The sequence below is a fragment of the Lissotriton vulgaris genome, chromosome 1_2 (genome assembly GCF_964263255.1).
Source record: "Lissotriton vulgaris chromosome 1_2, aLisVul1.2, whole genome shotgun sequence".
Lineage (NCBI taxonomy): Eukaryota > Metazoa > Chordata > Amphibia > Caudata > Salamandridae > Lissotriton > Lissotriton vulgaris.
The window spans coordinates 365,971,182-366,228,232 of record NC_141686.1 but is presented as its reverse complement, the minus strand read 5'-3'; the positions used below and the strand labels follow the sequence as shown (position 1 = coordinate 366,228,232).

The 257,051-nt window shown below is 48.0% G+C and overlaps 1 protein-coding gene and 1 pseudogene across 2 annotated transcripts; one reads left to right on the top strand and one right to left on the bottom strand.

Annotated features, from left to right (window-relative positions):
• Window positions 1–62,417: 62,417 nt before the first annotated feature.
• LOC147736895 (uncharacterized) lies at window positions 62,418–195,602 on the top strand (annotated as a pseudogene). The gene is made up of 5 exons (XR_015307517.1): window positions 62,418–62,500; window positions 136,492–136,600; window positions 150,236–150,366; window positions 192,305–194,134; window positions 194,461–195,602. The product of XR_015307517.1 is annotated as an uncharacterized LOC147736895 (transcript).
• LOC147736896 (uncharacterized) lies at window positions 166,582–169,241 on the bottom strand. Its single transcript, XM_086952719.1, is given in 2 exon segments — window positions 166,582–168,950; window positions 168,953–169,241. Coding segments are annotated over 2 exon segments (2,658 nt in total).
• Window positions 195,603–257,051: the final 61,449 nt, after the last annotated feature.

Genomic DNA, 257,051 nt, shown 5'->3' with positions numbered 1-257,051 from the left:
GTGATATTTTCTCCTTTTGCCGATCTGGGTTCCGCCAACCTAGTTTAAACGACTCAGAGCGATAATCGTCTCTTTTCTATGGGGTACAGGCTGGCGCAGAGTAGCCCTGAGTACACTCATGAGGCCCCGGGCGGAGGGAGGGTTGGCGGTCCCGGATTATGAAATGTAATATCTAACATCCCAGCTCCAATGCAATGGTTGGCGAGGGCCACCAGGGAAGAAGGTGAACCTGGTGAGCTGCCGGGTCCCCTGATGGTGCTCTCTCGCAGTGTTACAGCTCCCGCTCGGGGCCATATACCTTACCCTGGAATTTGCCACAGCCCGGAAATGCTGGAACAGATATCTCCGGAAACTGGGCATAGGGACCCCTTACACCCCTGACATACCGCTGAAGATGTGCAGAGCTCTACCACATGGGGGCACCTGGCAGAAACTGGAGTCATGGGAACAGCAGGGTTTACAGACAATGGAGACCTTTATGAGAAAGGGGCCCTTCTACCTTTTGATGATCTTCGAGACCGGGATGACCTACCTGGTGGCGACTTTCTGCAATACACAGCACTCACAGCAGCTATTCAAAAGCACTGAAAACAGGCCTTACGGAGCCGCCCACTTCCATGGGGTGCCAGTATGTTGTGGTTGCGGCGGGCACTATAAAGGAGGTGACATGCCTATATAGGCGCATGACACTAGAGTCCCTGTCCCCAATGGCTGCCCTTAAGCTTAAATGGGAACTGGATATAGGGAAAGACATCCCAGATGCAGCATGGAGTGGGATAGTAGAGAGGGCCTGGAAAAGCGCACGCAATGCGAGATTTCAAGTAGTACACTTTCACATCCTACACAGAGCATACTTAACTCCAGCCCGCTTGCATAAATATTTTCCGGCCCAGTCAGCGGCCTGTCCGAGGTGCACCATGGCTGAAGCGGACTTCAAACACGTGTTGTGGGACTGTCCCTCTCTTGACGCCTTTTGGAGGGAGGTGACGGTACTACTGATGGATATAACTCTGAGAGACCTACAACCCTCCATGGCACACTGTATCCTGCATTGGTTCCCCACACCTCAAAGAACACAACTACTAGCAAATTCATAGATTTGGGATTCCTATTGGCCAAAAGGGCTAAAACCTGCCATTGGAAAGCGAAAAAGGACCGTAGTATAGGTACGTGGAAGGCGGAATTCTGGAAATGGGCTGAGTGTGAGGGCACTGTCTGGCTATAAATGGCAAGTAGAACGGGCAATGAGAAGGCGTTAGAGAGGGCGAGAGCCTGGGAAACTTTAGTTCTGGATCTTACAGCCCCTGCAGATGCAGATGGTGATACCCGAGCAGATGGCCCGAGTCGAGCACGGCATAACACGCTGCAATAGTCGGTGGGATTCCACCATGCGATAGTGACGAAGTGTGGCACTCGTCCCACATGTGAGACGCTTAATATCACAGTGCTTTCATTGATCCCGTTGCCTAGAGCACACGTTGTCTTAGCCCCTCAGGACAGCAGTGAATGGTCCACACTGACACGCCTGGGGGGAGGGGGGAGGCGGTTGGGGTTGACTGAGTTGGGGTGGGGAGGAGGGTTGGGGGCAGTTGAGAATGGCTACTAGCACGGCACCCACTAATGGACCGCGCCAGGACCGGCGTTTGAGACGGCCGCAGATAAAGCAATGGTCATTATTCTTTCAATGAGTCAGTTTCTTATTGGGGAATGCCGATATACAAATTTGTTATGATGCTTATCAGTGCTGCATTGTAAGTTAATAATAAACCAATAAACATTGTGTTAAAAAAATGATTAACAAACATCTTACAATTACTACATTCTTAAAGAAAACACACCAATTTAAAATACAGACTAATAATTTTTACATTTCAAATTAGTTTTCTTAAATAACATAAACACAATTTATAGGCATTACATCAGACCGTCATCTTTCCAGGACTTAATATAAATAGTGTCAATTAATATTTCTGCAATTTATGTGTGATATCATAAAAATAGTCCTCAATGTTGTCCTTAATTTTCTTAGACTTCCAGATTTCCTGTGGGCAACTCACAAGTATCCAACTTCTTTTTAACAAGAATTAAAAATTTAGTAAAATTGGCGTTCATTTTAATATCCCTTGGTCTAAAACAAACTACCATGGCATGTCTGCGGGTACGAACACCTCTGTCAATGAAGCAGTTTTTCAAATATCGTTTTCTTTCCGCCGTCATTACTGCACATATACAAACAAAATGCAAAGTACTTTCATCCCATATGTTGCATAGTCTGCACATAGTCGGGTTAGATGGTCTCAACCAGGGCACTACATGTTTTAAGCCAGGTAAGTTGCCAAATCGTGCTTTCATAAAGGACACCTCTGCTATCAAACCGCTACGGACCTTACCTGACAGAAGCAACTTGCTTTTTGGCCCTTCAGGCAACAGGGCTGCCACCAGCAAAAACTCGCCGGACCCGATTCACGGGGCCCGCAGCGCGGATCGCCGCGGGAGATGAAGCTGACCAGGAGGAGGGGCTTGTGCGAGTGAACCGGCAGGGCTGCGAGCTGCGAGCAGGGACTCCGTGGACCAGGAGTCCCTGCGTGGGCCTGATCACCGCCAGCTGGCCTGCTCTCCCTGCCGGCCCCGCCCCCCCCCCTACCTCATCACCAGGGACTTATTACATATCGTGCAACCGCTGCGCGGGAGCGCGCGGGGTGCGCCCGGGGCTAAGCCCAGGCAAAGGGCGGGCCCTCTACGGCCAGAAGAGGCCGGGCCGGGCTACATCTCTGTCCTGTGGAACAACGTGAGACAAAGGTAAGGATTCTAAGACTGTCTATCTTGCTCACAACTGGACACTATCCTATTGCCCTGTCATAAACATGAGGAAGGGTTTGAAAACCGGCAGAGTGCCTGTCCTTCGCTCCAAAACGAGACAAAAGGAATCTGTGCCGCAACCGGTCCCTACCTTCACAGCAATCGACATCATGCTACAACAAACTATTGGGGCAGTATCTTCTGCTATCGCTAGTACCGAACGGAGGTTATCTTTGCCGCCAACAATATTTCTGGCTGACACCCAAGTGGCGGCTGTCGATTCTGATCCTGTAGGTCTCCCACATGATGTTACTGACGACCTAGATATAAGCCTTGGAGTCACCGCCTCTTTTGCTGATCTTCCATGTGGTCAGCCTTTAATTGAATCTCAGGGAAACTCCCAAAACATGTCATCTGACCCAGTTCCCCTGCGGATAGATGGAATGCTAGTTAGTGTATTACCAGAACTAGGGAATATAGGTCCTTCTAAGAACGAACCCAAGACAAAGAAAAAGCCTAAAAATAACACCAGGAACCATAACTTAGTGTCACCTGCCCCAAATTCTGCATCAGGCATACCATGTTGGGTTGAAAATATGGTAGCAGATTTAAAATCGGACCTGGAAGCAACGATAACGGCTCACATCAAGCCCTTAATGTCCAAAATTGACAGATTAATATCATTAATCAACACAAAATGGACTAATAAGGCAAGTGGAAATGTGCCCTTACAGATGCACTGGAAAACAAAAGAAGCGCCTCTGGGAAATACCACTAGTAGCAAATCTTCAAAAGATCTTACCACAAAGGCCAAAATCGTACCAGACAACTCAGGAGCAGCATCACAACAATTGTCCCAAAAGGGGGAAAAAGCGGCTGCACCTCCCCCAACTCCTAGTGTCACTGGCCCTACCCCGGAGTCACAAATAACCTCTGGACCCAAAAAAGTGTTCAATCAACCTGCAAAGGACTCTAAAAGTCTGGACACTAATTTGACATCAACTACCTCCCCAAACAAGACCCAAGAACCAAAAACAAGGCCGGCTCGTTTTAAGACAATTAACTTGCCGCCGGAAGTCTCACCCTTTGTGGTTGTACTGACGGGTGTACCACCACTGAAGGAGGGTAGAAAAGAAACCTTTGTCGAATTGAAAAACAAGTGTGCTCAGTGGCTTCAGCTGCATAAACCACTACCCATTCATATGTGTGGTGAAATACTTGCAGTTAGAAGAGGAGAGTGGGTGGGCAGAAATATTAAGACTATAGCAGGAGATGTTGTAACTGTTAACTTCAGGGATACAGGGGTAGTGGATTATATATGCAATGCACCTAGTAGTGGACCAGCTACCCAAATCCATCTAATTCCTCTGTCCTATTTTCTACCCATGCCACCAAGACAACATCCCCCTAGATTCAGTCTTCCAATTAATAGAGGGTATACACATGCTCCACAACATACTATTCATCAGTGGCAGCAACCATGGCTAGGACCACCTCCTCCATTTGACCCCTTTGTATCTCAGTTTGCCCACTGGAATAGATTCTGAGCCCTTGATGAGGTAGACTGACTTACCCTTGATGAAACTTCCTCCTTACATCTGGACATCAATAGGGGTGAGGAGGAGGGTTCTCAAGTTACATCATATTCGATATGCCCTAATCTTCCAACTATGATGGCTACTAGCCAGATTCAGGTAACATCCTCTCCTCTAGAGAGGGAATGTGTAGAACTTCAAAGTCATAGTAACATTACTGGCACTAGAGGAGAAACCACCAAGGAGAAAATAAAAATCCTTAGTTGGAACCTCGCAGGGATCCATAGGAAATTGGGTCTGCCCGAGTGGAGTGTTTTGGTTGAAGCACATAAGATCTGCATGTTCCAGGAGACCTGGAGCACTGAACCACTCCACCGGGTTGGGTTCGTTACCTACTTTGTCCCAGCTGAGAAACCCAGGCATGGGAAGGGGCGCCCCTCGGGGGGTCTCATTATCTGGGTAAGCATTTCCCTTAACTGCCGAATAACATCAAAGCAGATAAATAACCCAGATATTCTAGGTATCTTACTGTCTAACCCCTGTAGAGGTCTGTCTCTAGTTCTATATAACGTCTACGCTAGAGGCACAAAAAATGGGTGCACCTCATCTGTAATATCTGATCTTGAGGTGCAACTCAGGGACCATAAGGAAGCTGATCATGCCCTAGTAGCAGGCGATTTTAATTGCACCTACGAGCCACTTCCCTTGGACGGTATCCCTGACCTGGGTGAAGAAGATAGTAGATGGGGTATTCCCTCACTCTCCATCCCTCCGATTAAGCGTTGGACTCGTAGCGCAGTGCAGTTAAATGCACTGACTTTAGAGTTTGGGCTAAGAGCCACTAATGGCCGCACATCTTCCGACCGGATGGGTGCTCCTACGTTCAACAGAGTTGGTCATACCTCGAGGATTGACTATATTCTGTTGGACTTAAAACTTTGGAGTCTGGTTGAGGATATGGTAGTCACACCAACTGTGGAGAGCGACCATAATTCGCTCTCCCTAATTATCTCGAACCCCTGGTCAATTGGCGCATTCTTAGCACCATCCAAATGCATACACAAGATTACTGTCTCCTCTTGTGGTAGACGCTTAAAGTGGAATAAAGTTGCCAGTAATGCTGATAAACTTTCTAGCATAGATGAGGTTCTTACGGCCTCACAAACAGAGCTTGACAATATCAACTTAGCCATGTTAGCGGATAAGGCAACACCCATTTTTGAAGCAGCTGTCAAGGATATAGGTGAAGCTTTCTGGGTAAATGGCGCTGTAGGGAGGAATATGTCCCAGCATAAAACTAAGGGGATGCATGACTGGTACACCACAGCATGTAGGAAAGCTAAGACCCGCCTAATCAAGGCCATTAAAGGCAAATCCCAACCCCAGATACAGACAGCCAGGAAAGAGCATAAGAAGACACTGGTACAAGCAAAAAAGGAGTGGGAAGAGGCCTATTGGTCTACCCTTAAAGAAGCTAGCTCCAAGAAAGATTCAAAATGCTTTTGGGACACCATAAGAGCTAGAAATAGGCCAGATAATGACTTGATTACATGTAATATTCCAAGTCAGGCGTGGGTTAATCATTTCTCAAAGCTCTACACCCGCCAAGATGATCATCTTATTCCCATTGCTTCCAGTGTTTCTGAAGGGGGGGTCGTGCTCCACTATCGTCCCCTCCAATTTGGGACATCCATCTTAAAGACTTCGACTTTACAATTAAAGAAGTGCAATATGCAATAGGCACTATCATCCCTCAAAAGGCTGCTGGCCCGGACGGTATCCCTGGCGACCTTTTGAGATTTGACATCCCGAAGTGGGGAAAATTGATCCACTCCCTACTTATCGCCATCTGTAGGGGCGCCCCTATCCCCTCTTCGTGGAAAGGGGCGGAGGTGGTCCCTATCTATAAAAAAGGCCCCAGTGAAGATCCATCAAACTATAGGCCTGTTAGACATTAGTCAAAAAGTAGTTGGCAAGGTCTTACTGGTCAGAATACTCGACTGGGTAGAAGAAAACAAAATCCTTTCTGACTACCAGGCGGGCTTTAGAGTGGGCACTGGGACAATCGAACAAGCTTTTAGATTAATGATGGTGTATTGGAAAGTCGTGGTTATAGGCAAGGGCAGTCTTTATCTCGCGTTTATCGATTTAAAGACTGCCTTTGACCTTGTACCTAGGGAGACCCTTTGGAGTGTACTGGCTGATATGGGGCTGCCTCACTACTTACTATCACTACTCGTTAGGCTACACGAAAATAGCTTTGCCCAGATTAGGTGGGGCCCAGGGGGGGAAAAAACAAACAGTATTCCGGTTGCGAGAGGTGTCCGCCAGGGATGTGTGTTAGCTCCCACCCTCTTTTCCCTTTACATCAATGGGGTGGTTGAGCATCTCCGGGAACATCCTTCAGATGAACCATCCCTGGCTGGCGAACGCATACCTACCCTCCTCTTCGCGGATGATACGCTTTTAATATCAAAAACCCCCATAGGCCTCCAAAGGCTCCTAAATAACTTTCAATCCTTCTGCTCCAAACGAGGCCTGGTAATCAACACAAGCAAGACAAAATATCTTGTGTTGAATCCTCCTAAAAAACCAGTCCGCCCTCCAACCCTGAACGCTGAACCTCTGGAGAGGGTAGAAGTCTTCGACTATCTAGGTATTCGCCTCTCACATAAAATGGATTGGACCCCACACTTGGACAAAATTCTGCTAACTCACAAGAGAATAACAGGAGCTCTTCTGAAAGAACAACGCTCCTGTACAATAAGACCAATAGCTGCAGTCCTTGAGATCTATTCGGCCAAAGGGGTTAGTTCCGCTCTCTATGGGGCAGAACTTTGGGGCTCATCCATTACTGACGATTTACCAAGATCAGAGAAGAAATTTTGCAGAGCGATTATGTCTCTCCCTCAGGGCACTCCCACGGTCCCGCTAATGTTGGACCTAGGTTGTCGCCCAATTGATGACCTTGCTAGATTCCGCCCACTTTTGCTATGGGCACGACTGTGGCGTGGCGTGTGGAGGAACTTGGCAAATATGCGCAAGGTCTAGCAGAAATGATGTCATCACCAAGGTGGCATAAAATCAAATAAAATCAAATGGTTGAGAGACATGAAGACATTGTTACTAAATCTGGGCTTAAACGAAGCGTGGGTAAATAGATCCTCACCCCCGAAGTCAATTCTTAAGAAACTTTATTGGGACTGGATTTTGCTACAAAGGAACACTAGCACTACTATGGGCAGACTTACGGAGGACTTCTTGAAGTTTAAGGACCAACCAAAACGGGAAGTGTACCTTGATATCATCGAAAAACACTTTGATAGGGCTTTGTACTTCAAATTTAGAGCAGGAACTCTTCCTTTGTACTCTTTTACTTCACGTTGGAAATCCTCTGCACAGACTACAGAGTTCTTCCCAGTATGCCTAAATAAACCAGAGACAGTGGCACATTTTATGTTTGAATGCGGAGAGTATGCCCTTCCCAGGTGGGTTTGGCTCAAAAACTTATGCCGGCAGCTGGGCACTAGGAGCCACATGGCCGCAATTCGGATTTTAATGTCTGACAGTCGTGCCATCTATGCTTGCGCCCTAGCCAAATTTTTATCATGGGCTTGGTCCATTCGAACTAAAAGGCTAAAATTAACTGTTTAATTTTCTTTTTAAACTGACTGCCAAAAGAATTGTTTCTTAAATCTGTAAAAAAAAATTCTTAACCAACTTTTTCTAATGGGCTATACCTTCACTGTATGTCCATGATTGCTTGCTTTTAAATTTGATGTACTTGTGATTGATGTGCAGCTTTTATGATAACTTTTTATCGAAATAAAGCCTTTTTGACATGGCTTTCATAAAGGTGTTTTCGTTTGTAGAGACCATGGTATTTCTTAATATGGTTGAACCTTAAGACTTGTATATTCCTGGACCAACATCCATGCGTGGGATCTCTTAATAAACAGTTCTTTGTCTTTTAAAAGTGTTGGCCCCCTTAAATGAACTTTAGTTTGTAGATGTCAATCCTGCCTGACATTATGGAGGGCTGCTGTTAGCCAACCTAATTTGACAGTGTCAAATATTTGGTCTCCTTTTTTTACCTCTAATGATTTTAAAAGATGCCCGTTGATCATACCCGTGTTTTTTTTTAATATTGAGTATTTCTTATTATTCTCGGTTCTCATTTGGTTATGATTTTATAATATTGATGAAACAAAAGGGCTAGGATAGGAAGGTTGCAGGGTGTCAAGACTTCCAGAACCATAGCCAGCATTGGATCAGTGCCTGCAAAACCTCAACGGTCATTAAAGCAGAGCTCCAAGTATCCACGTTGGCGAAGGCAGCATAGAGTCACCACGTTGTTCCTGCGGCGCTGTGTGCAGAATCTGAAGAAGCGAGTATCCCAACATGGCCGCCGTAGGGTATTAGAAACAGCGAGGAGTGAGCGCTCTAGTCTTCGAGAGCGCGCGAGCAGCTGTGGAGATGAGGCGCACTGCCGCTCAGGAATCTGCGCACTTCAACTGACCTCTTCACCGGAGTCACGGCGCAGCTCTGAGTGAAGTTCTTGTTCTGAGGAAATTCCTGTCAGCGCTTCTGTTTGGTTTGTTCTTATCGCATGCGCAACGTGGGATTCTGGCAAGTGACTTTATTTTTGAAGAATTCGTAGTTGTATTTAGTTGGTGCCACTTCACGAAATCCAAGTTAATTGCCTCTGTTATCAGAATTGGGGTCCGTACTCCTTCACAGTTCAGTCTGTTCTATAGGACTATATTAGTTTACTCATAGCTAGGGTTTTAGTCATTTTAGTGCCTACTTCAGTTCATTCCATTGAGTCGGGACTTGCTTCATTAATTCCTCAAGAGGGTTGTCAATCATCCTACAATATTCCTTTGCTTGACTCTTGTGAGGATAAAACAGAATATTGCCTGTCATCAATCACCTCCTGGGGACTTGTGCAGACATCCTGAGGGTAAGAGACTTCGTCTGTTATTTTCCAATTAAATCACAGCAAATTGTCCAGAGTGTATCTTGAGTTCCTTTTCAGAGGTGGTGGGCATAGAATTAGTGTTGACTCCAGTGTTACTTGAAGCTTCTGACAGATTGAAGTGCCAATCTTTCACTTGAGTCGACATGACTGAGGGATTTGACATGAACTCCTTGGCGGGAATCCTAGAAGGGTTACAGGCCCAACTTACACGTTCCACAGAAGAGAATAGAGTCCTGAGGGATGAGATAAAAAGGTCCCAACAAGAAACTCGTCACGTTCAACAGAAATTAGAAGAACTCTTAGCGGGAACTACTCCTTTACCTAGCTTCGACTCCTCTCAGAACTCGGGTGCAGAAGTGGCCACGCAAGTAATTCATTCAGTGGCACCTATTGTCCCCTTAGCCAACCCAGAACGCTTTAGCGGGGACCCCCATAAGGCCCAGATTTTCCTGACCCAATGTTCTCTACATTTCTTGTGCAGATCAGTAGTGTTCAAAGAGGATCAAGCCAAGGTCGCATTCATGTTGTCTTACTTGAGCGGCGACGCCGCAGCCTGGTCTATGCCGTTGGTCTCTCGAAACGACGCAGTTCTGTACGATTTCGACCGTTTCAAAAAAGAATTTCTACGAATATTCGACAGAAGAACGGCCAATCAAGCCACCGACAATGAACTTCTAGACCTCAAACAAGGCAATCGAGAATTGGTAGCATATATAGCTCAGTTCAACAAACTAATCGTCGAGACAGATTGGCCCGAGAGTAAACGTGCGGCGATATTCTATCGTGGCCTCAAAGATGAAATAAAAGATGCATTGGCGCAGATCCCGAAACGTCCTCAGGAAATCTCAGAACTCATTGATTTAGTTCTTCAAATCGAGCATCGGTTGTTTGAAAGAAGATCAGAAAAGAAGCGAGACTACAAGCCGTTTGTGCCACGCCTAGACCGCATGAGACCCGAACCCTCAAAACCTGATACGGGTACCGGAGAGGAACCCATGCAAATAGGTTCCATCAGGGGCACTCTCTCTCAAGAAGAGAAAGATAAAAGGCGAGCAAATCAGTTGTGTTTGTATTGTGGTACCTCAGGACATTTTGTGCGGGAGTGTCCGAAGAGAAACAAGAGTAACCAGGGGTTAAAAGATCGATCCCACCAGTAACAGGAGTTGCCCTGGTGGGATGTTCCGAACAGTCAACTCATGAACCTCAGCAACTGATCAACACATTGCAGTCAGCGGCTCCCCATCTTACCGTATTTTTTACAGCCAAATTTGGAACCCAGACGTTGGAGGAAGTTCCAGTCATGATTGACTCGGGGGGCCACTGGGAACTTCTGTGACCTGAAATATGCGCAAGAAATGGGCATAAAGGCGATCAAGAAGAAGAATATCGAAGTCGTGAAGGCAGTCGACGGCTCCAATTTGACTTCAGGACCCATCGTAGAAGAAACAGAGACCTTAGAATTGGAAGGGTTGCAGGGTCATCGAGAATTCATTAAATTTAACCTCATAGACGCACCCCAGTTCCGGCTGATTTTAGGGTTACCATGGTTGACCACGCATAACCCGATGATTGATTGGGAGAGGAGAACGGTCAAGATGAACTCGGAATTTTGTCAGAGGAATTGTTTTGCCAAGAACTCAGAAGAGTGCGAGGGATCGCCGGCTACGGAGTTGGCCAAGTTGTCGCTCCACATCTGCACAGTTAGCGCAGTGGAAATACCAAAAGAATATCAAGATTTGGCGAGTGTGTTCGACAAAAGGAATGCTGAGAAACTACCCCCACACAGGAGCTATGATTGTAAGATCGAATTGGAAGCCGGTGCCAACCTGCCCTGCAGTCGAGTTTACGCACTCACTGAAAAGGAGAACAACTACCTCAAAGAGTATCTGGATGAATTTACCAGGATGGGATTCATCAGACCATCACAGTCTCCAGTTTCGTCTCCGCTTTTCTTCCGGCCTAAGAAGGATGGGACTCTCCGCACGTGTATCGATTACAGAGCATTGAACCAAGTTACAGTGAAAAATCGGTACCCGTTGCCACTAATCAATCAACTATTGGATCAAGTCAAAGGAGCAAAGATTTACACCAAGCTTGACCTGCGTGGAGCTTACCATTTGGTGAGAGTGGCCGAGGGTGATGAATGGAAAACAGCCTTTCGGACCAAGTACGGGTTGTTTGAGTATCAAGTGATGCCCTATGGGTTGAGCAACGCCCCAGCAGCATTTCAAAACTTTGTTAATGATGTTCTGAGAGAATTCTTGGACCGAGTGGCTGTCGTCTATATTGATGACATATTGATTTTTTCCAACAACATGGAAGATCATGTCAAGCATGTGCGAGCTATACTCCAGAAGCTTTTGGACAACCACTTGTACGTGAAATTGGAGAAGTGTGCTTTTCATGCCGAGAAGGTAGAGTTTTTGGGATTCATGTTGTCCGCAGCTGGTGTCGAGATGGATGACTCAAAGGTCCGTGCCATTCAGGAGTGGTCATCGCCAGGAAATGTGAAGGAAATCCAAAGTTTCATTGGTTTTGCCAACTTTTACCGGAGGTTCATTCCTAATTTCTCGGCTAAGGTCACTCCCATCACTCACCTGCTAAAGAAGGGACAAAAATTTGTGTGGACTGCAACTGCAGAACAAGCCTTCCAGGACCTGAAGACGGCCTTCATTAGCGCCCCCATTCTAATGCACCCTGATCCGGAACAAGCCTTTTTCGTTGAAACTGATGCATCAGACTTCGCAACCGGAGGAATTTTGTCACAGAGGAACAAAACTACAGGGCAACTGCATCCAGTGGCCTATCGGTCCAGGAAGCTGTCGGACACGGAACGCAATTACTCCATCGCCGACAAGGAATTGCTGGCTGTTCGAGAAGCATTCCAAGATTGGCGACACTACTTACTGGGGGCCAAGCATACTGTCACGGTGTTCACAGACCATCGCAACCTCCAATTCCTAAAGTCTGCTAAAACGCTGTCGCCCCGTCAGTTGAGATGGTCTTTGTACTTCTCGGAATTCGACTTCGTGATCACGTACAAACCAGGTGCGAAAAACGGAAAGGCCGATGCGCTTTCGCGCATGAATCCCACAGCCGAAGAGAAACCTTCAGTTGAAGAACCCATAGTTCCATTGAAACAAATAATCGGAGCCATGCAAATGAAAGAATTCAATGAACAAATTCAACAAGTCTGCTCAGAAGAGGATCTTCGTAAGTGGGCCGAGGCAGATGGTAAAAGAAACCTTGTCGAAGGACTCCCATATCATGAAGGCAAGCTATATCTTCCAACCAGAAAACTCCAAGAAGAGGCTTTGAGAGGTTGTCACGATGATCGAATGGCAGGCCACAAAGGGGTCAAGAAGACCGAAGAACTGGTCCGGCGACACTTTTGGTGGCCAGATCTGGCAGCCCAAGTAAGACAATATGTTTCGACCTGCGAAATCTGCATCAAAGGAAAGCCCAGTCGTCAGGCCCCACAAGGGTTATTGCAACCCTTACCAAACGCACCCTACCCCTGGCACACCGTGACATTAGATTTAATAGTGGATTTGCCCTCTAGTCAAGGTAACACAGTGGTTTTGGTGGTGGTGGACTCATTTTCCAAAATGGGACATTTCATTCCTTTCAAGACTGTACCCACAGCTTCGCAATTAGTACAGACATTCAACCAACACATCATTCGGGCACACGGAATTCCTCAAGTGATCATTTCCGATAGGGGGTCACAGTTCATGTCAAAATTCTGGAAGACCTTCATGCACAATTTAGGGATAGACGCACGTTACTCCACTAGTTATCACCCCGAGACAGACGGTCAGACCGAGAGGTTGAACCAGGAGCTAGAACAATATTTACGTCTGTATCTGTTAGAGCAGGATGTTGAATGGTCCGAATTACTGTGGACTGCGGAATTCGCATACAATAACGCAACACATGATTCCACAGGGTTCACTCCATTTTACTTGAACACAGGCAGACATCCAGCTATCACACTGGGGAAACAGATGGGGGAGGTTCCTGCCGTGGCTAGCGTAATGGAAGAGCTACAGAGCTCCTACAAAAGAGCTTTGAGCAATTTAATCAAGGCCAAACAATCCTATAAAAAGCAGGCAGACAAAAAGAGAAGGCCAGGCCCACAGTTTAAAAAAGGTGACCAGGTGTGGCTATCCACAAAACACTTGAGATTAAAGGGTAATCGGAAGTTTCAGCCTAGATTCGTAGGGCCATTTAAAATTCAGAAGATCATCAACCCTGTAGTGGCGAAGTTACAACTACCAAGGTCATTGAAAATTCATCCGTCCTTCCATGTTTCCCTTCTGAAGAAAAGTCCAGACCAGGTCAGGTTAAAACCCTCTCCACCCGCCATAGTGGTAGAATCAAGCGAAGAATACGAAGTCAGCAGAATCCTAGATTCCAAGGTGGTGAGAAATAAACTGTATTACTTGATAGAGTGGAAGGGGTACGGACCTGAGGAGAGGTCGTGGGAACCAGCAGTCCATGTAAATGCCCCACGACTAGTTGAAGCCTTTCATCAGGCACACCCGAACAAGCCCGCTGTGGGAGGAACATTCTTGAAAGGGGGTACTGTCAAGACTTCCAGAACCATAGCCAGCATTGGATCAGTGCCTGCAAAACCTCAACGGTCATTAAAGCAGAGCTCCAAGTATCCACGTTGGCGAAGGCAGCATAGAGTCACCACGTTGTTCCTGCGGCGCTGTGTGCAGAATCTGAAGAAGCGAGTATCCCAACATGGCCGCCGTAGGGTATTAGAAACAGCGAGGAGTGAGCGCTCTAGTCTTCGAGAGCGCGCGAGCAGCTGTGGAGATGAGGCGCACTGCCGCTCAGGAATCTGCGCACTTCAACTGACCTCTTCACCGGAGTCACGGCGCAGCTCTGAGTGAAGTTCTTGTTCTGAGGAAATTCCTGTCAGCGCTTCTGTTTGGTTTGTTCTTATCGCATGCGCAACGTGGGATTCTGGCAAGTGACTTTATTTTTGAAGAATTCGTAGTTGTATTTAGTTGGTGCCACTTCACGAAATCCAAGTTAATTGCCTCTGTTATCAGAATTGGGGTCCGTACTCCTTCACAGTTCAGTCTGTTCTATAGGACTATATTAGTTTACTCATAGCTAGGGTTTTAGTCATTTTAGTGCCTACTTCAGTTCATTCCATTGAGTCGGGACTTGCTTCATTAATTCCTCAAGAGGGTTGTCAATCATCCTACAATATTCCTTCGCTTGACTCTTGTGAGGATAAAACAGAATATTGCCTGTCATCAATCACCTCCTGGGGACTTGTGCAGACATCCTGAGGGTAAGAGACTTCGTCTGTTATTTTCCAATTAAATCACAGCAAATTGTCCAGAGTGTATCTTGAGTTCCTTTTCAGAGGTGGTGGGCATAGAATTAGTGTTGACTCCAGTGTTACTTGAAGCTTCTGACACAGGGGAGTTGTTATTTTTATTCCCCAGCCTGAAAGAGATTATGTTCTTGCATAATAAAGCTGGCGGCAGTAGATGATGTCCAAGTTACTAATGTCGATTCTCGATTATTATTCTTGAATGTGAGGAATTCAATTGATTCTATGTCGGTATATTTAATTTTCTTTAATGAGGGTACTGCATTACACAATTTTAATATGTCCCCACGAGTCAAGATATCATTATTACCCCTAGATTTATATTCCAGCGTAAAAATTACCTGCTCCACTCCTTCTTTTTGATCTGGGTTATTTAATTTAATTTATTGCAGGCTATTTTCACTTGAGCATGTTCAATTAACCTTCCATTATGATTACTAACAGTTTGAGACCATGATTGTCGATGTTTATGTAACTGCTTCGTTTCAGTACCCAGATCTTGTGGTAATTTAATATCCTTCCAGGTTTTTAACAAATCTCTATTCGTTTCATCCACTCTGATACTCTCTTTGCTCTATTTGTTTCCAATTGTGATGGCTTATTTTCCACCTGTTTATTACTTTCCTCCACTTGCAGCATTTCTAAGGACTGAATTTTCCCATACTCTATCATTTTTATACTATCAGCTTGCTTGTTTAAGCATTTATTTTTCTTAACTGCTTGTACCTCCGACAGATCCTTATTAAATAGAGGGTAAAAGGGTTTTGTTGGAGACATTTGTTTACCCTCACCTTCACAATATGATATTTGGTCATGGTTGTTTCCAGTGTTCAATCTCACTATATCTGATGCATTTGTATTTTTTATACTTTTAGAAGCTTTATTTCTTGCTTTCCGTTGTTTTTTCCTCTGTCTTTTTGATAGATGAACTTCCAGGGCTGTTTCTGTCATTGTTGATTGTGTAGAGCATAGGTTTATCACTTCTTGATCTTTTGTTTTATCATCTATTTTTTCTTTAACAACAACAGCAATATTGTCTTTCCATTTTATTGTATCTTTAGAGGGACAGTCGGTCTTGATGGGTTGAATTCCCACATTAGGAAAATTCCCTTTTACATTGTCAATTATTGTTTTTAAAATATCCGGAATGATAGCCAGTTTGTTAATTAGTGGGGCACAACTACACTCTGCATACGTAGATATTGGCTGAGATTGTGCCCTTACGAATAGATTATTTAGCCTTGTTATCTTCTGCTCAATTCCGGCAACAGAGGATGCCATAGCGCTCAAGAGATCTATTTGGACCTCCATTTTGTTGGACTGCTATGTTAAAGCTTCCAGAGTTAATTGTGAGGTTTTGAAGAATAAATCCCAAATTGCTCCCTTGTTCCCACTTCCTGGTACCTGAGCTATGATGTTGCCCATTTATGATTAATAGGTCCTTATACTCCTCTGTTTGTGGTCCTTGAAAATCATGTCCCTCGTCACAAGAATTAATGAATTGTGGACTACTATTCAAAATGTCTTTTTGATACCGAGTACTCCAACGCTGCAGAGTTTCTGGGTTGCTGTTGTATTTGTCCTTATTAATTTAAGATCCGTTATTTTGATTAAATTTCGGCTCGTCCAGTTTTTGAACGGAATTTATTTTAGACAGATTAAGATCCGATTTCAGTGGGGTAATGGCTTCCCTTAACATTTTCACCCCACCATTTAGTTCATTTGGAGTTTCTTGCTCTGGTTGATTTATTTGGCCCAAATTAGATGGTTCCCCTATACCGTTAGCTTTTCTGATTTTTACTTGCACTTCTATTAGCATTGGCTGCCTAGTTGGTAGTAATTGCTGAGTATCTCCCATTGTTAGATTCATGCATTTTGGGTCCTCTTGTTGTGAACGACCAGTAAGTGGAATAGTTAACATCTCTAGGTCCGTTATTTGACCCCAATGGTTGACTTGGTCCTTAGTTGAATTTGACATTCGTTCGACTTCAGCTTCAGACACAGGGTGGCCTCGTTCACTTACTCCTTGCTTAGGGGATATAATATTTGTTCTACTCAGTGCTTTAGTTGGAAATTGAAGATCACATGGATTAGTTAGCATAGCACCGGTTGGATCTTTCATAAAATCAAACTTTGACGGCGACTTTCCCAATTTCCCAAAATGTATGGACCTTAGATTATTTAAAGGAGTGTATGTCCCCTGCCTGTTTTATTTTAAACGTATCTAATATTCGTGTTTTTCCTTTTGATAGGAGGGAAAGGTGGCCGCTCCTTTCCTTACCTCATAATACACCCTCTAAGGTGAAGAAGTCTTGCTTCTTTCAGAAAATCAAACGGGCCAGTGACAAGACCAACGAGTGCCTTGATAGGACAAAAACACCTCCAAACACCTCCAAGGAAAAATACCCCCAAAGCTCACATCAGTACAGAATCCGCCGGTACTGCTGGTAACTTATTAAATAAATTAATTAATTAATCGATTGATTAATATCCGGGTTCCGGGTAGGGCCTTCTGTAGTCTAGGCATGCAGAGTAATTCAGGGGTCGAGGGGTGCTTCAACAGGGTCACAGTCTATTGTCACTTTCCCCATTGCATAATTTCTCAGATTTTTTAGTACAAACGTATTACAGACTCCAATGGCTCAGCAACTTACTGACCGATCAACCTTAACTACTCGACACACGCCACACACCTTGCCACTTTTCACTCACCACTCACTGTTCATTGCTTGTTCTTTGCTATTCATCGCTGTCAAGAGTACAAGGGAGAATGCTGGTAATCGTTTGAGAGCAAGAGCGGGATCCAGAGCCAGCCACACTACAGACGGCAGATGTAGGCACTTCCCTCCACTCCTCAGCTCAGCTCTGCTCAATGCTTGGTATATACGTAAAACCAGGTGACAGGCCAAGGCTCTTCTGTACCTTCTGTGCTCCTCTGTGCCCGGCAGCAGCCGGCTCACCAGCAGCACCGCAGGCCAATGCTCCTTTGACCCTTGCAGCGGCCACCGCACCAGCAGCGCCTTAGCACCGCGGTGCCGGCAGTGGCTGTTCCTGCCCTCGCAGCAGATCCGTAGTACTTAAAGCGCCCGTATAACAGGACGCGGGTGAAGCGGGAGAAACCTGCGGGAGCGGGAACCGGTCACAAAACAAACCCAGGCAGTCATCCCAGGCTCCGCTCTGCTTGCTCATGAACTCCGGTTCGGCCCCCTCGGCTCTACTCGATACGCTCTGCACTCAAAGCCGAATCAGAGGACGACGACGACTGTGAACACCAACAGAAGGAAGAATTGTGTGTTCCCCTAGTTAGTAAAAAACCCAGCATAAGTCTTGGCTGCTTCTGCTGCACCCAGTGTCTTTTACGTCTTTTCAGTCTAATTTTTCTGTCTGGAAAGAAATTGTGTCCTGATTTTCTGCACCCAGTAAGTCCAGGTGCAGAAAAACCTAACAACTGATAATCAGGTGGAATAAAATGAACACATGAAAGTACAGCTTAATTTCATCGCCCTTGATTCATACTCTGGACCATAGTTGAGGGATAGGTCTAGGCATAGTCCTCGCAGCACACAATAGATTTGCTTGAGGCGGAGGCCAAAACTCTAAAGTCAGGATACCAGATACAAGTAGGTGGTAACTCAGTGCAGGGGAAAATGCCTGTTGTCCGTGGAGGGGTCATTCCCGTCCCAGAAATCTACATTACAAATTAATTAATAGTATTTTTTTTTTAATATCTGTTTGGTGCCAGTCCATGTGACTTTAATTTCTGTCTTTAAGATTCTGTGTTACAACTCCAAGGAGTACATGTATCCTTTGTGAGCTTAATAAAATGTTGAAAATTCTACAAATCCTCACTCCTACATCCAAGTACTCTCAACAGCTCAACGTTTTCAAAATTCTGCATTGATTTGGCTTGTAAAGTATATTTTTGGAAATTTACATGTATTAACTATTTCATTTTAATACTATAGATGATTGAAATTACGGACAAAGAAAGCAAGATTTAGCACAAGGCAACTGAATGTCGGTGCCATAAGAAGGATTACTTTGAAAATCTGAAGGACATCCAGCATTCTTTCAAAAATCTAGGTGTGGAAAGTACTATACCTGTAAGTGAAGTCTCTAATATTGCATTTCATTAACCCAGAGCAAAGCCATATCTGTGCACGCAGCATCAGAAATAATGTAGAAAGACCACTTCAGCATCCAGCAGACAAATTGCCTCAGCATCACAGAATGACGTTCATCTAAAGCATCATGTAATTCCAGAGAGGAAGCACACACTGCATAAAAGAAAGTTATAACAAAAGGTTTCTTCTGCATACCATCAAAGAGAAGACGCTGAAAGAAGACTCCGAATTTGACACGTTAACAACCAAAAGATTGGGAAATCACCTTTGTTCAACAACCGTTTTTAACCAGTTATGCAAGTTTGAGACTATCTGCCTCTGGATAGGACACCACGACCCACACTGCTCACTCTTGCAAAAACCTTAAAAATTCACCATTTTATTGTGTTAATGACCATCTCAGATTGTTTCCTTTTTTGTGTACTGTTCTGTAATTATATGTAAATTGCCTCAACATTATCTGTTGTGCAGGAGTGAGATGTACAACTGTTAAGTATAAGAATGGATTAAAGGAGCACTGTTGCGCTACAGCTACTGTAAATAAATCCTCGTCTTCAGAACTATAAACCTTAACCTCACACCTAACATCCCAAGTGTAAAAGGAACTGATGTTCTGTGACTAATGATCCACAATAGTACTGTGCACGTTCTAACGCCCTGTTACTGCCATTACATCAGTGCAAAAAGGTACTTATCAGTTTAATCATTAAATATCAGACTAACACCTTATTACTGCATTGCTAAGAACCTATACAAATAGATTTGAGAAAAACTTCAGTCACAAAATAAGTTGCTGCTGGAGAGGCTATAACCTAAAGACTATTATCTGCTAGAAAAATATCAACTGATGTTGCAGGGCTGCTTCCAGACATATTTTGCTCAATTCAAGTGTTAAGAAGATTATACATAAACCTAGCAAGTCACTTCATGATTTGCATTGTATCCTAATCAATGCTCGCTCAATGCCCAAACATCAAATCGAGATCTGGGATTTAATACATTCTTTGACCCCAGATCTCTGTTTCATCACTGAAACTTGGCTAAAGCCCCACATGGTATCTGCCATTGCATTGGGAGTACCTCTGGGATACAAACTTCATCACTCTGACCGTCCTGACAAAATAGGTGGCGGCATCGCCATAATTTATAAAGAGTCCCTCAAACTAGACATTTTGGACAAACAATGTTGCAAAGAAATGGAAACTATGGTTTTCAGAATCATTTTCCCAAACAGAAAGGCTAGTAAAGGCGTACTTATATACAGACCACCTCCTCCTTGTCCCAATTTTTCTACATCTCTCTTAGAGATGCTAGGCCCCCATATACGGGCCAATGAGGATTTTCTCCTTCTTGGAGATTTTAATATTCATACTGACCAACCTGAATCACTTCTTCCTAACCCAGGACCCTGCAAGGACAAGAACACAGGTCATACACACATACACCCTATACTCTTTCTATCAAAATGACTATGTGTGAATAATAACTTACTGTTAAACACTACTGCCGTTGCTAATATACTCAAAACACAAAAATAGAAAAAAAAAATAAAGGAGTAAAGTAAAAGGAAAAGAAAAGACCAAAAGTAATTCTACTTCTCGAAGCAGTTCGTAATTACTATAAGGAGTCTTGAGGACCACTCTTTCATATGCAAATGTACTTATCTGCTCCAGATAGGTATCAGGTTCTGTGAGTAACAAACTCAAATATTTCTTTTTGCCGTTCTGCAGCGCAAACAACAACTCGAATGAAGGCGGCTTTATCTCATCTCCCACAGAATACAATGTTCTCCATGGACACACGTTCAGTTAAACGCGAAGCAGAGCCTATCTAATCCAGCGCGGCATGCACGTTACTAACTAGCTTCCAGTCTCTGTGTCAGGCGCGAACAAACGCCAGAATAAACAAAAATGTTCCTCACGTTTCAGGTTCACGCACAACCACCTTAGAACCCACGGAAACGCTAACCTCTTTCTCTTCCTTCTTGTGGAGCTTCAAAATCCAGCGCGGAAATGCGCTACAACATCAGGAATTCAAACATCCTCCAAGGAACAGGCTCTTCTCGATACACAAGTTTCTCTACAAGCGTCCAGAAATTCAGTGACAAGCACCCGCTTCCAGGAAGGCAGAGCCTATGTAGCCATAGAAAGCGAAGACAGAGTGGAAGATCTGGCCCTAGGGTTTGTGGGACATGTAGTCCAACAGGCATACAACACACAATACAGAGCGGAATATGACAGAACCCCCTCGCTACCACCGACGTCCCGGCGGTCCACCAGGCTTCCCTGGAAACCTTGCGTGAAACGCCGCAACACAGCTGGACATTGCAGATTGGATCGTGGTTCCCAGGAACGATCCTCAGGTCCATACCCCTTCCAATCCACCAGGTATAACACCCTCCCACGTACCCTCTTGGAATCAAGGATAACTCTCACTTCATATTCCAACTCTCCTTCCACTTCAAAGGGGCATGGCTTCCCTGACAACCGAGCATGAGGATTACAAGGTTTCAATAACGAAACATGAAACACCGGATGGATATGCCAGGAAGAGGGTAGAGTGAGCTTCATTGCCACAGGGTTAATAACGCTGTGGATAGCATAAGGCCCAACATATTTAGTTTGTAATCTGGTGTTACCCTTAAACTTCAGATGTTTCGTACTAAGCCACACATTGTCTCCAATTTGATAGGAAGGCTCTACATTTCTCTTTCTGTCAGCATATTTTTTATCCCTATCTCGAGCTTCACTCAAATGTCGTTTAGCTTCTTTTAAGACAGATCTAAGGTGTTCATGGTGACCCTGTATGGTAGGATGAGATGAAGCAATGGGTTGGTCAAGGGGCAACATGTTAGGGGGAAAACCATGTAGGCAAAAGAAGGGGGAACAACCCAGTGAGGAGTGTGTGGCATTATTATATGCAAATTCTGCAGTCCACAATAGAGTGCTCCATTCGTCACTATGTTCAATGGAAAAACTTCTAAGGTATTGTTCCAAGGTTTGGTTCAACCTCTCCGTCTTGCCGTCGGTCTGAGGATGATAACTTGTTGACAGACGGGCATCAATCTGTATGCTGGTACAAAGAGCTTTCCAAAACCGGGACGTGAATTGCGTACCCCTGTCAGTAATCAGGATTGAAGGAAGTCCATGTAATCTCAGCACATTTTGCAAGAATATCACAACTAATTCTCCTGATGTTGGTAGCTTACTCAATGCTACGAAATGCCCCATCTTCGTTAAATGATCAATTACGACAATAATGGTGGTATAACTTCTAGAGATGGGCATCTCAATGATAAAATCCATAGAGACCGTGTGCCACGGTGAGGGGGGCACAGGGATAGGCCTTAACAACCCTACCGGGATTGATGGCTAGTTTTGGCTTGAGCACAAATGGAACATTCAGTGACATATTCCGTTGTGTTCTTTTTCATTGAAACCCACCAAAAATATCGAGGCAAGTTCTGCAATGTCTTTTGTTGCCCCAAATGGCCCCCTAATGGAGAATCATGAGTGCACTGTAATACCAGTTGATGCAAAGGACCCGATGGGATGTATAGCTGCTTATCATGGAACAGCAACTCATCTCTTTTACAGCGATGTAAAGGATCCGCAGCCAACCATGCATGTACATCCGTGACGTCGGACTGTTCTTTCACCTCATCCAAGAAACTGTTGGTGGTTGTCACGGCTACAATATCAGTTTGAAATGTAGCCTTATGCAAAATAGAAGGAGGGTCTTCATTCATCCCACACGAATCAGTAGTAGGCACTGGTCTAGACAGAGCATCCGCCTTCCCATTTTGAGGTCCTGGACGGTATTTGATAACGAAGTCAAAATCAGCAAAGAACAGGGACCATCGGAGTTGCCTGGGGGTCAAGGCCTTAGCACTTTTCAGAAATAGGAGATTGCAATGATCTGTAAAAATCTCAACTGTGTGTTTGGCCCCCATCAAATGGTGTCTCCATTCTTCACATGCTCGTTTTATTGCGAGCAATTCTTTATCCATTATGCTGTAGTTGATTTCTGAAAGAGACAATTTCTTTGAATAATATGCAACGGGGTGTAACTGCCCAGTGTCAGGATGTCTTTGTGAAAGTACTACGCCCAAAGCATAGTATGAAGCATCAGTCTCCAACACGAATACTTGTTCTGGGTCAGGATGTCGCAGGACAGGAGCCCTAGTAAAACATCTTTTCAAGGTCTGAAAGGCTGCTTCTGCTAACTCATTCCAATGAAAAGGGGCTCCTTTGCGGTTCAGCAGTGTCATAGGTTGAATTATGAAAGAGAATCCTTTGATAAATCTCCTATAAAAATTGGAGAATCCAAGAAAGCTTTGCAGGCTTTTCACACTAGTGGGGGACTGCCAATTGATGATGGCATCGATTTTCTTCTTATCCATGCATATGCCCCCTGGGCCACTTACGTACCCTAAGAATTCCACCTCACTGACGTGGAACAAACACTTCTCGAGCTTGGCAAACAACGTATGTTGTGCAGACGTTGCAGCACGGCCTTAACATGTTGTACATGCAGATCTTCCGTCTTGGAATATATTAAAATATCATCTATATAGACAATACACGACACGTCCAACAAGCCCCTCAACACCTCATCCATAAAAAACTGGAAGGCGGCGGGGGCATTGCACAGGCCGAATGCCATTACTCGGTATTTTTACAACCCATATCTTGTACGGAAAGCTGTTTTCCACTCATCCCCTCTCTTAATCCTTACCAGGTGGTATGCTCCTCTCAGATCTAATTTAGTGAACACCTTGGCTCCCTTTAGCTGGTCCAACAACACTGGTATCAAGGGGAGAGGATACCTGTTCTTCTTTGTGACTTTATTGATGACTCTAAAGTCAATGCAAGCCCTCAAGCCACCTGGGGCGCTAGGTGGCGCTGGACCAATATGGCCGCACTGTAGTGGGGCTCTCGCCTTGTTGAACCGCTACCACTCCGACATCTTATCCTAACCGGCCCTAACTGCTCTTTCAACACCGGGAGCATCTTCTTCATCTCGGGCTGAACGCTCCGACACCAGGAAATCCTCTGGCAGACCTCCGAGGCGGGAGCTGACTGTAGCGGAATTGGCAAGCGACTCTCCGCGCTCGCTTGTGTGCCTGCTCTCCCGCGACGGACGACTACGCCACACCGGGGACTCTGGGCCCGGCGGCCGTTGCACCATCGGAGGTCCGGGGGCGGGCGGCCCTGAAGGCTCGACTGCGGTGGCCCGTACAGCGGTGAGAGATCATCCCTCCCCCTCCCGTGAAGTAACCCTCCCGTGCACCGCTCCTGCATCTGCCGCATCCTCCTGATTAGAGACGAGGCCGTGCGCGCCTTCCCGATTGCGGCCGCAGCCCTCTCCTGCCCTTCGCGGGCTTGGCTGCTCACCCTGCATGACCCGGTCGCCGCTGCCTGTCGGTGCTGGGAGACACCCCCGCATTAGCCTCAGCACGGCTTGCCGCGAGAGCGATCTTCACTCTCCCTTTCTCTCCTTTTGGCGCGAAGGGCGCCCTGACAGCTGCTCCCTCAACGGCCCAGCTCTGTGCAACAGCTGGTACACCGGGAACCCTGGGGAGACCCACACTGCCTCCTGAGACGCTCTGAGAGCCCCTCCCCGGCCGCACTACTGCCGTGGGGGTCCCTGCAGGTGAAGACTGAGTGGGGGCTCCGCTCCCTTGCCCAACTGCCGCCATCTTGGAGGGCCCAGGCTCGTGCACCATCGCATACCCTGCCTCTACAATACCATCTGCCATCTCCCCACTGTACAAGCACTGCTGGACACCCTAGCCCCCAACGGTCTAGCGATAGTGGCATCAGGGTCTCAAGGGCGCGCCATGGGCCGTGGCGACGCAAAACAGTCGAAGATCCCATTCGAAACTCGGAAGGCGAACAAGATGACGCCCGGGCCGGGCGACAGCCCTACTGCCACCACGCCGCCAGACGAGGACTGGAAGTCCCTGCTCCTGGGCATGAGGCACAGCCTAACCAGTATTGATGCCAAAATCGATAGCATGAACTCCCGTATTGATGGCGTTGTGATGAAACTAGACCAACACGATGCGCGTCTTAAGGAGGCGGAGGACAGAGTCTCTGGGCTGGAAGATGGAGCCGCCGCCACGCGCCGCCAGGTATCCCAGATGGACAGACTCCTCAAAGTTATAGCTGAAAAGAATGAGGACTTGGAAGCCAGGTCCCGAAGGAACAACGTCCGCATCCTAGGCCTGGCGGAATCCACCAATACTGGAAAAATGGAGCCCTTTGTGGAGGCCTTAGTGGTGGAACTATTTGGGAAGGACTCCTTTTCCCCACACCTAATAGTGGAACGGGCGCACAGGTCCTTAGCGGCCAAGCCACCCCCGGGTGCTACTCCCAGGCCCATCATTGCCCGATTCCTTAATTACAGGGATCGCGATACAGTGCTCCGCCGTGCCCGGGAAGTCGGCACCGTGGCCTATGGCAACACCACATTGTCCTTCTTTCCGGACTTTACTCCGGCTGTGCAAGAAGCCCGGCGGAAATTTGCACCGATCAAGAAGAAATTGCAATCCCAGGACATCTCCTATGCCATGCTCTACCCTGCTAAACTGAAGATCTCCTACCACGGCAAGCAGCACGTCTTTACAACTCCGCAACAGGCCGAAGATTTTCTGAAGCAGCAAAGCCGCGACCGAGCAGGGCGAAACACAGAGGGAAGCAGATCGCGTTCACGCTCGCCGCTGGAGCAGCAGGATTGACTATGTCCTGAGATAATCAGTAATATGCAGGCCGCATATACTCCCGAGTTGCGGCTCCAGGTCCTTCATTCCCGGTGAGGTACTCTTTACTAACTTTCTTAATGCCGGTTTGAATCCTAGACTTGGTTCGACAACCTACCTCCATCCCAAGATAGGCGATCCGGCTGTCGGCTGGCGCCTTTTGGGTGTGACTTGTGAGGTAGGGGGCTGGTCGGGCGCCCCTGGCACAGCTTCCCAAATGGGTGACCCCCGAAATTGCCTACTCCCTTCAGGGGATAGAGTGACTTTGAACTGTTGGTATATGATGCTTTGTTTCTTTGGGTTGTTGGGCGGGGTGGGAGGTGTTCTATGCCCGGCGAGTTGGGGTGGCCGGTGTGGGTGGGTCGGGGATTTGATTTCTTACAGTCGTACTCACTGTTACTTGACGCACATTCTGGTTGGGTTGATCTGTGTGGGGTTGATGCTTACTATCTGCTTACATGGCGTGGCATTTTGCGCGGGAACTGAGCCTTCGCGATATGGGCACGCCTATTTATGTCTCTTGTCATGGGTGAGATAGAGGGGACACCACTCCTTCAGCAAGTTAAATTGATGTCATGGAATATCCGTGGGCTTAGCGACCCTCGGAAGAAGAGATTGGTATTGGGATATCTGGCAAGGCATGATGTCTCTGTCGCAATGCTGCAGGAAACACACTTAATGTCAGGAACGTCTCCTCTATTCGCGGCCCGATGGGCCTCCAACAGAGTGTTTTCCTCATACTCCAATTATGCTAGAGGGGTGACAATTTTGGTGAAACGTGGTGTGCGTTTTGTTCTGGAGGGTTCTGAGGCTGACTCAACGGGCAGATTCTGCATGACATGGGGTAGGCTATACTCACATAAGGTTCTCTTCGCCTGTTATTACGGACCCAATGTGGATGACCCGTCCTCCCTCCTCACGCTGTGGGGTAAGATCCAATCTATGGGTATTCCACACATAATCCTGGGTGGGGACTTTAATACGGCGCTTCACCCTAATGTAGACAGATCCCACCCGCAGTCCCTGCATTACACGCATTCCCAGCGCGCCCTGTTGAATATAGTTGAGGAATGCCGCCTGCTTGACGTCTGGAGGCACCTACACCCAACACAGCTGCAAGGCACACATTACTCTGTGGTACACTCCACCTGGGCGCGCCTAGACTACGTCTTTTGCTCTGCAGGGCTCTCCTCTTGGATAGTCTCAGCATCCCACCTTGCTCGTACCCTCTCTGATCACGCCCCGGTTTATGTGTCATTGCGTATCCCGCAAGATGCATCTCCCTATCTGAATTGGCGTTTTAATCCGGCGCATCTCACCGACTCCGCCTTCAAGGCAGAGCTCGAGCAAGATATTCAGGACTTCTTTGACCGTAACATTAACTCAGTTTCAAGCATCACCACGGTTTGGGAGGCTTTTAAAGTCACAGTCAGGGGATGGTGTATTGCCAAGGGTGGAGGGGTCCTGAGGTCCCTTAGAGACGAGTTGCGGAAACTTGAACGTGAGCTGAAGCAACTAGAGGGGGTGGTGGAAGGTGACCCAACCAATTACACAACTAGAGCGACACTGCGTGAAAAACTGAATGAATACACAGATCTGGCTGACAAGGAATGCAAATTTCTGGGTAAGCCGCATGTGGCGCGCATTTTTGGTGAAGGTGACAGACCTGGTAAGGCGCTGGCCTTCGCGGTAAATCCCCCCAGATACCAAAACTATATAACGACCCTTCTGGATGAACACAATGTGCCCCAGCGGTCGCTTCCGGAACAACTTCGTGTCCTTTCTCACCACTACTCCAAACTCTACACTTCCCAGCGGTCCAACCCCACCCCCCTGAACACCTACCTGGACGACACCGCACTAGCGTGGCTGGGTCCATCCCAACAAAAATTCCTTCATCACATACTCGAACTGGAAGAGATCACGGATGCGATCATGTCTATGAAGTCCGGAAAATCGCCAGGCTCGGACGGGTTGCCGATTGATTTCTATAAGGCCTTCATACATATTCTTGCTCCAATCCTACAACAGGTTTACTATGCAGCGCTGGAGGAGGGTATCCTACCGACTACTATGCGGGAAGCTCTTATAGCGTCCTTGCTAAAGCAGGGCAAGCCGCCCGAGTCCTGTGACTCGTATAGACCCCTATCCCTCCTGAATTCGGACGTGAAAATTCTAGCGAAAGTGCTTGCATCCCGTCTTAATTTGTTGATGGAGCGGCTGGTTTTACCTGACCAGGCAGGTTTTGTCCCCAATCGCGCCACCTCCCACAACCTGCGCACCCTCCAGGCTGTCATCCAGGACATCACCCCCAAGTGCGAGGCTGCAGTCGTGTTCTTGGACGCCACCAAGGCGTTTGATTCCTTGGAATGGGACTATCTATTGGCTCTGTTGAAGCGAATGGGGTTCCCTTTTAGCTTCCTTGATTGGATACGACTGCTTTACCACCAACCGATGGCCTCGGTGCTGCTGAACGGATCTCGGTCTGATCCCTTCGAAATCCACCGTGGCACGAGACAGGGGTGTCCACTATCCCCGGTTCTGTTTGCGCTCGCTATAGAACCCTTAGCGGCCAAACTGAGACAGCACCACAATCATCGTTCCCTTATATACCCGGATAGGCAATTGCTCATTGCTCTCTATGCTGATGACCTGACCCTCTATGTCCACAAACCCAAGGAAAACCTTAATCCCCTTCTCCGTGAAATCACTAAATTCGGTGGCTTCTCGGGCATTCAAATTAATTGGTCGAAGTCAGCTCTATTTCCACTAACTGACATAACAACACAGTTCCCCCTGGATTACCCCATAGTCTGGGAGGCGGATGAAATCAAGTATTTGGGTATAAACGTGACGAGGGATCGCAACACTACTATCAGAGCCAACTATGGTACGGCCCTAGACGCGTTAACTGATAAGGTCACCAGGTGGATTCACCTTCCGCTATCAATGGCTGGCCGTATCTCGTTGATCAAAATGGTTGTGCTGCCCAAATTACTATACTTGTTCACCAACATCCCATATAACCCCGGCCCCCACTTCTTTCGCTCCCTCACTTCCCAAATGTCCAGGTTGATCTGGGGTGGTAAGCAGCCTCGAATTAGCATGCGCACACTGATGCTTCCTTACAACCAGGGGGGCTTCGATGTACCGAATTTTCGTAGATATTACGACTGTGCGCAGGCTCACTTTGTTGCGTACTGGCTCCACCCCCCTCCATTTATGGCCCATTTGGCAGTCGAAGACGGCTACATGAGGCCGACTCCACCGTCGGGCTATCTGTATACTGAAACCCAAATCTCGGAGCGTGACCCCAGTACGGTGGACTGCACTGTTCTTGCCTGGAGACGCCTGGCTGCAGCATTAGGCACACCCTTTCTATACTCGCCTCTGATGCCACTTTCTCATGACCCTAGACTTAGTATCGCCTGCGAGGAAATAGGACGCAAGATGCTCACGCGCCTGGCGCTGCACACATGGGGGGACCTGTACCTTCAGGGTATCTTCAGAACGTCAGCACAGTTCTTTGGGGATGTTTCCCCGTCTGTTATGGATACCTTCCTGTATGTACGCTTACGTCAGAATGTGAAGGCGGTCACCCCGAACTTCCCGGACGAACCGGAGACGGTACAGCCCCTTCATACCCTCCTCCAAACCGACTCTCCAAAGCATGTTGTCTCGTTATTATATAAACACACTCAGGCGGCCGGCTCCCCACCTGCATTACGAGCTAGACATGATTGGGACGCGGATCTGCAGACCCAACTGACGGATGACCAATGGACGGAGAGCTGCGCCCATGCTGTAGCCGTAACAGGCAACGCTCGCCTCCGCCTTATACACTACAAATTTTTACACAGACTCTACTATACCCCAGCTAAACTACATCGTTACCGGCTCCGAGACGATGACAGATGCGCCCGTTGTGGGGCGGAGGGTGCGGATTTTTTCCATCTCGCCTGGTCATGTCACAGGGTGACTGCCTACTGGGAGGAGATATTCGCGGCCGTATCGGACATGATTGGCGTATCTGTGTCTCCCTGCCCTAGGATAGCATTGTTGGGGCAGACTGACCTCCCTTTGCAAGCCCATCGTAAATTCTTTGCTCTGAGCTTCCTCATAGCGAAACGTCACGTGGCGTGCCGCTGGGGGCGTGGTCGCGCGCCCAAATTCAAGGAATGGCTTGCGACGATGACTACCTGGCAAGACCAACAGCATAATTACGCTGAACTACTACCCCTCAAGTCAAGGCCTAAAGACATATGGGGCCCACTTACTGCGTACCTTCTGCGACTCCAGGCTCTCACGACCAGGGACTCTGACACTCCAGGCAGTGGGGAAGCTTCTGGGCCGCCCCAACTTGGGCCTCACACCTAATCTTTCACCGCCACACCACACTCTGGGTTCCTGGGGTGGTTAAGGTTGCAAGCTCCGCCACCCACTCTCCCACTTTCTTAATGTTGGCCTGATGAGAACTTCATGACCTTACTCCACTTGTTGACCCTCTCGCCTTTGGTACTGCCTGCCCCCCGTTCCCCCCCCCCTAGTATCATACAACCCCCTCCTTGGACCTTGGATGGCGCGTTAGGGGGACCATTAGTACTGTACAGACAGGCCGTGGGGAGCTGGATGTTCGCCTCTTTGCCTCTTTCCAACAATTCCTGGCGGGGTGGGGGGCGGCGGGAGACGCAGGCTAAGACTGGCTTCATCGGCCACACCAGATCGTAGAACCACACAATTGCGCTGTTGTTGACTGTTGTTGTTTGGGGGAGGGGGGGGGGAGATAAACCAATGAAAAAGAAAGCCTCAGGCATTCACTGTCTCTTATCTGTTTACATCTCCGTTCTTCTTGAATGCTGCCACACACAGCTCCTTCTAGTTTTAAACGCGGCCGGCCCTGAGGGGTTGTAGGCGGCTTGCTGTGTCAGAAGTTATCCTCTTCATTTACACTGCATGCTGGACTCTGGGATTGCTGCCGGCCTGCGCCCGCAGGATGTAGGCGTTTACAGCTGTGTACCTGACAATTGCCTCAATAAAGGTTTTCACAAAAAAAAAAAAAAAAAAAAAAAAAAAAAAAAAAAGCCCTCAAGCCACCTTCACGCTTCGGTATAAAGAAAAGCGGAGATGAAGCAGGAGAAGTGGAAGGGCGTATGAATCCAGAGGCCAACAACTTCTGTAAATACGATTGCAAATACGAGTTCTCAGCTTCAGTAAGTGCATATATTCGACTGCACGGAATACTTGAACCTGGCTCCAATTCAATGACACAATCGTACTCTCTGTGAGGAGGTAGTTTGCTCGCTTCCTGTTCACTGAATACATCCGTAAAGTCAGAATAAACGTCAGGTAATGATGAAACTAGGCACACACTTTGTGTCTTACATCCAGATGCCAACAACACAGCAGGATTATCTTGATTAAAAGAAGACGATGTATTTCTTTCCTTCGTACAATTCTCCGGACAAAATGAGGAATTCATATCGATGGTCCTTGCTGCCCACTGCACATGAGGATCATGCATAGTGAGCCACGGCATGCCTAATATCACCTTGAAGTTTGGAGCATCGATAAGATCAAATTGAATGTGTTCAAAATCTGTTAATCCCATCTGCATCGGAATAGGGTGAGTATGGTAACACACCGGTCCGGAAGTTAACTCTGTGCCATCTACTGCCTTCACTGGTTCTCGTCTTAATTTCCGAATACACAATATGCCCAATTCATGAGCATACTTCTGGTCAATAAAATTACCAGTGGCCCCACAATCCAGAAGGGCATGAACCAGTATGACCTTTCCTGCAGACACTTCCAACATGACACACACATTCATATGAGCCACCGAATTCTGTATAGTATTAATCAGTGCGGGAGAGACCTCCTTTTTCTCCATCCTCAAACATGGAGTCTCCATCATGTTTGAGGACAATCGTTTCCCGCCGGCTCTTCCATCCATTCCACCACAGGCACCTTCTTGCTTTCTTGCTTGTCCTTATAGGGGGATTTGGATTTCGCGGTGCAGTTCTTAATAAAACGACCAGCCTTCCCACAATACATGCACAGCTTCAGCTGCTTCCTTCTTTGCCTTTCTTCAATACTAATGGGACCTCGTATACCACCCACTTGCATGGGTTCAATGCCATCCGAAGAGGGGTTATGATCATCTGCCATCGCTCGTAGTCTAGTAAATAGGAGTCTAGAATCACCACGCTGTTTATCACTTTTTCTCTCCAACAAACGATGATCCAACTGGACTGTCAGATCAATAAGTTCATCACATGTATCGGGCATATGCACAACCTGTGCCAGAACATCCTTTAATTCACTGTGCAGTCCTTGATAAAAGAATGAAGTACGCTTATTCAATGGCCACTCTGTTTCTACAACTAATCGGTTGAAATGGGTAATATACGTCAAGAGATCTTGTGTGCCTTGCCTCAACGTGATGAGTACCCTATCTAATGACAGTGAATGAGCCTTCCTATCAAAAAGTTTCCTCATCTCTTCACAAAAGGTATCGAAATTCAACAGAACAGGGTCATTCCTTTCTATCAACGGAAAGGACCAAGTGGCAGCGTTGCCCCCCAAATAAGACATAACAAATGCAGTCTTAGACTGGTCATTTGGGAAGACGGCAGGCTTACACATAAAGTGCAATTTGCACTGCCCCAAAAATATGCCAAACTTTTTTGGATCCCAATAATATCTTTCGGGAGGAGAGAGAGGTAATTGTAGTGGCTGAATGACCTGGATAGTGGAAGGACTAGCTCCCCCACTCTGTACTTGAGTAGGATCCCTAGCGGCAGGAGGAGGAGTGTCCAGTTTCTAATGTAGGAACCCCCCTGTGTTCCGGAAGGACTACCCCTGAAAAGACCTGCAACCTCCCGCCTCATTGTGACCAAGTCGTTACGCATTTCAGTATTTTCCCCTCTGAATGCGTCCACTTCCATTCGCAAGGATGTTAATGATTCCAACACCGTTTGCAAAACTGTGTTAGTATCCATCGCACGGGCTGTAATTTACCGTGGGCTTGTCACTCTGTCATAAACTGAACAGAAGTTAACTAACCTCGTTTAACCGGATACAGCAGGAGCGATGTCTGATGCTTATTTCCTACCTCCCCTGTGTGAAGTACCTCCTGCGAGTAATACAAACAACTCTAACAAGGGTATCACAATCGGGGGAAGGGGAAAAGTGGAGAAAGAAACCAAAAAAGTAGCTGTAGTGTAAATAAGCAGGTTGGGGTTGCTTGCAGACGTTTAGAAATCACTTCTTCCTAACCCAGGACCCTGCAAGGACAAGAACACAGGTCATACACACATACACCCTATACTCTTTCTATCAAAATGACTATGTGTGAATAATAACTTACTGTTAAACACTACTGCCGTTGCTAATATACTCAAAACACAAAAATAGAAAAATAAAGTAAAAGGAAAAGAAAAGACCAAAAGTAATTCTACTTCTCGAAGCAGTTCGTAATTACTATAAGTAGTCTTGAGGACCACTCTTTCATATTCAAATGTACTTATCTGCTCCAGATAGGTATCAGGTTCTGTGAGTAACAAACTCAAAGATTTCTTTTTGCCGTTCTGCAGCGCAAACAACAATTCGAATGAAGGCGGCTTTATCTCATCTCCCACAGAATACAATGTTCTCCATGGACACACGTTCAGTTAAACGCGAAGCAGAGCCTATCTAATCCAGCGCGGCATGCGCGTTACTAACTAGCTTCCAGTCTCTGTGTCAGGCGCGAACAAACGCCAGAATAAACAAAAATGTTCCTCACGTTTCAGGTTCACGCACAACCACCTTAGAACCCACGGAAACGCTAACCGCTTTCTCTTCCTTCTCGTGGAGCTTCAAAATCCAGTGCGGAAATGCGCTACAACTTCAGGAATTAAAAAATCCTCCAAGGAACAGGCTCTTCTCGATAGACAAGTTTCTCTTCAAGCGTCCAGAAATTCAGTGACAAGCACCCGCATCCAGGAAGGCAGAGCCTATATAGCCATAGAAAGCGAAGACAGAGTGGAAGATCTGGCCCTAGGGTTTCTGGGACATGTAGTCCAACAGGCATACAACACACAATACAGAGCGGAATATGACAGATAAGTTTTAGTCTTGAATACAATGTCATTTCACAAGAGAGAATTCACACTGGACTAAAGCCTTATACAGGAGGGGAAAGCCAGAAATGTTTTACTCAGAAAAGAGATCTCACTAAAGGAGATCTCAGGGTAGCCATGTAGTGTTTTGAGGGTAGGGGTCAGTTTGGGTGGGGGTGGCAGGATAGAGGGCAGTGTTATGGCAGAAGCAGACAGTGTAGCCATGTAGTGTTTTGAGGGTAGGTTGCAGTGTTGGGGGAGTAGTTTTAGGGCGAGCAGAAAGGGTCAGTCAGGTTTCAAATGACACGTGTGCCAAGATGCCTTTTTGGTAATTGTGCGCGTGATAAAAAAAAAATTACATTTACATTATCAGACTCTGCTGGCTGCAGCCTGAAGATAATAATATAAAAGAAACACAGCCTTCCCTTAACTTTAAAAGGAAAATATGACCTTGTTCTTATTTAAAAATTAACAAAAAGCTGTGAGATAATCCAGTGGTGTCTGGGAGCTACTGGTAGCTCACGATCGACTGGTTGAAGACACCTGCTGCACATTTTATAAAATTTAGCCAAAAGTTTTTGTTGTTTTGGGGGGGAGGGGTCTGTTGTGATTTTGAGTCCATACATTCCTGTGTCATCCTTTTTACATCATAAGTTCTTACGCGTCCACTGTAGTCCTGTTTACACTGTATTCCTGTTTTTGGTGTTTTTAAATACCTTTTCTAAGAATGTGAATTGACAAGGTTTCATTTTTTTTCTCTCAGTTGATATGTTTTCACCCTCCTTTGTGGATTTTTTGCAAACTGTTCAATTTTTTCCATTCTTTGGCACTACCAGTGTTGCATAGTGCATAGGTTTCAGTGTTTATTTCCCTTTTTTGCTGAGGGTGATTTTGGTATGAATTCGGACTTTCCTTACGCCCTTTTACTCTGACGTTTTCCTAATCACGTTGGGTTACCATAAGGCAGACGTTGTATTTGAAATTCATCTTCCCCTTGTCACCTTTCTGTTTTTTTCCCTAACTGCAATGAACTTCGATGCACCTATATTTATACTCGGTTTGTACAAATTTGCACAGGTCCAGGTGGTTGATATTGCCCTTTTTTCATTTCTCTGTGTTTATGCAACCTCATTTGAAGGAATGTAAAGGTTTCCATTGTGATTTCATTTCTGTTGCTTTTTTTTAGGTGCACGTACTTTAGAGCAAACTTGGTTGCTTTTTGAAATAAGTTTTACCAGCAAACACAAGATGATGGACGGAGCGCTCAAACTTTTCGGACACTCACCCCCAGTCACAGATCTGGGTTGAGTCCGTCATCGTTCTTTAGCTCACTCGCCACCCCAGTTCAGACCAGGCCATATGCAAATCAGTCTGCCAAGCCAGGGCTTCCATGGACCGGAAACCAGCATCCTGGGACCGGTTTCGGATTAACATCCCTCCTCAGCCAGTCTAGGTTGAATCCCAGGATGCCTGTTTATGGTCCAGTTGAGACCTGACTTGGCAGTTCGGTCTGGACTGTTGCCATGAGACACAGGGTCAAGACTGATTTTTATATGGCTGGGACTGAACTGGGCTGGAGAAGTGGGCTTAAGAACAATGATGGATTCAACCCAGATCTGTGACTGGGGGTGAGTATCTGAAAAGTTTAATCTGTTCGTCCATCATCTCCTTGTGTTTGCTTTGTTTGCCCTGAGTTGGCAGGGTAGGCCCAGACATGGGTCCCTTGCTTACTTTGCTACTGGATTCAAGCTAGCCTGGCCGATGAGGGGCTTTACCCCGAAACCGGTCCCAGGATGCTTGTAACTGAAAGAGAATATTACTTATAGATTCCTTACCTTAGAATTTCCCCGAGGCTTCCGACTGGATTCAGAGAATTTTTTTCTTAGCAGTACACCTGCGCTTCAGTAGGTGGGGTCGGTCGACTCCGTGTCCAGCGTTGTAGTCGCCGGGATGACATTCCGGTGTCTACTTAGACGCCACACTTGCGCATTAACGTCCGTCATTTTCCGCGCCAGCCAACCCAGATCCGGAGAGGGCGTGCCTTTGAGTCAGTTTTTTACTAAACCCTTTTTCGACTTTTGTCAACCTCTTTTTTTTTAGTCTTCGAGTTCTGGTAGCACGAGGGATGTCCCATCGCGTCGGACCGGCTTCAAGCCCTGTGACTCCTGTCACAAGTTGATGTCGGTCACTGCTCCGCATCTTGTGTGCCTTTGGTGCCTGGAGCGCGTTCACGATGCGAAGTCGTGCTCCGACTGCCCAGCGATGAACCTGAAGTTTTTGCTGAAACGGTCCCGAAAGCATTTAGAGGCCCGGCAGTCCGCTCCGCGTAGCAGGAAGTCCTCATCGAGAAGGTCTCAGGACCAGTCACTGAGTCATCTCTGTCGTAATTGGCATGGCCGCGTTAGCGATTAGCTGAAACTACACGTTGTCCTCCTTAACTTGGCTATGTATGAAAACGCCATTTTTAATGTTACGGCGGCCATTTTAGACCATAAGCGGCTTCGTGGCCGGCGTGCCCTTTAGTCCGTTGTCCGTTCCACTGACCACTTCAGTCTGCCCAGCAACATGCTATTTTTAGTACTGGTCAAGCTTGCACATGCGCAGTCCCAACTGACCAGTAAGCCTTTAGGAATGTGCGCCAAACTGACCAGCGGAGTTGTGCCCCCCTCCAATGAGCTGGCAGTATTCCAAAACATGACCATATATGTACATAAATGTGTCCTAACTTGTGCCGCCTATCTTTTATTGCCCCAAAACTGTATATAAATCGGGGTCACACCGGTGTTCGGTGTGATACCTCTTGCATTACCGAAGGGTGCTGTTTGAGTGTACCACCACCCCATGGGGTCTTAATAAACTTGTTCTTTGACTTTTACAGTTTCCGTGCCAACAGTTCTTGAGTGTAAGTGGGTTATCTTCGGAGCATGTAGGCCTTGGGAACCCTGATTACTTCAAATTGGCGACCACGAAGGGACTCATCGGCGACTCGGATGCCCGAGGAGAGGTCGTGACGAAGGCTTGGAAACTCGCCATGGACGCGCGCTGCCACGAGTGACCCGAGTCTTGGCTCCCACGGTGTTTCTTCCTTTCCTTCCGATCTGACCTTCCAGGTGGCGCCGGTCCCCGACTGAGTTTTCGATCGTCTGTGTTGCCGGGAAAGTGCCGTTTGGCTGATTTGATCACAAGACCTTGGCAGTTGGAATCTGGACATTTGAGAATTTGGGTAAGAGTTGTGTTCGGTAAGGTAGTCTTCGGACGCTTACTGAAGTTCTATGATTTGTGTTCGGTAAGGTAGTCTTCGGACGCTTGCCGAAGTCCTACGATCTGTGATTTGACTTGAGTTAGCTAACGTTTGTGAATTTGTGATTTTGAACTTATATGTGTAGTGCACTTCACATAGGCAGGCATGTAGAGATGTTTCTCGAACTTTCTTTTTTTCCTCTGAGCGGCACATCTGTGTGAAGTACTGTAAGTGCCATTTTATACGGTGTCACGCTTTCGTGATACTTTTTGAACATGCCTGTTTTCAACACACTTCGAGGAATGTGCTGTTTTGAAATGGTACCACAATTAGGTTAGCAGAAGCACAGCCGGCTCCTCCAGAAGGAACACCAAACCGTGAGATGTATATAAAATTTGGCCTTCCCCCTATAATGTACAGCAAATTATGGCATAAGTATACAAAGTCGGATTCGAATTGCAATGACCTCTACATGGGTCGTTCGATTTACGTAAAGTACAGTTTGTGGAACAATGTTTGTTTCAACGCAGGTCTAGACAAAATATGTTTGATTGTGTGCGAATGTGGGAGAAAGCGGTGTGTGAGCGAATGAAGCGTGAAGTTGCCTTGGCAGACAAAGAGCAGCGCAAGGCTGCTCGGGATAAGGCTTTACAGCTTGAGGAAAAGGAGGCTCAGGAGAAGAAAGAGAGGGAGGAACGGGAACGTAAATTGCAAACGACTGGTCAATTTCCTATCCGCCGACCGCTTTATCCTGTCCTTAATAATGAGACTGATGATTTTTCATTGCTAGATCGGTCACCACCTCCGTACGTTTCGCCAACGGCTCCAGCTGAAGATCCGGGAGATGATGGGCAGGATAAGTCGGACCAGAAGGGGGTATCTGCTCTCAGGTTTACTGCGGCGAGGTCTGCACATTTACGTAGTTGGGCTCGTAAAGTGAATAAGAAATGTGTTTCTCAGACTGAGTTGATCGCAGAGAAGGGCACGTGGTCGGATCTTGAATTAATGTATTTCTTGTCTAATTTAGCGGATGAAGTTGTTGTCGCGTATCGAGAACTTTCAGACACGCTAGAACCTAAATCTGTGTCAGTGCATCGTGAGAATTTGGTTAAAGGTGACTTTGATCTTTCAGATGTTGATGACATTTTCCAGCAACTGATCAAGCTGCGGGATGAAACGACCAGATTGCGGGAGGAGCGAAAGCGGAGGCAAAAGGAGGCTGAGTCGGAGCCTGACGAGCGGATTAAGCAGTGTTCCCTCCGTGGTTCAGATAAGAGTTCTGCGTTGCATGTTATGCCTATGCGTGAAGCCGCGCCCTTGTATGTTCCACCTAAAGGGGAAGGTACAGATGATGATAAATCGTCAAAGGATGTAAAAGGGTATTTTGTATATAACTGGGTATACACGCCTTGGAATAGAGCAGATGTTATGGCATTGAAAAATTCTCTACCTGATCTTCGAAAAAATCCGGCGGCATTTTATGAAGGGGTGGGAGGGGCTATTTCGTCTTGTGTGATGACTCTTGTGGATATAGATTTGTTCTTTGGGTTAATTCTACCACCTGATATGTGGAGGCAAATTCGTAAAAATAATGATGAAACAGTGCTTGGGGGGACATGGAGGGAAATAACTAAAGCCGATTTAGATAGGGAACCGGCATGTAAGCCCTGTCAGTTGATTCTAGATCTTCCGGCGGCTATTTTGATTAAATTAAAAACGCTTGTTCCTTCCAAAAAGATCGATTGGACTATGCTAACGTCGTGCAAACAAAAGCCTGATGAAACGGTTTCAGATTTCTTTACACGCTTCGAGGAGGCATTTCATGATTACAGTGGTCAATCTTTAACAGACGATACGGGTCGGCATTTGTTTGTAGATAAGTATGTGGCTAATCTCCTACCGGAGATCGCAAAACGATTGAAGTCGAGTGAAAGTTCCTGGGCCACGGCGACCCCTGCGTCTTTGTTAACTATGGCTCAGTATTATGAGCGGCAGGAGTTGGAGGCTAAAGAAAGTGTTCATAAAAAGGCGAAAGAATTGAAAACGAAGGTGATGTTGGCGCAAGTTCGGGGAACACAGGGTAGAGGGAATGATAGAGGTAGACGAGGTGGAGGGAATACGTCGTATGGTCGTACGGATATAGCGGAGGATCAGTGTGCTTATTGTAAGGAGTTTGGGCATTGGGCTGAAGATTGTCCGGTACTTCGTGAGCAGCGTAGTCAGCGTGGTCGAGGAGGTGGTAGGTCGAGAGGAGGTTATACGGGAGCGAGAGGTGGCGGAAGTGATCGTGGAAGGGTTGAGGACAGGGGCCGTGGCCAGGATGAACGAAACACGTTTGATAGACGTAATCAATATCAGATTTCGGAGGGTGAGAATGTGGAGCATCAGGATTATGTGCATGCATAGGACTGCGTAGGATGGGGGTAAGGAATCAGTTGAAGTGCCGGTAGATCAGCAGGGTCCATATGTAACAGCGGGTATTCTAGGTTCTACTGATCAATTTCTAGTCAACACAGGAGCTACACGTAGCGCTTTGTCGAAAAACTTGGTTCCGAGGGCTCCCCTGTCTGGCGAAATGATTACATGTGTAGGGTTCGATGGCACACCCTCCCCTAGCCCACTGTCAAAACCCCTTGCACTATGTCTTGACAAATATTTTAGTTTTGGTCAATTTTTGTTATCACCCCATACTCCAGATAATATCCTGGGTATTGATTTGCTTAAATATTTTCGAGCAACGATACGTTGCGCTCCTGAGGGAGTGAGGGTTATCCTGAATGACAATTATCCTGACCCCGACAGGTTTTACGCCATCTCAGATATTCCAGCCTTGGCCTCTCTGCCGCATACGTTATGGGCGACCTCAGATACGGATGTGGGAGAGATGCGTATTCCACCAATACACATTACTGTTAAGGAGGGGGCCCCTCTACCACGAGTACCACAGTATAAGATCTCGAGAGAAGGTGAAATTGCATTAACACATATTGTTCAGGATTTGATTTCTGCAGGGGTTGTGGAGGAGGTCCCTTATAATGTTTGCAACAGTCCTATTCTTCCGATCCTTAAACGAGATACTGACGACAAAGTCTATCGTTTTATTATTGACTTGCGAGAGATCAACAAAATTGTCATTCCCCAATACCCGGTGGTGTCCGATATTACGACCTTGCTTACGCTGGTCCCACCCACGGCCACCACGTTTAGCGTAATTGATTTAAAGAATGCGTTCTTTTCCATCCCTGTTCATTCTGATAGCAGATACTTGTTTGGCTTCACGTTAAATAATAAATCGTATAGATTTTGTCGTGTTCCCCAAGGTTATACTGAAAGCCCTAGCATCTACAGCCAGGCTTTGAAAAGGCAGCTAGATTCGTTTAAATTGCAGTCTGGCGTTGCTCTCATCCAGTACGTGGATGACCTTCTGCTTGCTGCTGACACTTATGCACAATGTGAAGAAAGTACAATTGCGTTGCTTTCCTTTTTGGCACAGAACAATCATAAGGTTTCGAAAAAGAAGCTCCAATACTGTAGACCCCAGGTGACCTACCTCGGTCATCTGTTGTCTAAGGAGGGGCGTGCATTAACATCGGATCGAATTCAAGCAATTTTAGACACACCAGTCCCCCGCACACAGAGAGATGTACGTGCCTTCATAGGATTGACGTCTTTTTGTAGACAGTGGATTATGGGTTTTTCACACATCATAAAACCCTTGCTAGCGTTATTGTCCAAAGCTACACCAATGCCCCTAGAATGGACAGATGATTGTCAGAAAGCTTTTGAACAGTTGAGACAAGCCCTTTGTTCTGCACCCGTGTTAGGCACACCAGACTACACTAAACTTTTCACATTGTACGTGCACGAGAATGATGGGTGCGCGTTGTCAGTGTTAGTGCAACTACACGGGGATAAGCAGAGACCATGCGCATACTTCTCTGCCATTTTGGATCCTGTAGCACGAGGGTTGCCTGGGTGTTTTCGAGCGGTAGCAGCAATGGCAGTGGCCATACGACAGAGTGAGGGAATAGTGTTATCACACAAACTGCTGGTGTTAGTTCCTCACGCAGTAGATGCTCTGCTAAACCAAACAAAGACCCAATACCTCACGAGTGCACGCCTAACGGGATACGAGCTGACACTTTTGGCGCCACATATTACACTAAAAAGATGTGCTACTCTGAACCCTGCCACTTTATTGCCCTATCCGGCGGAAGAAGGTCAGGAAGAAAAACATCATGACTGTGTTTTCCTGACCGAGGAACAGACAAAGGGTCGTGTCGACTTACAGGATGTGCCACTTCCAGATGTGGACGGGGAACTGTGGGTTGATGGATCGTGTTTAAGGCTGCCAGATGGTACGACTTCCGCAGCTTATGATATAGGATACCACAGAAATCGGCTCAGGCAGCAGAGCTGATAGCCTTAACAAGAGCCTGCGAATTGAGTACTGGCCTATGTGTGAACATATACACAGACAGCCGGTACGCCTTCGGGGTAGCACATGACTTCGGGCTACTCTGGAGAGAGCGTGGGTTTCTGACATCTCACGGAGAACACATTATGCACGGAGAGCTGGTGCGTGATCTCCTAAATGCGTTGCTTGGCCCAAAGAAAGTAGCGATAGTAAAATGCAGTGCTCATAAAAAGATCACGGATAAAGTGGGCCAAGGAAATGCCTTTGCAGACAGCATAGCGAGACAAACGGCTATGTCCCGAACTAGCTCCCCCATGTATGTGATACAATCGCAGGCTGAGCGATGGAGTGATGCTAGAGCAGAAATATTGGACATTCAAAAATCAGCTACTGAATCTGAACTCGCGGCATGGGCGGCAGATGAGGTACTAGATGACGAGGGTTGTTGGAGAAGCAAAGACATGGAGAAATGGAAATTGCCTGCGGCTTACTTGCAGGCGATGGTCCAGATGACACATGGACTGGCGCATGTCGGAGCTCTTGCAATTACTCGGTTGTTAACACGAGTCTGGGAACATTCTGAGATTGCTAATACTGCGAAGAGAGTAGTGCAGACCTGCCTGGTTTGTTTACAACACAATCCTGGAAAGGGGACCCATACTCCGAAAGGAGGGTTCGTTCCACCTTCTGCGCCATTTGAGGTACTCCAAATGGATTACATCCAACTCGAGCGCTGCAACAACCTGAAGTATGTCCTAGTGGTGGTATGTGCCTTTAGCAAATGGGTTGAGGCCTTCCCCACGAAAGACAATACGGCTTTGACTACAGCCAAGGTGTTGCTTAAGGAATTCTTTCCTCGCTTTGGAGTTTGCAAATTTCTGTGGAGCGATAATGGGCCTCATTTTGTTGGAAAGATTGTGGAGTATGTACTGAAGGGGTTAGGGATTCAGCAGAAGTTCCACGCTGTATTCCACCCGCAGTCGGCAGGTCTAGTTGAGCGGTACAATGCTACGTTGAAACTTAAGCTGGCCAAAATTGTGGCGTCCACGTCATTGAAGTGGCCAGACGCTTTGCCGCTAGCACTGCTCTCTCTTAGATCAGTACCCCATTCCCGAACTGGCCTTACACCCTACGAGGTGGTGTTTGGGCGCCCCATGAATATCTGGGGGGTGCCTAAGCCGCGATTAATACATGATGTGCCTTGTGTTATGATGAACGACTATTTGGCACGATTAACAAATGATTTGCTTTCTATTCATCAACAAGTTCGAGAAGCGCTCCCTGACAACTCTACTGGAGAGGGCCATGATCTCCGTCCTGGGGACCACGTAATGATCCGATCGTTTGAGAGAGCGAGCAGTCTGGAGCCCAGGTGGAAGGGCCCCGAACAGGTCCTCCTTGCAACCCGAACCGCTGTACGAGTGACCAACAGGAAGCGGTGGGTGCACTCAACACACTGCCGCCGTGTCTCTCCGGACCTGGTGACTCCTGCTGTGCTGACCGACTACAAAGAGATCTTGGAGAAAGAAAAGAGCCCAGCTGTGACGTCGGCCGAAGTTGAGGGAGCCTTCCCGGACCACGCTGTTGCCGGACGAGAGCGCTACAACCTGCGTCCTCGATAAGAAGATTTTTTTTTGGTTCCTTTTTATGACTGGTTGGTTACCGCTCCAGGTTTGTGAAACGGAAACCGGGAATTCCAAGGGGGGGGGGATCAGTTCTGCCAGTGTAGCGACACCCGTCTTGGCCCGGAGAAGAAAACAACGGCTACCTCGGAGTTCAGCACCGCATTTTTCTTTTTTTTTTAGGTATACACGTATCTGAGACTCTGTGAACAATTTGTACTATTTGAGACTTTGCACGAGTATTCCTGAACTATGGCATCAACGGCATCACGAGATAAACGAATATTGGGTGCCTTTCTCTTTGTTCTGACTATTGTGGTGATAGCTGTAATAGCCTGGGTAGTTGAACTTGTGGTGCCTGTACGTGAACATTTGCTGCCGACTACCCCGGCTCCATCTGAACATTTTCACTTTACATTACCCTATCACGAAGAACGACATCGGCAAACCTATCTGAATAATAGTTTTATTCAGATTCTTCATCACACTCATAACATGACCAATACCTCGAATTGCTGGGTTTGTGGGATGTTGCCAGGCCACCAGAAGCGAGGGGGCACCCCACTCATTCCACTCCCGTTTTCGCACAATGGATCATGTAACGCCTGGTACACCCTCCTCTTTACTTTGAGATGGCCAACAAAAGGGGGGGTGCTTTTCCGTTTAAATAAAGTATGCTCCCATGATAAGGATGGGTTTCCACGGGCTGAGGGTACTCGATTTGAATGGGAGGAGTACAGGCCCGACAACGTGTCTGCCCCACGTGTATACAGCAATCAAAGAAATGTTAATGTATCCAGTGCACATGTCATTAATGTCATTGCTACTAAAGCCGATTTGTGTATTAGGAATAAGGGTTCGATTGCAGTGGGGAAAAGCGAATGTAACACTACTCTTACTTTTGATAGCCCGAATGGCATCTCATTTGTAGCATCACGAAACACGTACTTCATTTGTGGAACGAAGGGTTACCATCAGCTTCCATTGGGATGGTTGGGCACTTGCTATGTATCGTTTGTGCTACCTCCTGTATTCATTGCCCCACCAATGTATCACAATGATTATACTTTGTACCATGATTTTGTCCTGAATAGGGTTAAGTGGACTGTTGTTCTAGATGACATAGACCAGACCGATACTGCTTTGCAACAGTATGTGGACTTCAATTTGGGACTATTTTCCTTCGTGGGGGCTGCATTGAACAGCCGGAAAATAAGGCGATTGACATGTGTTGTTGAGGCTGTAGCGAATGATACTGCCATTGCCCTGGGAAACATCACTGAGGAACTACAAATTTCCAGAATTGTTACGCTCCAAAATAGGATGGTGTTAGATGTAGTTTTGGCTGACCGTGGGGGGGCATGCAGAATTATCGGAAGCAGCTGCTGTGTATACATACCGGACAATTCTCCATCTGTTTATGATGCCATATCCAAGCTCCACAAAATCGCAGCTGAGATACATCCGGACAATGGAACTTGGACACTTTCAGGATGGTTCTGGTCCATGCTTGCTACCTGGGGCTGGAAACTGTTGACGATTCTATGTGCAATTGTGGGAGCAATGTTTTTTTATATGCCTATGTATTCAATGTGGCCCAGCCTTATGTTCTATGTGTCTATCAGCTTGCATACCATCAAGACGAGCTCTTGCTCATGACAAAATGATGCTTCATAAAGAAGTAACTCAAATAATGTTAATAGACATATAGGACGAACATCCTGATTATGTTCACTATGAGGTAGATTCAGCTAAACGCTAAAAGGGTCGTCTGTCGTAATTGGCATGGCCGCGTTAGCGATTAGCTGAAACTACACGTTGTCCTCCTTAACTTGGCTATGTATGAAAACGCCATTTTTAATGTTACGGCGGCCATTTTAGACCATAAGCGGCCTCGTGGCCGGCGTGCCCTTTAGTCCGTTGTCCGTTCCACTGACCACTTCAGTCTGCCCAGCAACATGCTATTTTTAGTACTGGTCAAGCTTGCACATGCGCAGTCCCAACTGACCAGTAAGCCTTTAGGAATGTGCGCCAAACTGACCAGCAGAGTTGTGCCCCCCTCCAATGAGCTGGCAGTATTCCAAAACATGACCATATATGTACATAAATGTGTCCTAACTTGTGCCGCCTATCTTTTATTGCCCCAAAACTGTATATAAATCGGGGTCACACCGGTGTTCGGTGTGATACCTCTTGCATTACCGAAGGGTGCTGTTTGAGTGTACCACCACCCCATGGGGTCTTAATAAACTTGTTCTTTGACTTTTACAGTTTCCGTGCCAACAGTTCTTGAGTGTAAGTGGGTTATCTTCGGAGCATGTAGGCCTTGGGAACCCTGATTACTTCATCACCATTCCTCTTCGAAGTCTTCGCACTCCTCAAGTAAGTTGATGCACAAAAAGAAGGCAAAGATGCATCGTCGCTCTTTGTCTTCTCTCTGTCTGTCGGCCAACATGACGTGGGACCCGGAGCGTCGTCGCTCTCCGGGGTGGCTCCACGCTTCCCTACCTTTCTCAGAGTGGCCTCATGCCCAGGTTTGTCAATTTAACGAAGCACTGCACTGCATCTTTGGGCAGCCCGACTCCGCAGGCGTGCCTTCGGCCCCACAGACTCGGCTGGGGGCTGTAGGCCTTTGATAACATCGGCTCTGACCCTGGCGCTGCAGGGTCCCGAAGGATCGAGACCTGGATCCGGATTGGTGCTGGATGCCTCACAGTACCTTCACTGGCGCCGATTCCAGTGGCGACGCCCCAGATGCCGGTTGTGCCCCCAACTGGCGTCAATCCCAACGCCATCCTCACCCCGACATGGACACGGTGCCGGACTTTTGTACCTCTGTTCATCCGTGGCGTTCCCTACCGCCCTGAGTGGCAGCCTGTGGAGGACTGGGAGGGGTCTATTGACCCTCTAGCAGACCTACTTGAGGAGCCGGACTGGCAAGAAGAGTTTGGTGATGCCACTGGTCTGGATACCTCCCCAGACCTTGGTATGCTTTCTCCCTCTACCGTGGCTATGGGGAGGGAGCCTCCCATGCTGTGGTGTTGAGTAGGGCGGCTGAGGCCTTGGGCCTTGAGCTTCCTACGGTGGCTGTCAGGACTAGCCTTCTGATTGAGGTACTTCAGCCGGCATTAGCCTCTATGCTGCCTTTTAATGAGCCCCTCACTGACATGCTTCTGGGAACTTGGTCCAAGCCCAGCAGCTTCTGTGGACAGGATGATTACCTGACGCCACCACCCGGCCCTGGCCAACCCATTATTCCTCTCCTAACACCCTACCCCTGAGAGCTTGGTGGTCAAAGCCTCATCCTCAATGGGTGCATTCCCTACTGCTCTGCCAGATAGGGAATTCAAGAAACTGGACCATCTTGGGAAGAAGATGTTTTCTTCTGCCAGCTTAGGACTGCGGTCGGTGAACACTGCATGTCTCTTGGGCCGTTATATATACACACACACACACACACACACACACACACCACACCACACCACACCACACCACACCGTGTGGGATACGGTTGCTCAGGTGCTGCCACAGTGCATAAAGGAGGCCCGGGCTGTGCTCACCCGCGCTGTTGCTGAGGGTCGAGACGCAGCAAAGTTCACCTTCCGGTGTAGGCTGGATACCGCTGACTCGCTTGGTAGAGCGGTTTCCACGTCGGTAGCCCTGGGGCGCTACTCCTGGCTAAGAACGTCTGGCTTCTCTGGTGATGTCCAATCTAACCTTTTGGACATGCCCTCTGATGGCCGTCGCCTGTTTGGTGACAAGGCGCTCGGGTGTTTCGAGAACTCTAGGGCTACAGCCAGATCCTTGGGCCTCACGACAACTTCAAACCCCATGCAGTCTGCCTTTTGTGGCTACAGAAGGGGTGCCCCACCACGTTCCACCCAGAGCCACAGGGTAGTACAAGCTACCCAGCCTCTGCATGGTCGGGGACGTGGGACCCTGCGTCATGGGTCTGGGGGCCAGCGGGCGGGCCAGTCCACCAAAGCCCCCCCTGTAGCAGCCTCCAAACCTTCCTAGTCCGACCTCCCAGGGCCACCAGTTGCCAGTGGGTGGCAGGATCCGCCATCACGTCCCCCACTGGCTCAACATCATGTCGGACAGGTGGGTTTTGCAAATAGTCCGAAAGGGCTACTCCCTCCCCTTCGAGGCTACCCCTCCCTCCATGTCACCAACACTCCATCCCATATTATAGGATCATTTCACCCTCTCTGCCAGGAAGTTACAAATCTCTTTGCCAAGGGAGCTATTGAACACGTCCCTGTGCCAGAAGTAGGTTGTGGTTGCCACTCCCACTACTTCTTGGTACCCAAGAAGGACAAAGGCCTGCGTCCTATCTTAGTCCTCCGGGACATCAACCGCTTCCTCCGGAAGGAGAAGTTCAAGATGTTAACCTTGGCTCAGGTCTTGTCTGCCCTCGACCCTGGAGATTTTATGGTAGCGTTGGACTTGCAGGACACTTACTTTCACATCCCCGTCTTGCCTGCCCACTGGCATTACCTACGGTTCACAGTAGGCCACACACATTTTCAGTTTACCACGCTCCCCTTTGGCCTTACCAGTCTCCCACCTCCATACCACGACGGACTTCCTGCATTCGCTGGGGTTCACAGTTAATGCGCTGAAGTCGCACCTGATTCCCTCCCATGTGCTCCATTTCATCTGAGCGGTTCTGGACACAGCACAGTTTTGGTCTATCCTACCTAGCAGCAAGTCCAGGATATTTGGGCTATGATACCGATGTTTCAGCCTCCATCCCGGTTTTCGGTGAGAATGACCCTGAGGCTGCTGTGCCTCATGGCCTCCTGCATCCTGCTGGTGGGTCATGCCAAATGGCATATACGTGCTCTGCAGTGGGACCTGAAGTTCCAGTGGGCGCAGCACCAGGGGAATCTTTCTGATGACGTTCAGATTTCGGAGGGGACTTGCATTGGTGGTCCACGAACCAGGATTGAGTCAACGGCAGATCCCTCTCCCTTCCCCAACCTGAGTTCACAGTTGTGACAGATGCGTCACTCCTGGGATAGGGCGGCCATATGGGAAAGGCGGAGATCAGAGGCCTCTGGTCTCCGGCGGAGTCCAGGCACCACATCAACCTTCTGGTGCTCCGGGCGATTTGTCTTGCACTGAAGCCATTCCTTCCTTCTGTCAAAGGAAGAGTGGTGCAGGTGTTCACGGACCACCATGTAGTACTGCAACAAACAGGGCAGGGTGGGGTCGTGGACCCTATGTCAAGAGGCTCTTCGCCTTTGGACATGGCTGGAACATCAGGGCATATCTCTGGTGCTTCAACACCTAGAGGGTTCCCTGAACGCCAGGGGGGACTAACCCAGCCACCGGTGCATGATGGATCATGAATGGCGTCTTCACTCTTTCAGCAGTGGGGAGAGCCTTGGTCTATTCACCACTGAAGAGAACAGTTCTGCGTGTTGGAGTTTCCAGGGTGTCTCTCGCTCGGCAACGCTTTTCGTCACGAGAGGAGTTGCGGCCTCCCGTACGCCTTTCCGCCTGTACCACTTCTGCCAAAATTGCTGAACAAGATCAAACGCGACCGGTCCCAAGTCATTCTTGTCACTCCGGACTGGGCACGAAGAGTCTGTTACCCCAAGCTCTTGAGCATGGCCATCGATCCTATTGTTAACACATTTCTGAAGTGCATTACTCCTCTCTTTCCTCCTTGACTTGATTCTTGTCCTCACTTATCTTATGTGTGCTCCCTTTGCGGATTAAGTGGGCACCAAGAAAGGTCAGGCAGTGCACAAAGGTACCATCTCTCGATGGGTCATCTTATGCATTAAGATCTGTTATTCTTTGGCTAAAAAGGAACTGCCAGTAGGACTGTGCACCCACTCTCCCAGACCAACGGCAGCCACTACTGCTTTGGGACGTGGAGTTCTGCTGGTTGACATCTGTCACACAGCCACGTGGGCATCCCTGCACACGTTAACTAAGCATTACTGCCTGAACAGCCAAGTCCAGAGAGATGGCTTTTTTGGCCGTTCGGTTCTCCAGGACTTCCTGGTGTGAACTTATTTTGCAGACCCTCCTCTGGGATTGGTATTACTGGGGTATCTATTCTAAGGTACGGAATCTATAACTAATAGTCTCTTTCAGATGAACAAGTTACTTACCTTCAGCAACGATGTATCTGTAAGAGACATATATTAGTTATAGATCCCTTACCTCCCCACCCATCCTCCCTGTTTTGCACACTGACTTAAAGGGATAGGGACTCCCTTACAGTGCTCTAGTTTTGTGCACCAGGGGTCAGTGTTTTGCATGGCTCTGCGCTTCTGGCATGGAACGTTGTATCAGAACTGACGTTAGCGCGCAGGAGCGGAGTCTAAGTAGACACCGCTGCGTCATCCCGGCAACCATGACGCAGATGACGGACGCGGAGTCGACCGATGCCACCTACCGACACGCAGGGGTACTGCTAAGTAAAAATTTATTCGGATTCAGTCTGACACGGGTAATTCTAAGCTAAGTAATCTATAACTAATATATGTTTTACAGATACATCGTTACCGAAGGTATCTTGTTTGTTTTGTGCCTACCAGGGATGGTGCATCAATTGATAAAGAGGGCAGATAATGATCAACATTAACATAGAACGAAAATTGGGTGGGTGCCTGTGCACAGCCCTTGTGAACACCTTAATTGATAGTTAATCGTTCAGTCACCTGGCCCTGGGTTCTCCAGCGAGCCAGGGCATAATTACCCTTGTGTAGACTGCCCAAGAGGCCCAAGAGCCTCCTCGACTGGCCCATAGTACCCAAAACCTTCCATAGCCTGCTTCGTGGAACCAGGTCAAAAGCAGAGTTAAGGTCGATGATGCACACTGTTTTTGTATATATTTAAAATTGTTGATCTCCAAAATGGCCTTAATCAATAAATTGAATTGAAATTCAAGTTTATCGTTTGAATCCTATTGTTGGAAAAGATGTGATTTTGAACCCCAGGAGGCGGTTCCTTTCCAGAAAGCATTCAGGTTGTAATCATGAGTCAAATAATGCGGAGGAGGTTAAAATATTCAAATTGAATTCTAATTATATATGAAATGTACATTGTTCAATATATTTCTCTTAGTATTTTAATGTAAGGACTTGATTGCTTAAGGAAAATAATTAGTATTTGTTTTCTATATGTAGGAAGCATTACATTAATGAAATCACTGTATCCCACCTACTTTGTTTCCTTTCCTGTTCTTTATGAACGTTTCTATTGTTGAACTTTAAAGATTGCCCGAAATTAAGAATTGTGCTCTACATAACTTTGCTGTGTTACAGTATTTTGATTTTTATGTACAACTTTTGTCTCTTATGTGTATGGCAACTGATGTTTTGTTTTGCTTTAATAATCAGCATATGTTTATTAGGTTTTATTATTCAATAACATTTTTCAAACACAACAAAAGGTAGTTGATATCTATTTACAACTGCAGCATTTTTATTGTATGGGCACTTACAAAGGGGCCAAAAATATGGTCTGCGGGGTGACGGAGGACCACATTGGCATCAGCAGGGAGAGGTTTGGGCAGGTGATTAGGGGTACATGTAAGGTTGGAAGTAGGGGGAACAACTCATGTACATTGTGTTGACTGTGACTCCTGGAGTTATTGTGAGGGATACCATGCTACCCTGTAAATGAATCCCCAAGTGATTATTATCAACAAACTGTATTCAGTTTTATAAAAGAAAACCATAAAAGTCATACATAAAATTATAAAAACATCTTCCAAGTTACAGATTGACAAATATAATATGTCCAAGTTAATCAGAACACTAGATAAAAATTCATGAATTACAGTACAGAAGTTAATCGCAGCTTGACCTGAGTCTAACAGCGACCCATAGAAAGTAAGTGTATGCAAAACAGTGTCATTAGAGAGCAGTTGTAAAAAGATAAGAGCTGGTCTCACCCGCCTAAACCCACTTTTTTGAGAATGGGAATAATAAATAACTTTCTAGGGACAGCATAAAAACTACAAAACATAAAAAAGTGCATCATGTCCTGAGGAGAGTCACCATTGCAGCCACAGGGCATGAGGCACAGGCCTCTGTGGAAGCCGCGAGGGTGTGCCATGAGGTAATGGAAGAGGTTGAGCCGAAACCGGGTCAATAGAAAACGATCATGGATGCTTTTAAGCCCTAGAAGATAAGGTTCGGTGGTTGGTACAGTTTTTAACACAATGTACTTACGCACACTAGGCTTACACAGCTCATTTCCCTCTCTATCACAGCAGCTCATTCTGTAAAAAAACAGAAAGGGCCCATCGCAGGAAAGAGTTTGCAGCATTCTGCACTGCCCCTACCCCAATGTGGCCTCATATCTCATTTCCGTAACTAACCTTTGATATATATATTTTTTTGCAGAGTTTTATATAGCGCGAACTTGACCCGAACCGAACCGGGTATCATATCGCTTTACATAGTACCAGTTACATTACATGAGGACACACACTCATTTTGTTAGGCATGGGGACATTAAGTGATTTCCCCAGAATCACAGGAGGTTTAGCGACATTACCGAGACTCGAACCTGGTTCCCCAGGTCCGAGGTCGAGCGCCCTAGCCGTTAGTCCAAATCCTCTCCCCTAAATTTGTCTTCATACGTCTTCAAAAGAGCCCCTATTGACTTTCCTCCAACTCTGCTGGCAAAGTTAAAAACAGCTGCAAAAGCTTTCACTAGATCCCCTTTCTTCCAAATAAGCAAAGGCCACCAACTCAAGGAATCGTCAAACACAACTCCCAAATAGGAAAAAACAACTTCGGTATCGACGAAAGTTCGAATTTAAAAGTGAACTGCTTAGCTTTACGAGGTCCCACCTGCATAATGAATGACTTGGAATGATTAAACGAAAGGTCCAAGTCCTTCATAAAAAGGGCAAAAGAATTCAGAAGAAGTTGTAGGCACCTAGATGTCCTCGCCCAAGGACTGCGTCGTCTGCGTATAGGAGGACTGGCAGGCTACACTTGCCTACCCTGGGGACAATCAGCATTTGTGGCCAAAAGGGTCTTCTCTAAAGAATTAATATATAGGTTAAAATGAAAGGGTACTAAAATGCATCCCTGACACACCACTCTCTTGATGTCAAGCTGACTTGACACTTTCAGATTGTTTGAATCGCGGACAACCGTGGTTGAATCACGGTGAAGATCCCTCAAAAATAAAACGATATTACTATCAATGCCAATGGAGGACATCAACTGCCACAGCTTGGACCTATTGACCCAGTGAAATGAGGAGGACTGGTCCATGAAGGCTCTTAATTATTTAATATTGTTTGAGGTAGTGATACTTTTAACTGACACAACTTTAAAAAAATGTTTACTTTCTTGTCCCTGGAAATTGCTGAGGTCTTATCTTTATTTCTGTAAAGCTGTATCTTGCAAAAAACTAAAATAGGGAAATATCTGCTTTGCATTAGAAGACATGCCCGGCTCCTGCTGGATAACTGATGCTTCTATGACCACTCCTTCTGGCCATAGAAAGAGCCTTGTCTCACCCCTTCAGAAGTGCTCTGAAGGCTGCAGGAGTCCCGCATGATGTGTACGTGGCAGTCGGTGCAGAGGTGTGCATAGTTTCAAAGGTATTGTGGAGGTGAAAGATATGTTTGTTGTTGCTCTATTTCCACTTACAGCTTTGCACACGCGAATGGGTTCCTCATGTGCCGGTAAATACCAGACATTAGGTGCACCTGCAGGGTGGCCACTTGAAGGCCTTCCCACCAGAGGGCATTGTCTGCAGCCTCCTTGTGCATTGTCCTGGTTATGCACGTTTACTTCCCACCAGAGGGCATTGCCTGCAGCCTCCTTGTGCATTGTCCTGGTTATGCACCTTTACTTCCCACCGGAGGGCATTGCCTGCAGCCTCCTTGTGCATTGTCCTGGTCATGCACCTTTACTTCCCACCAGAGGGCATTGTCTGCAGCCTCCTTGTGCAATGTCCTGGTTATGCACGTTTACTTCCCACCAGAGGGCATTGCCTGCAGCCACCTTGTGCATTGTCCTGGTCATGCACCTTTACTTCCCACCAGAGGGCATTGCCTGCAGCCTCCTTGTGCATTGTCCTGCGTTATGCACCTTTACTTCCCAGCAGAGGGCATTGCCTGCAGCCTCCTTGTGCATTGTCCTGGTCATGCACCTTTACTTCCCACCAGAGGGCATTGCCTGCAGCCACCTTGTGCATTGTCCTGGTTATGCACCTTTACTTCCCACCAGAGGGCATTGCCTGCAGCCTCCTTGTGCATTGTCCTGGTTATGCACCTTACTTCCCACCAGAGGGCATTGCCTGAAGCCTCCTTGTGCATTTTCCTGGTTATGCACATTTACTTCCCACCAGAGGGCATTGCCTGCAGCCACCTTGTGCATTGTCCTGGTCATGCACCTTTACTTCCCACCAGAGGGCATTGCCTGCAGCCTCCTTGTGCATTGTCCTGGTTATGCACCTTTACTTCCCACCAGAGGGCTTTGCCTGCAGCCTCCTTCTGCATTTTCCTGGTTATGCACCTTTACTTCCCACCAGAGGGCATTGCCTGCAGCCTCCTTGTGCATTGTCCTGGTTATGCACCGTTACTTCCCACCAGAGGGCATTGCCTGCAGCCTCCTTGTGCATTGTCCTGGTTATGCACCTTTACTTCCCACCAGAGGGCACTGCCTGAAGCCTCCTTGTGCATTGTCCTGCGTCATGCACGTTTACTTCACACCAGAGGGCATTGCCTGCAGCCACCTTGTGCATTGTCCTGGTTATGCACCTTTACTTCCCAGCAGAGGGCATTGCCTGCAGCCTCCTTGTGCATTGTCCTGGTTATGCACCTTTACTTCCCACCAGAGGGCTTTGACTGCAGCCTCCTTCTGCATTGTCCTGGTTATGCACCTTTACTTCCCACCAGAGGGCTTTGCCTGCAGCCTCCTTCTGCATTTTCCTGGTTATGCACCTTTACTTCCCACCAGAGGGCATTGCTTGCAGCCTCCTTGTGCATTGTCCTGGTTATGCACCGTTACTTCCCACCAGAGGGCATTGCCTGCAGCCTCCTTGTGCATTGTCCTGGTTATGCACCTTTACTTCCCACCAGAGGGCACTGCCTGAAGCCTCCTTGTGCATTGTCCTGCGTCATGCACGTTTACTTCCCACCAGAGGGCATTGCCTGCAGCCACCTTGTGCATTGTCCTGGTTATGCACCTTTACTTCCCAGCAGAGGGCATTGCCTGCAGCCTCCTTGTGCATTGTCCTGGTTATGCACCTTTACTTCCCACCAGAGGGCATTGCCTGCAGCCACCTTGTGCATTGTCCTGGTTATGCACCTTTACCTCCCATGTCATGTTGCTGTGTACTCTATGTAATTTATTTGCTATGCTGGGACATATTCTCATACGTTACTTTCTTTTATTTGAGTTTGTTAGGAGTTACAAATGTTGCATCAGAAAACTAGAGAGGGGATTGCCCAAAAACCAGACCCTCCACTTGAGGCTTCTTTCCAGATAAGTCTCTCCATGCTGCCTCTGGAGAAACATATGTTGTCATATTACAGTGTGTTATTAGATATTTCTGTGCTCAGTTGTATATTATATTCCATAATCCCTATTATCCACAGCCTATGCTATATTTTGCAATAGATAAAGTTATACATTGTGTCAGAGGATAAACTGCTCGGAATGTTCCATAAGAAAGATTCTTCATCACATTAGGTTCAGGGCTGGTTCCATTACAACTTGTTCTTCGCGTGGGGTACACTGGCCCCCCTTGTGGGGCTGCACGTGCTCTGCAGCTCGAGGTCTGGGGAAGGAGGGGGTACAATGGCCCCCCCTCGTGGGGCTGCACGTGCTCTGCAGCTGGAGGTCGGGGGAGGAGGGGGTAAAATGGCCCCTTCTGAGGGCTGCACGTGCTCTGCAGCTGGAGGTCTGGGGAAGGAGGGGTTACAATGGCCCCCCTTGTGGGGCTGCACGTGCTCTGCAGCTGGAGGTCTGGGGAGGAGGGGGTACAATGGCCCCCTCTGGGGCTGCACGTGCTCTGCAGCTGGAGGTCTGGGGAGGAGGGGGTACAATGGCCCCCCTTGTGGGGCTGCACGTGCTCTGCAGCTGGAGGTCTGGGGAGGAGGGGGTACTATGGCCCCCTCGTGGGGCTGCACGTGCTCTGCAGCTGGAGGTCTGGGGAAGGAGGGGTTACAATGGCCCCCCTTGTGGGGCTGCACGTGCTCTGCAGCTGGAGGTCTGGGGGAGGAGGGGGTACAATGGCCCCCTCTGGGGCTGCACGTGCTCTGCAGCTGGAGGTCTGGGGAGGAGGAAGGACAATGGCCCCCTCTGGGGGCTGCACGTGCTCTGCAGCTGGAGGTCTGGGGGAGGAGGGGGTACAATGGCCCCCTCTGGGGCTGCACGTCCTCTGCAGCTGGAGGTCTGGGGAAGGAGGGGGTACAATGGCCCCCTCTGGGGGCTGCACGTGCTCTGCAGCTGAAGGTCTGGGGAGGAGGGGGTACAATGGCCCCCTCCGGGGCTGCACGTGCTCTGCAGCTGGAGGTCTGGGGAGGAGGGGGTACAATGGCCCCCTCTGGGGGCTGCAGGTGCTCTGCAGCTGGAGGTCTGGGGGAAGAGGGGGTACAATGGCCCCCTCTGGGGGCTGCACGTGCTCTGCAGCTGGAGGTCTGGGGAGGAGGGGGTACAATGGCCCCCCTTGTGGGGCTGCACGTGCTCTGCAGCTGGAGGTCTGGGGAGGAGGGGGTACAATAGCCCCCTCGTGTGGCTGCACGTGCTCTGCAGCTGGAGCCGGCCCCCCCTCTGGGGGCTGAACGTGCTCTGCAGCTGGAGCCGGCCCCCCTTGTGGGGCTGCACGTGCTCTGCAGCTGGAGGTTTGGGGAGGAGGGGGGTACAATGTCCCCCCTCTGGGGGCTGCACGTGCTCTGCAGCCAGAGGTCTGGGGGAGGAGGGGGTACAATGGCCCCCTCTGGGGGCTGCACGTGCTCTGCAGCTGGAGGTCTGGGGGAGGAGGGGGTACAATGGCCCCCTCTGGGGGCTGCACGTACTCTGCAGCTGGAGGTCTGCAGGAGGAGGGGGTACAATGGCCCCCTCGGGCGGCCGCACGTGCTCTGAAGCTGGAGGTCTGAGGAGGAGGGGGTATAGGGCAGCGAGATTGGCAACCTTGCTGTGAGTTTAGTTAGCGCTGTGAATTGCGTGGGATTGGGGTTAACATTTTATTAAAGTGAAAGCCAATAAGCTGCTTGTGTGCAAAGTACGTGCATCCCTTAATTACTGATCGTGCTGACTACGACCGCGTTTTAATTTCGTGTGCACTTATGTTCCTGTTGTTTTTAAACTGCTGCGGTGATTAAGATCGCATTTTTCCTACCTGGTATCTTTAGTGCTGGTCCCCGGTCCGCCACGGCTTGTGCCGTTTGTGCGGAGGGACAGGAAGCACTCGGCGCATCAGCAGCGTCATCAGAGCTGCCCGCCCCTCCCCTACTTAAGATCTCCTCATAGCGCGGACGCGCGCAGCGAGATTGGCAACCTTGCTGTGAGTTTAGTTAGCGCTGTGAATTGCGTGGGATTGGCGTTAACATTTTATTAAAGTGAAAGCCAATAAGCTGCTTGTGTGCAAAGTACGTGCATCCCTTAATTACTGACCGTGGTGACTACGACCGCGTTTTAATTTCGTGTGCACTTATGTTCCTGTTGTTTTTAAACTGCTGCGGTGATTAAGATCGCATTTTTCCTACCTGGTATCTTTAGTGCTGGTCCCCGGTCCGCCGCGGCTTGTGCCGTTTGTGCGGAGGGACAGGAAGCACTCGGCGCATCAGCCGCGTCATCAGAGCTGCCCGCCTCTCCCCTACTTAAGATCTCCTCATAGCGCGGACGCGCGCAGCGAGATAGGCAACCTTGCTGTGAGTTTAGTTAGTGCTGTGAATTGCGTGGGATTGGGGTTAACATTTTATTAAAGTGAAAGCCAATAAGCTGCTTGTGTGCAAAGTACGTGCATCCCTTAATTACTGACTGTGGTGACTACGACCGCGTTTTAATTTCGTGTGCACTTATGTTCCTGTTGTTTTTAAACTGCTGCGGTGATTAAGATCGCATTTTTCCTACCTGGTATCTTTAGTGCTGGTCCCCGGTCCGCCGCGGCTTGTGCCGTTTGTGCGGAGGGACAGGAAGCACTCGGCGCATCAGCCGCGTCATCAGAGCTGCCCGCCCCTCCCCTACTTAAGATCTCCTCATAGCGCGGACGCGCGCAGCGAGATTGGCAACCTTGCTGTGAGTTTAGTTAGCGCTGTGAATTGCGTGGGATTGGCGTTAACATTTTATTAAAGTGAAAGCCAATAAGCTGCTTGTGTGCAAAGTACGTGCATCCCTTAATTACTGACTGTGGTGACTACGACCGCGTTTTAATTTCGTGTGCACTTATGTTCCTGTTGTTTTTAAACTGCTGCGGTGATTAAGATCGCATTTTTCCTACCTGGTATCTTTAGTGCTGGTCCCCGGTCCGCCGCGGCTTGTGCCGTTTGTGCGGAGGGACAGGAAGCACTCGGCGCATCAGCGGCGTCATCAGAGCTGCCCGCCCCTCCCCTACTTAAGATCTCCTCATAGCGGGGACGCGCGCAGCGGCGCGCCTGCGGCGTGCCAAAGACGCGCCAAAGGAAAGCCCGTCTGCGCCCGTCCGCGCCAGACCGCTGCCAGCTGCGCAAACCCCTGGCTGATTTGATTATTTAACGTTCACTTGTGCGACTTGTATATTATCATGTTACGTTACACCCGCCAGGAATTGCTCTCATTAAATCAAACGATTTTATCAGACCCTCAGTTAGCCTGCTTGACGGATTGTCCTTTCAGGAACAATCCGGATGCTCCGGTTGTTAGCTTCACCCCGTGTGGGGTTGTGGAGGATACCTAGTAGCATTTGCCTGAATGTGGACGCCCCAGTTCTTACTGCTCTGTACCTCAATACAAGATCTATCCCCAAACATGCTCTAGAGCTTTGGTCTCTATTAGATACCCAGAAGCCAGATATCTGTTTTTTTACGGAAACATGGCTTCACAGCCAGGCCTCCCCCGACATTGCCATTGCATTCCCCAGTGAATACCATCTGATTAGGCTGGATAGAGTGGGCAAACGAGGAGGTGGCCTCGCTGTTGCTGCTAATTCCCCACTAGAAATCACTTGTATTGACTCGCTGGCCACTGACTCACTTGAAATGCTGATAATTAGTATGAAATACAAGGTGATGATGGTTGGAAGAGCTGCTCTGGTTTATAGACCCTCTGGAGGTAAATCGGAGTTTGTTAATAGTCTGCTAGATATACTAGTCTCCCATGTACTGGCTGCTGACAATTTTATTTTACTAGGCGATTTTAACTTTCATGCCGAGTTATCACAAGATGTGGACTCCTGTAACCTAATTTCCACTTTAGAAACTATAGGACTAATTCAACAGGTCCAGGGCCCTACTCATTTAGCTGGTCATTTATTGGACCTGGTATTTTCTAATATCACCGATTTGCACTGCGATCCCCCATTGCAGATGATCTGGACGGATCATTTTATAATAAATTTTAAAATTCCCACGCCTTCCCGGCCTCAGACCACCATTCACAAAGAATCCAGGCTTATTCGTGCTTGGCATAAATTGACACCTGAGGCGTTTATGAGGTTCTGTAGGTTTCCGGACAATCATCCCAATGATGTAGGTTTAATGGCCAGATCACTGGAAATGTCTATTAGATATTTGTTCGATAAAATTATCCCGGAACGAGAGGTAAACATAAAAAGAATTGCTTCCCCTTGGTTTACCGATAACCTGAAAAAAGAAAAAAAACGACTGTCGGTCGGCAGAGAGACTATGGCGCAAGTCCAAAATGCCGGAAGACCACCTGAAGTATAGGCAAATCCATCATGCTTATATGAAACATATAAAGGCAGCCAAATCTCTTTACATTACGCAACGAATAAACAAGGCCTCCCACTCCAGCAAGGAACTTTATAAGATAGTTAAGGAGTTTACCACCCCGCAGGTTGAGCAATCTGCCTTTGCCCCCTCGAAAGAATGGGTGAGTTCATTGGCCTCTTTCTTCTACAGTAAGATTCAGCTAATATATTCCTCATTTCCTCTGTTACCTCAAGGGGAGGCCGCGGATGAGGTGGTCCATTCTAACTTTGAGTATATCCCTGGAACCATTGAGCATCCTTCCCTGATAGAATTGGAGCCCACTTCTGCAGCTGAAGTGTTATTGGCTCTTAAGGAAGTTAAGTCGGGATCTCCTATTGATTCCTTGCTCCCTCGTAAATGCAGTGAGCTATTTCCATTACTGGCCGAGGGGTTGACTAGCATTTTTAACACCTCTTTTCAGAGTGCCTCTTTTCCGAGTAGCTGGAAATTGGCGCAAGTCAGGCCAATTCTTAAAAAGCCTAACAGTGACCCTTCGATTTTCTCCAACTACAGACCAATCTCTTTGTTACCTTATTTTGGCAAAGTTCTGGAATATCTGGTTAATAAACGTTTATCTTCTTATGTTGAAACTTATTCACTTTTGGACCCGTCACAATCTGGCTTCCGTGCCGCTCACGGCACGGAAACAGCAACATTGGAAATTGTGGACAACATCAGACTTTCCTTGGATAGGGGCGAATCAGCTTTTTTGGTATTATTGGATGGGGCTGCACGTGCTCTGCCGCTGGAGGTCTGGGGGAGGAGGGGGTACAATGGCCCCCCTCGTGGGGCTGCACATGCTCTGCAGCTGGAGGTCTGGGGGAGGAGGGGGTACAATGGCCCCCTCTGGGGGATGTACGTGCTCTGCAGCTGGAGGTCTGGGGAAGGAGGGGGTACAATAGCCCCCTCGTGGGGCTGCACGTGCTCTGCAGCTGGAGGTCTGGGGAAGGAGGGGGTACAATGGCCCACCTCGTGGGGCTGCATGTGCTCTGCAGCTGGAGGTCTGAGGAGGAGGGGGTACAATGGCCCCCTCTGGGGGATGCACGTGCTCTGCAGCTGGAGGTCTGGGGAAGGAGGGGGTACAATAGCCCCCTCGTGGGGCTGCACGTGCTCTGCAGCTGGAGGTCTGGGGAAGGAGGGGGTACAATGGCCCCCTCGTGGGGCTGCACGTGCTCTGCAGCCGGAGGTCTGGGGGAGGTGGGGGTACAATGGCCCCCTCTGGGGGCTGCACGTGCTCTGCAGCTGGAGGTCTGGGGGAGGAGGGGGTACAATGGCCCCCTCTGGGGACTGCACGTGCTCTGCAGCTGGAGGTCTGGGGGAGGAGGGGGTACAATGGCCCCCTCGGGCGGCCGCACGTGCTCTGAAGCTGGAGGTCTGGGGGAGGAGGGGGTACAATGGCCCCCTCCGGGGGCTGCAGGTGCTCTGCAGCTGGAGGTCTGGGGGAGGAGGGGGTACAATGGCCCCCTCTGGGGGCTGCACGTGCTCTGCAGCTGGAGGTCTGGGGGAGGAGGCGGTACAATAGCCCCCTCTGGGGGCTGCACGTGCTCTGCAGCTGGAGGTCTGGGGGAGGAGGGGGTACAATGGCCCCCTCCGGGGGCTGCAGGTGCTCTGCAGCTGGAGGTCTGGGGGAGGAGGGGGTACAATGGCCCCCTCTGGTGGCTGCACGTGCTCTGCAGCTGGAGGTCTGAGGGAGGAGGGGGTACAATGGCCCCCTCGTGGGGCTGCACGTGCTCTGCAGCTGGAGGTCTGGGGGAGGAGGGGGTACAATGGCCCCCTCCGGGGGCTGCACGTGCTCTGCAGCTGGAGGTCTGGGGAGGAGGGGGTACAATGGCCCCCTCGTGGGGCTGCACGTGCTCTGCAGCTGGAGGTCTGGGGGAGGAGGGGGTACAATGGCCCCCTCTGGGGGCTGCACGTGCTCTGCAGCCGGAGGTCTGGGGAAGGAGGGGGTACAATGTCCCCCTCTGGGGGCTGCACGTGCTCTGCAGCTGGAGGTCTGGGGAAGGAGGGGGTACAATGGCCCGCTCTGGGGGCTGCACGCGCTCTGCAGCTGGAGGCCTGGGGGAGGAGGGGGTACAATGGCCCCCTCTGGGGGCTGCACGTGCTCTGCAGCTGGAGGTCTGGGGAGGAGGGGGTACAATGGCTCCCTCTGGGGGCTGCACGTGCTCTGCAGCTGGAGGTCTGGGGAGGAGGGGGTACAATGGCCCCCCTTGTGGGGCTGCACGTGCTCTGCAGCTGGAGGTCTGGGGGAGGAGGGGGTACAAAGGCCCCCTCGAGGGGCTGCACGTGCTCTGCAGCTGGAGGTCTGGGGAGGAGGGGGTACAATGGCCCCCTCCGGGGGCTGCAGGTGCTCTGCAGCTGGAGGTCTGGGGGAGGAGGGGGTACAATGGCCCCCTCTGGGGGCTGCACGTGCTCTGCAGCTGGAGGTCTGGGGGAGGAGGGGGTACAATGGCCCCCTCTGGTGGCTGCACGTGCTCTGCAGCTGGAGGTCTGAGGGAGGAGGGGGTACAATGGCCCCCTCCGGGGGCTGCAGGTGCTCTGCAGCTGGTGGTCTGGGGGAGGAGGGGGTACAATGGCCCCCTCTGGGGGCTGCACGTGCTCTGCAGCTGGAGGTCTGGGGGGAGGAGGGGGTACAATGGCCCCCTCTGGGGGCTGCACGTGCTCTGCAGCTGGAGGTCTGAGGGAGGAGGGGGTACAATGGCCCCCTCTGGGGGCTGCACGTGCTCTGCAGCTGGAGGTCTGGGTGAGGAGGGGGTACAATGGCCCCCTCTGGGGGCTGCACGTGCTCTGCAGCTGGAGGTCTGGGGGAGGAGGGGGTACAATGGCCCCCTCTGGGGCTGCACGTGCTCTGCAGCTGGAGGTCTGGGGGAGGAGGGGGTATAATGGCCCCCTTTGGGGGCTGCACGTGCTCTGCAGCTGGAGGTCTGGGGGAGGAGGGGGTACAATGGCCCACTCTGGGGGCTGCACGTGCTCTGCAGCTGGAGGTCTGGGGGAGGAGGGGGTACAATGGCCTCCTCTGGGGGCTGCACGTGCTCTGCAGCCGGAGGTCTGGGGGAGGAGGGGGTACAATGGCCGCCTCTGGGGGCTGCACGTGCTCTGCAGCTGGAGGTCTGGGGGAGGAGGGGGTACAATGGCCCCCTCTGGGGGCTGCACGTGCTCTGCAGCCGGAGGTATGGGGAGGAGGGGGTACAATGGCCCCCTCCGGGGGCTGCACGTGCTCTGCAGCCGGAGGTCTGGGGGCGGAGGGGTTACAATGGCTCCCCTCGTGGGGCTGCACGTGCTCTGCAGCTGGAGGTCTGGGGGAGGAGGGGGTACAATGGCCCCATCTGGGGGCTGCACGTGCTCTGCAGCTGGAGGTCTGGGGGAGGAGGGGGTACAATGGCCCCCTCTGGGGGCTGCACGTGTTCTGCATCTGGAGGTCTGGGGGAGGAAAGGGTTGTGAAACCTTTTCTAGCTGAAGAAAGGGAAGTGAAGCCATGTGATGCTGCGAGGAAGGAGGAAGTAGGGCAGCCTCGAGCGCAGTGTGACGCCTGCTCTGAGCTCACCACACACTGGGCCACGCCCCACTGCTCTGGGAGAAAGGAGCACTTGAATGTACCGAGTGCTTTATACAACGCTTGAAGCCACCTTTTGACGACTGGCAAGGGCGGCAGGTAAGCAGGGCTGACCTGACAGGTCAATGTATGGCAGAAGAGGCAGGTAAGCAGGGCTGACCTGACAGGTGAATGTATGGCAGAAGAGGCAGGTGAGCAGGGCTGACCTGACAGGTGAATGTATGGCAGAAGAGGCAGGTAAGCAGGGCTGACCTGACAGGTGAATGTATGGCAGAAGAGGCAGGTAAGCAGGGCTGACCTGACCTGACAGGTCAATGTATGGCAGAAGAGGCAGGTAAGCAGGGCTGCACTGGCCTGACAGGTCAGTGTATGGCAGAAGAGGCAGGTAAACAGGGCTGCACTGGCCTCACAAGTCAATGTATGGCAGAAGATGAAGGTAAGCAGGGCTGCCCTGGCCTGACAGCTCAATGTATGGCAGAAGAGGCAGGTAAGCAGGGCTGCACTGGCCTCACAAGTCAATGTATGGCAGAAGAAGCAGGTAAGCAGGGCTGACCTGGCAGGTCAATGTATGGCAGAAGAGGCAGGTAAGCAGGGCTGCACTGGCCTGACAGGTCAATGTATGGCAGAAGAGGCAGGTAAGCAGGGCTGCACTGGCCTCACAAGTCAATGTATGGCAGACGAATCAGGTAAGCAGGGCTGACCTGACAGGTCAATGTATGGCAGAAGAGGCAGGTCAGCAGGGCTGCACTGGCATGACAGGTCAATGTATGGCAGAAGAGGTAGGTAAGCAGGGCTGCACTGGCCTGACAGGTCAATGTATGGCAGAAGAGGCAGGTTAGCAGGGCTGACCTGACAGGTCAATGTATGACAGAAGAGGCAGGTAAGCAGGGCTGACCTGACGGGTCAATTTATGGCAGAAGAGGCAGGTAAGCAGGGCTGCACTGGCCTGACAGGTAAATGTATGGCAGAAGAGGCAGGTAACCAGGGCTGCACTGGGCTGACAGGTCAATGTATGGCAGAAGAGGCAGGTAAGCAGGGATGCACTGGTCTGACAGGTCAATGTATGACAGAGAAGGCATGTAAGCAGGGCTGCACTGGCCTGTACTGCCGCCTGGCAGCGCCAGAAGATCAGACCTGACAGGTCAATGTATGGCAGAAGAGGCAGGTAAGCAGGGCTGCACTGGCCTGACAGGTCAATGTATGACAGAAGAGGCAGGTAAGCAGGGCTGCACTGGCCTGACAGGTCAATGTATGGCAAAAGAGGCAGTTAAGCAGGGCTGCACTGGCCTGACAGGTCAATGTATGACAGAAGAGGCAGGTAAGCAGGGCTGACCTGACAGGTCAATGTATGGCAGAAGAGGCAGGTAAGCAGGGCTGCACTGGCCTGACAGTCCAATGTATGGCAGAAGAGGCAGGTAAGCAGGGTGTCGGTGCAGGTGGTGATCCATTCTTTGTAGTTCTTGATGTCTTCCCTTAGGTTGCTGCTGTGCTTGAGGGGCCTAGGGTGTGGGTGCAGGTGGTGATCCATTTGCTGCAGTTCTTGAAGTCTTCCGTTAGTTTGCTGCTGTGCTTGAGGGGCTCCACAGTGTTGGTGCAGCTGCTGATCCATTCATTGCAGTTCTTGATGTCTTCCATTAGGTTGCTGCTGTGCTTGAGGGGGTCCAGGGTGTTGGTGCAGGTGGTGATCCATTCGTTGAAGTTCTTGATGTCTCCGTTAGGTTACTGCTGTGCGTGAGGGGGTCCATAGTGTTGCTGCAGGTGGTGATCCATTCATTGAAGTTCTTCATGTATTCCGTTAAGTTGCTGGTATGCTTGAGGGGTCCAGAGTGTCGATGCAGGTGGTGATCCATTCATTGAAGTTCTTCATGTATTCCGTTAAGTTGCTGGTATGCTTGAGGGGGTCCAGGGTGTCGGTGCAGGTGGTGATCCATTCATTGCAGTTCTTGATGTATTTCCTTAGGTTCCTGCTGTGCTTGAGGGGGTCCATGGTGTTGCTGCAGGTGGTGATCCATTCATTGGAGTTCTTGCTGTCTTCCGTTAGGTTGCTGCTGTGTGTGAGGGGGTCCATAGTGTTGCTGCAGGTGGTGATCCATTCATTGCTGTTCTTAATGTCTTCCGGTAGGTTGCTGCTGTGCTTGAGGGTGTCCAAGGTGTCGATGCAGGTGGTGATCCATTCGTTGAAGTTCTTGATGTCTTGCGTTAGGTTGCTGCTGTGTTTGAGGGGTTTCAGGGTGTTGGACTTGGCCCTCTTCCCCCAAAATATTTAGTTGTTACCCCCTTATTGTAGGATGTCTCCCCCATGGTGAAGGTTACTGAATAGGCCATGTGAGGTATGAGATGCCCTGTGTAACGTTAAATGTCATGCAATGGTGTGTACACTTATTTTTCCCCATTGTAAACATGCACCCTGGTGAAATGCTGCATTTGTTTACTGCATTTAAAATGGATGCCACGGCTGTGCATTGTGCCACCTGACTGCAGGAGGTTAGCAGACTAGTTGTTAGGTACCCAGCCACCCCTAGCTTTTGGAGGGAAAGCCTGGCACCCAGGGTGCTCTACTCCTCCCCCTGAGCCAGCTTAGACCAGTTTGCCACTACATTCTAGAAGGTTCTGGCAGGAGGGTATAAGTAAGGGGGATGTGCAATGGATGCAATGGGGATGCAATGACACAGAGCTGGGACAGGAATGGGAGGGGACCTGCTGCAAGGGGATACCGCCACTTGGGCCTGTATGCTGGACCCAGCACCCATCTAGGACCCCCTACTGTCCCCAGGGCTTGTGAGCCCCACTTCAGGAGTTCAGGCTGCTGTGTAGGAGGAGGGCCACGCTGCAGTGGGGACGGTGAAAGCCTACCACCCTGTTTTGATGATGCCCCCACTACCTGCTGACCTGGCCCAGTAGTGCCTACTCCTCTGTCCCCAGGGCCCCTGAAGAAGGCGGGCCCCCCTAGGTCCCTGAAGCTGTTGGGACCTTGCACCATGCAAGCGCTGCATGAAGAAGCGCCCAGAAGGGAAGGAGTGTCGTGGACTGGACCCCCCAGGAGGTGAGAAGAGTTACCCTGGGACCCCTGGGCTTGCTGTTGGGACTGTCCACCCCCCCTGCGCTGTGCTGTAGAAGTGCTGCCAGGCCTGAAGGAACTGATTGCTTGTCAAGCGCAATCCTCGCGAAGCTGTGCCCCTTGGAAGCGCTGTACTGTGAGGAACTGCCTGTTAAGCGCTATAACTTTGAAGCGCTGGGGGAAGTGCTATATTCCTGCCCCCTCTGTGTGCCAGAGAAAAGCGGGAGCCTATCCCGCATATTGCCGCGTGTTCACGCCTCTGGCTGAGTGAATAGCGCCGCGGGAGCCTACCCCGTGTTTTTGCGCGCTTATGGCGTGTTTGGGATAATTAATCGGAGGGTAAATGTAAATGTCATGGTACTTATAGAGCGCACTGTCACCAGACGGTCACCTTGCGGTATCGCCTATTCGGCTTCCTGGCGCTGATACTCATACCGCTATGGAACCCCTCCTGGCTTTCCCCGTGAAGTGTCCACTCCTGGGCACCCCCAGGGTGAAGCCAGGCATCCTTAGCGCTGTTGGGGCCGGTGTGGAGGCTAAGCAAGCTATTGCCCAGAGTTGCAGTGTGGGGCCCGTGATTAGAATAGGCACCGAGGCCAGAATTAACAGGTCCGAGGAAATTGAGCCAGAGACCCCGCCGAGGCGGGAATCAAACCCTGGTCCCTGGCCAGAACTCTGCATCAGGGTCTGCCGCTCTAACCATTGAGCCACACTCCTCCTACCCCTCATCTCTGCCAGCAACGCCGTCGCGGCCAGGGCGCCGTGGAGCCTGTGGCGCTGCCCGCCGATTGCATCTGGGGGCAGAAAATCACCGCCGCAGCCCGGCGCGATATTGAGCCCCCCCCCTGCTGTTGCCATCGCCGTTGCAGCAGCCCCCGGTGGCAGGAGAGGGCCGCCGAAATAAAGAGTGGGCCGCGCTGGGCCCTGACCCCGCACTGGCGCCGGAGCAACACTCACCGCCGCGGCCCCATGACCGTCTGAAGAGGGGCCGTGCCTGAGATAACCGCCGCGGCCCGGAGATTGCTGGTGCTGCCCCCTTGGTGTGCGAGCGCTGCCTGGGCCCCGTGGACTCTGCCATGGCCCAGCGCTCGCCTGGGAAGGTCCCCGCTGTGAGGAGCCTCATTGTGACGGCCCCCAGAGCCAAGGGAGGGCCGCCGAAGTGAAGAAGTGGGCCGCGCCAAGCCCGGGAAGCCAGCCCCGACCTGCCCACGTGACAAGGGCGCCCGGCCGCCTCATTGTCCGCGCCCCCGCCCTTGCCGCACAACCATTGGCCATCGCGCCCGCACCCCCTAAAGGCCACGACTGGATTGTCTGCCGGCCGGGCAACCAGAGGAGGAATTTCCAGTAGACCCAGAAGGGCCGAGAGGAGGTGATGCGGGCCCCGTGCAGAGGAGGGAGCCCAGTTCATGTAGAGCAGCCAGAAGGGAGCTGCTGGCGGGGCTCCCACGTTGAGGAGGACAACCCCGCAATGCCCACAACTGCAGAGTGACTGAGGGGGAGAGGGAGCGTCGAGGCACGGTGTCGGTGCCTGCACCCCCCCAGCATCACGTGCGAGTCCCAGAGGAACCCGCAGAAGAGGGTCAGAGTCGACGAGAGGAGCCAACTCCGCAAGGACCCCGGTGAGTGAAGGGCTCAGCGGAGTGGTGGTTAGGGGCTGGAGTCGGGGCACAGGGTCGGTGCCCGCCCCCCCCTGGGACTTGCAATTTTGGGGACCTCATGTTAGGGTGCAATGTTTTAGGTGCCCCCATTTGGACCTGCTTAGGTGGCCGTTATACCCTTAACTGGGCCAGAGCCCTGCCAGACACATTTGGGGGGCCAGAATTTAATAAACGTTAGCCCCTGGCTGGGGGAGTAGTACATCACAGGATACTGCCATGTCCTGAGCAGTGACCAAGTTATTCTATTCCCGATGAAATGTTTATTCTGACCTGCTGAAATGGTTATTCCTGATGAAATGTTTCTTCTTGAGTAAGGAGATGTTTACCCTGGCGTAAGTGTTTATTTCTGCGCAAAGTGACTACTGAAGGGTTTACTTCGGATTACTGAAATGTTTACTCCAGCCTCATGAAGTGTTTTACCTATGCCAGTTGTTAAGGCCCTGTTGGGTGGCTAGGCCATCATTCCTAATGTGTGTTTCAAGCCTAATGCTTTAGTTTACGGCTCCAGCTTACTTCTAGGTGAGGCCAAGGATTAAGGCCTGAGTTGGCCCTGCGATATTGACTTTGGGTTTCAGCATTAGTATTTCTTTCCCTCACGTATTCTGATAAAGTTTCATGCCCATGATAACCTTTTATTTTATTTCAGCCATGGACTCACGTACTTAACCTTTTATTCCTTGCCCCTTTCCCATGTAAATAACCCCCTTTGCATTCATTGCCCTGGCTCCAGTTGGCACCCTTTTGAGATTACTGCTATTATCATGTTTTGCCCTTGCAGGTTTGATGTAATACAAAACTTATTCTTTTTCCAACCAGAAGCAGTGTTGTGTCTTTTTTGTGGTGTGCCTGGTGCGTTGTCTGTGGGTACTGCGTGAATGCTTTACGCATGTCCTCTGAAGTTTGGCCTGCCCGCTCTGTTTCATGCTACCCCCTGTAGAATTGGCAACCCCATTTGCAGGGTGTCGGTGCATGTGGTGATCCATTCATTGAAGTTCTTAATGTCTTCCGTTAGGTTGCTGCTGTGCGTGAGGGCGTCCAGGGTGTCGGTGCAGGTGGTGATCCGTTCATTGCAGTTCTTGATGTCTTCCGTTAGGTTGCTGCTGTGCTTGAGGGGGTCCAGGGTGTCGGTGCAGGTAGTGATCCATTCATTGAAACTCTTGATGTCTTCCGTTAGGTTGCTGCTGTGCTTGAGGGGGTCCAGGGGGTCGATGCAGGTGGTGATCCATTCATTGTAGTTCTTGATGACTTCCGTTAGGTTGCTGCTGATATGCTTGAGGGGTTCAGGGTGTCGGTGCAGGTCGTGATCCATTCATTGCTGTTCTTGATGTCTTCCGTTAGGTTGCTGCTGTGCTTGAGGGGACTAGGGTGTCGGTGCAGGTGGTGATCCATTAATTGCAGTTCTTGATGTCTTACGTTAGGTTGCTGCAGTGCATGCGGGGGTCCAGGGTGTTTGGGCAGGTGGTGATTCATTCATTGAAGTTCTTGATGTCTTCCATTAGGTTGCTGCTGAGCGAGAGGGGGTCCAGGGTGTCAGTGCAAGTGGAGATCCATTTATTGCAGTTCTTGATGTCTTCCGTTAGGTTGCTGTTGATTTGCTTGGGGTGTCCAGGGTGTCGGTGCAGGTGGTGATCCATTCATTGTAGTTCTTGATGTCTTCCATTAGGTTGCTGCTATGCTTGAGGGGGTCCAGGTTGTCGGTGCAGGTGGTGATCTATTCATTGCAGTTCTTGATGTCTTCCATTAGGTTGCTGCTGTGCTTGAGGGGTCCAGGGTGTTGGTGCAGGTGGTGATCGATTCATTGAAGCTGTTGATGTCTTCCGTTAGGTTGCTGCTGTGCTTGAAGGGGTCCAGGGTGTCGGTGCAGGTGGTGATCCACTCATTGTAGTTCTTGATGTCTTCCGTTAGGTTACTGATGTGCGTGAGGGGGTACAGAGTGTCGGTGCAAGTGATGATCCATTCATTGCAGTTCTTCATGTCTTCCGTTAGGTTGCTGCTGAGCGTGAAGGGGTCCAGGGTGTCGGTGCAGGTGTTGATCCGTTCATTATAGTTCTTGATGTCTTCCGTTAGGTTACTGAAGTGCGTGAGGGAGTCCAGGGTGTCGGTGCAAGTGGTGATCCATTTATTGCAGTTCTTGATGTCTTCCGTTAGGTTGCTGTTGATTTACTTGAGGGGTCCAGGGTGTCGGTGCAGGTGGTGATCCATTCATTGCAGTTCTTGATGTCTTCCTTTATTTTGCTGCTGTGCTTGAGGAGGCTAGGGTATCGGTGCAGGTGGTCATCCATTCATTGAAGTTCTTCATGTCTTCCGTTAGGTTGCAGCTATGCTTGAGGGGGTCCAGGGTGTCGGTGCAGGTGGTCATCCATTCATTGCATTTCTTGATGTCTTCCGTTAGGTTGCTGCTGTGCGTGGGGGGGGGGGTCCAGGGTGTCGGTGCAGGTGGTGATCCATTAATTGCAGTTATTAACGTCTTCCCTTAGGTTGCTGCTGTTCTTGAGGGGGTCCAGGTTGTCGGTGCAGGTGGTGATCATTCATTGCAGTTCTTGATGTCTTCCGTTAGGTTGCTGCTGTACTTGAGTGTGTCCAGGGTGTCGATGCAGGTGGTGATCCATTCATTGCAGTTCTTGATGTCTTCCGTTAGTTTGCTGCTGTGCTTGAGGAGTCCAGGGTGTTGGTGCAGGTGGTGATCCATTCATAGAAGTTCTTGATGTCTTCCATTAGGTTACTGCTGTTCTTGAGGGGTCCAGGGTGTGTCAGTGCAAGTGGGGATCCATTTATTGCAGTTCTTGATGTCTTCCGTTAGGTTGCTGTTGATTTGCTTGGGGGGTCCAGGGTGTCGGTGCAGGTGGTGATCCATTCATTGCAGTTCTTGATGTCTTCCTTTAGGTTGCTGCTGTGCTTGAGGGGGTCCAAGTTGTCGGTGCAGGTGGTGATCCATTCATTGCAGTTATTAATGTCTTCCCTTAGGTTGCGCTGTGCTTGAGGGGTCCAGAGTGTTGGTGCAGGTGGTGATCCATTCATTGAAGCTCTTGATGTCTTCCGTTAGGTTGCTGCTGATATGCTTGAGGGGTTCAGGGTGTCGGTGCAGGTCGTGATCCATTCATTGCAGTTCTTGATGTCTTCCTTTAGGTTGCTGCTGTGCTTGAGGGGACTAGGGTGTCGGTGGTGATCCATTCATTGAAGCTCTTGATGTCTTCCGTTAGGTTGCTGCTGTGCTTGAGGGTGTCCAGGGTGTCGATGCAGGTGGTGATCCATTCATTGTAGTTCTTGATGACTTCCGTTAGGTTGCTGCTGATATGCTTGAGGGGTTCAGGGTGTCGATGCAGGTGGTGATCCATTCATTGCAGTTCTTGATGTCTTCCGTTAGTTTGCTGCTGTGCTTGAGGGGTCCAGGGTGTTGGTGCAGGTGGCGATCCATTTATTGCAGTTTTTGATGTCTTCCGTTAGGTTGCTGTTGATTTGCTTTGGGGGTCGAGGGTGTCGGTGCAGGTGGTGATCCATTCATTGCAGTTCTTGATGTCTTCCGTTAGGTTACTGATGTGCGTGAGGGGGTACAGAGTGTCGGTGCAAGTGATGATCCATTCATTGCAGTTCTTCATGTCTTCCGTTAGGTTGCTGCTGAGCGTGAAGGGGTCCAGGGTGTCGGTGCAGGTGTTGATCCGTTCATTATAGTTCTTGATGTCTTCCGTTAGGTTACTGAAGTGCGTGAGGGAGTCCAGGGTGTCGGTGCAAGTGGTGATCCATTTATTGCAGTTCTTGATGTCTTCCGTTAGGTTGCTGTTGATTTACTTGAGGGGTCCAGGGTGTCGGTGCAGGTGGTGATCCATTCATTGCAGTTCTTGATGTCTTCCTTTATTTTGCTGCTGTGCTTGAGGAGGCTAGGGTATCGGTGCAGGTGGTCATCCATTCATTGAAGTTCTTCATGTCTTCCGTTAGGTTGCAGCTATGCTTGAGGGGGTCCAGGGTGTCGGTGCAGGTAGTGATCCATTCATTGCATTTCTTGATGTCTTCCGTTAGGTTGCTGCTGTGCGTGGGGGGGGGGGTCCAGGGTGTCGGTGCAGGTGGTGATCCATTAATTGCAGTTATTAACGTCTTCCCTTAGGTTGCTGCTGTTCTTGAGGGGGTCCAGGTTGTCGGTGCAGGTGGTGATCATTCATTGCAGTTCTTGATGTCTTCCGTTAGGTTGCTGCTGTACTTGAGTGTGTCCAGGGTGTCGATGCAGGTGGTGATCCATTCATTGCAGTTCTTGATGTCTTCCGTTAGTTTGATGCTGTGCTTGAGGAGTCCAGGGTGTTGGTGCAGGTGGTGATCCATTCATAGAAGTTCTTGATGTCTTCCATTAGGTTACTGCTGTTGTTGAGGGGTCCAGGGTGTGTCAGTGCAAGTGGGGATCCATTTATTGCAGTTCTTGATGTCTTCCGTTAGGTTGCTGTTGATTTGCTTGGGGGGTCCAGGGTGTCGGTGCAGGTGGTGATCCATTCATTGCAGTTCTTGATGTCTTCCTTTAGGTTGCTGCTGTGCTTGAGGGGGTCCAAGTTGTCGGTGCAGGTGGTGATCCATTCATTGCAGTTATTAATGTCTTCCCTTAGGTTGCGCTGTGCTTGAGGGGTCCAGAGTGTTGGTGCAGGTGGTGATCCATTCATTGAAGCTCTTGATGTCTTCCGTTAGGTTGCTGCTGATATGCTTGAGGGGTTCAGGGTGTCGGTGCAGGTCGTGATCCATTCATTGCAGTTCTTGATGTCTTCCTTTAGGTTGCTGCTGTGCTTGAGGGGACTAGGGTGTCGGTGGTGATCCATTCATTGAAGCTCTTGATGTCTTCCGTTAGGTTGCTGCTGTGCTTGAGGGTGTCCAGGGTGTCGATGCAGGTGGTGATCCATTCATTGTAGTTCTTGATGACTTCCGTTAGGTTGCTGCTGATATGCTTGAGGGGTTCAGGGTGTCGATGCAGGTGGTGATCCATTCATTGCAGTTCTTGATGTCTTCCGTTAGTTTGCTGCTGTGCTTGAGGGGTCCAGGGTGTTGGTGCAGGTGGCGATCCATTTATTGCAGTTTTTGATGTCTTCCGTTAGGTTGCTGTTGATTTGCTTTGGGGGTCGAGGGTGTCGGTGCAGGTGGTGATCCATTCATTGCAGTTCTTGATGTCTTCCGTTAGGTTACTGATGTGCGTGAGGGGGTACAGAGTGTCGGTGCAAGTGATGATCCATTCATTGCAGTTCTTCATGTCTTCCGTTAGGTTGCTGCTGAGCGTGAAGGGGTCCAGGGTGTCGGTGCAGGTGTTGATCCGTTCATTATAGTTCTTAATGTCTTCCGTTAGGTTACTGAAGTGCGTGAGGGAGTCCAGGGTGTCGGTGCAAGTGGTGATCCATTTATTGCAGTTCTTGATGTCTTCCGTTAGGTTGCTGTTGATTTACTTGAGGGGTCCAGGGTGTCGGTGCAGGTGGTGATCCATTCATTGCAGTTCTTGATGTCTTCCTTTATTTTGCTGCTGTGCTTGAGGAGGCTAGGGTATCGGTGCAGGTGGTCATCCATTCATTGAAGTTCTTCATGTCTTCCGTTAGGTTGCAGCTATGCTTGAGGGGGTCCAGGGTGTCGGTGCAGGTAGTGATCCATTCATTGCATTTCTTGATGTCTTCCGTTAGGTTGCTGCTGTGCGTGGGGGGGGGGGGGTCCAGGGTGTCGGTGCAGGTGGTGATCCATTAATTGCAGTTATTAACGTCTTCCCTTAGGTTGCTGCTGTTCTTGAGGGGGTCCAGGTTGTCGGTGCAGGTGGTGATCATTCATTGCAGTTCTTGATGTCTTCCGTTAGGTTGCTGCTGTACTTGAGTGTGTCCAGGGTGTCGATGCAGGTGGTGATCCATTCATTGTAGTTCTTGATGACTTCCGTTAGGTTGCTGCTGATATGCTTGAGGGGTTCAGGGTGTCGGTGCAGGTCGTGATCCATTCATTGCTGTTCTTGATGTCTTCCGTTAGGTTGCTGCTGTGCTTGAGGGGACTAGGGTGTCGGTGCAGGTGGTGATCCATTAATTGCAGTTCTTGATGTCTTACGTTAGGTTGCTGCTGTGCGTGAGGGCGTCCAGGGTGTCGGTGCAGGTGGTGATCCGTTCATTGCAGTTCTTGATGTCTTCCGTTAGGTTGCTGCTGTGCTTGAGGGGGTCCAGGGTGTCGGTGCAGGTAGTGATCCATTCATTGAAGCTCTTGATGTCTTCCGTTAGGTTGCTGCTGTGCTTGAGGGGGTCCAGGGTGTCGATGCAGGTGGTGATCCATTCATTGTAGTTCTTGATGACTTCCGTTAGGTTGCTGCTGATATGCTTGAGGGGTTCAGGGTGTCGGTGCAGGTCGTGATCCATTCATTGCTGTTCTTGATGTCTTCCGTTAGGTTGCTGCTGTGCTTGAGGGGACTAGGGTGTCGGTGCAGGTGGTGATCCATTAATTGCAGTTCTTGATGTCTTACGTTAGGTTGCTGCAGTGCATGCGGGGGTCCAGGGTGTTTGGGCAGGTGGTGATTCATTCATTGAAGTTCTTGATGTCTTCCATTAGGTTGCTGCTGAGCGAGAGGGGGTCCAGGGTGTCAGTGCAAGTGGAGATCCATTTATTGCAGTTCTTGATGTCTTCCGTTAGGTTGCTGTTGATTTGCTTGGGGTGTCCAGGGTGTCGGTGCAGGTGGTGATCCATTCATTGTAGTTCTTGATGTCTTCCATTAGGTTACTGATGTGCTTGAGGGTGTCAAGGGTGTCGATGCAGGTGGTGATCCATTCATTGCAGTTCTTGATGTCTTCCGTTAGTTTGCTGTTGTGCTTGAGGGGTCCAGGGTGTTGGTGCAGGTGGTGATCCATTTATTGCAGTTTTTGATATCTTCTGTTAGGTTGCTGTTGATTTGCTTGGGGGGTCGAGGGTGTCGGTGCAGGTTGTGATCCATTCATTGCAGTTCTTGATGTCTTCCTTTAGGTTGCTACTGTGCTTGAGGGGGCTAGGGTGTTGTTGCTGGTGGTAATGCATTCATTGAAGTTCTTCATGTCTTCCGTTAGGTTGCTGCTATGCTTGAGGGGGTCCAGGTTGTCGGTGCAGGTGGTGATCTATTCATTGCAGTTCTTGATGTCTTCCATTAGGTTGCTGCTGTGCTTGAGGGGTCCAGGGTGTTGGTGCAGGTGGTGATCCATTCATTGCAGTTCTTGATGTCTTCCGTTAGGTTACTGATGTGCGTGAGGGGGTACAGAGTGTCGGTGCAAGTGATGATCCAATCATTGCAGTTCTTCATGTCTTCCGTTAGGTTGCTGCTGAGCGTGAAGGGGTCCAGGGTGTCGGTGCAGGTGTTGATCCGTTCATTATAGTTCTTGATGTCTTCCGTTAGGTTACTGAAGTGCGTGAGGGAGTCCAGGGTGTCGGTGCAAGTGGTGATCCATTTATTGCAGTTCTTGATGTCTTCCGTTAGGTTGCTGTTGATTTACTTGAGGGGTCCAGGGTGTCGGTGCAGGTGGTGATCCATTCATTGCAGTTCTTGATGTCTTCCTTTATTTTGCTGCTGTGCTTGAGGAGGCTAGGGTATCGGTGCAGGTGGTCATCCATTCATTGAAGTTCTTCATGTCTTCCGTTAGGTTGCAGCTATGCTTGAGGGGGTCCAGGGTGTCGGTGCAGGTAGTGATCCATTCATTGCATTTCTTGAGGTCTTCCGTTAGGTTGCTGCTGTGCGTGGGGGGGGGTCCAGGGTGTCGGTGCAGGTGGTGATCCATTAATTGCAGTTATTAACGTCTTCCCTTAGGTTGCTGCTGTTCTTGAGGGGGTCCAGGTTGTCGGTGCAGGTGGTGATCATTCATTGCAGTTCTTGATGTCTTCCGTTAGGTTGCTGCTGTACTTGAGTGTGTCCAGGGTGTCGATGCAGGTGGTGATCCATTCATTGCAGTTCTTGATGTCTTCCGTTAGTTTGCTGCTGTGCTTGAGGAGTCCAGGGTGTTGGTGCAGGTGGTGATCCATTCATAGAAGTTCTTGATGTCTTCCATTAGGTTACTGCTGTTCTTGAGGGGTCCAGGGTGTGTCAGTGCAAGTGGGGATCCATTTATTGCAGTTCTTGATGTCTTCCGTTAGGTTGCTGTTGATTTGCTTGGGGGACCAGGGTGTCGGTGCAGGTGGTGATCCATTCATTGCAGTTCTTGATGTCTTCCTTTAGGTTGCTGCTGTGCTTGAGGGGGTCCAAGTTGTCGGTGCAGGTGGTGATCCATTCATTGCAGTTATTAATGTCTTCCCTTAGGTTGCGCTGTGCTTGAGGGGTCCAGAGTGTTGGTGCAGGTGGTGATCCATTCATTGAAGCTCTTGATGTCTTCCGTTAGGTTGCTGCTGATATGCTTGAGGGGTTCAGGGTGTCGGTGCAGGTCGTGATCCATTCATTGCAGTTCTTGATGTCTTCCTTTAGGTTGCTGCTGTGCTTGAGGGGACTAGGGTGTCGGTGGTGATCCATTCATTGAAGCTCTTGATGTCTTCCGTTAGGTTGCTGCTGTGCTTGAGGGGACTAGGGTGTCGGTGGTGATCCATTCATTGTAGTTCTTGATGACTTCCGTTAGGTTGCTGCTGATATGCTTGAGGGGTTCAGGGTGTCGATGCAGGTGGTGATCCATTCATTGCAGTTCTTGATGTCTTCCGTTAGTTTGCTGCTGTGCTTGAGGGGTCCAGGGTGTTGGTGCAGGTGGCGATCCATTTTTTGCAGTTTTTGATGTCTTCCGTTAGGTTGCTGTTGATTTGCTTTGGGGGTCGAGGGTGTCGGTGCAGGTGGTGATCCATTCATTGCAGTTCTTGATGTCTTCCTTTAGGTTGCTGCTGTGCTTGAGGGGGCTAGGGTGTTGTTGCTGGTGGTCATGCATTCATTGAAGTTCTTCATGTCTTCCGTTAGGTTGCAGCTATGCTTGAGGGGGTCCAGGGTGTCAATGCAGGTAGTGATCCATTCATTGCAGTTATTAATGTCTTCCCTTAGGTTGCAGCTATGCTTGAGGGGGCTAGGATGTCGGTGCAGGTGGTGATCCATTCATTGCAGTTATTAATATCTTCCTTTAGGTTGCTGCTGTGCTTGAGGGGGTCCAAGTTGTCGGTGCAGGTGGTGATCCATTCATTGCAGTTATTAATGTCTTCCCTTAGGTTGCGCTGTGCTTGAGGGGTCCAGAGTGTTGGTGCAGGTGGTGATCCATTCATTGAAGCTCTTGATGTCTTCCGTTAGGTTGCTGCTGATATGCTTGAGGGGTTCAGGGTGTCGGTGCAGGTGGTGATCCATTCATTGCAGTTCTTGATGTCTTCCTTTAGGTTGCTGCTGTGCTTGAGGGGACTAGGGTGTCGGTGGTGATCCATTCATTGAAGCTCTTGATGTCTTCCGTTAGGTTGCTGCTGTGCTTGAGGGGACTAGGGTGTCGGTGGTGATCCATTCATTGTAGTTCTTGATGACTTCCGTTAGGTTGCTGCTGATATGCTTGAGGGGTTCAGGGTGTCGATGCAGGTGGTGATCCATTCATTGCAGTTCTTGATGTCTTCCGTTAGTTTGCTGCTGTGCTTGAGGGGTCCAGGGTGTTGGTGCAGGTGGCGATCCATTTTTTGCAGTTTTTGATGTCTTCCGTTAGGTTGCTGTTGATTTGCTTTGGGGGTCGAGGGTGTCGGTGCAGGTGGTGATCCATTCATTGCAGTTCTTGATGTCTTCCTTTAGGTTGCTGCTGTGCTTGAGGGGGCTAGGGTGTTGTTGCTGGTGGTCATGCATTCATTGAAGTTCTTCATGTCTTCCGTTAGGTTGCAGCTATGCTTGAGGGGGTCCAGGGTGTCAATGCAGGTAGTGATCCATTCATTGCAGTTATTAATGTCTTCCCTTAGGTTGCAGCTATGCTTGAGGGGGCTAGGATGTCGGTGCAGGTGGTGATCCATTCATTGCAGTTATTAATATCTTCCCTTAGGTTGCTGCTATGCTTGAGGGGGTCCAGGTTGTCGGTGCAGGTGGTGATCTATTCATTGCAGTTCTTGATGTCTTCCATTAGGTTGCTGCTGTGCTTGAGGGGTCCAGGGTGTTGGTGCAGGTGGTGATGGATTCATTGAAGCTGTTAATGTCTTCCGTTAGGTTGCTGCTGTGCTTGAAGGGGTCCAGGGTGTCGGTGCAGGTGGTGATCCACTCATTGTAGTTCTTGATGTCTTCCGTTAGGTTACTGATGTGCGTGAGGGGCATCCAGAGTGTCGGTGCAAGTGATGATCCATTCATTGCAGTTCTTCATGTCTTCCGTTAGGTTGGTGCTGTGCTTGAGGGGATCCAGGGGGTTGGTGCAGGTGGTGATCCATTCATTGCAGTTCTTGATGTCTTCCGTTAGGTTGGTGCAGTGCATGCGGGAGTCCAGGGTGTTTGGGCACGTGGTGATCCATTCATTGAAGCTCTTGATGTCTTCCGTTAGGTTGCTGCTGAGCGTGAATGGGTCCAGGGTGTCGGTGCAGGTGTTGATCCGTTCATTGTAGTTCTTGATGTCTTCTGTTAGGTTACTGAAGTGCATGAGGGAGTCCAGGGTGTCGGTGCAAGTGGTGTTCCATTTATTGCAGTTCTTGATGTTTTCCGTTAGGTTGCTGTTGATTTACTTGAGGGGTCCAGGGTGTCGGTGCAGGTGTTGATCCATTCATTGCAGTTCTTGATGTCTTCCTTTATTTTGCTGCTGTGCTTGAGGAGGCTAGGGTATCGGTGCAGGTGGTCATCCATTCATTGAAGTTCTTGATGTATTTCGTTAGATTGCAGCTATGCTTGAGGGGGTCCAGGGTGTCGGTGCAGGTAGTGATCCATTCATTGCATTTCTTGATGTCTTCCGTTAGGTTGCTGGTATGCTTGAGGGGGTCCAGGGTGTTGGTGCAGGTGGTAATCCATTCATTGAAGCTCTTGATGTCTTCCGTTAGGTTGCTGCTGTGCTTGAGGGTGTCCAGGGTGTCGATGCAGGTGGTGATCCATTCATTGTAGTTCTTGATGACTTCCGTTAGGTTGCTGCTGATATGCTTGAGGGGTTCAGGGTGTCGGTGCAGGTCGTGATCCATTCATTGCAGTTCATGATGTCTTCCTTTAGGTTGCTGCTGTGCTTGAGGGGACTAGGGTGTTGGTGGTGATCCATTAATTGCAGTTCTTGATGTCTTACGTTAGGTTGCTGCAGTGCATGAGGGGGTCAAGGGTGTTTGGGCAGGTGGTGATCCATTCATTGAAGTTCTTGATGTCTTCCGTTAGGTTGCTGCTGAGCGTGAGGGGGTCCAGGGTGTCAGTGCAGGTGCTGATCCGTTCATTGCAGTTCTTGGTGTCTTCCGTTACGTTGCTGGTATCCTTGATGTGGCCCAAGGTGTTGGTGCAGGTGGTGATCTATTCAGTGTAGTTCTTGATGTCTTCTGTTAGGTTACTGATGTGTGTGAGTGGGTCCAGGGTGTCGGTGCAAGTGGAGATCCATTTATTGCAGTTCTTGATGTCTTCCGTTAGGTTGCTGTTGATTTGCTTGGGGTGTTCAGGGTGTCGGTGCAGGTGGTGATCCATTCATTGTAGTTCTTGATGTCTTCCATTAGGTTGCTGCTGTGCTTGAGGGGGTCCAGGGTGTTGGTGCAGGTGGAGATCCATTCATTGTTGTTCTTGATGTCTTCCGTTAGGTTACTGATGTGCGTGAGGGGGTCCAGGTGTCGGTGCAAGTGGTGATCCATTTATTGCAGTTCTTGATGTCTTCGGTTAGGTTGCTGCTGTGCTTGAGGGTGTCGATGCAGGTGGTGATCCATTCATTGCAGTTCTTGATGTCTTCCGTTAATTTGCTGCTGTGCTTGAAGGGGTCCAGGGTGTCGGTGCAGGTGGTGATCCATCATTGTAGTTCTTGATGTCTTCCGTTAGGTTACTGATGTGCGTGAGGGGGTACAGAGTGTCGGTGCAAGTGATGATCCATTCATTGCAGTTCTTCATGTCTTCCGTTAGGTTGCTGCTGAGCGTGAAGGGGTCCAGGGTGTCGGTGCAGGTGTTGATCCGTTCATTATAGTTCTTGATGTCTTCCGTTAGGTTACTGAAGTGCGTGAGGGAGTCCAGGGTGTCGGTGCAAGTGGTGATCCATTTATTGCAGTTCTTGATGTCTTCCGTTAGGTTGCTGTTGATTTACTTGAGGGGTCCAGGGTGTCGGTGCAGGTGGTGATCCATTCATTGCAGTTCTTGATGTCTTCCTTTATTTTGCTGCTGTGCTTGAGGAGGCTAGGGTATCGGTGCAGGTGGTCATCCATTCATTGAAGTTCTTCATGTCTTCCGTTAGGTTGCAGCTATGCTTGAGGGGGTCCAGGGTGTCGGTGCAGGTGGTCATCCATTCATTGCATTTCTTGATGTCTTCCGTTAGGTTGCTGCTGTGCGTGGGGGGGGGGGTCCAGGGTGTCGGTGCAGGTGGTGATCCATTAATTGCAGTTATTAACGTCTTCCCTTAGGTTGCTGCTGTTCTTGAGGGGGTCCAGGTTGTCGGTGCAGGTGGTGATCATTCATTGCAGTTCTTGATGTCTTCCGTTAGGTTGCTGCTGTACTTGAGTGTGTCCAGGGTGTCGATGCAGGTGGTGATCCATTCATTGCAGTTCTTGATGTCTTCCGTTAGTTTGCTGCTGTGCTTGAGGAGTCCAGGGTGTTGGTGCAGGTGGTGATCCATTCATAGAAGTTCTTGATGTCTTCCATTAGGTTACTGCTGTTCTTGAGGGGTCCAGGGTGTGTCAGTGCAAGTGGGGATCCATTTATTGCAGTTCTTGATGTCTTCCGTTAGGTTGCTGTTGATTTGCTTGGGGGGTCCAGGGTGTCGGTGCAGGTGGTGATCCATTCATTGCAGTTCTTGATGTCTTCCTTTAGGTTGCTGCTGTGCTTGAGGGGGTCCAAGTTGTCGGTGCAGGTGGTGATCCATTCATTGCAGTTATTAATGTCTTCCCTTAGGTTGCGCTGTGCTTGAGGGGTCCAGAGTGTTGGTGCAGGTGGTGATCCATTCATTGAAGCTCTTGATGTCTTCCGTTAGGTTGCTGCTGATATGCTTGAGGGGTTCAGGGTGTCGGTGCAGGTCGTGATCCATTCATTGCAGTTCTTGATGTCTTCCTTTAGGTTGCTGCTGTGCTTGAGGGGACTAGGGTGTCGGTGGTGATCCATTCATTGAAGCTCTTGATGTCTTCCGTTAGGTTGCTGCTGTGCTTGAGGGTGTCCAGGGTGTCGATGCAGGTGGTGATCCATTCATTGTAGTTCTTGATGACTTCCGTTAGGTTGCTGCTGATATGCTTGAGGGGTTCAGGGTGTCGATGCAGGTGGTGATCCATTCATTGCAGTTCTTGATGTCTTCCGTTAGTTTGCTGCTGTGCTTGAGGGGTCCAGGGTGTTGGTGCAGGTGGCGATCCATTTATTGCAGTTTTTGATGTCTTCCGTTAGGTTGCTGTTGATTTGCTTTGGGGGTCGAGGGTGTCGGTGCAGGTGGTGATCCATTCATTGCAGTTCTTGATGTCTTCCGTTAGGTTACTGATGTGCGTGAGGGGGTACAGAGTGTCGGTGCAAGTGATGATCCATTCATTGCAGTTCTTCATGTCTTCCGTTAGGTTGCTGCTGAGCGTGAAGGGGTCCAGGGTGTCGGTGCAGGTGTTGATCCGTTCATTATAGTTCTTGATGTCTTCCGTTAGGTTACTGAAGTGCGTGAGGGAGTCCAGGGTGTCGGTGCAAGTGGTGATCCATTTATTGCAGTTCTTGATGTCTTCCGTTAGGTTGCTGTTGATTTACTTGAGGGGTCCAGGGTGTCGGTGCAGGTGGTGATCCATTCATTGCAGTTCTTGATGTCTTCCTTTATTTTGCTGCTGTGCTTGAGGAGGCTAGGGTATCGGTGCAGGTGGTCATCCATTCATTGAAGTTCTTCATGTCTTCCGTTAGGTTGCAGCTATGCTTGAGGGGGTCCAGGGTGTCGGTGCAGGTAGTGATCCATTCATTGCATTTCTTGATGTCTTCCGTTAGGTTGCTGCTGTGCGTTTGGGGGGGGGGGGGGGGTCCAGGGTGTCGGTGCAGGTGGTGATCCATTAATTGCAGTTATTAACGTCTTCCCTTAGGTTGCTGCTGTTCTTGAGGGGGTCCAGGTTGTCGGTGCAGGTGGTGATCATTCATTGCAGTTCTTGATGTCTTCCGTTAGGTTGCTGCTGTACTTGAGTGTGTCCAGGGTGTCGATGCAGGTGGTGATCCATTCATTGCAGTTCTTGATGTCTTCCGTTAGTTTGCTGCTGTGCTTGAGGAGTCCAGGGTGTTGGTGCAGGTGGTAATCCAGTCATAGAAGTTCTTGATGTCTTCCATTAGGTTACTGCTGTTCTTGAGGGGTCCAGGGTGTGTCAGTGCAAGTGGGGATCCATTTATTGCAGTTCTTGATGTCTTCCGTTAGGTTGCTGTTGATTTGCTTGGGGGGTCCAGGGTGTCGGTGCAGGTGGTGATCCATTCATTGCAGTTCTTGATGTCTTCCTTTAGGTTGCTGCTGTGCTTGAGGGGGTCCAAGTTGTCGGTGCAGGTGGTGATCCATTCATTGCAGTTATTAATGTCTTCCCTTAGGTTGCGCTGTGCTTGAGGGGTCCAGAGTGTTGGTGCAGGTGGTGATCCATTCATTGAAGCTCTTGATGTCTTCCGTTAGGTTGCTGCTGATATGCTTGAGGGGTTCAGGGTGTCGGTGCAGGTCGTGATCCATTCATTGCAGTTCTTGATGTCTTCCTTTAGGTTGCTGCTGTGCTTGAGGGGACTAGGGTGTCGGTGGTGATCCATTCATTGAAGCTCTTGATGTCTTCCGTTAGGTTGCTGCTGTGCTTGAGGGGACTAGGGTGTCGGTGGTGATCCATTCATTGTAGTTCTTGATGACTTCCGTTAGGTTGCTGCTGATATGCTTGAGGGGTTCAGGGTGTCGATGCAGGTGGTGATCCATTCATTGCAGTTCTTGATGTCTTCCGTTAGTTTGCTGCTGTGCTTGAGGGGTCCAGGGTGTTGGTGCAGGTGGCGATCCATTTATTGCAGTTTTTGATGTCTTCCGTTAGGTTGCTGTTGATTTGCTTTGGGGGTCGAGGGTGTCGGTGCAGGTGGTGATCCATTCATTGCAGTTCTTGATGTCTTCCTTTAGGTTGCTGCTGTGCTTGAGGGGGCTAGGGTGTTGTTGCTGGTGGTCATGCATTCATTGAAGTTCTTCATGTCTTCCGTTAGGTTGCAGCTATGCTTGAGGGGGTCCAGGGTGTCAATGCAGGTAGTGATCCATTCATTGCAGTTATTAATGTCTTCCCTTAGGTTGCAGCTATGCTTGAGGGGGCTAGGATGTCGGTGCAGGTGGTGATCCATTCATTGCAGTAATTAATGTCTTCCCTTAGGTTGCTGCTATGCTTGAGGGGGTCCAGGTTGTCGGTGCAGGTGGTGATCTATTCATTGCAGTTCTTGATGTCTTCCATTAGGTTGTTGCTGTGCTTGAGGGGTCCAGGGTGTTGGTGCAGGTGGTGATGGATTCATTGAAGCTGTTGATGTCTTCCGTTAGGTTGCTGCTGTGCTTGAAGGGGTCCAGGGTGTCGGTGCAGGTGGTGATCCACTCATTGTAGTTCTTGATGTCTTCCGTTAGGTTACTGATGTGCGTGAGGGGCATCCAGAGTGTCGGTGCAAGTGATGATCCATTCATTGCAGTTCTTCATGTCTTCCGTTAGGTTGCTGCTGTGCTTGAGGGGATCCAGGGGGTTGGTGCAGGTGGTGATCCATTCATTGCAGTTCTTGATGTCTTCCGTTAGGTTGGTGCAGTGCATGCGGGAGTCCAGGGTGTTTGGGCACGTGGTGATCCATTCATTGAAGCTCTTGATGTCTTCCGTTAGGTTGCTGCTGAGCGTGAATGGGTCCAGGGTGTCGGTGCAGGTGTTGATCCATTCATTGTAGTTCTTGATGTCTTCTGTTAGGTTACTGAAGTGCATGAGGGAGTCCAGGGTGTCGGTGCAAGTGGTGATCCATTTATTGCAGTTCTTGATGTCTTCCGTTAGGTTGCTGTTGATTTACTTGAGGGGTCCAGGGTGTCGGTGCAGGTGTTGATCCATTCATTGCAGTTCTTGATGTCTTCCTTTATTTTGCTGCTGTGCTTGAGGAGGCTAGGGTATCGGTGCAGGTGGTCATCCATTCATTGAAGTTCTTGATGTATTTCGTTAGGTTGCTGCTGTGCTTGAGGGGGTCCAGGGTGTCGGTGCAGGTAGTGATCCATTCATTGAAGCTCTTGATGTCTTCCGTTAGGTTGCTGCTGTGCTTGAGGGGGTCCAGGGTGTCGATGCAGGTGGTGATCCATTCATTGTAGTTCTTGATGACTTCCGTTAGGTTGCTGCTGATATGCTTGAGGGGTTCAGGGTGTCGGTGCAGGTCGTGATCCATTCATTGCTGTTCTTGATGTCTTCCGTTAGGTTGCTGCTGTGCTTGAGGGGACTAGGGTGTCGGTGCAGGTGGTGATCCATTAATTGCAGTTCTTGATGTCTTACGTTAGGTTGCTGCTGTGCGTGAGGGCGTCCAGGGTGTCGGTGCAGGTGGTGATCCGTTCATTGCAGTTCTTGATGTCTTCCGTTAGGTTGCTGCTGTGCTTGAGGGGGTCCAGGGTGTCGGTGCAGGTAGTGATCCATTCATTGAAGCTCTTGATGTCTTCCGTTAGGTTGCTGCTGTGCTTGAGGGGGTCCAGGGTGTCGATGCAGGTGGTGATCCATTCATTGTAGTTCTTGATGACTTCCGTTAGGTTGCTGCTGATATGCTTGAGGGGTTCAGGGTGTCGGTGCAGGTCGTGATCCATTCATTGCTGTTCTTGATGTCTTCCGTTAGGTTGCTGCTGTGCTTGAGGGGACTAGGGTGTCGGTGCAGGTGGTGATCCATTAATTGCAGTTCTTGATGTCTTACGTTAGGTTGCTGCAGTGCATGCGGGGGTCCAGGGTGTTTGGGCAGGTGGTGATTCATTCATTGAAGTTCTTGATGTCTTCCATTAGGTTGCTGCTGAGCGAGAGGGGGTCCAGGGTGTCAGTGCAAGTGGAGATCCATTTATTGCAGTTCTTGATGTCTTCCGTTAGGTTGCTGTTGATTTGCTTGGGGTGTCCAGGGTGTCGGTGCAGGTGGTGATCCATTCATTGTAGTTCTTGATGTCTTCCATTAGGTTACTGATGTCCTTGAGGGTGTCCAGGGTGTCGATGCAGGTGGTGATCCATTCATTGCAGTTCTTGATGTCTTCCGTTAGTTTGCTGTTGTGCTTGAGGGGTCCAGGGTGTTGGTGCAGGTGGTGATCCATTTATTGCAGTTTTTGATATCTTCCGTTAGGTTGCTGTTGATTTGCTTGGGGGGTCGAGGGTGTCGGTGCAGGTGGTGATACATTCATTGCAGTTCTTGATGTCTTCCTTTAGGTTGCTACTGTGCTTGAGGGGGCTAGGGTGTTGTTGCTGGTGGTAATGCATTCATTGAAGTTCTTCATGTCTTCCGTTAGGTTGCTGCTATGCTTGAGGGGGTCCAGGTTGTCGGTGCAGGTGGTGATCTATTCATTGCAGTTCTTGATGTCTTCCATTAGGTTGCTGCTGTGCTTGAGGGGTCCAGGGTGTTGGTGCAGGTGGTGATCGATTCATTGAAGCTGTTGATGTCTTCCGTTAGGTTGCTGCTGTGCTTGAAGGGGTCCAGGGTGTCGGTGCAGGTGGTGATCCACTCATTGTAGTTCTTGATGTCTTCCGTTAGATACTGATGTGCGTGAGGGGGTACAGAGTGTCGGTGCAAGTGATGATCCATTCATTGCAGTTCTTCATGTCTTCCGTTAGGTTGCTGCTGAGCGTGAAGGGGTCCAGGGTGTCGGTGCAGGTGTTGATCCGTTCATTATAGTTCTTGATGTCTTCCGTTAGGTTACTGAAGTGCGTGAGGGAGTCCAGGGTGTCGGTGCAAGTGGTGATCCATTTATTGCAGTTCTTGATGTCTTCCGTTAGGTTGCTGTTGATTTACTTGAGGGGTCCAGGGTGTCGGTGCAGGTGGTGATCCATTCATTGCAGTTCTTGATGTCTTCCTTTATTTTGCTGCTGTGCTTGAGGAGGCTAGGGTATCGGTGCAGGTGGTCATCCATTCATTGAAGTTCTTCATGTCTTCCGTTAGGTTGCAGCTATGCTTGAGGGGGTCCAGGGTGTCGGTGCAGGTGGTCATACATTCATTGCATTTCTTGATGTCTTCCGTTAGGTTGCTGCTGTGCGTGGGGGGGGGGGGTCCAGGGTGTCGGTGCAGGTGGTGATCCATTAATTGCAGTTATTAACGTCTTCCCTTAGGTTGCTGCTGTTCTTGAGGGGGTCCAGGTTGTCGGTGCAGGTGGTGATCATTCATTGCAGTTCTTGATGTCTTCCGTTAGGTTGCTGCTGTACTTGAGTGTGTCCAGGGTGTCGATGCAGGTGGTGATCCATTCATTGCAGTTCTTGATGTCTTCCGTTAGTTTGCTGCTGTGCTTGAGGAGTCCAGGGTGTTGGTGCAGGTGGTGATCCATTCATAGAAGTTCTTGATGTCTTCCATTAGGTTACTGCTGTTCTTGAGGGGTCCAGGGTGTGTCAGTGCAAGTGGGGATCCATTTATTGCAGTTCTTGATGTCTTCCATTAGGTTGCTGTTGATTTGCTTGGGGGGTCCAGGGTGTCGGTGCAGGTGGTGATCCATTCATTGCAGTTCTTGATGTCTTCCTTTAGGTTGCTGCTGTGCTTGAGGGGGTCCAAGTTGTCGGTGCAGGTGGTGATCCATTCATTGCAGTTATTAATGTCTTCCCTTAGGTTGCGCTGTGCTTGAGGGGTCCAGAGTGTTGGTGCAGGTGGTGATCCATTCATTGAAGCTCTTGATGTCTTCCGTTAGGTTGCTGCTGATATGCTTGAGGGGTTCAGGGTGTCGGTGCAGGTCGTGATCCATTCATTGCAGTTCTTGATGTCTTCCTTTAGGTTGCTGCTGTGCTTGAGGGGACTAGGGTGTCGGTGGTGATCCATTCATTGAAGCTCTTGATGTCTTCCGTTAGGTTGCTGCTGTGCTTGAGGGGACTAGGGTGTCGGTGGTGATCCATTCATTGTAGTTCTTGATGACTTCCGTTAGGTTGCTGCTGATATGCTTGAGGGGTTCAGGGTGTCGATGCAGGTGGTGATCCATTCATTGCAGTTCTTGATGTCTTCCGTTAGTTTGCTGCTGTGCTTGAGGGGTCCAGGGTGTTGGTGCAGGTGGCGATCCATTTTTTGCAGTTTTTGATGTCTTCCGTTAGGTTGCTGTTGATTTGCTTTGGGGGTCGAGGGTGTCGGTGCAGGTGGTGATCCATTCATTGCAGTTCTTGATGTCTTCCTTTAGGTTGCTGCTGTGCTTGAGGGGGCTAGGGTGTTGTTGCTGGTGGTCATGCATTCATTGAAGTTCTTCATGTCTTCCGTTAGGTTGCAGCTATGCTTGAGGGGGTCCAGGGTGTCAATGCAGGTAGTGATCCATTCATTGCAGTTATTAATGTCTTCCCTTAGGTTGCAGCTATGCTTGAGGGGGCTAGGATGTCGGTGCAGGTGGTGATCCATTCATTGCAGTTATTAATATCTTCCCTTAGGTTGCTGCTATGCTTGAGGGGGTCCAGGTTGTCGGTGCAGGTGGTGATCTATTCATTGCAGTTCTTGATGTCTTCCATTAGGTTGCTGCTGTGCTTGAGGGGTCCAGGGTGTTGGTGCAGGTGGTGATGGATTCATTGAAGCTGTTGATGTCTTCCGTTAGGTTGCTGCTGTGCTTGAAGGGGTCCAGGGTGTCGGTGCAGGTGGTGATCCATTCATTGCAGTTCTTGATGTCTTCCTTTAGGTTGCTGCTGTGCTTGAGGGGGCTAGGGTGTTGTTGCTGGTGGTCATGCATTCATTGAAGTTCTTCATGTCTTCCGTTAGGTTGCAGCTATGCTTGAGGGGGTCCAGGGTGTCAATGCAGGTAGTGATCCATTCATTGCAGTTATTAATGTCTTCCCTTAGGTTGCAGCTATGCTTGAGGGGGCTAGGATGTCGGTGCAGGTGGTTATCCATTCATTGCAGTTATTAATATCTTCCTTTAGGTTGCTGCTGTGCTTGAGGGGGTCCACGGTGTCGGTGCAGGTGGTGATCCATTCATTGCAGTTATTAATGTCTTCCCTTAGGTTGCGCTGTGCTTGAGGGGTCCAGAGTGTTGGTGCAGGTGGTGATCCATTCATTGAAGCTCTTGATGTCTTCCGTTAGGTTGCTGCTGATATGCTTGAGGGGTTCAGGGTGTCGGTGCAGGTGGTGATCCATTCATTGCAGTTCTTGATGTCTTCCTTTAGGTTGCTGCTGTGCTTGAGGGGACTAGGGTGTCGGTGGTGATCCATTCATTGAAGCTCTTGATGTCTTCCGTTAGGTTGCTGCTGTGCTTGAGGGGACTAGGGTGTCGGTGGTGATCCATTCATTGTAGTTCTTGATGACTTCCGTTAGGTTGCTGCTGATATGCTTGAGGGGTTCAGGGTGTCGATGCAGGTGGTGATCCATTCATTGCAGTTCTTGATGTCTTCCGTTAGTTTGCTGCTGTGCTTGAGGGGTCCAGGGTGTTGGTGCAGGTGGCGATCCATTTTTTGCAGTTTTTGATGTCTTCCGTTAGGTTGCTGTTGATTTGCTTTGGGGGTCGAGGGTGTCGGTGCAGGTGGTGATCCATTCATTGCAGTTCTTGATGTCTTCCTTTAGGTTGCTGCTGTGCTTGAGGGGGCTAGGGTGTTGTTGCTGGTGGTCATGCATTCATTGAAGTTCTTCATGTCTTCCGTTAGGTTGCAGCTATGCTTGAGGGGGTCCAGGGTGTCAATGCAGGTAGTGATCCATTCATTGCAGTTATTAATGTCTTCCCTTAGGTTGCAGCTATGCTTGAGGGGGCTAGGATGTCGGTGCAGGTGGTGATCCATTCATTGCAGTTATTAATATCTTCCCTTAGGTTGCTGCTATGCTTGAGGGGGTCCAGGTTGTCGGTGCAGGTGGTGATCTATTCATTGCAGTTCTTGATGTCTTCCATTAGGTTGCTGCTGTGCTTGAGGGGTCCAGGGTGTTGGTGCAGGTGGTGATGGATTCATTGAAGCTGTTGATGTCTTCCGTTAGGTTGCTGCTGTGCTTGAAGGGGTCCAGGGTGTCGGTGCAGGTGGTGATCCACTCATTGTAGTTCTTGATGTCTTCCGTTAGGTTACTGATGTGCGTGAGGGGCATCCAGAGTGTCGGTGCAAGTGATGATCCATTCATTGCAGTTCTTCATGTCTTCCGTTAGGTTGGTGCTGTGCTTGAGGGGATCCAGGGGGTTGGTGCAGGTGGTGATCCATTCATTGCAGTTCTTGATGTCTTCCGTTAGGTTGGTGCAGTGCATGCGGGAGTCCAGGGTGTTTGGGCACGTGGTGATCCATTCATTGAAGCTCTTGATGTCTTCCGTTAGGTTGCTGCTGAGCGTGAATGGGTCCAGGGTGTCGGTGCAGGTGTTGATCCGTTCATTGTAGTTCTTGATGTCTTCTGTTAGGTTACTGAAGTGCATGAGGGAGTCCAGGGTGTCGGTGCAAGTGGTGTTCCATTTATTGCAGTTCTTGATGTCTTCCGTTAGGTTGCTGTTGATTTACTTGAGGGGTCCAGGGTGTCGGTGCAGGTGTTGATCCATTCATTGCAGTTCTTGATGTCTTCCTTTATTTTGCTGCTGTGCTTGAGGAGGCTAGGGTATCGGTGCAGGTGGTCATCCATTCATTGAAGTTCTTGATGTATTTCGTTAGGTTGCAGCTATGCTTGAGGGGGTCCAGGGTGTCGGTGCAGGTAGTGATCCATTCATTGCATTTCTTGATGTCTTCCGTTAGGTTGCTGGTATGCTTGAGGGGGTCCAGGGTGTTGGTGCAGGTGGTAATCCATTCATTGAAGCTCTTGATGTCTTCCGTTAGGTTGCTGCTGTGCTTGAGGGTGTCCAGGGTGTCGATGCAGGTGGTGATCCATTCATTGTAGTTCTTGATGACTTCCGTTAGGTTGCTGCTGATATGCTTGAGGGGTTCAGGGTGTCGGTGCAGGTCGTGATCCATTCATTGCAGTTCATGATGTCTTCCTTTAGGTTGCTGCTGTGCTTGAGGGGACTAGGGTGTTGGTGGTGATCCATTAATTGCAGTTCTTGATGTCTTACGTTAGGTTGCTGCAGTGCATGAGGGGGTCAAGGGTGTTTGGGCAGGTGGTGATCCATTCATTGAAGTTCTTGATGTCTTCCGTTAGGTTGCTGCTGAGCGTGAGGGGGTCCAGGGTGTCAGTGCAGGTGCTGATCCGTTCATTGCAGTTCTTGGTGTCTTCCGTTACGTTGCTGGTATCCTTGATGTGGCCCAAGGTGTTGGTGCAGGTGGTGATCTATTCAGTGTAGTTCTTGATGTCTTCTGTTAGGTTACTGATGTGTGTGAGTGGGTCCAGGGTGTCGGTGCAAGTGGAGATCCATTTATTGCAGTTCTTGATGTCTTCCGTTAGGTTGCTGTTGATTTGCTTGGGGTGTTCAGGGTGTCGGTGCAGGTGGTGATCCATTCATTGTAGTTCTTGATGTCTTCCATTAGGTTGCTGCTGTGCTTGAGGGGGTCCAGGGTGTTGGTGCAGGTGGAGATCCATTCATTGTTGTTCTTGATGTCTTCCGTTAGGTTACTGATGTGCGTGAGGGGGTCCAGGTGTCGGTGCAAGTGGTGATCCATTTATTGCAGTTCTTGATGTCTTCGGTTAGGTTGCTGCTGTGCTTGAGGGTGTCGATGCAGGTGGTGATCCATTCATTGCAGTTCTTGATGTCTTCCGTTAATTTGCTGCTGTGCTTGAAGGGGTCCAGGGTGTCGGTGCAGGTGGTGATCCATCATTGTAGTTCTTGATGTCTTCCGTTAGGTTACTGATGTGCGTGAGGGGGTACAGAGTGTCGGTGCAAGTGATGATCCATTCATTGCAGTTCTTCATGTCTTCCGTTAGGTTGCTGCTGAGCGTGAAGGGGTCCAGGGTGTCGGTGCAGGTGTTGATCCGTTCATTATAGTTCTTGATGTCTTCCGTTAGGTTACTGAAGTGCGTGAGGGAGTCCAGGGTGTCGGTGCAAGTGGTGATCCATTTATTGCAGTTCTTGATGTCTTCCGTTAGGTTGCTGTTGATTTACTTGAGGGGTCCAGGGTGTCGGTGCAGGTGGTGATCCATTCAATGCAGTTCTTGATGTCTTCCTTTATTTTGCTGCTGTGCTTGAGGAGGCTAGGGTATCGGTGCAGGTGGTCATCCATTCATTGAAGTTCTTCATGTCTTCCGTTAGGTTGCAGCTATGCTTGAGGGGGTCCAGGGTGTCGGTGCAGGTGGTCATCCATTCATTGCATTTCTTGATGTCTTCCGTTAGGTTGCTGCTGTGCGTGGGGGGGGGGGTCCAGGGTGTCGGTGCAGGTGGTGATCCATTAATTGCAGTTATTAACGTCTTCCCTTAGGTTGCTGCTGTTCTTGAGGGGGTCCAGGTTGTCGGTGCAGGTGGTGATCATTCATTGCAGTTCTTGATGTCTTCCGTTAGGTTGCTGCTGTACTTGAGTGTGTCCAGGGTGTCGATGCAGGTGGTGATCCATTCATTGCAGTTCTTGATGTCTTCCGTTAGTTTGCTGCTGTGCTTGAGGAGTCCAGGGTGTTGGTGCAGGTGGTGATCCATTCATAGAAGTTCTTGATGTCTTCCATTAGGTTACTGCTGTTCTTGAGGGGTCCAGGGTGTGTCAGTGCAAGTGGGGATCCATTTATTGCAGTTCTTGATGTCTTCCGTTAGGTTGCTGTTGATTTGCTTGGGGGGTCCAGGGTGTCGGTGCAGGTGGTGATCCATTCATTGCAGTTCTTGATGTCTTCCTTTAGGTTGCTGCTGTGCTTGAGGGGGTCCAAGTTGTCGGTGCAGGTGGTGATCCATTCATTGCAGTTATTAATGTCTTCCCTTAGGTTGCGCTGTGCTTGAGGGGTCCAGAGTGTTGGTGCAGGTGGTGATCCATTCATTGAAGCTCTTGATGTCTTCCGTTAGGTTGCTGCTGATATGCTTGAGGGGTTCAGGGTGTCGGTGCAGGTCGTGATCCATTCATTGCAGTTCTTGATGTCTTCCTTTAGGTTGCTGCTGTGCTTGAGGGGACTAGGGTGTCGGTGGTGATCCATTCATTGAAGCTCTTGATGTCTTCCGTTAGGTTGCTGCTGTGCTTGAGGGGACTAGGGTGTCGGTGGTGATCCATTCATTGTAGTTCTTGATGACTTCCGTTAGGTTGCTGCTGATATGCTTGAGGGGTTCAGGGTGTCGATGCAGGTGGTGATCCATTCATTGCAGTTCTTGATGTCTTCCGTTAGTTTGCTGCTGTGCTTGAGGGGTCCAGGGTGTTGGTGCAGGTGGCGATCCATTTATTGCAGTTTTTGATGTCTTCCGTTAGGTTGCTGTTGATTTGCTTTGGGGGTCGAGGGTGTCGGTGCAGGTGGTGATCCATTCATTGCAGTTCTTGATGTCTTCCTTTAGGTTGCTGCTGTGCTTGAGGGGGCTAGGGTGTTGTTGCTGGTGGTCATGCATTCATTGAAGTTCTTCATGTCTTCCGTTAGGTTGCAGCTATGCTTGAGGGGGTCCAGGGTGTCAATGCAGGTAGTGATCCATTCATTGCAGTTATTAATGTCTTCCCTTAGGTTGCAGCTATGCTTGAGGGGGCTAGGATGTCGGTGCAGGTGGTGATCCATTCATTGCAGTAATTAATGTCTTCCCTTAGGTTGCTGCTATGCTTGAGGGGGTCCAGGTTGTCGGTGCAGGTGGTGATCTATTCATTGCAGTTCTTGATGTCTTCCATTAGGTTGTTGCTGTGCTTGAGGGGTCCAGGGTGTTGGTGCAGGTGGTGATGGATTCATTGAAGCTGTTGATGTCTTCCGTTAGGTTGCTGCTGTGCTTGAAGGGGTCCAGGGTGTCGGTGCAGGTGGTGATCCACTCATTGTAGTTCTTGATGTCTTCCGTTAGGTTACTGATGTGCGTGAGGGGCATCCAGAGTGTCGGTGCAAGTGATGATCCATTCATTGCAGTTCTTCATGTCTTCCGTTAGGTTGCTGCTGTGCTTGAGGGGATCCAGGGGGTTGGTGCAGGTGGTGATCCATTCATTGCAGTTCTTGATGTCTTCCGTTAGGTTGGTGCAGTGCATGCGGGAGTCCAGGGTGTTTGGGCACGTGGTGATCCATTCATTGAAGCTCTTGATGTCTTCCGTTAGGTTGCTGCTGAGCGTGAATGGGTCCAGGGTGTCGGTGCAGGTGTTGATCCATTCATTGTAGTTCTTGATGTCTTCTGTTAGGTTACTGAAGTGCATGAGGGAGTCCAGGGTGTCGGTGCAAGTGGTGATCCATTTATTGCAGTTCTTGATGTCTTCCGTTAGGTTGCTGTTGATTTACTTGAGGGGTCCAGGGTGTCGGTGCAGGTGTTGATCCATTCATTGCAGTTCTTGATGTCTTCCTTTATTTTGCTGCTGTGCTTGAGGAGGCTAGGGTATCGGTGCAGGTGGTCATCCATTCATTGAAGTTCTTGATGTATTTCGTTAGGTTGCTGCTGTGCTTGAGGGGGTCCAGGGTGTCGGTGCAGGTAGTGATCCATTCATTGAAGCTCTTGATGTCTTCTGTTAGGTTACTGAAGTGCATGAGGGAGTCCAGGGTGTCGGTGCAAGTGGTGATCCATTTATTGCAGTTCTTGATGTCTTCCGTTAGGTTGCTGTTGATTTACTTGAGGGGTCCAGGGTGTCGGTGCAGGTGGTCATCCATTCATTGAAGTTCTTGATGTATTTCGTTAGGTTGCTGCTGTGCGTGAGGGCGTCCAGGGTGTCGGTGCAGGTGGTGATCCGTTCATTGCAGTTCTTGATGTCTTCCGTTAGGTTGCTGCTGTGCTTGAGGGGGTCCAGGGTGTCGGTGCAGGTAGTGATCCATTCATTGAAGCTCTTGATGTCTTCCGTTAGGTTGCTGCTGTGCTTGAGGGGGTCCAGGGTGTCGATGCAGGTGGTGATCCATTCATTGTAGTTCTTGATGACTTCCGTTAGGTTGCTGCTGATATGCTTGAGGGGTTCAGGGTGTCGGTGCAGGTCGTGATCCATTCATTGCTGTTCTTGATGTCTTCCGTTAGGTTGCTGCTGTGCTTGAGGGGACTAGGGTGTCGGTGCAGGTGGTGATCCATTAATTGCAGTTCTTGATGTCTTACGTTAGGTTGCTGCAGTGCATGCGGGGGTCCAGGGTGTTTGGGCAGGTGGTGATTCATTCATTGAAGTTCTTGATGTCTTCCATTAGGTTGCTGCTGAGCGAGAGGGGGTCCAGGGTGTCAGTGCAAGTGGAGATCCATTTATTGCAGTTCTTGATGTCTTCCGTTAGGTTGCTGTTGATTTGCTTGGGGTGTCCAGGGTGTCGGTGCAGGTGGTGATCCATTCATTGTAGTTCTTGATGTCTTCCATTAGGTTACTGATGTGCTTGAGGGTGTCCAGGGTGTCGATGCAGGTGGTGATCCATTCATTGCAGTTCTTGATGTCTTCCGTTAGTTTGCTGTTGTGCTTGAGGGGTCCAGGGTGTTGGTGCAGGTGGTGATCCATTTATTGCAGTTTTTGATATCTTCCGTTAGGTTGCTGTTGATTTGCTTGGGGGGTCGAGGGTGTCGGTGCAGGTGGTGATCCATTCATTGCAGTTCTTGATGTCTTCCTTTAGGTTGCTACTGTGCTTGAGGGGGCTAGGGTGTTGTTGCTGGTGGTAATGCATTCATTGAAGTTCTTCATGTCTTCCGTTAGGTTGCTGCTATGCTTGAGGGGGTCCAGGTTGTCGGTGCAGGTGGTGATCTATTCATTGCAGTTCTTGATGTCTTCCATTAGGTTGCTGCTGTGCTTGAGGGGTCCAGGGTGTTGGTGCAGGTGGTGATCGATTCATTGAAGCTGTTGATGTCTTCCGTTAGGTTGCTGCTGTGCTTGAAGGGGTCCAGGGTGTCGGTGCAGGTGGTGATCCACTCATTGTAGTTCTTGATGTCTTCCGTTAGGTTACTGATGTGCGTGAGGGGGTACAGAGTGTCGGTGCAAGTGATGATCCATTCATTGCAGTTCTTCATGTCTTCCGTTAGGTTGCTGCTGAGCGTGAAGGGGTCCAGGGTGTCGGTGCAGGTGTTGATCCGTTCATTATAGTTCTTGATGTCTTCCGTTAGGTTACTGAAGTGCGTGAGGGAGTCCAGGGTGTCGGTGCAAGTGGTGATCCATTTATTGCAGTTCTTGATGTCTTCCGTTAGGTTGCTGTTGATTTACTTGAGGGGTCCAGGGTGTCGGTGCAGGTGGTGATCCATTCATTGCAGTTCTTGATGTCTTCCTTTATTTTGCTGCTGTGCTTGAGGAGGCTAGGGTATTGGTGCAGGTGGTCATCCATTCATTGAAGTTCTTCATGTCTTCCGTTAGGTTGCAGCTATGCTTGAGGGGGTCCAGGGTGTCGGTGCAGGTGGTCATCCATTCATTGCATTTCTTGATGTCTTCCGTTAGGTTGCTGCTGTGCGTGGGGGGGGGGGTCCAGGGTGTCGGTGCAGGTGGTGATCCATTAATTGCAGTTATTAACGTCTTCCCTTAGGTTGCTGCTGTTCTTGAGGGGGTCCAGGTTGTCGGTGCAGGTGGTGATCATTCATTGCAGTTCTTGATGTCTTCCGTTAGGTTGCTGCTGTACTTGAGTGTGTCCAGGGTGTCGATGCAGGTGGTGATCCATTCATTGCAGTTCTTGATGTCTTCCGTTAGTTTGCTGCTGTGCTTGAGGAGTCCAGGGTGTTGGTGCAGGTGGTGATCCATTCATAGAAGTTCTTGATGTCTTCCATTAGGTTACTGCTGTTCTTGAGGGGTCCAGGGTGTGTCAGTGCAAGTGGGGATCCATTTATTGCAGTTCTTGATGTCTTCCGTTAGGTTGCTGTTGATTTGCTTGGGGGGTCCAGGGTGTCGGTGCAGGTGGTGATCCATTCATTGCAGTTCTTGATGTCTTCCTTTAGGTTGCTGCTGTGCTTGAGGGGGTCCAAGTTGTCGGTGCAGGTGGTGATCCATTCATTGCAGTTATTAATGTCTTCCCTTAGGTTGCGCTGTGCTTGAGGGGTCCAGAGTGTTGGTGCAGGTGGTGATCCATTCATTGAAGCTCTTGATGTCTTCCGTTAGGTTGCTGCTGATATGCTTGAGGGGTTCAGGGTGTCGGTGCAGGTCGTGATCCATTCATTGCAGTTCTTGATGTCTTCCTTTAGGTTGCTGCTGTGCTTGAGGGGACTAGGGTGTCGGTGGTGATCCATTCATTGAAGCTCTTGATGTCTTCCGTTAGGTTGCTGCTGTGCTTGAGGGGACTAGGGTGTCGGTGGTGATCCATTCATTGTAGTTCTTGATGACTTCCGTTAGGTTGCTGCTGATATGCTTGAGGGGTTCAGGGTGTCGATGCAGGTGGTGATCCATTCATTGCAGTTCTTGATGTCTTCCGTTAGTTTGCTGCTGTGCTTGAGGGGTCCAGGGTGTTGGTGCAGGTGGCGATCCATTTTTTGCAGTTTTTGATGTCTTCCGTTAGGTTGCTGTTGATTTGCTTTGGGGGTCGAGGGTGTCGGTGCAGGTGGTGATCCATTCATTGCAGTTCTTGATGTCTTCCTTTAGGTTGCTGCTGTGCTTGAGGGGGCTAGGGTGTTGTTGCTGGTGGTCATGCATTCATTGAAGTTCTTCATGTCTTCCGTTAGGTTGCAGCTATGCTTGAGGGGGTCCAGGGTGTCAATGCAGGTAGTGATCCATTCATTGCAGTTATTAATGTCTTCCCTTAGGTTGCAGCTATGCTTGAGGGGGCTAGGATGTCGGTGCAGGTGGTGATCCATTCATTGCAGTTATTAATATCTTCCCTTAGGTTGCTGCTATGCTTGAGGGGGTCCAGGTTGTCGGTGCAGGTGGTGATCTATTCATTGCAGTTCTTGATGTCTTCCATTAGGTTGCTGCTGTGCTTGAGGGGTCCAGGGTGTTGGTGCAGGTGGTGATGGATTCATTGAAGCTGTTGATGTCTTCCGTTAGGTTGCTGCTGTGCTTGAAGGGGTCCAGGGTGTCGGTGCAGGTGGTGATCCATTCATTGCAGTTCTTGATGTCTTCCTTTAGGTTGCTGCTGTGCTTGAGGGGGTCCAAGTTGTCGGTGCAGGTGGTGATCCATTCATTGCAGTTATTAATGTCTTCCCTTAGGTTGCGCTGTGCTTGAGGGGTCCAGAGTGTTGGTGCAGGTGGTGATCCATTCATTGAAGCTCTTGATGTCTTCCGTTAGGTTGCTGCTGATATGCTTGAGGGGTTCAGGGTGTCGGTGCAGGTCGTGATCCATTCATTGCAGTTCTTGATGTCTTCCTTTAGGTTGCTGCTGTGCTTGAGGGGACTAGGGTGTCGGTGGTGATCCATTCATTGAAGCTCTTGATGTCTTCCGTTAGGTTGCTGCTGTGCTTGAGGGGACTAGGGTGTCGGTGGTGATCCATTCATTGTAGTTCTTGATGACTTCCGTTAGGTTGCTGCTGATATGCTTGAGGGGTTCAGGGTGTCGATGCAGGTGGTGATCCATTCATTGCAGTTCTTGATGTCTTCCGTTAGTTCGCTGCTGTGCTTGAGGGGTCCAGGGTGTTGGTGCAGGTGGCGATCCATTTTTTGCAGTTTTTGATGTCTTCCGTTAGGTTGCTGTTGATTTGCTTTGGGGGTCGAGGGTGTCGGTGCAGGTGGTGATCCATTCATTGCAGTTCTTGATGTCTTCCTTTAGGTTGCTGCTGTGCTTGAGGGGGCTAGGGTGTTGTTGCTGGTGGTCATGCATTCATTGAAGTTCTTCATGTCTTCCGTTAGGTTGCAGCTATGCTTGAGGGGGTCCAGGGTGTCAATGCAGGTAGTGATCCATTCATTGCAGTTATTAATGTCTTCCCTTAGGTTGCAGCTATGCTTGAGGGGGCTAGGATGTCGGTGCAGGTGGTGATCCATTCATTGCAGTTATTAATATCTTCCCTTAGGTTGCTGCTATGCTTGAGGGGGTCCAGGTTGTCGGTGCAGGTGGTGATCTATTCATTGCAGTTCTTGATGTCTTCCATTAGGTTGCTGCTGTGCTTGAGGGGTCCAGGGTGTTGGTGCAGGTGGTGATGGATTCATTGAAGCTGTTGATGTCTTCCGTTAGGTTGCTGCTGTGCTTGAAGGGGTCCAGGGTGTCGGTGCAGGTGGTGATCCACTCATTGTAGTTCTTGATGTCTTCCGTTAGGTTACTGATGTGCGTGAGGGGCATCCAGAGTGTCGGTGCAAGTGATGATCCATTCATTGCAGTTCTTCATGTCTTCTGTTAGGTTGGTGCTGTGCTTGAGGGGATCCAGGGGGTTGGTGCAGGTGGTGATCCATTCATTGCAGTTCTTGATGTCTTCCGTTAGGTTGGTGCAGTGCATGCGGGAGTCCAGGGTGTTTGGGCACGTGGTGATCCATTCATTGAAGCTCTTGATGTCTTCCGTTAGGTTGCTGCTGAGCGTGAATGGGTCCAGGGTGTCGGTGCAGGTGTTGATCCGTTCATTGTAGTTCTTGATGTCTTCTGTTAGGTTACTGAAGTGCATGAGGGAGTCCAGGGTGTCGGTGCAAGTGGTGTTCCATTTATTGCAGTTCTTGATGTCTTCCGTTAGGTTGCTGTTGATTTACTTGAGGGGTCCAGGGTGTCGGTGCAGGTGTTGATCCATTCATTGCAGTTCTTGATGTCTTCCTTTATTTTGCTGCTGTGCTTGAGGAGGCTAGGGTATCGGTGCAGGTGGTCATCCATTCATTGAAGTTCTTGATGTATTTCGTTAGGTTGCAGCTATGATTGAGGGGGTCCAGGGTGTCGGTGCAGGTAGTGATCCATTCATTGCATTTCTTGATGTCTTCCGTTAGGTTGCTGCTGTGCGTGGGGGGGTCCAGGGTGTCGGTGCAGGTGGTGATCCATTCATTGCAGTTATTAACGTCTTCCCTTAGGTTGCTGCTGTTCTTGAGGGGGTCCAGGTTGTCGGTGCAGGTGGTGATCATTCATTGCAGTTCTTGATGTCTTCCGTTAGGTTGCTGCTGTGCTTGAGTGTGTCCAGGGAGTCGATGCAGGTGGTGATCCATTCATTGCAGTTCTTGATGTCTTCCGTTAGTTTGCTGCTGTGCTTGAGGAGTCCAGGGTGTTGGTGCAGGTGGTGATCCATTCATAGAAGTTCTTGATGTCTTCCGTTAGGTTACTGCTGTTCTTGAGGGGTCCAGGGTGTGTCAGTGCAAGTGGTGATCCATTCATTGCAGTTCTTGATGTCTTCCTTTAGGTTGCTGCTGTGCTTGAGGGGGCTAGGATGTCAGTGCAAGTGGTGATCAATTCATTGTTGTTCTTGATGTCTTCCCTTAGGTTGCTGCTATGCTTGAGGGGGTCCAAGTTGTCGGTGCAGGTGGTGATCCATTCATTGCAGTTCTTGATGTCTTCCATTAGGTTGCTGCTGTGCTTGAGGGGTCCAGGGTGTTGGTGCAGGTGGTGATCGATTCATTGAAGCTGTTGATGTCTTCTGTTAGGTTGCTGCTGTGCTTGAAGGGGTCCAGGGTGTCAGTGCAGGTGGTGATCCATTCCATGTAGTTCTTGATGTCTTCCGTTAGGTTACTGATGTGCGTGAGGGGGTCCAGAGTGTCGGTGCAGGTGGTGATCCGTTCATTGCAGTTCTTGGTGTCTTCCGTTAGGTTGCTGGTATGCTTGAGGGGGTCCAGGGTGTTGGTGCAGGTGGTAATCCATTCATTGAAGCTCTTGATGTCTTCCGTTAGGTTGCTGCTGTGCTTGAGGGTGTCCAGGGTGTCGATGCAGGTGGTGATCCATTCATTGTAGTTCTTGATGACTTCCGTTAGGTTGCTGCTGATATGCTTGAGGGGTTCAGGGTGTCGGTGCAGGTCGTGATCCATTCATTGCAGTTCATGATGTCTTCCTTTAGGTTGCTGCTGTGCTTGAGGGGACTAGGGTGTTGGTGGTGATCCATTAATTGCAGTTCTTGATGTCTTACGTTAGGTTGCTGCAGTGCATGAGGGGGTCAAGGGTGTTTGGGCAGGTGGTGATCCATTCATTGAAGTTCTTGATGTCTTCCGTTAGGTTGCTGCTGAGCGTGAGGGGGTCCAGGGGGTCAGTGCAGGTGCTGATCCGTTCATTGCAGTTCTTGGTGTCTTCCGTTACGTTGCTGGTATCCTTGATGTGGCCCAAGGTGTTGGTGCAGGTGGTGATCTATTCAGTGTAGTTCTTGATGTCTTCTGTTAGGTTACTGATGTGTGTGAGTGGGTCCAGGGTGTCGGTGCAAGTGGAGATCCATTTATTGCAGTTCTTGATGTCTTCCGTTAGGTTGCTGTTGATTTGCTTGGGGTGTCCAGCGTGTCGGTGCAGGTGGTGATCCATTCATTGTAGTTCTTGATGTCTTCCATTAGGTTGCTGCTGTGCTTGAGGGGGTCCAGGGTGTTGGTGCAGGTGGAGATCAATTCATTGTTGTTCTTGATGTCTTCCGTTAGGTTACTGATGTGCGTGAGGGGGTCCAGGTGTCGGTGCAAGTGGTGATCCATTTATTGCAGTTCTTGATGTCTTCGGTTAGGTTGCTGCTGTGCTTGAGGGTGTCGATGCAGGTGGTGATCCATTCATTGCAGTTCTTGATGTCTTCCGTTAATTTGCTGCTGTGCTTGAAGGGGTCCAGGGTGTCGGTGCAGGTGGTGATCCACTCATTGTAGTTCTTGATGTCTTCCGTTAGGTTACCGATGTGCGTGAGGGGGTACAGAGTGTCGGTGCAAGTGATGATCCATTCATTGCAGTTCTTCATGTCTTCCGTTAGGTTGCTGCTGAGCGGGAAGGGGTCCAGGGTGTCGGTGCAGGTGTTGATCCGTTCATTATAGTTCTTGATGTCTTCCGTTAGGTTACTGAAGTGCGTGAGGGAGTCCAGGGTGTCGGTGCAAGTGGTGATCCATTTATTGCAGTTCTTGATGTCTTCCGTTAGGTTGCTGTTGATTTACTTGAGGGGTCCAGGGTGTCGGTGCAGGTGGTGATCCATTCATTGCAGTTCTTGATGTCTTCCTTTATTTTGCTGCTGTGCTTGAGGAGGCTAGGGTATTGGTGCAGGTGGTCATCCATTCATTGAAGTTCTTCATGTCTTCCGTTAGGTTGCAGCTATGCTTGAGGGGGTCCAGGGTGTCGGTGCAGGTGGTCATCCATTCATTGCATTTCTTGATGTCTTCCGTTAGGTTGCTGCTGTGCGTGGGGGGGGGTCCAGGGTGTCGGTGCAGGTGGTGATCCATTAATTGCAGTTATTAACGTCTTCCCTTAGGTTGCTGCTGTTCTTGAGGGGGTCCAGGTTGTCGGTGCAGGTGGTGATCATTCATTGCAGTTCTTGATGTCTTCCGTTAGGTTGCTGCTGTACTTGAGTGTGTCCAGGGTGTCGATGCAGGTGGTGATCCTTTCATTGCAGTTCTTGATGTCTTCCGTTAGTTTGCTGCTGTGCTTGAGGAGTCCAGGGTGTTGGTGCAGGTGGTGATCCATTCATAGAAGTTCTTGATGTCTTCCATTAGGTTACTGCTGTTCTTGAGGGGTCCAGGGTGTGTCAGTGCAAGTGGGGATTCATTTATTGCAGTTCTTGATGTCTTCCGTTAGGTTGCTGTTGATTTGCTTGGGGGGTCCAGGGTGTCGGTGCAGGTGGTGATCCATTCATTGCAGTTCTTGATGTCTTCCTTTAGGTTGCTGCTGTGCTTGAGGGGGTCCAAGTTGTCGGTGCAGGTGGTGATCCATTCATTGCAGTTATTAATGTCTTCCCTTAGGTTGCGCTGTGCTTGAGGGGTCCAGAGTGTTGGTGCAGGTGGTGATCCATTCATTGAAGCTCTTGATGTCTTCCGTTAGGTTGCTGCTGATATGCTTGAGGGGTTCAGGGTGTCGGTGCAGGTCGTGATCCATTCATTGCAGTTCTTGATGTCTTCCTTTAGGTTGCTGCTGTGCTTGAGGGGACTAGGGTGTCGGTGGTGATCCATTCATTGAAGCTCTTGATGTCTTCCGTTAGGTTGCTGCTGTGCTTGAGGGTGTCCAGGGTGTCGATGCAGGTGGTGATCCATTCATTGTAGTTCTTGATGACTTCCGTTAGGTTGCTGCTGATATGCTTGAGGGGTTCAGGGTGTCGATGCAGGTGGTGATCCATTCATTGCAGTTCTTGATGTCTTCCGTTAGTTTGCTGCTGTGCTTGAGGGGTCCAGGGTGTTGGTGCAGGTGGCGATCCATTTATTGCAGTTTTTGATGTCTTCCGTTAGGTTGCTGTTGATTTGCTTTGGGGGTCGAGGGTGTCGGTGCAGGTGGTGATCCATTCATTGCAGTTCTTGATGTCTTCCGTTAGGTTACAGATGTGCGTGAGGGGGTACAGAGTGTCGGTGCAAGTGATGATCCATTCATTGCAGTTCTTCATGTCTTCCGTTAGGTTGCTGCTGAGCGTGAAGGGGTCCAGGGTGTCGGTGCAGGTGTTGATCCGTTCATTATAGTTCTTGATGTCTTCCGTTAGGTTACTGAAGTGCGTGAGGGAGTCCAGGGTGTCGGTGCAAGTGGTGATCCATTTATTGCAGTTCTTGATGTCTTCCGTTAGGTTGCTGTTGATTTACTTGAGGGGTCCAGGGTGTCGGTGCAGGTGGTGATCCATTCATTGCAGTTCTTGATGTCTTCCTTTATTTTGCTGCTGTGCTTGAGGAGGCTAGGGTATCGGTGCAGGTGGTCATCCATTCATTGAAGTTCTTCATGTCTTCCGTTAGGTTGCAGCTATGCTTGAGGGGGTCCAGGGTGTCGGTGCAGGTAGTGATCCATTCATTGCATTTCTTGATGTCTTCCGTTAGGTTGCTGCTGTGCGTGGAGGGGGGGGGGGGGTCCAGGGTGTCGGTGCAGGTGGTGATCCATTAATTGCAGTTATTAACGTCTTCCCTTAGGTTGCTGCTGTTCTTGAGGGGGTCCAGGTTGTCGGTGCAGGTGGTGATCATTCATTGCAGTTCTTGATGTCTTCCGTTAGGTTGCTGCTGTACTTGAGTGTGTCCAGGGTGTCGATGCAGGTGGTGATCCATTCATTGCAGTTCTTGATGTCTTCCGTTAGTTTGCTGCTGTGCTTGAGGAGTCCAGGGTGTTGGTGCAGGTGGTAATCCAGTCATAGAAGTTCTTGATGTCTTCCATTAGGTTACTGCTGTTCTTGAGGGGTCCAGGGTGTGTCAGTGCAAGTGGGGATCCATTTATTGCAGTTCTTGATGTCTTCCGTTAGGTTGCTGTTGATTTGCTTGGGGGGTCCAGGGTGTCGGTGCAGGTGGTGATCCATTCATTGCAGTTCTTGATGTCTTCCTTTAGGTTGCTGCTGTGCTTGAGGGGGTCCAAGTTGTCGGTGCAGGTGGTGATCCATTCATTGCAGTTATTAATGTCTTCCCTTAGGTTGCGCTGTGCTTGAGGGGTCCAGAGTGTTGGTGCAGGTGGTGATCCATTCATTGAAGCTCTTGATGTCTTCCGTTAGGTTGCTGCTGATATGCTTGAGGGGTTCAGGGTGTCGGTGCAGGTCGTGATCCATTCATTGCAGTTCTTGATGTCTTCCTTTAGGTTGCTGCTGTGCTTGAGGGGACTAGGGTGTCGGTGGTGATCCATTCATTGAAGCTCTTGATGTCTTCCGTTAGGTTGCTGCTGTGCTTGAGGGGACTAGGGTGTCGGTGGTGATCCATTCATTGTAGTTCTTGATGACTTCCGTTAGGTTGCTGCTGATATGCTTGAGGGGTTCAGGGTGTCGATGCAGGTGGTGATCCATTCATTGCAGTTCTTGATGTCTTCCGTTAGTTTGCTGCTGTGCTTGAGGGGTCCAGGGTGTTGGTGCAGGTGGCGATCCATTTATTGCAGTTTTTGATGTCTTCCGTTAGGTTGCTGTTGATTTGCTTTGGGGGTCGAGGGTGTCGGTGCAGGTGGTGATCCATTCATTGCAGTTCTTGATGTCTTCCTTTAGGTTGCTGCTGTGCTTGAGGGGGCTAGGGTGTTGTTGCTGGTGGTCATGCATTCATTGAAGTTCTTCATGTCTTCCGTTAGGTTGCAGCTATGCTTGAGGGGGTCCAGGGTGTCAATGCAGGTAGTGATCCATTCATTGCAGTTATTAATGTCTTCCCTTAGGTTGCAGCTATGCTTGAGGGGGCTAGGATGTCGGTGCAGGTGGTGATCCATTCATTGCAGTTATTAATGTCTTCCCTTAGGTTGCTGCTATGCTTGAGGGGGTCCAGGTTGTCGGTGCAGGTGGTGATCTATTCATTGCAGTTCTTGATGTCTTCCATTAGGTTGTTGCTGTGCTTGAGGGGTCCAGGGTGTTGGTGCAGGTGGTGATGGATTCATTGAAGCTGTTGATGTCTTCCGTTAGGTTGCTGCTGTGCTTGAAGGGGTCCAGGGTGTCGGTGCAGGTGGTGATCCACTCATTGTAGTTCTTGATGTCTTCCGTTAGGTTACTGATGTGCGTGAGGGGCATCCAGAGTGTCGGTGCAAGTGATGATCCATTCATTGCAGTTCTTCATGTCTTCCGTTAGGTTGCTGCTGTACTTGAGGGGATCCAGGGGGTTGGTGCAGGTGGTGATCCATTCATTGCAGTTCTTGATGTCTTCCGTTAGGTTGGTGCAGTGCATGCGGGAGTCCAGGGTGTTTGGGCACGTGGTGATCCATTCATTGAAGCTCTTGATGTCTTCCGTTAGGTTGCTGCTATGCTTGAGGGGGTCCAGGTTGTCGGTGCAGGTGGTGATCTATTCATTGCAGTTCTTGATGTCTTCCATTAGGTTGTTGCTGTGCTTGAGGGGTCCAGGGTGTTGGTGCAGGTGGTGATGGATTCATTGAAGCTGTTGATGTCTTCCGTTAGGTTGCTGCTGAGCGTGAATGGGTCCAGGGTGTCGGTGCAGGTGTTGATCCATTCATTGTAGTTCTTGATGTCTTCTGTTAGGTTACTGAAGTGCATGAGGGAGTCCAGGGTGTCGGTGCAAGTGGTGATCCATTTATTGCAGTTCTTGATGTCTTCCGTTAGGTTGCTGTTGATTTACTTGAGGGGTCCAGGGTGTCGGTGCAGGTGTTGATCCATTCATTGCAGTTCATGATGTCTTCCTTTATTTTGCTGCTGTGCTTGAGGAGGCTAGGGTATCGGTGCAGGTGGTCATCCATTCATTGAAGTTCTTGATGTATTTCGTTAGGTTGCAGCTATGCTTGAGGGGGTCCAGGGTGTCGGTGCAGGTAGTGATCCATTCATTGCATTTCTTGATGTCTTCCGTTAGGTTGCTGCTGTGCGTGGGGGGGTCCAGGGTGTCGGTGCAGGTGGTGATCCATTCATTGCAGTTATTAACGTCTTCCCTTAGGTTGCTGCTGTTCTTGAGGGGGTCCAGGTTGTCGGTGCAGGTGGTGATCATTCATTGCAGTTCTTGATGTCTTCCGTTAGGTTGCTGCTGTGCTTGAGTGTGTCCAGGGAGTCGATGCAGGTGGTGATCCATTCATTGCAGTTCTTGATGTCTTCCGTTAGTTTGCTGCTGTGCTTGAGGAGTCCAGGGTGTTGGTGCAGGTGGTCATCCATTCATAGAAGTTCTTGATGTCTTCCGTTAGGTTACTGCTGTTCTTGAGGGGTCCAGGGTGTGTCAGTGCAAGTGGTGATCCATTCATTGCAGTTCTTGATGTCTTCCTTTAGGTTGCTGCTGTGCTTGAGGGGGCTAGGATGTCAATCAATCAATCAATCAGTGACACTTATAAAGCGCGCTACATACCCATAGGGTCTCAAGGCGCTGGGGGGGGGGGGGGTGCCGCTACTGCTCGAACAGCCAGGTCTTCAGCTTCTTCCTGAAGGAGAGGTGGTCTTGGGTCAAGCGCAGGTCGGACGGGAGGGAGTTCCAGGTCTTGGCGGCCAGGTAGGAGAAGGACCTTCCTCCTGTAGTCGCTCTTCGGATGCGGGGGACGGCGGCGAGGGCGTGGTTGGCTGATCGGAGGTGGCGTTTGGGAGCGTAGAAGTTGACTCGGCTGTTGAGGTAGCTCGGGCCTTGGTCGTGTAGGGCTTTGTGTGCGTGGGTGAGGAGGCGGAAGGTGATTCTCTTGTTGATGGGGAGCCAGTGAAGGTCTCTCAGATGTCCGGAGATGTGGCTGGATCGTGGGATGTCGAGGATGAGTCTGGCTGAGGCGTTTTGGATCCGCTGGAGTCTCTTCTGGAGCTTGGCGGTGGTCCCGGCGTAGAGGGCGTTGCCGTAGTCCAGTCGGCTGGTGACGAGGGCCTGGGTGACGGTCTTCCTGGTCTCTGTGGGGATCCACCAGAAGATCTTCCGTAGCATGCGTAGGATGTTGAAGCACGCCGAGGAGACGCTGCTGACTTGCCTGGTCATGGAGAGGGAGGAGTCCAGGATGAAGCCCAGGTTTCGTGCATGGTCTGTCGGTTTGGGTGCGGTGCCCAGGGCGGGAGGCCACCAGGAGTCGTCCGAGGCGGAGGGAGAGGAGCCCAGGATGAGGACCTCCGTCTTGTCCGAGTTCAGTTTCAGGCGGCTGGTCGTCATCCACTCGGCTACCTCTTTCATCCCTTCGTGTAGGTTGGCTCTGGCGGCGGCGGGGTTGTTGGTCAGGGAGAGGATCAGCTGGGTGTCGTCGGCGTAGGAGATGATGCTGAGGTGGTGTTTGCGTACGATGGCCGCGAGGGGGCTCATGTAGACGTTGAAGAGGGTGGGGCTCAGGGATGATCCTTGGGGGACGCCGCAGATGACTTCGGAGGCCTCTGACTTGTACGGTGGTAGGCGGACTCGCTGTGTTCTTCCGTCGAGGAAGGAGATGATCCATTCCAGCGCCTTGTCCTGGATTCCGATGTTGCTGAGGCGCCGTACCAGGGTGCGGTGGCAGACCGTGTCGAATGCCGCGGAGAGGTCTAGGAGGATCAGGGCCGCTGTTTCTCCATTGTCCATCAGGGCCCGGATGTCATCGGTGGCGTCAGTGCAAGTGGTGATCAATTCATTGTTGTTCTTGATGTCTTCCCTTAGGTTGCTGCTATGCTTGAGGGGGTCCAAGTTGTCGGTGCAGGTGGTGATCCATTCATTGCAGTTCTTGATGTCTTCCATTAGGTTGCTGCTGTGCTTGAGGGGTCCAGGGTGTTGGTGCAGGTGGTGATCGATTCATTGAAGCTGTTGATGTCTTCTGTTAGGTTGCTGCTGTGCTTGAAGGGGTCCAGGGTGTCAGTGCAGGTGGTGATCCATTCTATGTAGTTCTTGATGTCTTCCGTTAGGTTACTGATGTGCGTGAGGGGGTCCAGAGTGTCGGTGCAGGTGGTGATCCGTTCATTGCAGTTCTTGGTGTCTTCTGTTAGGTTGCTGGTATGCTTGAGGGGGTCCAGGGTGTTGGTGCAGGTGGTAATCCATTCATTGAAGCTCTTGATGTCTTCCGTTAGGTTGCTGCTGTGCTTGAGAGTGTCCAGGGTGTCGATGCAGGTGGTGATCCATTCATTGTAGTTCTTGATGACTTCCGTTAGGTTGCTGCTGATATGCTTGAGGGGTTCAGGGTGTCGGTGCAGGTCGTGATCCATTCATTGCAGTTCTTGATGTCTTCCTTTAGGTTGCTGCTGTGCTTGAGGGGACTAGGGTGTTGGTGGTGATCCATTAATTGCAGTTCTTGATGTCTTACGTTAGGTTGCTGCAGTGCATGCGGGGGTCAAGGGTGTTTGGGCAGGTGGTGATCCATTCATTGAAGTTCTTGATGTCTTCCGTTAGGTTGCTGCTGAGCGTGAGGGGGTCCAGGGTGTCAGTGCAGGTGCTGATCCGTTCATTGCAGTTCTTGGTGTCTTCCGTTACGTTGCTGGTATCCTTGATGTGGCCCAAGGTGTTGGTGCAGGTGGTGATCTATTCAGTGTAGTTCTTGATGTCTTCTGTTAGGTTACTGATGTGTGTGAGTGGGTCCAGGGTGTCGGTGCAAGTGGAGATCCATTTATTGCAGTTCTTGATGTCTTCCGTTAGGTTGCTGTTGATTTGCTTGGGGTGTCCAGGGTGTCGGTGCAGGTGGTGATCCATTCATTGTAGTTCTTGATGTCTTCCATTAGGTTGCTGCTGTGCTTGAGGGGGTCCAGGGTGTTGGTGCAGGTGGAGATCCATTCATTGTTGTTCTTGATGTCTTCCGTTAGGTTACTGATGTGCGTGAGGGGGTCCAGGTGTCGGTGCAAGTGGTGATCCATTTATTGCAGTTCTTGATGTCTTCGGTTAGGTTGCTGCTGTGCTTGAGGGTGTCGATGCAGGTGGTGATCCATTCATTGCAGTTCTTGATGTCTTCCGTTAATTTGCTGCTGTGCTTGAAGGGGTCCAGGGTGTCGGTGCAGGTGGTGATCCACTCATTGTAGTTCTTGATGTCTTCCGTTAGGTTACTGATGTGCGTGAGGGGGTACAGAGTGTCGGTGCAAGTGATGATCCATTCATTGCAGTTCTTCATGTCTTCCGTTAGGTTGCTGCTGAGCGTGAAGGGGTCCAGGGTGTCGGTGCAGGTGTTGATCCGTTCATTATAGTTCTTGATGTCTTCCGTTAGGTTACTGAAGTGCGTGAGGGAGTCCAGGGTGTCGGTGCAAGTGGTGATCCATTTATTGCAGTTCTTGATGTCTTCCGTTAGGTTGCTGTTGATTTACTTGAGGGGTCCAGGGTGTCGGTGCAGGTGGTGATCCATTCATTGCAGTTCTTGATGTCTTCCTTTATTTTGCTGCTGTGCTTGAGGAGGCTAGGGTATCGGTGCAGGTGGTCATCCATTCATTGAAGTTCTTCATGTCTTCCGTTAGGTTGCAGCTATGCTTGAGGGGGTCCAGGGTGTCGGTGCAGGTGGTCATCCATTCATTGCATTTCTTGATGTCTTCCGTTAGGTTGCTGCTGTGCGTGGGGGGGGGGTCCAGGGTGTCGGTGCAGGTGGTGATCCATTAATTGCAGTTATTAACGTCTTCCCTTAGGTTGCTGCTGTTCTTGAGGGGGTCCAGGTTGTCGGTGCAGGTGGTGATCATTCATTGCAGTTCTTGATGTCTTCCGTTAGGTTGCTGCTGTACTTGAGTGTGTCTAGGGTGTCGATGCAGGTGGTGATCCATTCATTGCAGTTCTTGATGTCTTCCGTTAGTTTGCTGCTGTGCTTGAGGAGTCCAGGGTGTTGGTGCAGGTGGTGATCCATTCATAGAAGTTCTTGATGTCTTCCATTAGGTTACTGCTGTTCTTGAGGGGTCCAGGGTGTGTCAGTGCAAGTGGGGATCCATTTATTGCAGTTCTTGATGTCTTCCGTTAGGTTGCTGTTGATTTGCTTGGGGGGTCCAGGGTGTCGGTGCAGGTGGTGATCCATTCATTGCAGTTCTTGATGTCTTCCTTTAGGTTGCTGCTGTGCTTGAGGGGGTCCAAGTTGTCGGTGCAGGTGGTGATCCATTCATTGCAGTTATTAATGTCTTCCCTTAGGTTGCGCTGTGCTTGAGGGGTCCAGAGTGTTGGTGCAGGTGGTGATCCATTCATTGAAGCTCTTGATGTCTTCCGTTAGGTTGCTGCTGATATGCTTGAGGGGTTCAGGGTGTCGGTGCAGGTCGTGATCCATTCATTGCAGTTCTTGATGTCTTCCTTTAGGTTGCTGCTGTGCTTGAGGGGACTAGGGTGTCGGTGGTGATCCATTCATTGAAGCTCTTGATGTCTTCCGTTAGGTTGCTGCTGTGCTTGAGGGTGTCCAGGGTGTCGATGCAGGTGGTGATCCATTCATTGTAGTTCTTGATGACTTCCGTTAGGTTGCTGCTGATATGCTTGAGGGGTTCAGGGTGTCGATGCAGGTGGTGATCCATTCATTGCAGTTCTTGATGTCTTCCGTTAGTTTGCTGCTGTGCTTGAGGGGTCCAGGGTGTTGGTGCAGGTGGCGATCCATTTATTGCAGTTTTTGATGTCTTCCGTTAGGTTGCTGTTGATTTGCTTTGGGGGTCGAGGGTGTCGGTGCAGGTGGTGATCCATTCATTGCAGTTCTTGATGTCTTCCGTTAGGTTACTGATGTGCGTGAGGGGGTACAGAGTGTCGGTGCAAGTGATGATCCATTCATTGCAGTTCTTCATGTCTTCCGTTAGGTTGCTGCTGAGCGTGAAGGGGTCCAGGGTGTCGGTGCAGGTGTTGATCCGTTCATTATAGTTCTTGATGTCTTCCGTTAGGTTACTGAAGTGCGTGAGGGAGTCCAGGGTGTCGGTGCAAGTGGTGATCCATTTATTGCAGTTCTTGATGTCTTCCGTTAGGTTGCTGTTGATTTACTTGAGGGGTCCAGGGTGTCGGTGCAGGTGGTGATCCATTCATTGCAGTTCTTCATGTCTTCCTTTATTTTGCTGCTGTGCTTGAGGAGGCTAGGGTATCGGTGCAGGTGGTCATCCATTCATTGAAGTTCTTCATGTCTTCCGTTAGGTTGCAGCTATGCTTGAGGGGGTCCAGGGTGTCGGTGCAGGTAGTGATACATTCATTGCATTTCTTGATGTCTTCCGTTAGGTTGCTGCTGTGCGTGGGGGGGGGAGGGGTCCAGGGTGTCGGTGCAGGTGGTGATCCATTAATTGCAGTTATTAACGTCTTCCCTTAGGTTGCTGCTGTTCTTGAGGGGGTCCAGGTTGTCGGTGCAGGTGGTGATCATTCATTGCAGTTCTTGATGTCTTCCGTTAGGTTGCTGCTGTACTTGAGTGTGTCCAGGGTGTCGATGCAGGTGGTGATCCATTCATTGCAGTTCTTGATGTCTTCCGTTAGTTTGCTGCTGTGCTTGAGGAGTCCAGGGTGTTGGTGCAGGTGGTAATCCAGTCATAGAAGTTCTTGATGTCTTCCATTAGGTTACTGCTGTTCTTGAGGGGTCCATGGTGTGTCAGTGCAAGTGGGGATCCATTTATTGCAGTTCTTGATGTCTTCCGTTAGGTTGCTGTTGATTTGCTTGGGGGGTCCAGGGTGTCGGTGCAGGTGGTGATCCATTCATTGCAGTTCTTGATGTCTTCCTTTAGGTTGCTGCTGTGCTTGAGGGGGTCCAAGTTGTCGGTGCAGGTGGTGATCCATTCATTGCAGTTATTAATGTCTTCCCTTAGGTTGCGCTGTGCTTGAGGGGTCCAGAGTGTTGGTGCAGGTGGTGATCCATTCATTGAAGCTCTTGATGTCTTCCGTTAGGTTGCTGCTGATATGCTTGAGGGGTTCAGGGTGTCGGTGCAGGTCGTGATCCATTCATTGCAGTTCTTGATGTCTTCCTTTAGGTTGCTGCTGTGCTTGAGGGGACTAGGGTGTCGGTGGTGATCCATTCATTGAAGCTCTTGATGTCTTCCGTTAGGTTGCTGCTGTGCTTGAGGGGACTAGGGTGTCGGTGGTGATCCATTCATTGTAGTTCTTGATGACTTCCGTTAGGTTGCTGCTGATATGCTTGAGGGGTTCAGGGTGTCGATGCAGGTGGTGATCCATTCATTGCAGTTCTTGATGTCTTCCGTTAGTTTGCTGCTGTGCTTGAGGGGTCCAGGGTGTTGGTGCAGGTGGCGATCCATTTATTGCAGTTTTTGATGTCTTCCGTTAGGTTGCTGTTGATTTGCTTTGGGGGTCGAGGGTGTCGGTGCAGGTGGTGATCCATTCATTGCAGTTCTTGATGTCTTCCTTTAGGTTGCTGCTGTGCTTGAGGGGGCTAGGGTGTTGTTGCTGGTGGTCATGCATTCATTGAAGTTCTTCATGTCTTCCGTTAGGTTGCAGCTATGCTTGAGGGGGTCCAGGGTGTCAATGCAGGTAGTGATCCATTCATTGCAGTTATTAATGTCTTCCCTTAGGTTGCAGCTATGCTTGAGGGGGCTAGGATGTCCGTGCAGGTGGTGATCCATTCATTGCAGTTATTAATGTCTTCCCTTAGGTTGCTGCTATGCTTGAGGGGGTCCAGGTTGTCGGTGCAGGTGGTGATCTATTCATTGCAGTTCTTGATGTCTTCCATTAGGTTGTTGCTGTGCTTGAGGGGTCCAGGGTGTTGGTGCAGGTGGTGATGGATTCATTGAAGCTGTTGATGTCTTCCGTTAGGTTGCTGCTGTGCTTGAAGGGGTCCAGGGTGTCGGTGCAGGTGGTGATCCACTCATTGTAGTTCTTGATGTCTTCCGTTAGGTTACTGATGTGCGTGAGGGGCATCCAGAGTGTCGGTGCAAGTGATGATCCATTCATTGCAGTTCTTCATGTCTTTCGTTAGGTTGCTGCTGTGCTTGAGGGGATCCAGGGGGTTGGTGCAGGTGGTGATCGATTCATTGAAGCTGTTGATGTCTTCTGTTAGGTTGCTGCTGTGCTTGAAGGGGTCCAGGGTGTCAGTGCAGGTGGTGATCCATTCTATGTAGTTCTTGATGTCTTCCGTTAGGTTACTGATGTGCGTGAGGGGGTCCAGAGTGTCGGTGCAGGTGGTGATCCGTTCATTGCAGTTCTTGGTGTCTTCCGTTAGGTTGCTGGTATGCTTGAGGGGGTCCAGGGTGTTGGTGCAGGTGGTAATCCATTCATTGAAGCTCTTGATGTCTTCCGTTAGGTTGCTGCTGTGCTTGAGGGTGTCCAGGGTGTCGATGCAGGTGGTGATCCATTCATTGTAGTTCTTGATGACTTCCGTTAGGTTGCTGCTGATATGCTTGAGGGGTTCAGGGTGTCGGTGCAGGTCGTGATCCATTCATTGCAGTTCTTGATGTCTTCCTTTAGGTTGCTGCTGTGCTTGAGGGGACTAGGGTGTTGGTGGTGATCCATTAATTGCAGTTCTTGATGTCTTACGTTAGGTTGCTGCAGTGCATGCGGGGGTCAAGGGTGTTTGGGCAGGTGGTGATCCATTCATTGAAGTTCTTGATGTCTTCCGTTAGGTTGCTGCTGAGCATGAGGGGGTCCAGGGTGTCAGTGCAGGTGCTGATCCGTTCATTGCAGTTCTTGGTGTCTTCCGTTACGTTGCTGGTATCCTTGATGTGGCCCAAGGTGTTGGTGCAGGTGGTGATCTATTCAGTGTAGTTCTTGATGTCTTCTGTTAGGTTACTGATGTGTGTGAGTGGGTCCAGGGTGTCGGTGCAAGTGGAGATCCATTTATTGCAGTTCTTGATGTCTTCCGTTAGGTTGCTGTTGATTTGCTTGGGGTGTCCAGGGTGTCGGTGCAGGTGGTGATCCATTCATTGTAGTTCTTGATGTCTTCCATTAGGTTGCTGCTGTGCTTGAGGGGGTCCAGGGTGTTGGTGCAGGTGGAGATCCATTCATTGTTGTTCTTGATGTCTTCCGTTAGGTTACTGATGTGCGTGAGGGGGTCCAGGTGTCGGTGCAAGTGGTGATCCATTTATTGCAGTTCTTGATGTCTTCGGTTAGGTTGCTGCTGTGCTTGAGGGTGTCGATGCAGGTGGTGATCCATTCATTGCAGTTCTTGATGTCTTCCGTTAATTTGCTGCTGTGCTTGAGGGGTCCAGGGTGTTGGTGCAGGTGGTGATCCATTTATTGCAGTTTTTGATGTCTTCCGTTGGGTTGCTGTTGATTTGCTTGGGGGGGTCGAGGGTGTCGGTGCAGGTGATGATCCATTCATTGCAGTTCTTGATGTCTTCCTTTAGGTTGCTGCTGTGCTTGAGGGGGCTAGGGTGTTGGTGCTGGTGGTCATGCATTCATTGAAGTTCTTCATGTCTTCCGTTAGGTTGCAGCTATGCTTGAGGGGGTCCAGGGTGTCAATGCAGGTAGTGATCCATTCATTGCATTTCTTGATGTCTTCTGTTAGGTTGCTGCTGTCCGTTAGGGGGTCCAGGGTGTCAGTGCAGGTGGTGATCCATTCATTGCAGTTATTAATGTCTTCCCTTAGGTTGCTGCTATGCTTGAGGGGGTCCAGGTTGTCGGTGCAGGTGGTGATCTATTCATTGCAGTTCTTGATGTCTTCCATTAGGTTGCTGGTGTGCTTGAGGGGTCCAGGGTGTTGGTGCAGGTGGTAATCGATTCATTGAAGCTATTGATGTCTTCCGTTAGGTTGCTGCTGTGCTTGAAGGGGTCCAGGGTGTCGGTGCAGGTGGTGATCCACTCATTGTAGTTCTTGATGTCTTCCGTTAGGTTACTGATGTGCGTGAGGGGGTCCAGAGTGTCGGTACAAGTGATGATCCATTCATTGCAGTTCTTCATGTCTTCCGTTAGGTTGCTGCTGTGCTTGAGGGGATCCAGGGGGTTGGTGCAGGTGGTGATCCATTCATTGCAGTTCTTGATGTCTTCCGTTAGGTTGGTGCAGTGCATGTGGGGGTCCAGGGTGTTTGGGCACGTGGTGATCTATTCATTGAAGCTCTTGATGTTTTCCGTTAGGTTGCTGCTGAGCGTGAAGGGGTCCAGGGTGTCGGTGCAGGTGTTGATCCGTTCATTGCAGTTCTTGGTGTCTTCCGTTATGTTGCTGGTATCCTTGAGGGGGCCACAGGTGTTGTTGCAGGTGGTGATCCGTTCATTGTAGTTCTTGATGTCTTCCGTTAGGTTACTGAAGTGCATGAGGGAGTCCAGGGTGTCGGTGCAAGTGGTGATCCATTTATTGCAGTTCTTGATGTCTTCCGTTAGGTTGCTGTTGATTTACTTGAGGGGTCCAGGGTGTCGGTGCAGGTGGTGATCCATTCATTGCAGTTCTTGATGTCTTCCTTTATTTTGCTGCTGTGCTTGAGGAGGCTAGGGTATCGGTGCAGGTGGTCATCCATTCATTGAAGTTCTTCATGTCTTCCGTTAGGTTGCAGCTATGCTTGAGGGGGTCCAGGGTGTCGGTGCAGGTAGTGATCCATTCATTGCATTTCTTGATGTCTTCCGTTAGGTTGCTGCTGTGCGTGAGGGGGTCCAGGGTGTCGGTGCAGGTGGTGATCCATTCATTGCAGTTATTAACGTCTTCCCTTAGGTTGCTGCTGTTCTTGAGGGGGTCCAGGTTCTCGGTGCAGGTGGTGATCATTCATTGCAGTTCTTGATGTCTTCCGTTAGGTTGCTGCTGTGCTTGAGTGTGTCCAGGGTGTCGATGCAGGTGGTGATCCATTCATTGCAGTTCTTGATGTTTTCTGTTAGTTTGCTGCTGTGCTTGAGGAGTCCAGGGTGTTGGTGCAGGTGGTGATCCATTCATAGAAGTTCTTGATGTCTTCCATTAGGTTGCTGCTGTGCGTGGGGGAGGGGGGTCCAGGGTGTCGGTGCAGGTGGTGATCCATTAATTGCAGTTATTAACGTCTTCCCTTAGGTTGCTGCTGTTCTTGAGGGGGTCCAGGTTGTCGGTGCAGGTGGTGATCATTCATTGCAGTTCTTGATGTCTTCCGTTAGGTTGCTGCTGTACTTGAGTGTGTCCAGGGTGTTGGTGCAGGTGGTGATCAATTCATAGAAGTTCTTGATGTCTTCCGTTAGGTTACTGCTGTTCTTGAGGGGTCCAGGGTGTGTCAGTGCAAGTGGTGATCCATTTATTGCAGTTCTTGATGTCTTCCGTTAGGTTGCTGTTGATTTACTTGGGGGGTCCAGGGTGTCGGTGCAGGTGGTGATCCATTCATTGCAGTTCTTGATGTCTTCCTTTAGGTTGCTGCTGTGCTTGAGGGGGCTAGGGTGTTGTTGCTGGTGGTAATGCATTCATTGAAGTTCTTCATGTCTTCCGTTAGGTTGCAGCTGTGCTTGAGGGGGTCCAGGTTGTCGGTGCCGGTGGTGATCATTCATTGCAGTTCTTGATGTCTTCCGTTAGGTTGCTGCTGTGCTTGAGTGTGTCCAGGGTGTCGATGCAGGTGGTGATCCATTCATTGCAGTTCTTGATGTCTTCCGTTAGTTTGCTGCTGTGCTTGAGGAGTCCAGGGTGTTGGTGCAGGTGGTGATCCATTCTTAGAAGTTCTTGATGTCTTCCGTTAGGTTACTGCTGTTCTTGAGGGGTCCAGGGTGTGTCAGTGCAAGTGGTGATCCATTTATTGCAGTTCTTGATGTCTTCCGTTAGGTTGCTGTTGATTTGCTTGGGGGGTCCAGGGTGTCGGTGCAGGTGGTGATCCATTCATTGCAGTTCTTGATGTCTTCCGTTAGGTTACTGCTGTTCTTGAGGGGTCCAGGGTGTGTCAGTGCAAGTGGTGATCCATTTATTGCAGTTCTTGATGTCTTCCGTTAGGTTGCTGTTGATTTGCTTGGGGGGTCCAGGGTGTCGGTGCAGGTGGTGATCCATTCATTGCAATTCTTGATGTCTTCCTTTAGGTTGCTGCTGTGCTTGAGGGGGCTAGGATGTCGGTGCAGGTGGTGATCCATTCATTGCAGTTATTAATGTCTTCCCTTAGGTTGTTGCTATGCTTGAAGGGGTCCAAGTTGTCGGTGCAGGTGGTGATCCATTCATTGCAGTTCTTGATGTCTTCCGTTAGGTTGCTGCTGTACTTGAGGGGTCCAGGGTGTTGGTGCAGGTGGTGATCGATTCATTGAAGCTGTTGATGTCTTCCGTTAGGTTGCAGCTATGCTTGAGGGGGTCCTGGGTGTCGGTGCAGGTAGTGATCCATTCATTGCATTTCTTGATGTCTTCCGTTAGGTTGCTGCTGTGCTTGAAGGGGTCCAGGGTGTCAGTGCAGGTGGTGATCCATTCCATGTAGTTCTTGATGTCTACCGTTAGGTTACTGATGTGCGTGAGGGGGTCCAGAGTGTCGGTGCAAAAGATGATCCATTCATTGCAGTTCTTGATGTCTTTCTTTAGATTGCTGCTGTGCTTGAGGGGGCTAGGGTGTCGGTCCAGGTGGTCATCCATTCATTGCATTTCTTGATGTCTTCCGTTAGGTTGCTGCTGTGCTTGCGGGGTCCAGGGTGTCGGTGCAGGTGGAGATCCATTCATTGAAGTTCTTGATGTCTTCTGTTAGGTTACTGATGTGCGTGAGGGGGTCCAGGGTGTCGATGCAGGTGGTGATCCATTCATTGCAGTTCTTGATGTCTTCCGTTAGGTTGCTGCTGTGCGTGAGGGGATCCAGGGGGTTGGTGCAGGTGGTGATCCATTCATTGCAGTTCTTGATGTCTTCCATTAGGTTGGTGCAGTGCATGCGGGGGTCCAGGGTGTTTGGGCATGTGGTGATCCATTCATTGAAGCTCTTGATATCTTCCGTTAGGTTGCTGCTGTGCGTTAGGGGGTCCAGGGTGTTGGTGCAGGTGTTGATCCGTTCATTGCAGTTCTTAGTGTCTTCCGTTATGTTGCTGGTATCCTTGAGGGGGCCACAGGTGTTGTTGCAGGTGGTGATCCATTCATTGTAGTTCTTGATGTCTTCCGTTAGGTTACTGATGTGCGTGAGGGAGTCCAGGGTGTCGGTGCAAGTGGTGATCCATTTATTGCAGTTCTTGATGTCTTCCGTTAGGTTGCTGTTGATTTACTTGGGGGGTCCAGGGTGTCGGTGCAGGTGGTGATCCATTCATTGCAGTTCTTGATGTCTTCCTTTAGGTTGCTGCTGTGCTTGAGGGTGCTAAGGGTATCGGTTCAGGTGGTCATCCATTCATTGAAGTTCTTCATGTCTTCCGTTAGGTTGCAGCTAAGCTTGAGGGGGTCCACGGTGTCGGTGCAGGTAGTGATCCATTCATTGCATTTCTTGATGTCTTCCGTTAGGTTGCTGCTGTGCGTGAGGAGGTCCAGGGTGTCAGTGCAGGTGGTGATCCATTCATTGCAGTTATTAACGTCTTCCCTTAGGTTGCTGCTGTTCTTGAGGGGGTCCAGGTTGTCGGTGCAGGTGGTGATCATTCATTGCAGTTCTTGATGTCTTCTGTTAGGTTGCTGCTGTGCTTGAGGGTGTCCAGAGTGTTGATGCAGGTGGTGATCCATTCCTTGCAGTTCATGATGTCTTCCGTTAGTTTGCTTCTTTGCTTGAGGGGTCCAGGGTGTTAGTGCAGGTGGTGATCAATTCATTGAAGTTCTTGATGTCTTCCATTAGGTTGCTGCTGTGCTTGAAGGGGTCCAGGGTGTCGGTGCAGGTGGTGATCCATTCATTGTAGTTCTTGATGTCCTCCGTTAGGTTACTGATGTGCGTGAGGGGGTCCAGGGTGTCGGTGCAAGTGGTGATCCATGTATTGCAGTTCTTGATGTCTTCCGTTAGGTTGCTGTTGATTTGCTTGGGGGGTCCAGGGTGTCGGTGCAGGTGGTGATCCATTCATTGCAGTTCTTGATGTCTTCCTTTAGGTTGCTGCTGTGCTTGAGGGGGCTAGGGTGTCAGTGCAGGTGGTGATCCATTCATTGCAGTTATTAATGTCTTCCCTTAGGTTGCTGCTATGCTTGAGGGGGTCCAGGTTTTCGGTGCTGGTGGTGATCCATTCATTGCAGTTCTTGATGTCTTCCATTAGGTTGCTGCTGTGCTTGAAGGGGTCCAGGGTGTCGGGGCAGGTGGTGATCCATTCATTGTAGTTCTTGATGTCTTCCGTTAGGTTACTGATGTGCGTGAGGGGGTCCAGGGTGTCGGTGCAAGTGATGATCCATTTATTGCAGTTCTTGATGTCTTCCGTTAGGTTGCTGCTGTGCTTGAAGGGGTCCAGGTTGTCGGTGCAGGTGGTGATCCACTCATTGTAGTTCTTGATGTCTTCCGTTAGGTTACTGATGTGCGTGAGGGGCATCCAGAGTGTCGGTGCAAGTGATGATCCATTCATTGCAGTTCTTCATGTCTTCCGTTAGGTTGCTGCTGTGCTTGAGGGGATCCAGGGGGTTGGTGCAGGTGGTGATCGATTCATTGAAGCTGTTGATGTCTTCTGTTAGGTTGCTGCTGTGCTTGAAGGGGTCCAGGGTGTCAGTGCAGGTGGTGATCCATTCTATGTAGTTCTTGATGTCTTCCGTTAGGTTACTGATGTGCGTGAGGGGGTCCAGAGTGTCGGTGCAGGTGGTGATCCGTTCATTGCAGTTCTTGGTGTCTTCCGTTAGGTTGCTGGTATGCTTGAGGGGGTCCAGGGTGTTGGTGCAGGTGGTAATCCATTCATTGAAGCTCTTGATGTCTTCCGTTAGGTTGCTGCTGTGCTTGAGGTTGTCCAGGGTGTCGATGCAGGTGGTGATCCATTCATTGTAGTTCTTGATGACTTCCGTTAGGTTGCTGCTGATATGCTTGAGGGGTTCAGGGTGTCGGTGCAGGTCGTGATCCATTCATTGCAGTTCTTGATGTCTTCCTTTAGGTTGCTGCTGTGCTTGAGGGGACTAGGGTGTTGGTGGTGATCCATTAATTGCAGTTCTTGATGTCTTACGTTAGGTTGCTGCAGTGCATGCGGGGGTCAAGGGTGTTTGGGCAGGTGGTGATCCATTCATTGAAGTTCTTGATGTCTTCCGTTAGGTTGCTGCTGAGCGTGAGGGGGTCCAGGGTGTCAGTGCAGGTGCTGATCCGTTCATTGCAGTTCTTGGTGTCTTCCGTTACGTTGCTGGTATCCTTGATGTGGCCCAAGGTGTTGGTGCAGGTGGTGATCTATTCAGTGTAGTTCTTGATGTCTTCTGTTAGGTTACTGATGTGTGTGAGTGGGTCCAGGGTGTCGGTGCAAGTGGAGATCCATTTATTGCAGTTCTTGATGTCTTCCGTTAGGTTGCTGTTGATTTGCTTGGGGTGTCCAGGGTGTCGGTGCAGGTGGTGATCCATTCATTGTAGTTCTTGATCTCTTCCATTAGGTTGCTGCTGTGCTTGAGGGGGTCCAGGGTGTTGGTGCAGGTGGAGATCCATTCATTGTTGTTCTTGATGTCTTCCGTTAGGTTACTGATGTGCGTGAGGGGGTCCAGGTGTCGGTGCAAGTGGTGATCCATTTATTGCAGTTCTTGATGTCTTCGGTTAGGTTGCTGCTGTGCTTGAGGGTGTCGATGCAGGTGGTGATCCATTCATTGCAGTTCTTGATGTCTTCCGTTAATTTGCTGCTGTGCTTGAGGGGTCCAGGGTGTTGGTGCAGGTGGTGATCCATTTATTGCAGTTTTTGATGTCTTCCGTTGGGTTGCTGTTGATTTGCTTGGGGGGGTCGAGGGTGTCGGTGCAGGTGATGATCCATTCATTGCAGTTCTTGATGTCTTCCTTTAGGTTGCTGCTGTGCTTGAGGGGGCTAGGGTGTTGGTGCTGGTGGTCATGCATTCATTGAAGTTCTTCATGTCTTCCGTTAGGTTGCAGCTATGCTTGAGGGGGTCCAGGGTGTCAATGCAGGTAGTGATCCATTCATTGCATTTCTTGATGTCTTCTGTTAGGTTGCTGCTGTCCGTTAGGGGGTCCAGGGTGTCAGTGCAGGTGGGGATCCATTCATTGCAGTTATTAATGTCTTCCCTTAGGTTGCTGCTATGCTTGAGGGGGTCCAGGTTGTCGGTGCAGGTGGTGATCTATTCATTGCAGTTCTTGATGTCTTCCATTAGGTTGCTGGTGTGCTTGAGGGGTCCAGGGTGTTGGTGCAGGTGGTAATCGATTCATTGAAGCTATTGATGTCTTCCGTTAGGTTGCTGCTGTGCTTGAAGGGGTCCAGGGTGTCGGTGCAGGTGGTGATCCACTCATTGTAGTTCTTGATGTCTTCCGTTAGGTTACTGATGTGCGTGAGGGGGTCCAGAGTGTCGGTACAAGTGATGATCCATTCATTGCAGTTCTTCATGTCTTCCGTTAGGTTGCTGCTGTGCTTGAGGGGATCCAGGGGGTTGGTGCAGGTGGTGATCCATTCATTGCAGTTCTTGATGTCTTCCGTTAGGTTGGTGCAGTGCATGTGGGGGTCCAGGGTGTTTGGGCACGTGGTGATCTATTCATTGAAGCTCTTGATGTCTTCCGTTAGGTTGCTGCTGAGCGTGAAGGGGTCCAGGGTGTCGGTGCAGGTGTTGATCCGTTCATTGCAGTTCTTGGTGTCTTCCGTTATGTTGCTGGTATCCTTGAGGGGGCCACAGGTGTTGTTGCAGGTGGTGATCCATTCATTGTAGTTCTTGATGTCTTCCGTTAGGTTACTGAAGTGCATGAGGGAGTCCAGGGTGTCGGTGCAAGTGGTGATCCATTTATTGCAGTTCTTGATGTCTTCCGTTAGGTTGCTGTTGATTTACTTGAGGGGTCCAGGGTGTCGGTGCAGGTGGTGATCCATTCATTGCAGTTCTTGATGTCTTCCTTTATTTTGCTGCTGTGCTTGAGGAGGCTAGGGTATCGGTGCAGGTGGTCATCCATTCATTGAAGTTCTTCATGTCTTCCGTTAGGTTGCAGCTATGCTTGAGGGGGTCCAGGGTGTCGGTGCAGGTAGTGATCCATTCATTGCATTTCTTGATGTCTTCCGTTAGGTTGCTGCTGTGCGTGAGGGGGTCCAGGGTGTCGGTGCAGGTGGTGATCCATTCATTGCAGTTATTAACGTCTTCCCTTAGGTTGCTGCTGTTCTTGAGGGGGTCCAGGTTGTCGGTGCAGGTGGTGATCATTCATTGCAGTTCTTGATGTCTTCCGTTAGGTTGCTGCTGTGCTTGAGTGTGTCCAGGGTGTCGATGCAGGTGGTGATCCATTCATTGCAGTTCTTGATGTTTTCTGTTAGTTTGCTGCTGTGCTTGAGGAGTCCAGGGTGTTGGTGCAGGTGGTGATCCATTCATAGAAGTTCTTGATGTCTTCCATTAGGTTGCTGCTGTGCGTGGGGGTCCAGGGTGTCGGTGCAGGTGGTGATCCATTAATTGCAGTTATTAACGTCTTCCCTTAGGTTGCTGCTGTTCTTGAGGGGGTCCAGGTTGTCGGTGCAGGTGGTGATCATTCATTGCAGTTCTTGATGTCTTCCGTTAGGTTGCTGCTGTACTTGAGTGTGTCCAGGGTGTTGGTGCAGGTGGTGATCAATTCATAGAAGTTCTTGATGTCTTCCGTTAGGTTACTGCTGTTCTTGAGGGGTCCAGGGTGTGTCAGTGCAAGTGGTGATCCATTTATTGCAGTTCTTGATGTCTTCCGTTAGGTTGCTGTTGATTTACTTGGGGGGTCCAGGGTGTCGGTGCAGGTGGTGATCCATTCATTGCAGTTCTTGATGTCTTCCTTTAGGTTGCTGCTGTGCTTGAGGGGGCTAGGGTGTTGTTGCTGGTGGTAATGCATTCATTGAAGTTCTTCATGTCTTCCGTTAGGTTGCAGCTGTGCTTGAGGGGGTCCAGGTTGTCGGTGCAGGTGGTGATCATTCATTGCAGTTCTTGATGTCTTCCGTTAGGTTGCTGCTGTGCTTGAGTGTGTCCAGGGTGTCGATGCAGGTGGTGATCCATTCATTGCAGTTCTTGATGTCTTCCGTTAGTTTGCTGCTGTGCTTGAGGAGTCCAGGGTGTTGGTGCAGGTGGTGATCCATTCATAGAAGTTCTTGATGTCTTCCGTTAGGTTACTGCTGTTCTTGAGGGGTCCAGGGTGTGTCAGTGCAAGTGGTGATCCATTTATTGCAGTTCTTGATGTCTTCCGTTAGGTTGCTGTTGATTTGCTTGGGGGGTCCAGGGTGTCGGTGCAGGTGGTGATCCATTCATTGCAGTTCTTGATGTCTTCCGTTAGGTTACTGCTGTTCTTGAGGGGTCCAGGGTGTGTCAGTGCAAGTGGTGATCCATTTATTGCAGTTCTTGATGTCTTCCGTTAGGTTGCTGTTGATTTGCTTGGGGGGTCCAGGGTGTCGGTGCAGGTGGTGATCCATTCATTGCAGTTCTTGATGTCTTCCTTTAGGTTGCTGCTGTGCTTGAGGGGGCTAGGATGTCGGTGCAGGTGGTGATCCATTCATTGCAGTTATTAATGTCTTCCCTTAGGTTGCTGCTATGCTTGAAGGGGTCCAAGTTGTCGGTGCAGGTGGTGATCAATTCATTGCAGTTCTTGATGTCTTCCGTTAGGTTGCTGCTGTACTTGAGGGGTCCAGGGTGTTGGTGCAGGTGGTGATCGATTCATTGAAGCTGTTGATGTCTTCCGTTAGGTTGCAGCTATGCTTGAGGGGGTCCTGGGTGTCGGTGCAGGTAGTGATCCATTCATTGCATTTCTTGATGTCTTCCGTTAGGTTGCTGCTGTGCTTGAAGGGGTCCAGGGTGTCAGTGCAGGTGGTGATCCATTCCATGTAGTTCTTGATGTCTACCGTTAGGTTACTGATGTGCGTGAGGGGGTCCAGAGTGTCGGTGCAAAAGATGATCCATTCATTGCAGTTCTTGATGTCTTTCTTTAGATTGCTGCTGTGCTTGAGGGGGCTAGGGTGTCGGTGCAGGTGGTCATCCATTCATTGCATTTCTTGATGTCTTCCGTTCGGTTGCTGCTGTGCTTGCGGGGTCCAGGGTGTCGGTGCAGGTGGAGATCCATTCATTGAAGTTCTTGATGTCTTCTGTTAGGTTACTGATGTGCGTGAGGGGGTCCAGGGTGTCGATGCAGGTGGTGATCCATTCATTGCAGTTCTTGATGTCTTCCGTTAGGTTGCTGCTGTGCGTGAGGGGATCCAGGGGGTTGGTGCAGGTGGTGATCCATTCATTGCAGTTCTTGATGTCTTCCATTAGGTTGGTGCAGTGCATGCGGGGGTCCAGGGTGTTTGGGCATGTGGTGATCCATTCATTGAAGCTCTTGATATCTTCCGTTAGGTTGCTGCTGTGCGTTAGGGGGTCCAGGGTGTTGGTGCAGGTGTTGATCCGTTCATTGCAGTTCTTAGTGTCTTCCGTTATGTTGCTGGTATCCTTGAGGGGGCCACAGGTGTTGTTGCAGGTGGTGATCCATTCATTGTAGTTCTTGATGTCTTCCGTTAGGTTACTGATGTGCGTGAGGGAGTCCAGGGTGTCGGTGCAAGTGGTGATCCATTTATTGCAGTTCTTGATGTCTTCCGTTAGGTTGCTGTTGATTTACTTGGGGGGTCCAGGGTGTCGGTGCAGGTGGTGATCCATTCATTGCAGTTCTTGATGTCTTCCTTTAGGTTGCTGCTGTGCTTGAGGGTGCTAAGGGTATCGGTTCAGGTGGTCATCCATTCATTGAAGTTCTTCATGTCTTCCGTTAGGTTGCAGCTAAGCTTGAGGGGGTCCACGGTGTCGGTGCAGGTAGTGATCCATTCATTGCATTTCTTGATGTCTTCCGTTAGGTTGCTGCTGTGCGTGAGGAGGTCCAGGGTGTCAGTGCAGGTGGTGATCCATTCATTGCAGTTATTAACGTCTTCCCTTAGGTTGCTGCTGTTCTTGAGGGGGTCCAGATTGTCGGTGCAGGTGGTGATCATTCATTGCAGTTCTTGATGTCTTCTGTTAGGTTGCTGCTGTGCTTGAGGGTGTCCAGAGTGTTGATGCAGGTGGTGATCCATTCCTTGCAGTTCATGATGTCTTCCGTTAGTTTGCTTCTTTGCTTGAGGGGTCCAGGGTGTTAGTGCAGGTGGTGATCAATTCATTGAAGTTCTTGATGTCTTCCATTAGGTTGCTGCTGTGCTTGAAGGGGTCCAGGGTGTCGGTGCAGGTGGTGATCTATTCATTGTAGTTCTTGATGTCCTCCGTTAGGTTACTGATGTGCGTGAGGGGGTCCAGGGTGTCGGTGCAAGTGGTGATCCATGTATTGCAGTTCTTGATGTCTTCCGTTAGGTTGCTGTTGATTTGCTTGGGGGGTCCAGGGTGTCGGTGCAGGTGGTGATCCATTCATTGCAGTTCTTGATGTCTTCCTTTAGGTTGCTGCTGTGCTTGAGGGGGCTAGGGTGTCAGTGCAGGTGGTGATCCATTCATTGCAGTTATTAATGTCTTCCCTTAGGTTGCTGCTATGCTTGAGGGGGTCCAGGTTTTCGGTGCTGGTGGTGATCCATTCATTGCAGTTCTTGATGTCTTCCATTAGGTTGCTGCTGTGCTTGAAGGGGTCCAGGGTGTCGGGGCAGGTGGTGATCCATTCATTGTAGTTCTTGATGTCTTCCGTTAGGTTACTGATGTGCGTGAGGGGGTCCAGGGTGTCGGTGCAAGTGATGATCCATTTATTGCAGTTCTTGATGTCTTCTGTTAGGTTGCTGCTGTGCTTGAAGGGGTCCAGGGTGTCGGTGCAGGTGGTGATCCACTCATTGTATTTCTTGATGTCTTCCGTTAGGTTACTGATGTGCGTGAGGGGCATCCAGAGTGTCGGTGCAAGTGATGATCCATTCATTGCAGTTCTTCATGTCTTCCGTTAGGTTGCTGCTGTGCTTGAGGGGATCCAGGGGGTTGGTGCAGGTGGTGATCGATTCATTGAAGCTGTTGATGTCTTCTGTTAGGTTGCTGCTGTGCTTGAAGGGGTCCAGGGTGTCAGTGCAGGTGGTGATCCATTCTATGTAGTTCTTGATGTCTTCCGTTAGGTTACTGATGTGCGTGAGGGGGTCCAGAGTGTCGGTGCAGGTGGTGATCCGTTCATTGCAGTTCTTGGTGTCTTCCGTTAGGTTGCTGGTATGCTTGAGGGGGTCCAGGGTGTTGGTGCAGGTGGTAATCCATTCATTGAAGCTCTTGATGTCTTCCGTTAGGTTGCTGCTGTGCTTGAGGGTGTCCAGGGTGTCGATGCAGGTGGTGATCCATTCATTGTAGTTCTTGATGACTTCCGTTAGGTTGCTGCTGATATGCTTGAGGGGTTCAGGGTGTCGGTGCAGGTCGTGATCCATTCATTGCAGTTCTTGATGTCTTCCTTTAGGTTGCTGCTGTGCTTGAGGGGACTAGGGTGTTGGTGGTGATCCATTAATTGCAGTTCTTGATGTCTTACGTTAGGTTGCTGCAGTGCATGCGGGGGTCAAGGGTGTTTGGGCAGGTGGTGATCCATTCATTGAAGTTCTTGATGTCTTCCGTTAGGTTGCTGCTGAGCGTGAGGGGGTCCAGGGTGTCAGTGCAGGTGCTGATCCGTTCATTGCAGTTCTTGGTGTCTTCCGTTACGTTGCTGGTATCCTTGATGTGGCCCAAGGTGTTGGTGCAGGTGGTGATCTATTCAGTGTAGTTCTTGATGTCTTCTGTTAGGTTACTGATGTGTGTGAGTGGGTCCAGGGTGTCGGTGCAAGTGGAGATCCATTTATTGCAGTTCTTGATGTCTTCCGTTAGGTTGCTGTTGATTTGCTTGGGGTGTCCAGGGTGTCGGTGCAGGTGGTGATCCATTCATTGTAGTTCTTGATGTCTTCCATTAGGTTGCTGCTGTGCTTGAGGGGGTCCAGGGTGTTGGTGCAGGTGGAGATCCATTCATTGTTGTTCTTGATGTCTTCCGTTAGGTTACTGATGTGCGTGAGGGGGTCCAGGTGTCGGTGCAAGTGGTGATCCATTTATTGCAGTTCTTGATGTCTTCGGTTAGGTTGCTGCTGTGCTTGAGGGTGTCGATGCAGGTGGTGATCCATTCATTGCAGTTCTTGATGTCTTCCGTTAATTTGCTGCTGTGCTTGAGGGGTCCAGGGTGTTGGTGCAGGTGGTGATCCATTTATTGCAGTTTTTGATGTCTTCCGTTGGGTTGCTGTTGATTTGCTTGGGGGGGTCGAGGGTGTCGGTGCAGGTGATGATCCATTCATTGCAGTTCTTGATGTCTTCCTTTAGGTTGCTGCTGTGCTTGAGGGGGCTAGGGTGTTGGTGCTGGTGGTCATGCATTCATTGAAGTTCTTCATGTCTTCCGTTAGGTTGCAGCTATGCTTGAGGGGGTCCAGGGTGTCAATGCAGGTAGTGATCCATTCATTGCATTTCTTGATGTCTTCTGTTAGGTTGCTGCTGTCCGTTAGGGGGTCCAGGGTGTCAGTGCAGGTGGTGATCCATTCATTGCAGTTATTAATGTCTTCCCTTAGGTTGCTGCTATGCTTGAGGGGGTCCAGGTTGTCGGTGCAGGTGGTGATCTATTCATTGCAGTTCTTGATGTCTTCCATTAGGTTGCTGGTGTGCTTGAGGGGTCCAGGGTGTTGGTGCAGGTGGTAATCGATTCATTGAAGCTATTGATGTCTTCCGTTAGGTTGCTGCTGTGCTTGAAGGGGTCCAGGGTGTCGGTGCAGGTGGTGATCCACTCATTGTAGTTCTTGATGTCTTCCGTTAGGTTACTGATGTGCGTGAGGGGGTCCAGAGTGTCGGTACAAGTGATGATCCATTCATTGCAGTTCTTCATGTCTTCCGTTAGGTTGCTGCTGTGCTTGAGGGGATCCAGGGGGTTGGTGCAGGTGGTGATCCATTCATTGCAGTTCTTGATGTCTTCCGTTAGGTTGGTGCAGTGCATGTGGGGGTCCAGGGTGTTTGCGCACGTGGTGATCTATTCATTGAAGCTCTTGATGTCTTCCGTTAGGTTGCTGCTGAGCGTGAAGGGGTCCAGGGTGTCGGTGCAGGTGTTGATCCGTTCATTGCAGTTCTTGGTGTCTTCCGTTATGTTGCTGGTATCCTTGAGGGGGCCACAGGTGTTGTTGCAGGTGGTGATCCGTTCATTGTAGTTCTTGATGTCTTCCGTTAGGTTACTGAAGTGCATGAGGGAGTCCAGGGTGTCGGTGCAAGTGGTGATCCATTTATTGCAGTTCTTGATGTCTTCCGTTAGGTTGCTGTTGATTTACTTGAGGGGTCCAGGGTGTCGGTGCAGGTGGTGATCCATTCATTGCAGTTCTTGATGTCTTCCTTTATTTTGCTGCTGTGCTTGAGGAGGCTAGGGTATCGGTGCAGGTGGTCATCCATTCATTGAAGTTCTTCATGTCTTCAGTTAGGTTGCAGCTATGCTTGAGGGGGTCCAGGGTGTCGGTGCAGGTAGTGATCCATTCATTGCATTTCTTGATGTCTTCCGTTAGGTTGCTGCTGTGCGTGAGGGGGTCCAGGGTGTCGGTGCAGGTGGTGATCCATTCATTGCAGTTATTAACGTCTTCCCTTAGGTTGCTGCTGTTCTTGAGGGGGTCCAGGTTGTCGGTGCAGGTGGTGATCATTCATTGCAGTTCTTGATGTCTTCCGTTAGGTTGCTGCTGTGCTTGAGTGTGTCCAGGGTGTCGATGCAGGTGGTGATCCATCATTGCAGTTCTTGATGTTTTCTGTTAGTTTGCTGCTGTGCTTGAGGAGTCCAGGGTGTTGGTGCAGGTGGTGATCCATTCATAGAAGTTCTTGATGTCTTCCATTAGGTTTCTGCTGTGCGTGGGGGGGGGGTCCAGGGTGTCGGTGCAGGTGGTGATCCATTAATTGCAGTTATTAACGTCTTCCCTTAGGTTGCTGCTGTTCTTGAGGGGGTCCAGGTTGTCGGTGCAGGTGGTGATCATTCATTGCAGTTCTTGATGTCTTCCGTTAGGTTGCTGCTGTACTTGAGTGTGTCCAGGGTGTTGGTCCAGGTGGTGATCAATTCATAGAAGTTCTTGATGTCTTCCGTTAGGTTACTGCTGTTCTTGAGGGGTCCAGGGTGTGTCAGTGCAAGTGGTGATCCATTTATTGCAGTTCTTGATGTCTTCCGTTAGGTTGCTGTTGATTTACTTGGGGGGTCCAGGGTGTCGGTGCAGGTGGTGATCCATTCATTGCAGTTCTTGATGTCTTCCTTTAGGTTGCTGCTGTGCTTGAGGGGGCTAGGGTGTTGTTGCTGGTGGTAATGCATTCATTGAAGTTCTTCATGTCTTCCGTTAGGTTGCAGCTGTGCTTGAGGGGGTACAGGTTGTCGGTGCAGGTGGTGATCATTCATTGCAGTTCTTGATGTCTTCCGTTAGGTTGCTGCTGTGCTTGAGTGTGTCCAGGGTGTCGATGCAGGTGGTGATCCATTCATTGCAGTTCTTGATGTCTTCCGTTAGTTTGCTGCTGTGCTTGAGGAGTCCAGGGTGTTGGTGCAGGTGGTGATCCATTCATAGAAGTTCTTGATGTCTTCCGTTAGGTTACTGCTGTTCTTGAGGGGTCCAGGGTGTGTCAGTGCAAGTGGTGATCCATTTATTGCAGTTCTTGATGTCTTCCGTTAGGTTGCTGTTGATTTGCTTGGGGGGTCCAGGGTGTCGGTGCAGGTGGTGATCCATTCATTGCAGTTCTTGATGTCTTCCGTTAGGTTACTGCTGTTCTTGAGGGGTCCAGGGTGTGTCAGTGCAAGTGGTGATCCATTTATTGCAGTTCTTGATGTCTTCCGTTAGGTTGCTGTTGATTTGCTTGGGGGGTCCAGGGTGTCGGTGCAGGTGGTGATCCATTCATTGCAGTTCTTGATGTCTTCCTTTAGGTTGCTGCTGTGCTTGAGGGGGCTAGGATGTCGGTGCAGGTGGTGATCCATTCATTGCAGTTATTAATGTCTTCCCTTAGGTTGCTGCTATGCTTGAAGGGGTCCAAGTTGTCTGTGCAGGTGGTGATCCATTCATTGCAGTTCTTGATGTCTTCCGTTAGGTTGCTGCTGTACTTGAGGGGTCCAGGGTGTTGGTGCAGGTGGTGATCGATTCATTGAAGCTGTTGATGTCTTCCGTTAGGTTGCAGCTATGCTTGAGGGGGTCCTGGGTGTCGGTGCAGGTAGTGATCCATTCATTGCATTTCTTGATGTCTTCCGTTAGGTTGCTGCTGTGCTTGAAGGGGTCCAGGGTGTCAGTGCAGGTGGTGATCCATTCCATGTAGTTCTTGATGTCTACCGTTAGGTTACTGATGTGCGTGAGGGGGTCCAGAGTGTTGGTGCAAAAGATGATCCATTCATTGCAGTTCTTGATGTCTTTCTTTAGATTGCTGCTGTGCTTGAGGGGGCTAGGGTGTCGGTGCAGGTGGTCATCCATTCATTGCATTTCTTGATATCTTCCGTTAGGTTGCTGCTGTGCTTGCGGGGTCCAGGGTGTCGATGCAGGTGGAGATCCATTCATTGAAGTTCTTGATGTCTTCTGTTAGGTTACTGATGTGCGTGAGGGGGTCCAGGGTGTCGATGCAGGTGGTGATCCATTCATTGCAGTTCTTGATGTCTTCCGTTAGGTTGCTGCTGTGCGTGAGGGGATCCAGGGGGTTGGTGCAGGTGGTGATCCATTCATTGCAGTTCTTGATGTCTTCCATTAGGTTGGTGCAGTGCATGCGGGGGTCCAGGGTGTTTGGGCATGTGGTGATCCATTCATTGAAGCTCTTGATATCTTCCGTTAGGTTGCTGCTGTGCGTTAGGGGGTCCAGGGTGTTGGTGCAGGTGTTGATCCGTTCATTGCAGTTCTTAGTGTCTTCCGTTATGTTGCTGGTATCCTTGAGGGGGCCACAGGTGTTGTTGCAGGTGGTGATCCATTCATTGTAGTTCTTGATGTCTTCCGTTAGGTTACTGAAGTGCATGAGGGAGTCCAGGGTGTCGGTGCAAGTGGTGATCCATTTATTGCAGTTCTTGATGTCTTCCGTTAGGTTGCTGTTGATTTACTTGGGGGGTCCAGGGTGTCGGTGCAGGTGGTGATCCATTCATTGCAGTTCTTGATGTCTTCCTTTAGGTTGCTGCTGTGCTTGAGGGTGCTAAGGGTATCGGTTCAGGTGGTCATCCATTCATTGAAGTTCTTCATGTCTTCCGTTAGGTTGCAGCTAAGCTTGAGGGGGTCCACGGTGTCGGTGCAGGTAGTGATCCATTCATTGCATTTCTTGATGTCTTCCGTTAGGTTGCTGCTGTGCGTGAGGAGGTCCAGGGTGTCAGTGCAGGTGGTGATCCATTCATTGCAGTTATTAACGTCTTCCCTTAGGTTGCTGCTGTTCTTGAGGGGGTCCAGGTTGTCGGTGCAGGTGGTGATCATTCATTGCAGTTCTTGATGTCTTCTGTTAGGTTGCTGCTGTGCTTGAGGGTGTCCAGAGTGTTGATGCAGGTGGTGATCCATTCCTTGCAGTTCATGATGTCTTCCGTTAGTTTGCTTCTTTGCTTGAGGGGTCCAGGGTGTTAGTGCAGGTGGTGATCAATTCATTGAAGTTCTTGATGTCTTCCATTAGGTTGCTGCTGTGCTTGAAGGGGTCCAGGGTGTCGGTGCAGGTGGTGATCCATTCATTGTAGTTCTTGATGTCCTCCGTTAGGTTACTGATGTGCGTGAGGGGGTCCAGGGTGTCGGTGCAAGTGGTGATCCATGTATTGCAGTTCTTGATGTCTTCCGTTAGGTTGCTGTTGATTTGCTTGGGGGGTCCAGGGTGTCGGTGCAGGTGGTGATCCATTCATTGCAGTTCTTGATGTCTTCCTTTAGGTTGCTGCTGTGCTTGAGGGGGCTAGGGTGTCAGTGCAGGTGGTGATCCATTCATTGCAGTTATTAATGTCTTCCCTTAGGTTGCTGCTATGCTTGAGGGGGTCCAGGTTTTCGGTGCTGGTGGTGATCCATTCATTGCAGTTCTTGATGTCTTCCATTAGGTTGCTGCTGTGCTTGAAGGGGTCCAGGGTGTCGGGGCAGGTGGTGATCCATTCATTGTAGTTCTTGATGTCTTCCGTTAGGTTACTGATGTGCGTGAGGGGGTCCAGGGTGTCGGTGCAAGTGATGATCCATTTATTGCAGTTCTTGATGTCTTCCGTTAGGTTGCTGCTGTGCATTAAGGGGTCCAGGGTGACGGTGCAGGTGGTGATCCATTCATTGAAGTTCTCGAAGTCTTGTGTTAGGTTGCTGCTGTGCTTGCGGGGTCCAGGGTGCCGGTGCAGGTGGTGATCCATTTATTGTAGTTCTTGATGTCTTCCATTAGGTTGCTGCTGTGCTTGCGGGGTCCAGGGTGTCGGTGCAGGTGGTGATCCATTCATTGCATTTCTTGATGTCTTCCGTTAGGTTGCTGCTGTGCGTGAGGGGGTCCAGGGTGTCGGTGCAGGTGGTGATCCATTTATTGAAGTTCTTGATGTCTTCCGTTAGGTTGCTGTTGATTTACTTGAGGGGTCCAGGGTGTCGGTGCAGGTGGTGATCCATTCATTGCAGTTCTTGATGTCTTCCTTTATTTTGCTGCTGTGCTTGAGGAGGCTAGGGTATCGGTGCAGGTGGTCATCCATTCATTGAAGTTCTTCATGTCTTCCGTTAGGTTGCAGCTATGCTTGAGGGGGTCCAGGGTGTCGGTGCAGGTGGTCATCCATTCATTGCATTTCTTGATGTCTTCCGTTAGGTTGCTGCTGTGCGTGGGGGGGGGGGTCCAGGGTGTCAGTGCAGGTGGTGATCCATTCATTGCAGTTATTAACGTCTTCCCTTAGGTTGCTGCTGTTCTTGAGGGGGTCCAGGTTGTCGGTGCAGGTGGTGATCATTCATTGCAGTTCTTGATGTCTTCCGTTAGGTTGCTGCTGTGCTTGAGTAGTCCAGGGTGTTGGTGCAGGTGGTGATCCATTCATAGAAGTTCTTGATGTCTTCCGTTAGGTTACTGCTGTTCTTGAGGGGTCCAGGGTGTGTCAGTGCAAGTGGTGATCCATTTATTGCAGTTCTTGATGTCTTCCGTTAGGTTGCTGTTGATTTGCTTGGGGGGTCCAGGGTGTCGGTGCAGGTGGTGATCCATTCATTGCAGTTCTTGATGTCTTCCGTTAGGTTGCTGCTGTACTTGAGTGTGTCCAGGGTGTCGATGCAGGTGGTGATCCATTCATTGCAGTTCTTCATGTATTCCGTTAGGTTGCTGCTGTGCTTGAGGGGGTCCTGGGTGCCGGTGCAGGTGGTGATCCATTTATTGTAGTTCTTGATGTCTTCCATTAGGTTGCTGCTGTGCTTGCGGGGTCCAGGGTGTCGGTGCAGGTGGTGATCCATTCATTGCATTTCTTGATGTCTTCCGTTAGGTTGCTGCTGTGCGTGAGGGGGTCCAGGGTGTCGGTGCAGGTGGTGATCCATTCATTGCAGTTATTAACGTCTTCCCTTAGGTTGCTGCTGTTCTTGAGGGGGGACAGGTTGTCGGTGCAGGTGGTGATCATTCATTGCAGTTCTTGATGTCTTCCGTTAGGTTGCTGCTGTGCTTGAGTGTGTCCAGGGTGTCGATGCAGGTGGTGATCCATTCATTGCAGTTCTTGATGTCTTCCGTTAGTTTGCTGCTGTGCTTGAGTAGTCCAGGGTGTTGGTGCAGGTGGTGATCCATTCATAGAAGTTCTTGATGTCTTCCGTTAGGTTACTGCTGTTCTTGAGGGGTCCAGGGTGTGTCAGTGCAAGTGGTGATCCATTTATTGCAGTTCTTGATGTCTTCCGTTAGGTTGCTGTTGATTTGCTTGGGGGGTCCAGGGTGTCGGTGCAGGTGGTGATCCATTCATTGCAGTTCTTGATGTCTTCCGTTAGGTTGCTGCTGTACTTGAGTGTGTCCAGGGTGTCGATGCAGGTGGTGATCGATTCATTGCAGTTCTTGATGTCTTCCGTTAGTTTGCTGCTGTGCTTGAGGAGTCCAGGGTGTTGGTGCAGGTGGTGATCCATTCATAGAAGTTCTTGATGTCTTCCGTTAGGTTACTGCTGTTCTGGAGGGGTCCAGGGTGTGTCAGTGCAAGTGGTGATCCATTTATTGCAGTTCTTGATGTCTTCCGTTAGGTTGCTGTTGATTTGCTTGGGGGGTCCAGGGTGTCGGTGCAGGTGGTGATCCATTCATTGCAGTTCTTGATGTCTTCCTTTAGGTTGCTGCTGTGCTTGAGGGGGCTAGGATGTCGGTGCAGGTGGTGATCCATTCATTGCAGTTATTAATGTCTTCCCTTAGGTTGCTGCTATGCTTGAAGGGGTCCAAGTTGTCGGTGCAGGTGGTGATCCATTCATTGCAGTTCTTGATGTCTTCCATTAGGTTGCTGCTGTGCTTGAGGGGTCCAGGGTGTTGGTGCAGGTGGTGATCGATTCATTGAAGCTGTTGATGTCTTCCGTTAGGTTGCTGCTGTGCTTGAAGGGGTCCAGGGTGTCGGTGCAAAAGATGATCCATTCATTGCAGTTCTTGATGTCTTTCTTTAGATTGCTGCTGTGCTTGAGGGGGCTAGGGTGTCGGTGCAGGTGGTCATCCATTCATTGCATTTCTTGATGTCTTCCGTTAGGTTGCTGCTGTGCGTTAGGGGGTCCAGGGTGTCGGTGCAGGTGGAGATCCATTCATTGAAGTTCTTGATGTCTTCTGTTAGGTTGCTGCTGTGCTTGAGGGTGTCCAGGGTGTCGATGCAGGTGGTGATCCATTCATTGCAGTTTTTCATGTATTCTGTTAGGTTGCTGCTGTGCGTGAGGGGATCCAGGGTGTTTGGGCACGTGGTGATCCATTCATTGAAGCTCTTGATATCTTCCGTTAGGTTGCTGCTGTGCGTTAGGGGGTCCAGGGTGTTGGTGCAGGTGTTGATCCGTTCATTGCAGTTCTTAGTGTCTTCCGTTATGTTGCTGGTATCCTTGAGGGGGCCACAGGTGTTGTTGCAGGTGGTGATCCATTCATTGTAGTTCTTGATGTCTTCCGTTAGGTTACTGATGTGCGTAAGGGAGTCCAGGGTGTCGGTGCAAGTGGTGATCCATTTATTGCAGTTCTTGATGTCTTCCGTTAGGTTGCTGTTGATTTACTTGGGGGGTCCAGGGTGTCGGTGCAGGTGGTGATCCATTCATTGCAGTTCTTGATGTCTTCCTTTAGGTTGCTGCTGTGCTTGAGGGTGCTAGGGTATCGGTGCAGGTGGTCATCCATTCATTGAAGTTCTTCATGTCTTCCGTTAGGTTGCAGCTAAGCTTGAGGGGGTCCACGGTGTCGGTGCAGGTAGTGATCCATTCATTGCATTTCTTGATGTCTTCCGTTAGGTTGCTGCTGTGCGTGAGGAGGTCCAGGGTGTCAGTGCAGGTGGTGATCCATTCATTGCAGTTATTAACGTCTTCCCTTAGGTTGCTGCTGTTCTTGAGGGGGTCCAGGTTGTCGGTGCAGGTGGTGATCATTCATTGCAGTTCTTGATGTCTTCTGTTAGGTTGCTGCTGTGCTTGAGGGTGTCCAGAGTGTTGATGCAGGTGGTGATCCATTCCTTGCAGTTCATGATGTCTTCCGTTAGTTTGCTTCTTTGCTTGAGGGGTCCAGGGTGTTGGTGCAGGTGGTGATCAATTCATTGAAGTTCTTGATGTCTTCCATTAGGTTGCTGCTGTGCTTGAAGGGGTCTAGGGTGTCGGTGCAGGTGGTGATCCATTCATTGTAGTTCTTGATGTCCACCGTTAGGTTACTGATGTGCGTGAGGGGGTCCAGGGTGTCGGTGCAAGTGGTGATCCATGTATTGCAGTTCTTGATGTCTTCCGTTAGGTTGCTGTTGATTTGCTTGGGGGGTCCAGGGTGTCGGTGCAGGTGGTGATCCATTCATTGCAGTTCTTGAAGTCTTCCTTTAGGTTGCTGCTGTGCTTGAGGGGGCTAGGGTGTCAGTGCAGGTGGTGATCCATTCATTGCAGTTATTAATGTCTTCCCTTAGGTTGCTGCTATGCTTGAGGGGGTCCAGGTTTTCGGTGCTGGTGGTAATCCATTCATTGCAGTTCTTGATGTCTTCCATTAGGTTGCTGCTGTGCTTGAAGGGGTCCAGGGTGTCGGGGCAGGTGGTGATCCATTCATTGTAGTACTTGATGTCTTCCGTTAGGTTACTGATGTGCGTGAGGGGGTCCAGGGTGTCGGTGCAAGTGATGATCCATTTATTGCAGTTCTTGATGTCTTCCGTTAGGTTGCTGCTGTGCATTAAGGGGTCCAGGGTGGCGGTGCAGGTGGTGATCCATTCATTGAAGTTCTCGAAGTCTTGTGTTAGGTTGCTGCTGTGCTTGAGGGGGTCCAGGGTGCCGGTGCAGGTGGTGATCCATTTATTGTAGTTCCTGATGTCTTCCATTAGGTTGCTGCTGTGCTTGCGGGGTCCAGGGTGTCGGTGCAGGTGGTGATCCATTCATTGTAGTTCTTGATGTCTTCCATTAGGTTGCTGCTGGTATGCTTGAGAGGGCCAGGGTGTTGCTGCGGGTGGTCATCCATTCCTAGCAGTTCTTGATGTCTTCCGTTAGGTTGCTGCTGTGTGTGAGGGTGTCCAGGGTGTCGGTGCAGGAGGTGATCTATTCATTGCAGTTCTTGATGTCTTCTGTTAGGTTGCTGCTGTGCTTGAGGGGTCCAGGGAGTAGGTACAGGTGGTGATCCATTCATTGAAGTTCTTGATGTCTTCCGTTAAATTGCTGCTGTGCATGAAGGGGTCCAGGGTGTCACTGCAGGTGGTGATCCATTCATTGAAGTTCTTGATGTCTTCTATTAGGTTGCTGCTGGTATGCTTGAGAGGGCCAGGGTGTTGCTGCGGGTGGTCATCCATTCATAGCAGTTCTTGATGTCTTCCGTTAGGTTGCTGCTGTGTGTGAGGGGTCCAGGGTGTCGGTGCAGGTGGTGATCCATTCAATGACTTATTTGATGTCTTCTATTAGGTTGCTGCTCTGCGTGAGGGGGTCCAGGATGTTGGTGGAGGTGGTGATGCATTCATTGTAGATCTTGATGTCTTCCGTTAGGTTGTGTCTGTGCGTGTGGGGGTGCAGGGTGTCGGTGCAGGTGGAGATCCATTCATTGCAGTTCTTGGTGTCTTCCGTTAGATTGCTCCTGGTATGCTTGAGGGGGCCAGGGTGTTGCTGTGGGTGGTGATCCATTCATAGCAGTTCTTGATGTCTTGCGTTAGGTTGCTACTCTGCGTGAGGGGGTCCATGGTGTTGGTGCTGGTGGTGATCCATTCATTGTAGTTCTTGATGTCTTCCGTTAGGTTGCTACTGGTTTGCTTGAGGGAGTCCAGGGTGTCAGTGCAGGTGGTGATCTATTCATTAAAGTTCTTGATGTCTTCCGCTAGGTTGTTGCTGTGCTTGAGAGGTTCCAGGGTGTCAGTGCCGCTGGTGATCCATTCATTGCAGTTCTTGGTGTCTTCCGTTAGGTTGCTGCTGTGCTTGAGGGGGTCCAGGGTGTCGGTGCAGGTGGAGATCCATTCATTGAAGTTCTTGATGTCTTCCGTTAGGTTGCTGCTGTGCTTGAGGAGGTCCAGGGGGTTGGTGCAGGTGGTGATCCATTCATTGCAATACTTGATGTCTTCCTTTAGGTTGCTGATGCGCGTGAGGGGGTCCAGGGTGTCGGTGCAGGCGGTGATCCATCATTGCAGTTCTTGATGTCTTCCGTTAGGTTGTTGGTATTCTTGAGGGGGTCCAGGGTTTCCGGGCAGGTGGTGATCCATTCATTGTAGTTCTTGAAGTCTTCCGTTAGGTTGTTGGTATCATTGAGGGTATCATGGGGTTGAGCTTTGCATTATAAACGATGTTAAGTTAGCATGGCTTATTAGAAGTTTAAATGCCACTTTTTCCTTTTCTGCTTTGCTTTGCACATGGCACGCAATGGCGCTATTGTTTAGAGAAGTATGAGTATTTTCACTACACACAAGAATAACTTGTTTTTATGTACATCCACATAGTCTCATGAGTTTAGTCTGTACAGTTAGTGCCGCGACAGTCAAGGTCGTCTTGAACACCGTGTCTGTTGTTCAGAATGATCAGCACACGTTCTAGACATAACACACATGCAGCTGCGGCCAGCCCTGATACTGGCGTGTTTAATAATGCACTGTGCAGGCATGATCACACACACTTGGAGAACATTCGCAAGCTGGGAGCTTGTGCAGAACTCAATGTGATCCACTTCTGCTGATACCTGAGGTATGGGTCCGTCCATGTAAGCCTATGAGACCTTTTATAGATATAAAATAATCTACTAGCAAGGGCGAAATATAGGTATAATTCAGACCTGTTAACACATTGCATTATAATGTGCTTTCTCCCTTTGTATTTTATGGAGTAATAACTATGCTGACAACCTTGTTGCTAATAGTATGTTTACTTGTGACAAAAGAGTGTTCTTGTTTTCCACAACTCCTAAGGTACCCTAAGTCGCCTGTTCCGGGTTGTCTAATCATTGGTATTTTTGCTATTGGAGAAGAGCCAATGAGACACTGATGCTAGTTTGCTAAGGGGATGTTGGACCCTAAGGTGAGTTTTGGCACACCCTAATTCACTAAGGTTCTACCTCTCTTGTGTACAGTGCTGTGTAGGAGCGGAATCCCTGCTACAAGGGGGCCCAGGGTGTTGGTGCAGGTGGTGATCCATTCATTGAATTTCTTGAGGTCTTCCGTTAGGTTGCTGCTGTGCTTGGAGGGTCCAGGGTGTTGGTGCAGGTGGTGATACATTCATTGCAGTTCTTGATGTCTTCCGTTAGGTTGCTGGTGTGCTTGAGGGGGTCCAGGGTGTCGGTGCATGTGGTGATCCATTCATTGCAGTTCTTGATGTCTTCTGTTAGGTTGCTGCTATGCTTGAGGGTGTCCAGGGTGTCGGTGCATGTAGTGATCCATTCATTGCATTTCTTGATGTCTTCCGTTAGATTGCTGTTGTGCGTAAGGGGTATTACAAAGTAGACATGTAGATTTGGATAAATAAGTATTTATTTAAGTTACATGGAGCAGTCCCTAGGCATGTCTGCATCTGCATCAACTGCCTTCATCCTCTGAGCAGCTCCTCAGAACATTCTAAGATGGCATGGTAACCATCACTAGGTTACATCCACAATAAGGATGCTGGGATACAACACATCTCCCCTTCTTAAATTTAATAAACAATGTATATACAAAATTACACTTGTTTTCAAAGATAACATTTAACTAATGAATGCATGAAAAATGGATAGTAAACAATGTAACATATTGTACACCTATCTATGAATAAATGTACACTGAATAAACTACTAACATTCATAACCATCTTGCCAGTTTGGACGTTTCTTAATGCGTGGCACTGTTTATTGCAGGCACTTTTTCATTTTTCCCACTTGATGTTGTGCCTTCTGGTTTTCCTATCAAAATAAGTCTCTCCGCAGAATTGCACACTGTGACACTACGAACATTCCATTTCTTTCCATCCGACAACCATACATTACTTCCCTTCATCCTGACAATGCTTTTAGGTTTTTACCACTTTGACATTAGAGACCCATGGGTGGTGAATACCTTAGTTCTTACCTAATCACCAACAGTGAACTCTCTTCTTTCCCTTTTTAATTTGTCATTATGTCTCTTAGTGTATTTGTCTTGATGTTCACGAACCCTGTCCATCAAACCCTTCTTGTCTATGCAATATGTACTTTCTTTAAGCATCCACGCTGTAGACACTCTGGTACCTGCCTGCGTTCCCTTTAAAAGCATGAAAGGAGTTTCCTTGGTGACCGAATGGAGTGCAGACCTATAGCTCCATAACATCTCCTTCACGGCTTCCCTGCAATCACCCGCACTGCTCACACAAAACTAAACACAATCCTTCAACACTCAGTTAAACCTCTCGACTAATCCATTCTCCCTAGGATTGTAGACTGCTGTGGTGTGGTGTACGATACCCATCTTGGATAAATACCTTTCAAACACTTCCGCCGTGAATTGTGGTCCATTATCAGTGACAAGTGTGTTTGGACACCCTTCTCAGCGGAAAATTTGATTGCAAAATTCAATAACATTATATCATTTCATTTTTTTATCATTTCATAAATCTTTATTTCGGTAATTTATCACCATAAAAGATATGAAGAACCATTTCTTAAAAACTGTTAAAACATTAAAACATTTAAAACATTCCAAGGTCCATCGAAGTCCATAAAAAATCGGTACAAGGCATCACATTTTTGCTACAGTAAAATTCAGTGACCAGCCTTAAGGCACTGTCTTCTCAAGGACCACATTGCACCTAGATATTTAGCCACTGCAAAGACAATGTGATCCATAACATTATATCCCTTAATCTCTCAGAAAAAGCCACCTCAGGCCATTTAGAGTGATTATCTATCATCACAAGTGCAAACTTATTCATTATACCTTTTGAACTAAATGGCCCACAAATATCCATCGCTACTCTTTCCCACGGTTTATCAGGAAATTTGGTAGGAACAATAGGAGACTCCTCAACCCGATGGGACTTGTCACTACACAAGCACTCCAGGCAATCCAGTACACATCCCTCTACATCTTTGTCCAAACCCGGCCACCAAAATGTCATCCTTGCTCTTCTCTTCATCCACGACATTTCATTATGCCCTTCATGCAACAACTCAAGTAATCTGGCACGTAAACTGCTTGGTCCTACCAATCTACCATCTCTGCGGATAATTTTGTCTTCAACAGATAACTCTGACCAAACCGTCCAATATTTGCCAATTTTGTTTCTCAAATCCACACTGGAATTAGTAGGCACACTAAGATGTTGCATGAGTTCCACTAGAATGGCATTCTCCTCCACTGCAGCCTTCCACTTACTTTCCGTGATGACTCCATTGCATGACTCAGAGACACTGGCCAGCACATACTCGTCACCAATATCATCATCATCACCTACACACTGTAACGGTAGCCTTGACAGACAATCAGCATTAATGTTGTGTATACCTGACATATAATTCAAAGTAAAATCATATCCTTGTAGTCTATACAACCACTTGGCTATCCTGGGTGTGGCTTTCCCTGCGCCCTTAGTTGTAAAAATATCAATGAGCGGTCTGTGGTCCGATCTGACCTTGAAATTCTCCCAACGTAATTCTTGAAGTGATCAACGCCCCACCAAGGTGCAAGGGCTTCCTTTTTGATGACTGAATATGTTGACTCTGCACCCTTCAATGTACGTGACGCAAATGCCACTACCCGCTCTTGACTCAGGTGTTTCTGCATAAGTACTGCCCCCAAACCATAGGCGCTTGCATCCACTACTACAATGCTAAGATCTAATGGATTAATGGGTCTTAAAGCCACAGCCTTCAAAATCTGTTCCTTTATCGTTTCAAATGCTTTCTGACACTCGTCCGTCCATGCAAATGTATTCCCTTTTTTCATTTATACTCTTAAGACATGTACTTTATCAGCAAAATGCTGAAAAAATTTCGAATAAAATTCCGCCAACCCAAGAAACGAGCGTATTTGTTCCTTGTCTTGGGGAGACGGTGCATTAGCGATGGCATTCAATAATTTTTTCTTTGGTTGAACTCTCGTTTTTGATAATGTGTGCCCTAAATATTCAATTTCTTCGACTCCAAACTTGCACTTGTCCATTACTACTGTTAATCCTGCATTCTGCAATTTGTTAAGCGTTTGATCTAAAATCATGTCATGTTCCTCCTTGTTCTCACCCCACACCAACACATTATCTTGAAATACTAGGACTTTGTGTGATTTCTCCAATATTTTGCACATTACTCTCTGGAATTCAGCAGAGGCAGACGCCAGTCCGAATGGCATCCGCACAAATCTAAACGCCCCCTCTGGTGTTATGAACGATGTGAGGTGCTTCGATGCAGGGTGTAGACGCACTTGGTGATATGCACTCGAGAGGTCTATTAAAGAAAAATACGCTGCATTGGTAACTGAGGACACCATCTCATTAATATGTGGCAGAGGATAGCGATCGACTAAGATGTTACGATTGAGGTCTCTTAAGTCGATGCACATGCGCAAATTTCCATCCAATTTGCATGCTAAAACTATGGGACTAAGCCACTCTGATGATTCGATTGGTTCAATCAATTGTGCCTCGCACAACCTCTGCAGTTCCTTCTTTAATTTTTCTCTCAGTGCAAACAGGACATTCCTTGCCTTGTGCACACATGGAATGTAATTTGGTTTAAGGGCAATGCGATGCTCAAATTTGGTTAAGCACCCTAGTTCACTTCTAAATAACCTAGGATATTTTAAACTTCACATTTCTTTCTCTGAATTCTCTGTTACTAGCACTTGATCAGGATGATTCGGATCCAATTTCATCCCTAACATTTTTTGTTCGCGCCACCCTAGCAAGGTTCTTCCATTTTCTACTACATAGACTTTGCTAGTTGCTTCCATATTCTTGTAAGATAGTTTGCAATTAAAAAAAACCTATCAAGGGTAACGACCCCACAACAACCCACAGGTTCAATGTCTGGGGAATTCAGCTTGCATTTACCAATTTTTATCCATGCATCCTTGTCTATGATCGTGTATGGATAGCACGAATCCGCTCACACTAGGATTTTAGTACCATTGATGCCCAGCATACACTTAGGAGGGTTGTATCCTTCACGAATTTCATTAATTTCATCATCATAGATCACACACACTTCTACCATTTCCCTTTCATCAGAGAACTACTCTTCACTGTCCTCTTGTATGGCATGTCCAGTACACCGTAAATAGTATCAAAAAGGGGGAATGAAGAGGTGGTGCTCAACGGCACCTAGGTGGGCGCATACTCCTCTCCTGTAAGTACGGGTTATCAAAAAGGTCCACCTCAGACTGAGTTACTGTGTGTCCAGATGTTCTTGGAATACACAGTATGTGTTAAAATACCCCTCACACACCAAAAGGGCCCTTGGTGTCATGCTTCATCATCGGGGTCTTCCCGCCCCGCTGCGGGACGGGGCGTGCTACGACAAGCGACTACGCTGGAGCACCTTACTTTTGTGGGTGCTATGTGAGTGTATTGGAGTGAGTGTCAGTAGGGTCAGGGGTGATATAAAGAGTGATGTTAAAATAATACCTGGCCTTGTGGTAGAATTTTTTTTTTAATAGTCACAGGCTGGTATAGTTAAAAAGAGAGGATCGGAGAGATAAAGCTAGTTACTGGGCTTACTCTCCTGTGTGGGTCAACATGTTTCGGGGTGCTATGCCCCTTCATCAGGACCGGGGTCAGTTCCCCCTGTCACTCACTAATGTTTTACCACAAGATAGTGTATGTACAATGGTGTGAGATAAATCTATCAAGGCAGGTGGTCCTTGAATGTATCTCTTTGGCTTTAAAAAAGAATTTCTTTATGTACGAAGACACGTACTATCTACAAAAACACGGCACGAGCATGGGGAGCACCTGCGCCCCTAGTCTGGCAGGCCTGTACGTGCACCACTTAGAGACAACAAAAATCCTCAGCGAACAAAACCCCTACCGGGACCACGTGGTGACATGGAAACGGTACATCGACGATGTACTGGTCATCTGGAGGGGGGACCAAGACTCAGTTAACCATTTCATGGCCTGGTTGAACCAACAAGACAGGTTCTTAAAATTTACACATACAACTTCTAAGGAGAACCTTATATTTCTTGATCTGAATATCTACCCCAGTGAGGGTAAATTACAGACTAACACCCATTTCAAGCCAAACGCGAAGAACAGCCTGTTATTGTACAGCAGTTTCCATCCGCGGCACCTATGCGACAACCTACCTTATGGACAGTTCCTCCGACTACAGCAGAACTGCACCAACGTTGTGGATTTCAAAACACAAGCAGCTGATCTAGAACGCAAACTAGTGCACAGAAACTACCCCCACCTATTGTGAGGAATGGCTTGAAAAGAGCCAGAAACAATAACAGAGAGGCTTTGTTGGAACCAACCGTGGCAAAAGAACCTGATCTGCGCCCCATCTGTGTTACTACGTATAATACTAACTCTGACAAAATCACAAAAATTGTGAATAAACATTGGAAGGTGCTCAATTGTGGGAAACTTGATTTTCTGAAACCGATGTTTTCACATAGAAGAGGAAAGAATCCTAAGGACATAGTGGTCCACACGAGACCGAGAAACATCATCAATAATGACCCCCCAAAACTAGCAGAGGTGAATGGACACCACCCTTGTGGTTCCTGTGTGTCATGTCAGTATACTCAAAAAAGCCGCTCTATCACCTTCTCAAACCAATCAATGTGGGAACAACGTTCCTTTACCAACTGCAACAGCCGTAATGTGGTCTATTTAATAACATGCCCGTGCAAGAAAGAGTATGTGTGGATGACCACAAGGCCAGTGAAGATACGCATGGGTGAACATCGCACCAACGTGCGGTGCAAAAAGACCACCACCAGAATGGCCACACACTACTTGACAATGGGGCACAGCATTCATGACTTAAAATGGGCAGTAATTGAGTCATTCAAGAGCGATAAAAACTTGTTGGAAAAGGAACAGCGTTGGGTGCACCGACTGGGCACTCATGAAACAGGGCTCAATGATGAAATACCTTGGTCCCATTTGGGCATCTAAATAACCAAGTACATCCTGTTCATCTGACCCACTAACATGAATAACATATCTTTGATGGTGTACCACCAAACAGCCTCGTATTACATCTCATATCTGTGACGTTTTTCTATCTGTACCCTGTAATTTACTGTAATACAGATCCAACTAACAGCCCTGATGGGACACACGCCTATCTAGCGTGTTTGGATAAAGAGATCAAGGGATTGTGTGCACGGCGAATGCGCGGAGATGCGATGATTCACGCAGTACCGTGCATGCGCACACTCACGGCTGACTTCGGCCTCCTGGGTTCACTTTCGGTGTTTCAGACCTTTCAGTACTTCCCTTTAGAACGATAGCCGGCTCACAATACCGCACCTACCAGCGGGTCCGGGACTGCATTAACGATGTACGCAGTCAGGTCCAGTCACACACGGGGTACTTTCCCCTCTCCAAGATGGCCGTTCCGGTTTTTACATACACCTAAAAGACTACCACTAGAACACACCACTTACCTATTAAACCTACCTAATTAACCAATTAGCCTACTATATAAGGTCCGCCCGACCACGGCATTCCATATCGCGGAAGCCACGGACGAGGGAGGATGCGAAGCCTGTATTGGGTTGAGTAAGTACGGCATAGCCGGGAGGAACACACCGCTGTGGTAGTACTGTTGGTACATTAGAGTAACAAATTTAAACAGGGGGACTAGCATTGTTTTCCTTTTTTTCACCTTCTGCAGTTGGACCCTCTAACTAACCCTTGTCCAGTTCTGGCTCATGGGGCACTGACTCCATCATTTCTCAGTATGTATTTTTCTATACCATTGCATCTGGGATCAAAAGTAACCAACCTATTGTATGTGTGTAAATGTTTGTGTGTCTCACTGTAGTATGTACAGGACTCACCCTGTTCCATATGTGTGGAGCGTTTTCCTTTTTTAGGGACTCAGAGTACCATATGTCTCTATGTGTGTTTCCCTTTTATCTCTTACAAGTGATATTAACCAAGCGCAATGGGATACGCGCATTAGTAATCACGTGCTCTTGTTTTTCAGGCTTATTACATCAGGAAGTCTGATAGAGCTAGGAAACTGTTGATATAAATTTTATATCGCCACACATTGATAGATTTATCTCACACCATTGTACATACACTATCTTGTGGTAAAACATTAGTGAGTGACAGGGGGATCTGACCCCGGTCCTGACGAAGGGGCATAGCGCCCTGAAACATGTTGACCCGCACAGGAGAGTAAACCCAGTAACTAGCTTTATCTCTCCGATCCACTCTTTTTAACTATACCAGCCTGTGACTATTAAAAAATGTTTCTACCACAAGGCCAGGTATTATTTTAACATCACTCTTTATATCACCCCTGACCCTACTGACACTCACTCCAATACACTCACATAGCATCCACAAAAGTAAGGTGTTCCAGCGTAGTCGCTTGTCGTAGCACGCCCCGTCCCGCAGCGGGGCGGGAAGACCACGATGATGAAGCATGACACCAAGGGCCCTTTTGGTGTGTGAGGGGTATTTTAGCACATACTGTGTATTCCAAGAACATCTGGACACACAGTAACTCAGTCTGAGGTGGACCTTTTTGATAACCCGTATGTACAGTACGCCTCCATTTGTTGAATATACTGGTTTTGCACATGCGAGCAAAATTCCCAATTCGTTTACACTTATAACACTTCTCTTTGAGTGCTATACACTTATCAGAAATTGCTGTATGCCTGGTGCTACCACATCTATAACAAGCGTGATTATATCTAGGTTGGGAGTTCTTATTAACTTGAGGCACACTTTTAACAAATTTGCCGCTTGCCTGCTTGCTATCTTTTTTCTTTTCAATAGCACACACTTTGGTCTGATTCCCCTTATCTTTAACTTGATTTGAATTGAGTTCCTTAACATACTTAGAAGTGTTCTCCAGGCTTTTTGCTACCTCTATGGATTTTTTTAAAGAGGGATCTGTTAAGTCTAAGAGTTTTTCCTGTATTTTGGTATTATTCGTTCTATTAATAAATTGATCTCTTATTATATCTTATGTTAGATCTTTAAATTTGCATATTGATGCAAGTCTTCTAAGTACTGAAGGACTGGGTTATTTAAGACCCAGCGGTGCCAGGGGACAACACCTGAAACCTTCGTGGGTTACCTGTTCCGGCGTACAAGTGACAGAGACACGGGACACTTCCTTCGGCGTCAAAGATTCGAGGTTTATTTACTGCAGGGAACACAGAAGTCACGACAAGTACAACACGTGCAACTTGGGGAGACTGCTTCAATTTGCTACTGTGGATCGCTCCTTTTATACACAATTTACCCATAGGACAACATGGTACACAAAGGTTTACAACTTGGTTCCCATCATTATCCCCGAGAGGGGTCGCTTTGGTCACTTTGATACATCTAAGGTCCGGGGCATAAGTGCGGAAACATTTGGCGGTTCCCAACTGTAAAAACCCATCTTCCCACCATTAGTACATTCCAATCGGCAGTAAAACAGATCGAAGAAGGAACAAGAACAGGTGTAGAGGAAGGCAGATACAGTGGGGAGATCGGAAAGGGTGTAAAAGGGGAGGTATTAGGAAACACGAGCTACAGGCATCAAAGGGACGTGCCTAATGAGATGCACGGCTGAGACAATAGTCCGGCACGGCAGGATGAGCCTCGAGCGGGGCCATCTGCCTTACAGTATCATCCCCCTCGTCATAAAGACAATTTCAAAGAACATGTGTCTTCCGTAAGAGTCTTGGGAATCCCAGGGTCGCGAAGCGGACAGGCGTCCGTTCGCTGGCTACTTGAGGGCAAGAAACAAAATGGATGCTATATCTAAGATGGAACCCGTGGGTTCAGATGAAAAAACCCACGTAACGAACGAACGGCTTAGGTTAGCACAGCGAAACTGCGCACATCCACTGAACTCGTCATTTGCGGTTCATAGATACCAGACTCGACCATATTCGTACGAGTCGTAAACACCACTTACAATCGTCACGGAACCTCAGTACCGATATATACTGCTCAACTGATTCTCCAGATTGTTCTGCTCTAGAGAAAAACTTGTGTCTTTCAACTACAATGTTGATTATTTTACCAAAATTCTCTTCTAGAGCTTTTACTATCTCTACATATTCATCAAAATTGCTAGTTCCTGTTCCCTCACTTTCATTAGATTCTTCATCTGCTTGGTTGGTGGAATCTGCTCTAACTCGGACAGGTAATGTTTTTAACACCTTTCTACCCTCAACCCCTAAATTGTGCTTTAACAGTGCTACTTTGCGGGATGATACAACATCTTCGTCACCTATTGCCTCTAGATAGGTCTCAAAAGACTCAAGCCAAACCTCCCAGGGCATTATGGGTTCCCCAGGGTTTTGTAAAAACTTTGGTGGAGCTGTCACAGATGATGAATCCATGCTGGCAGACACACCAAAATTTAAGAGTTAAGGGCTCTATTTATTTTATAATACTTGCTTGAACTGTATTAATATGTATGTATATATATCGCTGTCGGTATATATACATAAATATATACAAGGTTGTTCAAGTAAACATAAGAAATTAAAATAATTAAAGTAGTCACCGTTGTCTTATTGAATAACAGTTCCTTCAAGTAGTTGTTATATATTGTTGGTTTCAGTTATGTGGTGTATTGTTCTTTTAAAACTATTAAACCAATAATCACAGTTTCATGTTGGCTCCTGGTGTACTGTCCCTTTAAACTGTACCAATAATCACAAAACCTGGCTCCAAGATCTCACTGACGCTATTCACAAACGGGATGTCATTGCTGCCAATACTCTCCCAGTCTAGCATTCACTGCGCAGGGCTCTCATGTGCAGATCGGTAAATATTCCTTTGTACCAAATTTATTGTGATTGTGTGTTTACACTCAATTAAGAGCTTAAATCTCTTCACGCTCGGCTGCACGAGTTAGACACACATGGTGTTTACTTTCAACTAACAGCTCTCTTCCCTTCAGGCTCCACTGCACGAGTTAAGACACACACGGTGTTTACTTTCAATTAACAGCTCTCTTCCCTTCAGGCTCCGCTGCAAGAGTTAAGACACACACGGTGTTTACTTTCAATTAACAGCTCTCTTCCCTTCAGGCTCCGCTGCACTAGTTAAGACACACACGGTGTTTACTTTCAATTAACAGCTCTCTTCCCTTCAGGCTCCACTGCACGAGTTAAGACACACACGGTGTTTACTTTCAATTAACAGCTCTCTTCCCTTCAGGCTCCGCTGCAAGAGTTAAGACACACACGGTGTTTACTTTCAATTAACAGCTCTCTTCCCTTCAGGCTCCGCTGCACTAGTTAAGACACACACGGTGTTTACTTTCAATTAACAGCTCTCTTCCCTTCAGGCTCCGCTGCACGAGTTAAGACACACACGGTGTTTACTTTCAATTAACAGCTCTCTTCCCTTCAGGCTCCGCTGCACTAGTTAAGACACACACAGTGTTTACTTTCAATTAACAGCTCTCTTCCCTTCAGGCACCGTTGCACGAGTTAAGACACACACGGTGTTTACTTTCAACTAACAGCTCTCTTCCCTTCAGGCTCCGCTGCACGAGTTAAGACACACACGGTGTTTACTTTCAATTAACAGCTATCTTCCCTTCAGGCTCCGCTGCACTAGTTAAGACACACACGGTGTTTACTTTCAATTAACAGCTCTCTTCCCTTCAGGCTCCGCTGCACAAGTTAAGACACACACGGTGTTTACTTTCAATTAACAGCTCTCTTCCCTTCTGGCTCCACTGCACGAGTTAAGACACACACGGTGTTTACTTTCAATTAACAGCTCTCTTCCCTTAAGGCACCGTTGCACGAGTTAAGACACACACGGTGTTTACTTTCAATTAACAGCTCTCTTACCTTCAGGCTCCGCTGCACGAGTTAAGACACACACAGTGTTTACTTTCAATTAACAGCTCTCTTCCCTTCAGGCTCCACTGCACGAGTTAAGACACACACGGTGTTTACTTTCAATTAACAGCTCTCTTCCCTTCAGGCTCCGCTGCACTAGTTAAGACACACACGGTGTTTACTTTCAATTAACAGCTCTCTTCCCTTCAGGCTCCACTGCACGAGTTAAGACACACACGGTGTTTACTTTCAATTAACAGCTCTCTTCCCTTCAGGCTCCGCTGCAAGAGTTAAGACACACACGGTGTTTACTTTCAATTAACAGCTCTCTTCCCTTCAGGCTCCGCTGCACTAGTTAAGACACACACGGTGTTTACTTTCAATTAACAGCTCTCTTCCCTTCAGGCTCCGCTGCACGAGTTAAGACACACACGGGGTTTACTTTCAATTAACAGCTCTCTTCCCTTCAGGCTCCGCTGCACTAGTTAAGACACACACAGTGTTTACTTTCAATTAACAGCTCTCTTCCCTTCAGGCACCGTTGCACGAGTTAAGACACACACGGTGTTTACTTTCAACTAACAGCTCTCTTCCCTTCAGGCTCCGCTGCACGAGTTAAGACACACACGGTGTTTACTTTCAATTAACAGCTATCTTCCCTTCAGGCTCCGCTGCACTAGTTAAGACACACACGGTGTTTACTTTCAATTAACAGCTCTCTTCCCTTCAGGCTCCGCTGCACGAGTTAAGACACACACGGTGTTTACTTTCAATTAACAGCTCTCTTCCCTTCTGGCTCCACTGCACGAGTTAAGACACACACGGTGTTTACTTTCAATTAACAGCTCTCTTCCCTTCAGGCACCGTTGCACGAGTTAAGACACACACGGTGTTTACTTTCAATTAACAGCTCTCTTCCCTTCAGGCTCCGCTGCACGAGTTAAGACACACACAGTGTTTACTTTCAATTAACAGCTCTCTTCCCTTCAGGCTCCACTGCACGAGTTAAGACACACACGGTGTTTACTTTCAACTAACAGCTCTCTTCCCTTCAGGCTCCACTGCACGAGTTAAGACACACACAGTGTTTACTTTCAACTAACAGCTCTCTTCCCTTCAGGCTCCACTGCACGAGCTGAAATACAAGAGTTGCCTAATTCGATTCCTTCACTTGACTTGGCTGCATGTTTACTTTTCAATTAACAGCTCTCTTCCCTTCTGGCTCCACTGCACGAGTTAAGACACACACGGTGTTTACTTTCAATTAACAGCTCTCTTCCCTTCTGGCTCCACTGCACGAGTTAAGACACACACGGTGTTTACTTTCAATTAACAGCTCTCTTCCCTTCAGGCACCGTTGCACGAGTTAAGACACACACGGTGTTTACTTTCAATTAACAGCTCTCTTCCCTTCTGGCTCCACTGCACGAGTTAAGACACACACGGTGTTTACTTTCAATTAACAGCTCTCTTCCCTTCAGGCTCCACTGCACGAGCTGAAATACAAGAGTTGCCTAATTCGATTCCTTCACTTGACTTGGCTGCATGTTTACTTTTCAATTAACGGCTTCGAAACACAGGCGCTGCTAAACTCGCATTGAAGACAAAGATTGTTTTCAATTCAACGCTTACTCAGCTTCCATTTACAATTAATTCATGCTGAGCCACACATGTCTTAGGCTTTGCGTATCTTTAAATAAAGCTTCTTTCGCCTTCACGCTTGTAAGATGATTGTCTCTTCACACTTGACTGCACACTTTGCTTTTAAAGTATAGTTTCTCTTTGGCGCTAATTATCCCTTCAGGGTTGGCTGCACACACAGAGCTGGCATTTAATCTTCCACTCGTTTTTAGGTCTCGGCCTTCGCAACGCGCATGCGTTGCAAAGCATAAAGACCTTTTCCGAGCACTAAGGCTTTTCAGACAAGCACGTGCACGCGTTCCATTGCCTTCAATGGCAACGCGTGCACGTCAGGATATTCACTCGCGGGAGCGCGTGGCCCATCTGGTCGCAATTATCGCTCCTGCGAGTGAATCCCTCCCCCTGCTGCCGTGCGAGCGCTTTTTTTCTTGTTTATATTTTGGAGTCCTTGAGACCTCCCTCTCTCACGTAGAACGTCTGGTAAGTTGCAGGATATTGGTACCTACATGATGTGTTTTAATGTAAACTGGACACCCTTACTATAAGCTCGGCAGACATTGAGCTCTACTCACCAGTATGCATATATTGCATGTGCCATTGTAAGCTCAGCAGCATAGAACACACTCATTTGTGTCTGTGTAATGTGCATTAGCAGAATCTGCACGTGGCTAGGTGTTCCTCCTCGCTGTAGCTACATGGAGTTCCTTTCATCTTTTTAAAACAGCTGCTAGTATAAACTCAGTGTATACATAATATGAATTGTTTTATGATGTATTGTGTTGTTTTAATAAATATGATGATGTTTTTATTAATATAATTCAAAAAGATAATAGAGTGTTTGATAAATAAAATAAGAGATACAATCTATCCTTCTGCTTCTCTGCTCTTATTAGACCTTTGCTGACCATAATTTGTAATTGTATGGATGTAACTTTGTTAATCTGTTTCTGACTCCACGCTACACCTAATAAGTTGGTTACAAATAGAGTAGTTGTACAATTATAGATCTTATTGAGATTCTCTCCGTACAAAATAAGGAAAAGGGATTCTTGTCTGTTGTTCATCACAGGTGGAGAAGGCATTCAGGATTAATAGTTTCCAAGGAATACATCTTCAAAAAGAAAAGCAGATATAAGCTGGTATTGCATTTAGCTCCCTTACCTGATGTCCTTCTTCGTCCACCGCATTACTGCCTGAAAGGTAAGGGAGAAAAAGTTAGCCTGAGAGCAGCATTTTACACAGGGAGAAGTTTTATATTTGTCCACTGCTCGCCCCATAATGTACACAGCATTGGTAACTCCTAGCAATATCCATTACCCCTTCTCAGTTTGCCTTGTTTGTCAGAGGCAAAACCCGGACTGATGTTTGTTTCCATGTCCAATCACTTAATCTCGCTGTGCCTAAAAACATGAATGTTGCATACTGGTTTTACTGAACTGCGTGTTAACCCAAGGGGAGCACTTGGAGAACCGGGTTATTTAGAACCCAGCGGTGCCAGGGGACACACCCGAAATCTCCGGATTCACCTGTCTCAGAATTACAGAAACGCAGCAACTTCTTGGTGACGTCAAAGATAAAATTTATTGGCTGCAACCAGTAACAGGGGTCCACGAAGTACAGTGGCTGTATATTTGTAGGAGACTGCTCAACTTTACAAAGCAAGTCACTCCTTTTATACCAAATATTGTGCTTCAGGCAAACATTCCTTATTTACAGTAAACCAATCCCATGTGTACACGACAAAAGCATTGCATGACGAACCCACATTTCATTGTCCAGCACCATCAATTACCCGGCAAGGCCCAACACTCTCCATCAGATAAATCGGACGGACCCCTAATAAAAACGGGCACCTCCTCATCGTAAAAGAGGCCATAAAGAAAGGAGCAGAGACAGGTGTGAGTAAGATAAGACATAGTTGTGTGCAATAAAGGGTTTATGGTGTCTTGTGCCTTGATCCTCAATCTCGATCGGCTCCTGGGAAAGGAACTGGCCCAACAGGTTTGGCTTCGGGCAACGGAGTCAGCTTGCCCAGGTCACACAGAAGTCAGCTAAAGGTGTACGTGTCCCAAAGACTCGTCCGGGCTTAGTCATCGGCCTATGTGAGGGCAACCACAAAATGGCTGCCGTGCACAAAATGGAACCCGAGGGTTCAGAACGGAATCTCTGATTTCATGGTGATCTCGTCACTCGAACATGACGAAAACACTTGTATATGTTATACTCGCCATTTTCGGTCTGCTGATACCAAAATCGTCATGATACGATGATATTTATGAAACGGATCCGGAATTCACGGAACCTCAGACCCTCCTTTTGCCCTTACATAGGCAATAACCTACACTCACGCTAATCTGAGTCCAGGTCTATATTCATAAAATCATTAAGATGTTGCTGTAGCATCATCCTTTTACTTAGCACATCTCTCAATACAGGTTTCCTTACACACGATGTAGCACAGAGGCCACATATAGCAGGAGCACGCTGTACACAGAGACAGAACAGGAAAAGGATGGCTAAGATCATCCCAATGACCATCAGAATCTTCCATCCCCATGCGGATAACAGTTCCCAAAACTACCCCATCAACGACCAATCTCCTTTATCCACGTGTATAGATTCGGAGATCTTATGCAGTTTCGAAATGGCCTGGTACACTGTCGGAGCATTGTCTGGAATGAAAACACAGCAACTTGATTGGATCACTTTACATACCCCACCTCGATCTGCAAGTATGACGTCTAACGCAACCCTGTTCTGGAGAGTGATAAGACGATCCGACTGGAGCTCAGCAGTCAAGTTACTAAGGGCACCAGCAGTTTCAACTACGGTGGACTCAACCACTCTTTTCAACTGTCATATGTTCCTGCTGTTAACCATAGGTCCCCAAAACGGCAGAAAACCCTTCAAAAAATCTTCTAATTCTTGTCCTGCAGTATCTTCCTTACTGAAGACACCTCTAACAATTCTCGTCTTGTGGTAATCTGCCACAGCTGTATAGGTGGGAGGCAACAGGAACGATACAAAACATGTGCCCGAGAAATCAGGGGGCAACCATGTGTACGCTCTATCGTAACAGACAAAATAGGTACCCTAAGCTGCTAGAAACAAAGGGGAAGTCTGGGACGCAAAAACATACGTCTCATTGCAGATACTCTTCCCTAGCTGAGCTCTCGGATTCTTGCCATTACCTTGCAGACATAGATGACCCTGATGGGGTACGATCCAAATCGGAGAGGATCTTTTCGCTCGCTGGTTCTCACTCAGACTAACTCCATATCCGGTTACGTTCCATCCAATATACGCTAGTGTCTCATCTCTCGGGATAGTTTCATAGGAAGTAGCTCCTCTAATCATGTCTACTATACCCTTAACTAGAGCACTATTCTTTGGATTGTCTTTCACAGAACGTAGGGGGTGGACTTCACGAGCATAGATGAACATCGTTCTGTATGCCCACACAGAACCATTGTAGCTGAATGGCAGGACTAGGTAAGGAATACCTTTATCAGTAGTATGAGGCATAAGACCACACACCCAACAGTTAGTTGTGTTCACTACTAATTGGTGTTGGTGCAGAAGCTGAACGAAGGAGTTATTGACAAACTCTAATCTTCTAACGGACTCATGTTCAGGCAGAGGGTGAAAAGAATGTGAGGAAACAGTAGAAGAAGGTATGGGCTGTGTAGTGGGTGCAAACGTCACTTGAAAAGAGAATAAAACATATCCTATTAAAAACTTCATATGCTAAACAACATAAAAAGACATAATATCAGAAAACGCTTTCTAGTCATCATTGTACACATTTTGGCTCTAAAATTCATCTTTTTGGCAGGTCTCTCCATCTCAAAAAACTCCATCCTCTAACCTTGCTGCTCGCGGAGGTAGGGTGTTCCGTGCTAAGGAATGCGCCTATCAGTCCTGGGAACTCCCAAGGACCAACCAGAACCGTCGACCTTGTGTCTTCGGCTTGCACTCCAAAGACTTGACGCCGCGACCCTACAGCTGAAATCGGATGGTGGTTCGAAAAACAAAAATCAAAATAGTTTCTCAGATGAGAGAGCTGCACTTTTAAAAATTACAAAGAAAAGGAATTTTTATTTATTTGTCCATAGTTCTCGACCTCAAATTATAGCGGCTTTTCTCTGGTAATGTCTCATCACTAAACAACAGGTCAGGCTCAGTAGTGTCCAATCGAACTGACGATGGCACAGCTTCTTGTAGAAGATCGTCGCTTTCACGCTCAGAACTTGTCCCCATTAAACGTGCATCGCTGAAAGGCAGAAAACGAGGAGGCACAGTCTCAGTCTCAGAGTCAGCAATACCCTCCTGGACCCACTGGTCGTACGGCAGAGGCAAAGGGACCCTCCTACAGTGTACGCAGTGGATCCAGTTCTTTTTTCCTTGAACTCGTACTGCGGATCTCGTTGATAACAGGACTAAATAGGGGCCGATCCAACGGGGCTGATCGTTCTTTGTCCGCTGAAAATTCTTGATCAGCACCCACGAGCCAGGATCGATGACATGTCCTGGATCTTCAGAAGCCTGAGGCAAAGTATTGTGAACCTGTTGGTGTAAAACACGCAATTTAGCCGTCAGATCATACAAGTAATCAAGCAGTACAGGGTGTTCAATCTCGCTGAATTTTGTCGGCCTCGGCACTCCCCATATGTTGGCCGGGCGACCAAACACTATTTCAGACGGACTAAGTCCCACTCGTGAAGATCCATCCATAAGGTACCATCACATTTCACAAGAGGAGTGTCCCTAAGATCTATTCTCCCTTTTGTTTCTTCCTCTGTCCTGAGAAAGCAATCATGCTGTTCAACAACATCTGTCTCTACTGAAATCGGCAATAACGTGGCTGGATTCAACGTATTGCATCTCTTTATGTGCATATGACTTGCTAAAAGTGTCAGCTCATAACCTGACAATCGAGCACTAGTTAAGTGCTGTGTCTTGGTTCTGTTTAGCAAAGTATCCACTGCATGTGGAACCATCACGATCAGCGTATTATTCATCACCAAACCAGCAGACTGTCGAATAGAAACAGCTGCTGCCGCTGTGGCTCTCAAACAACTCGGCAATGCCCTAGCTACCGGATCCAAAGTCGACGAGAAATACGCGCATGGACGTTGCTTGTCCCCAAAAGACTGTGTCAACACTGACAACGCACATCCCTCTCTCTCGTGGACATATAATGTAAAGGGCTTACTGTAGTCGGGGGTACTCAACACAGGAGCCGAACACAATGCATTACGCAATTCGGAAAAACTTTTCTGACAATCTTCGGACCACGGGAGGAGATTCGCTGTGTCTTTACAGGTCAATGCCACCAGCGGTTTGGCCAGCAGAGAAAAATGTGCTATCCATTGTCTGCAATATGACGTCATACCCAAAAAAGCACGCACTTCTCTCTGTGTAATTGGCATACTCATTTTCGCAATCGCTTGATTTCTTTCTGGGGTCAATCTTCTTCCCTCCTTCGATAAGAGATGACCTAAGTAGGTCACTTCTTGTCGACAATACTGTAACTTTGAAAGAGACACCTTGTGATGGAAATCAGACAAATGACGCAGCAATGATAAAGTAGCTTTCTTACAAATTTCCTCTGTATCGGCAGCAACTAACAAATCGTCGACGTACTGAAGAAGAGCAGTGCCATCAGGTAAAACAATCGCATCAAGTTGTATTTTCAAAGTCTGACTATATATTGACGGACTCTCACAATAGCCTTGAGGAGCGCGTTTAAACCGAAAGCTTCGACCTCCTAAAGAGAAGCCGAAAATATCTCTACTCTCCTCGGCAATCGGGATGCTGAAGAAGGCATTCTTCAAATCGATCACCGAGAACCAAGTGGCCGCAGCTGGAATCATAGTCAATAAGGCAGTGATATCAGGAACAACTGGAAACTGTGGCACAACTATCTTATTCACCTCTCTAAGATCAATCACAAACCTGTAAACAGGTGGCTGAGAAGAGTCAGTACGTTTCAGATCAGGCAGAACAGGACTACTGCAAACGTTACCTCTTGTTTCTTCAATTACATCTTTCTCAATCAAATCATAAATGATCGCTAGTAACTCTCGTTCACCATCACTAGAGATCCTATATTGGGGAATGCGTGGCATTTTAACGTTCGCTTTTAACGTCACAACATATGGCGGAATCTTCAGGAGACCTACATCGTTAGGACCAGTCGCCCAAAGAATATCAGGAAGAAGGACAATTCCGTCGGAAGTTTATCCTTCGACAAATACATCGGAGAGACCACTTTCTTACCCAGTGTAAGTTGTACTCCCGAAGGAGAACAATACAATGTCGCGTACAATCTTTTCAACAAATCCAATCCCAACAAGTTCTCACCACAACCTGTCGTCAGAATAAGGGGTGCTTCGAATTCACGAGATCCAACAGAAAGGGACAAAGGATTAGAAATCGGGTTTCTAACTGGGGTGCCAGAAAAACCTACTGAAACATTCGTTAAGCCAGACAAAGGTGCGCCAGGGAGTTTAGAGTGCATAATAGAACTCTTCGTAGCACCAGTATCCAACAGAAAAGGCTCTGACACACCTGATGTAATCACTTCAACATAAGGCCCACTCTGATCTACTGGAACTGAAACAACTCCCTCTCTTTGTCCATGGCTGTCCTAGCAATCATTATCATCCACATTTTCACCTTCGATATAGTAGTCGTCAGCATAGTAGTGAGTCGTCCTACCAGATGCACCATTCTGCTGATCAAAACTATTCATCGAGTTTTGTGGGGGAAAGGAACGCGTGTTCTGGGGGAAACCTCCACGTCCCCTACCTCTAGGAGCTTGCGGAACACCTCGACCTCTTGCACCAGAAACACCATTCATACGCTGTAACAAAATAGGGCAACTAACTTGAAATGACCCTCTTCCTTACAATATGAACACTGATTTTGGCCTACCAGAAAACGCGGTTGAGGAGACTCGAACCTTTGCGAATTTCTCTGAAACTGCTGAGGCTGCTGATAGTCACGCTGGTTATTACGGGGCGGATACGCTTGCTGTAAAAGCACCTTCGTCTTCAACTCTTTAGTCTTCTTGTCTGCTCTATCCTTCTCGTCCTTATCCCTATTTTCGTAGTACTGCGCAGTAGCCAATATATGTGCTGTAGAGGAAACGGCCCAAGAACTCTCTGAATCCTTCAATTTCTTACATAATTCGGGAAGCAAATTATGCACAAACTTGTCAACAAACAACCTTTGACCACCTTCCGTACTCATATATTGACCACTGTGGTCGATAAACGTCTCTTCAAACCTAATGAAGAAATCAGACACGGTTTCCTCTTTCTTCTGCTTACATGCAGACAATTTATCCCAATTTACACGCATCGCAGGCATTAAAGTCTTCATGTAAGTAACGATCTTACCAGGGAGTTCTGCTACCAAAGGCTCAGGTTTAGCACCGCCAACTTGTCGGCCATCTGCAGCAGCAATATTAACCCATGAATCACCTAACTCTTGCGCATGATCCGTATGACGAATCAATCCCCATAAAGGCTGTGGAACTACATTTCCAAACACCATGTCTATATCGGCTAGATTCATAACACATGAGTCTGCAGTCTGTGATAATTCCTTGTAATATCCTGCTGGATTTTTACGGGGGTCAGGTAAAGTCTGCTTAAGAGCCAAAACTTCAGCTCGCTTCCATGGAACATGTACCCAAACACGCTGAAAATGTGCCGGCGCAGCTACAATCCCAAGATTAACATTGGCCTGAACTTCTTCCTTCCAGACCGGAGGAACTTCTCTCATAGGATATTGTCTCACCTTTCTCCTAACAGATGGGTCAGGCTCAAACAGCGGCTGAGAAGGAGACTCGCTCCTAAACGACAACAACGTCGCAACTGCTTTCTCAACATCGGAACCCACAATCGTACCTTTCGCAAACTCCGACTGTATATGGAACAACTCGGACGGAGCCTGTCCCACTTCATCATCTTCCCATTCTTCACGAAGGAAAGTACACACCTTATCGAAAACATATCTCTGCTTCGGTGCTTCCCATTGACGGAAGACATCCGTAACAGACTCTACATCGTATCTTAAAGGACGAGTAACCCATTTACGCGCCAAACGATCCAATATTTCTCTCTCTCTCGATAATCAGGCAGTTGGCTACGCAACTGTTTACGCTCCGAATCAGGGGTCGTACTATGCGACCCAAAGAAAGGAGACAAAAGACTAGTAACAGTGTTAGTCATTCTCTGTTGAACAGAAGGAGAGGTCGACAAGACAGGAGATAAAGCGGACTGAGAAAAGGTCAACGTAGGAACAGTAGTAGAGGATGTAGCAAGAAAATGTGAAAAAGGCGCAGGAATTAAAGGCAGAGCAGGTAGCAAAGTCAGTGGCCCTTGAGAAGGCTGCACCAGAGGAGTAGGGGCCAACTGAAGGGGAGCTGTCGGCTGTTGAATAACTGGAAGCTGCACAACTGGAGGTTGCACAACTAAAGGTTGCGGAGGTGCTGTAGCACTCTGCGCATAAGGGGTGGCGAACTCAACAAATGCGTCATTATAGGATCTTTCTCAAGTTCCTTCGCTGCATCTTGCTGAAGAAGCGGCAGAGCTGGGTAGCATTTATCAATCACCATTTTACGTTGCCTGTGCAATTGCTCACTCGCCTGTTCTTCTTCGTTATCTTTAAACTGCATGGCAGCTTGCATTATTGAGATACCCCTTTCTCTTTTATTTCTCTTCGCTAATTTAATTTCCTTCTATTTGGCTTTCTTTCGCCATAGGCGGAAAGAGTCAAACATCGCCGGCCGGGCTTTCTTCTTAAAGAGTTTAACCTCTAAATTATCTAGAACTTCCGCATCAAAACTACCATATTGGGGCCACTTTAAGACACCATCTTTCCTAGTGTACCTAACCCATACTTCATTATACGTGATAGGGCCCACGCCGTGCTTCACATAGAGCTCATAGGTTGGGGTTCCAATTGGAGGAACCGGACACGAGTCCTCCAATCGGGAATCCCTATTTCGACCACAACAAAACAAATTTCCAAGTCTGCTAAGACCAGGCATCTTCGCTCACTAGTCTAGCTTCAAACTTCAAAGGATTATCGAATACGATAGTCTCGTGAATACACGAGTCCCTCGGCTTTGGTACTTGCAAGTTCCAAATCAAAGATCCCTAGGGGATACCCAAAACTAAGGAGTGGGAGACGCTCCACTCATACTTAACTGAGGTATCGATGACGTCACCAGAAGACCCGTCTATCGTCTCGCTCTACAAATCGTCTAAGGCTCCAAGACAGGGCGACAGTCAGGGCAGCAGTCCTTCGTAGCCGTCGGAAAGCGGGGAACCTCGCAGCAAAGACTTTCGGACCACGACGACATACAGGGGTCGATGAAGTGGCTGGCCTTCCTCCAGAATTTTCACACGAAGCTCCTCACGATCTTCAGGCTTGGACCAGTACCGCTGAAGTCGCCCCACGTTGGGCGCCAAATGGAGAACCGGGTTATTTAGAACCCAGCGGTGCCAGGGGACATACCCGAAATCTCCGGATTCACCTGTCTCAGAATTACAGAAACGCGGCAACTTCTTGGTGACGTCAAAGATCAAATTTATTGGCTGCAACCAGAAACAGGGCTCCACGAAGTACAGTGGCTGTATATTCGTAGGCGACTGCTCAACTTTACAAAGCAAGTCACTCCTTTTATACCAAATATTGTGCTTCAGGCAAACATTCCTTATTTACAGTACACCAATCCCATGTGTACACGACAAAAGCATTGCATGACGAACCCACATTTCATTGTCCAGCACCATCAATTACCCGGCAAGGCCCAACACTCTCCATCAGATAAATCGGACGGACCCCTAATAAAAACGGGCACCTCCTCATCGTAAAACAGGCCATAAAGAAAGGAGCAGAGACAGGTGTGAGTAAGATAAGACATAGTTGTGTGCAATAAAGGGTTTATGGTGTCTTGTGCCTTGATCCTCAATCTCGATTGACTCCTGGGAAAGGAACTGGCCCAACAGTTTTGGCTTCGGGCAACGGAGTCAGCTTGCCCAGGTCACACAGAAGTCAGCTAAAGGTGTACGTGTCCCAAAGACTCGTTCGGCCTTAGTCATCGGCCTATGTGAGGGCAACCACAAAATGGCTGCCGTGCACAAAATAGAACCCGAGGGTTCAAAACGGAATCTCTGATTTCATGGTGATCTCGTCACTCGAACATGACGAAAACACTCGTATATGTTATACTCGCCATTTTCGGTCTGCTGATACCAAAATCGTCATGATACGATGATATTTATGAAACGGGTCCGGAATTCACGGAACCTCACACTGAGGGCAGCGCCTTGATGCACTGGTGGTCTGAGCGCTGCGTGTTTAACCACAAGGTGCACTGAGCGCAAACACTGGGTGCAGCTAGTGCAGCGTGAGTGCACTGAGCGCTGCCTGTTAGACACAGGGGGTCCACTGAACGCAGCGTATTTAACACAAGGCGTGCACCAAGCGCTGCGTTTTTGACAAGGGGAGCTCTGGGCGCTGTGTCTTGAAATGACGAGGTGCTCTGAAAACAAGAGTTTAACACACTGAACGGTGCATGGTTAACACACGGGTGCACTGAGCGTGGCTTGTTTAAAATATGGGTTTACTGCGTGGTTAACACACGGCGTGCACCAAGCTCTGCGTGTTTGACAAGGGGATCTCTGGGCGCTGTGTGTTGAACGTCACAAACTACATTGAGGAGAATGTGTTTATATATCCAGAAATGCTTGTCTCAAGACAAAAAGTGGGGTTTGTGGGTAACTGCATTTTTTATCTAGCGGTAATGCAAGTGGTATAGAACTTAAACATCTATTTTAGAGATTGGTGTAATTGATAGGGTGTTTATTATGGTAGATGTATTTTAATGCCCATTGACGGTACTGCTTTGGTAAAAGCGCAACAAAACATACTAGTATAATTATAATAACTGGTATTTATTCCAACCAACAAGCGCCTACAAAGAATACATATGGGCTCACAACGATAACTATCCTGAGTTACAATTGTAAAAATCAACAGTGATGAACAGTGTTGACAGTGTTTGCTTTATCTCCACACGCTGTTGTTTGAATGCATTTGTAACGCTGCAGCTGCACGTTTGCTTTGCCATTAACAGCAAAGCTAACAAGCATTGGCATAGCTAATAGGTCTAGCCTTTGGGACCTTATAAGTGTTTAGCCATGCAACAGTTGATGTTGTTGCACCAAGGATTGTAGTGTAGTTCCTATTATCCCAATAGGCTCTGCGCATTGGAATAATATCTTCAATAGTATAGACGTAGGACAGAGGTTAACTAGGTCTTCTACTGACGATATTAGACTTAAGTTTTGTGTGCCAGCTAGCTCAGAGTTCACTAGAAACTTTCTCGAATAGGCAAGGAGGAGTTTAACCTCCCTGGATAGACAAGAAGGGATTTCGTTTCTGACAACCATAGAACATGACAACTTTGCTCTCCCTGATCAAGAGTATATCTCTAGAGTCGTGTGAAAAGAAAAGACAGCTATTTTACTCAGTCAATACGTGCATACTTAGTTTCACCAGATTGTAGAGAAAAGAAGAGGCGGGCATTTTCAATAAAAGGTGTTATTTATTGATCAGTCTCTTTTCTCATACAAGAGAAATGAATCGCTACAATTGCAATACTTATAGTTAAGTAAAGTGCATACAGTAAAAGCAGGATTATAAAATAATACTGTAAAAGCATTGATATGGTTTCTTAGCCATATGATACTTTAAAATGGATAAAAGATATACATACATATATACATTGACTAATCGTACTCAACTGGTGCTTCTAACTACGCCTACCCAAGTGTACCTGACCTAAGCCTAATACATGGGAGGGAGTAAGTAAGTAGCAGTTTAAGTTAAGTTGGTTTTGCCAAGAATCTGACTCAAGAATTCTCTGTAAGGGGTTAGTCAGTTCAGTACCTGGGATTTAGAAGGCTGGAGGGCTGGTATCTCTTTCTCAGGACTCGGTATCCCAGTTACCCGCAAGGGCAAGCTGGAAATGCTGGAGGCTGGATTCCTCGGCAAGTGGAAAGACAGCGTCTTCCTCAACGCGTCAAAAAGGGAGGGGCAGCGTCCGTGGGCTCTCTGCATCAGCTGGGCTCTCCGGCAAGTAGTGGCTGCTCCAAGCTCATCACCACCGTGTCTTTGCTTAGGGTAGCGTCGGTATATTTATACCTGAAAGGTGCCGGGTTTGACGTAAGGATGGACATAAGACGTCAATAAGGATGTCATGAAGAACTGGTCGTTCTTACATTCTTTATAGGAGTTCTCGGACGAAATCAAAACAATAGCAGCGGGGATTTCTCAGGTTTGCTGGAGGCTTGGTTTGTTTAGAGAACTCGGTGTGCTTTCTAGGGGGCTGGAGGAATAGTGCTTGCTCAATGTGACAGCATGCGCTATGACTTAATCTGAAAACGGGTTTCTGTGCCGTTGTATGGATATTAGTGAATTATAACCGGACAAGGGTCAGAAATAGGAGTATCGATACAGGTCCCTAGATAAACATACTCCACCCACTCCACGCATTTATGTCCATATTTACTAACCTAAGCAATAGTAAACATAACTAATAGTGCATGTGTATACCGAACCACCCCAAAATACATTTTTTGCATTTGAAAAATGGCATTGCGAAATACACGAAAATGAGTATAGGTACTGTATGCATTCAAGCAGTGTAATCATTCAAGAAAAGATGCACATTTATATCAGCATGAATGATTTGCGAAAGTAACACATGAAATGGCTCTTAATACAGAAGAGAAAGTGCGAGACCACTTCATCACATATAAATACAATTACTTGTAAATAAGCCAGAGGTTGAGGTAATGTAATGTCTCTAGAGTTCCTAAAAATAGCTCTGTTCTCTAAGAATAGTTTTACTTTAAGCAGAAGATAAGTGCCAAAATATTTTGGATTTGGGAAAAAAAGTTTTCGTTTTCAGGGGAAGAAGGAAAAAAAGTTCTCAGTAGTTTTGTTTTTTAAAGCTGAAGGCCAAATTCAGAGTTCAGGGAATGGTGTGTGCACGTTTGCTTAAAGTCACTCTCTCTGTTCCGGTGAAAACATCATTTCAGACAGACTCTCAAAAAAACAGTCTACCGCCTCAGGTGAAAGTTCGAAAATGTCGCTACCATGCAGTCATGCGCATGTTCGCTTTCAGTGATGTTTCGATCAGCATTGCTTACAGAAGGTCGTACCTGGTTGATGCTGCTCTCATCCTGTACTTCCCTACCCTTCAATCGTAGTGGTGAAGTCTCCACGAATGCCGTCATCAGGATAGGTAGCCGCTGGGGACAGCACAATGCATGAGCCTTTACTGGACCCAACAAAGTATCTGCATCCAATGGTACATCTGATTGTAGTGTAAGACAGGTGTCCAACACGCATTCTTCGCCGCATAGCATGCATCTCAATACAGGTAAGACACTATCCTGCCATATGGGTCTGAACGAAAGAAACCAGGTCATATTCAGATCTCTTAGCCGGGCTAATCCAAGGACTTTAGTTATGCGGTCCCGATAGCGTATAGCTAGGATCGTTTCTTCCATTGTTGCTGGAGTCTTGTCTGTGACATGGCTTGCCATAATGAAGCAAGAGTAGCAAAAATAGGATGCCTGCTACTAGTCCCAACAGGAGTGGAAGTCCGCCCAAGACAGAATGGACGAAATTAGGAAAAATACCCAGGACTGCTTTGAATGGTGTTAACAGTCCCGAAAAAACGGTCTTAAATACACTCGCGATACCATTTGTATCAGAAATATTTAAGATTTCGTTTAGCATTTCTGCAAAGTGTAGGGGGCAATTTGTTGATAACAATGCATGTATCTCTCCCGTTGTCCTTGCAACTTGGAGATCATACGTTTCTTTTGATGACGTCAAGTGAACTGGCGTCTGTAGGAGCACAGTCTTCATTCTGCTTAAAGTATCAATTCGAATAGAAGAGATATTCAAACTGGGCCAAATTTTTCCCTCCCTGTCTGGAGTGTCATTCGGAAACAATACTCTTTCACAGCAAGTGATCATGGAGCTCACACTTACTAGATAAGGTTTTCCTGGCAGCAAGCCACAACATCTGTGATCCACAATTAGAATGTAACTCCCGTTAGAAAGCCGTCTAAAGAATGGTTCTATTTGCGTTGCAGGTGTGCCGAGCTGGTGACATGAAAGGTTATTTGAAGTCCCCTCACAGGCCCCATGTAAACTTATACCCTGACACAGAAGTATACCACTTAGCGATTTTGCACAATTATTACCACTAAGAAATACACTCTGTCCTTTATTACTGTAACATGTGTGTGTATAAGGTAAGTTCCATGTTGACTTAATGTATCCGTTACCCAACCTTTCATACTGGCCTGCCTGTATATATTTTTGGCAGTATCGAAATTGGAAAGTCGTTATCGGAATAGTTATTATCCCATGTATTATCCATTCAATGACAGGTCGTTCTGACATTGTCAATGGTAATCTCTCATGTTTTTCAATGCTCAGAATTGTATACTCTGCACCCTTTTGTGCCAAGCTGATTTGTGTATCAGTAAGGTTAAAGATACTGAATAATGACGTTGTGTTGATTAAACGCCAAGGCACGTAGCCTGAACGGAGATTTTGTAACGTCCAGCCAAGCTGTACAATAGAATGCAGTTGGGACTGACCGTGTTGCAACATCAGTAAGTCTTGCTCTATTATATCGATTGCAGATGATACAATACTGTCCAGTGAATATATTCTGGAAGACAGAGTCATTAACCCATTGTCTACAACAGAAAGTGATTTTTCCAAATTAACACAGTCAATTTCCCGTATTTTCTCTGCTGTCTCAATTTGAGTTTCTTTCCAAGCTTCGTTGTAAGCTGCATATATAGAGGCCGCTATGAAACGTTTTTGACGCTGTTTGCGTGGTCCCATAATGAAATCACGCAAATCAGCACCTTCTTTAAGTAAAGTCAAGTGTTGCTTAATTTCTACCAGTGTGGATGTATGTAGCCATTCGAGGCAGAGTTTCCCTACACTGTAAGTAGTTACAATCCCTGGATGTTGTCTCTGGGAGTATCTAGGGTCTGGCCTGGTCGATGTGAACCCCTGTATTTTGTTCATGATTCTATCTTGACAGTTATTTGTGTCTGTGGGCCAGATCAACCATTTTTTCCAATCAGGATGTGTTCTGTTTTGGTTTAAAATATGGGATACGTCTATTTCAACATCTGTAGTGCAATTACTGTCAGGTGTTGGTTTTGGAATAGACGGTTTGTTCAAGTCTTTAATTTTGGCTAGGCCAAGACAGGTAGTCTGTTGAATTGTATCATTCAAAAATATAATTTGTTCTGGGATCATGCAGGCTCTAAATAATGATTCTATACCTTGCACTTGCCAATCTTTTGTACCTCAGATTGTTTTCGTTTCAATATTATTGTTCCAGAAATCAAAACCGAATGTTTTCATTTTTTCAAAAAATTTCTCTGAATAGATTCATTTTGTGTTCGTAAGCATGGTTTTCATTCCTGTTTTATTTAACATTCTAAAATAAAATGTTTCTGCATTACTTGTGTTAAACCCTGAGAAGTATGAAAATGTATCATAAAATGTTTTTGAACTGCCTTTTGGTGGAGTTGCACAATGTTCCCATTGATTAAAATTAAAAACATTTCTAGGTTGAGCAGATTTATGCAGATAATGGTTACCATAGTGGTTGTAACAATACATCTGGTCATAATTAGATGAACCTTGCAAATAATCATGTTCTGTAAATTTAGCAGACATCACTAGATCAGACATCATATCATTAATACTTTCAAAGTCCCAATCATCAGCGAATGTGCTTGGTTTTACAAAGTCACTTAATGAAATCTTGAATTGATGAGGATACTTCAGGAGCTCGACCGGGCCATAGATTTCGTAATCAGTTTTGTCCCATGCTACCCCACCGGGTATAGGATTGGCTGTGAAGTTTACTGAAGAAAGTTCTCTTTTCTCGATGTGTGAAGACTTGTGTGGTTTCAGGACCAAGTTGATTTTCTGACTTGCTGTGTCCATTGTAACATATTTCCCTCAATAAAATGTCCCAAGCATAGTACCATGATGAGCCAAAGTATGAGGACAAATATACCTTGTGCCACCCAAAATTCAATCCATGGAGAAATCAGATAGGTTTCTTGTAGTTGATGAATGAGTTCCTTTGCTTTGTCTTTAAAAGTTTTTGATGTTGTTGGCTTTTCCTCAGGTTCACTTCGATCCTCAGAAAAATCTTCGAAGTTGATGAAGTAGCCTGATGCTGTTCTGTCAATTGTTTCAATTGCTTCTGGATTCCTTTTTGCTTTAGGAATTTGCTTTGTTTCATTAGCATAGTCAGTAGTTACATCATTGTAGATTGGTGTTTCTTGATGTACGGTTTGGATATGGGTTTCAAGAGGTTTAAGTTCCATGGCTTTGTTGCATAGTCCTTGTTGATTCACTGTAGGTTTATCAAATGTGATTAGTCTCTCAGTTTGAACCTCTGTGTTTGTAGCAAACTTTGGTGTTCTACTACTTCTTGGGAGTCCACTTGGCCTACTACTTATTATCGGCCACATGATTGTGGTTTAACCAGGTCGATGGATACAACTCGGTTCTCCTTTTTACCAGCAAGGGGCGGTAATACTACTGATCTTGTCCCGTTGATAGCCAAGACAGGTACTGCTTTTCTGTAAGAAGGCCCAAATTCCTTCTTTACCGCGATCTTCTCTCTGACCAGATCCCCGATTTTTGGAATCCAGACAGGCCTTGCTGGGACAGGTGGTTTCTCTTCAGCGGTTGCTGGCTGTTGTTTCAACTTTATGTTGCTCAGGTCTTTTCTTTTTTCGTTTAAGTCCTGTAAAATAGCCAAACAATCTTTGATATCAAAGCATTTTTCTTTCACCACTGAAGTTTGACTATCGAGGTCCTGGATCAACATTCTAGTCCCAAACAATAGTTCATACGGACTGAGACCTCTCAGAGAATTTCTTGGCAGATTATTAAGACTACGTTGGACACTTATTAAATGTTTGACCCACCCAGCTCCAGAACCTAATACCTTTACCATTATAGATTGCTCTATGCCTTGGTTTTTTCTTTACACCATCCCGTTTCCCTCAGGAAGGAAGTGAGAAGAGTCCCGCAATGCAATGCCCATGCTGGCCATGCCCCCCCCATAAGCTCGAGAGCTAAAGGCAAGACATTGGTCAGAATGTAGCATGCTCCTAGCGTATATGCCATTATAGACTCGCAAATCTTTTCATAACAGTTCAGACGTCAGCCGAGAGCTGGGGGTCTACATTATAAGTGAAAATAGTCTCTACATGTTAATATGACGCATTATTTATACTGGGGTTTTTTTATTTATATTTATTGTTTAATCCCATCTTGAGCGAAACGCCATGGTAATATACCGTCTCGCTCGCAACTGCGATCTCTGTTGCCGTCTGGGCAGTTTTTTGCAAATATGTGATGTTGCAGGCTCATTCCTGGCCACCAGTATATTGATTGTAATTCTTCCAGAGAATCCTTAAGCTTAAGGTGTCTAAGACCCTCACCCATATGTGCGTCTGCTATTAACAAGACTCTCCTGTTCGTGTTTGGAATTACTCTATCCCCCACTCCAGGGATTAGAGCAAAAGAAACGGAGTTTGCATCGATTATGTATGTACAATTGAGTGGATAGTTGATGGGTAGCGCTGAGTAGTCGCCTTTTGATGACGTTTTCACCACCAGCATTGTTTCCCCGTCAATGTATTTTTCTGAACGCTTTTTTGTAGCTACGGAAGCCGATTTAGTTGCTTCCGCTGTGGCTGTCTCAGCCAATGAATTCCCTGCAGCGTGAACGCCATCACGCTGATGACTCACTGAGTCTATCACGTGAGTCTTTGGTAGTTCTTTCTGTAAAAGAACTATTTGTTCCCAAAGCGATTTTTGCTTGATTGTGGCACCTGTGTCATCTTTGTAACCGTTTTGAATCCATTTCTGTAAATCGTTATTGTATGATTTGACGCAGTAATACGAATCGCACACTATTAGTGTCGGGAATTCGCGATCGGCATTATCTAGCGCCATTTTTAATGCTATTATTTCAGTTTGTTGTTCTGAATTATTTTCCACTGAGTGTGTTTTCGTTAACAGAGGTCTCAATTTACCTCCGCGCCACACGTCTTTTACAATCTCGCATGTGGCGTTGTAGGCTTGCTTTCCCCAAACTGAGGGTTGAGCATGTCCGTCTGTATATATTACACAGGCGTACTGTCGTATGGGCAGAATGTCGATTGGCAGAGGATATTCTCTTTCATATTCTAGATTTTTTAATTTTTTCATTTCCGGATCAAAATAGTATTTCACTTTGTCTGTAGCAAGAGAATTTTCCCATTGTATCCATTTTGGATTTAATGCCATAGTAGGTAAATTACATGGGCTTGTTAATGCCTCAAAAGCTGATTCTGCTGTTCTGACTGTAATACGGCTGCCGTCAGCTTGGTCTTTTTCTCTTGCTACAGCTGTTTGAACCGCATGAACAATGTTTTCCTTAATGCTGAACGTTTTTTCAGCTTCTGTGTACAAATGAGATTTGTATGCTATTGGTACCGTTTCTCCCTCATTAGAGGTTAGGTATGTGAATCTGCATCTTCCTGAGATGACTCGGATTACAAGGTTGCGTGTGTTATCGCGCGTTTGCAGTTTTGTTTTAACTAACATGTCTGTTTGTAAAGATCTCAAAATTTCTGTGTGTTTTTGAGTCCAATTGATTCTTTTAAAATCTGGTTTTATTAGGTCATAGAGAGGTTTAACCCTCTCTGCATAATTTAGAATGTAAGTTCTTCCGAAATTCAGGAAACCTAGAATTGATTGTAAGTTTTTCAGCGTTCTTGGTGCTTGGATAACAGCACATTTCTCTAGGAAATTGTCAGCCAGGCTTTTGCCTTCACTTGATAATTCATATCCTAAAAACAGGACAGTTAGATGGGCAATTCTTGACTTTTTGAAGTTGAATTTGTAACCCTCTGCTGCGAACCCAAGTATTATGGTGTTCACTCTTTTCAAGTGAGTATCCAAGTCATCATCTGTTAGATAGATGTCATCGACATAAGATAATGCCTCATCATCATATATTTGTAGTAACTCTGTTACTCTCGCTGAGAATAATCCTGGGCTGTTCTTGAACCCCTGTGGCAAACGACAGAAATTTTTCCGCGAGCCATTTATTGAGAAAGCGGTCAAATATCTGCTTTCAGGTGCTATATTTTGACAAAAGAATCCATTTGAGATGTCTAATGTTGTTTTGTATTTTTTGCGCACTATGGTATTCATTAGTGCTGCACTGTGTGAGTTTTGTACTGCAAAAGTTTTGCAACATGAGTTTAGGTGTCTGTAGTCCAAAACTAGACGATATGAATCATCTGGTTTGGAGACAGGAAACAAAGGATTGTTCATTTGTGAGGTGCAAGTTTCAATCACCCCCTGGTATTCAAGTTGATCTAAGATCTCCCTGACCTGTTTTTTAGCTTCTTGCTTAATTGGGTACTGCCTCTGTGCAGTTGGTTGAGATTTTAACTGGATTTTGTGAGGAGGAGAGTCCTCATCCCATCCCACATGGTTTTTATAAATTGCAGGAGCTTGGCCTACTGCCCACTTTCTTGCAAGTGTATATTTTTTATGAATTGGAATATGATTTGAGAAGGCAGGCATAATCATTTCTTCGCCATGAGGGCACTCCCTGACAAACTCCGTGGCCAGTCTTTTTCAGCTAAAAGGATGTCATAGCCTTTGGAGAGATTATCCCAAAATAGACCCCTTATTTTCCTAGTCTTATCTCCCTCTATACGCAATGTTATTTCATATATTTTATGAGGTTTGCTAACTCTGGTATCTGCAGTTTCCACCTGAATGTATTCATTCGTGTCCACTGTCTCCAGATGATTCATCAGGATCTTGCGAGCCATGCTCACTTCTGCTGCGCTGTCTAGCATTGTCTGAGCCCACTCTCCGTTTTTCAGCTGTGTCCTCAGTATCCTCGGCATGTTTGATTACTTTAATACTGGGTACCTTCTTCTTTGGAAATTGTAACTTTTTACTTTGTTGAGCAGGTTCTTTGTCTTTGGACTTGACGTGCTCTTCCCTGTGTTCTGACCGTCCTCTTCTTTCCGATTTCTGCGAGGAAGTCTGAAAAGATCGAGAGGGACGTGTATCAATATCTTGATATCTATCAGGTTTCTTCAAATTATCCCTATTTCTCAGGCTGTATCTTTTCTCAGAGGGCTCCCTCTGGGGAGACTTGTGTCCTTGGTCCGGAGATTTTTCTCTCCGCCGAGGAGACCTTCCTCTGGACTGGAATCTTTTTTCTTTGGGAGTGGATTTTTTGTTTCCATCCCAGTTCTTTTTTGGAGTGTTTAGATTATTTTTAATAAATACCTTTTCAGGATTTTCAGTTAGTTGGGGTTTCACTGGTTTCCCACCCAAACTATCTCTACCTAGTTCTTCATAGGATTTTTCTATGATTCTGGCAAGTTCAAATGGTTGGTCTGCTATATCTGTTTCCTTCAACTTCTGGCGGATCGCCACAGATGCTGCTTCCCCTTTTATGTTGGATAACAATAAAGCTGAGACCTGCTTGAAGTCTTTCAGTAATTTCATACCCAGAGTTAAAGCAGGTTCTGGACCGTATTCATTTTGAATCTGTTTTAGCACATCGGGTATTACCGCCATGGACGGAACACCATGTGTTTTTGTGTAAATGGAAGCAAAGACTGTGCCCCAAGTGTCACAGTCCTCCACATGTGGTGCGATCCCCATTGGAAGACAGATAGTCAGAATTCTGTGTTTCTCAACAGGGGTAGTATCTGGAAATACTGCCTCTATTTGAGTTATTTTTTGTACTAACCAGAATGGAACAATTTGTTCCCGTTTAATGGGTACTTTGCCTAGACAGGACGGTATGTTCTGTGGTGTGATTTTATTTGTGTTCCCCTGATGAGGGGTCAGCTGTGGAACATTAATAGTTGGTTGGACTGTTGAAGTCCGCATTACATATTGGACTAGTTGTCTATGTATTTTAAACAGTATTTTAAGCTGTGTTAAAAGTTCTGGTATAGACATTTTCTCAATGTCTGGATGTGGTGTGTAGCTGGCTAGAACCGGCCACGTTGCTCCTGGTCTACCTAGTGGACCGAGCCTGGTGATGTGATTATTATGTTTTAGGGCGCCTTTAAACCAGAGGAGATGCTCTTGGTATTTTAATGGTATTTCCACCTCCTCGAAAGGAGTGTACTCTTCCGGAGGTTCCTCTATCTTGTAATAGTGGAACTCCTTTGTTACAGCGTTTGCTGCTGGAAAGTTTATCCATGAATAGAATACCTCTGTCTGCCGATATTCATGTGCCTAAATTACGAATATGACTGTACCACCTCTTGATGTCAGTCCATTTTCTATAAGTTTTAAAGTTATAGTTTTTCTTATGTTGACCGGGATTAGTATTGCACCCGGGTCAGTTTGTAGGAGACTTGTGTCTTCCGTTAGGAGTTGAGCTGCTAGTCTAGCTGCCTCCCTTTCGTCATCACTTTCTGACATTTTTACTGACAGAAAAGTTTTGTTTGCAGTTCAGGTTTCCAAGGAAACAAAGATTAGGTGCACAATATTTTGGAACACTGTATCCTTCAACGTTGAATAAACCAAAAACCATACATAGGAGTCTCCTCCTACTAAGTGCACGACTGAGTTACTCTAATGCCTTGCGTTAGATTTATCGCCTTACCAAACCGTTGGGCGCCATGTAGTGTAGTTCCTATTATCCCAATAGGCTCTGCGCATTGGAATAATATCTTCAATAGTATAGACGTAGGACAGAGGTGAACTAGGTCTTCTACTGACGATATTAGACTTAAGTTTTGTGTGCCAGCTAGCTCAGAGTTCACTAGAAACTTTCTCGAATAGGAGAGGAGGAGTTTAACCTCCCTGGATAGACAAGAAGGGATTTAGTTTCTGACAACCATAGAACATGACAACTTTGCTCTCCCTGATCAAGAGTATATCTCTAGTGTCGTGTGAAAACAAAAGACAGCTATTTTACTCAGTCAATACGTGCATACTTAGTTTCACCAGATTGTAGAGAAAAGAAGAGGCGGGCGTTTTCAATAAAAGGTGTTATTTATTGATCAGTCTCTTTTCTCATACAAGAGAAATGAATCGCTACAATTGCAATACTTATAGTTAAGTAAAGTGCATACAGTAAAAGCAGGATTATAAAATAATACTGTAAAAGCATTGATATGGTTTCTTAGCCATATGATACTTTAAAATGGATAAAAGATATACATACATATATACATTGACTAATCGTACTCAACTGGTGCTTCTAACTACGCCTACCCCGGTGTACCTGACCTAAGCCTAATACATGGGAGGGAGTAAGTAAGTAGCAGTTTAAGTTAAGTTTGTTTTGCCAAGAATCTGACTCAAGAATTCTCTGTAAGGGGTTAGTCAGTTCAGTACCTGGGATTTAGAAGGCTGGAGGGCTGGTATCTCTTTCTCAGGACTTGGTATCCCAGTTACCCGCAAGGGCAAGCTGGAAACTGGATTCCTCGGCAAGAGGAAAGACAGCGTCTTCCTCAGCGCGTCAAAAAGGGAGGGGCAGCGTCCGTGGGCTCTCTGCATCAGCTGGGCTCTCCGGCAAGTAGTCGCTGCTCCAAGCTCATCACCACCGTGGTGCCGGGTTTGACGTAAGGATGGACATAAGACGTCAATAAGGATGTCATTAAGAACTGGTCGTTCTTACATTCTTTATAGGAGTTCTCGGACGAAATCAAAACAATAGCAGCGGGGATTTCCCAGGTTTGCTGGAGGCTTGGTTTGTTTAGAGAACTCGGTGTGCTTTCTAGGGGGCTGGAGGAATAGTGCTTGCTCAATGTGACAGCATGCGTTATAACTTAATCTGAAAACGGGTTTCTGTGCCGTTGTATGGATATTAGTGAATTATAACCGGACATGGGTCAGAAATAGGAGTATCAATACAGGTCCCTAGATAAACATACTACAGGATATTGTACTGTATAACTAAACATCACTTAAAGGTCCCAAAGGCGAGACCTATTGGCTATGCCAATGCTTGTTAACAAGAGTCAAAGTGATTTACTTAACAGTGAACCTTACGCATAGCAGGACAATCTCAATCTCTTTTCTATGCAGTAATTCATTTATCACAGTGGAAGTTTAATTTATTCTCACGCCTTCCTTCAAATCGCAGATGCATATTTTCTTTCATTAACACGATGGCAGCCGCTGGTGCTATCAAGGCACAGTCATCACACACTTATCACTAATCTCAAATCCACTTCTTTATATCAGGTTCCCAGGTGATTTCCACGAACCAGCAACTCCAAGCACTACACATCAAGTGCTTCTGGATTTGAATACTTCTTTGGCCAGGGGTTGTCCAACTCAAAATAACCAGTAGTTATAATTCTGTCATCTTCTTCTCCAATTTATAACACACGAAACACAGGGGGTCTAACAGCCAAATTGAGAGGCTACACTGTCGATACTGAGTCAACAAGATCTCAAAATATCTTTATCGCACACACATAACGTATTAATAAGGATAAAGAAGGAAAAAAGGCTAACACTACATGCATAGAGGAGACCGGTACATCATCGATTATTCATAAAATGGCTGATTAATCCACAACAGATTGTAAAGGGTTTCCATCAAAATAGACTCAATGATCAGTCCTATCATTTGGCCAAACCCATGTGCAAATGAGGCTGGTCCCCTGATCAGTGGGACACTCAGCTCCGCACCTTATTGTTGTATCAGGATTTGGTCCACCAATTACACACACTGTCCATGATGACTGATCTTTTGATGGTAAAGTAAGAAGAAATAGTGCAACGAACAAGAAAGTGATTTAAAATAGGATGGAATGTCCTCCTTCTAAATACTTTATTCTGCGGACTGGACACGCCTCCTAATTAAAAAATAGAACATTGCAAGAGAAGACAGTGACAATTATCTGTCTACATAAGGGCCAACATGTTTCTGCCTAACGGGTATTTAATCCCTTGGCATTCGTCAGGGCCTCTGCTCGTATAATAGTTGCACTCCTAATAGTGAAATATAGAATTCACCACCATCACCAAAACAAATTGTAGTAAAACTGGTTAGAAACGGTACAACCTGTAACAACCATGGACATTAACCCTCCGATTCACAATGGTTACTGTGAATTCCTTTGTGGTAGGGCAATAGACCTCGGACGGAAAGTGCGGGCCTCTTAGTACCTGAGCAGTGAGCAGTGTCCAGGTGAGGTGAGGTCCACGTTTTTTCCCTGCTGACCCAAATTTACCAAAATTCATAATCTCGTTGAATACAGAATCCGCCCTCAACCGATCCCACAATACCATCAACAAATGACCAAATCTTCAACTTTGGCAATGATACATTCCTTAATTTCTTCCTGTACATCCATCTCACAAAAATCTCCATCGACTGGTAAACGAGACAGAAAGTCCGTTCTAACACTCTTTCCTCCCACAATGTGAATCCCACTAAAAATTGAACTCCAATAATTTGATAATCTGGCTGTGGCTTTCTTAATTTTGTTTCCTGACAAAAGATCAAAGAGTGATCTGTGATCTGTCAGTAAACAATATTTTCTTCCCAGAGATATGGATTAAACTTGCCAAGACCCCAAACACATGCCAACATTTATTTGATCTATTATAGAATATCTTGTTTCCAATTCTTTCATCCTTCTAGAAGCAAACCCTACAGTGACTTCCTTCCATCCTTCACTTGTGGCAAATCAGCCCCCATGCCATATGCACTAACAGCACAGTCACCAAAATATTGCATCCTTCCACACAAGGCTGTAGTGCGGGAGCAGAGTTAATTCTTTATTTGATGTGATCAAAACTTTGTTGACATATTGCAGACCGTTCAAATTTGACATTTTCTTTCAAATAAATGCCTAAAGCACCAGTCAGGTTTGCAAAAATAAATGTTTAAAAAGACAAAAATGTACACAGCTGCCACACTTACACACACTAGGCCCCAAACTGCTTGAATTCAATGCTAAATTCTGTTTATTTATAAAAATACTAACACGTGAACTTTGTTAAAATTAGATCATGACGAAAAGATGTAACAAGAATGTCTACTGTTGACCCTCGTTAAAGGATGCTTTTTCATAATAAGTTTGACATTGTATAAGATGATTCACATATTTTCTAGAAATGTTTCTGATTAGTAGAAGAAATGTATTGTTATAGTTTGATTCAAAGTTTAGTTTAAATATAAGCTAAGCAACTTCATATGAAGAAAAGACATTTTCAATGGTGACCCCTTGAACTAACTCGTAATTCCTTTTTCAAGTTACGTCAATGTAAAATGGGGTGGATTAAAGAGCCACGTGGTGGAATCAAGAGACAGATAAAGGAACCAGGAGTGTCTGGGGGTGGATTAAAGAGTGACGAGGTGGAATCAAGAGACAGATAAAGGAACCAGGAGTGTCTGGGGGTGGATTAAAGAGCCATGAGGTGGAATCAAGAGTGAGATAATGGACCCAAGAGTGTCTGCGTGTGGATTAAAGAGCCAAGAGGTGGAATCAAGAGTGAGATAAAGGAGCCAAGAGTGTCTGGGGGTGGATTAAAGAGCCACGAGGTGGAATCAAGAGTGAGATAAAGGAGCCGAGAGTGTCTGGGGGTGGATTAAAGAGCCATGAATCAAGAATGAGATAAAGGAGCCGGGAGTGTCTGGGGGTGGATTAAAGAGCCATGAGGTGGAATCAAGAGTGAGATAAAGGAGCCAGGAGTGTCTGGGGTGGATTAAAGAGCCATGAGGTAGAATCAAGAGTGGGATAAAGGAGCCGAGAGTGTCTGGGGTGGATTAAAGAGCCATGAGGTAGAATCAAGAGTGAGATAAAGGAGCCGAGAGTGTCTGGGGGTGGATTAAAGAGCCACGAGGTGGAATCAAGAGTGAGATAAAGGAGCCGAGAGTGTCTGGGGGTGGATTAATCAATCAATCAATCACAGCATTTATATAGCGCACTACTCACCCAGAGGGTCTCAAGGCGCTAGGGGAGGGGGGTCCGCTACTGCTCGAACAGCCAGGTCTTGAGTTGCTTCCTGAAGGCGAGGTGGTCCTGGGTCAGGCGGAGGTGGGTCGGGAGGGAGTTCCATGTCTTGGCGGGGAGGTAGGAGAAAGACCGTCCTCCTGTGGTGGCTCTTCGGATGCGGGGGACGGCGGCGAGGGCGTGGCCGGTTGATCGAATCTGGCGTTTGGGAGCGTAGAAGTTGAGGCGGCTGTTGAGGTATCCCGGGCCTTGGTTATGTAGGGCTTTGTGTGCATGGGTGAGGAGTCGGAAGGTGATTCTCTTGTTGACCAGGAGCCAGTGCAGGTCTCTCAGGTGTCCGGAGATGTGGCTGCAACGGGGGATGTCCAGGATGAGACGTGCTGAGGCGTTCTGGATCCGCTGGAGTCTCTTCTGGAGCTTGGCGGTGGTACCGGCGTAGAGGGAGTTGCCGTGGTCCAGACGGCTGGTGACGAGGGCCTGGGTGACCGTCTTCCTGGTCTCGGTGGGGATCCACCGGAAGATCTTGCGTAGCATGCGCAGGATGTTGAAGCACGACGAGGAGACGGCGTTGACTTGTCTGGTCATGGAGAGGGAGGAGTCCAGGATGAAGCCCAGGTTGCGTGCGTGGTCTGTTGGTTGGGGTGCGCTGCCCAGGGCGGGGGGCCACCAGGAGTCGTCCCAGGCGGAGGGTGAAGATCCCAGGATGAGGACTTCCGTCTTGTCCGAGTTCAGTTTCAGGCGGCTGTTCTTCATCCATTCGGCTACCTCTTTCATCCCTTCGTGTAGGTTGGCTCTGGCGGTGGCGGGGTCGTTGGTGAGGGAGAGGATCAACTGGGTGTCGTCGGCGTAGGAGTTGATGTTGAGGTTGTGCTGGCGTGCGATGTCTGCGAGGGGGCTCATGTAGACGTTGAAGAGGGTTGGACTGAGCGAGGAGCCTTGAGGAACGCCGCAGATGACTTCGGTGGCTTCAGATCTGAACGGAGGGAGGCGGACTCTCTGTGTCCTTCCGGCGAGGAAGGAGATGAAGAGCCATGAATCAAGAGTGAGATAAAGGAGCCGAGAGTGTCTGGGGGTGGATTAAAGAGCCATGAATCAAGAGTGAGATAAAGGAGCCAGGAGTGTCTGGGGTGGATTAAAGAGCCATGAGGTGGAATCAAGAGTGAGATAAAGGAGCCAAGAGTGTCTGGGGGTGGATTAAAGAGCCACGAGGTGGAATCAAGAGTGAGAGAAAGGAGCCGAGAGTGTCTGGGGGTGGATTAAAGAGCCATGAATCAAGAGTGAGATAAAGGAGCCGGGAGTGTCTGGGGGTGGATTAAAGAGCCACGAGGTGGAATCAAGAGTGAGATAAAGGAGCCAGGAGTGTCTGGGGGTGGATTAAAGAGCCACGAGGTGGAATCAAGACTGATATAAAGGAGCCAGGAGTGTCTGGGGGTGGATTAAAGAGCCACAAGGTGGAATCAAGAGTCAGATAAAGGAGCCGGGAGTGTCTGGGGGTGGATTAAAGAGCCACGAGATGGAATCAAGACTGAGATAAAGGAGCCGGGAGTGTCTGGGGGTGGATTAAAGCGCCATGAGGTGGATCCAAGACTCCGCAGCCTTGATATTCAGTACGCCGGCTGTGGGCTTCTGAGCACAACTTTGGGCCCGGCTCTCATTCTTTTACAAATTAAGCACTGTATATAATAGTGTATAGCGCAGGGCAGCAGGACCCTGCAGCACCAGAGAGCTGTCTCTCCCCAGACACCTGGACATTACTTCTGCTGAAGGGGGGTCAGAAAGCAGGGGGATTATTAGGACAAGATGAAGTGACACCCCCGCTCCAGTGGTAGCGACATAGGACTCTGTGGTACCAGCGGCTCCTGCCTCCGCGCGGCCCTTGCTACCCGGGCGGGACTGTGAACCAGCAGCGACCCTAGCAAAAATGCTCTCTTCAGCTTCTTGGGAAATCTCTCTCTCTCTCTTTCCATCCATCATCCATCTATCCATCCACCCATCCATCCATCTATCCATCCACCCATCAATTCATCTATCCATCCACCCATCCATCAATCTATCCTTCCATCCACCCATCCATCCATCCACCCATCCATCCATCCATCCATCCATCCATCCATCCATCCATCCATCTATCTATCCATCCACCCATCCATCGATCTACCAATCCATCCATCCATCCACCCATCCATCTACCCATCAATACATCCAAACATCCATCTACTCATCCATCCACCCACACGTCTATCCACCCACCCATCCATCCACCCACCCACACATCCCTCCACCCACCCACCCACTCATCCATCCATTCATCTACCCACCCACCCATCCATCCACTCACCCACCCATCTGTCCACCGACCTATCCATCTGTCAATCCATCCACCCACCTATCCATCCATCCACCCATCCACCCACCTATCCATCCATTCATCTCCACTTCTTTCCTCTCTCTCTGATCGCTTTCTCTCTACCTCTCCTCCCCCTGTTTCTCCCTCTCCCTCCTCCCAGAGACGTTTTAAGGCCTTGGCAAAGTGGGCTCTTGCCCCGGGCCCCAGCCTTTCAGGGGCCCCTGATAGACCTGGCTCTGTTCTCCACACAGCCCTGCCCTGATGACCTTGAATGGTTTTTAAACACAGTTTGTTTTCATATATTTGTATTACAGGTGGGTGGTAGGAATTGCGTGCAGTGACCTCAGTGAGCTGCTGCTGAGTCATTGGACACACTTCAGAGTCTGGAGGAGTCTGAATGGATCATGAATTCACAACTGGTCTGAGCAGGGGCCCCAAAATGTTTGATCCAGGGCCCCCAAAATCCTTAAGATGTTCCAGCCTCCAGTCCCCCTTCCTCTTCCTCTCTTTCCATCCATCCATGCATTCATCTAACTCCCTCCCACCCCCACAAGGAGCAGAGGGGCCCCTACCACAAGGAGAAGTAGGGGGCCCCTCCCACAAGGAGAAAGATATGGGCACCTCCCACATGGAGAAGCAGGGGTCCCCTCCCACATGGAGAAAGAGAGGGGGCCCTCCCGCAAGAAGAAGAAACAGCCCCCCACCCACAAGGAGAAGCAGAGGGGCCCTCCAAGGAGAGGCAGAGGGGCCTGCCCACAAGGTGAAGCAGGGGTCCCCTCCCACAAGAGAAGCAGAGGGGCCCCTCCCACAGGAGAAGCAGAGGGGCCCCTCCCACAGGAGCAGCAGAGGGGCCCTCCCTCAAGGAGAAGCAGAGTGGCCCCTCCCACAAGCAGAAGCAGAGGGGCCTCTCTCACAGGAGCAGTAGAGGGGCCCCTCCCAAAAGGAGAAGCAGAGGGTCTCCTCCCAGAAGCAGAGGGACCCCTCCCACAAGGAGAAGCAGGGGGCTCCTCCCAGAAGCAGAGGGGCCCCTCCCACAAGGAGCACGAGAGGGCCCCCTCCTAGAAGCACAGGGGCCCCTCCCACAAGGGACAACAGGGGGACCCCTCCCACAAGGAGAATCAGGGGGGCCCTCCCAGAAGGAGCAACAGAGGGGCCCCTCCCACAAGGAGCAGCAGAGGGACCTCGCCCACAAGTAGAAGGAGAGGGGCCCCTCCACAAGGAGAAGCAGGGGGCCCCTCCCTCATGCAGAAGCAGAGGGGCCCCTCCCCCAAGCAGAAGCAGAGAGGCCCATCCCACAGGGAGCCACAGAGGGGCCCCTCCCACAAGGAGAAGCAGAGGGGCCCTTCCTAACCTTCTACAGGGGTCCCCAGGGAGAGGTAGCAGCAGTCCCCCAGGGAGGCAGGCCTGCCAAGTATCACGCATCAGGTGTGACTCTACTGCATTTTATGGTGGTTTTCCGCATCACCGTACTGAAATGCCTCGTCACGCATTTTTAATGCCAGTCTGAATGGCAGACGGCGGTGCCAGTGCGCCAGCTCTGTTGCTCCCCACAGACTTGCCAGAAGGAGCTGGCTCAGTGAGGTGATAGTTAAAGATCTTAAAGAGTCTGCTCAGCTCTGGAGTCGGGCTCTCGGGAGGGGGGGGGGGGGGGGCTGGCCTCATCCGTGGTTGCTGCTGGCAGCTTTAGCACTTTTGGGTGCCCCGGGATTGGATGTGGGTGACCTCGTGCCTCGTCACCTCCTGGAAGAAGTGAGGTACGGTGGTAGGCAGGTCTGAGAAGCGGCGAGGGCCTCAAGAGTGGAGGAGTCCTGGCGGTGGTGTGCTGCTGTCTGCCATCAAACATCGGTGAACAGAGGCATGATTGGGCCTGTCTGAGAGCACCATGAGGAGGTGAGTCCCCTACAAACACGGACTTTAAAGTGCCTCCCTTGGAACTATCACCCAATCGAAGCCCAGAACAGCAGCGATGCACGAGTGTTGCTCCAGAATCAAACACTGCACTGGGCACAGTGCGGGAGGCGGCCAGTCTTGAGTCACTGGACTCATCCTCAGAGGCAGCGCCATCACCATCCTGGGGATCGCCATGTGCGAAAGCTAAGTGCGGCCTGCCGGGCGGGGGCCGAGTCAATCAGCAGCTGGGAGAACTTAAGAATGCATCATGCAGTGAGCTGTGCTGTGTGCGCACAGCGGTCTCTGTGCAGTCCATTCATAAAGTAAGTCACAGTGTACTTTGGCCAACGCTGCAGGCCAGGCAGAGCTGTGATACGGGTGCAGTGCAGTTTGTGTTGTTGTCACACACAGCATCTGCCAGGCCGGAACTCACTCTCTTTGCAAAATTCAGCACAGAAGAGCACCGGCCCGATGACACCCGAGCTTCCATCCTGGCAGAGTTACTGAGGCGGCACAGCAGGTGAGGTGTGCTGTTAACTGGATAAGCACCGGTGGTGAATGATAGGCCACTACGACCACCCCCTATCGCTGGATAAGGACCGGTGGCGAATGATAGGCCAGTACGACCACACCCTATTCCTGGATAAGGACCGGTGGCGAATAATAGGCCAGTACAACCACCCCCTTTCCCTGGAGAAGGACTGGTGTGAATGATAGGCCACTACGACCACCCCCTTTCCCTGGATAACGACCGGTGGTGAATGATAGGCCAGCACGACCACCCCCTTTCCCTGGATAAGGACCGGTGGTGAATGATAGGCCAGGACTACCACCCCCTTTCACCCTGATTAATAAATCACTTTCTCCATTTTTGAAGATTCTTCAAAACCCAAGACTTGATAAACAAGATCTTATACAAATAGTTCGTATTACTTTTGAATGCTACTTTTCTGCCTTTTACTACTTTATCTGTCATGGAGAATCAAAGCAGCTCTCCCAACTCCTGGCCTGTGTTATTGCATTGTTTGCATAAGATTCTCCTAGTGCCTCGCTCGTGTTATTGCATTGTGTCCAATAGATTCTCCTAGTGCCTGGCCTGTGTTATTGCATTTTGAGCGTCAGATTCTCCTTGTGACTAGACTGTGTTATTGCATTGTTTACATCAGATTCTCCTTGTGCCTGGCCTGTGTTATTGCACTCTTAACATCAGATTCTCCTAGTGTCTGGCCCGTGTTATTGCATTGTTTACATCAGATTCTCCTCATGCCCGGTTTGTGTTATTGCATTGTTTGCTTCAGATTCTCCTCATGCCTGGCCTGTGTTATTGCACTGCTTACATCAGATTCTCCTTTTGTCTGGCCCGTGTTATTGCATTGTTTACATCAGATTCTCCTCGTGCCCGGCTTGTGTTGTTTGCATCAGATTCTCCTTTTACCTGGCTTGTGTTATTGCATTGTTTACATCAGATTCTCCTCGTGCCTCGCCTTTGTTATTGCAGTGTTTGCGTCGGATTCACCTAGTGCCTAGCCTGTGTTATTGCATTATTTGCATCAGATTCACCTAGTGCCTTGCCTGTGTTATTGCATTGTTTGTGTCAGATTCTCCTAGTGCCTTGCCTGTGTTATTGTATTCTTTGTGTCAGATTCTCCTAGTGCCTAGCCTGTGTTATTAGCATTGTTTTCGTCAGATTCTCCCAACGCCTGCCTGTGTTATTGCATTGTTTACATCAGATTCTCCTTGTGCCCGGCCTGTGTTATTGTATGTTTGCGTCAGATTCTCCTCGTACCTGGCCTGTGTTATTGCATTGTTTGCATCAGAATCTCTTCGTGCCTGGCCTGTGTTATTGCACTGTTTACATCAGATTCTTCTAGTATCTGGCCTGCGTTATTGCATTGTTTGCGTCAGATTCTCCCAATGCCTGGCCTGTGTTATTGCATTGTTTACATCAGATTCTCCTCATGCCCGGCCTGTGTTATTGCATTGTTTGCTTCGGATTCTCCTTGTGCCTGGCCTGTGTTATTGCATTGTTTACATCAGATCCTCCTCGTGCCTGCCCTGTGTGATTGCAGTGTTTGCGTCAGATTCACCAAGCGCCAGGCCTTTGTTATTGCATTGTTTACATCAGATTCTCCTAGTGTCTGGCCCGTGTTATTGCATTGTTTTCGTCAGATTCTCCCAACTCCTGGCCTGTGTTCTTGCATTGTTTGCATCAGATTCACCTAGTGCCTGACCTGTGTTATTGCATTGTTTGCATCAGATTCTCCTCGTGCCTGGCCTGTATTATTGCATTGTTTACATAAGATTCACCTAGTGCCTGGCCTGTGTTATCGCATTGTTTGCATCTGAATTTCCCAGTGCCTGGCCTGTGTTATTGCACTGTTTACATCAGATTCTCCTAGTGTCTGGCCCGTGTTATTGCATTGTTTACATCAGATTCTCCTCGTGCCTTGCCTGTGTTATTCATGTATTTAGCCTGGCACCTGAAGGCTGCCAGGGCTCTAGGGTGCACTCTTAAATGAGTTAACTCTTAGTAAGCTTTCAACATTCAACTTATTTTTTATTCCATTATTTATATGTTGTGTTTCACCTATGCATCAAACATATTCAAATAATATTCAAATAATATTCATCTTTTTCAAAATTAAGTACATCACATCACAGCCTGATCAAACAGAAAATACAATATAAAATACATCAACCCAATGCATTTCGGGACCATTAGGCCCCTTCGTCAGGGGTCTACGTAAACATACATAAGGGAAAAAAAGATTAGTAAAGAAGAAAGAAAAGGAAAAAGAGAACAAGAGAACTCGTTACTCTCAATGCTTAGAGGTTTCACAGTTATATTAACACTAAATCATTTACAGTTTCTTAATTTAATGAGATTATTTCTCTCTTCATTTAACTTTGGGAGCTATTTAACTGCACAAAGTGAGTTACATTCACATTAGTTTAATTGAAACATATGATTAAATGAGTGCTACGCTTAATTTTAAGCCTGCCTACCGTTATTCGGAAGATAATTTTGTAGGTATGCAGCTTGCCTATAGAGAAAAAATAAAAATTGTGGGGTAACTTACTGCACCATTTAATTAAACAATATCGAAAATATGTCATATTCCACCTTTGTGGTTACCTTACGAGCCTATGTGTGGTACGTTGGTCTCGCTTCTGTGCTCAGGACAAAATAAAACTTTTCTGGTAAAAAAAGAAACCAAATTAAAATCTGGTTTGTGAAAAAATGTTAGTTCATTATATTCATAATGAGCCATTGTTTACCTCTTAATGCAGTATTGACTACGCCTTTCTTCTCTTTGTATAACCAGCTCCCAACAACCTATTGGAAAGTTGGAGAAGCTTATTTTAGTGTAACTTGAAGCTCCAGCACGCTATCTGAAAACACACTCTCTAGCAGTTTGACAATTGCTAGCGTGTCTATGCAAACAATTAGAGATAGCTTCTACCTGCGGTCCTAGGCGTGGGCGCTTCGGTTCCGCAGTCTGTGTTAGCAGCGTGGTCTGTAAAAATATGAACCACGTATTAGAAGGTTGTTATCGGCGAAGCCGAAAAAATGCCCAAAGGCATTCTGTCTTTCAACTTGAACGCTCACGCGTCTTACCGATATGCTCATTCAGCACTCTGTCCTGCTGGGTTCTGTGCTCGGTAGCTTCTTGCCGTCCGCGGACTCGAAGTCCTACGTCTATATTGGTCGTCAGTGTTTGCATGAAAATAAATGAAGGACTAGCGTATCATTTTGAAGCGGCCATCTTTGAGAGTCTTAAAGCATATATGCTCGTAACTTCGGATCTTATTACGCATTTTGGGCAATTTTAATGGCTATTAATTATTTGGTCGCGAACAGAAAAATATTAATCAAAAACAAAGAAAAAATGAGTAGTAAAGGAAAAAAAGAAATCAGAAAAGTAGTCATTTTGTTATTATGAAAAATAACATGCCAATTTAAAAGACAATTGCTATGCAACACTCATATATACACAAAAGATTTTTTTATGTGCCTGCCTATTTACAATCTGAATCATGTATGGTTGTTCTATAAGAGTTGTCTTACGATGATATATTTCTATGTGTTTTTTCTGAAACTTTGTACGTGTGCTTTATTATTCAATTCATCGCGGTGCCTGAATTCACAGGGTAACAGATCTGGCCTTATTATATGACTGTTTAAAGGAAACATATCATTTCCATTTTATCATTAAGCCCGAAAGGGACCAGTGTCTGTAACCTCCGTATCCAGTAAGCTTCTCGCTGGAGTAGGGTCTTTGCGTTGTCAAAGCCTAGTTTTTGTGGGACTTGTTCAACTATTTGGAATCTCAATTGAGCAATTGAGTGTCTATGTTCAGTCCAATGCTGCGCCAATGGGGACGTAGTGTTCTTAAGTCTTATGCGACTTTTGTGCTCCGTTAGCCTCACTTTTATTTTTCTATCTGTTTTTCCTACGTATAGGAGTCCGCATGGGCATTTGATAGTATAGATCACATGTTCAGAATTGCAGGTGGTGTTGTGCCTTAGTTGGATTTGTTCACCGGTTCTTGGGTGTAGGATTACGCTCCCTGTTATTACATTGTTGCAGTTTTTGCAATTGTGACATTTTGTTGTGCCTTTGTAAGTTGTTGGTCCAATGTCTTCCTTGGGTCTATTGGGTTTACTGAGCATTTCTTTGAGGTTCTGGGCCCTTTTGTAGGCGAATAGAGGTTGTTCACTGAAGAGAGAACCAAAGTCTTTTTCGGCTTGTAAAATTTCCCATCTTTTGTTGACTATTTTCTTAATCTCCCAAGATGCTGTTGAATATTTTGTCACGAATACCATCCTTTTATTTGTTTTCTTGGGTTTTTTTTGCAATAGTTCATCTCTCGGAATAGTTTTGATTTTTTCAACATGTGCCTCTAGAAGTTTTCTTGGGTATCCTCTTTCCAAATACCTCTGTTTTTGCTCATCAATAGTTTTGTCACAAATCTCTGAATTTGACGTAATTCTCTTTATCCGCATGAACTGCGACACAGGTAAGTTGTTAATTAAACTTGCAGGATGGAAGCTCCCATATAATAACGCGTTGTTTTTGTCTGTGGGTTTTTTATAGACACTTGTGTGTATGGACTCATTTTTGATTTCAACTAGAACATCTAAAAATGGCAGAGCTTCAGTGCTCATGCTGTACGTAAATTGAATTCGTGGATCAATAGTATTCAAATTTTGAATATTTTCAATGAGTTTAGCCTGTGATTCTTTCCAAATTATAAAGATGTCGTCTATGTATCTTTTGTAGTAGACCAAGCCTACTTGCCACTCTGGATGTTTCAAAACATGATCATCTTCAAATTTCGCCATGAAAACATTGGCATAGATACAGGCCCCAGGAAAGCCCATGGCTGTACCATTTAATTGTAGAAAGAAATCCTTTTGCCAAGTGAAATAACTATTTTCTAGACAAAACTCCAATAGTTGGATAACCATGCATTTGACTTCTTCTGGCTTTTCTCCCTTTTGCAGAGCCCATTCCATGGCTTCTAGACCCTGTTTGTGCGTTATAGATGTGTACAATGCTGTGACGTCTATTGTACAGATTGTCCATTCACTTGCTGATTTAGCATCAATAGTTTTGAGATTTCTTAAAAAATCAGAAGTGTCCTCCAGATATGTGGGCCATTGCTGTATGAACGACTGCATGTGGCTGTCAATGAATATGCCTAAGTTCTCGAATATTGAAGAACAACCAGACACTATAGGTCTGAATGGTGGGTTGTGCAGATCTTTATGTATTTTTGGCAAGAAGTAAATTCTCGGCCTCCTTGGATAGATTTGTCTCAGATAACGCTTGACTGTTGGGTTGATCCAGTTTAATTCTTCAGCTTTATTTAGTATTTTGTCCAAAGTTTGCGCTATCATTGTAGTCGGATCATTATTCAATTTAGCATATGTTGTTGCGTCATTTACATGCTCTGTGCCTTTTTGTTGATAAAATGTAGAATCCATTATCACGAGACCCCCTCCTTTGTCCGCTTTCTGGATAGTGATTGCAGGATTTTTGGCTAATGTTTGCAAAGCACTGTATTCAGCCTTGGTTAGATTATTTAGTTTCCTTTTAAAGTGTATTTTGCTTAGATCCGCCTTGACTAGTGTTTCAAAGGTGTCAAGTGTTTTGTGTGAAATAGGAGCTAAAAAAGTGCTCTTTGGTTTGAACTTGATGTCTTCGTTGTCCTCAGTTTGTATCGGATTTACCATCGTGAAAAAATGCTTGAGCCTTAATGAACGCATGAATTTAAAAAACGCAACTTCTGTTTCTAGCTCATTCGTTTGGTAGGTGCTTACAAATGATGTTCCTTTGTTCAGTAGATCTTTCTCAAAAGGCGTCAAAGGATACTCAGATATATTTATCACGAGGCTTTGGTCTGACTCCTTAAACTCGCTTTCCTTTGTTTTTCCTTTTCCTTTTCCTCGTCTCGTTTTTTGTCTGCCTGTGTTATTGTCGCCTGGTCTGGTGGTTTGCTGGCCTGGGGGCCCACCTCTAAAAAAGGGTCCGAAATGGGAGCTGCACTGCTTGTGGTATCTGTTGAAGTTGATGGGGCGGCTTGTTGTTTTGTTAGAGGTTGCCTCGATGTACTAGTATCACTATCTGAAACGCCACTCTCATCCGATGTTGTTGGTTGCTGCTTTTTGCTTGTATACCTTCTTTTTGCATAGACCTCTGCCCAGGTGTAAGCTTCGTTGAGCTTATAATCAATCGTGTCACGTTTGAATTTTCGTAATTTCATTTCTTGAAGCTCTTTCCCGTACTTATCAAGTTTTATATCCAAATCTGCTAGAAATTTGTCCCAAGGCTCCCTTTCCATTCGTGTTCCTAAATCCGTTTTAATGTTATATATTTCTTCTTCCAATTCTTTTAACACAACATATAAATAATGGAATAAAAAAAAAAATAAGTTGAATGTTGAAAGCTTACTAAGAGTTAACTCATTTAAGAGTGCACCCTAGAGCCCTGGCAGCCTTCAGGTGCCAGGCTAAATACATGTTTTACTAAGTGTTGCAGGCACTAATCAAAGGTAGCACTCGTACCGGATTAATCTCGTCAAAAACATAAATACAGAGTGCAGTACCCACACTCATACATTGCCTGTGTTATTAGCATTGTTTGCCTCAGATTCTCCTCATGCCTGGCCTGTGTTATTGCATTGTTTACATCAGATTCTCCTCGTGCCTGGCCTGTGTTATTGCAGTGTTTGCGTCGGATTCACCTAGTGCCGTGCCTGTGTTATAGCATTGTTTGTGTCAGATTCTCCTAGTGCCGTGCCTGTATTATTAGCATTGTTTGCGTCAGATTCTCCCAACGCCTGGCCTGTGTTATTGCATTGTTTATATGAGATTCTCCCAATGCCTGGCCTGTGTTATTGCATTGTTTACATCAGATTCTCCTCGTGCCTGGCCTCTGTTATTGCAGTGTTTGTGTCAGATTCACCTAGTGCCTGGCCTGTGTTATTGCATTGTTTGCATCAGATTCACATAGTGCCTGACCTGTGTTTTGCATTGTTTACATCAGATTCTCCTCGTGCCTGGCCTGTGTTATTGCATTGTTTGCATCAGAATATCCTCGTGCCTGGCCTGTGTTATTGTACTGTTTACATCAGATTCTCCCAATGTCTGGCCTGTATTATTGCATTGTTTGTGTCAGATTCTCCCAACGCCTGGCCTGTGTTATTGCATTGTTTACATCAGATTCTCCTCGTCACCGGCCTGTGTTATTGAATTGTTTGCTTCAGATTCTCCTCATGCCTGGCCTGTGTTATTGCATTGTTTACATCAGATTCTCCTCATGCCTGGCCTGTGTTATTGTAGTGTTTGCGTCAGCTTCACCTATGACCTGCCCTGTGTTATTGCATTGTTTACATCAGATTTTACTAGTGTCTGGCCTGTGTTATTGCATTGTTTTCGTCAGATTCTCCCAGCGCCTGGCCTATGTTATTGCATTGTTTACATCAGATTCTCCACGTGCCTGGCCTGTGTTATTCCATTGTTTGCTTCAGATTCTCCTCGTGCCTGGTCTGTGTTATTGCAGTGTTTGCGTCAGATTCACCTAGTGCCTGGCCTGTGTTATTGCATTGTTTGCATCAGATTCACATAGTGCCTTGCCTGTTTTATTTCATTGTTTGCATCAGATTCTCCTTGTGCCTGGCCTGTGTCATTGCATTGTTTGCGCCGTAGAGTCTCCTAATGCTTGGCCTGTGTTATTGCATTGTTTGCGTCACGTTTTCCTACTTCCTTGCCTGTGTTATTGCATTGTAAGCGTCACGTTTTTCTAGTACCTCGTCTGCGTTATTGCATTATATGCGCTGCTTTTGGTATGTTATTATTCAAGTAGTTGCAGCTTTTCTAACAAACATGGTACCTTTTATCCCAATCAAGTGCATCTGACTGCAAGGACACTGCACTCTCGCTGCAGTAGCAAGCTACTTCCTATTTATGTAGCAACAGACAGCACAGTATGTCTGCCAGAGATGTCGTAGGATCAGAAACAGTACAAAGGTAAGTAGGTATGATGCAAAACCTTTGAGTAAGATTTTAAACGAAGAAGCTGCTGTGATAGACGGCAAAACATCCATGTCGAAACATCAGCAGTAGGACAATGGTACATGGAACAATAATAGTAGATTTAAACTTCTGTGCAGTGCGTGTCACTTAATGTTCTTTTCTTCCACTCTCATGAGGTGGTTTTTGCAAGCCAACTTTGAGCTCACTGAGTGTGGAGCTTCCACGAATGTCAGAGACGGGCTGTTCCAAAGACGGTAACAGAGAAGGTTGAAATACCTGAGTCTTGATCCTGGCAGATGGACGGGTGATCCCTGAGGGGGTGTAGTTGGTCTGTGTGTTACCACGGCTGTCCAGGGGGTGTAAACAAATGTCAGCAATTTGTGGAGGGCCTTCTTTTGGGTGAGAACCACCCAGCTTCATGCAGTACAGACTTGAGGGGATGTGTTTGCGCAGGAGGAGTTACATTCTCATAGCAAAATGGAGGACCTTGTCCAAAGCAGATAGATGTTGCCAAGGTTTAACATCTTCAGTTACGGCAGATGGAGAAAGTCCATGTACCTCGAGGTTCTTGAAAAGCTTTCTGCACTCTGCTGGTGCAGGCAGGATGTTTATTCTCTAGTTGGCATTTGCCAGGGGATGTTCAGATGCAGTGTTTGAATTAAGCCGTGGAGCAGCACTTGTAGCGTTGACTCTTGGAGTCTTGTAGTGTGTGCTGGAGGCGGTAGAACTGTCTTAATGTTCTACGGGGCTCAGAAAATCCAGACTCTCCCACTTCTCAAAGCCCGAGGTCTGTGGCTTGACCAGTAGAACAGCAATAAAGAAGATGACCTAGACCAGTTCTACCTCTCCCGACCTTTGAACTGATCATTGAGGAAAGAAGTCCTTGTCAGGAAAGCAGATCCACACAAGGCACAGATGACAGAAGCCCCTACCTGGAAGGAAGAGCTGCACAAGGCGCAGCTGACAGAAGCCCCTGCCTGGAAGGAAGAGCTGCACAAGGCACAGCTGACAAAAGTCCTCTCTAGGAAGGAAGATCTGCACACGGCACAGCTCGCAGAAGCCCCTGCCTGGGAGGAAGATCTGCACAGGGCGCAGCTGACAGAAGCCCCTGCCTGGGAGGAAGATCTGCACAGGGCACAGCTGACAGAAGTCCTTACTGGAAGGAAGATATGCACAAGGCGCTGCTGACGGATGTCCTGCCCGGAAGGAAGATCTGTACAGGGTGCAGCAGACAGTAGTTCTGCCTGGCGGTGACCTCAAAGCAGTGAGAGACCCACAAACAACAAGATCTTTCAAGCCCAGCTAGCCACACTGGACACAATGTACACCAAAAGCCTTATTTAGATTTCAGCAGATGGTTTATTGTAAATAAAAAAAAAATTGTGTCTTGTAAAGCGCACTGCTACCCGCACCGCAGGCCTCGTAGCGCTATAGACCGCTGGGGAACCCGTCCTGGCTTTCCCTGTGAGATGGTCCCTCCTGGGGGTCTCCAAGGTGAAACCAGGCATCCCCGGCGTTTGTGTGGGGCCGTTGTGGAGATGAGGCAAGCTAATGCCCAGAGTTGCCGAGTGTGATCCCTGGTCGGAGTAGGCACCGATGCGAGAATTATCAGTCCGCTGATCCTGGTCCAAGACCCTGCCGCGTCGGGAATCGAACCCTGGTCCCGGGCCGTTCTCTGCTCTCGCGTCTGCCGCCTCTAACCAGTGAGCCACACCTCTCCACCATCACAAATGTGACAGGTGTCCTGCCCGCCCCATTAAAAATGCATTGCATCCTGCAGCAATTATAATAAGGCAGACAGAATATCTGTCACGTTTTGAAAATGCCTTGGTGTAGTTTGCAGATTTTTACTCTGCGGAACTCCACGAAGTGCCAGGGAAACTCCGGCGCACTCTGCAGACTTCCGCTAGTGGCAGAGGTTGTTAAGTTGCACTGTGCTCACTGATTTTTAGTGCCAGGAGTTCAACCCCCACTGTAAAATCAGCATGAACAGCACTACGCGCCGTGCCAGAGGGCGATGTTGCTTACTGTCGCTCTAATTGACATTCTAATCGAATGGCAGCTGCATCAACGAGAATGGCAGATTTTAACACTCGAGTGGTCGCGACCTGCCGTGACCTCCCGCATTGAGAAATCTCGCCAGGAGGAGGTCTAGTGCGTTATATTTTCTCACAAGCGCTCGCCATCTTACCATTGGCGAACCGCTTGAGAAAAGAACTCCGTTCTGCATGGAGCTTTTTGGAACAAGTCTGCACAGAGTGCGGAGTGGGAAAAACTTTGCGAGCTCCACCGGCAGAGTGGAATTCTTCACCCACCCCTAGTTTTGAGGCAAAAATCTGTTGGACAAACTCCTAACTAGGCCCTATGTCTGCAATAAGTGTTGCAGAAGAAGTGAGATCCATGGCCTTGTGAGTATGAGGCAGTTATCTGACTTCTGATGAACCCCACAGAGTTACTGCGCAGCCACAGGGCAGTAGGGGGCCGAAGGACAGGAAACGAGGTAAACTTGAATATTAGGAATATGGAAATGTAGAAATGCTGCATCACCTGTGGATTACTGACACCTCCTCCCGCTCTGCCAAATGCCCATCCAGTCACAAAGTGTCATCCTGGGCCCCAAACGGACAATGTCATGCCAGATGCCATGTAATGGTGGAAAAGGGGGAAAAAAGAGTAATGTGCACAAATCTGCTGAGAGGATATCTCAGGTAAATTATTGGTTGTGATGGATTCTCTATCAGTACTAAATGACTGATATTGTTGAATATTAAATTATATGAATCAACGTTTGTTTGCCTTATCTGCGCCTATAATGTAAAGGACGGGCCTTACAGTAAACCTCTCGTTCTGTTTGACACAAAAGCCCTGGAAGGAGCTGCATCTTACAGAACTTTATCTACTTTAGGAAGAACTAAAGACTTGTTTATTAAAGTTGTCTTTCAGGGCCAGAACCGGGTACTGTAAGCTGCACTAGTTTCAGGGAGATGGACAGATGTTATGGCGATAGGAAACCCCCATCAACTCACAATAATGTTCCAGTCTTCCAGGTTAGAAGAAACCAGAAATGCTTGAACCAAGGGAGCTGTTAAAAGTGTCAAAGGTGACCTATGAACAGCGAAGTAAAGACAGGAGTTGGCATTTGAGATGATCTTAAGTAAATAGGAAAGAAATGTGAAGAAGTGTGTGAATAGAGTTACTTTTGTTCTATTCTTCGTAAAGAGTTACTGGAAATTATATAGCCCAGCCTGATCCATCTCTTTTTCTAACATCTATTGTTGTTTCAATGAAATCTTGACCATATGTGTCTATCTTAAGCTATACCTCTAGCACTTGGGTGCCCCGTGAGCACCCTTACTCTGTGAACACTGGTAAATCACCTCCTTTTCAGACATTAATGAGATATCACCTGATCAACAGAACTTTTAGTTAAATATCTGTGTATGATGAAATATTCCTTGCTAAGTTTCAAAGGCGGTAAAGAAGAAGGGGAGATTTACTAAGATTTTGCACTGTGTTTGCGTCACAAAAGTGACACAAAACAGTGCAAAATCTTTTTTTCCTAATTTACTTTCTATTGCTAAACTTGTTTAGCGCTGGAAATAACGTTAAAGTAATGTGAAGCAGCGCATATCACGGCTTCGCGCTACTTTGTACCATGGGGGCCTGCCAAGGGTGGTGCATGGGCGTTCCTGTGCAACCACCCATGGTTTCTCACGCTAAACCAAATCTACCAAATAAAGTAGATTGGGCTTAGCATGAGAAAACTGCACCCTTTTAAACTAGGCGCAAGGAAGGAGAAATGCTTTCATTTCTCCTTCATTTTCTGACTTTGCATGCGTGCAGCACTGTACAACAAACATACAAAGTGGGAAAAGCTTTTCCTCATGTGTAGGCATAGTATTTTGTATAGGAAGTGTCTCTTTCCTGTACAAAACCTAAGCTGGACTCACACACACACCCTAGCGCTCTGGTGCTAAGGTGTGTGCATGGCTCAGGGCCGCTGTAATCTGTGCCCGTGCAAGGGAAAGGGAAGGTGAGAGCCATATCTTTGAAAATATGGTGCTCTCCTGCTCCTTCCCCGTCGCTCAACGCAACACAGCCTCGCACAGGGGGGCTGTGTGCATTGCTTGGAGATTTAGTAAACCTCCCCTGAAATGTCTTTTACAACCAGTTAAACATTGTGAATTCTCATTCAATTATGCTTCAATTTAGTAATTTAAAATATCTTTACATCCAACAGAAAACAAGCCTTGAATGTACGAAATGACCATCAATAATGAAGCGAATGGTGTAAAACTTCAATAATAGCAGGAATAATGAGCTACAGTATTCAGGACAACATCAGCGCAGTCGGCGACAGAGGAACCTGCACACAAACTGACAGATCCCGGATGAAGTATCAAGGGCAGTTCAGTGATTGCAAGAGTCTGAGCCGTGCACCTCAACGCCACAAGATGAAGAAATGACCTTAGGAAAATTAAGGCAACAACAATAACAAACCGCATCCTGTATAAACAAGTGTCCAACACCAGATTTGATCATGGGATCGGTATGATGTGACTACCACCCTGCTCTGTTTTCTAAAATTTGCACCAGCCAAAAGGAAGATACATCTTTACCCGCAAGCGTGCATAGCCATAATCTAATCTAAAGGCACAATCGCCTACAAAGACACCTTCTACGTATTAGGAGTGTGGCAAATATTTGGTGGCTATTGTATTTTATTGTTAAAACAGAAATCAAACGTGCAAAATACTGCACACATATAAATTGTGTGAGAAAAACACGAGTGCTTTATCAGCCATGTTGGCCCATCAGGAAATACAGTCATGGGATGTAGACAAATATATACCCGACCCACAGACACTAACCAAGAAAGAAGAATCATACACATACAGCAAGAGCTTTACTTTGTCATCACTACTCAAGCTTCATCAGCACACGTACACAGGACAAAAACCATTCAAGTGCAGTGAATGTGTAAAGAGCTTTAGTCCGTTATCAAGCCTTCAAACACATCAGCGAACACACACAGGGGAAAACCATTCAAGTGCAGTGAATGTGTCAAGAGCTTTAGTAGGTTATCAGAACTACAAATACACCAGCGAACACACACAGGGGAAAAGCCATTCAAGTGCACTGAATGTGCAAAGTGCTTTAGTAGGTCATCAAGCCTTCAACGTCATCAGAAAACACACACAGGGGAAAAAGCATTCAACTGCAGTGAATGTGGGAAGAGCTTTAGTCGATTATCAATCCTAAAAATTCATCAGCGAACACACACGGGGGAAAAACCATTCAAGTGTAGTGAATGTGCAAAGTGCTTTAGTCAGTTATCACACCTTCAGAGGCATCAGCTAACACACACGGGGGAAAAACCCTATCATTGTAGTGAATGTGACAGTAGTTTCAGTTACACTTCAGCATTAAGGTCTCATCAGCGAACACACACTGGGGAAAAGCCATTCAAGTGCAGTGAATGTGCAAAGTGCTTTAGTCAGTTATCAAACCTCCAACAACATCAGCGAATACACACAGGGGAAAAACCATTCAAGTGCAATGAATGTGGGAAGAGCTTTAGTCGACTAACAGAGCTACAAAGACATCAGCGAACACACACGGGGGAAAAGCCATTCAAGTGCAATGAATGTGGGAAGAGCTTTAGTCGACTAACAGAGCTACAAAGACATCAGCGAACACACACAGGGGAAAAGCCTTTCAAGTGCAGTGAATGTGTAAAGAGCTTTAGTAGGTTATCAGAGCTACAAATACACCAGCGAAAACACACAGGGGAAAAACCATTCAAGTGCAGTGAATGTGGGATGAGCTTTAGTCGGTTATCAAGCCTCCAAACACATCTGCGAACACACACAGGGGAAAAACCATTCAAGTGCAGTGAATGTGCAAAGAGCTTTAGTCAGTTATCACACCGTCAAAGTCATCTGCGAATACACACAGGAGAAAAGCCATACCATTGCACTGAATGTGTGAAGAGCTTTAGTCAACTAACAGGGCTACAAAGACATCAGCGAACACACACGGGGAAGAGCCATTCAAGTGCAATGAATGTGTAAAGAGCTTTAGTAGGTTATCAGAGCTACAAATACGTCAGCGAACATATACATACCATTGCAGTGAATGTGCAAAGTGCTTTAGACACTTATCAGTCCTCCAAACACATCAGCGAACACACACAGGGGAAAAGCCATTCAACTGCAGTGAATGTGGGAAGAGCTTTAGTCGATTATCAGTCCTACAAATTCATCAGCGAACACACACGGGGGAAAACCCCTAATATTGTAGTGAATGTGACAGTAATTTCAGTTACACTTCAGCATTAAGGTATCATCAGCGAACTCACACAGGAGAAAACCATTCAAGTGCAGTGAATGTGTAAAGAGCTTTGTTCGGTTATCAGAACTACAAAGACACCAGAGAAAACACACAGGGGAAAACCCATTCCCCTGGCTTTAATCAGTTATCAAGCCTTCAACGACCTCAGCGAGAACACACGGGTGAAAAGCCATTCAAGTGCACTGAATGTGCAAAGTGCTTTAGTAGGTTATCAAGCCTTCAACGTCATCAGAAAACACACACAGGGGAAACGCCATTCATGTGCAGTGAATGTGCAAAGTGCTTTAGTCACTTATCAAACCTACAAACGCACCAGCGAACACACTCAGGGGAAAAACTATTCAAGTGCAGTGAATGTGCAAAGTGCTTTAGTCAGTTATCAAACCTTAAAAATATAATCAAACACACACGGGGGAAAAACCATTCAAGTGCAGTGAATGTGCAAAGTGTTTTAGTCACCTGTCAAACCTACAAACACATCAGCGAATACACACAGGGGAAAAACTATTCACGTGCTATAAGGTGTCGCACATTTGTAGTGTCACACATAAGGAGTACCCTAAAAACATCAAAATGTCTCCTACATTTACAGAAAACCTAGCAGCTATGCTATATTTAACTATTTAATTTTATAGAGCCAGTTTTACTAAGGCAGTGTCTAGATCACTGTGATGGTCTAGACACGCCTTAGAAACTCTTCAGCGCTCCTGAAGGGCCTCTGCCCGGTCACTAAAAAATGTCACATAATAATAGGGAGTCGCGGCCAACGATCAATAAGCCAAGGGAGCCATGGGTTGAACAAGTTTGGGAACCACTGCTATAGATTGATGTCATGGAATAAACAGGGCACAAATAATGAAAATAGTGAAGGAGCCCATTATCAAATGCAAATCACAATGACGTCGCATGTAGTGACGTCACCAGAAGTGATGTCAGGCCCTTATAATAATGTTCATGTGAAATGTTGACGGCCTGTTTTAAAAACAAAAAACAAGAAACATAAAATAATGTAAAAATACGTTTTTGTTCTCAGTTTTTATACATCATGTGTTTTTCCCACTATCAGTTTTTAACTAAACTCGGAAAGGACTGAAAGTGTAAATATTTTTAAAGTGCTATGTGGAACTTGGAAATTACATTTTTAAACAATTTTCAACGAATAAATAAAATGTACTTTCAATTTGCGTTTGTTTCCTGACGTTCTTTATCCAGCCCCTAAGCCCCAAAGTGTTTCACATTTACAGTGTATTAAGCAATAGAAGGGCTAATTTTGTCTAGTTCTTTGTTCCTCTCTTGCGCCACTAACACAAATAAATAAAGGGGACGCTGCTATTGGGACGGATAGTTACAAACACTCTGAGGCCTGGGTCTGTAGATGCAAGAAACAAAGTAACAATTCCCATTCGCAGGTTAAGGAGCTAGGTGGAACTGGGACCCCATCAAACTGTGTCCACCTCCGACTTGTGCCGTGCTGATAAAGCAATAGTGAATTTGTGTAATTTACGATGAATTGAAATGCGAGGAAGAGAAGAAGAGAGCGAGGTGCAGGATATATTAAATAAAATTAAAAAAAGAGACACAAGACTTTACCCTGTTCTGTGTACAAGCATTTTACGTAAACAACTTGTGCTGTGTGATGTGAACAGGCTGTCACCCCCCTTTGTATGTAAATGAGCTTCTGTAACCAGACACCCCAGGCTCCCATCTCTTCTAGCGCGGATGATAATGTGAGCACTGCAAGGTTATCACAAACAAGGGCTATATTGAGAAACAATCGGCTTCCAGGTCACACAGCTGTGGTTATGTAGTTCATTATTAGTTTTCTTTAAATTTACTTTAATTTGCAGCAATTCTCCTGGTTACTTTTTCTCAGTATTGCGCTTCAGGTCGCTCATAGCTCTCCATCAGTTAAACGTGAGGTTTGATGTAGGATTTGTTGTAAGTGTTCCGAGACCATGTCCCGATCCCTTTGTCCTCGATTTGTCTGCATGTGTTTTGTCCACACACTGGTTTAGGATGGGCCTTCTGAAGGTAGAAGGCGCTGTAATAGGAATAATAAATCAGACATATATGAAATTGTAGGTAAACAAATATGTGCCTTTCAGTTATTAGGCATCACCAGACTTACATCTACACATCTAATTGAACACTAGGCTAAAGGGACTCCTCCCTGTATAAATATGTGCCATCAGTAATCAGGCTGATGGTTCAGCTGATAATAAATAATAATAATCCTGAGTTTATACTGCGCCTGGTTACACTAACCAGTGTGTCCCCGCGCTAGTCAATGGCCCTAGCATCCCACCTTTCAGCTTCCGTGACCCCGTCCACAAACTAACCCCTAGGGAAAAGTTAATACTAATTTCAGGGTTAACAAATCTTGACGAACCTCTTGGGCCAGGGCATTGGAGTCATCGTCGAAATGCAGGTTAAGATCCCCTAACAGAATGAATTTCTCATACCGCATGGCTGAGGCCAGAATATTATGTATGAGGCTAGCAGAAAATTGATTGCTGCCTCCGGAGGTCTATAAACAAGAAGACCTTTAATTATGTAGTTATTGTGTTACTGTGGTTGTTGACTGTCGGTGGCAGAGACAGTCACCTCCGTGAGCGAACTCTGGGGATAGCCTCAGTACGAGGGTGAAGCGCGGTGCGATTTAGCCCGTGTATTTTAACATTTTTCATGCGTGATTAAATTGCCTTTTTAAAACTGACTGTGAATTGTTTGCACTGATCTGATCTTTATTTGCACTATCAGCCTTGTAACTAAAACCCTACCTGCTCCTTGATCCCGCCCCGGTCCGCCGCGTCCATTGTGGGCGTTTGAGCGGAGAGTGAGGAACCTACCACTTCCGGTGACTCCTGCGCTCGGGTTAGCGCTGTAGTTCTTGCTAAACCCACCCCTATTTTAGGTAGATGAGTCAGCGCTCGTGCAGCAGACGCGCGCAGCGGGCGTGCCGAGTGCGCGCCAAAGGCGCGCACAAGGCAAGCCCGTCTGCGCCCGTCCGCGACCTGCCGTGGCCAGGGGCCAGGCCCCCTGTATCTGCCCCCATGGAACGTGTAAGAGCTCTGCGATATTCGAGGGAAGAACTAACTCTACTTCGTCCCACGGTCAAAGCAGACTGCACTCAGGGTATGTTGCCTGAGTGTATGCCCCCTAGGTGTAGCGGCTGTCACTTTCTCCCCACCACAGATTTGGCGAGGATGAAGCGAGTAGACCAACTCTCTATGTACTTATTGAACTGTCGATCATTTAAAAAACATTGCCTGAATATTTATGACCTTCTCACTGATTGCCAACCCGACCTGTTATTTCTTACGGAAACCTGGCTTGATGAGACCTCTGCCCCTGACATTCGGGAGGCCCTTCCACCTTCATATGGTCTTATTAGAATTGATAGAGGTATCCAAAAAGGGGGGGGGGATATCGATTGTTCACAAAATCGATCTTGAGTGCCCCTTAAAGCAAGTATCGATTAGCAACTGTGAGGCGGGCCTTTTCTCCATAAAAGTCTCCCCGGAGTGGACTATTATGGGCTACCTTATTTATCGCCCTCCTGGGGGGTCCTCGCAATTTGTGGACAGTCTCCTTGAAACGGTAACTCAGCCTGCCCTCAGGTATAATAGATTCCTCATAGTAGTTGATCTCAACCTACATTTTGAGGATTCTGACTGTATGGAGGCACAATCTGTAATCACCTCTCTAAAAGCCCTGATGTTTAGGTTATCGGATGGAAGGCCAACCCATCAAGCGGAGCATCTTCTTGATCCCATCTTTGCGAACTGGGACGATATTAAAGTATCTCCCCCAGTTAGGATTTTATGGTCTGACCATTACCTCGTCCCGTTTAGTGTGCAGGGCTTGAGTAGAGCGGACAAACCTAAGCGTCTACCTTTTCCCAGACGCAGGAACTGGAGGAAATTCAACCATGAAATATTTGACACTGCCCTTAATCAGGAAATCCCTCCGTTGCATCAGACTCTCAGGGGAGCCTGGAAGGAGTTTGAGGATTGGATAGCTAAGTCCCTGGATAGGGTTGCCCCATGGACCCAAAAATCCCCTGCACGTGGATCTAGATCAGCCCCGTGGTATAATGAGGAGCTGCGCGCAGCTAAGGCCAAATGTAAGGTGCTTGAACGCCGATGGCGGAGAGATTACGTTATCACCCACAAAGAAGCTTACAGGAATAGCCTTAGGGCGTACCATAACTTGATAAGAAAGGTGAAAAGGGACCACATCAAAGAGAGGATTGAGAATTCGGACAACTCATCCAAAGAGCTCTTCCTAATATATAAGGAGTTAACGTCCCTCTCGGTGACTATGACCGAAGACATCCCCTCTGAAGAGACATGCGAAAATATAGCGGATTACTTTGTGTGTAAAGTGGAGAAGATCTATGAATCTTTTCAGCAGAGTACAACAGCGGACACCTCTGCTAAGGTCATTGATGATGGACCCAGGAAGAGCTGCACTCTAGAGGAATTTAGGGTTCCTCCGCTGGAGGAATTGATAAATACTATCTTGGATATCCAATCCGGATCCCCTATGGATGTCGCTCCTGCCAAGATCCTCAGAAACCATCTACAGCTCCTGAGTGACCATATTGGCAATCTGGCCACCTTGTCATTCCGAGAAAGTCGGGTGCCTGAGGAATGGAAGCTGGCCCAGGTCGTTCCTATCAAAAAGAAGGCCACTTTGAGTATGTCTCAGCCAGATAACCTCCGCCCCATATCCCTTCTGCCTTTTTGTGCGAAAGTAGTTGAGAAATTGGTGAACAACCAACTTGTGAGCTTTGTGGAGGACAATCTTATTCTTCACTCCTCCCAATCGGGTTTTAGGGCGAAGTATTCCTCTTCTCCACCGAACTGCTCCGACGGAAAGTGGACGACGGTCACACTGCGGCACTGATACTATTGGACCTGAGTGCGGCTTTTGACACCGTGTCGCACTCGGGTCTTCTTGTACGCCTGAGTGAGATAGGAATAGCGGGCCAAGCCTATGATTGGTTTAGCTCCTTTCTGGCGGACAGGAAATTTCAAATTCATTCACCCCACACAAATCCAGTCGGAGATCTCTTAGACAAGGGGTTCCGCAGGGCTCTATATTGAGCCCCACGCTGTTCAATCTATATATGGAACCCCTTGCAAGACTGGTGGAGTCTTATGGGGTGGATATTGTCTCGTATGCAGATGATACCCAACTGGTGATAACGTTATCTCATAACCCAGTTGGGACCGCAGAGAACTTTTCCTCCTGTCTCGTGGCTCTGGCTGGCTGGATGAAGGGTCATTGTCTGCGCCTTAATGGCAATAAGACGGAACTTCTGATTATCGTCCGTCTCCGTCCGTCTGGACCTCAGCCTGGTGGCCAGCTGACTTGGGTACTATGCCCACCCCATCCGCCTCGGTGAAAAATCTGGGTGTTATCTTAGATTCAAACCTATCTTACTTCCAACATGTGAGGATTGTAGCCGGGAAATGTTATGGTACACTCAAGGTCCTCCGTAAGATCTTAGACCTTCTTCCTGTTAAAGCTAGGAAAACCCTGGTGCACACCCTAGTCACCCCACACCTCGATTATGGGAACTCACTGCTCTGTGGGCTTAGTAGAAAGGGCCTGAGCCAACTCCAATGTGTCCAGAATGCGGCTAGGCTAGTTTTAAAACTGCCTAGGAGGTCATCTGGTAAGCGGGCACTTCATATCTTGCTCTGGCTTCCCATGCAGGAACGCATTCGGTTTAAAACCCTATGCATTACCCAACGCATCGCTCATGGCCGTGGCCCCACATACCTCCAGAAGATAATGACCATATATTGCCCTATACGGTCGCTGAGATCTATGGGGAGCATGCAGATGACGGTCCCGCGCATCCGCCGTGCTCGGATGGGAGGTAGATCCTTCAGGTTCCTTGCCAGCAAATACTGGAACGAACTCCCACTCGAGCTCCGGATGGAGCCTTCGGAAGCACGCTTCAGGTTGAAACTGAAAACTTACTTGTTACCCACGGTCTAGTCATTCTGCTGCTTTTTGCTCTTCTCCCCCCCAGGTGGCTGAGCTTTCGTTCGGAGTTCTGTCGGTATGCACCCACAGCGCGGGGACGCACTGTCTTCCTGTGTAACAAGGCGCTTAATAAATGTTTTTATTATTATTCGATACTGTTATGGAAAAAGCGCCAGCTTCACTGTAGGATATGGTTACTGGCTCCATAGTACATTTAATATTGCCATTATGGATTACCACGATCCCCCCCCCCTCCCGCAGCATCTATCCAACCTTCATATCAAATATCCAGGAGGCAAGGTGTCCAATATTTCAGGGGCCGAATCCTCATCTAACCAGTTTTCCGTTATGAAAAGAATGTCCAACTGACTGTCAATCAGAAGGTCCCGTATTTCCACACTGTGTTTCTTGAGTGACCTTCAATTAATTAGGGCAGAGCTAAGCTCCCTATCAGTCTGTCCTGTACGAACACAGTGTGTTAGAAGGGGCGATCCCAGAGGGCCAGGCTATGCCCTCCCGACCACTCCGTGACCCACCTCTCCCACAAATAATGCAGAGTCTTAACGTGAGGTCCTCACCAGGGAGGACTTCGAGTCTACGATCGTACACACTGAGCTCACACCACACTTACGAATGGACACCACACCGTAGGTTTTCAGTAATCAAGTTCTTTATCAAAAGTAAAAAGGAATCACTACTCTCATTTACAAGTGATCGAGGGATAGTAAAGTCTCAGGAATTCGGGAAGAGGGAAGCGGGACAGTCTCAGTCTTTAGGCCAGTACGAAGCGTACCCTGCACACAGCTCTCAATCCTCGAGCCGGGGGATATGAAGATGATGGTCGTACTGGCTGCTTCACTCACTTCGAGTTGACTCAGGTCGTATTGGTAGCGTCGATGGTCCAGCCGGACCAGAGTACTCCTCGAGCAGCGACGAGGTCAGCAGGGCTCGATCCGGAGGTCAGTTCTTGAGGAGCCGCGACCACGTCAGCAGGGCTCAGGATGTTCCGTGAAGGTCTCTTTAAGGTTCAAGCTCGAGCCGCGACAAGGTCAGCAGGGCTCTGATGTTCTAGTTCCGTCTTTACGAGGACGAGCCGCGACAGTGTCAGTAGGGCTCCGATGTTCCAGTTCCGTTGTTACGAGAAGGAGCCGCGACAGCGTCAGCAGGGCTCGAAGAGTTACAAGGTTCCGTTTTCCCCAAGGGTCAGCCGCGATCAGATCAGCAGGGCTTTCTTGTCCAGGATACAACTGCCCGCCAGTTGTTGGGCGGGCCTTGATATAGTCCGGTGGCCCTTTGATGTCCTGACCCTTCGCAGGCGGAGGTCTCATGCCTTGGGGGCTGGTCATTGGAGAGGTCCGGCGGTTGGCTCTTTGATCCTTTTGAAGATGCGTTTAGGAATTCCCAGACGCCCAGCGGGGTCTGGAGCCAGCACCCGGGGAGGCCAAGGTGCGATCGAACCCAGCCCACAGGGGAAGGCCAGAGGTGTGAGAAAAACCAGTCTCTCGGGGGAGGCCGGAGGTGTAATCGAAACTCCCTGTCTTATCTCACTCGGGGAGCCCTTTACCCCCCAGCCGGGACTGGCGCGTCTGGAGCCTAAGTTTCGCTGGGGCCGGGGTCATGCTAGGCCCAGGGAGTCAGGGACCTCGGGGAGGGAAAATGGCTGCCAGGGGCCCTGTGGGGTGATGCAGGTTCTGGGCGCTCGGAGCCGGGAAGGAGGACGGGGGCATGCGGAGCTGGTCGTTGGCTGCGGGGTCGTGCAGGGAGTTTGGGTGTACAGGGAAGAGGACAACCAGGGGCTTCTGGGTGCAGGGCTAGGCTAACGGGGTGCTGAGGAACGGGGGTAACCACGCCACGAGGCCAGGTCCAACATGCGTCCCCCCAGCTGAAAGGCAGAGAGAACTACCCATCCCCTTGGGGGTTCTCCTCACTGAGGCGGAAGAATCGGGACAGGCCGTCTGCGTTGGCGTGGTCAACACCAGGCCGGTGCTCAATAGTGAAATCCATCCCCTGGAGGGAGATGGACAATCGCAACAGTTTGGGGTTCTCCCCTCTCATTTGCATTAGCCACCGGAGGGGTCGGTGGTCGGTTTGGACCCGGAAGTGAGTACCGAACAGGTAGGGCCTAAGCTTTTTCAGGGCCCAAACCACCGCAAAGGCCTCCCGCTCGATGGTGCTCCACCTTTGCTCTCGAGGGAGTAGCCTCCGGCTAATGAATGCCACTGGCTGGTCTAGGCAGCTTTCGTTCACCTGAGATAGGACCGCTCCGATGCCATGCTCGGACGCGTCCGTTTGGACCACGAACTCTCGGGAGTAGTCGGGGGCTTGTAATACAGGGGCAGTGCACATCGCATCTTTCAACGCTTCGAACGCCTCTTGGCAGGCGGGGGTCCAGCTAACTTTCTTCGGCTGGTTTTTGGAGGTCAACTCCGTGAGGGGGACTACGATGCTGCCATACCCTTTTATGAATCTTCGGTAGTACCCCGTGAGCCCTAGGAACGCCTGCACTTCCGTCTGGGTTGTGGGGGCCTCCCAGGCCACGATCGTATCAATCTTGGGCTGAAGGGGTGCCACTAGGCCGCTCCCGACCTGGTGCCCCAGGTAGATCATGGACCCTTGTCCGATTTGACATTTGCTGGCCTTAATTGTGAGACCCGCCCTCTGCAGGGCCATCAACGCCTCCCAGAGGTGTTGGAGGTGCTCGGTCCAGTGGGAGCTGAACACCGCGATATCATCTAGATACACGGCGCTGAATTCCTCCAACCCAGCCAGTACCTGGTTAACCAGCCTCTGGAAGGTGGCGGGGGCATTTTTCATTCCGAAGGGCATCATCCGGAAATGGTAGTGACCATCCGGGGTGGAGAAGGCGGATCTCTCTCTGGCCCCCTCTGTGAGGGCAATCTGCCAGTATCCGCTGGTCAAGTCGAAGGTGCTGAGATAGCGAGCAGACCCTAGGTGGTCAATGAGCTCGTCTGCTCGGGGAATGGGGTGGGCGTCGGTTCTGGTGACTGCGTTGAGTCCGCGGTAGTCTACGCAGAACCTCAGCTCGGGAACAGTGCCGGGGGCGGCCGCCTTCGGAACCAGGACCACGGGGCTGGCCCATGGGCTGTCAGAGGCTTCTACCACTCCTAGGGCTAGCATCTTGGAGACTTCGGCCTTGATGCAGGCCTGGACTCTGTCAGGGACGCGGTAGGCTCTGTGCCGTACCGGAGGGCTATCCCCGGTGTCCACATTGTGGACGCACCAACTGGTGACACCGGGGATGAGGGAGAAAAGGTCAGAGAATTGTCCCAGTAAATGGCGACAGTCCTCGCGCTGCTCGGGGGTGAGGGAGGAGGAGAGACTCACTCCCTCTACGGAGTCATCTTTTTTCTTCGCACACAGGAGATCGGGGAGAGGCTCTGTGTCCTCTTCCGCTCCGTCATCGGTGGCGAGGAGCAAACTCAACTCGGACCGCACGAAGTGGGGTTTGAGGCGGTTCACATGAAGGACCCTCAAGGGGCTCCTGGGGGACTGCACATCAATGAGATAGGTAACCTGGCTCTTGCGTTCCACCACCTTGAAGGGCCCTGTCCACTTGTGCTGCAGGGCACAAGGTTCCACTGGGGCCATCACCCAGACCTGCTGTCCGGGCTGAAACTCGACCAGTGTGGCATTCTGGTCATACCAACGTTTCATTTCTTCCTGACTGGCCTCGAGGTTTGCCTCGGCCAGTTCTCAGAACTTCCGAGTCTGGTTTCGGAGGGCCAGGATGTATCGAAACACATCTGGAGGGGGATCCTGGGCTGACGTTTTCCAACCTTCCTTGACCAGGCTGAGGGCCCCCTGGACGGGGTGCCCGTAGAGCAGCTCGAAGGGGCTAAACCCCAAGGATTTCTGGGGTACTTCTCGGTAAGCGAACAAGAGACAGGGGAGGAGAACGTCCCACTTGCATCTCAGGGGCTCCTCGAGACCCATGATCATTCCTTGAGGGTCCGGTTGAATCGCTCAACCAGGCCGTTACCTTGGGGGTGGTATGGGGCGGTGAACTTGTACGTCACCCCACACTGTTGCCAGAGGGACTTCATGTACTTGGAGATGAAGTTTGTCCCTCGGTCGCTCACCACTTCTCGCGGGAATCCCACCCGGGAGAAGATCCCCATGAGGGCCCGGCCCACTACGGGAGCCATCACCATTTGGAGGGGAATGGTCGCGGGGTATCGGGTGGCGTGATCCACCAGGACGTGGATAAACCGGTGGCCTAAGGAGGTCTGGGGGTCTAGAGGCCCCACGATATCTATTCCCACCCGTTCAAAGGGGGTACTGACAACGGGGAAGGGTTGGAGGGGAGCCTTGCGCCTCCCCCCGCTCTCCCGCGCTGGCCTAACATGTGGGGCAGGACTTGCAGTGGGCCTCCACATCGGAGCGCATGCGGGGCCAGTAAAAGTGAGTGACCAGGCGGTGGTAGGTTTTGTCTTGCCCCAGGTGTCCCGCTAGGGGCACATCATGGGCCAGGTTCAGGAGGAAGCCGCGGAAGCGTAGGGGTACCACCAGCACCCGGGCTAACCCTAGCTCGGCGGACTTCTGTTCACTGTACAAGAGGCCGTTTTCCCAATAGACAAGGTGGGAGCCGGACTAGTCACCGGCAGCCTGGGCGGCGACCTGCTGCCGCGGCCCAACCAGGGAAGGACAGGAGGTCTGTTCCAGGCAGAATTCTACTCGGGAAGGTCCTCCTTCCTGGCGCCACTGGGCTAACTCAGGAAGGTGGTCCAAGTTCGGGGTCTGTTCGACGTCAGGACCTAGGGGACCTGCGCCGGGGTCAATGCTCTCACCGGGGGGAAGCTCGGGGACCTCGGGTCGCCCGCTGCCCTCTGGGTCATCAGAGACTGGGCGAGGGTTCACGGATTCCACCCCCCCGGTGGTGGACACTCGGGCGGTCATGGATCGGGTGCTCACGCATGCCCACTCGGGCAGGCCCACCATCTCTAGGTGAGTCCTTCGCTCTACCTGCTTCCACGGGGAACTCTCCAGGTCGTTACCAATAGGCAGTCCACGGGCATGTCGGTGCGGACCGCTATTCGTAATTCCCCGGAGACGCCCTCCCACTCGAACGGGACCTGAGCTATGCAGCAGGTCCGGACAAAATTGTCAGCTGAGATCACCCTGCAGGAGGCGTGGGGTATAATTTGGTCTTCTGTTACTAGGTGACACCTTACTGCAGTAATGCTAGCCCCTGTGTCTTGAAGAGCCCCTATGCGGTGCCCGTTGACGATCACCTGCTGTCTGTACTTTTCGGTGTTGTCTGGCAGTGTGGCTCCGGGGACCATTTCCCTATCCCCCAGGGAGACTAATGACATGGCTGCTGGTTCCCACCCCTCTGGGTCCTCTATCTTTTCCTCTTCTAAGGCTACTGTGGCTAGCTGGCGCGCGGGGGGACTTGCAGCAGCGGGTTTCTTGAGCAGCGGGCACTGGGGGTCGCTGGCATAATGCCCTGTTTGCTGACACCTGTAGCAGGCTGTGCTGATTCTGGGCCCTTGTCTAGCTGGGGGGAATCCTGCTCTCGCTGTGGGAGGAGAGGTTCCGGACTGGTTTCTGAGGGGGCTTCGTTGGGGCCCTGCCTGGGACCCCCTTCGTCTACCCTGACCCCCCTCCCCTCTGGCGGGAAGATCCTTGCTCGTTTCGGCCATAGTCTCCCACGGGACCCCATGGGACTCTGGTGCTCACCCAGCGATCTGCTTCGACCGCCAGCTTCCGGAGATCTGCCAACTTGCTGTCCAGAAGGTGCTGTCTCAGTTCTACAAAGCAGTTGGTGGATAAGTGTTCATAGGCGATGAGATCAATGAGTCCTTCAAAAGTGGTCACCTTGCTGCCCTTGATCCACCCTTCCAAGGCTCAACTGTAAAAGTTCACGTACTCCACCCACGTGGTGCCAGGGATCTTCTTGCACTCTCGGAACCGCTGGCGATACATCTCGACGGTGAGCCCGTATCTCGTGAGGAGGGCCTCTTTCATGTGGCTGTAGGAGGTCTGCACTGTGGACGGCAGATCGAGCAGGGTGTCTCTCCGCTCGCTCATAAATCGACCCCACAACCCAGCTCCCCAATCCTTCTGCGGAACTCGGTGGGAGGTCATGGTGACTTCGTAGGCCTTGAACCATTGCTGGATATCGTCGTTCTTGTAGTACTCTTTCACCACATCCTTGGGGATGTGGACTTTTGGTTCCACCGGGGGAACGGCTTCTCGGTTCCCCGAGGTTCGGTTGTCTTCGCTCCGGGCCTTTAGTTCGATCTCTTTCAGGCCACGCTCGTGCTCCAGCTGGAGTTTCTTCCCTTCATGCTCCCTCTGGAGCTTCTTCTCCTCCAGTTCTCCTTACAGCCATAATTGTTCTACGGCCAGTTTCTTTTCGGCCAACTTGAGCTCTCCTTCCATTTTCAGGTGTGCCAGCTCTAGCTCGTGGCTTCGAGTGCGTTCTCGGTCTGTCATCTCCTCCGGCGACAGACCTCTCTCCGCGCTAGGACTCCGCATCAGGGAGTTGATTCTCTCACCCTCTTGGTCGCGGTTTTCGGTTTGTGGCCCTCCCTCTCCACCGTCTGCTTCTGGCGGGGGAAGAAGGGCTCCTGCCTATACCCAGGCTGTCAGGGCTTTTTGGAAGTCCTCTTTGGTACTTAAACCAGTGGTAGCGATATGGAAGTCTTTGCCGAATTGCTTCAGTTCTCGGTGGGTATACTCTTCCAGAAGGTCCTTCTGGAATGTGGTCTTTTCGCTTGTTACAATGAGACTCATGGTTGTTCTTCGTTCGGGTAGTGTGTCAGTCGTTTTACTGTACGATCCCTAGACGTAGGCTCTTATCCCGTCGCTTGCCACCAATGTTAGAAGGGGGGATCCCAGAGGGCCAGGCTATGCCCTCCCGACCACTCCGTGACCCACCTCTCCCACAAATAATGCCGAGTCTTAACGTGAGGTCCTCACCGGGGAGGACTTCGAGTCTAGGAACGTACACACTGAGCTCATACCACACTTACGAACGGACACCACACCGTAGGTTTTCAGTAATCAAGTTCTTTCTCAACAGTAAATAGGAATCAGCACTCTCATTTACAAGGGATCGAGGGATCGTAAAGTCTCAGGAATTCGGGAAGAAGGAAGCGGGACAGTCTGTCTTTAGGCCAGTACGAAGCGTACCCTGCGCACAGCTCTCAATCCTCGAGCCGGGGGATATGGAAGATGATGGTCGTACTGGCTGCTTCACTCACTTCGAGTCGACTCAGGTCGTGTTGGTAGCGTCGATGGTCCAGCCGGACCAGAGTACTCCTCGAGCCGCGACGAGGTCAGCAGGGCTTGATCCGGAGGTCAGTTCTTGAGGAGCCGCGACCACGTCAGCAGGGCTCAGGATGTTCCGTGAAGGTCTCTTTAAGGTTCAAGCTCGAGCCGCGACGAGGTCAGCAGGGCTCCGATGTTCTAGTTCCGTCTTTATGAGGACGAGCCGCGACAGCGTCAGCAGGGCTCCGATGTTCCAGTTCCGTTGTTACGAGAAGGAGCCGCAACAGCGTCAGCAGGACTCGAAGTGTTAGAAGTTTCCGTTTTCCCCAAGGGTCAGTCGAGATCAGATCAGCAGGGCTTTCTTGTCCAGGATACAACTGCCCGCCAGTTGTTGGGCAGGCCTTGATATAGTCCAGTGGCCCTTTGATGTCCGGACCCTTCGCAGGCGGAGGTCTCATTCCTTGGGGGCTGGTCGTTGGCGAGGTCCGGTGGTTGGCTCTTTGATTCTTTTGAAGATGCGTCTGGGAATTCCCAGACGCCCAGCGGGGTCTGGAGCCAGCACTCGGGGAGGCCAGAGGTGCGATTGAACCCAGCCCACAGGGGAAGGCCAGAGGTGTGAGAGAAACCAGTCTCTCGGAGGAGGCCGGAGGTGCAATCAAAACTCCCTGTCTTATCTAACTCGGGGAGCCCTTTACCCCCCAGCCGGGACTGGCGCGTCTGGAGCCTAAGTTTCGCTGGGGCCGGGGTCATGCTAGGCCCAGGGAGTCAGGGACCTCGGGGAGGGAAAATGGCTGCCGGGGGCCCTGTGGGGTGATGCAGGTTCTGGGCGCTCGGAGCCAGGAAGGAGGACGGGGGCATGCGGGGCTTGGTGTCGGCTGCGGGGTCGTGCAGGGAGTTTGGGCGTACAGGGAACAGGACGACCAGGGGCTTCTGGGTGCAGGGCTAGGCTAACTGGGTGCTGAGGAACGGGGAGGAACCACGCCACGAGGCCAGGTCCAACACAGTGGCTAATCGAATACCCACAGTGTGTACACTTCTCAATGTAGTCTCTCGCATGAAGGTCCATACTGTGTCTACATTTAGACACAGTACCAGTGCAGAAAGCAAACAACTCCTGCCGTGAGTAGGTAAGGCCTACCTGAACTCCTCCAGGGGTCCTGGCTCCGAGCCCTGTCCGGCCACGGGCTTGCCTTTGGCGCACCTTCAGCGTGCCGGCGGCGCGCCCGCTGCACGCGTCCGCTGCGCGGTCGCTGGGTCATGTGGAATTTATGCAGGATTCTCCCCTGCAGCTAGAGCGCTAACCCTCCAAACTGGAAGTGCCTGACTCTACCTACCACGCCCTCCGCGCAACGGTACTAGCTACCGCGTCGGACCAGGGCGGGTAGGACAGGTCACTGAGATCTGGCGTGTGATCCTTCCAGGTAAGGCTGAAGCACCAGGAAGCGCGAGTACAGCAACAGCAAGTATGCCCTTCAACTATTCAGGTGTCCCCTTAGGTCACCAAACGAGCACAGGAGGAAGCTGCCACCGACCCCCTTTACTCACAGCAAATAAAGTTTCTGGGATTGCGCGCATTGGACTAAATTTTAATTGTTGAAGTTTCACACAGTGTCGCTGATGCGCTCAGCTTATAAGATTTGTGGATATTGCGTACTGTAAGCAGATCACTGAAGTTCACCCTTAAGTAGTAACTAGGTCAAAACATAGTACATACATAATGCAAAATGTCACTGCCCCTCCCTTCTTTTTGACATCTCAAGGAGTTCCTCCTCTCGCGTGGAAGAAGGTTTTCACACATTATGCTCGTGTCTTTGACACTTCCTTAAGTGCAGAGAGGAAAGCCTCATGGTTAATGCATTGTTTGGGCTCTAAGGGACAAGAATTCTCTGAACACCTTCCTGAACTTTCTTATAGTGCCTCTGCCACTCTTAATGAATGCGAGATCTGCATCAAAAAGTTGGACTTGCACTACCTCCCCAAAGTGAGTACTGTCCTTGTACGATATCACTTCGGGAGAAGGATGCCAAGGCAGGATGAGTCAGTCAAACAGTACATAACTACCTTGCGCAAATTGGCTTCCACTAGCAATGTTGGTGCAGCTTTAGAGGAGCGCTTAAGAGATCAGTTTATCTTGTGATGCCCCCCGACAAAACGAGACACGCCCTGTGGCAAAAAGACACACCATCGCTTCAAGAAGTGCTGACCATAGCCAAAAGTCATGAGCATTCAAAAGCTCGTGTTGATGTCATACACAAAGACAGTTCAGGTGATAAAAACAAGAACATTGATGTCAAGGTGCTGGTGGATAGAATCGTTAAACCCAAATCAAGCACCACTTTGCTTGAAATGTATTCCCTGACGTTTGCACGATTGTGTCTCTTAAAGTGTTCCCAGTTTTCTCCATGCCTATAAAATCGCTTTATTGAGTTTTTGAAAGATCGTAACTGCATTCTCTATGATGTTCTTTGTATCCTTTTCATTCATAGTTGTTTCCTTTTAAGAAGGTGTGACATCCTCTGTCATGATATTCTGGAATGTGGGGATGGTTGCTAGGCCATGGGAATTGGTCTTAGCTTGATGATGGATGGGGTCTCTGTAGCTGTGATGCTTGAATAAACCTTTCTTGACCCCCCTATGATCTACTGCGCTTTCTGGAGGGACACACTTCCACAGACGTCCATGTTAAATCTAGCAGCGCAAAACCCACTGAGCAATTCTTGCAGGTTTGGTAATAGATGGCAAAGGTTTATTGTCAGTGGTTTATGCCATAACGCCTAAAACATTGAAATTTACAGCACATAATAAAACAATCACAATTCTTATTCACTTAAGACAAGTTCATATAAATACTACAATTTGCACATAATCCATAATCTGACTTAAAGTGCAAGTGCAAACGGATGACGTACATCACTATTAAAACCAATCAATTAGATAGAGCGGTCATTAGATCTTACAAAGCGTACCAACGAACAAGCGCATTCCTAGCTGCAGATACCGGCATCTCCGTCTGCTTGTTGCTTACTCAGTGCATGTAAACCTGCTAGGATGCCTAAAAGCGGTCTTATAAACAACAGAAATAAAAGAAGAGCACAAGCCTGCTGACAGGCGTTTTCTATTATGTTAAAAAAATGAGGATTTTACCAAATAATTGCAGTTTTGCTGACAGCCCAATGGAAATTAACCCTCAATAGATGGCACACACCTAAGCGAGCATATTATAAAGTGCAGGTGCAAGTAGAAATGTGCAACAATACCTCTCGATGCTCTGTCCAGTCAGTAACAAGCTCCATGTCGTCCATTGTGCCCTAGTGCCTTTAATGCTGGAGTCGAGCCACGCTCCAGTTTATGAGGGCAGATATATATCAAAGGACGAGCACAGCCTCCAGAGACAAACAGAAAATGGCAAAACCATCACTACAGTTAGTTTATGGTTTGAACCCACTTCCTTCGCTGCTGTCTGTAGCAGGTCTGCATATACAAAGGAACTGCCTGGTATATCTCCACACGATCAGTTTTGCAGCGTGAATCTTTCTGGATTCACTATGCTGTGCATTATTCCGCGGCGGTCTACTGGTTGGGTTCGGAATCATAGTCTTTTCTCTTTTTTGTTTTTTTTGTTTTTCATAGCCCAGGTGGGCGTCAACGTCCCACCCTTTGGTGTACTTCCTGTGACGTTGGCATGCTTCCTGCAGAAGTTCCCACCTTTGGGCGCAATCTTCATATTCTTTTTTCCGCCGTTGGGTCTGGATCGTTACTGAGAGGCTCCAGAGTTTTGGGAGGAAAGAAGAGGGAAAAAGACCGAATTCGACCGAAAAAGATTGGAGATTACATCGAGAAACAAGACCAGTGAGCCGGGACGACGAAGAAGGAGGAGATCTTCGAGAACTTCGACGTCCAACTGAGGATGCGCACACGGGTGGCCCCCTGAGCGCAGGAATGGACAAACCCCTTTTAAATTCTGCCGTAACTTCTACCACAGATACGCGCAGAAGGACCAGCACCCGGTTTGCAACCTCTGCCTGCCCGTCAACCACGAGAGCAAGGATTGCAAAGTCTGCTCCGTCTTCACCCCGAAGACTCTCAGGGTTAGAGAGAGGCTGAGAAGAGCCAACTACAACATGCAAGGCAAAGGCCAACCTCCGTCGCTTCGGGAACTGTGCCTCTCCAGCAACGAAGAGGACAACATCGCTGAGGGACCATATGACTACACGGTCGTAGAGACCAATAAGAAAACATCTAAAGAGGTAGGAGAGACGTCGACCCCTATATTAGTCACTGCCCACTGCTAATCTCGTTCCATAATGCTTTGCAGGGCCTTTGGTTTGGTATTTTGGCCCATAACTGTGCTTGGGGTGGTCTCAGGCGGAATGGACCACCACTGAATCGTTCACCAGTATGATATGCTCTTTGTGTTTAAGGCATCTGCTTGGTTTTCCCCCTAGGTTAGGGGGAACCCAAAATCATCACCTCTCTCATTGCCTAATATTTTCATTCACATTTCATTTTTATGAATTGGGTATATGCTTTCTAGCATGTAAAATTGCTTTTTCACAGCATTTGTGGGTATTGTTGATATTGCTGCTATGCTACGTGTTATTTGCTACGTGCATTTTGCGTAGTGCATAGTAATACGAACTATACATGCTCCTATGAACATAACTGACCCTGAGAACAAGGTGGGAAAATAAAGTTTAGTATGCCTGAATGTTAAAATACATCTTTTAGGTCGAGCCTGACCCATTGCTTGCGATGGTCTGGCCAGACCTTATGTAAGAAGGGCTTCAGAAAATGCAACCCAAAAAATGCTGCTGGCTACAGCTTGAAGTGCATGTGCTCGGGCACATGCTTGAGCAGAGGTGCCATATGGCATTCCTCATGCTCACTAAGGCTCCGGTGCTCCTTGCATGCCCCCCCCCCTCCTTTTTAGCCCATCCCTTTGAAGCGCTGCTCGCATTTCTTTTGCTTAGTTTAGCAGAATCGACAGAACAGGGCTTTGACAATTAAGTGTGGCTGCTCAGGATCTCAGTTTTACCAGAAAACCCCCCGTTTATTTGATTTCATTCGCAAAGAGTGATGTTTACTTTCAGCCTTCTATCTCGGTCGGTGTGTTTCGAGCGCATTGGCTTAACATGACGTAGAGTTGCGTGTTGTCACATTTAACAGGGTAGTGTTCATTTTCTTTGTCGGCTCTATAGTTCTTTACTCTGCTCCCAGTTGAGAAATCTTGACGTCATTCTGGCGATGTAGCTCAGCGAGTTGAATGCTCGGTTTAATTCTAGAAATGGAGAGCTGAGTGTGAAAGCTCCCGGTGTGGCTGGCTTGCCCAAACTTTACAGTCGTGGCCTTTAGGCCTCTTCCTGCGCCCTGCACAAGGAGGCCAGCTGTCCCCACAGCTAGTTGTATCGTCAACAGCAGCTTCCAGCATCAGGCAGTCCCTTTAATAGCGATGCAAAGGCCGGAGGCCACGACGTGGCGTGTGATGCAGTAAAGCGCAGCCTTAAAATAATGTCATCCTAATCCAACAAGTTTGGAACACAGTGAAAACGAATGTATCCTCAGAGTAGTAGAAGGTGTATGCGACAAGCAGAATGCGCAGACTTCCTAAACTCCCAGCACCCTCTCCACACATAAACCAGAGAAGAGGCGCAGAAATGGAAAGTAATCCGACGGAAGGCCCACAGCCGCAGACGGCGCTTCCATCCATGCTTTGGAATCATTAGTGCACCCAGACATTCTCCCACCACTTCTCACCCCGTCAAACAGTCAGGGTTTCACGTCGCACTGTGGGAAGAAGATACTTGCGGAGCCCCAGCCCTGCCGTCCCTTTCTGCCCCCAGAGAAGAAAGTATTTTAGCCTCTTTCTTAAAGTACCCTAAAGCACCCCAACTAATTGATGATTGAAAAGTTTACTTTGAGTGGTGCAGAACGCTAGGCCAAACCGAAATTCCCATTACGCTGGCGTAGTTTTGCGTAATTTCATAAATTGCTTGTTACACGAAGTTCCACCCTTATGGCTCAATTTTACCATGGAAGCACAGGAACGGCACAGGCGCAGACAACGAGTGACTTTTGTTCGTGGCACTTGTGCCTCTGTACTATTCTTGGACGGGAGGACACATTCACACTGAAATGTGGCGCCAAATGTTGGCCACTGCATTTCGCATAATTTTTCCCAATTTTGGTGGGAATTTTGCATTATTATGTAAATAACCAGGGTCGGGCTGGGCTATAGGGTAATCAAATCAGGCAGTGCCAGAGGGACTGATCTGATAGAGATGGGTATGAACCGATCTTTTAGGATGTCGGTACGCCTGTTTTATGGTCTGCTGGCTCCGGGTTTTACTGTTGGAATTTCTATTATATTATCACAAATATTTCTAGCAAAAATATTGAATCCATGCATTTTACCATACCTTGCAAAACACCTATACAACATGTCTGTCCCAGTTCAAAACTGCCATATTTGCAAATGTGGGACACTTTTTTGGTTATCTCGGGGCTGTACTATGCATACGGCGGACTTTCCCTGTTTGCACCACGTTAAACCTTTCAAAATGTGTGGCAAGCCCAAATAAGGACAGTGCATCCTATTACAAAGAAGGCACAAACTCACCCTGCCCTGGGCGCAGCACATTCAAGTGAAATACGGAGTGGCTGCTTGAAAGGCTCCATGTGTCTCAGTGCAGGCGGCATGCCACCTGCACTTTAAAGACGGGAGAGAGGCCACCTTGCATAGGGGTGCAAAGAGTAATGCACCCGTCTGTGGGTGAATATCTGAGGAGTCGATAGAGATCCGCTTTCTCCCCTCCAGATGGCTGCCTTCAAGAGGTGCACTGAAAGTGTGCAATTTTTTGCGGCACACTTTAGTGCGCCTCCAAAGGGTGTGGTTGTTCTCAGCACTTCAGTGCAGGCTCCACCTTCCCCTGGCTCCTATCCACGACAGAGAAGCAGACAGGCCCACCATCAGCCAGTCTTACTACTTGCTGATAACACACACGGTGGCTGCTTCAAAGCCCCTCCATGTGTCTCAGTGCCGGCAGCATGCCACCTGCACTTTAAAGACGGGAGAGAGGCCAGGTGACTGCCTTCAAGAGGTGCCCTGGCACACTTTCAGTGCCCTCCAAAGGGTGTGGTTGTCCTCAGCACTTCAGTGCAGGCTCCACCTTCCTCTGGCTCCTATCCAGGACAGAGAAGCAGACAGGCCCGCCATCAGCCAATCTTACTACTTGGTGATAACACACACCGTGGCCTGCTGGCTGTTGTTGCCCCTTTTCTTGAAGTGTCCATGTTGTCTTTGTGCTGTTGCAGCAAAGAATATACGCAACCAGAAGATGCAGTCTGACTCGCCTCATCATCTCCACCTCCTACTGCGAAAACTATCCAAGTAAGAGGTTTTTTTCATTACCTTTTGCTTACATAAAAGCCTGTTTGGCTCAGACACTTCGTGCAGTTAATTGCGTCATCAGCACCGGTGTCAATGTGTTCTGTCGGGATTCCTAATTAAAAGAAAGTTGTAATGACGCAGCGTCTTTCCTCAAAATTAATTTGGAGCTAGCACTTGCGGGTGGGGGAAATGTTAGCACTCCAGGGCGTGCGCCTGGAACATGTGGTGCCACAATAAACAGTGCGTCCCTCTTCTCCGCTAGACTTAAAGCCATTATTTCAGTTGTGATAGGCCTTTCTGTCTCATTCTATATTCTTTTTTATTAGGTATTAATACAATTAGCATACACCACATTCTTTCGGAGCCCCTCAGCGGGCCATGCGTAGTTTGTTCTCTCTGAAGGGTGGTGGGGGCGAAGGTGTCCTTTAAATGCATCAGTGTAAAAGTCAAACGCAGACAGGGTTTGTTCATCTACTGCTTCTTTTGTGACCTCGCCTGCATTATTTGTGTTTTACCCTCCCCCTGCACTTTGAAGAGTGGCTTACCAGATGTTCCTGTTCAGAATTGCCCATTAAAGGACCACATGCCTGGGCCTTATTAAAGGGCTCAGATTGCCCTGTTCGATCTCCAGGCATAGCCAATAGGTCTCGCTTTGGGACCTTATAAGTGTTTGGTCACGCAACAGTTAATGTTGTTGCAACAAGGATATTGTGCTGCATAACTAAATACTTAGAAGGGCCCAAAAGTAAGACCTATTGGCTATGCCAATGCTTGTTACATTCTGTGTTTGAACATACCACATTTAGTAAGTAGGTATTTTCTTGCCTAACCATCCAGTGTGCCTCTACTAGGGTTGTGTATTGCATGTCTGACTTTTGGATGACAGGGGCTGGAGAGGGACTGTGGCTGCAGACGTCTGATGTGTCAGGGCTGGGGTGAATAGACCTGGGCTGCATTTGGTGTAGGGGAAGGGGGATTTCCTTTCACCTGAATGGGCCTGGTCTGCCTTCAACAATGCCGTCTCCACCTCCTGCCAGGAATCTGCACCAGTGAGGACAGAACTGGTTCTGGCTGGGTACAGACACTCTCTGCCTTTAGAGAACAATGGATTTTTATATATAAAAAGAGCGGCCCAGATCCCAGACTTTTAGGTCACTTCTGGGAACTCAAGAGGAACCTTTGCCAAGGAGAAGAGCTGGAGAAGCTGAGGAGGAATACTGCCCTTGTGCTGTTTGCTGTCTGGGGTTGGCCTGCAGTGGCTACTTGCTGCCAAGGAAAGGAGAAGAAGGACTTTGCTGCTTGATTTGTCACCTGCTTCAAGAAGACCTCCAAGGGCTTGAAACTGAGCTTGCCCCCAGTTCTAGTGGCCTCATGAACAGCAAAGTCCTCACCACATCCGTGGAAACTGTCTCCGATTGTCTCCACAGAAGAAAAGGGTAACCGACTCCGTCACCAAGTCTGTCGCAGGATCCCGTGTACTGAAAGCCCCGCCGAGAGCAACGACTCGCTTCACAACGCAGCCCTGGTCTCACTGGCTCCGTCAACGAGCCGCTTCTTGCACCGCATTATGAGGGCTACGCACTCCGCAAAGCTTTGCTACAAGCTGCAAGGACGTCATTGACGCCTTTGCTACCCGACCCGAACATTGACCGGCTCTGTCGTCGCACTCTGACCTGCCAGCACCGCAGCGAGCACCTTCTCACCCTTCAAACGAAGCCCTGGTCTCTCAGACTTCGTCAACAAGCCGCTGCCTGCACCGAATCATGAGGACATCGCCCACCGCAATGCTCCGCTTCACAACGCGACCTCAACGTTTGCCCCGACCGTCTCGCACTGACATATTGATCGCAACAAGAAAGGTATTGTGTCCGAGTCTGTTGACGCGTTAGCTGGCCCGTATCAACGCAGTCAGCTGGAATTGTTAGACTTTGTTGTATTCAATATTGCGTTAGTCTCAGGAGAAGCTACTGAGTCAGACGAACTGTGTTTTATTGATTTTCCTGCAATTTAAAGGTTATTTTGCACAAGGACTATTCTTCAAAAGTATTGTATGTTGGATTTTATCGTATATGGTCTTGTTGGTTTAGATAAAGATTTGCTATTTTTCTAAACTCGTGTGGTGTCCATTTGTAGTGTTTTGACTGCATTACTGTATGTGTTCACAAATGCTTTACACACTGCCTCTGAGATAAGCCTGTCTGCTCGTGCCAGCTACCCCAAGGGGGTGAGCAGGGGTTATTTTAGGAGTGTATCCCCCTTACCCTGACTAGAAGCAAGGTTCCCTATTTGGACAAAGGTACCTACCTCTGCCAACTAAAGACCCTCATTTCTAACACCTGTCAGTTGGCTTGCGGTGCAAAGCTGCTGTTATCTGTCTTTGAATGGCCAGCATTTCTATATTTATGAGATTTCTTACTTTTGGTCATACTGAACTTGATGTCGGGAGAGCTGTTATTCAGCCAATTGAAAAACTGGTCAAGGGAGTGTTCCTCTCCTGTCCAGATGCAAAGAATGTCATCTATGTATCAATGCCAGCTTATGACATGGTGTCTACAGATATTGTTATTGTAGACAAACTTGTCCTTGAACCGCCAGCTCTGGGGTGAAGGAACATCTCATCCCAGTGTCTTTGATTTGGAAGAAGAAAGTATCTTTAAGAGTAAAGTAATTTTCCTTAAGGCCAGTCTTGCCAAATCAATGATAAATTCAGTCAGGACGAAATGTGGTTTGGGCTTGTTTCCGGATATATTTCAATGGCTTGAAGGCCATTCTCTTGGGAATTTTACAAGAAACAAATTTTCCACCACATTCATGTAGCTAACCATGTCCCTTTTTTATTTACAGTGTCACCCAGTTCATGGTCCTGGGGAGAACCCTTAAGGATTGGGTTCGAAACAGGGAGTTGGTAAGAAAACTATGACACAAAGGGAACCTGATGAAAAGATAAAGAAAACTAGGGTCCCCAAGTTTCTCCAACCTCTAGTTTTTTGTGTAGGAGTGTAGAGTAAGGTAATGAAAACTTACTTCTTGAATATAGGAACTGGGATAACATTAATAGTATAATTATTCACTCAATTTTTTAATCCAAAAATAATTATTTGTATGCATATTGCTATGGCTTAAATGTATGATTTGAATGCTAGTTATTGTTTTTCCAAGTGTGTTCACTATTGTTGTGTCTTTGAAAAGCAGCTACCCGAGTTTCACCAGTGGTTTTGGGTTCCAAAGTCTATGACATGTTGGTTTTGAATGCACTTGTTATAAATTTGTGAAAAATGTAAGAGAATAATTATGTGGCAATGCTAATTAAGTGTTGTGCCCAATACATTGATTAAAATGTGTTGGTAATTAAAGTCATAAACGGTCATTCTTGTTTTAGGAACTTTCGAAAAGTATTGCTATTTAAAATCCAACTTCACCATCAGTTTGGATTTTACATTGTGATTCCAGTGACATCAGACTTGAATGCTTTATTTCTTCCCAATTGGGAATTACACTTATTAAACCGTGATAAGGTAATCCCAATGGTATCCTAGGAGATATAAACCTTGCAGTAATGACAAACAAATTTTAATTTATAATTTTTTCACTACCAGGACATGTATAACCTAGAAATGTATGTTCTGCCTTTTAAATACATTGCACCCTGCCCACTGGGCTGTCCAGGGCCTACCTTAGGGGTAACGTATATGTATAAAGATAGAAGGTTTGGGCCTGGCAAAAGGTTTATTTTGCCAAGGTTGCCATGGCAGTGTAAAATTGCACACACATGCTCTGCAATGGCAGGTCTGAGACATGCTTAAAAGACTACTGTGGGTGGCACAAACCATGCTGCAGGCCCACTAGCAGCATTTCATTTATAGTCCAAGTCCAAGTATAAGTAGTACCACTGTACTAGAGATTTTTAATTAAATGAAATATACCAATTGGGGATGAACAAATATTGTAGGAGAGTAGGATCTGCTTACTATGGTTACCCCTACTTTTTGCTGGTGTTTCACTGTTTTTTTACTTTAGTCTAGCTGGACCCTGCTATCCAGGACCCCAGCCTTGCTGCTTCCGCTCTAAATTGATTGCATGTACTTTAGGTACACCCCAAAATTGTTTTTTGGGTTACCCATGTGAGTCCCTAGTATATGGTACCTGAGGTACTAAGGGCATAGGTACTCCAGAGGCCTACCAGGGGCTGAAGCATGTATTAAGCCACCCCTGGGAGCCTTCCAAATTGGCACCACAGGCACTACTGCAGCCTGGGTAAGGGGGTGCATGCACCCCTTACTAAGATATAGGTTACCTATATCTACCATAAATCAATGATACATATAAACCTATAAGTCACTCCTATGGCAGGCCTTATCAATCCTGAAGGCGCCTTGCTTGATTTTGTGTGAGAGGGTGCCCATGCATGAGCAGGACACCTCTGCAGCTTTCAGAATCTATTCTCTGAGGCTGTTCTGTGATGCAGCCAAACCATAAACTCTTAAGAGCATTATAACCTTGCGGTAAAGGCTAACTTTGGAATGGCTGCATGGAAACATGTCGTGTTTGATGTCAAACACTTTGCAATCCTATCCCCCACCCACCAGTCCTGGCGGCGGGGGTAGAATTCCTCCCTTCTAGAGGGAGAGCTATGTACACACTGCTCTAAAGGGTAATAATTTAAAAGAGCCCTGGCATCACAAAATGGATGCTGCTGCCACAGACACGGGTGTGACCTCCTGCTGTTGGAAGAAACTCCGGCAGGGGAGGTCAGGACAATAGGTTTCCTATCACAGGCAGGTGTAACCACCTCCCAGACCGGCTTTAGTGTATTGGGATTGGGTGGGTGCATTCAGAGAATGCTGTTCAGACAGTGCTGGGGGCACACTTGTTGTCCCTGTGCATACCCCAGTTCAAACCGGTAGCAGGGGCACTCAGCCCCTGCTCTGGTGCGAAACTGGACAAAGGGATTGGGTGTAACCACCCCTATTCCCAGACCCTCCCATAGGTGGGTCCCCAGAGTATGTCCAACCCCCTAACGTATCATTATTATTATTATATTTAAGTTTATAGAGCGCACAGCTACCCGGAGGTTTCCCGGTGCTAGGAACTGGAAGAGGGGAGTGTACCAGCAGAATAGTGACTCAGGATAAGGGATGCCTATTGGTTAAATAACCATGTTTTCACATCTCTGCGGAACTTAAGGTAACTAGGTTCAGTGCGCAGGGAAAGAGGAAGAGAATTCCATAGGGAGGGATCCAGAAAAGCAAAAGAGCGGCCACCCATTCTGGCTCTCTTGATCCTAGAGACCTGAAACCTGTGCTGGTTGGACGAGCGGAGGGTGCGAGAGGGGCAGTATTGATGAACTAAGGTTCTAAGATAATGTGGGGCCCTACCTGCGTTGATTCTATGCATAAAGCAGAGGGCCTTGAACTTAGTACGACTTTCAATACGGAGCCAATGAAGGCTTCGTAGAGAAGTGGATGTGGAGGACTTGTTAGGTAATTTGCAGAGTAGACGGACCGCCATGTTCTGCACAGTCTGTAGTTTCCGGGTCACCTCCTTGCAAGCCCCCAGGAAAAGAACGTTGCCATAGTCCAGTCTGGATGTAATTAAAGCCTGGACCACAGTTTTCTGTGTTTCCTGAGGTAGCATCCAGATGATCTTTCTAAGCCACTTAATGATAGTGATACAAGTGGAAGAGATTTTGACCACATGTTGCTTCATGGACAACTGGTCGTCAAAGATGACGCCAAGGTTGCGTGCTGTTTTGGAGGGGACAGGGAGGGTACCCATTTGTAGCGGCCAGTGGTGGGGCCCCCATAAGGTGGTATTGTGGAGTTCTGTTTTCCCCCATTCAGTTTTTGTTTATTGACATGCATCCAGGTGGCAATGTTATTAAGTCCTGCGCAAAGGGATGATGGAGTGGAGTAATGGCCCATGGAAAGCTAGTAGATGATCTGAGTGTCATCAGCATATGAGTAAATGGTGAGCCCCACTTGCTCAGCGATGGTGGCTAGCGGTCTAACATATAAATTAAAAAGTAGGGGGCTCAGGATGGAGCCCTGGGGTATGCCGTATGCAGATTTATGGATTTTGGAGGAAGATGAAGAGGAAAAAACTTGAAAGGTACGATCAGAGAGGAAGCTGGCGAGCCACTTGAGGGCTGAGCCAGTGATGTCGGATGACTTAAGAGCGTCAAGAAGGATGGAATGGGAAACCGTATCGAATGCAGCACTTAAATCAAGCAATATAAATGCCACGGTTTCCCCATTGTCCACCCGGCAACGAATGGTCTCAGAAACCCCCAGTAGTGTCGATTCTGTCGAAAAATCTGACCTAAAGCCCGATTGGGATTGATGTAAGATATTCCTAGATTCAATATGTTTGGTCAATTGAGTATTAATGTGTTTTTCCAGAATCTTAGAGCAAACTGGAAGGAGTGAGATGGGACGGAAATTGGATGGGTTGTTGGGGTCAGCATTAGCCTTCTTCAGTAGGGGCACTGTCATGGCGTGTTTCCATGCATTGGGGACCTTGGCTTCTCTGAGGGAGGTGTTACGCAGTTCTAGAATTAGATTAAGGGAAGGAGAATCTAGGGTTTGTAGTATTTGTAAAGGGATAGGGTCCATTGGAGAGCCAGATTTAATATTGCCGATGATATCATGGAGTGTAGTGATATTGAGAGGGTCACAGGCAAGGATCTGCAGCGAGGGAGAGGGGTGTATATGCTCAGGTGCCACAGGTTCGCAAGAGATGGCTGGCGTCGGCTGCTCAGAAGATGGGTAGATGGGGTTTGGGACTTCAAAGTCGGTATAGTGTCAATTTTGGAGATGAAAAATTCTGCCAAAGTATTGCATTGTATTGCATCAAGACATGGGGCTTTGGGCTGGCAGGAGGCACCTGAAAGATCCTGTACAACCGTGAAAAGCACCTTAGGGCGATTTTGTGCATTTAGTATGGTCAGGTTGACATATTCTGCTTTGGCTGTATTGAAGAGTGCGTGATACTTGGCTAAGGCCGTTTTGTACAGCTGCTTGGAGCATAGGTCATAGTGGATGCGCCACTTCCAATCAAGGTTTTTACAGATGGTTTTTTCCCCTTTTCAACAGGTCTGTAAACCAAGGGGCGGGAGGTTGGTGCAGATTGTACTTCTACTTACGCTGAGGTAGACACATGTTGACAGCAGAGGCGAGGCAGCTGTGGATGACAGCCTCCTCCTCGATAAGGGTAACCTTGGTGAGGGGCCTAGTGTTCCCGAGACAGGAGTTAAATTGATTGGAATCCAGATTCTTCCAGTTTCTGGTTACCCTTGGTTCAGTGGGGATTGCTGGGGTTTTAGAGGATCGATCGATTGTAATGGAAAAATCTACCATATAATGGTCAGACCAGGGGATGGGTAGGGGAGACCTACATGTTATAGTATCTAAATTAGAGAAGATAGGGTCCAGTAGGTTCCCTGCCTTATGGGTTGGGCCTGAGTTGTGTAGGGTGATATTCAACGCTGCTAGGTCCAGCAAAAGATTGGTGCTGGTGGGGCAGGATGTGTCGTTAAAGTGTATGTTTAGGTCTCCAATGATCAAGAAGTTGGTGGCGTTAATAAGTATGGGTGCTATATGCTCTGGGAGGGCGGCAGCCCATGAGCTGGCAGGGCCTGGGGGATGGTAGATGAGAACTCCGGAGAGGGTGTAGTTAGGAGATATCTTTTTTTTTTTTTTTGTATGTTCTTATATAGCGCTCGAATCACCCGGAGGCATCTCGGCGCTTGCATTGGGAACCCGTCCTGGCTTTTCCTTGTGAGATAGCCCCTACAGGGCATCCCCAAGGTGAAAGCCAGGCATCCCGCCGCGGGGGGCCGTTGTGGAGATTAAGCAAGCTTAATGCCCAGAGTTGCAGAGTGTGAACCCATGATTAGGGCAGGCACCGAAGCGAGAATTATTGAGTCCGTGGACATTTGAGCTCAAGACCCTGCCGCATCGGGAATTGAACCCTGGACCTGGGTCTGACCTCTGCTTCAGGGTCTGCCTGCTCTAACCAGTGATCCACACTTCTCCACAATCAGTAGTTTAAACAGGCCGGCTTCGCTGTTCGGTATATCAAGGTCCTCCCATTTGCAGGAGTATGTTCTTTTAAAGACGATAGCTATTCCTCCACCCTCTTTCCCCACTCTGTTTTTTCTTATGTAGGTGTAGTTGTCAGGGAGGGCAGATGCTATGTCGGGGCCAGAGCTATCATTTAACCAAGTCTCTGTGAGAAATAGGGCAGCTGGTTGGGAGGAGGTGAGTAGGTCGAAGATGTCTCTCTTGTGTTTGGGTAGCGACCTGCAGTTCAAGCTGATAAAACTGAATTCTTGGGAGGAATCTTTTTGTTTGTGCTTTGACTGATGCTGCGGAAAGTTGAATGTAGCTGTGTTGAGCATAGAGGGAAGGGATGAGAGGGAGAGGTTACAGTATGAGCAGGTCATTGGGGCTTGATGACAGCACAAGGGAATGTTCTGCGGGCAATGAGATGACCTGAGACTCAAGAGAGCGTCTCTAGAGTATATGAGAGTTACAGTTGGACGTTTAGCGGCAGGGGGACTGGCCCCTTGCCCCGGCAGGTCGCAGACGGGTGCAGACGGGCTGGACTTTGGCGCGACTTCGGCGCGCCATCGTCGCGCCCGCTGCGCGTCGGCCAACACATCGGTTATGAAGGGAGGCGGCGGTATGGAAACTAGACCGCTTCCGCCGGAAGTGAGGAAAGTGATAGCAAGGAACTCCCTCCACAACCACAAGCTCGGCTCGGGGTGGAACGGGGAGTGGGAAACAGGCACAGTAAATACGGTGACTAGTAAGTGAAGTTTACACAAAGTGAGATTTAAAACAAAGCACAGTGCAAGCACCTGAAATCGTGCCCCCTGCTCTCTCACAGCAGCAGCGCCCGTAGACAGGAACAATTATACGCTGAGGAAACAAGTTTAAAATTACACCGCAGTGCGAGCACCTAACTCGTGCCCCCTGCAATGGCAGCTAACAGTTTTTAAAATACACCGCAGTGCAAGCACCTGACTCGTGCCCCCTGCAATGGCAGCTAACAGTTTTTAAAATACACCACAGTCCGAGCACCTAACTCGTGCCCCCTGCAATGGCAGCTAACAGTTTTTAAAATACACCGCAGTCCGAGCACCTAACTCGTGCCCCCTGCAATGGAAAAGTAAGCGCAATAATGAGGAATTAGTTTCTATAGCAGCGCAGCAGCACTCGTACCCTCAAACCGGTAGGTCTGTAGTCTCTGGGCTCCTTCCTGCGTTATGAAGGGAGGCGGCGGTATGGAAACTAGACCGCTCCCCCCTTCTGCCGGAAGTGAGGAAAGTGATAGCAAGGAACTCCCTCCATAACCACAAGCTCGGCTCGGGGTGGAACGGGGAGTGGGAAACAGGCACAGTAAACACGGTGACTAGTAAGTGAAGTTTAGCACAAAGTGAGGTTTAAAACAAAGCGCAGTGCAAGCACCTGAAATCGTGCCCCCTGCTCTCTCACAGCAGCAGCGCCCGTAGACAGGAACAATTATACGATGAGGAAACAAGTTTAAAATTACAACGCAGTGCGAGCACCTAACTCATGCCCCCTGCAATGGCAGCTAACAGTTTTTAAAATACACCGCAGTGCGAGCACCTAACTCGTGCCCCCTGCAATGGCAGCTAACAGTTTTTAAAATACACCGCAGTGTACTTAGTATAAGTATGGGAACCCAATCCTTAGCACTTCAAGTTACACCTGGACGAAACTCTGCATCATATATCCTGGAACTTTGACATTCTACACGACTAAAAGACGGAAGAATCTCCCTTGGGGTCAAGGAGTGACTCCCCTGTTCAAACAGGCACCAAAGAAGCATCTTGCTGGTCTGCATTTCCAAAGCTCCCGCCAGATCCCGATGGATTTGTGACTCAGGACACAGACTTCCAGACTTCTCAGAGGCCGACACAGGATCCCAGCAAAGCTAAGACCTGCAGCCCTCACAAGTGATGTGGAACCGGAACTCCTGGACACTATGCACATTTTCAAGTGCATCAACTTCCTGAGCTCTCCTGAAGTTGTGCATTGGGCTGCTTGTAGTCCAAGCCCCGAGCATCATTTGCACCAAATACTGTGAGCCTACACTCCACAAGTGTTCCGTGGGCCCGCTTCTAGCATTTCCGCTAGAGGCTCCTTTGTGATCCCTGGTCCGTCAACTGGGGGGTCCCCACGAATGTAACTGTTCTGTTTCTTGGGCTTTCCTGGATGCTTCAGACGTGCCGTGACTCCCCACCGAGTGGTGAGTCCCTCAGACCTTGTTGGTCTGAAACAAAGCCAATCTTTGCTTTCTGCGTGGGTTGCTGTTGCCAAGGCTTGTTGGGTCCAATCTGGATACCGACAGTGCAGCACTCAACATCCTTTGCAGGCAGCTTGAATCCAGCTCCTAGTCATCGTCAACTCCTCCTGGTCCTCGTGGCTGAAGATTCAAGATTCACCTTCTTCATCTGAAAGCACCCGACATCGGTGGGCATTTGCTCATCACCTTACTCCTCACTGGAGAGCGACCCAGACTCTGTCCCCTCTGCTTTCAGGTTCTTCAGTTCTCCGATCCACTCTTGGATCCACCTGGACACTTTCGACTTGGTCGCCAGCAGCACTTTGCCGCAGATCGCCATTCAAATCGACGACGAAACCCGACACCAAAAGACACCTATGTACCCAGCTTCCCTGGGTGAGGTAACTCGAGTACCCCAGTGCTCCCATGGGTATTGACTCTAGAACTGCCTAGTTCTAAAGGGGTTTGCTCCAAGTCCTCTTCTAAGTGTCCTTAATCTTTAAAATTTCTACCGCGACTTTCCCCATAGAAGTTAATGGTGATTTGCGGCTGTGTTTAGACACTGCACGCGTCTCCCGTGGGTCCCCTGTGCCACTACCTTTGGTGGTTCCTGGTGGCCTCAGCGGTTCTAGAGGCTCTAGGCCTGGTCTCTATGTCAGTTGTGGTTCTTATACCACTTTCTTAATATATGGTTTGGTACGCCCCTAGGGCTCAACGTATAGTGTGCTAATTTACTGTGTGCTAATTAAGTTTACTGAATGTACTTTTGCCTCTAGCCTCATAAAGAGACTAGAGGGATGTGTTTAGAATAAATACATATATTTTATATATATACCTGGTGTGGTTCTCCTTTCATTTGGTCATTCATGAGATTATAGACTGGTAAAACAAGCTGCTTTACATTCCTCCAAGACTTAGCCTGAAGGCTGCTCTCCACAGTTACCACTAGGATAGCTTTCTATATAGGTTGTCTTTAAACCTACCATCAATAAAGGTCATTTGGACTGGTACAAGGTGCCCACTAGAATAGTTGACATCATATACCAGGCCAACTTCTCAGAAATATTACCATGATTAGGAGAGAGAGTACATGCACGTTAGCACTGGTTAGCAGTGGTAAAGTGCTCAGAGTCCTAATACCAGCAAAAAGAAGGTCAGTAAAAGTGGAGGAGGAAGGCAAAACGTTGGAGGGAAGACCACCCTAAGGCGATCTGGTCTAACCCCGACCCTCAATAGCGCTGGCAGTGGGCTTCTGAGCACATTGTTTACAAATTAAGCACTGGATGTTATGTACAGTGAATGACAGCAGGACCTTGCAGCCATAGTGAGTTGCCCCTCCCAGACACCTGGACATTACTTCTGCTGAGGGGGGGACAGGAAGGAGGGGTGTTTAATGACAAGAAGAAGAATGAGTGGAGTGATGCGCCCGCTCCAGTGGTAGTAATCTAGGACTCTGTGGTACCAGCATCTCCTGGCTCCCCATGGTCCTCGCTTCCAGGGCCGGACTGTGGAACATAAAGCAGCCCTGGGAAAATGTTCAAAACAGCCCGCTGCCGTCACCCCTTTGTGCAAGCTCGCTCTTTCCTTCTATCTCTCTATCTATCTATCTATCTATCTATCTATCTATCTATCTATCTATCTATCTATCTATCCATCCATCCATCCATCCCTCACTCCCTTTCTCCCCACCCTCTCTGATTGCTTTCTTTCCACCTCTCCTCCCTCTCTTTCTCTCTCTCTCTTTCCACATCTCTCACTCCCTTTCTCTCCTCCCTTTCTGATCGCTTTCTCTCTAGATCTATATTTCCATCCAACGCTCTCCCCTTCTCTCCTCCCTCTTTGCTTGCTTAATTTCTACCTTTCCCTCTTCCCTCTATTTCTCTCCTTCATCCATCCATCTCTCTCCCCATCTCTCCTCCCTCTCTGATCACTTTCTCCCTACCTCCCCCTCCCTCTCTTTCTCTCGTACCATCCATTCATATCTCTGACCTTCTCTCCTCCTTCCTCTACCCCTCGCTCCTTCCACCCATCCATCCATCTCTCTGTTCCCTCTCTGATTGCTTTCTCTCTACCTCCTCCTCCTCCCTCTCTTTCTCCCTCTCTTTCCAACCATCTCTCTCTCCCCTTCTCTCCTTCCTCTCTTTCGCTTTCCTCCATTTCTCCCTCTTTTGATCCATCAATCTCCGTCTCTCTCTCTTCCCTTCCCTTCTACCTCTCTACCTTCTTTTCTCCCTGCTTTTCTCTCCCTCTCTTTCCATCCATCTCTCTCTCCCCTTCTCTCCTCCATCTGTGATCGTTTTGTCTACCTCCCCCTCCTCCCTCTCTTTACCCATCTCTCTCTCCTTCTGTTGGACATTGCCTTCTTAGGGGAACATCCCAGAAACATTTAGCTTTTTTCTACCTCTTAGTCGTCACCTACTCTCTCCTCGTGACCCTAGAACTCGGAACCTTTTCTCACTGTACTGCAGTGGGAAGGTGCGAGCCCCCTACTCATATGGATTAGGAGCGGGGTGATCACACATTTGAGTTAGGTGTCGTCCCCCAGAGTGCCCTATGGAAGGGTACATCACATACCCAGGATGTCAAGTCAATTATACTTTTATTTGATTTTGTTAAAATCATAAAAGGGTGGAACAAGCCACAGAGGTACATGAAGCAACAAGCAATCATTTGATTAAAAACGAAGAATAAAAACACATCAAATTCATGTGATGGAGGGACGATCTCCTGAATGAGTAGATTTAAAACTAACTTGCTTCTACAGAATGTGACAAACAAAAGATGTGAGCAAGACGATTAAAAAATAAATATGCAAGGCGATTCCATTTTGACAGGTGCGGATCAATTCTCTTTTTTTTTCTAATTCTTTTGCTGCAATTTTCCAAAGTTTTATAGCTCTGCAGGACAATTCAACAGCCGAGCCTCCGAGGCATTTCATGGCAGCCACTCTGCAAGTCCTTATTTGTTCTGTCCTCAGCATTTCCCGAAGAAGGGTTTTCGGGAGTCTAGTAGTGAAGGACAGATGCATAGAAGATGTAATAGTGAGTCGTCACCTTGTCCACAGAGGCGGCATTTCTTTGTCATCCACGTTTGTTTCCATTTTGGGGTGAAATCTTTGGAGGGGGATGATCCCAGCCTCATTAGTGTCAGGTTTCGCTTTTTATGGTGTGAAAAATGTTGTAAGATTGCATCACGGCCCATATGTGCTGTTTGTGGGCAAAGGCAGCTTTATCCAGTAACAGTGAGATCCGCTTGGTTGCTTTATTCGCTTTGTTTTTAACCCTTTAAATGTGGCCCAAATGTCCCGTGCGTAATTCGGACTGTAAAAATGGATTTGCTTAGCCTAGATTGATTTTGAATTTCCTGCCAACAATAATGGGCTAAGGTGTTATCTTCTGCTGCCCTCATCCTCGCCGGGATAATATAATCCTCCAATAATATTTGGCCAAGGATCCTTGTCCTGCTGGTATCTGAATTTTTAGTCCTTATTCTAGTCGTATTTGTGCCTGTGAGATGTGTCGTGGAGTTAAGAACACTTTGTGTTCAACATTTCCGATCCGTATGATATGGATGGCCATTTAGCCCTGGTGCTCCGTCTGATCTCAAATTTGTTATGGTTTTCAGACCTGCTCTTGTGTGATCCGCGGGAAAAGTTCCAATGCTTCTAACCTTTTTATCTCCTGGACTGCTGGTTCGGTTTTCAAGGTTTAGTAGTGTTTTGCTCACCAGGGAGTGAGATTGCGTTGTATGTAATTTCGATATAGACTCTCCATGTATCCTCCATTATATCTGAGTTGTGGTGCAGGTTCATGCCATTTGATAAGAGGTTGATGGTTTCCCAGAAAAGTTTGGAGTCTCTTTGTTTGCTGGCATGGAGAACTTTCACCCCAAATTGTTCTTCGTAGTCTTGCTTGGCCACTTTCATGTACTTTTTTAGTTCTTTTTTTATTCTTGCGATTGGCATGAGGATCTACTGTCAGGGTTCCTGGCCCTAAATTCACTGTAACCTTAGATGTTTATTCAGTTTTTTTGTTTTTTTTTGTCCCTTAATTGTTAGTGTACCAAGCTACCCCAGTTGGTCTGTGCGCTTTGTGACCATTGCCCTGTTTGCTGAATTTTTTGTTTAGGTCACAGATGAATGACTCCCAGTGCTTTACACGTAGTGGTTCAGCTTTGGGTACCTCCAGTAATCTGAAGCATGTCCCCATGATGTTATCTGTGCTATCCTTTTTCCAGATGAGTCGTTTTAAGTTACACGATTGAATTGCGAGTGACATGGCTTTGTCTTGTCCGGATCTTTCTGTAATTGTGGACAGTGTAAAGGTTTGAGTATAATGGTCACTTACTGCTCTTTCTGTTATGTGGAAATCTGGGATAAGAGGAAGGAGTTCCTGGTCCGTGAATTTTTTATTAATAATTGAGCCTGTTTTGTTGGTCACTCTTGTAAATGCAGCTGGGCTATCTGACTGCCCTTGTCCATTAAGAACGCACAGTGAAAGAACGTCCAGACGAGCCGTACATCTCTCTCCGTATGTGTCACAACTAAGTAGAAGTCTCCAGTCAATATCGTGTTAGCTTGAGGGTAGATAAGTTGTAGTTTTTCTAGCGTAGCGATTAGTAGCTCGATTCTTGGCCCCTTCTGTTTAGCCGCAGGGTGGATATAAATGTTCAAAATTAACAGACTGGTAAAGGGTGAAGCATCGAGTTTGATGCATAGCATCCAAGAGGAATAAAGATCTATTTCACAGACTTCCCATCACATGTCTGTCGAGATAAAAATTGAAAGGCTGCCTTTTGCCCTCCCATACTTAGTGTCTCTCTTAGCCGGGTTCAGATATTCCTTATAACCTACTGTTAGTGAGTTATTTGTCTGCCATGTTTCTTGTAAAAGAAGTACGTCGTACTGTAGAAAGTCAGCTTCTTCTAATTTTGCGCTTAGGTAATTCCCATTCCAAGAGCAGATATTGCATCCCAGGATCAGATTTGTGTCCTTGCTTGGTTTTAATCATGCCATTCGTTAGTTGGTTGTTGGAAAACTCGTCTGTCGGGTGCTGTAGGGCATGACTGCTTCGGGATGGGTGAAAGTGATGGTAATTTTCCTTGAGGTTTGGCCATTGCCATTTGTTGTAGTAAGTTCGTCCGGGCCTTTAACGCCTTTTAAGATGCCCTCTGTCTTGTTGTGTTGTTGTACAGGCTTGGATAGCAGGGGTGCTCAGCCTATTTTAGCTCAATGCCCCATTTGGAGAATGACTCCTTCTGCCGCCAGATCTGCTTGACTAAGAAGTTATCGGACAATGTTGCTGTTGTCATTTCTTGACTGATAAAGTTGGGATTGGGTTTGAACTCTATGCTTTCCAGATCACTGGTTTTGATGTGGCTCAGAGTAGGAAGATCTTTTAATAGTTTCAATAATGCACTTCAGTTTAAAATGTTGTGTGTTCCCCTTGAGACATAGTGTGGGAGCAGGTCTATCTCGTGACATCTACACAAAGAATCAAGTTTTAGTTCCTTGGCTGAGCCCCTATCGGTCTCTGTTATGACCTCAATAAACTCCAGGCGGTCTGAAAGTGAGTTTGAGTAATCTTGTGTCTATTTTGTTGAGTACTTTGGAGATTCATTGCAGGGAAGGCCTCCTTGCCTCCTGAGCAGTGTGTGTTTATCCTGATTGCTTCACTGTTGCGTCTCTCTTCTCAGGCGGCTGGCTTGGTGATAATCCCCTCCTGTGGGCAAGATGTGCTGACTTTGTTTTGCTCCGTACTGTTGGTATAGTATTCATTGTTTGAGTGGCCTGAGTTGTTGGATTGTTTTTCCCTTGCCCATCCGAGGGCTTAAATATGCTATATATTTTTGTTAATGGAAATATTTCCCTTTCTTGTTGATTTTGGCTGCTTGAGACAGCGGCCGAGGTTGTGGGTGCAATAGCGTTCTCCTCGGTGCATGCTGCATCTGTGATAGTTTGTTTAGTGTTGTCTGTACCTTTATTCCTATCATACTCAGTTAGTGCAATGGTTGTGTTTGGCCCCTGTCCAATTGATTTGCTTTTCCTTGCTCTCCTCAAGCGTTTTCTTTCCCTCTTTGTTAGCGAGGTTGCCATTTGTTTTTGTTTATGGCTTGCTTATGCTGCCGATTGCAAACAGTGGTCAATGGGCGATGCGTCTAATACGCCAGTTTTGCCGGGGTTGCCCGGAGCTTTAAGTGTGGATGAACGTGCCTGTGTTGGGGTGGTATGGATCTCTTTTTCTCTTAGGCTTTGCCCCCTGTGGGTCTGGGCAAAACACGCAAATTGATGGACGGAATGTTGCACAATGGCAAAACATTCACCCCGAGTTACAGATCTGGGTTTAATCCATTGTTATTTTTCTAATCAAGCAACCCTTTGCTCCCCGCCCATGCCAGACCAGAAGTAGTGCGCAGTATCATCTTGAGCAGACTCGACTACTGCAATGCACTGCTTCTGGGGGCACCTGTCACTGCATTAGGCAAACTACAACGGGTACAGAATTTCGCTGCCAAATTAGCACTTTCCCGTCGACGTCTTGACTCGTCATCTGCAGCACTTAAAGACTTGCACTGGCTGCCCATTTCTCAGCAGGTTGAGTTTAAAGCTTTATGCTTGGTCTTCCGGGCCCTTCATGGCTTGGGACCGCTGCCCCTACAGGAGATGTTTTCTTGGTACATCCCTATTAGATCTCTACGCTCTGCCTCAGCCTACTTGGTAGTTGTCCCCAAGATCCGGAGAAAGCGGATGGGTGGCCGCTCCTTTGGCTTTACGGCATCCAAGTTGTGGAATGATTTGCCACTGCCGCTCAGATGTCTAGGAGACCTTCTCTCCTTTAAAAAAGAACTAAAAACTCACCTGTTCCCTAGGATAGTGTAGTTTGCTGATATAGTATTGACTGTGTTTCAGGATCTGTTAGATCACAGCGCCAGGATGCCTGTTGGGTGACAGGAGCGCTTTATAAATGTGTTATACATACATACATACCCCAGTTCGGACATGGCCATATGCAAATCAGTCTTGACCATGTGCCTCATGGGAACAGTCCAGACCGAACTGCCAAGACATGTCTTCCCTGGACCGGAATCAAGCATCCTATGACCGGTTTCTGGCTATCAGCCTTCATCAGCCAGGATAGCTTGATTCCAGTGGCTTAGTGAGCACGGGACCCATGTCTGGGCATACCCTTCCCACATAGGGTCAACAGCAAAACAAACAAGATGATGGACGGAATGTTGCACAATGGCAAAACATTCACCCCCAGTCTCAGATCTGGGTTTAATCCATCGTTATTTTGCTCACCAAGCAACCCCAGTTCGGACATGGCCATATGCAAATCAGTCTTGACCCTGTGCCTCATGGGAACAGTCCAGACCGAACTGCCAAGCCATGACTTGCCTGGACCGGAATCAAGCATCCTAGGACCGGTTTCTGGCTATCAGCATTCATCAGCCAGGATAGCTTGAATCCAATGGCTTAGTGAGCACGGGACCCATGTCTGGGCATACCCTTCCCACATAGGGTCAACAGCAAAACACACAAGATGATGAACGGAATGTTGCACAATGGCAAAACATTCACCCCCAGTCACAGATCTGGGTTTAATCCATCATTATTTTGCTCACCAAGCAACCCCCGTTCGGACATGGCCATATGCAAATCAGCCTTGACCCTGTGCCTCATGGGAACGGTCCAGACCGAACTGCCAAGCCGTGTCTTCCCTGGACCGGAATAAAGCATCCTAGGATTGGTGTCTGGCTATCAGCCTTCATCAGCCATGATAGCTTGACTCCAGTGGCTCAGACATGAGTCCCGTGCTCTCCATGCCACTGGAATCAAGCTATCCAGGCTGATGAGGGCTGAAAGCCCGAAACCGATCTTTGGATGCTTGTTTCCAGTCCAGAGAGGACCTGGCTTGGCAGTTCTGGCTGGACTGTTCCCATGGGGCACAGGGTCAAGACTGATTTGCATATCGCTGGCTTCAAACTGTAATGACATGGTGAGCAAAACACAATGGATTTAGGCCCATATCTCTGTACTGAGGTGAATGTATGACATTGTTCTGCCTTCTGTCCATCAACTGTTGTTTTTGCATTTGCCCCTGTGGGTCTGGGGGCACGCCTGAACTTCTCTCCTTAATGCGTCATGTTCTCGGCCAATTGTCATTTCGGTCTTTGGTGGGGGTCCATGACTGCCCCCAGTAGTTCTGACATTAAGGTTGGAACCACTGCTAGTTTGTCAACAATTTGGGTGCTGTGGCACATTTGGTATGTTGTTTCCAGGTCTCGCTGGACCTTTGCGATCATCGCATTTAAACTGTGCAGCTTTTGTTCTACCCCCTGGACATGGGTTGTTAGGATATTTAGGAGCTCAACTTGAGAGTCAAGCTTGTCTGTGTGATATATCATTACCTTTCCAAAGGTATCCATGGAGTTTAGTAAGTGGAGCCATACGGAAGATGTTTGTGAGCTAATTGGTACTTCTGACTGGGGGATGGCTGGTTGTTCCAGTTGGAATGGATGATCCGGAGAACCCGGGATCCTGTTTTGTGGTTTCATTTTTTTTGTAGAGATGTCATGGTGGGAGCTGCTTTGATTTTGTTAGGTTTAGTTAGGTAGATTAATTTATAATGCAGTAATTCCTGACTGGATTGATGTGCCGTTTCAAGTGAGAGGAATGATAGCTCAAGAGTGTCTTGTTCATGAACGATGTCTTTGGCAAAGCCCGGCTGTTCCGGGGATGATGGTACTGCCAAGAAAGTGTGTGCGTCTCCAAAACGGCTTAGGATGTTTTTGATATACTGATGCGTCCAATCATTCTCAGTTTTCAGGTCTTGCCTACGCAGCGCGCAAGCGCTGCTTAGGCAAAAAGACCTTTAGCAATTGCTTCGGAAACTTGCACGCGTTCCATTGCCTTCAATGGCAACGCGTACATGTTTGGCGATTCACTTGCGGGAGCGAGCGGCACAATATGGTAGCACTTATTGCTCCTGGAGCTGTTAGCTCTCACAAGTGAAACGCTTTCACTTTTGACGACACTTTTTTAAATTTAATTTTAGTGCGCGCGCTCTTGTTCTTTAAGTGGGTGTCTTTTCTTATATTTAACTTTGTTTTTATTTACTGCCACAAGATTGGTGTCCTCCGTCTTAACATGCTAGTTTATTGTTAGCATGGCGCCCGCTTCACGGACGCCATAAGCATTACTTTTCTCTGCATGGGTGAAGATTTTCAGAACAAATCCCGCTTTTTGCCCCTGTGCTGCTGATCTCCCCAGTCCTTGGTTTTACGGGCGTTCCAATGAGGCACAGTCCAGGCTGACTCTAATAGACAGAAAATGAAAGTATTAATACAGCAGTTCAGTATCTCACGCCACCTGCGTCACAACAGCAAGGGTGCTCCCATTTGTTGCTTTCAGTGTATTCCTCAAAGAGGTAAAAACATAATATTTAACAAGTTACCTATATATTTATTTTAACAGTGTAGCGTGACAAGCCATCTAACTTTCCAAGATTACTGTAAACATGACAAAGTTATGAAATAGTGCTTGTTTCCCTTTGTGGTAATAAAATGTTTTAGGTGATTTAAAAATCATACTCGTATTGCTACTGCGTTTACGTGTCTGCGCTGGCAGTGCAGCTGCAAATTCTTATCCTGCTGGTTATTCTTTTCTTGTGTGGAGTCACAATTGCTTTCACTTAGAATATCAAGCACACCTTTATTTTTTTGTTTATTGAGAAATTGTTACTTTAGGCTTGGGTCAACACAGCGAGGAGTGCTGTGTATCTGAAGGGGACGTTTGACTCGTCAACATTTCCCAGCCTAGGGCGGGCTTGGTGTGAACTAATGCCTCAATGATTTGGTGATTATGCCTTTGGCAGACATCCGGTGGGTCAGGGACTTTGAATGTTATTGGCTCCTGAGTTGTTATTTGCAGGCCCAGGGCTTCTCTCTTTGTGACATGAAGAGCGTCTGATCCCATGCCCTGAGTCATTTACTATTGTTGTTGCTCCTGTCGTGGCGGATATCCTTGTTGTGTTTGCTTTGAAAGTGTGTGGTATTGTTGCTTGGTATGATGTCTTTTGGACCCATGGGTCCATGAAATCCTGGTTGTTGTCGGTGGAGATTTTGCGGCATACATTTAAGAAGTCTGTGATCAGTGCCCGATTGCTGTCCTTAAGGCCTGAATTGTGCGTAGTCGATACTGACGGCATGCCTTTCTGGCTGGTTCCTTCGTGGTCTGCATATAGGGTGGTCTCTGAGACATTTTTTGAGGCAATTGTAGTGACTGTTGCAGTTATTTTGGTGAAAGGTTCCTGCTCAAGCAGCTCTTCTTTTTTAATGTCTCAGGCTCTGAGGGGTTCAATGCCTCTGGCTTTGCTCCAGGTGGGTAAACAGACATAATATCGATTCCAAAATATCGACTGGACATAATATCGAGTTTAAAATATAGACTAGACAAAATATCGACTAGACATAATATAGACTACAAAAATATCGAGTTATATCGATATTAATAGCCAAAATATTGAATCAAAAATATAGACTAGACATAATATCGTCTAGATAGAATATAGACCAAAAAAATATCGAAAATAAGGTAAGTTTTTAATAATTAGTAATAATTGTGTCATATAAATCTGTAGCGGGTTGTGGGTTTATAGGGGAATAGGGTGGGAAGTAATTTAAATATAATTAATTAATTATGTAAATTAATAAGAATTGTTAATTAAGTATTAATTGGTAATTAATTAAAATATAATTGGTAATTAATAACAATTGATTAATTGATAAATAAATAATTTTAAGTAAATTATTTTCTGTAGCGGGTTGTGGGTTAATAGGGGAATAGGGTGGGAAGTAATTTAAATATAATTAATTAATTATGTAAATTAATAAGAATTGTTAATTAAGTATTAATTGGTAATTAATTAAAATATAATTGGTAATTAATAATAATTGATTAATTGATAAATAAATAATTTTTAGTAAATTATTTTCTGTAGCGGGTTGTGGGTTAATAGGGGAATAGGGTGGGAAGTAATTTAAATATAATTAATTAATTATGTAAATTAATAAGAATTGTTAATTAAGTATTAATTGGTAATTAATTAAAATATAATTGGTAATTAATAATAATTGATTAATTGATAAATAAATAATTTTTAGTAAATTATTTTCTGTAGCGGGTTGTGGGTTAATAGGGGAATAGGGTGGGAAGTAATTTAATTATAATTAATTAATTATGTAAATTAATAATAATTGTTAAATAATTAATAATTGGTAATTAATTAAAATATAATTGGTAAATAATTATAAATATTTAATTGATAAATAATCAATATTTAGTAAATTATTTTCTGTAGCGGGTTGTGGGTTTATAGGGGGATAGGGTGGGAAGTAATTTAATAATAATTAATTAATTATGTAAATTAATAATAATTGTTAATTAATTATTAATTGGTAATTAAATAAAATATAATTGGTAATTAATTATAAATATTTAATTGATTAATAATTAATATTTATTAAATTATTTTTAGTAGTGGGTTGTGAGTGTATAGGGGGATAGGGTGGGAAGTAATTTAATAATAATTAATTAAATATGGAAATTAATTAAAATTGTTAATTGTTAATTAATTAATAGTCATTTTAACCCCTACGCTATCCAACTCTTTCCCTACTGTAGCACCCACTGGAGTGGGAATAGTAATTTTAACCCCTACGCTATCCAACGCTTTCCCTACTGTAGCACCCACTGGAGTGGGAATAGTAATCTTTACCCCTACGCTATCCAGCGCTTTCCCTACTGTTGCACCCACTGGAGTGGGAATATTAATTAAAATTGTTAATTGTTAATTAATTAATAGTCATTTTAACCCCTACGCTATCCAACGCTTTCCCTACTGTAGCACCCACTGGAGTGGGAATAGTAATTTTAACACCTACGCTATCCAACGCTTTCCCTACTGTAGCACCCACTGGAGTGGAAATAGTAATCTTTACCCCTACGCTATCCAACGCTTTCCCTACTGTAGCACCCACTGGAGTGGGAATAGTAATTTTTACCCCCTACGCTATCCAACGCTTTCCCTACTGTAGCACCCACTGGAGTGGGAATAGTAATTTTAACCCCTACGCTATCCAACGCTTTCCCTACTGTTGCACCCACTGGAGTGGGAATAGTAATTTTAACCCCTACGCTATCCAACGCTTTCCCTACTGTAGCACCCACTGGAGTGGGAATAGTAATTTTTACCCCTACGCTATCCAACGCTTTCCCTACTGTTGCACCCACTGGAGTGGGAATAGTAATTTTTACCCCTACGCTATCCAACGCTTTCCCTACTGTTGCACCCACTGGAGTGGGAATAGTAATTTTAATCCCTACGCTATCCAACGCTTTCCCTACTGTTGCACCCACTGGAGTGGGAATAGTAATCTTTACCCCTACGCTATCCAGCGCTTTCCCTACTGTTGCACCCACTGGAGTGGGAATAGTAATTTTAACCCCTACGCTATCCAACGTTTTCCCTACTGTAGCACCCACTGGAGTGGGAATAGTAATTTTACCCCCTACGCTATCCAACGCTTTCCCTACTGTAGCACCCACTGGAGTGGGAATAGTAATTTTACCCCCTACGCTATCCAACGCTTTCCCTACTGTAGCACTCACTGGAGTGGGAATAGTAATTTTACCCCCTACGCTATCCAACGCTTTCCCTACTGTAGCACCCACTGGAGTGGGAATAGTAATTTTTACCCCTACGCTATCCAACGCTTTCCCTACTGTTGCACCCACTGGAGTGGGAATAGTAATTTTACCCCCTACGCTATCAAACGCTTTCCCTACTGTTGCACCCACTGGAGTGGGAATAGTAATTTTACCCCCTACGCTATCCAACGCTTTCCCTACTGTAGCACCCACTGGAGTGGGAATAGTAATTTTTACCCCTACGCTATCCAACGCTTTCCCTACTGTTGCACCCACTGGAGTGGGAATAGTAATTTTACCCCCTACGCTATCCAACGCTTTCCCTACTGTTGCACCCACTGGAGTGGGAATAGTAATTTTTACCCCTATGCTATCCAACGCTTTCCCTACTGTAGCAACCACTGGAGTGGGAATAGTAATTTTAACCCCTACGCTATCCAACGCTATAGCTATTGTAGAATTCACTACAGTTGTTATAATAAATTTTAACTATTTAGCTATGCTACGGTAAAAATATTATATATGTTTATTTAATTAAAAAAATTATATAAATATATATGTATTTTTTTATATTTTTTAAATTTACAATAAATATTTATTAATATAACATTAATTTATTAATTTTAAGTAAGTTTATAATAAATATATTTATTACTACATTAGTTTTAACTTAATTTAAAGACAAAAAAAAAACGATATTTTTACAGTCCATATTTTAGTAACTCGATATTTTGGAGTCGATATTTTTGTACTTACCTGTTTAAAGATAGCCAGTCGATATTTTGTCCATCGATATTTTCTCAACGATATTATGGCAACTCGATATTTGTGAGGTCGATATAATTTCAGTGATCCCGCCAGGTGATGTGATTGGCTGATCCATGCCCATAGGGCCGTCCTTTTCCTTTTTGGACTTGGCTTGTTTTGTTTTCCTCCACCTCTCGTTCTGCCTGACCTCATGCCAGACTAGATTTCGCCAACTCTGGTGGGTTATGAGTACTAGCCGGTCCCCTGCTGGTACCCTGATGGAACCGAAGCCCTGGCGTGTTCCGCTAGGCTCTAATATAAGGGCCGGTCTGAGCTGGCTTAATTTGAACTGGACTGGACTGGCTGGGGCTGGAATTTGGGGGTGATTTGATTTTTATTTCCTAGATTTTTTTGTTGTTGTCCTTTTTTGTCCCTACTTTGTTCTTGCCTTTTGTTCCTTTGCTTGCTTTCAAGCATGCTTAATGGATGCTAAATTACTTGGTTAGCTGGTTAGGTCTATCATACATGTGTAGCACTTGTGGTACTGATGTTGCTGGCTACTGAATGGTTGAGGTCACTCTTGCCAATGGCTATTTTAATCCCCCCTTTTTTTTATTAACGCATTTTTTTATTTTGCCAGAAAACGGGCTCAGAAGAGGGTGCAGGAGCGTGCAGGAGTGTTTAGCCATATAACAGTTGATGTTGTTGCACCAAGGATATTGTGCTGGATAACCAAACACTTATAAGGTCCCAAAGGCGAAACCAATTTGTTGTAATTTGGCAGTGTTCGGGGTTAGCTTCTAGCTGAAGCCATCTTGTTTTCGGCAGCCATCTTGTCTGCCATGTACTACCATTTGCTCACCATGTGCTCTGTCCTTTCTTACTGTTGTTTGCTCTTGTATTCTGCCTGTGAACAAGCTTTATTTAGCTTCTTCTACTCTGCACATGCTCAGCTTAGCTTGCAGCTGCCCATGCAGCCGTTCTTAGTCTGTAACTGTCAGGTTGTGTTTACTAGAATTAGAAACTGTTAGCTCCTCCTTCTTGTTGACTGTGCATTTTCTGTACAACCTTTTATGTACATAAAACCTTCCTTTGTACTTGTACCGCCTTCTTTTGAGCCCCTGTGTGGGTATTAAAGGTCCATGTTCCTTCTGTTCAGTGTGCTACTTCATAAACTACCGAAGAGTGTTGTGTGAATGTAGTTTCACCTCTTGAGGTTAATAAAGTACTTTGTTTTATATTTCAGTTTCCGTGCCAACTTCTATTCTATTGATCTGAGGACTTGTGCAGAGAAGGGCGAACCCCTCGCACTTGTAGGCCTCGCTGAGGCCCACCACGACAAATTGGCTATGCAAATGCTTGCTGATTTTCCAGTGAGCTGTTAGCTCGAGCCAAACAGGCTGATTAAACAGGCCTCACCAGGGGTACTACATGTTTCACTAACAGTCTTTTATGCGCTTTTATATAGCACGAACTCGTCCCAAGGGCATTGGAGCGCTTTATATAAAAAAAAACTAAATTACTCCAGGTCGGATCACTTTTTAGGCTAGGTGAAATTAAATTAATTAATTTGCCCAGACCACATGATGTTAAGCCGATGCAGGGACTTGTACCTGGTTACCCAGTTCCAAAGTCGGCAGCTCTGATCGTGACGTCACATCCGGCCCTCCGGGGTATGCCACAATAATATATTGGTTTCATTGCATTGTGCCTCGCGTTTAACCGCATGCGTGCGGCGGCTTTTTTCGCGCTGTTTTAAAAAAAAAACGCGTTACATGACGAGCTGAGCTCGTCATGAGCATGCGGGCGGCGCAACTCATGACGAGCTCAGCTCGTCATGAGCATGGAAGGGGTTAAGCCACGCTCAAATATTTTTATGTGACAAGGGGAAAGAGTTTGGGATACACCCCATCCTTGGAAAATCCCCTGCATTCACTGACTGGGCAAAGGCCCTTAAAGATTCACATTTCAGAGACGTTTACTTTGCACTTTATAACGAAGTGTCTGGAAAGACCGAGGCTGGCTGGATGTTTTAAGATGTTTCTCCACCTAGCCTTTCCTTTGGGTGAATGGTTTATTCCGGGGCTCCTCTCTGACAGTGTTGAAGCTGCACGAAACCAAGCCCCTGGCAATTCAGACGAGAGCAGATACAAAAAGAAACCATTCATGCAGCTGAAACCAGTACCAGGTGGGCCCTTTAACTTGCGCCCAGCCCTTGCATTTCATGCTTCGAGTCCGTCAGAAGGAAGCTCAGCACGAGGCCCCCTCATGAAACATGCCTCCTTTTCAGGGCAGCATTCTGCACCCGGGGCAGATTTACAAGCCCCTTGCGCCTCTTTTATGCCGCTGTTGCGTCACTTTTGTGACGCAGCGGCAGCGCAAAAGAGGCGCCATGGTGCAGGGTATTTACAAAGTGACGCATCTGAGGTCACGTTGTAAAGCCCTGCGCCAGAAGGAGGCGTTCCGGTGCGGGGGGGGCATTTCGGCGCAGGAACGCCTCCTAAAAGTGGCTGAGTGAAATCTACAAGATCTACAAGATTTCACTCAGTCACTTTTGGGCCCATGCTGCTTCAAAACCCTGCGCCTGCTTGAAGCAGGCGTAAGGATTGACGCAGCATGTTACAGATAGGCACCCGGAGCCTTGCTGGAGCTGCGTCACGCTTGCGACGCAACTCCAGCAATGCGCCCCCTATACGGCACAGATGTTTTTGCCCCATGGTGCGCCGCTTTGTAAATGTGGTGTATCCATGGTGGCGGCGGCATGGCGCACAATCCCTGAGGATGCGTCAGTTATTGTAAATCTGCCTCAATATATTTAATATTTCATTCCTTTGTCCCAGAGGCCGAAAGGTGTCTATGTACATTCTGAATTTTTGAATAAAATGAATGAATATACGAGTGGACGATCGGACCTCCAAAGATGGCGGAGTGAGGACTCGGGCCAGTAGCAGCTAACCTGGAGCTCCTCACCCCCTCCGAAATGACACTAGAAAGAGAACAAATTGAGACGGACGATTAAGCGACGATTAAGCGGCGCTTGGATAACCTGTATTCTACAGCCGCAAGCAAGCAAACAAGCAAAGCAAACAAACAGTTTACAAACCAAATTCCTCCTGACATTACCGATGCTTTGGCTGCTGAACTTCTCCCAGGCATTCAGGCACTCGATAAGGGATACGATCCGCAGCCTGCTCCACAGTTCGGAGGTCGGCTGGACAGGTCTTGCACCAGCAGCTCGCGTTTGGCGTCTAATTGCAATGTCTCCGAAAGGTCCGGCGCGAGCCACCAGAAACACCAAGACTATTGCTGCCGCTGTAACGAGTGCTGCAGTGACGCTGACGACAACTACCCCAGTAACTGGGGTGGTTGGGGGGGGCCTCCCCCTCCTCTGCCCGAGACAGGAATTACGGCGTTGGGGGCTATGCCGACCTCTGTGGCTCCCACAGCTCCCGCAGCCTCTGCGGTCTCCATGGTTGCTACGGCTTCGGTGTCTGCGGATCTGAGAGATGAAACACCGCTGGGCAGCATGTCAGAAACCCCAATCGGCACAACAGCAGCTACCAGGTTGCGGACTGACAAGGATGCGGATAAAAATTAAGATGGAATAACTACCGGTAAGCCGATAGTCCGCCTCCCAGTGATGACTGACACCTTCCCTTCTTTAAAGAAACCGACTAAATCTAATGTTAAGCAGAAACTTAAGACAGGGGGTTCAGCGGGCTGCCAGAAAGGAGGTGAGGGTGAGGGTGTCGAAGTAAACGAGACTGGTTCTGCATGTACCCTGGCTAGTTCAATTGCGGCAGATAACGCAGGCGAAGTCAAAAATGACAATGGGCACATATGTAATCATGTGGCAGTCAACGTTTTAGAGCTGACTAAAAAAAGGAAATTGATAAATAACGAAAATGAAGGAAATGTAGCAGCAAATGATGTGATTCTTAATGGTAGCAAGACACCTGATTCTGCACAAACACTATTAACTATCTGCAATCCTGGATTAGACCCCGGATTAGCTAATTCTGCTTACAGTATAGCAGACACAGCCATTGACAAAACAAACCAAGAAAACAATAATACCTTAGGGGTAGCGGATGAGGGCACTGGAGATCAAGGGTCTCACAATGAATATGAAATTGAAACAGAAGAAGAGATCGCCGACTCATTTGAAGCTACTACTAAATCTCTGGCAGTCAGAAGGCGGAAACTTAAAATCAAAACAAAGACTAAAAAAGGGGGGAAAAGCAACACTACCTTAAATCGTCAGATTACAAGCAGCATAGCGACTACTAAGAAGATTCTAATTGATAAAAGCCCCTTAAGAAAATGGATAGAAGCGAAGGAGCTGGTAAAGAATATGACATTAAGGTTATCGGGGACAAGCCCTACGGATTCTGATCCCGCCCTGATTTTTCCAGTCTGCCTTATATCCCCAGAGAACAATAATGTTCAAGAACCATTAAAGACACTAACAAAAGTAATATCTGAACATGGTACGACGTCTATTAATCGGCCACAATTTAACACAGCAATTACAGTACCTAGCGGCTCACCTATAATTGCTGAGTCAATTCCGATAGCTACAGATGGAGAAGGGGGAGATGGCGTTAACCAGATATCTATTAATAATAGTGCTAAAACGTCATCTATAGCTTCAACCTCAGTCCTATCGGCGACCAACAATAACATTTTATCTAAAGATTCAGAAGAGGAAGAGGAAGATAAACAAGAACCTAATCCCTCTCAACTAGACATTATACTTCAAATTTTAACTAATCAACGCACAGAAGCACAAGAACACTATCTGCAGCTACGTGAGGACAATAACAAACTTCAGACCACTCTATCGGAATTGACCTCCAACTTTAGTGAGGTTACACGAGACATTGAAGAACTACAACACAGAGTTGCCGGTGTGGAAGAAACAGGTTCACGGACACAAGTAACAGTAAACATACATGATACTCAGATAGCGACTCTCAAATTAAAAGTCGAGGATTTGGAAAACCGGCAGAGAAGATCAAACCTGAGACTATTTGGGGTGCCGGAGGGATCGGAGGGTTCAGATCCGAGGGCATTTCTTGTAGGTCTATTACAAAGAGCCTTCCCGGACTTAGCAGATTGGGACTGGGATTCACAAATCCAAAGGGCACATCGGTTACCCCTAATTCAAAAACACAAGGACAGTAAATTCCCACGTCCATTTCTAATCTTTTTTGGCAATTTCTTACTGAGACAGGCCGTGTGGCAGAAATCTCGGCCTAACACACCTATAATAATAGAGAACCTATCACTGTTCGTACGGTCTGATCTCAGTAAAGCCACTATGGACAGACGGTGGGAACTACGTAAGCTAATAGACCCAATTAAATCAGAGGGGGGGCAAGCTTTTCTTCAAGAGCCAGCACGCTTAAAAATCATTAAAAATGGGCACTCATTTTTTTAATGACCCTAAAGAAGTCGAGCAATATCTTTCAGGGTTAAGCAAAAGCTAATCTGTAGATACTTTGATAACTAGCCAGGGAAACAAAAAAATTTTTTTTTGACTATGCTGTTATAATAGTTAAGGTTAAGGCTATGGAAAACCAAATCTCAAGAGATTTAAAATTTATCGGAGGGGGTGGTGGGGGTGGGGCTCTACAGGTAGTCTGATGCAGAAGCTGCCTCTTCAACAGCAGCAGCAGTGGAAGGGTAGTCCCTTCCTGTTGCGGGTAGGTGACAGGGGGGCGGAGGGAGGGAGCCTCCGGCTCTCCGCAGGGGTGTGGGGTTGGGGGGATGGGGAAAAAAGTGATAAAACTGTTGGCGATCCAAGGAGAAGACATATTACAAAAGACAAAATTATAAGCAATCTTACATTTTTTTGTGTAATTCAACAAATAGAACATCCACTTGGTTTTTTTTTTCTTTAAGGTCATTTTGTTTTTAAAATGCATAAAATAAAGTGCCTTGCCTGGAATGTTGCGGGGCTAAACAGTAAAATAAAACGACGTCTGGCCACAGAGGAGTTGAGATTATATAAACCCCATCTTATGCTGCTGTACGAAACCCATATTGTTGGCAAGGATAGAAAACTACTCTGTCAATTAGGATATGATATTATTAGCTGTTCAACTTTTGGGGCTCCAATTAGAGGGGTAGCAATACTTAAAGACAAACGATTTATGACAGAAATTTTGCAAACCAGTCATGATAAAGACGGTAGATGGGCTATAGCCCAATTAAGCATTGAAAATCATAATTATGTTATTTGTGTGGTGTATGGCCCAAATCTGGATGAACCCAAGGTCTTTGACGATTTGAGTGTAAAACTTTTAGATTGGGATGGAGAACTCATTATAATGGGGGACTTCAACTGCATCATGGACTATCAATTGGATACCACTAGACCTAGGAGCTATCAACGGATGCGGAAAACTAGAGCATCAATTTTAGAACTTAGTCGTATTCATAACATCAAAGATGCGTGGAGATATATACATCTAGACTCTCCTGGTAACACATACTACTCGGCTCCTCATAAGCTATGTTCTCGGCTAGACAAGGCTTTTGTCAGTCCCAATCTTCTTAATAAAGGCACAATGGAGGTAGGTCCCCGAATAACATCTGACCACAACCCTATTATATTAACATTTGATATACCACATACACACACTTGTTGTAGACCATTTTCTTTTCCCAGACACTTAACATCAGATCCAGCTTTTATTTTACAGCTAAAAACACACCTTATTGACTTTATAGAAATCAATCAGAACACTGCTACATATAATACGGTCTGGGACGCCTGTAAGGCAAGTATTCGGGGCTTTACCCAACAATATGTGTTTAGACAAAATTCGGAACTACGCAAAATCAACAAATCTCTGACTTCCAGTATCGTTGCTCAGGAAACACAATTGGCCATAGCATTACGGCAAAATTTGCCAACGGTAACAGAAATAAGTCTTAAACTAAATCAACTAAAATCAGAAACTAAGGCAAAGCTTATTAAAAAAAATAGCACCAATCTCCATAAATATAAGATCGAACAATATGAGGGCGGAGATAAAATAGGAAACATTCTGGCGTACAAAGTGGCCGAAGACAGAGCCTGTACTCTGATCACTAACATCCGGGGCTCCGACAATAAAATATATGATCAGCCTCATGACATCTTGGAACAATTTGCGGACTTTTACAGGACCCTATACACCCCAGAATCTTTTCCAAATGAAAATACAGAAATATCTAGATGAGCTTCCTTTAACTACACTTGATACCTTAGAAATTGATAAACTATCCGAAAAAATTACAGAACAAGAACTATGCCAAGCTATTGCTGCTTTACCAGCCGGAAAAGCCGCAGGGGAAGACACCATTCCCCTAGAGATTTACAAGATTTGCTTGGAGGAACTAATGCCTATATTATTACAGGTTATACAATCTATTGGGGCGACAGGAAAAACTCCCAAATCATGGAATAAAGCCAAAATTATATTTTTTCTTAAAAAGGGCAAACCAAAAGCAGAGAGAAGGTCATATAGACCTATATCTCTGATCAACACAGACGCAAAAATATTTGCTAAAATTCTTGCTTCTAAACTGGCTCCTCTCATGCCCAAATTAGTCAACCCGCAACAACATGGGTTTGTAGCCGGTAGGGACACTACCGTTCACGTGAATACGGCTATAACCGCGTTTGACGTAGCTGAGATAGAGACCACCCCACTCGGTATGATATTGTTGGACGCCGAGAAGGCTTTTGACCGAGTGGGGTGGGAATACCTTTGGCACGTCATGATTAAAATGGGATTTAATGGCTATTTCCTGAATGGGATCCAGGCATTATACGACAACCCTTTAGCCTGTGTTAGTTATGGGGGACAGACCTCCACGGACTTTGAGATATCTAGGGGTACTCGCCAAGGCTGCCCCCTATCACCTTTACTATTCGCCCTTTCACTCGAACCATTTTTACATTCCCTACAGATACAATCCGAAATTATTCCTTTTAAAACTAAAGAACAGTTTCTGAAAATTACGGCATATGCCGACGACATCGCCATCTATACATCCGATATAATTAAAGCACTACAAGGCAATAACCTAGAAGCTCAAAAATTTGGTAAAGTGTCTGGTTACAGATTAAACACAAACAAAACACAAATCATAGCTAACTATACACCAGAGGCCAATGTTCCTGAGATATGTAAGACCACTACATACTTAGGTGTCAAAATCACATCCAAAATACGAGAAATAAATAATCTTAATTATGACGAATTAATTAAATCCACCACTATATTGCTAAAAAAATTGCATAAATTACCTCTGAACTTAACCAGTAGAATTAATCTTATCAAAATGAAGATATTACCCAAATTCCTGTACCTCTTTCGCTCCATTCCGTTAGTACTAAACAACTCCTTTTTTAAACGGCTAGACGGAATATTCAGCAGCTTCATATGGGGGTATAAAAAAGCCAGAAGATCACTGAAGCTCCTCAAAAACAGCACAGACAAAGGCGGTTTAAATTTTCCCGATTTTAAGTTATATTTTTGGTCTTCATTTATTAGGCGCCTTAGGTCTTTGTTACATAACGAGGATACTTTTTTTTTTCACTCTTTCATGTTAAAATCCGAATCAAATTTGTTCTTATTGCGAGTCAATGACCCTAATTATTTCAAAAGGGTGAAGTTCAAGACCGCCAAAGACACTGTTAAGATCTGGGTTAACATCATGGCCTATTGTAAAACTTCTTTTTACCATCCGAAACTGCAGCTATGGGGAAATCCGGGTCTTCCGGGTATCTTCAATGATGGAATAGCTCTCAGATGGTCTGCTTACGGTATTATTACTTTGGGAGACTTATACGGCGCAGAGGGGTTTTTAGACTTCCATACCCTTCAAAATCTTTATAAATTAACGGAAACTATGAGATTCAAATATATACAAATACACGATTTTTTAATAAGAAAGAAACAATTACATAACATCTTAGACAATGACATCTGGAACTGTTTTTATTCCACTAGAATTAAATCAGTGATAAGTGAGGCTTACAAATCCTTCTGCGCCGTTAAAATCGATGACTGTACAAAATTAGCGGAAAAATGGAGCAATAAGACCGGTTTAAATATTACCTCTAAACAAATTACACGCTCTTTTTCCAATATTAACAGCGCTGTACGGTCATCTAGCCTACGACTATAACAGTTTCGCACAACATGTATGTTGTACTACACACCAGAAAAGATATCCAAGTGGTCCCGCAATAATATCCAAGGGGATCGTACTAAATGCCCCAAATGCTCTACCAACGCAGCAGATTTAGGACATATGCTGTTTTCTTGCCCAATCTTAAAATATTTCTGGGGAGACTTACTCAAAATTTTGGAAATTAAAAACATTGTTTTACCCACTTTTACTGTAATATCTGTACTACTCGACATATACCCTGCGTCTCATCCCCAATCATCATTGATAACTATTCTCATATCATGCGCTAAACTTGTGCTGGCTAGAGCATGGATATGTCCTAAACCCCCGAGTATCTGGGAATGGTGGTCATTAGTTAACGAAATTCATTCTATGGAGCAAGGATTAGCCAAACTTAGAGGTGCTCGCTCACTACAAAAACTTGAGAAAATATGGGGAAACTTTATTGACGGCCTCGCGCCCAATCATGAATAGCAAGACATTATATCTTGTGTGAACTAAAAAATATTATTTCCCTTTTCTATGCTCCTGTATTCTCATATATTACTTTCTTTTTATTTTTTCTTGTCTGATGTATGTACAAAATGAACTACATTTCTTTTTGCAACCCAAGTGGAAAATAGAACTAGCTCCTCTCGGGGAGCGGGCTATATATACATTGTAAATAATGATTTCTTATTATATGTACAATGATTTGTTTTCTCCAACAGTTTATTAAATAAAAAAAAAAAAAGTAAAAAAAAAAAATGAATATACGAGTGGACACGACACCCGATAGCGGTTGTGGGTACAGGTGTGGTTGTGGGTGTGTGTGTGGATGTGTGCTTGTGTGTGTGCTTGTGTGTGTGGTTATGTTTGTGTGTGGTTGTGTGTTTGTGTGGTTATGTGTGTGTGTGGTTGTGTGTGTGTGTGGTTCTGTGTGGTTGTGTGTGTGGTTGTGTGTGTGGTTGTGTGTGTGTGTGTGGTTGCGTGTGTGGTTGTGTGTGTGTGGTAGCGTGTGTGGTTGTATGTGGTTGTGTGTGTGATTGTGTGTGGTAGTGTGTGTGCGGTTGTGTGTGTGGTTGTGTGTGTGGTTGTGTGTGGTTGTGTGTGTGTGGTAGTGTGTGTGTGGTTGTGTGTGGTTGTGTGTGTGGTTGTGTGTGGTAGTGTGTGTGTGGTTGTGTGTGTGGTTGTGTGTGTGTTTGGTTGTGTGTGGTTGTGTGTGTGTTTGGTTGTGTGTGGTTGTGTGTGTGGTTGTATGCGCCCATCACTAAAGTTTGCATACTCTTAGATTTTACTTGTACCTGATGAAGAATCACCCTTGCACACTCGTGATGCACGTGTGCACTGTTCTGCGTGCACTGCCTGGATTCCTGTCAACAATATCTAAAACATAAACATACCTCGAAATGTGGTATTAATCCTAGGCTATTGGCGCTTACGGGTGGAATTTACACACATGGATCCGGTTAAAGCAATTATATTGGACGGTGCTGAAAGGTATAGAGAACCACCAAACTCTACAAACCTTGAGCCTCAACTCAATATACAAATTATTACACTCCCCCGCATACGTCAAATGTACATAAAGGTTTCCCTATTATGGTCGAAAACAGTTCAAATAGTCATAGTCAAACAGGTAAAAATTTCAACAATTCCATCCGGTTATTCAATGTTTTATTTCATCGTTCTTGCCATTTAGTAGTCAAAACAGCCAAAGCCAACACACGTTTCGTCGCTATTGGGGGGTCTGTCCCGCGACTTCCTCAAGGCTGTATAAATGTAAAACATACAAAGTGCCTATGTATTTAATGTGCTATGATAATTTGCACGTAGTACATGTTGCATATTCATTTATATGACAGATATTAGTCCCGTACAAGGCACTAGCTTTGAAGGTTTAAATTAAGAGACTAATTGTTCCGTACAATGATATACCTCTTAAAAGGAAGACCACTGTAACCCAAATATGATGGAGAGATATGTTAACACAAAATGTACGGTTCGGTGATACTAAAAGTGCAACCTTAATACCAAAAGTGCACTGTTTTGTGTGAGTTGTGATGCTGATACATCATGTGTTTGTCTTCTTAATTACATCTAGTGCACAGTGTAAGCTGCAAGTGATGTCATGATAAATGATTTCAATGTCAATCTAAAACCGTGAGCGTGACAGAACGTGGCAGGTTCAGTATGCTATCACTCACTGCGACAAACCCAATCTGATCAATACCGAAGGCTTCAGATCCGTAATTTCTGTAGAGTGAAAACTGAAAAAAGCACACCATACTTTAGTTAAAATATTCACAGTCACTATGAGTAATCTAATGTAATCAAACAAACCCTCCATGTTCCAGATCCCAACACCATCTTGGAATGTGGTGGTAATTTCAACCCACATTGGGGTTCCAGTTCTTGCGACACGCCAACATGGTTCAATCCGATGGAATGTCTCCTTTGGAATCCTTAGTACAGGGATCTGTGAAGCCCAATAGAGGTATAAGAGTCAGTATTCCTATACCTCATAATGCTATCCATACGCATTCTGCAAAAACAAACACTCTATATAAGTATTATTGTTCCAGCAAGTTTTCAATCCAGATGTGTGTGTGATGAGTTACTGTGCACATGTCGTGTACAACTCATGGTTTAATACAAACACTTCTTTCAGGGACCCACCTTTATATCTGTAAATAACATTTGATGACTTACGTGTAGCTAGGGCGGGGTGGGGCCTGCCCCAGGCGGCACTATTTTGGGGCAGCGTCCCCGTGGCACTTGTGGCCCGTTGCTGCAGCCATTATAATTTATTTGGGAATACTCAAGTGTCATTACAATAATGTCAGTGTCCCCAAAAATATAATAACAGCCGCTGCAATGGGCCGCCAGTACGGCGCGGCCCCCGTGTGAAGTGCAAGCAGCACACCTACTTGTAAATGCTGCCTCCAGTTCACGTACGGTGCGCAACGTACCGCGTTTGTGGATCCCGTGACTGCCCCATGGCCGTCAATCTTGTAGCGCACGAAAGCGCTACCAATGACGGCCCTGGACACAATGTTTGGCCAGCCCTCGCGCTGAAATTGCAGTGCCAAGGGAAGGACAACGCTGTAATCCTGGTACTGCCTGCAAATTAATGGGATAAGTAAAGTGGCACGTCTGCCTTGTGTTGACTGCAGCGTGGTAAAATCTGCAAAGAAGCTGCAGCCCAGGAACAGATGCAGGCACGCGGGGCACGGCGGAACAGGTGCCGCGCCATGCTCCCCCCGCTTGCCCGCGGTGCGTGTGTCCCTAGCGGAAGCGGTAATCGCGCAATAAACAGACCACGCAGTTATAGGCGTAAAAGGCCATTTATTAGACCAGAACTGCGCATAACAATAGAACAGTAAACAATAACAGAAACATTCCACTCGTACATCCCCCCCAATCGTTTTCAATCATTCCTGTCAGTACTGAGCCCTAGCGGCTCCAAACACCCTCCACTTGCCGTCAATCACCCTTCCAGCCCCCAGCCATTGCCAACTTCAAACCCAGTTCGATCCGTCCTGACCAAGTCTCCCCCCCCAAGGGATGGGTATGCCCGCTCTTGACCCCCTATCCCTTCGGAACCTGCCTACCGCAGCTCTGGCCTAAACTGGCAACGCAACAAAGCCAACCCACAAGCCACCTCTAACTGCCGGGTGGGTGGGTGGTCTTTTCGAGCTCCCTCCCGATGGTGCCAGGCGCGGAAAAGAGGAAGATCCCTTCCTCCCCCGCGCTTAAGTACCCACCCCCTAACTCCTCCCCTTCCCCTGCCTGGACTATCCCCTGCGCGAAAGACCCCGGGGAAAGACTAGTCTGCGACTCTGCTTTCCCCGGGGCCCGGCATCGCGCAATAAACAGACCACGCAGTTATAGGCGTAAAAGGCCATTTATTAGACCAGAACTGCGCATAACAATAGAACAGTAAACAATAACAGAAACATTCCACTCATACATCCCCCCCAATCGTTTTCAATCATTCCTGTCAGTACTGAGCCCTAGCGGCTCCAAACACCCTCCACTTGCCGTCAATCACCCTTCCAGCCCCCAGCCATTGCCAACTTCAAACCCAGTTCGATCCGTCCTGACCAAGTCTCCCCCCCCAAGGGATGGGTATGCCCGCTCTTGACCCCCTATCCCTTCGGAACCTGCCACCCAGTGGACCCCCTGTAGGGCGGTACACTGCCCCACCCCCCCCGCCCCGGGGCTGTCCGTCTGTCAGGGCCAAGTCACTCCCTCCGGCACCAGATCGATTCATTCCACAGCTTGCTCACCACATCCCTCAGTTCCATCATATACCAAGCATTCCCCAGCTGAGACAGATGCACACCGTCCTCCCTAAAGGCTAAAGGCTCCTCCAGGCGAATTCCAGGATGTGCGATGACCTTCATCCCCCTATCAACACAGTAAAGTCTCATTGCCCGATTCAACTTTCTCCGGGCCTTCTCAATGGCCCCATGTTTCATGGCCCCTCTCCAAACTTTTCGGGGGACCAGCTCCGTCCAGGCAATGCAGGCCCCCGACATCCGTGATTTAAGCACATCCAAGTCCCTCTGCATCAATTGCAACAGAGCCAGTCCGGACAATTGCACCAGGTCGTTCTCCCCCAGATGGATGATCAACAAATCCGGGCAGCCCCTCTGGGGCACCATCTTCGCGAGCCAGGGCAGTAGTGCCCCCCATCGCATTCCACTCTTTCCCCACCACTTCACCTCGTGCAATTGTCCTCTCAGTCCCAGGTTACGTCCGTAAACCTGTTGGTCGGCGTACTTGGATGCCCAGTGCACAAAGGAGTGCCCGACGATCCACGTCACTGTCTTACCACCCGGGCCACCCACGCAACCTACGAAGAAAAAAGAAGTTAGAAACGGGCAAAACAGAAATCACAAACCAACAACCTGCCTGGGACCCCCTCTACTTCCTCACATACCGCTCGCAACAGCGAGACTTCCAACGACCAATGCTCCGAATCCGGTCCCAGGACCAACCCAGACGGGCCGCTGCAGTGGCAGCACCAATACGGAAGGAATGAGTACCAAACCCCGCCCCATTCATCCCCAATCGACCCAAAGCCTTCCTCAACACCGCCAACAGCTGGCCCGCCGTCAACCTCGCACCTGAAGCATGCTGGAAAATCTCGCCCCCCCGCGGGCCCCCCGCCCCGCAGAAGGAGCGCCATTCTCGCACCGGGCAAACCGCCCCACCAGCCTCGTTCAACCACACCCACGTACCCCGGCCCAACTGATCAGTCTTCGAGCGGCCCAGCCAGATCCCCAAACGACCCGCATCCACTCGCACAAGCGCCCAGGCCCCCGCCTCGTGCCCAGCAACTCAGACACCCGGAAGGCCCCAAAAAACATCCACACCATGCACAAACGGAACAAGCCCACCTCAGAGCCGTCATAGCAACACTCAGGCAACACCCCCACCAGACGTACCAACAGGTCAAAAGTCACCGCCTCCCGCGGGCGCCCCCCCCCAACACCCCTCTCCCGACCCCACCCCCGCAACATGCGAGCCAGTACCACATCCTTGGTGGGGTCGAAACCCAGAAACAAAACACAGTAGAAGGAAATGCCAGCCAACTTTCCGGAAATCGTCGCCGCCGTCAGGCCCCTGTCCATGCAAAAGAGCACATAGCCCCGCACACCCCCCGTACCTCCGACTCACCACTCACCACACCGTCCACCGTCCAACCCATAAAAGAACTAAATTCAGACCATGCCAAACGATATGTCCTCCTCGTGGACGGAGCCAGCGAACCCTCCACCAGACCAATCATCCTCACTCCCCCAAGGCCCAGATGCCGGCCGGCAGCTCGGTCTTGCAGGCGTCCGCTCCCGGCGCCAGATGTCGGAACCGCTGCCACTGCGAACGAGACAAAGCATCCGCAATGTCATTATTCGCCCCAGGGACATGCTTGGCTCGAAACACCACATTCAATTGCAGACACGCCAACATGAACCTACGCAACAGCTTCAACACTCGCAGGTCCCTCGCCCTCTGGTTATTCACAAGGTCCACAACCGTCATGTTGTCTACATGGAAAAGCACCGACCTGTCCCGAAAGTGATCCCCCCACACCACCAGCGCCACCAACAAAGGGAAGAACTCGAGAAAGGCAATACTCCTGCCCTGCTTCACCCAGGAGGCCGGCCAGCTCTCCGCGCACCACCGCCCATCCCAAAACACACCAAACCCCGCCGACCCGGCCGCGTCGGAAAAAATTTGGCATTGCCACACCACCCTCTCCTCATCAAACTCCAAAGGCACTCCATGGAACTCCCGCAGAAAGGTCATCCAAGTCCTGAGATCCGACCGCACCCCCAACGTGATTCTCACCCGGTGATGCGGAAGCACTGCCCCCGACATGGCCATGCCGAGCCGCCGACAGAACGTGCGCCCCGCCCGGACAACCCTTCACGCAAAGTTAAGGAAACCCAGCAGCCTCTGAACCGCCCGCAGCGGGATCCTCCTCTCCCCCACTGCCCACTCCAGACACTCCAAAATCTCACGCACCTTAGCCGCAGGCAGACGAGCCAACCACGCAACAGAGTCCAACTCAATCCCCAGAAAAGTGAGGCAACAGCTGGGACCAGCCGTCTTCTCAGGCGCCAGAGGCACCCCAAACTGCACCGCCAACGACTGGAAACGCGACAGGGCCCTGCCACAATCCCCCGACCCCGCCCTTCCCAGGAAGAGGAAATCGTCCAGGTAGTGAGTGACCTCTCGACACCCGCTCACCCTCACCATGACCCACTGCAAAAAGGAGCTGAACAATTCGAACAGGGCACAGGAGATAGCACAACCCATGGGGAGGACCTTGTCGACATAGATGGCACCCTCGAACTGCATGCCCAAGAGCCCGAAATCCGCCGGGTGAATCGGCAAGAGCCGGAAAGCCGACTTGATGTCACACTTCGCCAGCTCCGCCCCGGGCCCACAGGAACGCACCATCCGGACCGCATCGTCCACCGACGCATACAGCACCCTCGAGTCTTCCTCGGCGATGAAGTCATTCACCGACCTACCCTCCGGCCAAGACAAGTGATGAATCATCCTGAACTCCCCCTCCTCCTTCTTCGGCACAACCCCCAGAGGCGAGACAATCAGGTCAGGCAGCGGCCAGTCCAGGAAAGGACCTGCAACTCTCCCCTCCGACACCTCCTTCTGCAATTTCGCAGCCACCACCTCCGGCAGTTCCCGCGCCGACTTCAAATTCTCGGCCCACCGCCTCTCCCTGGGGCCCTGATAACCCACCCGAAAGCCTTCGGTGAAACCCCAAAAGAGCCGCGCCGCGGCCTCGCGGTCAGGGTAGCACGCGAGCCACGGGGCCATCGCCTCTACTCTAACCGGAGTAGGCGCCCTTCGGGCCAGGCTGGCCCCGCCCCCTGGCATTCCGCCACTGCTCCGAGGGAGTAGTGAGGGAGAGGCACTGAGTGATGGGGTGCTTCCCACCGCACTTAGAACATTCATGTTTAAACTTGCACGGGTACCTGGAGCAGAAACCCCGACTGTAGCTCCAACACACTCCTGTGGTGGCTCCCCCTCCCCCCGGCTTGGGCGACTGTCCGGACACAATGGTGCTGGGCACAGTTCCGCCCCCCGCCCCGCCCTGGGCGGGACGCGTCGGAAAAGACCGATACAACACCGGGAGACCGCTGGCCGTATGAGTAGAGGCCGACGAGTGCGACGACGCCATCCACTGCATCCAGAGTTCCTGATCCACCTCCCCCCAGCACTTCTCAGGATCGGCGCTGACTCGGGCACGGAACTCCTCATCATAGCTCAACCAAGCGAAACCCCCAAATTGCATCTGCGCCTTGCGCACAATGTCCATGTATTTGAACAAGGCAATCGCACGGTCAAGGTACTTCACACAATACACACTCGCATAGATCAAAAAGGCCGATGTCCAATTCTCCATCGTGATAGGCACTCTAGGCCGCCTCGTCAACTCCCACTCCTCCTCCTTGGAACCCTCCTTGGCCTGCACCTCCCTGTGCAACAACTTAAAAACGTCCACAAACTCATGTTTCCAGATCTTTTCCCTCATCTTCTCAGACAAATGAGACCCCAATGGCATTGCCAGCCCCATGTACGGCATCTTCTTCGGGACCTTCACCCCTTTCTCCTCCTTCCCGTCACCCTTGTCAGTCTGTACCCCCAACGTTACCGACTTACCATCCACCTTTTTACCATCCTCAGGTGGACCGCCAGAAGGCGCCCCCCCCCTCCCGCACAGACCCATCCCCCACTCCCACCGAGCGGCAGGGCCGCTTCCTCCCCTCTCCCCCCCGGGGCGCGTCATCCCAAGCCGCCCACCAGGCACTCTCACCTGTAGGTGCCTCCGTCCTTTCCCGGGGCCGTTCTCTGGACTCCTTCCCATGGGCCTTCACCGGTCCAGACTTCCTCCGCGATCCGGGGTCGACCTGCAAGACACCAAGGTCGTCACCCCCCGACGTGCGGCCTACGCCTTCCAGGTCATCCCGCACCTCCCCCTCTTCCAACTCCTCGCTCTCAGCACCGTAGTCCAACTCAAGCACCGGTTCCTGATCCACACCTTCAGACGAGACAAACTTCACTGCACGCTTCACACCCTTGGCTCCACATTCGCGGCCACGCTGAACGGTGGCGCCACCAGAAACCGTTGCCCGATCCCGCGGAGGAGGGACAGCCGCCGCGGACTGCCCTGCTGCTTCCGGCCTGCGTCTCGGAGCCGTATTGCGCCCCGCTAGGCCCCCCTTGGCTCTGCCGACACCTGCCGACTTGGATCCCCTCCCGCCCCCCAGGTCACTCGAACCTGGCAGGGCCCCGGCACCATCGGGCCTCAAAGCCGTGTTGGCCGTCCCTACCCCGGCCGCGCCCCCGGGAGGGTGGGCGGCCAGGCCTGACCTCTGCAACCTCGCCCGCCGAATCTCCTCATCCTGCCTCTCAGCCTCTCGCTCCTCCTCCGAGGTGGGGGTGGGGGGCCCCTCAATGTCGGGGCCCCACACAGAACCAACCCGGGCCCTCGTCTCCTCAGCCCACCGGACCTCCTGGATCTGC